The sequence below is a fragment of the Xenopus laevis genome, chromosome 5L (assembly GCF_017654675.1).
Source record: "Xenopus laevis strain J_2021 chromosome 5L, Xenopus_laevis_v10.1, whole genome shotgun sequence".
Classification (NCBI taxonomy): Eukaryota; Metazoa; Chordata; class Amphibia; order Anura; family Pipidae; genus Xenopus; species Xenopus laevis.
In genome coordinates this window covers 9,519,164-9,807,521 of record NC_054379.1, presented here as the reverse complement: position 1 = coordinate 9,807,521, position 288,358 = coordinate 9,519,164, and the positions used below count along the sequence as shown (strand labels likewise).

General features: G+C 39.6%; 1 protein-coding gene across 5 annotated transcripts; it reads left to right on the top strand.

Annotated features, from left to right (window-relative positions):
• The first annotated feature begins 131,614 nt into the window (after nucleotides 1-131,614).
• Nucleotides 131,615-254,545, top strand: eml4.L (echinoderm microtubule associated protein like 4 L homeolog). 5 transcript variants are annotated; one of them, XM_018262555.2, is made up of 24 exons: nucleotides 131,616-131,888; nucleotides 195,530-195,712; nucleotides 205,141-205,264; nucleotides 207,357-207,530; nucleotides 214,478-214,606; nucleotides 215,800-215,825; nucleotides 216,010-216,042; nucleotides 228,162-228,285; nucleotides 229,444-229,593; nucleotides 231,426-231,495; nucleotides 232,781-232,891; nucleotides 235,405-235,500; nucleotides 236,408-236,542; nucleotides 238,016-238,151; nucleotides 240,573-240,730; nucleotides 241,955-242,080; nucleotides 242,173-242,304; nucleotides 243,574-243,641; nucleotides 244,243-244,331; nucleotides 245,691-245,788; nucleotides 246,621-246,708; nucleotides 247,874-247,972; nucleotides 249,993-250,123; nucleotides 251,121-254,545. In XM_018262555.2, the coding sequence occupies exons 1-24, from the start codon at nucleotides 131,771-131,773 to the stop codon at nucleotides 251,604-251,606; spliced, it is 3,084 nt and encodes a 1,027-aa protein (XP_018118044.1). In that variant the 5' UTR covers nucleotides 131,616-131,770; the 3' UTR covers nucleotides 251,607-254,545. The 5 variants fall into 5 exon arrangements, with proteins under 5 accessions (XP_018118046.1, XP_018118047.1, XP_018118044.1 ...); XM_041562508.1 differs by lacking the exon at nucleotides 131,616-131,888 and adding an exon at nucleotides 166,809-166,998; XM_018262557.2 differs by lacking the exon at nucleotides 207,357-207,530 and having other exon boundaries at nucleotides 131,615-131,888.
• The last annotated feature ends 33,813 nt before the right edge of the window (nucleotides 254,546-288,358 follow it).

The window sequence follows — 288,358 nt, the reverse complement described above, 5'->3', positions numbered from 1 at the left end:
AGTTACTGTTTTATTATTACAGAGTAAAAGGAACTATTGTAAAATAAATCTTTTTTTTTTTAAAGTTAATATGGAGCCTATGGTAGATGGCCTTCTTCAAATTCAGAGCAATCTAGATAACAGGTCTCCAGATAATGGATCCAAACAAAAAACAATGAAATTGTAGCATTTAAAATATGATCATAGGGGAAACATTTATTCCGCATAAGGAAATCACTCATGTTTTCTAGTATCGATTATCCCGTTCCAGATGTTTAGTAAGTAAGACGTATTCTGCTAAGTGTTATCAGATAACTCCCACCCCCTTTTTTACAAGCTTATATTAAATTAATTCATTTTTTTTAACCTTGACATACACAAGGAAATATTGAAATTATATACGAAATTACAAGTGAATCAGATGTTAGTGCCGCTATAAACGCCGCTCGTTATTCAAACCACAAATGCAGTGGTAAAAAATATCTGCCACTAAATAGATGATCATTTGCCTCCATATTGGTGCATCACCTGCAAATATTTGTGAATCCAACTTTGAGGGCACCAGCAATGTCACTTGAATTCTGGGGAAAAAAATGGCAAATTGCAACTGAATTTTGAACTTTCCCCATTGCACTATATCTGTAAAGGCTTAGGGGCCGATTCACCAAGGGTCGAATATCGAGGGTTAATATCGAAGTCGAAGGATTTTAGCGCAAATAGTTTGATCGAAGGATTATTACTTCGATCGAACGATTAAAACCTTCGAATCAAACGATTCGAAGGATTTTAATCCAACGATCGAAGGAATATCCTTCGATCAAAAAAAGTTAGCCAAGCCTATGGGGACCTTCCCCATAGGCTAACATTGAGTTCGGTAGCTTTTAGGTGGCGAACTAGGGGGTCGAAGTTTTTTCTTAAAGAGACAGTACTTCGACTATCGAATGGTCGAATAGTCGAACGATCTTTAGTTCGAATCCATCGATTCGAAGTCTTAGTCGTATTCGTAGTCGAAGGTCGAAGTAGCCCAAAAAACACTTCAAAATTCGAAGTTTTTTTACTCGAATCCTTCACTCGAAGTTAGTGAATCTGCCCCTTAAAGTGTGGTAACTGTTTAAAAAGTAAAATATATACAAAAAACTCAATTTCTCCAGCCAATATTACACATATGGGGGCACATTTACTTTACCTTCGACTACGACTGAACGATTCAAACTAAAAATCGTTTGACTATTCGACCATTCAATAGTCAAAGTACTGTCTCTTTAAAAAAACATAGGCTTTCTAACAAATTTCTGATCGAAGGAAAATCATTCGATCGATGGATTAAAATCCTTCGAATTGTTCGATTCGCAGGATTTAATAGTTCGATCAAACGATTATTCCTTCGATCGTTCGATTGAACGAATTGCCCTAAGGATTTAACTTCGACAGTCGAATATCGAGGGTTAATTAACCCTCGATATTCGACCCTAAGTAAATGTGCCCCTTATTGCTGTAGCACAAGAACATATTTTATTCTAATGGCAAAATCCCTCAAGTTTTTCAAATGCTCTTACATCCCACCAACAATCTACACAATTAGCTTGAGATTTATCACAGATCCTATTGACTACATCATCATTCATACTTGGCTTAAGAGTCAGCTTGACCCGTAGCCATAAATAAACAAGTATTTGGAAAGACAACACCCAGCTCTGCTCCTGTGCCTCTGACTTTTTGCCATCGGTTGCACTCTCTGTATTTTGTAGCAGACTAAATACTGAACTTGAACAAAGACCTTGATTCTTCAGAACCAGATACATTCTAACATAATAAGCAGCATGGTTTGTTTTTTCATTGGGATCTGCCACAAAAGGACTTTGATAAGTGACTGGCCTGCTCACAAAGGTGTGCCTATGGGAGGTACCACGGCCTGATGTTCTCCAGGTCTCCATGTGAAGCAGGTTAGGAATTCTTACCCTGAGATATTATACTGTAATTGAGCCTGTTTATTTTTCATCTTTATACATGCCCTTTGTGAAGTTTTTCTCTTTCTGTCAACGACATGTACCAGAAGGCTTTCCAAAATATTTCGGATTCTCTTACAGTTTACACAAGAGAAGAAAAACGAGCGCTGGCTGCAATCTGAATCTCAACATTAAGGAAAAATGGCAACAACATTTTGAGTAATATAAATACACTACACAAAAAAGATGGGGAAGATACACAAATATCCATATTTAATTACACAGCATAGCCATAGACTCCAATTAGTTTGCCCCTTCCTTGCAGCAGTGGTATTTGCATTCAGTAGACCTATTAATACCTCAGGCCCTTAAGGTGGTTTTCTAAGAAGTGGGCAAAACCAAAATATTGTAGTAGTGGTTCCCAAAGTATAAGGCTGTAAGCCCCCCCCCCCAAGAGCTACCCAACGTAGAGGGTAGGAGGGCAATCTGATGGGATATCATCATGAATTTTGGGATTTATGGTTTTTACACTGTGCTTAACGTTTTTAGCCCTTTTGATTTATTAATTTATTTTGAATTTGGACTGTCCCCCGAATCAGATGTCATTGTGCTTCCTATGATGCTACCATGTAATATAAATGAATATTGTGTAATTTATAAAGGTCCAATACACATTTAGGGGGTTATTTATCAAAGTCCGATTTTATCTCAACATTTTCTGCGATCAAATCCGCTTGGTTTTTTTACCCTTATTTATTATTACATTTTGCGGGGAAAAATCAGATTTTCACGATTTTTTCGTGTTTTTACCCAAAAACTTGGATTTCTTATGCTTTTTTGCCCAAAAGCTCCAAAAAGTTTGGGGTATTGCACGAAACCCAGCGCACATCAAAAAATCATTGGGACTTCTCTGACTTATATGCAACCTCGACAGGTCTGAGATACTGAATTTTCGAATTTGGACTTTTCCATCCTCTGGGTTTAATAAAATCCGAAAAATTTGTGCTTTTTTAAAAGTCAGATTTTATAAAAAAAAAAAAAAAAGCGAATTTTTCTGGATTTTTGCATTCGGAGTTTAGCAAATAACCCCCATAGTGTTATAAAACAAGTTGCATATAGTCATGTTCCAAATTGCAACTCCATGAATTCTTTCAGACTTATCTGGATTACTAGTGAAAGCTGCTGAAAGAAATTTTTAGTGATACATTAAACTCATTGAATTTTAGTTTTAAAACATAATTACATGTTATTTTTCTTGCCTTTCAAAAGGTGTGCCCATCAGTGCTTGGGATATTTGTGCATTTAGGGATACGATTTGAAACAATGGTGGGATAATATGGGTCTCTGGGGTCACATAGCATAGCTGTATGGAAAGGAAAAATAAAATGTGGAGAGGGTGTTTTGTGCTGCACTTTACACCTGGCCAACTAAAAAAACAGAGCTCCTTAGGACCTTATTGCCTTTGTAGCTTCTTCCACACTAGTAACAAGAGCAAAAGAAATATAGACACAAATTTGTGATTGTGTTTTTTTCTGTACTTTTATGGTTAAAAACATGATCTAAATTTGTCTTAACTTGAATCTTTATTTTTTAGCAAATGAAAAAAATCTAAAAAGTTCAACTAAAAAAAATTGTGCTCTGAAACCTGGCAAGCAAGTCAACAAGGTATTTTTAACATTCTGATAATTTACTTACATTTAGATTTCTATTTTTTTCCCCAAATTGTATGTACCAATTATGGTACCAATAAAAAAAACCATTAAAATGTGTAAAACATGTTTTAAATGTGTTTCATCTGAGAAAAAGATTGCTGAAGTAAAAAAAAATTGATTAAGTTTGATAAATGTTTTCTCCATTGAATTTGAATAAAAACTCATATATAAAATTTAAAAATCTGTCTCCCAGCACTAGTGTTAGATAAGGTGCAAACTCTTTCTGTATCACGTTTTTAAGGTGCAGTATGAATGATTTTAGCACTACATTGCTAAAAGTGCCATGCCAAATCAAATTCTTGAAATCACTCGTGCAGACTTTGTGCTTCTTGTAGTTTCCATGCAGAACTATGTGAAAGCTTCTTATCCAACCCTGAGCTAAACCTATAAATTTCTATTTTGCATTTTTCATGCCTAACTGTCACTTCCTCAAGATCTTCCCAAGAAAGTGGCATTTAGTAACAATTTATGTTGAGGCAGAATCAGATTTAGAGAATTTCAAATGTATGATAAACCCTCTAAAGAAACAATAATTTCTTTATTGCATTCAATTATGCTGCAACATTTAGAGCTATTTAGAGCTATCAAAGCAGAGAGAGACTGATTTTTATTTTCTTTTTGTATTTGTAGTAGGAATATTAAAATATTTTCATTTTCATTTATTTTCCACATCATTTATGAAGATGTCACTGCCTTGGACTGGAGTTGAGCCCCCCAGAGCCATTTGAAGTTGTTATTAGCCTTCATAATGTTTGAGTTTTTTTGGATTGTTTTAGCCTAAAATTCTAATTATTTGATCAGTTCAAGTTTTTTCCCCTCAATTCAAGTTTTGCAGTTCATTTTACAGTTTCACAACTTGAATTCGGTCATTTAAGTTTTTTACATTTGAGTTTTTTCTTAAATCAGATATTATTCGAGTTGTGAGTTCATTCCAGTTCATTCAAGGTTTTAAAAAAGCTCATATAACTCTAGGGGGCAGATTTATCAAAGGTCGAGGTGATTTTTCGAATGAAAAAAATTCAAATTTTGAGCTATTTTTGTGTAGTCCAAATTCCATTTAAATTTGAAAAAAATTAAAAAATTTGAATATCAAAATTTATCATGTACTGTCTCTTTAAAAATTCAACCATTCTCCATCTAAAACCTGCCGAATTGAGGTTTTAACCTATGGGGACCTCCTAGAACCTATTTGGAGGCAACTGGTGGACTTTAAAAAATCTAAGTTTTTTTTGGGAAAAACTTTAAATCTAATTTGATTGATTGCGCTATTCCATTGATTCGTACAATTCGAATTCAGGCGAATACAGACCTATTCGATCGAAAACAAACCTATTCGACCAGAAAAAAACGTAGGGGCAAATTTACTTATGGTCGAATATCGAATTAACCCTCGATATTCGACTGCCAAATATCGAAGTCGAAGGATTTACCGCAATTCGTTTGATCGAACGATCAAAGGAAAAATCATTTGATCGAACGATTAAATCCTTCGAACCCTTCGATTTGAAGCATTTTAATCCATCGGTCGAATGATTTTTTTTTCGACCAAAAAAAGATTGCTAAGCCTATGGGGACCTTCCCCATAGGCTAACATTGACTTCGGTAGGTTTTAGGTGGCAAACTAGGGGGTGGATTTTTTTTTTAAAGAGACAGTACTTCGACTATCGAATGGTCGAATAGTCGAACGATTTTTAATTTGAATTGTTCGATTCGAAGTCGTAGTCAAAGTAGCCAATTCGATGGTCGAAGTAGCCAAAAAAAACATTTGAAATTCAAAGTTTTTTTTATTCTATTCCTTCACTCGAACTAAGTAAATGGGCCCCTTAAACTTAATTTCGGTTGGTCTTTTTGAATTTGAATTTGAAAAGTTTTTTCAATTCGAAATTCGACCCTTGATAAATATGCCCTTAAAACTTCGAAGTTTGATGAATATGCCCCTTAATGTTTAGTATAATAACAGCTATATTACAATTATAAGTATAATTAACAAGTATATAACAATTATATAGTAAGATCAAGAAGACACTTGGCCTTTTTCCTTGCTAGGTTTTCCCCCCTGCCACACAGCATTAGAGTACGTCATTCCCTGATGCAGTTGTGCTAAGTCCTGTGTTCTGTTGTATAATGCAGGCACTAAAAAAAATAAATAAAAAAAAATATATATATATATATATATATGTATATATATTAATACAGTGCATATATTAATGCAGTGTAAGAATGAGGATTCCAAATAAATAGAAGAATTGCATTTATTCTCTGTATTGGATGTGAGATGAAACACTGGGCATCTTTGTGGTTTAACCAGCGCATTACTGATTCATGGAAAGGATTTTCCAGCTCACGCAGCCCACTCTACACTGTCCCCTTCTCAGAGTCTCATATGTTCTCTCAGCGCCATTTCCAGCCAGTTTCCTATTTGCACATCTGCTTAGCTGGAACGAATGCCTTGATCCAGGAAGGGCCTGAATGATGCAATAAATCTTCTTACAAACTTTGGCACAAAATGATAATCCAAGCAGTTATTTTTCTTGAGACTATTCCTTGGATTCAAGAAAACCTTCTTGAATTTTACACTGGAATTTTTTGAATTTCACTACCAGACCTTGAGATACAGTAAATACAAGTACTTTAAAATCAAGCATACCACTGTTACCTAAGGGACATATTTATAGTTGTAAGCTTGAGAAAAGTAGAGTAAAACAATTTTAGTGCTGCATTTTACAAAACCTTTTACACCAGTTGTATGTGAATAAGTGAAGATGGTTTAAGCTAGTCTTGGGCAAGAATAGAGATTTGTTGGGATGGGGGTCAAGTGTAGAGATTGTTGTTATGGGGAATTTAGTTATGGTTAGGGGTGTAAGAGAATCAGTTGTGAGGAATGGTATAGTAAATAGAGGGGGCAGGGTGCCAGCAGAAGGTAGGGTTACTGCTTGGCTAAAAGAATTTCATGGAGTGTCAAGTGGACATGAACAAAGGCCAGTTGCAGCAAACATCTTTCTAGAAATAGAGACTTCAAGACTGAAACTTGAGGCAACAAAGCCTCAAAGGTAGCAGATAGCCTATTGCTTTCCCAACAAATCCAACTGCCATCTTTGTACTTTAAGGGATTGGTCTGGACTAGAAGTTGACAGACATTACTTCTAATTCTTAATGTATAGGGATAGTAGAACCAGGAAAATGTTGAGAGAAAGAAATTCAGAGTATGGCGATCATATCATATATTGTGGATATCATTCCATGGTGACCATCATTTTGAAGATGTAGGCCAGGTACTGTAAATCTGCCCATCATTTTCAAAATATTTGTGATCCCACCCACTTTATAACTAGGACAAATACATTGGAATTGGATTATTTAAGATTTCACCTTTTTGTAGCTATTCTCCTTGATGCAAAAGCAAATGAAAGGGTTAGTAGAAGTCTGACCCAAATCTGTAAATTATAGGAGAAAATGAATGCAAGAATCCTATTTGTATGGATGGAGGGGAATGTGTCACTGATACTGGATGAATTACTAATGTGCAATGTGATATGTACTAATGTTAGTAAAAGACACCAGCTAAAAGTATTGCTAACTTGGAAATAAGCATAACATTTGAGGGGTTTAACCCTGGGCCTGTTAGCAATCCTTCAAAGGGAGATGTAGATATAAAAACTGACATTCCCTGAAGCATGAATATGAATGTACTTCAGGGTACCATGTGGGAGTAGGAAACATGGAATCCACAGTATAAATGTATCAGTCATAACTTTATGCTTTGCTTTACTTCGATGACAATACACAGGGGTACGTCTCACATGGCTGAATAAATTAAATTTGCATTTGCAATGCCTTGATTTGTAATGCACAACAATTGTTGACAATCATTTTAATGATTGTCCGGGGTCCTGGATTGACATTAGTATGGACTCTAAGGGGGTTATTTACTGAACCTCAATTTTTTTCTGGTTAAGGATTTTTTTGAGATTTATTATACCCCGAAGCTGCAAAAAGCAGAATACAAAAATCTGCTATATCAAACCTGTCAAGGTCAGGTAGAAGTCAATGGCAGATGTCCCTTTTACAATTTTAAGATATCATGATCTGCACTGGGTTTCGGGGTTTCAGGTGATAACCCAAAAAATCTAGCGATTTGGACGTCAAATCTGAAAATTTTTTACGACTCAAGTACATATAATTCATACGATTTTTTTCCCAACCTGACTTTTTCGAGTAATTGACAAATAACGTAAAATCATGGATGGGAGTTTGGTCCAGCTTGGTTTAATACAAATATGAGATAAATTCAAGTTTTAGTAAATAACCCCCTGAACTATGCATTCTCCAAGATATTCCAGAACTTAGAACTCAACAGCTTTGGACCGTATTGGACTTTGAGCAATTGGATACAGGTCTAAAAAGGTGGGTAAAACGTTTCCCAAAGAGCAGACAGGCACAACAATGCAAATGTAGCTTGCACTAGGTTGGGCTATGTGGTTAAATTATTTGTTAAATTGCTTTTATGTGCAATTTTGGAAGGGCAGGCGGAGTGAAATTTTTTTTATTTGCCCTCCATAGCTCACTACAGCTCACATAAAAACACTTGTTAAAGGTTTTTGCTGAACTTCATAAAGAGTGGTGGTGTCCAAAACCGATGCCTACAGAGACCAAAATTGCCTTGTGTGCCTTTTCCTTAAGGGCAGCCTTCAAAATTAAGATTACAGTTTGTAATCATTTCCTATAGTTTGAAGATATTTAATTACTACATAGACGGTAAGGATAGGACCAACATTTTAGCTGGAAAAGATGCACAGCCATTCCCCTGGGTGAAGTGCTCCATGTATAGTGTAACGGTTGGCACCCAACACCAGAACAAATGCCAAGCACCCTGGTCTCGGCTTGTGCTTCGCCTGTAGTGTGACCGCCTTTGGCCTCGGGAGGAGCCCTCAGCTACTTGGATGCCACCAGGACTTAAACGAGAGGTACAAGGCTAGAGGTTCTGGATAGGCAGAGGGGCACGACTGTTTAGCGAGAGTCTACAAGGCGTTAGGCAATAGAGTAGTCAGATCAGGCTGGGTTGAGGCAGGCAGAGAATAAGTGTAGTCAGGCAGGCAAGGGTCAAACCAGGAAGTCAATCAGAGGGTTAAGCAGAATCGGAGTCGGTAAACAGGCAAGGGTTAGGATACAGAGAGTAGAATCGTCAAAGCCAGGCAGGAGTCAAACAGGTATCAGAATCAGAATCAAAATACAAAAGCTTCAAAAGCAGAAAGCACCAGGAACAAGATCCTATCACGGGCAATGTCCTGTGGCTTTAATAAGCCTTATATACTTTTCAAATTTGGCGCGCTGGCATCACCACGCCAGTGCGCCTTTAAATAACGAGGAGGCGCGCGCGTGCCCTTAGGAATCCAAGATGGAGCTGGACACGGAGCGGCGCACCACTGGACCACCAGGGTAAGTCAGACTCACTACAGATAGGCACTAGTGTTCCGTGCACTTCTGTCCAGGGGAATAGTAATTGACCCATATAATGATTAAATGATCACCACCTGAAGTGAGTGTCATGGCAGGTCTAGGGGTGTTTTGACACAACGTTATATGCAGAGTAAAAATACAATGGTGAAAATGTTGCAACCTACCACACATCATCAGCTTTAGATAGTCTTCTCAAAATAGGTCAAGTTTAATTTATGAGTATATGATGAAAGATCATCTCAAGCAAGTTGCCTGTTATTTGCTTTCTCTCAAATATTCACCCTCTTCTCAACCCCCTGTTGAGAGATGCTGGGAGTTTTATGACAGCTGCCAATCCCTAATCCAAGGCAACCATACAGCAGGTCCAACAAGGAATCGTACAAGACCAATGCAGAACACTGGAGGCAGCTACAAGTGGTTGCCATATGCTTTATTTGAATGGCGCCAGCAGCATGTGGCAGGCATTTGCATGACCATTCACATATTTTGCATTATGAAAATCAAAAGAGGTTAACTAAAATAAAATTGTATTTACTGGATAATTCATTTTTACCTCATTGAATTATTTTGTTTTTATATCACCACATGTTTCCACATTTCAGTCAGAAGCTTTGTTTGCTTCCCAAGTAATATAAAATGCACGGACATTGGGGATTTTCTCTCCCAGCATCTTGGTTAAAAATGTAAATCCAGTTTAACTCATGCTTACCTGTACATTGTGCTGCTGGAAGAAAAGATTTATTATATTTCATTGCCAATATATTACTTTTTGTTTCTCATGACAAAGGGGCCACAAGAGAGTTTCTGTGGTCACTGGTCATAGTGTTTGGAATTGGGACTTGGAGAAGGCTTAGCTGGGAAACTAACAGTAAAAAGTCTAATACCCAGGCAACAGATCAGAGGACAGACCACAGTCAATGCCAGAATAACAGGATCAGTATAAATGAGAACTTATTGATATCAGAAGTACCTACCTACAGCAAGGTGAACCTAGGAACTAGGAAAGTCCATTGGCATCAGTGAGGTTATAATGTCTGAATTTCACACTGCTGGTGGAATCCATGGTGTTTAAGGTGGCCTTATTCCATTAAAATGGTTGTTGGTATTGGAGATCTCTCCCTTATTTAAGCTACAGCGGAGGAGGATTAGCTGGTGAGAATTAATGCTCTGGTCAGTAGGATTTTTTCACAAGAATTACAACCAACTAAGGAGGTACCAGCCAATGGAAATATGATCAGAGGTAAATAGTTAGGACCACCATATGGGTTTTAACCTTGATGGGTTATGGTAAAGAGTTCCATGACCTGTATAAAAGCACTCATGCTTTTATATGGTCATGGAACCCCTCTGTGGCTTATAATATCCTTATATTTTACAATAGGGGGTACATTACTCACTATATAATATTCAAGTGGTTTGTATCATGATTCACTATATAATATTCAGTGGTTGGCACCATTTATGGCGTTCATTGGTGTATATCATTTGACGTGCAAATGATATGTGCGCTCCCTATTTTTGGCAAGACTGAACTGCTACAATTGATGCAGGGAGCTGAGGGAACCCTGGCACTACCACCTGGTATGGAGTTAATGGAAGCTTCAGGGTTCCCCTGTGTCAATATTCACAGCAGAGCTCAATTCTCAACAGAAGGCAGAGGGTCTGAGTGGCGCCAAGCCCAACTATATGTGACTATGAAAGTGTTTTACATGCAACTGACTGAGGTTAAGTTGGGGGGACTACATCTCCACTTGGGGACATAAATGAGTCCCGTCATGTCTTAGCTTGCTATGGAAAAATTTTTAACTTAGAAATGAGTATATTGGAGCAACCAGGCAGATTTCAAGGAATGTTTTGCAGATCGTATTAAAAAAAAAAAAAAATAAAAGCATTTTGGTGCCAGCCCTGTAATAAAGCAAAGTATTCCAAGAACTGGCTGCAAAAAGCAGCAGTCATCAGTATGCCGATATCTTGTTCATACCTAGGCGTTACTGAGACTAGAACATGGAAAAGTGACAGTTATTAGCCCAAACTCATATCTGTACCTGCTGCTGCCCCAGGCTCTTTGCAATGATCAGGTTTTATTAAACATGCACAACCTTGTACTGTCATTTAGATACGTTAATTAAATTGTGAAACCTGATATTTGAATTAGTACATCTCAGAATCATTAACCTTTCAACCACTACAAATGAAAGCCTTTGTTTCTCTGAGCTCTGGAAAGAGAAGGCTGATAAGGAAGATCAGGCTTCGTGAAATTACAACTTTCAAACTATGCAAAAAGTTCATGAAGATCAAGGACTCACAGCTGGAAACTAGTGAAGCTGAGTTCTGATTTAAAAAGAGACTTCTGTGAGGCCGTATTTACTGTAATATTTGCTCCGGTGATTTACGTATTTCTTTTTTCATGCCAATTCATCAATGTGCCATGTAAAAATTTAAAGGGAACAGAGAAACTAGAGTATGATTTGGCTTATATTCATTTGAAAGAGGGCAGATATCACTGTAGACACAGAGTTTTTCTTGGATACATATTTCATTTCATACTTAAATGAGAACTAAAGCTTAAAAATGTAAAATTAAAATGCTGTATTTTGTATAATGAACTTATTGTACCAGCTGAGTGCATCAGCAGCCCTATGACAGTAAAATTATCCGGACATTCAAAGTTGTGCACAGCAGCTCCCTATCCTGGATCCTAATAGGTAGGGTGGCCACCTGCCTGTTTTTTTAAGGGGTTGTCTGGTTCAAAACCTCCTGTCTGGGTGTCATGGGCCATCACCAATATCACATCGCTGACCTTTAACATCATTGCCACGCCCCTGATGTCACCACCCGCCACCTTTGTCTGGCTTTGTCGGAAAAAGAAGCAATTTTACCGTTTGGCCATCTTTGGTGGGTCAGTGACACTGCACATGCTCTGTGTGCTCTGGGAAGTTGTTTAAAAGCTAAACTTAGGGGCATAATTTCTATCATATTTATGAAAAAAATGAAACTGGAAAGATTCAATCATATTCAGTCAACTGGATTTTCCAATATTTGAGTTTAGAAGACTCTAAATTCTTAAAAATAAATTTAAGAAAGCATTTTTGTTTCAATATTCCTGAATTTCAGAAAATATACATTTTTGAATTTTCAAAAATTTGACCTGTAATATCTGCACCGGTAACTATAACAGGGAATCTGATAGTCAAGGCCTTGGAATGACTAAAAACCCTAGTTTTGACCAATACAGATTTAATTTTTAATCTTTGAAACAACAGTCCTTTCCAAGGTTTGGCTTGACTTTACATACTTATGATTTCCTTTGACTTTACTTCTGCAATGATACCAGTTTAAGATTTATTTTGCTGATTTAATGTATTAACACACGCTATGCATCATAAACATTTTAAGATGGCATTTTAGGGACTGTTTTGATTGCAATATTCATGGGATTTTAACATGTTTTCTTAAGCCAGAAAGTTATCAACAGGGCTAAGATTACCATGACGTAAGGAAATCTTTCCATAAAAATTTCTGAAATCCTAATCAACACAGTAGATGCCTTGCGAAAACATGTTAGTCAAGTCAACATTAGAATCACCATACACTTTCCTGCTGAAAGAGCGTATTATATGGAAGAATTTTGTGTACACTAAATTACCTACAGCAATGCATAGTACTTGTTTTACACATGGACATAAATAAGGCACCACTATATATATATATACATAGGTTAGACTGATTTGGTTGTGCATTAGTTTAAAAGACAAAAGAAGTATAGATGAATACATGATATTCCCATTCATGTGTTTATCAGTCTGGATACACCTATCCAAAAAAGACTCACGGTTGCCCGTAGATGTGTTTATGCTGTGTTTCTAAACAAAGGTCGTCATATCATTTGAGATCCACTCATTTGAAAAGTGAAGCAAACAAATGGATCCTCCCTGGTTTATCCACCCATGGATGGGCCTATGGTGACCCGTTGGGTGAGGCTCTTATGAATGTGCAAATGTTACATAGTTACATAGTTAAATCTGGTTGCAAAAAAAAACAAAGTCCATCAAGTCCAACCCCTCCAAATGAAAACCCAGCATCCATACACCCACCCCTCCCTACTTTCACATAAATTCTATATACCCATATCTATACTAACTATAGAGTTTAGTATCACAATAGTCTTTGATATTATGTCTGTCCAAGAAATCATCCAAGTCCCTCTTATAGTCATTAACTGAATCAGCATCACAACATCACCCGGCAGTGCATTCCCCAACCTCACTGTCCTGACTGTGATGAACCCCCTACGTTGCTTCAAATGAAAGTTCTTTTCTTCTAGTCTAAAGGGGAGGCCTCTGGTACGGTGATCCACTTTATGGGTAAAAAGGTCCCCTGCTATTTGTCTATAATGTCCTCTAATGTACTTGTAAAGTCTAATCATGTCCCCTCACAAGCGCCTTTTATCCAGAGAAAAAAAACACAACCATGACAGTCTACCCTCATAATTTAACTCTTCCCTCCCTCTAACCAGTTTAGTTGCACTTAGTCTCTGCACTCTCTCCAGCTCATTTATATCCCTCTTAAGGACTGGAGTCCAAAACTGCCCCCATACTCCAGATGAGGCCTCACCAGGGACCTATAAAGAGGCAAAATTATGTTTTCATGCCCTTTTTTATACAAGACAGAACTTTATTTGCTTTAGTGGCCACAGAATGACACTGCCCAGAATTAGACAACTTGTTATCTACAAAAACCCCAAGATCCTTCTCATTTAAGGAAACTCCCAACACACTGCCATTTAGTGTATAACTTGCATTTGTATTATTTTTGCCAAATGTGTTCCCCACCTGATGGGATGGTTTTGGGACAGATATCAGTTCACAGGCTTCCCCAAGGGTCCCATATAATGGACAATAAAATGCCAACTAGGTCTGGAGAAGTCGGTAGCTTTTATGCTTTAACTGGTCCATGTGTGGTCACTTTAACCTGATCTTAGATCTAAGATCCTGATCTTAGGTAGAAAAGTAAGCAGTTTTGCTGCACATCATAAAACAGGGGAACGTGATTCTGATATTAACAGTAGCTAAGAACAGTGGCTCAGTGGTTTCCATTACAGCCTTTCAGCGCTGTGGTCCAATTCTGTCTAAGACTATTTGGAAGGACAATGTAGGTTCTCTTCTTCCATGTGATGACACCTTAGAGTATTCCTGGAGTTCCACTGAATGACATATAATCTTTGTAAAGGTGCTGCAGGGTATGTGGTCGCTATATCAATAAAGATAGTAATCAAATTAAAAGCCAATTTAATTGTTCCCTTTTGTCTTTTGTTATCAATTAAAACTGAACTTTTTGAGACCATCTCATTATTAACAGATGAGCAGAACTCTGTTGCAGAAATATGCAGAAATGAAAAAGCAAATATTAATGTCAATATAATTGTAGACTTTCTGCATTCCACATGATAGCAGTGTCTCCATGGCAAGTATCAAACTGTCAGTGTTTGGCGCAGTAAAAAAACATTATGAATGATGTGCATTCAGCACTAGCCATAACCAGCCATGCATATTTATGAGGTAACGGTCATACAAGGAGAATATAACAGCACTTCAGAGCTTGCCCTGGGTAAAGTCCATTCCCTTGGAGAACCCGAGCTTTTATTTCCCTTGACTTGAATTTTATACTTTGAAGTTCTGAGTTCTCCTGTGAAACAGAGAACATATTTCCTGAATCATACTGAGCAAGAATATTAATTGTCTGTTGCCAGATATATCCTGCAGATGTGTGTGAAATTCTTTGCTTTTGAGCCACAACAATGTTTCGGTTACACAAATATTTAAGAATCATGATTTTAAAATGTGACTTTCAAGGTGCCTGGCAAAACTGTAAGGAATATAAAGTGTTCTTATGGTAGGACTTTACCCCAAAACTATGGAACACGTACAGGGGCTCTGCAACTGCCCTCAAGATGGATAATAGTAAAACAAGGGTTACATTAGATGGACCCTCTCATATGTGGCTGAAGCATCTGGCACATCTGTAACACAGAAGGGATTATTAACTTAGACAGGGGAAGAAGTGCAAAAGCACAACCGTTAGCATTCGTTTAGCTAGCACTTCTTCCCCTGGTTCTAGTTGTGGCCTGAACCTCACACCTGATAAGAATACAAGATGCAGGGTGGAAAAGAACCTTTTCCTTACCACCTACCATTTCAGAATGGGTAGAGGACAGGAGGAGGGGCACTGGGAAAAGTTGATAGAATGACATTTTCATGATTAACAGGCAATGTTTATGACAGGAAAGTGTGAAATGAGCCATATCTATCAACGTTTATAGATGATAGATAATAGATAGATAGATAGATAGATAGATAGATAGTAGATATAGAGAGAGAGAGAGAGAGAGAGAGAGAGAGAGAGAGAGAGAGAGAGAGAGAGAGAGAGATCTAAATCTGTAATCACCCAATGAACTTGTATTGTGTCAAATTAAGTGGTTATTTTCAGAACTTTCAGAACATTTCAGTTGGGCGTTAGAGCTCAACACTCCTACTGAGCACCCCAACAAATGCTTTAACTGCTCAGAGCACATACTGTACATCTGCTTTGATAAATGTGTCACTCTGTTAGTTTAATAACTTTAAACTGATGGAACGTTTCCAGGTCAGTTGTTAGACACTTCCAGAGAAGACATTGTTGAGGCTGCTCAAAACTCGACCACTACTTCTTCCTCAGGGACCTACATTCTGTAGGAAGGTTCCTACCTAGAAGCTCTACTGGTAGGAAAGTGTAAGGGTTTATTTAAAAGCAAAAGGTGCAGTTGCAACCATATACATTTGGCTACAGTTTTAGCAGGAAAAATGCAATTCATCAAAGGTACTTACTTAAAAAAACACTCCTTGCACCCTCATAGTTGTCCTCTGCACCATTTGGTCTGTCATGCCTCCTGTTTCAGACTAAGCACAGTTTATGAAGGTCATTATATATTTTTTCTAGCAGTGATCAGCCTAAATCAACTAAACTGGGTAATTATAAGAGCATTTTAGCAACATTTTCAAGTCAAGTTTTTTAGACCTATGTCTACTAGATACTGGAATATTAAAAAAAAAAAGTTTGAAATTCCTTGCTTAAATATTTTCACTTCAGGAGAATGCCTACAGTAGACATTGGTTTGGGAGTTCACCTAGAGGATGGTCCTTAGTACTTGATTTTATTTAATCATAGAGCAATTTCGATTAAACTGAAAAGACTTCTACTAGAATTGATTTTTATGTTCAATTTATTATCTTTTTTTATTGAATGGATCACTGATAGGCCATACAGGATCAATGACCAAGTTTTTAAGAACAAACTATTACATTCATAATCATAGTTATCTATAGTCCACTAAAGTATATATGGTTTTATACATAATCAGATTAGAAAATATGTTATGGACTCTTTTACATGTTTAACCCATCTTGCCCCCTATCTTGATCCAGATTCTGGTTGTGGAAAGAAATTGACTACTGGATAATCCAATATTTTGCTCTATACAGAACCATTTCTATTATTCACACTGCATGATTGCCGATACTAAAAGGAACTGACAGTACAGACTTGTTCTTGCTTAGATCATTTGCGGTTAGAAACCAGAAAGCATAGCAAGAAAAAATTCTTTTAATGGCTTTGTTTATGCTTCTTTTTGGAGTTGCAAATAGTCTTCAGAAATGTTTGAATAAAAGAAAATAGGCTTTGGCTCTCACATCTCAGAAATATTCCTCTCTGACTGTAGAACGAGAGCCTTAAAGAAGAAACAAATGTGGCAGATTACATGCTAATAAAAAGCAAGTTGCCCTGCAGGTTGCCAAGTGGGGAGATTCAGTCCTGATTTTATAATATACTTGTAATTAAATAAACATTTTGGCCTTGTAGAGCCAACTCTCTTTAATTTCCTGATACCAATAGGTGAACCTGCAATTTTTGTTTTAGTAGTTTACAAAAATGTTGCATTTAAGTCCTGGCATGACAAATTTTAATCCTCCTATTCTGCAGAAGGTTGTTTAAGATGAAACACAGTACACTATGGGTCTATTTATTGAAATTCAAGATTGTGTTTTTGAGAAAATTGTGGTAAAGAATCTTGAGTTTTCTTTGAATTCACATTTTCTGAACTCAAATTTCTGATATTGATAAAAAAAGTTCATGATCGCAGCAGTTAAAACCTGGTAAACTTTAATGTGATCAATATGAGGTATATATTCAACATTCAAGCTATTTTATTTTTCACGTTTTTTACCCTGGGGGGTCTATTTGTAGAAAATTGTTGTAGAAGGTCCCCATAGGCTAACATAGCACTTCGGCAGGTTTAATTTGGTGAAGTTTTGAAGTCGAAGATTTTTAAAGGCACAGTACTTTGATTATTGAATGATCGAATATTCGAGCAATTTTTACTTCGAATCGAAGTCGAAGTAAATTTAAACTCGTAGTATCCTATTCGATGGTTGAAGTATCCAAAAAATTACTTTGAATTTCTAATTTTTTTACTTTGAAAATTCCCTCGAATTCACTTCGACCCTTGATAAATCTGCCCCTAATTGTATCTTATATGGGATCAAGTACAAGCTACTATTTTATTATTACATAAAAAGGATATACATTTTAATAATTTGATTATAATGGAGTCTATAGGAGGTGGTCTTCCCATAATTTGGAAATTTCTGGATAACATCTTTCCAGATAACAGATCCCATACCTGTGTGTGTATATATATATATATATATATATATATATATATATATATATATATATATATATATGCAGTCCCACAGTACCAGCACTCAGACAGATGTTGCCAGTGGTGCACGATCAATAAATCGTATATAGTCTTATGAAGGATCAGCACACACTGTTCTGTAGTGAAGTAATAGTGTTTATTTTCAAACAAAACACATTTTTATCCGACGTTTCGGTCCCACCTGGGTTTGTTTGAAAATAAACACTATTACTTCACTACAGAACAGTGTGTGCTGATCCTTCATAAGACTATATATATATATATATATATATATATATATATATATATATATAGTGTTGAGGCTGTGGTGCACTCCAATCCAGCAGAGTTTTACTGCCTGGGTGCTGTCATATATAGTGCAGATAGTCGTGTTCCAAAGAATGACGCACTCCAGGACTTCAGGACTTCATAATGAGATCAAGCAAAGTGAAGTTTATTTGTCAACGTTTTGGTCCAGTCTAGACCTTTCTCAAGACAAGGCTGAAACGTTGACAAATAAACTTCCCTTTTATTGATCTCATTATGAAGTCCTGGAGTGCTTCATTCCTTGGAACACGACTATATATATATATATATATATATATTTTCCAATGAGTATCCAATGAATATATATATTTCTGATACAGACAATGCTCCCTCTAAGTTGGGCTATGGACTTGTTTTCTTTGCTTCTTTATCTCAGGTGGTCTTTTGTCACCTCCCATAAGCACATGTAGAGCCAACAGGCAGACCTCCACTCACTAATGCTTGACAGTATTTTTTATGTTTTTTATGAAGGCCAATCTAAAAAAGACAAAGTGTAAAGGTGAAAAATGTCTTGGAATACTAGAAAATGATCATGCTTTTTTGCTTTTGTTAGACTTTCACCAAATCAAGCCCTTTCAGTGCCCCTTGTCCTGACCCTCAATTCTTTTCCTGTTAAACAAACAATAATAGAATTTCACAAAAGCTCTAGTGAGACCTCAGCTGCTGCTCTAGACATTGCCTGGTGTGTCTCAAGGAAGTCCACAGTTCTTTATTTCAAATATCCCTCACAGGATGACAGCCAGAACATTCATACACCATTCCAATCTGGAACCAAGCATGATTTTGTTCCCTCATCAATCACCGACAATGAATGGTATGACACTTCAGGGAAATAACCGTGAATTAGTTCATTAAATATAATTCCAGAACAAATTGGAAATGGTCATTTCTGAAGAAGAAGGAAATCCCATTGTGAAGCACATTTTATTTTTCCATGATTTTGGGAGCTATGGTAAAACCATTAAGTATTGGCATTTCATATTGAGGGTAATTTGTAGCCATTTCATAATTTTTACTGCAAATTATTATTTGATATGTTGGCTTTAATGAGAAAGTCCATTGTAGGCTTTGGAGCACAGAAATGAGGCACTTCATGTACGTAGGGAGGTTGTTTATTTAGATATAGCTACTGAAAAAAATTATATAAACTGATGTATAGTAAATTATAGTTATGTAACCGAAAAATCACTTCTATTATATTCATATTATGATGGTGTATAGTGGCACTCTAGTGGTAATAGTGGCAAATAGTAAAAAACAATAAAATATTGATATAGTAATAATAATAATTGAAATAATGATATTGAAGGGAAAAATAGTAAAATGGCAAATAGGTGCACTCATAGTAATATAAAAACAGTGCTTTAGGGTAAATAATAGTTCATTGTAGTATTTATATATGTAGTATGTATTATTTGAAAAGCACAAAAATGTATACAGTGCATTAAACACAAAGAGGTAAAGCTGTTATAAATTTAGAGACAGATGAATCAAAATTAAAATTTTAGATTTTTTTATCAATTTATTAAAAAAACTCAAAAGGGGAAAAAAAAGAAATTAAACACCATGAAATACCCTTCATTTTCAATGAGTCTCTGAAATTCCAAATGAATTTTGAAATATAGCTTGAATTTTGAAATAACAACTTCCATTGAATTCTACATGAACTTGCCATATTTTAGACAGCAAATATTTCATTCTAGTTTTTGCATATAATCCCATCTTGAAAAACAAAAGATTCGAAAACATAGTTTGAATTGGTTGAAAAAAGACACAAGTCCATCAAGTTCAACTTTTTAATTCTGTAGAAAACCTGTTTAACTGCTAGTTGATCCAGAGGAAGGCAAAAAATTGGGGGGGAAAAAATCCTTCCTGACTCAAGATGGAGTCCTCAGATGAACTTGTACTATGAACTGTATTCCCTCCCTTGCTAAAAAGCCATCCGATCCCTTCTTAAAACAATCTAATGTATCAGCCTGTACCACTGATTCAGGGAGAGAATTCCACATCTTCACAGCTCTCACTATAAAATCACATTTTTTGTCATAAAATTTTTGATAAATCTGCTTCTAGGAATTAATACACAAATACTCGAAATTTCAATGCATACTTGGCATAAAGTCCCTGTCCCAAAGAGCTTACAATCTACCATTCCAATTCCAATGATAATTTCAGGTGATGCAGACAGCTAACAGACAGAGTGAAGTGCCTTTGCTGGGTAACCCCCTTGGAAAGGATCTGTCTATATCACTAACAATGAGCTTAATGGCCCAGCACAGAAACAGTGCTCTATAGAGCTAAGTGATACTAAGGGTATAGGACCATTACCAAGAAACCCACTATCCAGAAAGAAAAACAGAAATGTTTTTTCTACTATTGACCCATTCAAAGAAATAAAAAAGGTAAAATAGTATCTTATATATTTAACTTAAAGCTAGCGTATAAAAATTGTGGTCTAATAGAGCCCCAATTAGGTGAAACAATGAGCAAGCTGGGATACTCTTTCATTATGTATGTGCCCCAACTTGTCTATCAAATTCCAGTGGGTGGAAACATTTTCTGTGGTAGGTGCCATTTGATATAAATATATTTTGATGGTTAAGCAATTCTATAGTTTTTAATGGTCTCGCAACCTTAATGCTAGGGATGCACCGAATACTGAACCAAATCCGAATTTGTATATGTAAATTAGTAGTGATGGGTGAATTTCAATTTCAACACCAGCGAATAAATTTGCGAAACGGCCACGAAAATTCACCAGCGTCTGTTTTTTGGACGCCAGCGCATTTTCGACAAAAACAGATGCCGGCATCAAAAAATGGAAGCCGGCATAAAAAAACGGGCAAATTTGCGCCGTTTCGATTCACTGAAGAATTTTGCGAATTTCGCAAGAAATTCATGAAACTGCAAAAAATTTGTGAAACAGCACCGGGTCTCCTTTTTGACGCCAGCCGTGCCGTTTCGCTAATTTTTCGGCGGAACGAAACGCAGCAAATTCGCCCATCACTATAAATTAGGGGTAGGAAGAGGAAAATATTTTTTACTTCCTTGTTTTCTGAGAAAAGTCACGTGATTTCCCTCCCCGCCCTTAATTTGCATATGCAAATTAGGATTCAGATTCAGTTCAGCCGAGCAGAAGGATTTGCCCGAATCCTGGATCCTGGAGTTTTCTCCATTATAGAAAGACCCCTTTGTCCCCAAGTAATAATAATAATAATTAATATATAATTTGTTGTGCTATATAAATGAATATCATACAAATATAAATACTATAACATAATATTTATTTATAATTAGTGATGGGCGAATGTGTCCCGTTCCTGCGAAATTTTTGCGAAACTGGTGACGCCGGCGACTTTTGACACACATTAAACTCAATGGGCTTCCGTTTAATTGTTGCCGGTGTCCAAAGTGAGAATTGTTGCCAGCGTAAAAAAAGTTTGATGCTGGCAAATTTGGGCAAGCAAACTTTCACGGCAATTTTGTGAATTTATTAGACGGCAGCAAATTAGCCGCAAATAAATTCGCCCATCACTATTTATAATATATTTATAAATCAGGGGGGTGTATGTGTTGGGTAAAGTGGGTGGGAAATCGGTGGGGGGAAATAAAAATAAATATGAAAATTCATTTTAAAATCTAGCATTTGACATATTCAGAACAGTTTCTTTTCCAACAGCCAACATACATCTACAGAGTGATATTACGCCAAATATTTTGTTGCATGAAACCACATATTTTAAAATGTTCTACTGTAAAAAAAAAAGACTAGGGGAGATTGTGGATGCACACCTAAGGCCAATTTCAAAAAGTTTAAAGCCCTGTCTAAGTAATTCAAGTAAATATGCCAGTGCATGTAATTTTGAAACAGGGTTTTTTTTGTTACAAAGTTATGATCATAATATTGATTAGCCACCATACCACGTCAAGGTAAAACCCCACATGGTGGTCCCTAACTTATTTATCTTTAGTCATAGTAAAAAAGGAACATTACCTCTATGTGTAGTAACAATTCTTTATGTAAACATCTCCAGTGCTTTGGTTTCAAACTCTGTGCTAAATCCTCCCCCGCCAACTGCTAAGCGGCTTTTAAGAGGGAGAGACTTAACCAACGCCCATTTTAGAGGGACCGTCGTATGGGGTTTACCTTGACGTGGTATGGCGGCTTACCAATTTTATGATCATAACTTTGTAACAAAAAACCCTGTTTTTCTCTTTTTAGACAGGGGATTATTGTATTTAAATATTTTTTATATGGCCTTAGGAGTGCACCCACAACCCCCCTCTTGTAAAAAAAAAAAGAGCAAAATAACTTGAATTATCTGAATAGACAGTGGAAAGTTACTAAATACCATACTGTACATTAGCAAGTATCTTTAAAGGGATACTGTCATGGGGAAAAAAAAAAATTCAAAATGAATCAGTTAATAGTGCTGCTCCAGCAGAATTCTGCACTGAAATCCATTTCTCAAAAGAGCAAACAGATTTTTTTATATTCAATTTGGAAATCTGACATGGGGCTAGACATTTTGTCAATTTCCCAGCTGCCCCAAGTCATGTGACTTGTGCTCTGATAAACTTCAATCACTCTTTACTGCTGTACTGCAAATTGGAGTGATATCACCCTCCTCCCTCCCCCCCCCCCAGCAGCCAAACAAAAGAACAATGGGAAGGTAATCAGATAACAGCTCCCTAACACAAGATAACAGCTGCCTGGTAGATCTAAGAACAACAATCAATAGTAAAATCCAGGTCCCAATGAGACACATTCAGTTACATTGAGAAGGGAAAACAGCAGCCTGCCAGAAAGCATTTCTCTCCTAAAGTGCAGGCACTTTCAAAATTGGATATAAAAAAATCTGTTTGCTCTTTTGAGAAATGGATTTTAGTGCACAATTCTAGCACTATTAACTGATGCGTTTTGAAAAAAAAAATGTTTTCCGATGACAGGATCCCTTTAAATATTTCAATCCAGGGAAATCCTTATTAAAAATGCTCTACCGACAGATGTTTTCATGACTTATTTCAGACTAGAAAATATGGTAAGAAAACAAGACAGTAATATAAGAAAATCTGTGCATCTGACTCTTGCCAAATACTTTTCAGCAAGGAGAATCATTGCCATTTATTTAAAATGGAATTGCAAATAAACAACAGGGAATTTATAGGCTAAAAAATATATCCTACTAGCACTGAAACCTACACTGGATATCTGTCATCCAGCTCTGATTCTTAGTTCTTACATTACTATTATTTCTACTCTGTATTAGGCATCTATACTGAAAACATGTACAATAGTCAATGCTTTTAGCACTATCTCATCTTTTTTTTTTTAGGAGAAACATACTATCTGAACCTGTCAAGATAAAGGAAACTCCAGTACAGGTTTGGGATTGGTTATCCAGAAATTCATCATCCAAAAAACTTCAAATTATGTAAAGGCAATCTCACATAGACTCCATTTTATCCAAATAATACAAATGTTTAAAAATGATTTCCTTTTTCTGTGTAATAATAAAACAGTTGCTTGTACTTGATCCCAACTAAGATAATTAATTAATCTTTATTGGAGGCAAAACCAGCCTATTGGGTTTATTTAATGTTTAAATGATTTTTTGTAGACTATGGGGCAGATTTATCAAAGTTCGAATTGAATTTTAAATTCGGATTTCAAGTTTATTTTAGGGTCAGATTTATCAAGGGTCGCATTGAAAATATGAATTTTTAATTGAGTTTATTTTAATGTAATTTAACTAGGCAATAGTCCAAATTCAATTCGAATTTAAAAAAAATTCGAAATTCCAATTTTGAAATTTATCATGTGCTGTCCCTTTAAGAATTCAAATTCGACTATTCATCATCTAAAACCTTACGAATTATTTATTTTTATTTTTTGGTGAAAAAACTCGAATCAAATTCGATTTGAATTCGATTTGAGTTTGCAGGTTGATCCTATTCACCCAAATTTTAAAAAAATCTATTTTTTTAATACATTTAGATTAGTCGGTTTTTTTCGAATTTTGAGTTTATGAGAGTTTTTATAAACTCCCATAAACTCGAAATTCGACCCTTGCTATATATGCCCCTTAAAGTCAGAAGTATAAAGATCTTGGTGAGATCACACTGACTTGGTGAGATCAGTTTTGGCTGCCAGTCTATAGAGGTTGTATTAGTTTTATCATCCACTGGAAGATATATTTAGCCATTTTGGCATATAACATCATTTAAAGTTTCCTAAACTAAAGAGATTAAAGGCATAACTGATGAGTTTATAAGTAGCTTCAACATTTTAATTCCTATTTTGGAAAATAAATTGATGGCAGTTTGTCCATTTCATCATAAATATGTAACTACAAGTCCCTTGTGTTTTATCAGAATCATTTTACAGAAGGAAAAACAAACCTCTGTGTTGTTGAAGCACTCACAAACTCATCCATCTTGAATGGTCTTGAAGAAGCCAAGCTTTTGGAAGATATGAACTAAGGTTAATTGCTAGGACAAGCATACAGGGTTAGTGATGGGCGAATTTGGCACGTTTCGCCAAAAAATTCACAAATTTCCCTGCAAAATTTGAAAAACGGCGAAAAATTTGCGAAACTGCGTCTCATTTTTGACGCCGGCATCAGTTTTGATTGACCCTGGTGAATTTTCGCGGCGGCTGAATTTTCGTGGTGGTTTCGCAAATTTATTCGCCGTCGGCAAATCGAAGGAATTCCCTGCCGAATAAATTTGCCCATCACTATTTTACCTTGACATGGGGATGGATAGGAATTGACTTGAGTTTTTCTTGAGCTTGTTAACTCACGAAAATGATGAATAAAACAAAAATTCAAGGTATTCAAGTTTTTTCCATTATTTTATTCATTAACATTTTTATATTCAGATTTTTTAATAAATAAGGCAACATTTGGGGGGTTTTCTAACTGTGCGTTAATTCAAAGCAGAAAAATACATTACTCAATATTCAGGTGGACCAGTGTGGGCAAAAATGCTATTGTAATTTTTTTCTCATATTTTCTAAGATCAATTGTTATTTCCCAAGCTGTTTTTTTTTTACAATCATGTTTTTTCCAAAAATAAAAATCCCGGACAGCATTTTTTAAAAAAAATGTGATTGTGAAAGAAAAAACAATGCAAGCTTTTAAAAAAATGAATCAAAAGGGATGCAAGAAAACACTGTTGACTTAAACATATCACCCAAACATTGACTAATAATAAAACCGCCCCTCTGGTACATTTATTAACAAAAGCTACATTTCACAAGTGCAGTTGCCCATAGCATAGGAATTAAATTTGATCAGTTTACTACCGATTAGAAAAAATTAAAGATCTATAAATATGATGCTGCAATCATCAGGATTTGAGCCATACTGTAATGTAAAGGCCTTGCAATTTAATTACCATTGGGTGTATCTTGATTTTTAGCCGTTTTTTCCACTAAAGAAAAATATAAATGCAAAATGGGAAAATGCCTTATTTAAAAAATAAAACAAAAACAGCAAGCATAGTAAAAACTGAAAACTGGTATTGTATGTTTGATTTCTTACCAGTCCCCTAACAACATTCCAAAATGAAGAGTACTGACTTTCCTTCTCATTTATACTGCATTTCTGGAGCACGTTTGCATGCACAATGCCCTTTATTTGTCTGCTTCTAATCAAAGTCTAATTATTCTTACCTCCCATTATTTTTTATGACTAAATTGCTTTTTAAGAATGCTCATTTTCAAAGACTATTTTTTTAAAGCCACCTCTTATGATTTTAATCAAGAATCCTTAAAAAAAAACTCTTCATGTCCTTATTGAAAGGTTGGATTTTATCTCCATTGCATATTTTGCGCAGTCCTAAGGGACCCAGATGTGAATGTTCTCCCTCTTTTCATGGGGATTTTTTTGCGACTATTCATTTCACTTTGTTCGGGTGATACATGAGATGCTTATTTCCCAAAGTGAACTCGATTCTTAAAGCCTTTTACTTTAAATTTTGCTGACTTTTTGAACTCATTATGCAGCACAAATATATTTAAACTTTTATAATGCCCAGCTCAGTGTGTATTTGTGGTTTCCTTTTGCCAAAATGAATCTTTGCTGAAGGACCCTTTCACAAGAATCATTCAAATAACGTTCATTATTAGCATTTTCAACTTAAAACACTGTTTATACATTCACTGAGCTCTGGAAGTCAAATAATATCTCAGATATAATATCCAGATGGTTTAGTTTTGAATGGCAATTTGTGAAATAAAAAGGTTGCATTTTGCATTGTTAAGCATTTCTGATCTTTCCCACACTATGAAATGTTGTGTGTAAATTACTTTTTCTACCAGGCATAAATTGTATTTCTATGTCTTGATCTGTTTCTGTCCATTGATATGTTGCCATGTTTGGAGTAGTAGTTATTATTCTCCTTCTTCGCTCCTTGTGTCAATATATATCAAGGAAGTGTTGCCTATAGTGATGGGCGAATCTGTACAATTTCGATTGGTAGAAAAATTCACAAATTTTCCGCAAAATTTGCGGAACAGTGAAAAATTTAGTCAATGGGCCTCAAATTTTGACGCAAGAGACAATTTTTATATGTGCTACTTTTTGGCGAACTGTTGCCACATTTTTTGCGGTAAAACACGGAAATTCGCTGCGAATTTGTGTCTGGTGAATGTATTCGCCCATCACTAGTTGCCTTTGCCATAGGGATAGGTTGAAACCTTGCAATAGTATTCAGTCCATTTCCTTTTCTTTCGGTTTATGTTTAACCACTTTAATCTTAATTATTTTATACCATTGTCATATCTCCTTGGTTTAGCCTCCCTCCCTATATTTAGGTTTTATTTATCAAAATTTATGCTTGAATTTTTTTTCTCAATTCGCAAACTTGAATGTACACAAGACTTTTTTTGAAACCTCAAGAAGCCAATGTATAAAAGAAATTAAAAGTTAAAAAAAGTTGCATGACAAACATTGGCAAGTAGAAACTGATGAGTTTTTATAAAAGTCAATTTAGTCCCAGAAGGCTGATATAGAAGAAACAGTGTTGATGCTTAGGGGCAGATTTATCATAGGTCGAGGTGAATTTTTGAATGAAACAAATTCAAATTTCATGCTATTTTTTGTGTACTTCGATTAAGGAAAAGTCCAAATTTGATTTGAAATTGAAAAAAATTTGAAAATTCGAAATTTATCATGTACTGTCTCTTTAAAAATTCGACTTCGACCATTCACCATCTAAAACCTGCCAAATTACTGTTTTAGCCTATGGGGACCTCCTAGAACCTATTTGGAGTCAATTGGTGGACTTGACAAATTGAAGTTTTTTTGGGGAAAAACTCTGAATCGAATTAGATCAAATTCGCAATTAATTCGATTCGTATGATTAAAATTCGGCCGAATACAGACCTATTCGATTGAAAACTGACCTATTTGGCCAAAAAAACTTCGACTTAATTTTCGAAATTCGACCCTTGATAAATATGCCCCTTAATGTAAGTGGAATAGGGGCATCAGCCATTCAAAATGGACCAGCAACGTTATGTAATGAGAGTGAGAAAACTTGCCAATGCTTTTCTGTTCTCTACTTGTTTTCTAATACTTGGAAAGACCACATTCTCGTCATAGGGGTTGCTTCATCTCCTCATATGATGTAGTAACGTTTCAGGGAAATATGAAACATTGTCTAGTAAATTCCCAAACCACATATAAGACAATAGTTGCAATATAAATAATCAGTGAACGCCGAGCTGTAAAATGTTGGCTTGATGTTTATGGAATTTTGCAATACCAAAGGGGAGATACGCAGTGATTAAGTGTAAATCTATATATTTCTGGGAATTCTAACCACATCAGTGTTTCTAATTAAGAAAAAAAAATCTTCTCGTTTATACAGTGTCACAACGAGCATGTGTTTTATAGATATTAATTACAGTAAAGTCGGGTTTTTTTCGGATGCGCAGCTTGAGACCTGCACTTACAGTACAATAAAATCTTAGCAGTTACAATAATATGGCCTCTTGTATTTGAAATGCAAAAATACAGATACAGTTGCCTTTATTCACCTTTCATTGTCAATCGAATTATTAAGGGGGTTATTTATCAAAGGTCAAATTTATGTGAATTTTTTTTACTCAAATGGAAGGTTATTTATGAAAAAACTCGAATGTCTAAAATTCAATCCAATAGTCCCGACCCAAAAATTCGAATTGAATTCAAATCGAGTTTTCCTCCAAAAAAAAAAAACTTGAATGTCAGGAAAGCAATTAACATAAGGAATCGGTTCAACTGACCTCTGCCATTGACTTGTAAATGAAATCGGCAGGTTTTAGGTGGCGAATATTCGAATTAGAACTGTTGCCATTGTCGAGGTGTTATAAATCAAACATTCAAATTTACATTCGAGTTGGTGCTTTTAAATCTGTGAGTTTTGACACAAAAAAATTCAAATATTCAAATTTACCATTTGAACCTTAATAAATCTTCCCCAAAAAGCATATATATCTTTTCATGAGGTTTTTATTAGTTGTGTGCTGTTAAATTTAACACATATTCCAGGACTCTTCTTGTTCTTCAGATCCAAATAGAAAAGATTTATTTATGTTCCTCTGTCATATGTTCACTGATTACTGATATACCTAGGGGCCCATTTACTTAGCTTGAGTGAAGGAATAGAGGGAAAAAAACTTCGAATTTCAAATGGTTTTTTGGCTACTTCGACCATTGAATGGGCTACTTCGACCTTCGACTACGACTTTGAATCGAACGATTCGAACTAAAAATCGTTTTGACTATTCGACCATTCGATAGTCGAAGTACTGTCTCTTTAAGAAAAAACTTCGACCCCCTAGTTCACCACCTAAAAGCTACCAAAGTCAATGTTAGCCTATGGGGAAGGTCCTCATAGGCTTAGCAATCTTTTTTGGTTGAACAAAAATCGTTCGATCGATGGATTAAAATTCTTCGAATCGAACGATTCGAAGGTTTAATCATTCGATCGAACGATTTTTTATTCGATCGAACGAATATCGCTAAATCCTTTTATATTCGAAGTAGAAGGATTTAACTTCGACAGTCGAACATCGAGGGTGAATTAACCCTCGATATTCGACCTTAAGTAAATTTGCCCCCTAGCGTAAGTGGCAATATATATATATATCCCTCTGTCCAACGTAAGCAGAATAAATTAGAAGAGTTTCTTTACATAGTGATAATGAGCTTGGTATAAAGTAGAACTCCCTGTTTGACAGTTGCTGCCCATACCTCAGGCTTTGGGCCAGATTCAAAAAACGTACCCATAATACAATTCCAAATCTCCCCTTAGAATTCTATTGATTTTTTGTGAGATAAGATTTTTCCAATGTAATTTAATCTGGCCTTTACTTAGAAAAAACAGTTCATTATTAGGGAGGGGGAGGGCAGCTGTGACTGTTAATTGAATTTAGTACCTTTTCCACCTCCAAAAATTTCTCTGAAGGACAAAGGAACTTTGAAAACCAAAGTACAGACACTTTTCAAGATGGTGACCCCCTGTGAGATGTTTGAAGTCCTGGATCATTGCTGCTATTGACAAGCTGAAATTTTAGGCTGGTGCAATAAATTCAATAAATAAAATGTGACATTTTTAGCCATATTCATTTTTAGGGTTTAGTTCTCCTTAATGTTTGGAAACAAGACATGTGCACCTCCACAACTAGGGTTACAGTATTAATACTATCCTCTATTTATAGATTGATGACATATTCCACAGTGCATAACAGAGATTTTACACCATTCTCATAAGTCCCGGTCCCCAATGGAGCCTAGTCTAGAGACCCTATTCACACATTATGGTCAAATTTATTACCCTTACTTTTATTACCATCATCAAAGGACAAGGAATGTCCAAATAATGAACTTTTCTTATTACATTGCCACCTTAGTCTCTCTCCCATACATTTAACTTGAAACAAACTTTACTGCCAAGATGGCAGCTAGGATGGAAACTGCCAATCTCTTTCTAACCTATGCAGCTTGAAAGGATACCTGCCGGGAATCAACATTAGCAGTCATATGGTCTCGAATGCAGGAAAAAGTGTATACACTTGTCATTACTACTAAAGGCTTTTACGTTTTTTGTTGTCTTGACCTTTATTAGTTGCTTAGTAGTAACACTGTATTGAACTTGCTACACAAAAGAAATGATGGCTATTATTTGACCAAGTAGGCTGTATTTACCAACATTTCAAACGCTGGGATTGTTAATTCAACCAATAGTCCAATTGTTCATGGTGGAGGAAGTCAACATTCTGCTCTATCCAATGCTACCGTTCCCACCAGTCAAGCTCTCTCACCTTTATAGGACACACAACTGCAATTTGAGTTTGCCTTAACTGTGTCTTTGTTTCATACACACTGGATAAAATGCTCCTAAGAACAATCTATACTATAATGGGCATGAAGAGCAATAGCTTCAATGATGTGCCTTCAAGTTCCATCACATGCCGTATCATAGTATTCAGTTCTCCAAGTGCAGGGACTGTTAACTCAACCCGCAGTCTACATATCCATGCAAGAAGAAAAGTCAGTTTCCATCTGTAGATCAAGGCTCTTGTTGTTGTTGTTGCAAGAAGTGTTGTCATCCTTTAGACAACCATTTATTTGCCCTGCACATTGTAGGATACACAACTGCCATTTGGTTTAGTCTTCATGCATTCACACTGGGAGTCATGATCCTTTACATCAGGAACAAGCAACACTGAAATTGAATTCATAACAAATACAAGCCGTCCTGTGTGCAACATTTTGCCTTGCCTAATAAAATTATTGTATGTCAGCAACTTGATACATCAAAGGCATTTTACCATACAGTAAATGAAAATATACAATTGGCAAGGAAACGGAGCACTGAACTGATTCCATCTGGCCAGTGTCAGATTTATTATAATAATTAGAGCCCAGTGATAGATGGGTCAAATCCCAAGGATTCCTTACACATGTTGGCACATTATAAATCTTCTAACTTTGCATTTCTTCACTGAAAAACATGATTGTATCACCCTTGGCATCTAGCTAGGGATACTGACTAAAATAACGTCAGTTTAAACTGTTTTGTACTTCTCTTTTATGCACAAAGAGGTAGGAATGTTAATTTGCTTACAAGGATGAATATAACTAAACTTGAATTTTACAGACACTACCAATGTAGAGAAGCAATCTGTAGCCCAACACCATGTACGTGTAGTTCTTCAGGTTTTACTAATTGGAGTGTGTGGGTATTGTTGTTGTGACATTCAGTTGTGTGCTTTTCCTTTCAAAGCCTAATAACTGGTATTACAGAATGTGTCAAAACAACGATGTCAACAAAACAGCAATGCTGTCAATAAGGATTAAGATTGATTGATTTTTGGTGCTTTGCGGCTTAACTGAGACAGCAATGGACCATTATCTTGGAAAGACGGGATGCTTGAGTTATAAAGCAAAAAAATGTATTTTGTTTCAATGTTAAATGGAGTTTGAAAAGAACAAACACATCTTCCTGCCCATTCCTTGTTCGTAAGACCAACTTGCTTCTAGAGATGTCGCGAACTGTTCGCCGGCGAACTTGTTCGCGCGAACATCGGGTGTTCGCGCTCGCCGGAAGTTCGCGAACGTCGCGCGACGTTCGCCATTTTGGGTTCGCCATTGTTGGCGCTTTTTTTTGCCCTCTCACCCCAGACCAGCAGGTACATGGCAGCCAATCAGGAAGCTCTCCCCTGGACCACTCCCCTTCCCTATAAAAACCGAAGCCCTGCAGCGTTTTTTCACTCTGCCTGTGTGTGCTGAAGAGATAGTGTAGGGAGAGAGCTGCTGCCTGTTAGTGATTTCAGGGACAGTTGAAAGTTTGCTGGCTAGTAATCGTTTTGATACTGCTCTGTTATTGGAGGGACAGAAGTCTGCAGGGGTTTGAGGGACATTTAAGCTTAGGTAGCTTTGCTGGCTAGTAATCTACCTTCTACTGCAGTGCTCTGTATGTAGCTGCAGTGGGCAGCTGTCCTGCTTCTGATCTCATCTGCTGACTGCTGCAATAACAGTAGTCCTTGTAAGGACTGCTTTTATTTATTTTTTTGTTGTTTTACTACTACTACTACTACTACTATAAGAGCCCAGTGCTATTAGTCTAGCAGTGTTGGGGAGTGGGACTGGTGTGCTAATCTGCTGCTCCTAGTAGTTCAGCAGCACCAACTTTAATTTTTTTTTTTTAATATTCATTTTTTTTTTATTTTACTTTTTTTTATTTTACTACCGCTGTAGTAGTGTATAAGTTGACCTTTTAGGCATTATTTGCCCTGTAGGCATTATTTGCACACTGTTTTCTTCAACCCGCCATCTAGCTGTGTGACCTTGTTCACATTCTGTCTAAATATCCATAATATTACCGTCTCCAGAAAAAACACCGGAGTGACTTTTTTCAAGCAGCCATAATATATTTTACGTAATCCGTATCCACCGCTGTAGTAGTGTATACGTTGACCTTGTAGGCATTATTTGCACACTGTTTTCTTCAACCCGCCATCTAGCTGTGTGACCTTGTTCACATTCTGTCTAAATATCCATAATATTACCGTCTCCAGAAAAAACACCGGAGTGACTTTTTTCAAGCAGCCATAATATATTTTAAGTAATCCGTATCCACCGCTGTAGTAGTGTATACGTTGACCTTGTAGGCATTATTTGCACACTGTTTTCTTCAACCCGCCATCTAGCTGTGTGACCTTGTTCACATTCTGTCTAAATATCCATAATATTACCGTCTCCAGAAAAAACACCGGAGTGACTTTTTTCAAGCAGCCATAATATATTTTACGTAATCCGTATCCACCGCTGTAGTAGTGTATACGTTGACCTTGTAGGCATTATTTGCACACTGTTTTCTTCAACCCGCCATCTAGCTGTGTGACCTTGTTCACATTCTGTCTAAATATCCATAATATTACCGTCTCCAGAAAAAACACCGGAGTGACTTTTTTCAAGCAGCCATAATATATTTTACGTAATCCGTATCCACCGCTGTAGTAGTGTATACGTTGACCTTGTAGGCATTGTTTGCCCAGTTTTTTTGGCCGCAGCCACTGAAGCACAGAGGCCAGAAAAAATATGCCATATAAATGCTGAAAATAGTAATTTTTTGCCATACGTTGACTCAACGTATATGGCAAAAAATGACTATTTTCAGCATTTATATGGCATATTTTTTCTGGCAACTGTGCTTCAGTGGCTGCGACCAAAAAAATGCATATTTTCTGCATTTATATGGCATAATTTTTCTGGCCTCTGTGCTTCAGTGGCTGCAACCAAAAAAATTTATATTTTCAGCATTTATATGGCATAATTTTTCTGGCAACTGTGCTTCAGTGGCTGCGACCAAAAAAATGCATATTTTCTGCATTTATATGGCATAATTTTTCTGGCCTCTGTGCTTCAGTGGCTGCAACCAAAAAAATTTATATTTTCAGCATTTATATGGCATAATTTTTCTGGCAACTGTGCTTCAGTGGCTGCGTCCAAAAAAACTGGGCAAACAATGTCTACAAGGTCAACGTATGGCGAAAAATTACTATTTTCAGCATTTATATGGCATATTTTTTCTGGCAACTGTGCTTCAGTGGCTGCTTCCAAAAAAACTGGGCAAACAATGCCTACAAGGTCAACGTATGGCAGTTGTTTAAAGAGAACAGTAGATTACTAGCCAGCAAAGCTACCTAAGCTAAAATGTCCCTCAAATCCCTGCAGACTTCTGTCCCTCCAATACAGAGCAGTATCAAGCAGATTACTAGCCAGCAAGCTTACTATCATCTGTCCCTGAAATCACTAACAGCTCTCCCCCTACACTATCTCTTCCAAGCACACACAGGCAGATTTTTCAGATACATTTTTGCCCTTGATCCCCCTCTGGCATGCCACTGTCCAGGTCGTTGCACCCTTTAAACAACTTTAAAATCATTTTTCTGGCCAGAAATGTCTTTTCTAGATGTTAAAGTTCGCCTTCCCATTGAAGTCTATGGGGTTCGCGAACCGTTCGCGAACCGCTCGCATTTTTGCGCAAGTTCGCGAATATGTTCGCGAACTTTTTTTCCGACGTTCGCTACATCCCTACTTGCTTCCCAAGGAATTCCACAACTACAAATAACAAAGGATAAATGTAATTATCTTTCCAACCACAACAAGGAAAATGCCACAAGTTGTCCCAGCCCCATTTCTGTTATCAGAAAATAGCAACTGCCTATTTTTTTCAGGAATGCATTGACGGTTGGGAGCCTCTTGTAGATCGTCTGATTTTCAGCAAAGTGAAGTGATCCATGATAATGCCCAACATTTTCACATCTCTGATGAACAGAGAATGGTAGTCCAACATCAAATAGTAACTAACCAAGTAATGGAAGAGGCCCAGGTGCACTTCCCTGAGCCTTCAGCAAGGGGAGTGGTCCAAACTAGAAATCTGTAGAGCAGGCACTCAAAAAGTAATATTCCACCAGGCAATAAGATTAAGTAAAAATATTTATGTCAGATCATTATAGCCTGATTTTCACATCTGCTACATGTAATACTTTATACAACATAGAAAATAATCTTAAACAGGGTTGGCCCATATCCGCACCCTGCTTTGCTTTGTGCCTTGACTGTTGGTCACGGCAAAAACAATGTGAACAGTTTGCGCACTCGCACAAGTGGGGGGGGGTTCTGGACTCGGAGCCCTGAGGCAGCAGCCCCTGTGGGCCAGAGGGGGGCCCTGAGGCAGAAGCAGAGCACATTGGGATTTTACACCTCAAACCTCAATATGTATTTGGTGAGACCACAAATGAATGGAATAAAGAAGAAAAGTCCATTATTACTGTTTGTTTAAAAAGCATTGGCATTTTCCAAAGTGCAATCCAGATATTATACATCATCACATTAGTCCCTGGCCCAGCGAGCTTACAATCTAAGGTCCCTATTACATTTACACACACAGGGAGGCCCATTTAGCAACTTTCTCATTTTAGTGGTTTTAGAGGGTTTTTTTTTAACCACAAATAAACTAATTTTCTCTAAAACCCTGAATGCCATGTAATTTATCAAAAGATCTGACTATAAGAAGTAGATATGCAAAAAATGTTGAACGATCTGAATAGAAATATGAAAAGAACAAATCCGAAAACCTCTAAAAGTCTGAATGGCTAATAAAAAGGTCCGATAGGATCAGCACAACTCCCACTGATTTGTATTTATGGAATCTCAACTGCTTTTACTTGTCAACTATTTGTATTTTTTGTGGTTTATACAATAAATGAATCTCAAACATTTTAGAGAAATAAAAAACATACATTTTTATAGTGAAAATGTGATTCTTAGATTCAATAGAATGCAAAAGCTAGTAAATACAGTAGGCCTATAAAATGCTGATTTATAAATTCAAATTTTTACTCTGATTCTAATTTTTTTGTATTAAAACTCGATTTATTCGAATGATGGTTTCCAAAAGTTGAATGTTCAATATTAATTAGGTGCAAAAATCTTGAAAAACTTGAATCTAAAACTTTTGCAACTAAACACTTGTGAGTTTATGTAGAAATCAATGGGAGTTGTCCTAGGCAAATTTTAAGCAATTATTTAAAGTTCTTCATAATTTTATAAATGATTGAGAATTCGTAGATCCATTGGAAATGATGAGTAAAATATGAATTTGATTTAAGGTTGTTTCACTGTTTTTAATGTTGTTCAAATGTTTTAATAAATTAGTAAACAATCAAATCTGCTACAATTTTTAGTTTATTTGAACTAGAAAACCAAACGTAACTTTTTTTTGAATCAGAAACAAATTTACATGCTTACGGTCAAAGGTCAAGTTTTAGAGCTTTGTGAGCTTTTTTAAACCTTGAATGAACTCACAACTCAAATAGCTTCTAATTTAAGGAAAAAGTTTAATCATTGAATTCGAGTTGAGAAACCTGAAAACTCGAATTGATCATGTTTTCGGTGGGAAAAACTTGATTCACTAGAATTGATCGCGTTTTTCGAGCAAAACCTACCGAAAAAAAACTCGAACATCATGTAGGCCACAAACATCTTCAAATGGTTCAAGGGACCTCTGCCACTGAATTGTACATGACCTCGACAGGTTTAAGATGGTGTTTTTTTTGGAATTCAAGCAATTTCCAGGTTTGGGATATATAAATCTCCAAAGTTTGAGTTTTTTATTTTTTGATTTGAAATATTTTATTTGGTTTTCACAATAAACCATAAAAACCAATATAATAGTTTTTTTTTTTTTTAACCTGAAAAATTGATTTTTGACTATAAACTCGAATTTTTTTGTGTAAGAAAACCTAAATGTTTTGGATTGTGGGTGCCTATAGAAAACCCTCTTAATCACTGGTAGAACATATATACTTCTTGCAGGGAAACCTCAGCAGAAAGTTGTCCGAATTGGGATTGCACCAGTTATGGCTCTCAGTGTTAAAATGACATTTGCTGTGATTGTCGTCACAAGTCTGTTGCACCTATTGATGCAGCCTGCAACGAGAAACTTGGTATTAACACAACATTCAGGGTAGTGGTTGCTCCAGGGTCTTCCAATCTTAATATGCGCACTTGGGCCAAATTAATGAATTGTGTATATTTGCTCCTTTTGCTCATAGAAAGGGGAAGAGGCTGTTATTCAGAATTTAGAGATGTCCAGAAGCAATGGGAGATTAATGTTGTGGTTATAGGTAATAAATAAGGTAGTTGATATAAGGGGGACCACAATTGATGGGATAAATTATTTTTAAAAATACACACAATGCTCAGGTTAAAAAGTTTTAGCAAGAAATAGAAAATTGAAGGAGGTGGAGCTGTCCCAAAACCGCTACCTAAATTGTTTTCTATCCCTGGGACACCACAAAGACAAAGGAGGCAGAGTATCCTGGACTGTTGTCTCGTTTTTAAATCTAAATCCTATTCTGAAAAGGACCTATGTAACCCTAAAAAAACACAAATCCACGGGCTCTTGTGAGCTTTAGTAGCAGAGAAAAGAGAGATAACCGAGCACTGGTAGAAGTAGATATCCTCCCCATCCCTTCTATTCCGTTAACCCAATAGACTCAAATTATTCTAAAATTTTAAGGGCGTTTGGATTCCTCTTTTAACTTAAAATTTTAGAATAATTTGAGTCTATTGGGTTAGTTAACGGAATAGAAGGGGTGGTGTCCCAGGGATAGAAAACAATTTAGGTAGCGGTTTTGGGACAGCTCCACCTCCTTCAATTTTCTATTTCTTGCTAAAACTTTTTAACCTGAGCATTGTGTGTATTTTTAAAAATAATTTATCCCATCCATTGTGGTCCTCCTTATATCAACTACCTTATTTATTACCTATTTATTATTAATTACTCAGCACTGTTAAGCACTTTATAATTAATTAATCTTGAAGCAAGTATGAATTTATGGTAATTGCCATCTATTAGTAATCAAATCAGCACTTGAAGCACTTTATTATCTTTATTGTAATTAATTCCTTGGTCGGATTGCTTGTGGGTGCAAACATAAGGTACCAGATAATACACTGTATCATAAGGCTATTAATTTGTGCGAAGTATAAATTAATTCTATTAAGTATTTATTAACTTTAAGTTATATTAAAATCAATAGAATGAATCATATTGCACTTGCACTTTAATGTAACTTTATTTGGTTAAAACTAAGCACTTTATTATTTTTTTAATTAGTTAGTGATTGCCCTTCGGCAACCACAAAACATTTAATAGGTAGTTTAATAATTGAGGAACTGCTGAACGAGTGGGAGGCAATTGGGGTTCTTTTTCTCTTCATAGAATTAATAGAAATTTACTGACTTAGGTCAGACCTCTGCTTCCGCCGTGGGATTAATTTAAGTTTTAAGGGATCACCTTGTTTTTGTAAGATTAATGTTGTGGTTCATCAGTCAGATGTTTACATTCAAGTGAACATTTTCACTTTTTGTTGGAAAGATAGGCAGCAATATTTAGTGATGATAGGCGAATTTCTCTTTGCCAAAAAATTTGGGAATTTCCTACGAAATTTGTGAAATGGCGAAAAATTCATGAAAATCAAATTTTGACGCCAGCGCCTATTTTGACGCCCGCGTCAATTTTGGTTCCATCGATAAAAGTCAAAGGACGTCTCAATAGGGTTGACGTGTGACTTTTCCGATGCGCGTCCAAATTTTTTCACATCTGTCGAATTTATTCCTCCATCACTAGCAATATTTCAATATATATGTAGACAAGTGTTTTATTGCAAAATTTGGAGCTGTAAATAACATGCAATTTAATGATGAGAGATCCTCTAGTTCCTTTAGTTAATTCCCCAGTCATTGAAAATGATTTTTTCCTACAATCTGTCAAATTATAAACTTTGTAAATCTGGATGAATAAACAATGGTAACAATAGGCAGTTTTTTCCCTTACACATCAGAGCAAACCTCATTGTTCATAAATATTCAGGTTTTGTAATGGATATTGCGTTACAATTTTTTTTCTGTCCAGTCAATAGTTGGCCCTTTATTTTGCTTATTGGAAATTTCCAACAAGAACTATTATGAAGGTATATTATTCTTGACTTGACCTATGACATTGACTGCAGCAAATACGATGCCTTTAAAGAAATGGAGGACTTGATGAACGGGATAATGTTCCTGTAAATACTACAGGAGGTTGACAAGTCTGTATAAATGTGAGGCCCACGTGTGTCCTGCAGATAGAAACCACATGGACCCAGACGTTTGCCAATTGTTTTACTCACTGTAAGATTTGAATTCGTCCAGGTTTCACAGCTCGCTATTTATCTGCTCCGGGACACATTTCAGCGCTTTCTTTAATTAGGTCTCAAGGAAAAATAAGCAAAATCCCATCTAAATCTTTCAAATTCCTTTATTTTTTGATACACAACAAAAAATATTCTATATCCAGATATATATTTTAGAATATTTTAAAAACTTTGAATATCCATCATAACAATTAAAGTAAAAAGAATAATTGATGTACAGTTAAGTTTATCTTGTGCTATTGGGGCTTTATACATTACCCACTCAATAACTAAATATCCTGCTATAGTGTAATTGGTGATATAACATTCACTGCTGTATACCTTTACATAGGTTTATAGAAGAATAAATTAGACCAACTGTGTTATTCAACAGAGTGATCAGTTTTATATTCTGCTATCGCGCTAACTTAAGAGGCTGTGGGCAGAATGGAACCCATTCTGTTCTCTATTATCTTATCTTATTATCCCACTGTTACTATAGGCACCATCTCTCCCTACTATACCTGTTATCCCACAGTGACACTCCCTTCCCAGAGACTATTATCCACTGTTACTATAGGCACCATCTCTCCCTACTATACCTGTTATCCCGCAGTCACACTCCCTTCCCAGAGACTATTATCCACTGTTACTATAGACACCATCTCTCCCTACTATACCTGCTATCCCACAGTCACACTCCCTTCCCAGAGACTATTATCCACTGTTACTATAGGCACCATCTCTCCCTACTATACCTGTTATCCCACAGTCACACTCCCTTCCCAGAGACTATTATCCACTGTTACTATAGACACATCTCTCCCTACTATACCTGCTATCCCACAGTCACACTCCCTTCCCAGAGACTATTATCCACTGTTACTATAGGCACCATCTCTCCCTACTATACCTGCTATCCCACAGTCACACTCCCTTCCCAGAGACTATTATCCACTGTTACTATAGGCACCATCTCTCCCTACTATACCTGCTATCCCACAGTCACACTCCCTTCCCAGAGACTATTATCCACTGTTACTATAGGCACCATCTCTCCCTACTATACCTGCTATCCCACAGTCACACTCCCTTCCCAGAGACTATTATCCACTGTTACTATAGGCACCATCTCTCCCTACTATACCTGCTATCCCACAGTCACACTCCCTTCCCAGAGACTATTATCCACTGTTACTATAGACACCATCTCTCCCTACTATACCTGCTATCCCACAGTCACACTCCCTTCCCAGAGACTATTATCCACTGTTACTATAGGCACCATCTCTCCCTACTATACCTGCTATCCCACAGTCACACTCCCTTCCCATAGACTATTATCCACTGTTACTATAGGCACCATCTCTCCCTACTATACCTGCTATCCCACAGTCACACTCCCTTCCCAGAGACTATTATCCACTGTTACTATAGACACCATCTCTCCCTACTATACCTGCTATCCCACAGTCACACTCCCTTCCCAGAGACTATTATCCCACTGTTACTATAGACACCATCTCTCCCTACTATACCTGCTATCCCACAGTCACACTCCCTTCCCAGAGACTATTATCCACTGTTACTATAGGCACCATCTCTCTCTACTATACCTGCTATCGCACAGTCACACTCCCTTCCCAGAGACTATTATCCACTGTTACTATAGACACCATCTCTCCCTACTATACCTGCTATCCCACAGTCACACTCCCTTCCCAGAGACTATTATCCCACTGTTACTATAGGCACCATCTCTCCCTACTATACCTGCTATCCCACAGTCACACTCCCTTCCCAGAGACTATTATCCACTGTTACTATAGGCACCATCTCTCCCTACTATACCTGCTATCCCACAGTCACACTCCCTTCCCAGAGACTATTATCCACTGTTACTATAGGCACCATCTCTCTCTACTATACCTGCTATCGCACAGTCACACTCCCTTCCCAGAGACTATTATCCACTGTTACTATAGATACCATCTCTCCCTACTATACCTGCTATCCCACAGTCACACTCCCTTCCCAGAGACTATTATCCCACTGTTACTATAGGCACCATCTCTCCCTACTATACCTGCTATCCCACAGTCACACTCCCTTCCCAGAGACTATTATCCACTGTTACTATAGGCACCATCTCTCTCTACTATACCTGCTATCGCACAGTCACACTCCCTTCCCAGAGACTATTATCCACTGTTACTATAGACACCATCTCTCCCTACTATACCTGTTATCCCACAGTCACACTCCCTTCCCAGAGACTATTATCCACTGTTACTATAGACACCATCTCTCCCTACTATACCTGCTATCCCACAGTCACACTCCCTTCCCAGAGACTATTATCCACTGTTACTATAGACACCATCTCTCCCTACTATACCTGCTATCCCACAGTCACACTCCCTTCCCAGAGACTATTATCCCACTGTTACTATAGGCACCATCTCTCCCTACTATACCTGCTATCCCACAGTCACACTCCCTTCCCAGAGACTATTATCCACTGTTACTATAGGCACCATCTCTCCCTACTATACCTGCTATCCCACAGTCACACTCCCTTCCCAGAGACTATTATCCACTGTTACTATAGGCACCATCTCTCTCTACTATACCTGCTATCGCACAGTCACACTCCCTTCCCAGAGACTATTATCCACTGTTACTATAGACACCATCTCTCCCTACTATACCTGCTATCCCACAGTCACACTCCCTTCCCAGAGACTATTATCCCACTGTTACTATAGGCACCATCTCTCCCTACTATACCTGCTATCCCACAGTCACACTCCCTTCCCAGAGACTATTATCCACTGTTACTATAGGCACCATCTCTCTCTACTATACCTGCTATCGCACAGTCACACTCCCTTCCCAGAGACTATTATCCACTGTTACTATAGACACCATCTCTCCCTACTATACCTGTTATCCCACAGTCACACTCCCTTCCCAGAGACTATTATCCACTGTTACTATAGACACCATCTCTCCCTACTATACCTGCTATCCCACAGTCACACTCCCTTCCCATAGACTATTATCCACTGTTACTATAGGAACCATCTCTCCCTATTATACCTGCTATCCCACAGTCACACTCCCTTCCCAGAGACTATTATCCACTGTTACTATAGGCACCATCTCTCCCTACTATACCTGCTATCCCACAGTCACACTCCCTTCCCAGAGACTATTATCCACTGTTACTATAGGCACCATCTCTCCCTACTATACCTGCTATCCCACAGTCACACTCCCTTCCCAGAGACTATTATCCACTGTTACTATAGACACCATCTCTCCCTACTATACCTGCTATCCCACAGTCACACTCCCTTCCCAGAGACTATTATCCACTGTTACTATAGGCACCATCTCTCCCTACTATAACTGCTATCCCACAGTCACACTCCCTTCCCAGAGACTATTATCCCACTGTTACTATAGACACCATCTCTCCCTACTATACCTGCTATCCCACAGTCACACTCCCTGCCCAGAGACTATTATCCACTGTTACTATAGGCACCATCTCGCCCTACTGTACTTGGCTGTAGCAAGCAATTCCAGTTAGCAGCTTTAAGGGCAAACAACGCCTTGAGCTGCATTAAAAGGGGCAGGGATTCATAGAAGGAGGGGTCCAGTCGTCCACTGTATAGAGCACTGGTAAGGCCCCATCTAGAATATGCTGTACAGTTTTGGTGTCCAGTGCTCACATGGGAAATGATGGGTTAAATGAAATGAGGGTTATTATCGCATTCCTTGCATTAAGAAGAATTTTACTGCTCCTTTTGGCCATTCTCACCCTTGCTTTGATGGTTCCTCTAATTCATTTGATGCCATTATTGGTCATGAAAATTGTTTAATGAAGTAAATGGGCCAGGTTTGATGTTAAAAGCAAATCAATTTAAAAACAGGTGCCTGATAATGTGCTAACCTCAAATACAACCTGAGTATACTTTGCAATAATTATATTAGTTAGGCATGTTGGCTCTATGAATGTCTCCCCGATATATGGTAATGCTTTTACATGAATATCAATGTTTCATTATTTTTTATTGATGCATAGGGGCAAATATACTTACCTTCAAAGTTGAAGCAAGCCCTATCTACTCTATTGCACTTCACCTGGTCTGAGGTGACGAAGGCAAGTCTGGCGCAAGAGATAACGTTCAGTAAAATGCACAAGTTAGTGAAATAGCGTAGTTATGTCCCTTCGCCATAGTGCAACTTCGCCTGGCGTAAGGGTGCGAAGTAGCGCTAGAGTAGGTCCACTTCGCTAGCGAATTTACGCCAGCAGCCGTTAGTAAATTGGCAGAGTAAAGAAATGATGTCACGCTGGTGAATTTTCGCTAGCGTTAGCCACTTCGCCCCTTAAGTAAATTTGCCCCATAGGGGGTTGTTTATAGTGATGGACGAATTTGGGGCGTTTCGCTTCGCCAAAACATTTGGGAATTTCCGCATCTCGTTTTTGACGCTGGCTTACGTTTTTTGGATGCCGGCGCACATTCGTGGTGGTTTTGCGAATTCATTCTCCGGCGGTGAATCGCAGGAATTCGCTGCAAATTCGGACCTGGAGAATAAATTCGCCCATCGCTAGTTATTTATCAAAATCTAAAAATATCTCATTATTTTCTGAAATCTATTCCAAATCCGCACAGGTCTGAAAGGAAAAGTATGGGTTTCTATTACTATTATAGAAATACAAATTTTGGAGCCTTCCTTTCAGCAAACCATAGTTCTAGTGCAATTCAGGTATGGGATCTATTATCTGGAAACCCGTAATCCACATAGTTCCGAATTACGGAAAGGCCATCTAGAAATAGACTCCATTTTATCCAAATAATCCAAATTTTTAAAAATGATTTCCCTTTTCTGTGTAATAATAAAACAGTCGCTTGTACTTGATCCCAACTAAGATATAATTAATCCTTATTGGAGGTCAACCCATACTATTTGGTTTATTTAATTCTAGTAGAATTAAGGTATAAGGTAGAGAAAGATCCAGATCCTGAGCATTCTGTATAACCGGTCCCATACCTGTACACTGTTCTTTATTTATATTAATTGAAACCATGCATACAATTCCTTCGGCACAACATATTCTCAAGGGATGGTACAAACAAATCAACTGTACTTGTTAAGTTATTAGTCCTCTTACCTGAGAAAACAGTATACGTTCTGGATCAGTGTGAGGTCTTAAAGGGGTGGCTTTTTTTTTGCTGGTGACCTTCTTTGAAGTTTTTGTATTTTGATTATTTTTATATTTTACCCCAGTGTACCATGTACAAAAATACCTCAGGTAAAACCATATTATTTGACTATCCTGGCACCAAAAAGGTTTCTTGTGTTGCTTGAATTTCCCCTTGCAGTATATTTTTTTTTTAACCGACTATGCGGTTTGGGAGAGACAGAAGAAGGGTCGGCTTGCTGCTTGCTTCTTTCAGTTCATTTTAACCTTTGTCCAGCTGTTCTTCAAGAACATTTGTTTCTGCTTTGTAGAAGGTGGCACTAAATACCTTTCAGCAAAAGTCTGACCTTAAAAGCCCCATGAGGTGTTTGGCTGGTCTGTGGCAGATCTCCAAATGCTGACACATTCTTTCTCACTTGCAGTTCAAACCCCCCTCTATCCACCCAAACTAGCAGCCCTTCTGTTCACCAAAAGACTCGTGATGGATAGACACAAATAAACCATCGCTGTATGTGTTTATAACAAAGCAATATTTGAGCGATACAAATTAGGCACATTCAGGGTTGAGCCTTTGAAGAATGAAAACTCATCTGCATTTAGGATTTCACTTATCAAATGAAAATAAAACCATCCCCAAGCAAATGAAAAAGCTCACACAGAATGATACTTTTGTTTCTGGGTGGTTGGCATCAAACGAAGTGTTCCATCCAGTAAGAGTCGGATAGGGTGGATTAGGTGACCAGTAGTTATGAGAGGGTCAGGAAAAACTCATCCCGTACCCAACCATAACCTGCAAAATCATAACCTGAATCCAACCCTGACCCACAAAACCTTAACCCACACCCAACCCTAACCTGCAGCAAAACTTTAATCTGCACCCAACCCCAACCTGCAAAATGTTACTATTGGAGGACCAGCATCTCATATCCGCATCTTCTCACTCTCTACGCTACTTCTTTGTGGGCATCTGGTTCCAAGATGGGGAATCTTCAGGTGAGCGGTGGAGGACTGTACTTCCCCAGTCTGACTCTCACCCAACCCTAACCTGCACTGGTTGGCCAAATTTCAACTCAAACCCACCAAACAAGTGGTAAACCAGTGGCTCACCACAAGTTTCGGGCCAGCCCGAACATCACTAGTGACCAGTTTAATGAGAAATATATAGTGTGCCAGAAAGCAGCTGCATGGGTTACATTCTGACCATCGCTTTGAAGGGGAGCACTTGCAGGATGTGAATGAAAGCTGTCTTATACGAAAATTATCTAGTGTGCTTATTATGTAACAACAAACTTCTTTAGTTTGGTTGCAGCATTAGACCACATTGGATTGCCAGCAGGATAGGGCAGGTGGTTTGCTCCACAAAATTGACAAAGAAATACAGTATCGCTTTGGTTCTTGCACTTTCTGTGTGATATAATTGCTGTAGCCTAACAGAATTTGGAATTTATTTGCGAGTAACACTTATGTGATCTCCCTTTTCTCCTTAGGTTTTGAGAATTTTACTGGCAGCCTTACTTGCACTTTGAGGATACAACTAGTGATGTGCGGGTTGACCACTGGTTGGGCAAGTTTAGGTTGAACTTTGGCCAACCAGTGTGGGCTAGGGTTTGGTGTGTGTCAGACTAGGGAAGCAGACTCCTCCACTGCTCCCAAAGCCTCCCTGTCTCTGAGCCAAAGGCAGACAGAAGTAATGTATAGAGGGAGAAGACACAGGTACAGGTCCTACAATGGCAACATTGTGGGTTGAGTTTTTCCTGACTGACACATCACTAGATACTGTACAACCTATGGCAACTTTTCAGTCACTTCACCAATAAATATCCTATCTGCAGTCATCATACTTTAAATCTTCTGTGTAACTACCCCTATTACTAGTTAGCTCACTTGGGCTCTTTACACAGACTTTTGGCACCTACTCTCCCATTACAAACAATGTTTATAGCCAAAAGAACTCTCCATATTTCTACCTATTCTCATACAGGAAGAATAACCAGACCATTCAATGTACTATAGTTTTCCTATGGTAGGGAACACCCGATCACTGTGGGAAATTATTTCTGCTCCCCTTTCAGCCTTAATTAATCTCAGTCGGTTCATTGGATTAAAGAATTGAGAAAAAAAATAGCTATAATATTTCTTAATTGATAAAACGTTTTGTTATAATAAATTTGATTTATGGTTATTTTATTGAATTGTAATCAAAGCATGTTTGTGCATTTAGAAACAGAAATGAGACATTTACATTGTATGTATATCAGTTAAATGTATGTATAATACAGAAGAATGCATAATGCACATAAATAACTGTTAAAATATAACTACCTAACTGCCAGTTGATCCAGAGGAAGGCAAAAAACCTCATCTGAAGCCTCTCCAATTTGCCTCAGAGGGGAAAAATTCCTTCCTGACTCCAAAATGGCAATGGGACCAGTCCCTGGATCAACTTGGACCATGAGCTATTTCCCATATCCCTGTATTCCCTCACTTGCTAAAAAGCTATCCAACCCCTTCTTAAAGCTATCTAATGTATCAGCCTGTACCACTGATTCAGGGAGAGAATTCCACCTTGATGGAAAGTAAACGTCTTTTCTTTTTGTGAGATGAACCGACAACGTTTAATCATCAACAACAGCTCCGTAAGGAGCACACATCACCAAAAACAGCTGAAGGTATAGGGAAAATAACTTTTCTGCCTTACACACACTGACAAGGAATTCCAACTCCAGGATACTCCTCAGTTTACTTCTCTTAAGATCTTTTGGGATTCTAATATTTTATCCCTAAGCAACTGGCTGCCTCTGCTTCAAACTAAAGGAAGATAGAATTTGTGTAGAGCGGGCAATCAATGAGCAGTCTTCCCAAACAACATGTAAAATACAAAAAGTTGATTCAGGTATATCTGTCATATGGACATTGGGCATGGAGATCAGGGCTAGGCCAGGCTGACCGGGCACCCTAGGCAAGCTGGGTGGCAAGCCCCGCCCCAGCATGCATGTGACAGAGAGGAGGGTGTCGGGAAGGAAGGGGAGTAACTGAGAGGTGCAGACTAGGGGTAGGCAGAAGACAATTATAGAGGTAGCTTCCCAGTGCCCCCCTATTATTGCACCCTAGGCAGCTGCCTCTTCTGCCTACCCCTAGTTCTGCCCTTGAGGGAGATATGTCATATCGGTGAATGTACAGACCAACATCAGATGGGGAGGTGCCGCTATAGAACGGTGGGCATAGCATGCATGGGTCGATCAGTTGGAGAGTATACCCAATTAGCCCATGTATGGACTGCAGTATGCACATTTCTAAAGTAAAAAATGTTATGGAAAAATAGTCCTTTAATTGTATTACTGGGATAAAGTGAGTCTTTAATAGCAACATTTGTATTAATTCAGTAAATAGTATTGATGTTTAACTAGCCAATCCAAAAACAGGCTGTCAAGACATAGTCACCTTCTTTAATTGCCAGTATTGGAGTTTCTGAGCCTGAAAACACAGACTAGAGCCAGTGCTGGCGCTTTCAGGTGTATTCCATTTAACTCACTGGGCCGGAACAATTTTATGCTACATATTGCTGATATTTGGCCATATGTTAAACCAATATGCACCTCCAGAATCCTGCAAAGCAGTTCTTGGGAACCCACCAGCTCACACCTAGCAGCTATTAAGAAAGAACCGCTTGGTATAACACAGACCCAAGACCTATCCTTGGCAATCTACTCAAGCCAAACTTTATTTGTCACTTACCCTTTGCTACACATTGACACAGTGTGATGTGATAACAAGTTGACCATGTTATTTTTTTTGGACTGGACCTTTTCTACCTTTTCTATTTTTGATTCAGTATGAAATAAGTCATTTATTACTTTTTGAAAAGCACAAATATTAGTACTTTTTTGGAAAGCACAAATAGTAACATAAACATAAACCCCATTGGTCTGTAGCAGTTGTTCCGTGTAACGGCGTCCACTGCTCCCTTAGCTCAAGGAGTTCAGGAAATGGAAAACAATTCTTAGATAGAGTACTGAGACTTGGTAAAAGCTTGCCAGTTCCCTGTCCACAAATTAAAAACAGGATCTGGGCCTCAGGTTTGGAAGGTATTCAGGAGCAGGAAACAAAATTCAGCCATACATCAGACTCTGAGCTGTGGGGGGGATTCGGAACTGGCAAAATGGCCAATCAACTGCTGCCATCTGGAGGTCAATGTGTTTGATACACCAACTAAGCTACAGGAGAACATATTTAGGATTCTGATGTTTCTGTTCCTCTCTCATCTAAGATAGCTAATGATAAATATGTCCATATTTCAGAACAAGGGTCAATATAATCCTATGTAGATAAATCCACAGTATAAAAGGCTGACAGCATTCATATAGGTATGGCATTCCAAGTTTCTATGGCATTGCTGAGAAACAAACCACAGTAACTGGATTTTGAATCCCCATATATAATAACAAGCACTAAGTTTGCCCAGGAGCAGCAACCCATAGCAACCAATAAGATGTTTGCTTTTAAACATATGACCTAGGCAAACTTAGTGTGTTTTAAATAACCCCCATTAATCTCTATAGATGGCATCGGCATAATCATGGACAGGACTTTAATTGTACCCGTTCCTTATAATGATTGATGCTTTGATTTATGCAATAAAAGATGCACAGCATGGCTTATAAGTCATTATAAAAGTAATCTTGTATAAAGGTCTATACGAGGCAGAGATCTACATGATAATTACAGCCTCAACCCCCTCCCAAGTAGATTACTTATCATTTAAGAACCATTATCCTGCCTCCTACTGAAATTACCCAAATGCAATGATGATATCCAGTTTGGGACTAAAATAGGCCTATGCTTTTTTTAATTGTGTAAAAACCAAAACAACCCATCTCCTGGCAACCTTGTCTAAGGACTCCCTTTAAATGGAGTCACCTGCCTCTCCTCTCAAGGATTCTCTTCCATCAGTCCATAACAATGTAGTGACATGAGCTATGTATGCCCTTTATACTCCCAGCTTTTGCTTGTCCTTACAACATATGAACCTCCATAAGGACCATGGTGGACATGGTTCTTGCTGCTGCCTCCATGAAATGTTTTTTTGTAAACAAATGTCAAACGCTCTAGCTATGTAATTCCCCATGACCCCAACTAACAAAGTCCATGCCCACTCCTTTCTCACATAGTCAAAACATCTTCCCTTAGTGAACCTGCCTATAGGTGTTCTCTTCTTGATGATGATGTCTGCCTACGAGCACTTTAGCAGTAGAGACTAGATAACCCCCTGCCTAATACAAGATCTGGCCTTGTTCAGATACGGAACTAGAAAATCCTGTTTACCTGCTATAAACTCTGATCAAATCCGCTCAGGTTTTTTATGCTTGTTTATTATTACACTTTGTCAAAAATTTGCTTTGCGAAAAAAAAATACGATAGTCGCGATTTTTCACCCGAAAACTCCGATTTCTTATGCTTTTTTGCCGGAAAACTTTGGGGTATTGCACAAAACCCAGCGCAAATCAAAAAATCATTGGGACTTCTCCCTTTGACTTATATGCAACCTCGACAGGTCTGAGATGCTGGATTTTCTAATTCAGGTTTTTACATCCTCGGGGCTTAATAAATTCAGAATAATTCATGGTTTTTTAAAAGTCCGATTTTATAAAAAGAAAATTACAAATTTTTTGGGATTTTTGCCTTTGGAGTTAAGTAAAACCCCCCTTAGTGTGGTGGGGCTAGGAAAGTCCTTTGTATTATTTATAAGTACAAAACGATACATTTGCCTGGAGGTTTGTTAAATTGATACATTTGCCAGAAATTGTTAAATCTGTTACAGCATCCAATATATATTTTTAAAATGAGTTAACCATTGTTATTGGAGGGTTAAAAAAAATATTATCATGATAAATCTAGCCTTAGGTTTCATTGCATTACAATTGGTGGTTATAGTCAATGGACTTTAGTTTAAGGCTACAGTGCAGTTTATCATCGTAAATTATTACTTTTTTGGTCAAGGCCGGATTTTTAAAGATTTTTTTGAGGTCCCAATCAGAAGAAATGAAAACCTTTTGTCTGCAGCCCTGACACAGGGAAAACAAAAAGCAGGTTGTAAAGAAGACTAAACAGGACTGAATGATCAGCATTCCAATATCCCACACTCTAAATCAAGCTAATGTTCTACCTAATTAGAGTTTGCAACAAATTAAGTTGATGAATGGCTAGGATCTAACCAGTTTAAAAGCTTTATAAAAATGAGTCTGAATGACCCATGGATGAACATGTACTTTTCCATCTTGCCTTTGTTGTTCTAATTAAAGTAAATGAAGTCTTCATTACCCCGCATTCAAGTCAATTAAAGTTAATGTAGGATCAGATTAACAGACGGAAAACAGAGCGTTGCAAACAACCCTTGAGGTTGAGGCCATAACTAGAAGACCATGGTCCATGACCAGATTTTGATCTCTCTTTCCATATACACCAACTTGTTTACAGGACTGTACATTAGTTCTTTCATTCAGTTTTTTTCCAAATTGTATTTTTTCAAATTGTATTGGCCTATGGAACCATCGCTATCCCTGAAGTTATGCTCCATGTGCAATAATCTATATATAATGATAAAATAAACTCCCAGTATTATTCACCATACTTTAGCAACATCAGGGTACATTAATAAATGGAGATTTATACACAAAAGTTGTATGACAACTGTGCTATAGGTATTGCCTCCTCTGAACTACACAATAGCAAATGTTACTCCTCCTGGGTGAACACTCCCAAGCCAAACAAACCTGTCAAGGCCCCCGGGAGCGCAAAGAGACGCGTCTGCTCCCGGCGGTGAAGAATCCAAAATGGTGGCGCCCAGTTGGCCCACGTGGGCCGCATGCGTCAAACACGCCGGTGCAAGGATGCCAGTGAAATCACTATGGTGCCAAATTCAACTATAAAAAGGTGCCCAGGACACCAGAAGGGCACCCAAGAATAGGATTTGCTGCCATAGATCCTGGGTTCCTGTTGTGTTTCCTGATCCCTGATTCCAGCCTTGATCCCTGCTCCAGCCTTGATTCCTGCTCCAGCCTTGATTCCTGCTCCTGCCTTGGTTTTGACCCTCTGCCTTATTTGATCATGATCTGCCTGCCACTGAACTCTTGCCTGGACTCTGACCTTCCGTTTGCCTAACCCTTTGGATACCGCGACTTTGCACCCTCAAGAGGGCTTTCTCCTAGATCCTGACTACCTCCCTGGAGGGAGCTCCCGGCTCCCTGACACAAACCATCACTGCTATACAAGATTTTCCCTCTGCCTCATCCAGACCTCAAGGACAACTTTGCTCCCTCTGTTCATCAAGTAACTGCTATGACTTTTCTACACAAATGTATAAAATACTTGGCAAAAGTGCATTAAGGCTTATTTTACCTGAATGCAATAAAAAAAAAACATAACTAAGAGCAGGATCATCTATATTTTAATCATCATTCTATGGGTTACATGCAAAAGTAGGTGTGGAAGCCCATAGAGACCAATGAGTGGGTAGCATTTGCTAGTACACTACTTTTACTTCGCTGATGTACTTTATCTACTTGAGATACAAACTTTCTTTGCATTAGTGGTCCAACACAGCATACCATTTACCAAACATGGGTTACAATGCCTAGCCACGGTATAAATGAAATGAGAAATTATTTGAGCTGTTATTTAAAATAGCAAAGCAATTGGAATCCAAACGACCAGGATTTCCAAGTACATCGTTTTTGTAGTGAGAGAGAGAATAAAATTCTGTGTGTTTAGATTCCCCGGAAGCTCTCTGCTTTGGATGAAAATGAGGTTCAATGTTGATAAATGCAGGTTATGCACTTTGGCAAAAATAATGTAAATTCAAGTTATACACTAAGGGGGACATTTACTATTGGTTGAATACCGAGAGTTGATTAACCCTCGATATTTAACCGTCGAAGTAAAATCCTTTGAATATCGAAGTCGAAGGATTTACCGCATTTTGATTTTCCTTCGATAAAAAAATACTTAGAAAGCTTATGGGGACCTTCCCCATAGGCCAACATCGGTGCTCAGTAGGTTTTAGGTGGCGAAGTAGGTGGTCGAAGTTTTTTTTAAAGAAACAGTAGTTCGACTATCGAATGGTCGAATAGTCGAACGATTTTTAGTTTGAATAGTTCGATTCGAAGTCGAAGGTCGAAGGAGCCAATTTGATGTTCGAAGTAGCCAAAAAAAACTTCGAAATGCGATGTTTTTTTCCTTCTAATCCTTCACTCGAGCTAAGTAAATGTGCCCCTAAACGGCAGTGTGTTGGGAGTTTCCTTAAATGAGAAGGATCTAGGGGTTTTTGTAGATAACAAGTTGTCTAATTCTGGGCAGTGTCATTCTGTGGCTACTAAAGCAAATAAAGTTCTGTCTTGTATAAAAAAGGGCATTAACTCAAGGGATGAAACATAATTCTGCCTCTTTATAGGTCCCTGGTGAGGCCTCATCTGGAGTATGGGGGCAGTTTTGGACTCCAGTCCTTAAGAGGGATATAAATGAGCTGGAGAGAGTGCAGAGACTAAGTGCAACTAAACTGGTTAGAGGGAGGGAAGACTTAAATTATGAGGGGAGACTGACAAGGTTGGGGTTGTTTTCTCTGGAAAAAAGGTGCTTGTGAGGGGACATGATTACACTTTACAAGTACATTAGAGGACATTATAGACAAATAGCAGGGGACCTTTTTACCCATAAAGAGAATCACGTACCAGAGGCCCCTCCCCTTCAGACTAGAGGAAAAGAAGTTTCATTTAAAGGAACAGAGTAGGGGGTTCTTCACAGTCAGGACAGTGAGGTTGTGGAATGCACTGCCGGGTGATGTTGTGATGCTGATTCAGTTAATGACTATAAGAGGGACTTGGATGATTTCTTGGACAGACATAATATCAAAGGCTATTGTGATACTAAACTCTATAGTTAGTATAGGTATGGGTATATAGAATTTAAGGGGTGTGTGTATTGATACTGGGTTTTCATTTGGAGGGGTTGAACTTGATGGAATTTGTCTTTTTTCAACCCGATTTAACTATGTAGCTATGTTCTCAAGCTTGCCTTGGTCACTAGTACCCTGGCCTTGAGGCACAGCCACCTTCCTGGATGTAAAAGCAGTTCTTTGTTTTTCTGTTGTAATGAGATGTATCTATGCTCTCTCACTGGAAACTCCCTTTTTCCTGGCATGGATCTGCAGGAAGATTTTGCCACAAAAAAAAAAAAACGATTTCAGATGCAAATCGCCATTTTTTTTTTACTTATAATAAAGCGTTTTGTCCAAAATTCCAGCTTGATTCAGCCATAGCTATTTGTTTAGCTGCTCATTTACTTTCTGGTGTTCAGGCACATCACTTCCTTATCTCCAAACAGTGTCGGACTGGCCCACCGGGATACCAGGAAAAGTCCCGGTGGGCCAAGGTGTCAGTGGGCCCTCACTGCTAGACATTTGGAATATTCCATGGCTATTCCCAAATTCTATGAGAACAAAGAGGCTAAATAGCTGAATAACAGATTATAGTGTGTAAAAGAAAGAGACTAGGACAATAGAGGTTGAGTGAGGAGATGAAGAATAATAGTACTAAGAGTGGGCCCCTGGTCTAAGATTAATTGGTGAGCCCCTAGTCAAAAGTTTTTGGGTGGGCCCCTGGTGTCCCAGTCCGACACTGTCTCCAAAGTCCATGCTTATTCTCCATGATTTTCTGCCAGTTCCTTCAAACTTATGATGCATTTCATTGGTTCCCTGTTAATTCCTTAGCTAGAATTGAATGCTGTGACAACATTACTAGAGCAGGAAATATATCCATTGATGGCTCTACATATTGAGCAAAAAATGCAGGAAATCAGGAAAGAGTAGAGTGTGTCCTGTCCATCATGGCCTGGGGTGTGATTTTATGGAGGTCATTAGTAATAAACAAAGCACTATTTTATGTTCCTGTTTTGCTCTTTGTGTGAAAAATTCCTAACGGGCAACATTTTACAGTTAACTAATTTTTCAAGGAAGTGTTCATGGGGGGTGGATTAAACAGGGTCACCAACTGGTCAGGTAACTTGGATTTCCAGTAAAGAGAATATAGAGACACATTATTCAATCAATGTTGAGGAAAAACATATGCACAGCAATTTAAATGTTATTTCAATGTGCATAGTGATTTTAATTATCACCTGACAATTAAGCTTTATTTTTCAAAGTGTTTTATAATTACTAGCCATAATACCTAGGCAGACCATAAACATACTTTAGAATCATCTAATCATCATAGCTTTCATTAAAACATAATAAATTCTTGGCTAATCTGAATTAGCTCGAATGATATATCCTTCTCAACCGGATCCTATCCATGATGCAATGCTGATTTTGGACATAAATGAAGTACAGAATAATGTGTCTCTAGAAAGTTTCCGATAGTAGAGTCCTGGGTGAAGACTTAGGATAGCAAATGATGGCATTAAAATAACGCCATCAAGGCTGGGGGGGCATTTGGCTTTGAAGGGAGAGATATTCAAGAAGATGCATGGACAAAACCCGCCTATAAGTTGTATGAATGTATTAGATAAATGATACACTCATTTGGTGACCTTGGCAAACAGCAACTCTTCTTGTGTATGGCAACGGTTATACTATCTGTAAAAGGATACTGTCACGAGAAAATATGTTTTTTTCAAATGCATCAGTTAATAGTACTGCTTCATCAGTCTTCTGCACTAAAATCTGTTTTTTAATTTGAAATCTGACGTGGGGCTAGACATGATGTCCATTTCCCAGGTGTCCCCAACCATGTTGACTTGTGCACTGATAAACTTCAGTCACTCTTCACTGCTGTACTGCAAGTTGAAGTGGTATCACCTCCTTCCTCCCCCGCCAGCAGCCCATCAGTAGTCTTTCAACAGAACCAAGGGCAGCTAACCAGATAGCAGCTACCAGACACCTCTGCTGAAGGATTCCGCTGCCTGAACTGGGCATGGGCTAAGAGCACTACTGCTACTGTCCTGAATTCTAGCAAGAGGGTGAATAGGCAAACCTGCCTATACTGCACCCAAGTAATTTAGGGTGGTTTCAGGCATTTATCTGCCAGCTAAAATACACTATGGAAAACTGGTTCCATGTACAATTAGCCTCAATTAGTTTGTACAGTAAAGGAGAGGTAGGTAGATAGATAGATAGATAGATAGATAGATAGATAGATAGATAGATAGATAGATAGATAGATAGATAGATAGATAGATAGATACAGATGAAGCCACTTGGATTTGTGAGTTAAATGCGTCATGACTCAGAGTTAATTGAAGAAACTGTGTTATCTAAAGTTATCTTATCTCATTTAATGCATTTAACCTTTTCATTAGCATACCAAAGCACCATTGTTCACAATGGTGAATGCTTTAATTAGATGGGATGTTGTGACACAGTTTTCTGTGTTAAATGAGATAAATGGGATATCTGTGTTTAGTTATTCTGTGTCAAACAGACAAACCAAAGTGGCTGCATCTGTAGATGAATGGCCCAAATACAATAAAATACAATGAGAGGCAATAATTTATGACAACCCAGACCCTCTTACCCTTCCATAGAAAAAAGGTTTCCTGAAGGCTGGAGTAGATTTGAGCATTGTAGAAACCAAAATTAAGTCAGAAATCGTTTGTATTGCTAAAAGCAGGAAAAACACAGTTTTTTCCTCCTCGGATTCTATTCCCATGTTTGCTACTATATGGGATTAAGGAGCATGACTTGGGTACATTGAGAAGTGGAGAAACGATAACTGTCTCAAAGCAGTTCCATCCTAAAGTGTTGGCTCTTTCTCAAAGCTAAGAATCAGGCAAAATGCGCTGAGCTGCACCTCCACACCAATATACTGTAACTAAAAAATACATTTGTTGGTTCAAGAATAAAATTTTATATTGTAGTGTAAATTATTTGCAGTGTAAACAATGTAATTTAGACATAAAAAGTAAACTATAAAAATCATGACAGAATCCCTTTAATTTAAATAGATAAATATGTGGCCAGTATGATGGCTTTTGTGTTGGCATCTATCATGTATAGAGATGTGTTTTAAATATATTTGGCTTTCATATATGACAGATGCTGTCTGCCATGTAACTGCATCAAGTCTTGTTTTGTCATCTGCATCTCTGAAAATACCTCTAATTTCCATGATTAACCCACCAGTAAGGACACAGTTCCTCAACTATCTACTGCCTGCTTGAAACAAGGAAAAAAGCTGGAAGAAGGCTGAATGGTAAAAGGATGGTGGCTTTATAAAGCATATCATAGTTAATTGGGTTAAACTAATGTTTGTACATTGGGGGCCTTATTTATCAAAGTCCGAAAAAATACGACTAAAATCTATGATTGGACCTTATTTATTAATAAAAAAATCACTAAATAAGCGGATTGGGGATAAACACGAAAAGATCTATTGAAAATCGGAATCGCACAATTTTTTCAGATTTATGCCCAAAAGTCAGAAATAGTCAGATTTTTTTGCTAATTCCTGCACAGACCACAGAAACTTCCAAATAGGATAGGGACCTCTCCCATTGACTTATATACAACCTCAGCCGGTCTGAGATGGCAAATTTTCAGATTCAGACTTTTTGCAGCATCGGACTTTTATAAATCATGAAAAATTTGAGTTTTAAATAAAATTTGAGTTTTGCACTAAAAAGCAAGACCAAACTTTAGCAAACAACCCCTTTAAATTACAATGGTCATAAGCTATCGGGGATCTATAAACAGGTATAGTTCTCTCTTCAAGCTCATTTCAGGATTCACAGCTATGATCAGAAGATCCAGTTATAAATGTATTTGATGAAAGAATCAGCCCTGTGCTGTGTTAGGAAAAACAGCTCCTTTTTCACTGAACAAAGATATATTGCTCCAGATGGTTCAAAGAGACATTAATCATAAACATGAATATCTGTAGAGCCTTGTATTCCTTAAGGTTGGAGATGACATCATCTGCATTCTGCTCTGATTATGAGAATTATGGTATCCATCAACTTGAATCTCAGACCCTGTTTCGCTTCTGTTTGCTGACAGCACAATGTTGCCGATACGGTAAGTGCAAAAACAGTGAAACCACAATATTTTTATTAAAAGAGAATTCCTTTGATAATTTAAAATGAACATGTGTCTTCACAACTTTCAGTAAACATATCACACACCAGGGATTCTTCTGGTGCAGAAATTACCAAGGTGTCCATCTAAAGGTTGTGCTGGACTTTACTTGTATCTCCAAGTTTCCTTCAGAAAACCTTGATCATCCTTGAGTTTGCCACCTATCCTTTTTGGCTTAGCAGCTCCTTCCTAAAGATAATCATTTAGTCTGTCAACAACTCTAGAATTTTCAAGGCAAGAAAAATTGATTTTGGAGGTGAACCAATTCAGTATAAATTTAGCTCTGTACTGATTTTACATTGAAGTAGGTGTGAGAAAGTGAGAAATCATGAGATCGCTTGGGAAAGTGAGAAATCATGAGATCTCTTGGGTATATACCATTTGTCAGCAGCAGAACTGGAGTTTCTTAAGCATGTTAGTTGTTTTAAAGTGAGTTGCACGAAAAATGCTTCCTCTTCACTAATACAGCCATGATCAAATCATTCATCAAAGCTTAACTCTTCATATAATGGAACTACTTGATGCTAAAATGTAACCTAAAAGGAGATTTTACTCTGAAGGCCTCACATGCCAATCAAAAAAACATAACAGTAGCATAGGCATATTTATACCTAACAAACACAAATAAATGAGGAATAACACCATAAATATTTAATGAAAGAGATTAGAATTAGAAAATCTGCTGAGATGTTGATATAAATAAAGTGAGAAAAGAGAATAAGGATGATTTATTAAAACTTGAAATCACGTTTCTTAAGTGTCACGATCGCCGCCCGGAGCAGGACCAGGAGCTCCGGGCGGCGCAACTATCTCTTCCGACGCCGCTCCCAAAATGGCGGCGCCCATGGCCGCCACGTGGGTAGCGGCGCCGGCGCAGAGACGCCTGCGCGCAAGTGCGCAGGCGCGAAGACGTCACAACGGCGCGACGGACGCAGGCGCAGCGCGTCGGTCGCAGACGTGCTGACGCCGACGCAAGGGCCCCAAAAAACCCCTTTAAAAGGACGCCTGAGGCGCCAAGATTGCGCCCGAAAATAGGATCTTGTTCCTGAGTAGATTCCTGGGTTCCCTGTTGCTATTCCTGTTATCCCTGAGGATATTCTTGATTGATCTCTTGTTGTTGACTACCTGCCTGGACTTTGGACTCTGTTGGTATTCTGCCTGCCTTTTGACCAGTTGCCCGAACTTGACTACCCCTTCTGCTTAATCCCTGGATACCACGTTCCTGATCCCTCCTGAGGGGCTTCCTCCTAGATCCAGACAACCTCCCCAGAGGGAACTCCCAGTTCCCTGACATTATTTTCGGGCCATGGATCCCACTGAGGAAGCTCAGCCTGATTTCGGCAGAGCCTTTCGGGGCCTGCATTCCCGCATGGAGGCGTATGAAGCCCGGCAGAATTACATGGGACACACGCTGGAGGCGATCCTGGAAACGCTCTCCTTGTTGACACCAGCGACCCCCCTGCCGGCACCTCCTCCGCAAGCGGCTGCTGCCAAGGCTACCCAGTCCTCCTCTTCTGGTGCACATACTCCTGCTCCGCCTCTCTACGATGGCGATCCTCAAGCCTGTCGAGGATTCGTGAATCAGTGCCAGATTCGATTTGCCCTACACCCCACTGAATTTGACTCTGAACGTGCCAAGGTGGGGTTCGTGATTACTCGTCTGGCAGGGAAAGCTCTCGAGTGGGCATCTCCACACTGGGAGAAGCAGTCCCCACTAATGGATGACGCAGAAGCATTTCTCAAAGAATTCCGGGTCGTCTTCGATGCTCCCGGCCGGGTGACATCCGCTGCTTCCCGTCTGTTCCAAATCCGCCAAGGGAGTCGCAGTGTAGCGGAGTATGCTATCGAATTCCGTACACTTGCTGCTGAGACTCGTTGGAACAACGACGCATACCATACTGCATTTTATAATGGTCTCTCCCTCCGCATCAAAGATGATCTGGTCTCCCGTGAATTACCCACGCAAGTTGAAGACCTCATCGCCTTGGCTGTCAAGGTGGACACTCTTCTGAGAGAGCATCAAACCCTGAGAGATCGTGTCAGGAGGTTTCAACCCATGTTGGCACCCCGCTTCAAAAGGCCTTTCCTGCAGGCTCCTGTCACCCCACCTGCTCAAGCATCCATTTCTCTCCAGGAGGAACCCATGCAAGTGGGAAGAACTCGCCTCACTGAACAAGAGAGACTCCGCAGACGGATGTCAGGCCTGTGTCTGTATTGTGGCGGACATTCCCACTTCGCCAATGCCTGTCCTGCAAAGGCTAAGAGTTTTGTACCCCGAGGTATGTCTATGGTAACGCATGTAGGGGGCATTACTCAAAAGTCTCGAGATAGGTCTCAGGGGAAGACCCAAGGAAACTCACACAGGTTTCTCCTTCCCTTCCAGATTCGTCTGACTGAAAAGACCATCTTCGGGAATGCTTTCATCGATTCCGGAGCCGGGGGTAACTTCATGGACGCTCTCTTTGCTAAGTACATGGGAATTCCCTTATTTCCTTTGCCTTCTCCCATGAGGATCGTCGCCATAGATGATAAACCCCTGGAGTCTGTAATCACGATGACCACTGGCGAACTACTTGTGCAGGTTGGGACCCTGCATAAAGAGAGACTTTCGTTTCTTATTATTCCTTGTCCCGCTGTTCCAGTTGTTTTGGGTCTCCCCTGGCTGCGCCTGCACAATCCCACCATAGACTGGTCCACAGGGCAGGTTTCTCGTTGGAGCCCATTCTGCCTACAGCATTGCCTTCCTGCTAAACCCCTCAAGAAGGTAACTATCTCCTCAACCGAGTTAAAGTCTCTTCCCTCCTGTAATAAAGAATTCTCCGATGTGTTCTGTAAGAAGTCTGCGGAATTCCTTCCTCCACATCGCTCCTACGACTGTCCTGTCGAACTCCTGCCAGGAGCCATGCCCCCCAGAGGCCGCACTTACCCTCTCTCTCCTGCTGAGACTACCGCAATGAAGGAATACATCCAAGAAAATCTCCAGCGGGGGTTTATCCGCCCTTCCACCTCTCCTGCAGGGGCTGGGTTCTTCTTCGTGGAGAAGAAGGACGGAGGCCTTCGGCCATGCATAGACTACCGGGGCCTGAATAAAATCACTGTAAAGAACAGGTACCCTCTGCCCTTGATCGTAGAGCTCTTCGACCAGCTGAAGGGGGCGAAGATATTCTCTAAGTTGGATCTCCGGGGGGCGTACAACCTCATTCGCTTCCGTGAGGGTGATGAATGGAAGACGGCTTTCAACACTCGTGACGGGCACTATGAATATCTCGTTATGCCCTTCGGCCTCTGCAATGCCCCTGCCGTCTTCCAGGAGTTTGTTAAAGATGTGTTCCGGGATCTCCTAGGAAGGTTCGTAGTCGTGTACTTGGATGACATCCTGATCTTTTCTAAAGACCTAGAAAGCCATCGCTCCCAGGTGAAGGAGGTACTCTCTCGTCTGAGGAAGAACTCTCTCTTCGCCAAGTTGGAGAAGTGCGTCTTCGAGGTGTCCAAGATCCCCTTCCTAGGATACATTATCTCTCCTGAGGGATTTGAGATGGATCCCGTGAAAGTGTCTGCCATCCAGGAGTGGCCTCTCCCGCTGAGTACCAAGGCAATCCAGAGATTTATCGGATTTGCTAACTACTATCGGCAGTTCATCCGGGGGTTCTCTTCCCGCATTGCACCTATCCTGGCCCTCATCCGGAAAGGGGGTAAACCCAGCTTGTGGCCTCCATCTGCCATTGAAGCTTTTCAGTCCTTGAAAGAGGCCTTCACGTCCGCTTCTGTCCTCCGACACCCCAATCCCGAACTACCCTTCTGCATCGAAGTTGATGCTTCTGAAGTCGGAGCCGGAGCCATCCTGTCTCAGAGACACCCCACTGATGGGAAGTTGCATCCCTGTGCTTATTTCTCCAAGAAGTTCTCGTCCGCGGAGCAGAACTACGATGTCGGGAACCGTGAACTCTTGGCTGTTAAACTTGCCCTTGAAGAGTGGCGTCACCTCCTGGAGGGTTCTCTGATTCCTGTTCAGATTTACACCGATCATAAGAATCTCGAGTTCATCCAGTCCCTCAAGAGGCTAAATCCCAGACAAGCAAGGTGGGCTCTCTTCTTCTCTCGATTTAATTTTATCTTGTCTTATCGCCCAGGCTCCAAGAATCAGAAGGCCGATGCCTTGTCTCGTAGCTTCACTCCGGTGGACCGCTCTCCTGAGAGACAAGAGCCAATCATCCCTCCAATCAAGATTATTGCCTCCCTGTATCCACAGTTTGCTGACCAAATCCTGGCTGGTCAGTCTTCTGCTCCTTCAGATACACCCATTGGAATGGCATTTGTTCCTCCTGAGCTGCGTCTGCCTATCCTGCAACAGACCCATTGCTCCAGGCAAGCCGGACACCCAGGCCCAGCTAAGACTCTTGAACTCTTACGACGCCTGGTTTGGTGGCCTGATATCCGCAAAGATGTGAAGGACTTTGTTGCTGCTTGTAATGTTTGTGCCACATCTAAGTCAAGCCACTCTCGCCCCAGTGGGTTACTACAGCCTTTGCCGGTTCCTTCCCGTCCCTGGACCCACCTGTCCATGGACTTCATTGTCGAACTTCCTCCCTCTTGTGGGAACACTGTGATCTGGGTTGTCATTGATCGATTCTCCAAAATGGCCCATTTCATCCCTTTGAAGAAGTTGCCCTCTGCGGTGGAGTTGTCCCAGCTATTTATCCAGTACATCTTCCGCCTGCATGGTTTCCCGGTGGAGATCGTCTCCGATAGAGGCACCCAGTTTAGTGCCAAATTCTGGCGTTCACTATGCAAAGACTTGGGAATTGTTCTTCAGTTTTCTTCTGCATACCATCCGCAGACGAATGGGGCAGCTGAACGTGTCAACCAAGCCCTGGAACAGTTCCTGAGGAACCACGTATCCCTCTGCCAGGATGACTGGTCTGATCTCCTCCCATGGGCGGAATTCGCTCATAATAATGCTTGTCATTCCTCTACAGGAAGGTCTCCGTTCATGTCGGTGTATGGTCAGCATCCTCAAGCTTTTCCCCAAGACTTTGTGTTATCTGACGTCCCGGCTGCTGACGATTCCGCAGCCCATATGTCTGCTATTTGGGCTGCTACCAAGTTGAACCTAGAGAAGAGCGCTCTTGTTCATAAGACTTTCGCGGATCGTCGTCGAAGATCCTCTCCTCCCTACAAGGTGGGTGATAATGTCTGGCTCTCTTCCAGGAATATCCGGTTGAAGATACCATCTCCCAAGTTGGGTCCAAAATTCGTGGGTCCATTTCCCATCTTGGAGATAATCAACCCTGTGGCTGTCAGACTCCAGCTTCCACCAGAGATGAGAATCCCCAACGTGTTCCACGTGTCTCTGGTGAAACCCGCCATCACCAACCGGTTCTCTGGCGGTCAGTCTCCTCCTCCTGCCATCTCTGTGGAGGGTCAACTCGAGTACGAGGTGGAGAAAATGCTAGACTCCAGGATCTCCAGAGGGTCCCTTCAGTACCTCATTCAGTGGAGGGGCTTTGGCCCTGAAGAATGCTCCTGGGAAGGACACCGTGATGTTCACGCTCCTCGTCTGGTGAGGGATTTTCATGCCAAGTTTCCCCAGAAGCCTTGTCCCGGTGGTCCTGAGGCCCCCCGTGAGGGGGGGGGTACTGTCACGATCGCCGCCCGGAGCAGGACCAGGAGCTCCGGGCGGCGCAACTATCTCTTCCGACGCCGCTCCCAAAATGGCGGCGCCCATGGCCGCCACGTGGGTAGCGGCGCCGGCGCAGAGACGCCTGCGCGCAAGTGCGCAGGCACGAAGACGTCACAACGGCGCGACGGACGCAGGCGCAGCGCGTCGGTCGCAGACGTGCTGACGCCGACGCAAGGGCGCCAAAAAACCCCTTTAAAAGGATGCCTGAGGCGCCAAGATGGCGCCCGAAAATAGGATCTTGTTCCTGAGTAGATTCCTGGGTTCCCTGTTGCTATTCCTGTTATCCCTGAGGATATTCTTGATTGATCTCTTGTTGTTAACTACCTGCCTGGACTTTGGACTCTGTTGGTATTCTGCCTGCCTTTTGACCAGTTGCCCGAACTTGACTACCCCTTCTGCTTAATCCCTGGATACCACGTTCCTGATCCCTCCTGAGGGGCTTCCTCCTAGATCCAGACAACCTCCCCAGAGGGAACTCCCAGTTCCCTGACATTAAGCAACTCAAAACATTTGCAGCAAAAATTAACTATTTGTAAATATATTTGAATCACTTTTTCCAATATCTAATTTTTGAGATTTATCAACTGAAAAAAAAATCGTGAAAACTCAGATGAAAACATTTGGCAACTAACACCTGGCAAGCTTATGTAAGTCAAAGGGTGGTGTAGTTTCAAAATTCAAGCAATTCTTTTGTATGTTTTTACAAAACTTTGAGAATTCACAGAGTCTGAAAAATAACTAAATCATTTTTCTTTTGAGTTTTTTCTTAAAATTGTAGCATCCATGAAAAAGAAAACTTTTTCAAAATTCATAAAACTCAAAAATTAGTAAATCAACCTCATAGGGGCACATTTACTAAGGGGCCCATTTACTTCGCTCGAGTGAAGGAATAGAAGAAAAAAAACTTCGAATTTCGAATGTTTTTTTTTGGCTACTTCGACCATCGAATGGGCTACTTCGACCATCGAATGGGCTACTTCGACCTTCGACTTCGAATTGAATGATTTGAACTAAAAATCGTTCGACTATTCGACCATTCGATAGTCGAAGTACTGTCTCTTTAAAAAAAACTTCGACCCCCTAGTTCGCCACCTAAAACCTACCAAAGTCAATGTTAGCCTATGGGGAAGGTCCCCATAGGCTTTATAAGCTTTTTTGGGTCGAAGAAAAATCGTTCGATCGATGGATTAAAATCCTTCATTCGATCGAACGAATTGCGTTAAATCCTTCGACTTCATTAACCCTCGATATTCAACCATAAGTAAATTTGCCCATAAGAGTCGAATTTCGAAGTTAAAAAAATTCGAAATTCGACCATCGAATTTGATACTTCAATAGTCAAAGTATTTTTTCAATTGAAAACGTCCGTTTTCGTCTAAAGTAAAAATCGTTCAATATATCGATTAAATCGTTCGAATCGACAATTGGAACGGTTTTACAAAAAAATACTTTGACTACTCAAAACTTAGCCAAAGTTTATAGGAGGTCCCCCATAGGCTAAACAGCAATTCGGCAGGTTTAAGGTGGCGAAGTGTTGAAGTCAACGTTTTTTAAAGAGACAGTACTTCAATTTTCGAAGTCAAAGTTTTTTCAATTAGAATCTAATTTTGGCCTAATCGAAATTCGACGTTTTTGAATTCTAAAATTCACTTTGACCCTTAGTAAATGGGCCCCATAGTGTCTGATATTGAGGTCAATAGGAGCATGATGTAATGGGATGTTTAATGGGTTGTTCGCCTTTAAATTACCTCTTAGAATGATGCAGCAAATGATATTCTGAGACAATTTGTAATTGGTTTTATTTTTTATTATTTGTGGTTTTTGAGCTATTTAGAATTTGCAATTTCAGCAATCTGGTTTACCCGAGCAACCATGCATTGATTTGAATAAGAGATTGTAATGCAAATAGGAGAAGCCTGAATAGAAAGATGTGTAATAAAAAGTAGCGCAACTATAAATGTGTAGCCTCATAGAGCATTTCTTTTAAGATGGGGTCAGTGACCCCAGTGAAACCATCTCAAGAAGAAGAAGAAGGCAAATAATTCAAAAACTATAAAAAAGAAAAAATGAAGGCCAGTTAAAAAGTTGCTTAATTCTATAACTTATTGAAAGTTAACTTAAAGGTGAGCAGCCCCTTTAAGTGCCGCCATGCAAAATGACCTATTTCTTGCCATGTATATTATTGTAGGATCTTACTATTTTGAGTTTATAAACTTTTTGAAAATAACCTTTGTTTTCTCTCATTGTTAAAAAAAAAAGTTTGTCATGCAAGTGAGGTCATACGTAAACTATGGTTAATGACTTAATGTAGGGTTACCTTTTACTAATCACAAATGAGGAGCAATCCTTAATGCCTTCACACAAACGATCCTTTCTAAAGTGGGAAAAAAAAGGGACACCATTAATTCCCATGTCCCTAATTGCAGAATGAGTCACTTCCTAGAATGGTTCCTAGAGTACCGTAACCATAAATTTTATATCTATTTATATCAAATTTGTTTGTTCTAAAAATCAAGAATTTGAATAATTCTGCTATTTATTATTTTATTGTTAAAAAAATAAATTAAAAAAAAACACGAAAAACGCTAAGGTAAAAATTCAGTGCTTGAAAAGTTGCATAGAAGTCAAAACGCAAACTATTTCTTCGAGTTTTTTGAGATTTTCAAAAAATTTTGAGCCTTTTCAAAACTTTAAAAATGAAAAATAAAATAAGAAAAAAAATTTTTTTTAACGGTTTTATTCAACCTCGTTTTTTTATTTGGATTTTTTAATAAATAAGGTAAGTTTCGAAAACTCAAATTGAAAAAAAGAGTTTGATATCTGAAATTACTCCCGTTGACTTCTACATGAACTTACCAACTTACCAGCTTTTCGATGCTAGATTGTTTAATATTGAGTTTTAATGGTTTTTGCCCTTAATAAATTCAAAACTCAAAATTCCAATTCGAATGCGATTTTTGCTACAGAATTTCAAATTTCGGTAATAAGTCAAAACTGAAGGTTGACAAATTTGCCCCAGAATGTCTTTTAATATGTTTATATAAGTAAGGATCTTTTTTTCTGTGTGTATTTAAGCACATGCACAACTTTCCCTTGATTGAATTTATATATAAAGTCAGATTGTTAATATTTTAAATAGTTTAAATAAAAAAATGTTTACATTAAAAAGTATCAGGGTTCACTTTGAGCAAATATGGAGGAGTACAGAAAAAATATCTTTTTTTTTGCTTCGCCAAAAATTCACGAAACAGAACATAGACTGAAGTCTATGAACGTTATAATTTTTTTATTGCACGACAACTATTTTTTTCATCCATTGGAGTCTATGGGCATAATTTTCGCTCATCACTATACATTTTCAAATAAGAATTGTTTTCCCAGCAGAAATGCCATTACTGTACAGCTTTTCCACATATAGCACACAAATTCCAAATAAAGCCTCAACTAGAAGATAAAGTACAAACCGTAATGCCATTAAATTTATTGTACGTTGCTATTATGCACTTAAACATACAATAATTAATAGGAAAGATAAATGTGCTTTCAAATTTCGTTAAAAATATTTATCTCCTTGTCCTTGAGATCCCTTATGCCCCAGCAGCTGCCAAAAATCTCAGCTGAAAGAGAATAGCATTTCATCCCCTGTTCCCTGTCTCTAGCTTTTCAGCCAATTAAAACAATCTGCATGGGTCATTTTCAGGATGCAGAGTCCTTTCCACGCATTTGAAATTGAGTGTATCTATATATACATGGTGTATATATTTTCGGAATATGTATTTCATATAAAATGTTTACATTTTCAAAATGGGAATAAAAAAAATAGATCTTGATATCCAAAAACTCCTTGAGCAAAGTCGGAGAAAAGTCACATAAGGACTACAGAGAATTCCACCGTCTGCAAATTTGAATGAGTGCCATTTATCTGACCCAGCAGAATAAACAGATCCTTTAAAAAAGTCACAATTAAAGATAATTTTGGAATTTCACTAAAGATGTCTGCTTGAGGCTCTGTAGAGATGCAGGAGCAGATTTACATAGGGTCGAATATCGAGGGTTAATTAACCCTCGATATTCGACTGCCGAATGTAAATCCTTGATTTCAAATATCGAAGTCGAAGGATTTACTGCAAATCGTTCGATCGAATGATTAAATCCTTCGATCGTTCGTTTCGAAGGATTTTATTCCACAGATCGGTTTTTCTTTGACCGAAAAATTGATCGAAAGCCTATGAGGACCTTCTCCATAGGCTAACATGGCACCTCAGTAGGTTTCAGGTAGCGAACTAGGGGGTAGAAGTTTTTTTTAAAGAGACAGTACTTCAATTATCGAATGGTTCGATTCAAAGTCGAAGTCGTAGTCAAAGGTCGAAGCAGCCAATTCGATGGTCGAAGTAGCCAAAAATATAATTCAAAATTAGAAGTTTTTTTTCCTCTATTCCTTCACTTGAGCTAAGTAAATGGGCCCCGCAGTGTATCCAGTTTGTGGACAAATGAGCAATTCTAGTACAATCAAGTATTCTATACAGTCTATGCATGAACATATTTTTGGGCATTAAGTGAAAAGTTTACATCTCTAGAATGGAGAGAGTCCCCGCATACCAGTAATTGAAGGAAAAGAGTGATATAGGGTTTGAATAGGATTTCCATAAATCATTCATGCAGATACAGGTACAATTTTCCTTAAACCGAAGTGATAATGGCTTTGTGATTATGGTATTGCTGACTGATATTTATAGATAAAAGTGTTAAGTAGTGACAGTTCATATAGATTCAAAAAGATTCAAGTCTGAAGGATGTTAATGCAGTTTTTTTTTCTAATTTTATTCAAGATAAATGGCATAATACAGAAATAAAACAATTCAACACAAGAAGGGCAAAAAACAAACACACAACAATGTATTGTTGACTGATAAAAAGCTATAGGAAGTAGTTTAACACACGAGTTTGTATGTGTCAGTAGTTCTACGGTGCAATCATGCTGGTGGTGCCCAGTTGAGTTCTTTTCAACTGGGCCCCTAATGAAATTTCGGAAAGAACCTGTGACCAGAATCTGATGTAAAGAAGTTCATCAGAGATTCATAGGTTCAAACTACCTTTATGCACACTGGCCGGCAGCTCTTCCATTGCGCACAAACGTGCTACATCAGGCATGATGTTGCATTGTGGCATCACGCAGTGCGTGGTGACATCACAAGCATCTGCATTGTTTGTAAACAAATATGAATTTTGTAAATTATTGGTCCAGTACCCTGTCCATCATACATATCAATTCCTGATTGGCTCCCTAACCCTTAAAAACCCTCCCACTTCCCCAAGCTGGCTTCTTGTTCTCAGATCTTGCTCAAGACGTGCTTTGTTTGCTGAATTGGTTTTTGACTCCCTCCCTGACTCAGATCCTTACTGCCCACCCTGACCTTTGCTTGTTCCTGTTTACATCTCCACCTTCTTGTCTGTACTGCATTTGCTCCTGAAGTGTACAGATGCCCTGTCTGCCCTGCCACAAAAATATCTGGGGGCCCCAAATTGGTGAAGAGTTGGTAAAATACGGATGTACAAAAGAACAAAAAAATAACTCTTCATCGCTGGTCAGACGTGTCTCCTTGACTTCTGCCTATCTACTGACTTTAATAAAATACAAAAATTATCCTATGTTGATAAACAATGCACACAATGCACATTCTGATGACATTGTGTCTGGCAAGACACCACAACAGCAAGGTGCACATATGAGTGAAGATCCCCAGAGCTAAAACGTTGGCCAGCACGTCAAGAAGAAAGTATATGCAGATGACGGGTGAGGGCTCTTACACCACCTTTAGTTTAATGTAGAAAGGTATTAGCAAGGCCCATTCTCTTCTCCATGCCCACCTTCAAAACGTCCCCTCTCCACCCCATGCCAGAGTCTTCCAGCCACCTTCATCCTTCTTCCATGGCCAAAGGTAAGAAAGCAGCTGGGTATGGAGGACCACATAACTTTAGAGTAAGCAGACCCTGAGGTCCAGGTAAGACCCCGATGCAACCGCAGGGTCTGCTTCCTATATAGTTACGCCACTGTTTAAAGCACATTCTTTTGAATAAAAGATTAGTGCAGCAGCACAGCAAACATTGCCAACTCTTCTGTCTTCTGCCCTTCCAAAGATAAGATCAATAGATTGACAGGAGTAGATATATCAACAAATAGACAGACACATGGACAGATATATTTTCACCTCACTCAACTGATTAGGAGCAGACTGAGAAGTTTTTGGCCTATAGAATAAATTGAATTTCAACGGTGCAAGTTGGGCAACATTTTCTGAAGAAAGAACCGGTGCAGAAGTGGGAATTTTCAGAAGGTCTGAAAATCTTTTGTAAATGTAAAATAGTCGACCAGTGGAAGAAATGTAAATTTTTACCAGGAATGTGAAAGAAATGTTATTTTTCTTAATGATCCCAATTAATATTTCATAACAGAAGTGAAATGTGTTTTCTAGAGAATGAACATTATTTGATTGTAATATAAAATAGAATATACAATTATACAGAGCTATATATAATCTGCTTCACAGGAAGCCATCAACAGGCAGCTCATAACAGTAATCATTGGATGAGGAAAAGCAGAGAAATGGGAAACTTTGCTAATTAGTCAATAAAAACAAACAAACCAGGAAAATTTTGATTTTTTTTCTGCAATTTACCTTAATTGCATCATTGGCAATGTAATGATACATCTGGAGCTCTGGTGCACACAAGGTTTAATCTGTAGATTCAGACACAGAGAATAGGAATGATAGATGGTACCTACTTGCAGCTGAATGATTCCATTCCATAATATGATGGATTTAAATAAAAACTTTCTAATTTGCTGCCATGATGGAATATATTATTACTTCTACAGGTGACTGGTTTATTTATTTTTGAATTTGAGATTTTTCTAAATGATCACAATTAAACTGATCAATTTTTTGCCTTGATTGCTGCAAGCTCACAAGTCACAAGTCACAAGACTAATGTTTTCACACTTTTGAGATTTTTTTTCATAAATCTATAGAATTTAGAATACAGAATCATTCAATCTTAAGGTGATTTAAGATCGTGTTTGCTCACAACAATTTTCTCAAAAAATTTGATAATTTTTTCCCACGGACAGCTAGGAAATTGTAAACAACTGTGATAGCATTGATATACTTTTTTTTCTTAAATCAAATTTATGTGGAAACAAACATCTTAACATTATAGCTGAAGCCCATGTTTCATATACTCAACTACAAGAGGTCCTCTGCACTCAACCCATTATCAATATATTTAAGACAGAGACATTTTGTGCTACTGCTACTGAAAAATGCCTTACCCTTTAAACAACACAGGGATTGTTTGTCCATATATTGCAATATATTTAAGCTGAACAACTACGTCACAGTCATCCCATATCTGGCCAGTCCTATGCTCAATTTTCATCTGATTCATTAAGAATTAAATTGCTTAATTATACATTTTACAAAGGGACTAAGTTTTACCTGCAACTTACTAGCTGCTTTCAAAGTAAAACTCCCAAACTTGGCTGCCCTTTTATTAGACACCAGTGGGATCACCTGACTATAGCTGGGAGGGGTGGTTATACAGGAGCAGTGACCAGCTCCATGTTGTAGCTCCCACCCCTCCCAGCTATAGTCAGGTGATCCCACTGGTGTCTAATAAAAGGGCAGCCAAGTTTGGGAGTTTTACTTTGAAAGCAGCTAGTAAGTTGCAGGTAAAACTTAGTCCCTTTGTAAAATGTATAATTAAGCAATTTAATTCTTAATGAATCAGATGAAAATTAAGCGTAGGACTGGCCAGATATGGGATGACTTTGACGTAGTTGTTCAGCTTAAATATATTGCAATATATGGACAAACAATCCCTGTGTTGTTTAAAGGGTAAGGCATTTTTTAGTAGCAGTATGCACAAAATGTCTCTGTCTTAAATATATTGATAATGGGTTGAGTGCAGAGGAATCTTGTATTTGACTATATGTATTTTGTGGTCACACCCTCATTGCACCCCCGCCTAATTGGTTTTAAAAAATAGTGGTGAGCACAACTTTCCCTTGCATGTTTCATATATATTGACTCTTACGCTTCTTGTTCTTCAAAATGATTTGCCTGACTTCACTAAGCCTTTGTATTTTAGGAAACTAAGTGCTTACTAAACCTAATACTGGGGATGCTTATGGAGGTGGGTTGAGTAAGGGCAGAGATCCAAACAATAGCATCATGATAGCATTTATTGTTGGTAATTACTGAACTGGGGCAACTGTAGCCGATGTTACCTATAACCCCTTGTTCCTTTCTGCCTATGGAGCACCAGGTTGATATAAAACACTGAACCTTAGGTAACCCTTCCCGGATTGAGATTGAGATTCCTGGTCTAAAGACTCTCCAGATGAGGACATCCCATATAGACAGGTTTAAATTAGAAGTTCTCAGTTCCTTGTTTAGGCACCATGGAGCTAATTAAAATGTTTCTTTTGTTTAGTCAAAGTATTTTTCCAGCCAAAAAAATGATTTGGGGTAAAAAAAGAACTGTAATGGCTCGTTGTGCTTGTGCTTGTTACTACACAAGCATTGTGATTTATGTAGAAATGAACATCACATTTAATTTGGTCTTTTTTTAGATAAAGTTCTCATCAGGCCATTACAGTGTTGGACTGGGACACCAGGGGCCCACCCAAAAACCTTAAACCAGGGGCCCACCATAAAACCTTAGACCAGGGGCCCACTCTCAGTACTAATATTCTTCATCTCCTCAATCAACCTCTATTCTCCTAGTCTGTTTTCTTTATACTATAATCAATTATTCCATCTACTTAGCCTCATTGTTCTCATAGAAATATGGAATGGCCATGAAATAGGCCAAATGTTTAGCAGCATGAGGGCCCAGGTGTCAGTGGACCCTCATGCTGCTAAACTTTTGACCTATTTCACCGGGAGTTTTCCTGGTATCCTGGTGGGCCAGTCCAACAATGTCAGTAAGAGATTCATGGACTTCTCTGTTATTCTGATTTCTCTTTTCAGGAAAGTCTTTTAGAATGTTGCCATTTCTGCTTCATCTTGGACATTTGTGGAGGATTATGCTTTGACGGTAGACACTCTGGCCAACAAGACTCCACAGGGAAGGCAAAGAAAGTTACAGTACTGAATTTAATAAGCCTTAAATGAATGAAACATTAGTTTGCATATAGAGTATTTTCTTAGTAAAGTCCAGTCAAACTATATTGGACATTTTAAAACTTGGCAAGGAAAAAAAATACTCTATCAATCATGGGATTCTCTTTACAGATTATTTTTTTTGGCTTGCTTTGTTTCACATCTGGATTCCTAAATGTAAAAAAAATGAAATCTAAATAGCTTTAAAATGCCTAATTCATCTTAATAAAATACCAAAAAGCAAAATGTGTAAATATAAATAAGTAACACATTGTTGGTGGCAAATTAGGGTTCAGATTCGGTTCAGCATTCGGCCGAATCTTTCACAAAGGATTCGGGGGTTTGGCCGAATCCAAAATAGAGGATTCGGTGCATGATGGTTATCACTGATCATTTCAGCTTTAACAATATATTTTCCTTTCTGTAATGATCTGCAAAAAAGACCACAAATGTCTAAGACTTGAAAATCCTTCAGTAGCTACCACCATGGTACTTTGTTGAAGGCTTTTTTTCCCCAAATTCAAGATAAGATATTGAATATATTTGAGTCTTGTTTTTAAAAGCAAATATTTAAAATACATTTAGGATTATTAAGAACTGGTCACAAAATCAGTGTAATTTGGGAAGGAGAATATTAGCAATTATATTTGTAAAAATTAGGATCAGTATTTATGAGTGAAATGGGTCAATAGTTTGCACAATGTCTTATGTATTGATGCTTTCACAATTTTATGACATGAGACTTCCATGAATAAACATATGTAAAAGACAGAATAGAGTAAAAATGGCTAGATAAATGGTATACAGGTATTCGATCTGTTATCTGGAAACCAGTTATCCAGAATGCTCTGAATTACAGAAAGGCCATCTCCTATAGACTCCATTTTATCCAAATAATACACATTTTTAAAAATGATTCCCTTTTTCTCTGTAACAATCAAAGAGTACATTTGAGATCCGTTATCTGGAAAACACCAGGGGGCAGGTTTACAAAGGGTCGAAGTGAATTCGAAGTGAGTATTCGATTTCAAAAACTGAATTTCGAAGTAATTTTTGGGTACATCGACCATCGAATAGGCCAAATTCGACTTCGATTCGAAGTGAAAATGCTTAGACTATTCGATAATCGAAGTACTGTCTCTTTAAAAAACTTCGACTTCGACACTTCGCCACCTTAAACCTGCCGAATTGCTTTGTTAGCCTATGGGGACCTTTTAGAACATATAGCCAACATTTGGCTAAGTTTTTAGAAGTTGAAGTGAAATCGTACGATCGTACGATTAAATCGTACGAATCGTTCGATTCAAAGTACGATCGTACTATGATCGTAGTATGATCGTACAATCTTAAAAATCCTACTTCGAATGCCAAACTAGCCTATTCGATGGTCGAATTTCGAAGTTTTTTGCACTTTGAAATTCGACCCTTGATAAATCTGCCCCTAGGTCCCATGCATTCAGGATAACAAGTTCCATACCTGTAGTATCATATTTTTTTCCAGATCAGAATAATGCTTACCCTTGGGTCAAAAGGATCAGTGTTTGCAACTTTTAGTAAATTGAACAAATGATATAGGTTCTTAGAAGATTTTGTAAAATGCTTATTGACAATGTTTTTTCAATTAGTGATTTTTGTCACAAAATAACATCATTTATTCTTGCTCAATTTTTGCTGGGTTGTTAAATTAATAAATTGATTTATTCTTGCCTGATTGTTAACTTATTTGGCTAATATTTTATTTGAGTGGGAAACTGATGTAATTCATTGCAAATCTTTTCATTCATCTTTAGCTGGGATTGTAATCCACCAATATTTTGAAGCCCACAATGTGCGTATTCAAGCAACTAGCACTTGTTCCTTCTTTTTCTCCAATAAAATGAAGGGAAATGTGCTTGAAAAATAATTTATTTTTGAGAAGTTACTGGAAGACCGGTGGAAAACTTGATGTTGTTGGCTCACTGACCATGACATTAAAGAATATAATAGCACCTTTGGGAAAAAGGCAGGTGGATGTGGGATGCGTCAAACCACTTCAAGATGGTCCCATACAAATCGAAAAGAAAAAAAAATATCGAGTCCAGCATGGAGGAAAGAAGAAAGCCAAGACCAAAGCTCTAAACCGCCTTCCCTATGGTGAACTAAAACAGATCACATTTGTAGTTTGCTTTCATTTATTAGCTCAGCAATTTGTTTAGTGTCTAGACTGCTATGTTTCTTTCTCCTTTATAGATTAACAGCTATTAAAATGTCTTCTTTTAAGATGAAAAATATTGGAACCAATAATGCAGGGTCTTGCCAATGTGGCAGGTTTGTGTATGTGATATTGATTCATGTAGAAAAAACCTGCAATAGTTTTACCTACTGAAAAATAAAAAATATGTCCTGACCGACCATTACCTCAAATGTCACCCCGTAGTTATCATCTATAGGTCTGGTGTGGTCAGAATATAATCCACTACCTTTATCTAGTTCATGTGTCTTATTTATTGTTCTTGCTTAATTTCCAAATTGATTTTCTTAAAATTATAGCACAATGTTGAGATATGGTTTAAAGGTAAAATAAAATCAAATATTGCACCTACTAAACATTCAGCTTCTTGTTATTGTGTCATATGTATTTACTAGAGTTAAAGGGTAATAAATGTTTGCCTATCTCCATACTGGTTCCCTCGAAGAATGGGAGGGTGAATTTTCATAAGGTTTATTCCTATATGTGAGGTCCCTTACAGAAAGAGAACATCTTCTTTATTGTTACTAATACTGTAGGCAATGGCAGGTTCTGGAGTATCAAGGTAGGATGAAATAGGCAACACTCTTCCCACTGAAAAGTAAAATCTCACCCCCTGAGTCAAAATGGAGACAACGTCTCCCGTTCTTTCCCTTCCTATGGATAAGTTTCATTTTGTAAACAGGTTGACCTTAATGGGAACTTTCTAACCCAAAGAACAACAAAGTTGTAATGAAGTGGGAAATTAGAGCTCACCATGAAAAAATCCCATAGGAATGAATAAAAAGTGAGTGAGTTTTGTTGTGGTGGTTTTTTTGTTACGTCACTAGGCAGTGACATAAGTTGATGTTACTGGGCCCCATAGCCGATTCAATTTAGGGCGCCAAATAGTTGACCTATTCTACAAACATATTTACAAATTGTTCATTAATTAGGGCCTTACTGGGTCCTCTACACTCCTGGCCACCCTACAACCGCAGGGTCTGCTTCCTCTGTAGTTTTGCCCCTGTGCCTAAGAATCAGTACCCATTGGACATACTGTGCTAAACTACCAAAAGTAGGATGCTTTTTGTCTGATTTCCTAAATGTACATTTATTCTGCTTTCTATTGTGTTTACTCTAGATGGAGCAGAATTAAATGGCACAGTCCAATCAAAATAAAGTAAAATAGGGTGCAATAAAGCACCAGTTGTTCCATCTCTGTTTTCTTCGGGCAGAGACACACGCTGCTATTTCGGGAGATTAGTCGCCCAGCGACAAATTGCTTCTCCTTCCGGCAACTAATCTCCTCGAACTGCCTTCAGGCGACTTCAGAAAGCCAAAGCAATCCGAGTGCCATCCTGCCAGCACTCAGATCGCTTCGGCTTTCCGAAGTCGACCTGAAGTTTCCTCGTGAGGCAACTTCGGAAAACGAAGCCATCCCGCTGACGATTTTGATTCTAGCAGTGGCGTAACTACCGGGGGAGCAGGGGGTGCGATTGGGCCAGGGCCCGCACCCCCTCAGGGCCCCCCCCGGCAGCTCACGCGCCACGATTCCAGCAGTTTCCGGGTGTACGGAGGGGGGCGTGGGGCCCGGCAGTGCGTCCCGCTCCAGGGCCCACCACCCTCTAGTTACGTCACTGGATTCTAGCTGGCAGTTTGGGGAGATTAGTTACCCGAAGAAGAAGCAATTTGTCGCTGGGCGACTAATCTTCCAAAATAGCAGTGTTTGTCTCTGCCCTTTAAGTGCATAAATATATGGTTGTATTTCAGACATAAGGCATGAGGAAACTATTGTTTTAGCACTACTGCAAGGGCAACAAAGGACCAGCCACAGAAGGTTGTGCTCCTATCTCTTCCTCTATTTTAAATGTAAGCTTCTACATCATCTACAACATCTACATCACATTTAGCCTTAGGTAAGAAGCAGGTCTAAATTGGCCAGGAGCTTTCCAGCCTCACCTTCAATATTAGAAAGCAGAAACCACCTGCTGTGAGGACTAAGATTATCTTCTACCCACAATACAGTGCAACATTGTGGCAATCCAAGCCAACGGGAGCCTTACAAGTTGCATACTCCAAAAGCCAGCTTTTTGATCCTGATTGAAGCCAGAGAGACAGATCATGGTCCTACGAATGTGTATATTCCAGAAGAGAATGATCAGCAATATTTAAGAAATACAAATTACCCCAACGTTCATGTTATACATTAAAGAAACTGAAACAGACAAGATACACCATGCCAAGTCTTCTCAAAAATTAAAGAAGAACTCTGACTTCTCAAAATATCTTTTATTCCCCTTGATCGTTTAGTCTTAAAACTGTATTTGTACAACTGGTTTGTGTTATAAAGCGCATAGAGTGTTATTGCTTATAAGTAATTTCCACTAGCCTCCCAGACAAATACTAACTTGGCCCCGGGAGTTGTACATTTGCCCAACACAACTTTTATGTGATGTGTTCTACAAATAGCAGATATCCTGTATTAAATCCTCTATGAGTTTTTATATAGATGAAACAGTAGCAGAAAAGGTTGATTTCTATTCTAAGCAATGACATTAAAATAAAAGGGACAATATTCAATATTCATAGGAAAGTATATAGTTTTTTTTAAAGTATACTGAACCTATTCTTTCCTCATCACCAGAATTTTACAATACCTTCAAGGAGAATATTTTAGTCTCCCTGCTCATCCAGTGTCTTAATTAAGCAAACAGCTTTCACAGTAGGCTAGAGAGAGGTGCAAGAATGTATTTCGATGTACTGGTATGGGATCTGTTATCCAGAAACCTGTTTCTCATAGACTCCATTTTAATCAAATAATTGAAAACTTTGAAAATGATTTCCTTTTTCTCTGTAATAATAAAACAGTCGCTTGTACTTGATCCCAACTAAGATATAATTAATCCTTATTGGAGGCAAAACTAGCCTATTAGGTTTCTAGCAGACTTAAGGTATGAAGATCCAAATTACAGAAACATCCATTATCCAGAAAACCCCAGGTCCCAAGCATTCTGAATAACAGGTCCCATACCTGTAGTAGCAATATAAACAGCTTTTTCTAGAACAGGACTACTTCAGGTCTTGGTGATCCAGATAAGCCTCCTCAATAATGGTGGAAGAGACTCTGAAACCCATAGATTGTGTTCTACCTCCATTCAAAGGGTACTCTTTTGTGTGTCCCACTAGGAATATAAATAGTAACCCACAGATTACAGTAAATGTTACAGAAAAAATGAAATATGCCAAAGGGCAAATGATGCAATAGAAAAATATTTACTCATGGGCATGTGCTAGGTCCTAGCTAGAAGACTAAAGGGGCACATGCTAACTGAATAACACAGTATCTTTAAGTTACAGTCACCACAAATGGTTTCTGATGGGTAAATAACAGCACATTTCAGGCTTGCATAAAGTCCCTTTGCTCTTAAACCCTAGAAAGCACTACCTTTCCCAAGGTGAAGCATCTACTCTTTTCTAGGAGGCACCATTGGAAAACCTGTCCTTGAAGATTCCTCACATTCACTTCTAATGCTGCCAACATCCATTCAATAGTGCCTAAATAGTGCCTTACAGCTTGGGATATAGTGGGTCAGTCTCTGTGTGGCATGGGAGTTTAAGGTTGGTTCTCCTGGACAGTTTATCTAGGCTTGGCTGCTGGGGGCCCTTTATAGCCTCTAGCTGGGGCATTCTTACACTCCTTCTGGGACCTGCATCCTTTCCAAGCATTCTCTAAGGCTCCCAACATCCCTAAAGAAGACTTGAATTCCATTGCTCCTCCACCAGTGACACTACCTGATAACATCAACTTTAGGTGTAGGCTGTGATGGTACAGCTCAATGAGACACTTGGAGAACCACCAAGAAGATGGGTCATTTTGGGGTGAGGGCATTGTGGGCTTTATAGATCATTATGAAACGTTCCTATAAAAATAGGTATCAGTTCAAATGCCATGAATATTAACTTACTCCTAGTCCACCTAAATATAGTCGCATCTATCAAGTCGGTTTTCCATTTGTTTTCATTTAAAGCCGGTATGAACGAATGATCATCCGATCAGTTCCCAGAGATTTATATGATTCCTAACAATTTACTGAAGGCAAAACTTGTCCTCGGGCGTCCGCATTTTTTCTCCTCTGTTCTGTATAAAACAAATAGAACTTAACGGGTCCATGATAATTTAAAGAAAACACTCTATATTTAGACCTTTAGATATGCATGTCATGATGATAAAAAGAAGGGGGGGAAAAGGAAACACATTATGAAAACAGACTGTATAAACAGACAAGAGACAGTGATTTGAATCCTCAGTCTGATCGCACTCCAAAGCTGAATAATAAATGTATGGCTTCGGTACAAAGCATCTCTGAGTCAAACAAAGCAGAATGCCAGCTAACATGGGACGTACAGAGAAGATCACATTACAGGATCATGAGAGGAAAGAAGTATGGAGGCATCCCAACCTCTGGCCCCTCGGTGCAGACATAAGTGTTTTATAAATTAGGTGCACCCCTTTTGGGGTGTAAATTTCCTCTTTTTTCTCCAGGTCGGATACATTGGTGGTCAGAACCACTTGTGTGTGACTCTACTGGTGGTCAATCAAATCAGAGCTCATGTTTTACCAGTACCAATTAGTTTCCATGTTGGTATATCTCGTGTCATTAGTGGTGCCAATCAGGCCATTTCTGGCAGTGGCGTAACTAGAGTGTGCTGGGCTCCCTTGCAAAAATATCTTCAGAAGAGCCCCACGTTCTCCAATCCCTATCCTCCTGCTCACTTCCTGCCCCGCCTCTGCCCATGTCCCAACTCCGCCCGCCCACTCTCCACCCTGAACCACCCACTCCCACCTGACTTGCATCACAGATAAGAGAACGGCTGGGGGGGAGGTTTTTTTATTAGCTATAGAGGAAGCAGATGCTTTCTCTATAGTTGTCACCAAAAACAAAATTCACAGTGGATTCACAAGATGCAAGTCAATTGTGTCTGCATAAGGTTTGGTTTATTTTTTTGTATTTAAATATCATATTTTTACATTTTTATGATTCATGAATCATGGATATTTAACCCCTTTTTTTGGGTTGTATTGCCTAAATCCAGCTGCTCTCACATAGCACACCATTTACAACCCTCAGTTGAGCCTCAATAATCAGTGGAGAAATAAGTAACTCTCAATGCACACAGCTGATTGAACAATGAAGGGCACCAGTGGCTCTGTCTTGAACCAAATAAATATTTCATTAAAAGGTAGTACAAATATGGGATCCCTCAGGAAACAAGTTATCCAGAAAAATCTGAATTTTTACGGAATAGCCATCTCCCATAGACTCCATTTTAGCCAAAGTAGCTTGTACTTGATCCCAACTAAGATATAATTAACTCTTATTGGAGGCAAAACCAGCCTATTGGGTTTATTTCATGTTTATAGTAGACTTAAGGTATGAAGATCCACGTTATGAAAAGAGCCGTTATCCAGAAGACCCCAGGTTCTGAGCATTCTGGATAACAGGTTCTATACCTGTATCAGATACTTTTCAGAACAATGAATAATCCAGGTATCAAAAGGCACAGCACCTATTGTCTCCCAGTGTCTCAGGCTGCCTCAGGGGTTCTTCAAGATATTACACAAAGAATTTCCTGAGTCCCTATCCACTTGAGTCTCTATACTCGGCAGGTGGAGCACGAGACTTGTTTCCAAGACTTGTTTGTTATCCACTGTTTGCATCTAATTTTAGGGGTCCCTATGCCCAACTTCACTAAGAAGTTTTCCTTCCCTTTGGTCACTAAGCTTCTTAGAGGGGAATTATGCTCCAGGCTCCTCAGCATCCACCTCAATGGGTAGAGTCAAAAGAGGGCGAACCATGTGCTTCCTTCCTTTTGTATAACCTATGAGCAGGAACTCATAATGTGGCACAATAATCAGTCTATGGGGATTAGCAATATTTGTTAAATTATAGGGATGCACCAAATCCAGGATTTGGTTCTGTATTCGATCAGTATTCTGCCTTTTCTTTAGCAGGATTCGGGCGAATCCTTGTGCCCAGCCAAACCAAATTCAAATCCTTAGAATCATGTGACTTTTCATCACAAAACAAGGAAGTAAAATTTTTTTTTTTAAGGTGTGTTCCCGTTGCACAGTTCTCTTTTTCAGTTCCCGGCTCTGATTCGCATATAAAAATTAAGATTCAGCTTCGGTTCGGTATTCGGCTGAATCATGAACGATTTGGGGGGTTCGGTTCAATCCAAAATAGTGGATTCGGTGCATCCCTAGTAAATGACTCCTCTATATTGACCCAATGCCACACAATCCTTTATCAGGGATGTTCTGTGCCCTCCTGAAAATGCCCCAGTAGCTCCCCATTGTCTTTTCTGCTTATTCACTGCACATGCTCTTTGTACTGTCACTTACCTGTGTTTAAGGATCCTCTCTCAATATACACGTAGGGGATCCATTATCAGGAGACCCATTATCTAGAAAGCTCCGAATTACGGGAAGGCAGTCTCTCATAGACTCCATTTTAATCAAATAATCCAAATTTTTAAAAATGATTTCCCTTTTCTATGTAATAATAAAACAGTAGCTTGTACTTGATCCCAACTAAGATATAATTAATCCTTATTGGAAGCAAAACCAGCCTATTGGGTTTATTTCAAGTTTTTAAGTAAACTTTAATATGCGAAAATCCAGATTACGGAAAGACCCCTTATCTAAAAAAAAAAAAAAAACCCCAGGTCTCCAGCATTCTGGATAACAGGTCCCATACTTGTACAGTAAATAGATATAAAATATAAAAGGCACAATAAAATACTAATTTGTAACTAATTCTGATTCACAGTACGTCTCCTGATATTAAGAAACAGCATACGGCTCTTTCTCCATCTAGTGGTATAGAATAAAAATGCAATTCACCAATTTTCCAGGTTTATCTTCTAAGCCGTAGAAATGAAAATAAATATAACACAGATTGGCAGGGTTAGAAGCCTATTCCTTTAATCAGGGAAACCTAATAGCATAGCAGGACAAAGACCTTCTTTATAACCCAATTAAACGTCTTACAATTAGACCAAGCCACTTTTTTTTAAGTTCGATTTTTCAGAAAATAAATAAATGGAATTCAGTAATTGACCACTGTCCCCTGAATCTGAACCTGGTCCAGCCGAGGCTACTAAATCACAGCAGAAGGCCATTAGATGTGTCAGCCGGGAGGCTTGTTACTTCTCTAAAACAAGCAGTTTATCTTTCTGGTCGGAGTAATTGGGATAAAACCATTTCCAGGTGCCAACACTAACGACTGATTATGGGGCTCTCGCTGTTCCCGAACTTCCAAACTCACCTGAAAGCAACAGGAAAAAGGGAATCAGTCTTCATATGTCTCTGCACATGTACAGTCGGTGTCTACAGAGTAAGACCTGGGTTTATCTATCTACATATAGTCAGGGATAAAATCAGCTGGAGAATGTATTTCCCAGAGGAAGGAGACAATGGGTGGACTGTAGGCAGCAGAACTGCTTTAAAGGGAGATCTGATATGAGTCCAGTTTTGATACAGGCAGAATAAAGTGACCCTTCTAAGTGTGAATTTGAAAAGGGAATGAGTAAATTGAGCCTCTTGAAGGAATAAGGTTATATACTGTATTTTTCGGGTTCTTCATCCCCAAAGTGTCTAATGTGACATTGTGCTGTTCCTCTAATCAAAATCCCTGTGTACCTTGGACTTTATTATTAAAGTGTAGCTTCATATAAATAGTCCAAACTTAAAGTATGTTATAGAATGTCCAATTCTATCCAACTTTTCAAATGGACTTCATTATTTATTTTTTATTAGTTTTTGAATCATTTGCCTTCTTCTTATGACTCTATCCAGCTCTGAAATGGGGATCACTGACCCCATCTAAAAAAACAAATGCTCTATAAGGCTACAAATGTATTGTTATTGTTCCTTTTTATTACTCATCTTTCTATTCAGGCCTCTCCTATTCGTATTCCAGTCTCTTATTCAAATCAATGCATGGTTGCTAGGGGAATTTGGATCCTAACAACCAGATTACTGCATTGGCGAACTGGAGAGCTGCTGAATAAAAAGCCAAATAACTCAAAAACCACAAATAATAAAAAATAAAAATCAATTACAAATTGTCTTAGAATATCGCTCTCTACATCGTACTAACAGTTAATTTAAAGGTGAACAATCCCTTTAATGGAAACTATTGTAGGGTTTATACTGTATGTCACACAGAGTTCTGTTTATAAAGTGTTGAAATTGTAAGGTTTCTCTAGTGCTCCTTCCAAGCGCTTACCCTGCCAGTAACAAAACACTTTCCCTTATGTGCCCTCCCCTCTTTACACACACTCCTTATCACTAACAGCAGTGCTGTCCAACTAGTGGCCCGCGACCCCCCTTGTGTGGCCCCCACATTAAAGTCTGTCTTGTGTGCCAGTTTACCATATGTAAGCTTTAAAAGGTATCACTACAGAGATCTTACTTTATTTCCGTTGCATCCGACATGATGCCTGCATTTTTGCGCAGCGCATAGGATCATGCCGAAATCACCCGTGGATTTCCTCCCCTATTGTTCACACCCTAAAACCCTGTACTGTTCATACCGGAAACCCAGACTGAAACTGCCCACATTGTTCACACTTTAAATGCTAATGTGTCACTGTATGTAGTACATCTTAGAGTGGTTCTGATGGGTCTCCCCGTCTCCTGCTCTGTTTTGCCTGCCCTATACTCCCAGTGTGTGCCATACTCTGCCTGCCCTATACTCCCAGTGTGTGCCATACTCTGCCTGCCCTATGCTCCCTGTGTGTGCCATACTCTGCCTGCCCTATACTCCCAGTGTGTGCCATACTCTGCCTGCCCTATACTCCCAGTGTGTGCCATACTCTGCCTGCCCTATGCTCCCTGTGTGTGCCATACTCTGCCTGCCCTATACTCCCAGTGTGTGCCATACTCTGCCTGCCCTATACTCCCAGTGTGTGCCATACTCTGCCTGCCCTATGCTCCCAGTGTGTGCCATACTCTGCCTGCCCTATGCTCCCTGTGTGTGCCATACTCTGCCTGCCCTATGCTCCTTGTATGTGCCATACTCTGCCTGCCCTGTGCTCCTTGTGTGTGCCATACTCTGCCTGCCCTCTACCCCCTGTGTGTGCCATACTCTGCCTGCCCTATGCTCCCTCAGTGTGTCATACTCTGTCTGCCCTATGCTCCCTGTGTGTGTCATACTCTGCCTGTCCTATGCTCTCTGTGTATGCTATACTTTGCCTGCTATATACTCCCACTGTGTGCCATATTCTGCCTGCCCTATGCTCCTTGTATGTACCATACTCTGCCTACCCTATGCTCCCTGTGTGTGCCATACTCTGTCTGTTCTATGCTCTCTGTGTGTGCCATACTCTGCCTGCCCTATGCTCCCTGTGTGTGCCATGCTCTGTCCGTTCTATGCTCCCTGTGTGTGACATATTATGCCTGTCCTATTCTCATTGAGTGTGCCATACTCTGCCAATGTGTGCCAGTGGAACATAAGCCTGGTATTTGTTCTGGTATTTGTTCTGGGGATAGGGGAGGAGGAGGTATATTAATTTAAGCATCAACCATTTAGTTTTTTGGTGTGCTATTAATGTGAACATGGTCTTGTGGTAACATAGGTGTGGTTTAAAGTGTGTGTGGTCTACAAACAGGGAGTGGCTAATACTGGCTTCCATTATCGACCATCCATCACGTAGACCAGAATAATTCCTGCCCTCAGTACCACAGAAGTTTTAATGTAAAACTAGGGACAGACAATAAAGCAATAAAACAGGCTAAATACCTAGAAACAATTAGGTACTGTGTGATGGAAAATGCTCTTGGCTTTGTTAATGTAGCTGCAGTTTCTAGAATGTAACCATTAAAGGGGGGATAGAGAATCAAAGTATAAAATGCCCAACACTATCAGACTGGCCTGTGGAATGATCAGAACAATACAACGGCAACTGCCCATAAACTACAGTCTGACTTATTGGAGCCCTAATAATGGAAATTGCAGGTTGCTCTCGCTTTCAGGTGGTCTGGCAGCATGGTAACTATCCAACCACATCTGGTTAAGCATGGCCAGTTTCAACCTAGCAACGGTGAGGTCAAATACTGAAGTGTCCAACTGTGCAGATCAAGAACCTGAAGGTGGTAGCTATTCATAGAGTTGCTCTTCCCATCAGCCCAACAAGAATGTCAAATAATACCTAAAAAGAAGCACATACACACATAAAAATAATACAGTGTCGTATATGTACACCATGATAGGATCACCAAGAACCCCCAAAATCCAAATCCACCAAGGTGATGCCTATATAAGCCAAGACATGCCACCAGTCTGCCTTGACCTCTGCCCATTTCTGGTTAGCAATTCCCCATGTGGAGTCTGTGATTTGGGAGTTGGGACTGTCCCACCTAAACAACAACAATGGGAAGGGGGGATATAAATAAAACATAAAAGTGTCATTGTGCTGTAACGTTACCTTAACTGGGTCTGGGAATCTGGTTTGTTTCCACTAAGCTACTACAAAGGGATAATCAAGTGAATAAACCGAAACAGCGAGAGCTGGAAAAACTGGGAATGGTACCTGCTGTTCATAGTGCTATCACTAGAGGGAGAAGCAAAGTGAAGAAGACAAAGGCAAAAGAAAGGGATGTATAAAATCAGAGTTGGACTGGGGGCCTGCACACACCCCTGCCCCCCCCCTCCAAAGCTGCAACCCCATCTCATCCCCTGGGCCCCCCAGTGAAGCCTCAGTAACCCGTCTGCGTCTGTCCCCCTCATACCTCATTTTTAATTTCTTGCGGCTGCAAACTGTCGAGGGGTGGGGCAGGTACAGATGCAGGTAAAGGTGTAATGCCCAGGTTTTCCAGCGCTGAGTGGGTCTAGGTTTTTATTATTATTAATATTATTATTAACATGTATTTATATAGTGCCAACATATTTCACATAGGTTGACGGGGATCACCAATTTTTTCCACAATGTCCAGCCCAGTCCAACCCTGAACAAAATGGAGAGGAATAAATGAGTACAAAACGGAAAAAAATTGAAGATTGACTGGAAGAGAAAAATTAGAAAAGGCAGAAATTTAAAACAACTGGAAGGGGTGGGAAAGAAGCAATTACAATGTTACCATGTGGCAAGGTGAGAACTTTAGCAAAGGTGGCAATTTACCAGGGGCAGCAAAAAGCCAACTTTGTTGGACTGGGGTACAGGGTCGGACTGGCCCGCCCGGAGACTGGGAAAAAACCCGGTGGGCCCCAGCCCTAATGGGCCCCCGCTGGGCCAGACCCATCTGCCAATCTCCTGGGCCTTACTAAAAAAAATGAATATGCGGCACCGGCCAGGCTCCGGCTGTGCATGAGCACAGCTCTGTTGGGACAACCGCACCACCATTATAGTGGGGCCCCCAGTCCGACCCTGCTGGGGTATCCCACAGGGGCTGCCAATTCAGAGGTCCCCCAGTCATGGATCCCTGCTCAAGTCATGGCCCTCCCTGCCCCATTCACGCCCCTCACCTTAGCTGCAAGGTCCTCCACCCCCTGCTTACCTTGTGTGGCCACAATGAGAGGAGACAGGGAAGCCACCAAAGTTCTTGTGGGGGATCTTGCCTGGGTCGACGGGGTCCTTGAAGGCTGGAGCCCACCAGGTTTTTCCCATCAGACCAACCTGACCATGACTTTGTCCTCTGAAGCACTGCAGAAATAAGATATATAATATTTCAGATCATTTTGGCCCTGGTGTGTGTTAATGTGATAGGGACTTAGATTGTAAGCTCCACTGGGGCAGGAACTGATGTATAATCTCAGTAAAACACTGATCAATAGTGATGGGTGAATAAATTTGCCAGGCATGCATTTGCGGCAATTTTGATGCACAACAATTTTCTTTTTGTCGCGGCGGATTTTTCGTCTGCGAATTTTGGCTGCAGTTTTGCAAAAACATTCGCAGGCAGAAAAACTGTGTCAAAAATTCGCCAGTGAAAAAATGTTGTGCATCAAAATTCTTCGGAAACCCATTGACTTTAATACATTTGGACAAAATAGTTGCGCTACTAAAAATTGTTGCTCATGTAAAAAAAACTGTTGACTTAAATGCGTTTCGCAAATTTTCATAGTTTCGCAAATTTTTTAGCCGGTTTGCGAATTAACGGTTAATTACCGGCCCAGATTTACCAATCACTACTGATCAATATAAATTATTAATATAAAGTAAAATGCTGAAAATTCATTAGTCTAACAGAATTATTTGATCACTCGATCAACAGAATCATTTTCTACCACTGAAGCTGTGGCTAAATCAATTTTGACCAGAAGATGGGGCTATTGAATGAAAATTCCACATGCCCAATGGATGCTCCGCTGAAATGCCTTTACGAATTCAGTGCATTAAACAAATATATCCAATTGCAGAGGAATGTGCCCACACAGTGACAGGGCATGAATAAGAGTTCATTCATTGCCTTCTACACTTGGTTTAAAGGGGACATATACCCCCCGACAAAACAAATTCATGTAAAATTGCAACATCGCAATAAATGGCTTATTTCAGATGATTCCTATTCACCAGTCTGTATCCACTTGGACAAAATGGCCAGCAGGTGGCTCTGTTGTTTCAAATTTAATATTGTAGCATAGTAAAACTGCTAACATTTTGAAAACTAGAAAACTTCAGCAATTTACATTCATTATATTTTTACAGTTGTGTCAAAATGAAGGCAGTTGCATTTGCATTATGAGGCAAACCGGGGCAAGTTGTGTCTAGCGTTGTCTGAAATGGAGTTCAATTACTTCTGGAGCCTATAGTTAAACCAGCACTGGTATCTGATTCACTCGGGTGGCAGTCGCTCAATAGTGGCAGTTGCACCCCATTCATCAGAAGATGAAGGATGGAGGCATTGGCAAACTTACCTAGCTCCCCATTTTGGATCGAGTGCATTCATATACGATCCATTAAGATTCTTATTGTTAAATAAGTAAAATAACACAGATATTTAGTAGTCCCTTAGTGATATTTTGAAAGGTTAGCTCAATATGATTCTTTTACAGTGACAACGTAACCTTTAAAAGCGATTTCAGAAATGAACTTAGCACAGAGGGCCGAGCAGTTAAAAACTCAATCATAATATACTTTGCCATTTACAAGATCTATTTTAAGGACAAATAAGCATTATACTATCCAGGAGCATATGAAAAAGTTTTAAGCTTATTTATTGATGCAATTTTTCACAATATGTAAAAATGATGTGCAATTTGCGTTATTTGACCTGTTCGCCCCTCCACCGAAAAAATATGCAGGGGGAAGTGCCAGTGGGAAGGGTTTAGCAGTGGCTAAGGGGATCAACATCCCCCAAGTTAAATATGAAGGTCATATATAGTTGGATATGGGGAGGGGCATTCATTTCATGTTCTTTTTATTATTATTTATATCATAATTTTTTCATATATCTTTTATCAACTAAGTTGGGCCCTCAACATAGGTTCCACCACCAAGAGGAGGCTGAGCCACCTCCAACCACTGGATAGAAAGGTTTGCAATGATATTGGCATATTGGATATAAGCAAAAACATAAACTTTTATTATGTACAAGGAGGCCAATCGGGAATGCAAAAAAGGGGTATGACTGGTAACAATATGAAGCAAGAGCCATGGGGCTCTTGGTAATCGAGGCAGGTACATTGGTTCACGGGAACAGAGAAAAAGCTGTTCACCAAAACTTCTTTTTTTGTAGAACCAGTATAGGTACAATAAGAGACTGGTTGACAAAGAAGGAAGTTCAAGAAAGACTAGTGTGAAAGTAAACAAAGGTCCGTGACCCAATAGTATTCACCTCAGTACTAAAGCAGCTTAGCACTTTATTTAAAGGGGAACTATTATGAAAATGTAATATTAGCTTCATCATACAGAAATAAGAAACTTTCTAAATACAATCAATTAAATATTCTGTAGCATTTCTGAAATAATCGGGGTTATCTTTACTTTTCCTCTCTCAGCTTCTGTTTCTCTTCATTCTGTCTTCATTCAGGAGTTGGTTGTCAGATATTCATTGACAGTTACATCCGATATATCTTATAGGGGGGATCCTTTTGCCTAGAAGATGTATTAGAGCTCACTCTATTAAAATCACCAGACATCATGTCTCTCTACATGCAGGATTTGTGCAAAAGGCAGTTATTTTATTAGATTTTGTTTCTACTGGAATCAGTTATTTGAGTGAGCTCTAATACATCTGCTAGGAAAGGAAGCCCCCCTATAAGATATATTGGATCTAACTGTCAGTGAATATCTGACACCTAACTGCTGCATAAAGAGAGAACAGGCGCTGAGAGAGGGATAGTGAATATAAACTTGATTATTTCAGAAACAATGCAGAATATTCAATTGATTTATTGAAAAAGTTTCTTATTTTTTATTTTCCCAATAGTTCTCCTTTAACCTTCAATGATTTGCCAAGAGAAACTGCTATTCATGACTTGCCAGTCTAAATGGCAGGTTGGCTTTCAAAGCAAAAAAACACATAAAAATTACCATTTTTTTTCAGGATAATGACTTTTCAAAAAACACAAACTCAGCAAGTTTTTTACCGGCAGCTACTGGAGTCTTGTTCAAATCTTTTATTGCATAAGTTATAATCATAAGTTATCAGAATTAGGACAAAAGTTATGGTGTGGTAAGAGCAATTTACATTTTTTTCATGATAATTTAGCTATTAGAATATATAGATTACATTGTAGTTTATCATTGCAGGGACAATTGTAGGGCAGGTCCCAGACACTTATCAATGAATGCAGATATACAGATAATTAACGCAGAATACACTAAACTCATTTATTTTATTGCAAATCTGCACGGAAAGAAAGTAAAATATAACTTAGATATAATCAGGGTACAATTTCATTTTACATGTGTTTATAATCCTGGGTCTGAAAGGTTTGATCTAGTTCCCGGCTGCCTTCTTCACCCCTTCTTCAAGCCCACGGGGAAAAAGTTGGTAATAAAGTCTTGGAGGTCAATTTATTAATATTCAAATTCAAGTACTTACTGTGATTTGAGAAAAAGCACAGGAAAAAAAAATCACAAATTCCAATATTTTCAATCAAGTCAATCAAAAGAAATCTGAAAAATTGGAATGAACGAATTCTGCAATTAAAAACCAAGTGAAAAGTCAATAGGAGAATTACTATCTTTTGTGTTGTTTCTTTCTGCTTCTGATTCAACTTTTACTTATAAATATGATAATGGTTATGAGGAATAAAATGCATTTTGAAAAAACTCAAATTAAGAAACAGATAAATCATCCACCCCGTGTCCTTCAAGGTTTCTAGCTGTCATTCAAGGTTCTGAACTGCTGTGGGTATTGTTCAAGTCAGGTTCTTCACCTTCATGGCCCATGGTGATGTCTACCATAGCCATCATAGCCTTTTGCTTCTTCTTTAGCTTCCATACCAAACCCGTTGCTCTTCTTAGACTTGGAGGAGTTTCAGAGGTTGATTTTAGTGTGGGAAACAGTTGCTCATTGGGAACATATCATTGTATACAATGTTGTATTATTATTGCATTTGTTCTATTCGCCTATAAAGACTTGGGGGCAAATTCACTAAGCGCCGAAGCGCCTAACGCTAGCGTCAATTCGCTAGCGTTGGTCATTTTCGTTACTTCGCAAATTCACTAACGAACGCTGGCGTAAATTCGCTAGTGTTACTTCGCACCCTTACGTCTGGCAAATTTTCGCAACGGACGTAACTACGCAAATTCACTAACACGTGCATTGTACAGAACGCTACCTTTTACGCTAGACTTCCTTCGCCACCTCAGACCAGGCGAAGCGCAATAGAGTAGATAGGGATTGCTTCAAAAAAAGTTGACATTTTTTCTAAGTCCCAAAAAACGCTGGCATTTTTTCTATATTATGGGTGATAGGCTGAAAAAGATCGAAAAGTTTTTTGGGGCTCCCCTCCTTCCCCCCTACATTTCCTGACTCATGGCAACTTAACTATACAGTGGGCACATGTGTAGGGCAAAAAAAAAATTTTATTTGATGTTTTGAAGGTTTCCCAGGCATTTGTAGTGATTGTACGTATTCCTCCATTGAAATTTGAATTTGGCGCCGTATGCAAATTAGCCTTCGCTGGCGTAACTTCGCTTCGCTTAGCGAATCAACGCTAGTGCAACTTCGCAACCTTACGCTACCCCTGAGCGCAACTTCGGATTTTAGTGAATTTGCGGAGCGCTGGCGAAACTACGCCTGGCGAAGTGTGGCGAAGTTACGCCTGGCGCAACTACGAATCTTAGTGAATTTGCCCCCAGGTCCAGACTGGTCTCTTGATTAAAAACAGGGCCATGCATGCAATGACTGTGCATCTATCTCTGTTTAGTGTCTTCAGCCACCATTTATGTCATGGGATGTTGCAGTTTTGTTTGACAACTTTCTAAATACTATCAATTAAATATTCTGTAGCATTTCTGAAATAATTGGGTTTATCTTTACCTTTTGTTTCTCTTCATTCTGTCTTCATTCAGGAGTTGGTTGGCAGATATTCATTGACCATCACATTCCACAGCTGTTGGGAGGGACTATAGGCAGTAGGGTAATTATGAGCTGATCACCCTCATTTATGTAGGATCTTGCACAGACAGAGCAAATTCCTGTGTATGGTTTTATATTGACAGCCTGGCCCTACCCTGCTCTTGTATTATGTTCAATAGTTTTGTCGTTATCCATTTTCAGCCTTATCTATGATCCAGTTATACCAACTGTTGATTGGAGAGTTCACGCGAAGAGATAAGGGGCAGAACATCACATCTTTAGAAGACATTACATTGTAAAAAATGTATTTGTCCAGTAAATAGAAGCTTTGCTATCAAACATGTAACTGATAATATTGTTTAGTTTCCTGTATGTTCTACAGTTCTTTAACTGATTCCATCCATACAATTCTTTGGTCCATTATCTGCAATTCCAAAAGTAGATCTGTAACTGCAGAGCAGTATTTATTGATGGCTGCTGTTTCCTTTTCATTCTCTGTGATTATCACATACTGTTGAGAATTCTTCTTGCATGAAGTCAACGGTTTGATGTCACTGACATAACCGCATGAAAGGCAACATTCAGACGCTCACGACGAGGAAGCAGCAGAAAGGAAAAAAAGGGGGTTGTGATGAACAAATTAAAACAGTAATAAATAAAGCAGTGCGGATTTGATTGAAAAATACAACTATGGGACCTGTTATCCAGAATGCTTAGGACCTGGGGTTTTCTAGATAAGTGATCTTTCCATAATTTGGATCTTTATACCATAAGCCTACTAGAAAATCACTTGAAAATTAAATAAACACAACCTTATTGCTTCCAATAAGGATTAATTATATCTTAGTTGGGATCAAGTACAAGCTACTGTTTTATTATTACACAGAAAAAGGAAATACTTTTTCTTTTTAATTTGGATTTTCTAGATAAAATGGTGTCTATGGGAGACGGCTTTCCATAATTCTGAGCTTTCTGTATAATTGGTTCCTGAATAACGGATTAGAAAGCTGCAATCAATTTTGATATCCAGGAAAAAAGGCAAATTGGGGCTGATTTACAAAAATTTGAATCTTGAGTTGAGTTTATACAAGGAAAAAACTTGACCTGGAAAATCCTATTATTCCATTCATTTTAAAAACAAACAAACAAATGACTTCCAAAAGCTTCAATTTGAAAATAGCAAGAATGCTGAGAAATTTGCTAGTGTTTGTTGGCAATTTTTTTTTTCAGTCAAAATTTTTCATTGATCTTAAAAATTCAAGATCGATATAAAATTTTTCTCAATGACTGAAGTAAATTGCAGGAAAAAAATTGCAAATTTTAAAAAGTATACATCTGGAAAGTGTTTCACAAATTGACACATTTATTAATGTAGAAACGTGTGGCAGTTCTTCAGCATGTTTTCAACTGCTCTGACTAGTGGAACAGTTAAATGTCGTTCTGTTATGGGGGGTAGAGTTTAGCTGCAGGTGCTGAGGTCTGTCAACTCTCTGAATTCTCATGGACCAAGCAAAGTGGAAAAGATGTGTTTGCAACAATTTGTTTTGGAGATTGAGGAAAAGAACTTCAGGGTTGAAGGGCGTTGGGATCCCTGAGTTGACATCTACATGGTGTTCATAACATTTGGCCAACACTGAGAAGACCATGGTACTGACTTACATAATTCTGTAGGAGAAGTTATTGCCTTGAAAACCCTACAAACAAACAATTGCTCTTCATTTTGCAGTCACAAGAACATAAAATTTTCAAGCCAATTTCTTGCAGTTAACGTTTAGCTTTCTGAGCGATATTGATTGATTAAGTTGACAACATCAAACCAGATAACAACTTAGCAGAGATTTACCAAAAGGGGGTTCTTTTACATCATTAACATTCTGATATTTCAGACATTCCTGAGTTGGAATGGCATTTAAAGTGCAAATGAATGATGTGCACAGAGGTCATCTCCCATTATTTAAGGGAAAATGTTTACTGTGGATACAGATCCTCCTCCATTCTTTGGCTTATTCTTGTGAGATATTCCATTGGGATGTTCTTAATAGGCTAGCATAGGAATTATAATTAAAGGACCAGGAACACCAAAAAAACAAAATTGAATTATATGCATTTCAGTACAATTTACTGTTGACCTCCACTGGCTTATTTGGTTCAATTTAGATGATTGTTAATACTGCGTAGCCAGGGTTCCAGCCAACTAAATTGAAATTGGGATAAAGGTCACACATTCACATACCAAATAATATATAAGCTCTGCAGAATACAATTGGTTTGACCAAAGATAGCAGAGTTTGTTGGTAACAGGTTTTTAGCTGTGGAAAATATGAGCCTTTAGTGGCTCTTGTTCTCATACTCAATAAGATATATTGGGGAGTTGGTTGGACCTACAGCTCAGGACTGGCAACATCATAGTTTGCAACCAGGTGGCTTCAATTGTGCCTCATGTGGGTGGGGTTTTGACATCAGAGATCGTTATTGGCCGCATTAATGTTTAGGTTTTACAAGGCTGAACCCGAACAGGCAGTTGTGACCCAAACAGGTCTATGAAAAACCAAACTTTCAACCCTAATCCCAAATCATGTTTCAGCTTGAGTATCAGCACTATGAAAGCCTTCAAACAGCACGTGTTATAAACTTTACATGCAGAAATCACACAATTCTAAGTTATCTTCAAATTATTTCTGAGTTCAGGCTCTATGGAGTAGTTTCTATATAACAAAGAGACATGATCGATTTGAACCCTAATGCTGTCTGACCTGTAACACTATTTCTGTTAGTTAGAACTGGTTGCGAGGGTGTGGGAGCAATGCAGCGCTATCTGATCTTCCCAATGTACTTTAGCCTCATTCTGTCCGGCTTTTTGTCAGTAGCAAAGATCTGCCTCCAGTGATTCTTATAGAGACTTTATATGACTCTATTGTACAGGAGCCAAACGTACACGATTTCTGTTAAAACTCTACCCTGCTTTTTCTTTTAATTTAAGAAAAGCCTAATTGTTTTATTACAAATGGAAAATGTTTCTTGATTTTATTTATGCACTTACTCCCTCAAACCTGCATAAGCAACGTTTGTTTAGAGCCCTGTATAATAAGCTCCATTCTTTCCCTAATTACAGCCAGTGTCTCGTGCTTGTAGATAAGGAGGGATTCATTTTATAGGTGGAAGGGCAATTGTACATGCTAGGTATCCATTGCTCTGGCTACATCATTCACAGTGCTCTTGAGACAGCCATAAATGTGCAATTGCACATTCTAAAACCCAAGGTTTTGCTGCACACTGCACCTAGGTTTGAATGGTAAATTCGAATTTTCAAATAGTTTTTTTGGTCAAAACTTCCAATTTTGAGTTTAAAACCACCAACTCAAATTCAAATTTCAATCTGAGATTTGTCATCCCATTACCCTGAAAGTAACTCTAACTCTATAGGTCGCCACCAAAAACCTGGCAAGTTCATGTAGAAGTCAATGGCAGAGGTCCGCTTACTTATTTGAAGAAGTTAATAGTCTTCCTGACATTCAAGTTTTTTTCGGATAAAAACCAATTCAAATGTCATTCGAATTCGATTTGAATCCGATTTGAGTTTTTGGTTTCACAATCGAGATTTCGAGGTCCTTCAAGTTCATTCAAGGTAAAAAAAACTCTAACATTTGACCTTTTATAAATCAGACCCCTACTGTCTGTTTGGAAATCCGCACTCTTCATCCTTCCCTGTACATAATGATCCATTATCATTATGGGTGTAAGAAGCAGGTTCTGGGCCCCCCACCAAAAAATCTTTGGAAGGGCCAATGTGCACAACCTGCTACCACCCCCACCCCAGGTGTCTGTTTGGAAGAAGCAGCTGGGGAGGGGGATACTCTATTGTTACACCATTAAAATCAAGCCTGGAAGTAGAGGAGTAGAGACCCTGAATAATAATAATAGTCACCCATGAGTAATGATGAGCAACTGCCCTATTTCTCCTTGCCAAAAAAATTGCGAAACTGTGGAAAAATTAGCAAAATTGTGAAATTTTGCAGAAATTTTTCCCAAATGCTGACAATGGCCATTTTTTCTGACATTATTTCTTGTGCACTTTTCAAATAGACAGCACCAGACTAAAGGAAATTTTCTTAAAAAGCCTTTATTTGAAGGGCTTTATTCAGACACAATACAGCAACGTTTCAGGCTTACATTAGCCTTTTCTCAAGCTGCGGAAAGGCTAATGTAAGCCTGATATGTTGCTGTATTTCAAATAATTTCCATTGGTCTGGTGCTGACTATTTAAAAATGTTCCTGAATTTCTGCTGCAAGTAGCTGCCTGGGACCTGCAGCTAACAAGACTATCTATGAATGGTGAGTGTTGACTTCTTATCCTGTGTACATTATTTCTTGTGCCAAATGCATCAAAGAGTCAAAGGGTATTTTTTTTATACAACAAATACATTGAAGTCAATGGGCATTATTTTTCTGCACTTTTTCTCACAGCAAATTCATTGGAGCCAATATGCTTTTTTTCTTGCAATTTTTCTTCCAAAAAATGCTAAATGCATGGCGAAATTCTAACGTACATAAGCTAAAACGCATGTTTTAGCTTATGTACGTTAGAATTTCGCCATTTTTTTGCCAAAAATTACTATCTAAGAAAAAATTCCCTCATCCCTACTCGTGCGCACTTACAAACTCCAGACAATTAATATTAGAGCAATGGAGGGTCAATTTTTGAGCATTTTCTACCCACTGCGTCTGGATATCACATGGGTGGTAAAAGTCTAGTTATTGCCCCCTTATCCCATTGCTCTGTTTCTATTTCAGCTGATATATTATTGCTTATTGTATATGTTTTGGGTAACTGGTTTGTGCGCTGCCATACTCCTGCATGCTGTGCTGGTTTTCCATCAGATGAATCATCTTGATTGTGTTGTTGGAAAAAGAAGCTGCACTGGAAGCTCCGAATTGATTAGTCTGAGTTTCCGGATGTCTGAGGTTTATCGATCAATGCTTCTATGTCCGACAATCGCAGAGCATTTTCTTTAATATCAGTTTGGAGGCTCTTTCGTTGACGGCTGGATATTAGCGGAGATAAGTGCATTGATTAATGGGAACATAAATATATAAACCTTTATATATCGACTGCGGTGCGGGAGGGAAGGTGACACAAGCAGAAAAGTATTTGAGGTTGGCTTCAAGTAAGAAGATTGTGCAGCTTGGCTAAACGCCTTTCTACACTCTACGCTTATGATGAAATACTGCGGACATTTATAGGTAGAGATTTTATTAAATTGCACTACAATACTCAATCTGTGTCTAATCTTTTGTTTTTTGCAGAAAATATAAGTCACAACTAAATGATTGATAGCAATTACTGAGCTGTCCTGGTTACCTTGGTTGATGGACCTTCTCTATCTGTCAGGCAGGTGTCTTCTCTCCACCCATGGGAACTGATGGGTATTTAATATCTCGCTCACAACTGGAATGTTTCCTTCTCAACTAAAACATGCTCTTGTCACCCCCATTCTGAAAAAACCCTCTCTTGATCCCTCCAATCTTAATAACCACCAACATTTCTCTCTGCTACCTTTCCTCTCTAAACTACTTGAGCACCTAGTTTACAACTGACCACACCATTCTGACAATAACCTGCTGGGCCCCCTACAATCTGAACTGAAACTGCCCTAACCACTTCTCTTGATCTCTTGGCTTAATTTGACACTGTGGCTCACCCTCTCCTACTCCAGTTCCTCCATTCACTTGGCCTTTGTGACACGCCCCTGTCCTGTTTCACTTCTTACCTCACTAATTGTTCCTTCAGTGTCTCCTACAATGGAGTAGCATCTTCTCCCCGACCCCTTTCTGTTGGGGTTCCTCGAGGCTCAGTCGTGGGCCCCTTATTATTTTCTCGCTATATTTCCTCCCTCGGCAAACTAATCAACTCGTATGGTTTCCACTACCACCTCTATGCTGACAATACTCAGATCTATCTCTCCTCTCCTGATCTCAACCCAGAGCTCTTAACTCCTGTCTGTCCACTATCTCTACTTGGATGTCATAATGGTACATTAAAATAAACCTCTCTAAAACAGATACAGTATGGTTTTCTTTCCCCCAACTAACACCCGTAACATCCCGGAAGTATCCATCATAGCTAACAATTCCACTATCACCTCATCTCCCCAGGCCCGGTGCCTTGGGGTTATCCTAGATTCTGCCCTGTCATTCACTCCTCATATCCAGCCACTTATTAAATTATGTGATTTTCACCTTAAGAACATATCCAAAATACAATCATTTATCACCCAAGATGCCGCCAAAATTTTTATTCACTCCCTCATCGTATCATGTCTATATTACTGTAACTCTCTATGAATTGGCCTTCCCTGCCTGAGACTGTCACCTCTCCAGTCCATAATGAACACTACCACCAGGCTTATACACCTCAGCAACCGCTCCTCCTCTGCCACGCCACTCTGCCAATCCCTGCACCGGCTTCCACTAGCCAGATTTAAACTAACAACCCTGACATTCAAAGCACTTCATAACTCTGCCCCTCCCTACATCTCTGAACTCATCTCTAGATACTCACCCAACCGCTTACTATTCTCCTCTACTGACCTGCTCCTCAACTCTTCTCTCATTACCTCCTCACATGCTCGCATTCAAGACTTTGCAAGGGCTGCACCCCTCCTCTGGAATTCTCTCCCACAGTCTGTCCGACTTTCTCCCAACCTTTCTGCTTTCAAAAGATCTCCTAAGATGCACTTATTTAGAGAAACCTCCCCTCACTCTGTTTATCTACCAAATGCAATACCATATGCTACATCTCTTACCTGCTTATATCTGATCTTGCCCACTCCCACACCTTGTGTCTCATTCCTTCCCCTTTAGAACATAAACTTTTTTGCACAGATACTGGTCATGTATGTAACTCTGTATGTTCTATGTATGTAATTCATGTGATTTCTTAGTATAAACACATTTATTTTCCAGTGCTGTGCAATATGTTGGCACTCTAAAAATACACGGTAATAACAATAATAATAGGATTATCGCAGGAACTAAAATCTTGATCACCTCTTTCCCAGTAGCAGATTATATTATAAGTGATCTGAGCAGCTGTACCAAGAACATGGCTTTTAAGGCCCAAAGGTGCCTGGATTACATACATTATAATGTGCTCTGTGCTCAGAGGTAAACTATGGAATTCCCATTTAAAAAGTGCAGTCGCCACACGGTTCTCCTTCCTGCCCATTGGGGAGGGGAAGGATTTCATCTGCTTTGTCTCTCACTGCATACAGTGCACTTGATGTTCCTTAAACTACTTCTTCTTACTGCATATAATACAATTTGTGGTGCCATTACCCTGACCTACTGTCTCTTACTCTATAATGTGCTTGGGTGCCTGTACTCATTGCCTTGTACTATATATTGTTTTTGAGGTGCCAGAATTTCTGACCATATGATGTGCTTTTGTACATACTAGTGATGGGCGAATTTGCGCAGTTTCGCTTCGCCAAAAAATTAGAGAATTTCGTGAAACAGTGAAAAATTCTCAAAACGGCACCGGTGTCCGTTTTTTACGCCGGCGTCTGTTTTTTTGATGCTGGCGTCCATTTTTTTGGACACCGGCGAATTCTCACCAGCGACTTTTCGCGGGTGTTTCTCGAATTTATTCGCTGCTGGCGAATTGCGCAAATTTGCTGCGAATTCGCGCCTGGCGAATAAATTCGCTCATCACTAGTACATACAGTACTACCATTACGTCTATGAGGATCTGGGAGTGATGCCTGCTCTCTTTGTATAATATGATGGAGATGCCCCTTTAATTTATTCTGACTTTATTATGTGTTTGGGATGCTATTCTGTTTGCATTGATATCCCTTTATAAAATACTAATGATGTCATCATTATTTTTGCTCTCACTGTATAATTTAAACTATAGGGTTGTCAATACAGCACATAACATTCCACAGCAACATAAAAAGAAATGACAATTCTATTCCATTAACATTTGCTATTACATTTTCATGTGCTTTGGATACTATTACTATTACTCCTACTGTATAATATGAACTGTAATGTAGTCAATACAACGCATAACATCCCACAGGGACTGAAATAAAAAGCTGTGTATTCCATTAACCATTGCTATAACTTTATCATGTTTTGGATACTTCTGACTATATAATATAAACTCTAAGGTAGTCAATACAACACACAAGGGATGGAAAAAACAGTGTATTGCATTAGCCATTGCTGTTACTTTATCGTGTGTTTTTGATACAATTTCCATTGCTCTCACTGTATACTATGGGGTCCGTTTACTACAGCATAGTAAAAATATGCGCACAAAATATAGACACATTTGTCGCCGAATATGTTTTTGCCAGTTTACTAACTCGCAGTTAATATAAATTTGCGAATTTCTTTGCGCAAGAATATGTTTTTCGCCAGTTATCGCACTTGCTGAAAATAACGCTACGTACACATTAATGCCTTGTTTACTAAGCAGCGAAATGTACGAAAGACAAAATTAACACCAGAATATTCGCAAAATGTAATCTATATAGCGGCGGTGATTTTTTTTTTTTCACCAGAAAATTCTATCCCATAACACCTTGTTTTACCCCTCATACTGTTCCTGATGCCATTCCTGACAGGAGAAGAGAGAAGGGACAGGATAATCAAAGATGTTTTGGATTATTCTTTTGTCTGATGCTAAAGCAGCTTTTTCATCTGAAAGACGATTAATTATGGCTGGGAGGGACCAAAGGCTTCGTCAGCCTGGATTAAACTACATTTAAATGATGCACACAGATTTATTGGTATAACTTGTTTATGAATTTTATTTATCTGATAGGTAAGTCTGTGACTGGATGTATTGAAATGTGGATTTATATGATGCCGACATGTTTGATTGGGTGAAATGTTTACTGTGTTGTTGAGAATATCTATAAAGTTTAGCAGTTTTGAAGATACATATCTGGCCAAGACTCATGCCATAATAACCGCCATAAAACAAGACTATTTTATAGCATAAATATTCGCAAACTTAATTTGTCGCCAGAAAATTCGCTAAAATTACCGCTAACGTAAGCTGGTGCGTCAACGTAGTTACCGCAAGTGATCACAATGACTTCTGAGCGCATCGCTGTTTAGTAAACGTAGTCGCTGCGAATATTCTGGCGGAAAAATATTTGCAGCGATAAAATATCGTCAAGTGTACCGCGCTTTAGTAAACGGACCCCTATGAACTGTAAGGGAGTCAGTAAAGCACATAATATTCCAGAGAGAAACTGACAACCTGATTCCATTAACCATTGATATCACTTTATCATGTGCTATGGATACAATTACCATTGCTCTCACTGTATAATATAAACTGTCAATACTCAAAACAATACTCAAAACACATGACATTTCACAGGGACAGAAAAGGAAACTGGATATTGCATTAACCATTGTGATTACTTTATCATGTCCTTACCTGTTGGTCTCAAAGTATAATTTGCTGGTGATGATATTCCTCATTGATTTTATGAATAAAGGTGTTGGAAATCTCATTACTGTAAAATGATGGGCATTGCATTACTCATAGTTCTCACTGTATAATATGATGGGGATGCCAGTACTCTTACTAATATAAAAGAGCAATTTATTATCCATGAGATACATTTGCAGATTGTTCACATCTCACCACATTGCCACTCGATCTTCTTGGACCCGATGTTTTTTTGTACTGCCCTGTTGGTGTCATGACAATAAACCAACCCACCTCCAGTTAGGGGCATATTTATCAAGGATCGTATTGAAAATTCGAGTTTATTTTAGGGGCATATTTATCAAGGGTCGAAATTCGAATTGAAAAAGCTTTGAAATTCGAATTCAAAAAGACCAACCGAAATTAAGTCTAATTACATTTTTTTTGGGCCGAATAGGTCCGTTTTCGATCGAATAGGTCCGTATTTGTCCGAATTAGAATCGTACGAATCGCAGGAATAGCGCATTCGATCGAATTCGATTCAAAGATTTTCTAAAAAAAAGACTTCGATTTTCAAAGTCCACCAATTGACTCCAAATAGGTTCTAGGAGGTCCCCCATAGGCTTAGATGGCAAATGGTCGAAGTCGAATTTTTAAAGAGACAGTACATGATAAATTTCAATGTTCGAATTTTCTGCAAATTCGGATCTAATTTGAACTATTCCCTAGTCGTAGTGCACAAAAAATAGCTCGAAATTCGAATTTTTTGCATTCAAAAATTCACCTCGACCTTTGATAAATCTGCCCCTTAGTATAATTCGACTAGGGACTAGTCCAAATTAATTTTGAGTTTAAAAAAAATTTGAATTTGAAAATGATCATGTACTGACCCTTTAAAAATTCAAATTCGACTATTCACTACCTAAAACCTGCTGAATTGGTGTTTTAGCCTATGGAGGACCTCCTACAATCAATTTGGAGTTGTTTGGTGGACGTTTGAAAAAAACAAAAAATTGTGTTTGAAAAACTTGAAAAGAATTAGATCAAATTCAATTCGAATTCAATTTGAGTTTGCAGGTCGATCTTATTTCCCCCGAATTTAAAAAATTATATTTTTTTTAATACATTTTGATTGAGTTTTTAGAAACTTCCATAAATTCGACCCATGATAAATCTTCCCCTCAGTCACAAAGTAGATAACCAGAGAAAGTGTTCATTTACACACATATATATATGAATACATCTTTGTGCTGCCCCTTTGAAAGACAAAACAAAGGTAATCTCTAGTAAGCCATAAATATATCAGAAGGTGAATTTGACGACCCAGTAGACTTGTTCTGTATCATTGCTGTGCCATCCCGAAACAGAAGAGTCAGTTGTACCAGACTTGTAAACGTATAAAACAGATTATTTTTCTATCTAGAATATCTTGGACTTGCCGCACACATTTTAAATCAACGTGTCAAAACCACAGGACTAGACAAAATAATCAGTCTCTTTTTCCCCCTTCTCTGTGGAATGTTATGCTCAGTATTTATTGCCTCGCCGATTCAATGAAAGTCATTATTTCTTCTAGAAGTCTTATTCCCAGCTGCCAAAGGGCTCATTTTCTAAATGGGAAAATTAGATTCCACGTTTTTTAGTGAAGCCTATAACCCAAATCATTAGCCTAATTACACTCATATTTGAGCTCAACCCAGGAGCGAATTCATAGAGGTGGTGTTGGCCCATAATTGCAGTAAAATGTTCGATTACACCGGAGACTGTCAAAGTCAGGAAAATTCTAAGGCCACTTTAAGATATTTTACCCCATCTTTCCTCCAAAAGTTTTTTTTTTCACTAGAAAAGGTTTTAATTTAACACAGTTTTTCTGAATCTGATATTATCAATCCAAAATAAATCATGTAGTAACAACCAAAATAATAATGGAAATTCCAGCTTGTCGAAAGTTGTTCTGGAAAGTTGTGTGATTTGCAAAAGATAATCCAATATATTGGATGAGTGGACATTTTTAAGGCAAACTGTAATAAATATGAATGTAGAAAACCAGATTCAGGCTTTGGTGAATGTATTTTCTGGCACTTATCTTTCTTAATCCAATCCTGTTTACTAGCATTCGGATTTCTTTTTTTTTTTTTTTCCCGAATAATATTTCTTTCTCCAAAAATTTATGTTTTTTAATTTCTTTAAAACTCCCAAAATTAGAGATTTATTTAGGGGCGGAATTATCAAGGGTTGAATTGAAAATTCAAATTTTTAAATTCAAATTTCGAGTTTATTTTAGTGTAATTCTATTCGAGTTTGCAGGTCAATCCTATTCACCCGAATTTAAAAAATTGGAATTTTAAATAAATTTCTATTGATTGGTTTTTTTTTCGAATTTCATGTTTATGGGAGTTTTATAAGTGTAAAAACTACCAAAAAAACTCTTATACAAAACGTCACATAGTAAAAGAAGTCAATGGGAGCTGTGTTGATCCTACTGGACCTTTTTATTTCAGCCATTTAGACTTTTCAATGTTTTTGGTAGTAATTGATTCAAAAACTTGAATTTTTAGAGCTTTTAAGATTTTTTAGCACGCTGTTCCACTTTTTTCAGTTCATACGTTTTTAATATTTGGTTCTTTTAATAAAAAACATGGCATTTGTGGTTTTAGAGGTCTCAAAAACTTCTTAAACCACTAAAATGAGAATGTTGATAAATGGTTAAAAAATTAGATTAGAAAAAGAAACCCCACCAACTAGTTATTCCTATATCATTACTAAGTTAATTGAACACATTCAAATATAAAGCCAAAATAGTTAATAGTTAATAGTAAATGTTGATAAATGGGCCTCCCCGAATTGTAACCCTGCTATAGGTAATTCATTCCTCATATCTCCTCTAACAAAATCTCAAGACATGGGAAAAAATTCTGTATTTAATACATATATACTTTTCCTAATCTAAATTGGTTTTATAAAGATATATGGGCAGATTTATTATTTATTATTGTTGTATCTGAACTTGGGGTTTCTAAGGAATTCCTAGCAGTTTGAATTTTATTACTTATCAACACTTTCCTGATTTTTTTTCACCAGTCAGAAAAGTGTTTTAATGAACTGTCACATTTACAAACAATCTAATCTTTTTCAAATGTGCCAATTGAGCAGCATTGATTTAAATTATTCCTAAGAGGTCTTGTCATTCAGCAGCAGCTCTATAACACCCTAACAAGTCATTATGTAACAAGCATTTACAGAGGAAAAATGTAAATGAAAAATGGGAAAAATTTAAATATTGAAAAATGTATGGTCAATTTTTTGTTTGCTTGAGACTAAAATGCTGGGGGATGATTATTAAAAGTTAAGCTCAATTGTTTTTTTGTTGTTTTGTAATCAAGTTTTTTTCCCAAAATGTTGGGGTAATTTTTTGAGATTTATCAAATGGATATCTAAAAGAAAAATGTAAGGGCAGATTTATCAAGGGTCGAATTTCGAAATTTGACCATCGAATAGAATCCTCCGACATTCGAAGTCGGAGGATTTTATTCATCGTAAGATCTTATTCCGATCTTGTACGATCGTAGTTCAAATCGTACGATTCGACTGATTTTCCTTCGAAACCGAAAAAAATTAGAAATATGCTTTGGCAGGTCCCCATAGGCTAACATAGCACTTCGGCAGGTTTAAGTTGGCGAAGTATTGAACTGGAAGTTTTTTAAAGAGACAGTACTTCGATTATCAAATGGTCGAATATTCGAACGATTTTTACTTCAAATCGAAGTCGAAGTAAATTCGACTATTCGATGGTCGAAGTATCCGAAGTATCCAAAAAATTACTTCGAAATTCTAACTTTTTGTACTTCGAAAATTCACTCGAACCTTAGTAAATCTGCCCCTAAAATATTGCCACCTAAAACCTTTCAAGATGCCATAGAAGCATTTTTCGATTGACCCATTCAAAAATACATCATCACGGGCAAAGCTGGGATCAAGTTGTGTTGTAATTTTTTGAGTGGATGAATATGTAAGAGGTTCATTCCTTCAGAGAGTCTATTTGCTCCTCCCAGGAGTTTTTGTGCTGTTGTCGGGATCCAGCAGATCTGGCTCAAGCTGAGCCGACATCTCCTCAGGCCTGTGTTCCCACTCCGGCGCCTGTTGCTGGGTCGAGCGCGTGTCCTGATGCGCGTGTGCGCTTAGATGCGGGCGCGCATTTACGTGCGCGCGCGCGCTCTGACGCGAGCGCGCGTTCTGACGCGGGCGCGCATTTGTGTGCGCGCGCGCGTTCTGACGCAGGCGCGCGTTCTGACGCCAACATGCGTCCTGGGGTTAAAAGGTCACTCCGACCTAGGCCCAGTGCGAGGTGATCGTCTTACTGACACTAAGGGGCCGATTCACTAAGCTCGAGTGAAGGATTCGAATGAAAAAAATTCGAATTTCGAAGTATTTTTTGGGTACTTCGACCATCGAATTGGTTAAATTCGTTCGAATACGAACGAATCGAACGAAAAATCGTTCGACTATTCGACCATTCGATAGTCGAAGTACTTTCCCTTTAAAAAAAACTTCGACCCCCTACTTCGGCAGATAAAACCTACCGAAGTCAATGTTAGCCTATGGGGAAGGTCCCCATAGGTTTGCTAACCTTTTTTTGATCAAAGGATTTTCCTTCGATCGTTGGATTAAAATCCTTCGATTCGAAGGATTTAATCGTTCGATCGAACGAAAAATCCTTCGATCGATCGAACGAACGTTTAGCGCTAAATCCTTCGACTTCGATATTCGAAGTCGAAGAATTTCAATTCGAGGGTCGAATTTCGAAGTATTTTTAACTTTGAAATTCGACCCTTAATGAATCTGCCCCTAAGCGTATACTACTGATGTCTGTTCTGATTTCGACTACGGCTTGTTCCTGACTACTCTTCTGATTATCCCTGGATTCCTGCATTTGCTCGTCTGATCTCGACCTTGGCTTTCCTGACTACTCCTCTGGATTTCCCTCAACTGGTACCTGGTTCTTGATCGTTTTCTGTGTATGACCCGGCCTGTTCCTGACTTCGCTTCGTCACCTGCAGATAAGTGCTGGCCCTTATTACGAACTGTTATTTCTGCGGGCTCACCTAGCACTCCTGCTATTCCTTATCTGGGGGCGTCCTGTATCAACCCTCAGGGCGCAACCCAGTGGGAAGCGTGGGGGAGGCGCATACCTTCGGACTCGCCTCGACTCCTGACAGCTGTTGATGCTTGCAGAGACAGTTTGGAGCTCAGAGGTGAGTGTTAAAATTAAGGAGATTCAATTTTACAAGGGGTTTTAGACATTTGTGGCCTCATACAGATTAGTGGCTAAATTTACATTTTCATGATTAGTGAAATCACAAGTCTGCAATAAAATTTTGCCATGCATTTTGTTTTGCTGGGGAAAATTATGCAGAAAAAAATTAGAAAAACAGCACAAAAAGGCAAATTGATTCCAAAGCATTTGGTGAGAGAAATTTACCCATTGATTCCAATGCATTTGGTGCAAGAAAAAATGCCCATTAATACCAATGCATTTGGCGTAAGAATAAACATCCACTGACTCCAATGTGCTGCACAAATTCTTCTGTGGTTTCGCAATTTTTTTAGATGAAGCAAAACTTGGCTCATCATAAGTCCCAACATGTTTGCCTATATAGTACTTTCAGAATGTCATTGGTAAACCTTAACTGTTAAGAGAGAAACTGCCAAGAAATATTTTCCAATAAAAAAGTAATTTTCCTGTTAAACCAAGACTGGGCAAATTATGCAGAAATAGCTTATTTATTAATGGATTCTCTTTTTGCTTCTCCACTTACTGTGCTGTAGCTGAGAATATTACTTTTCTATGCACATTAAATGACACACCACCAGCTTTAAGGCTTTTGAGATTTCCCCAGGGTGGACAGAATTGCATGTCTTATTCAGCTGAAAGCTGGGAGAGTATTTGTGTATGAAGTGAAATGGTGCAGAAAAATTGCTGTCATAGAAAGTTGATCTGCAAAGATGTCTCTTTTATTTAATTTCTGAAAATGCTGAAACATAATATACATTTAAGTATAAAAGCCCACAATGTTTATTTAACAGTAGTAAATCTAAATCTCAATTGTCACTATAAATACAATAGTTGCATCATTTATGTTAGACGAATTTACCAGATTCATTGAATTGAAAAAATGGTTTGAATTTTGCTTACAACAACTCCCGTTGACTTCTACATGAATTTGCCAGGTTTTAGATGACAAACTTTTACATTTGAGTTTTTTGGGCTTAATAAATCTGAATTTGTGACTTTTATCTCAAAAAGATATGTGACTGTGACGGCCATTCCAGAATATTATACTTCTCCCTCTGCATAAATGCCTTTGTAGATTTCGAAGTGTATTTAGGGTAATTGTCTTATTGGAATATCCAACCCCTGCGTAACTTGTGACTGATGTTTGAACATTATCCTGAAGAATTTGTTGATATTGAGTTGAATTCATCTGAACCTCGACTTTAACAAGGGCCCCAGTAGTCCCTGAACTAGCCACACAGCCCCACAGGACCAAATAACTACATTTTTGTCTCATCGGTCCAAAGCACTTTATTCCAAAATGACTGTGGCTTGTCTAAATGAGCTTTTGCATACAACAAGCGACTCTATTTGTGGCGTGAGTGCAGAAAGAGGTTCTTTCTCATCACCCTGCCATACAGATGTTCTTTGTGCAAATTGCGCTGAATTGTAGAACGATGTACAGATACACCATCTGCAGCAAGATGTTCTTGCAGGTCTTTGGAGGTGACCTTTGGGTTGTCTGTAACCGTTCTCACAATCCTCCGTATATGCTGGTCCTGTATTTTTCTTGGCCTGCCAGACCTGGGTTTTACAGCAACTGTGCCTGTGGCCTTCCATTTCCTGATTACATTCCTTACAGTTGAAACTGACAGTTTAAACCTCTGAGATAGCTTTTTGTAGCCTTCTCCTAAACCATAATACTGAACACTCTTTGTTTTTAGATCTTTTGAGAGTTGCTTTGAGGATCCCATGCTGTCACTCTTCAGAGGAGAGTCAAACAGAAGCACAACTTGCAATTGGCCACCTTAAATACCTTTTCTTATGATTGACACCTGCCTATGAATTTAAAGGCTTAGCAAGATAATCCAACCAATTTGGTGTTGCTAGTAATCAGTATTGAGCAGTTACATGCATTCAAATTAGCAAAATTACAAGGGTACCCACATTTTTGCAAAGCCAGTTTTTCACATCTGATTTAATTTCATACAACTGAATACTGCTTCTCTAAAAATCTTTGTTCAGAAAACACCCCAGTACTTAGATGTTCCTGGGAAATGAAAACATACCACTGTTATCTTTTTTGTGCATTTTTTTTAGTGTATTTTCAGATTCAATCTATTTCCAGGGTCAGGGTATAATAAACCTCTAATATTTTTTTTAAAAAAAACTCGATCTATTGAGTATTTTTTAACCTGAACATGAGTTTTTGACCAAAAAATAAAATATGAATACAAAGTGAAAAACTTTCAAACCTTAATAAACCTTAATAAATCTACCCCTGTTCCAGTTTGCAAAAAACCCTATGAAGTATGAAAGTAAATTGCAGCATAATTCATAACCCTTGACACTTGAGAATTTGCTACATTTTTATAGTAAGGATATTGATAAATTCTTATTTAAGTCTTTATTTAGTCATGCATTCATAGGGTTCCTCTAGGTCTTGTGTTAGAGTGGGGTTATTTAGGCACATCATTTGCATAAATCATGCCACCAAATCTTGGAAACCACTACTGATTTTTAGAGATCAATGACTTTTAAAAAAACATGATACTTCTGTCGATATATTTGCTTCCATAGCATAGACCACAATTTCTGCCTTAGAAATGTCAAGTACAACTTAATAAGAGTGGAATGGCTGCTAGGCAACCACAAGTAGCAGTTGTATATTTTTACAGCTTAGATTAAGAACGATTTTCCACTTGTCGCCGATCTACCATTTTGTGCGGAAAATATCCCGTGGTTTTCTGAGTAATTTTCTTGGAAGTACCTTCCAGATGTTCTCCAGGTCATGATTACACTGTACCAGTATTAGTGAGATATAAAAGACAGATTTACAGACATTTTCGTGATTGGCTTTGCTTGTGAGTGTGTTGCCTGGCTTTCTTTTACAACTCTAAGGGGGTTATTTACTAAACTCCGAGGGGCAGATTCATCAAGGGTTGAAGTGAATTTGAGAGAATTTTCGAAGTAAAAAAATAAGTATCCATTTTTGGATACTTCGACCATCGAATAGGATACTACGACTTCAAATTTACTTTGACTCGAAGTAAAAATCGTTCACTATTCGACCATTCGATAATCACAGTACTGTCTTTTTAAAAAGATTTCAATACTTCGCCAACTTAAACCTGCTGTTTAGCCTATGGGGGACCTCCTGTGTGTTTTGCTAAGTTTTTTAAAAAAAATTAAATATTGATAAAAGCTTCTCGTGGAAATAAGGAACTTTCTAAATATGAGCAATGAAAAATTCTTCAGTTTCAGAAATATTCAGAAATAATTCTTCAGAAACAGTTTTAAGAATGTTTCTAATTTCCATGAGCTTACATTCATTTTGATTTTCAAAACAGTTCCCCACTAATAAAGCAAGGAAGTAACAAGAAGGGGCCCATTTACTTAGTTTGAGTGAAGGAAAAGAATAAAAAAAACATCATGTGACTTATGCTCTGATAAACTTCAATCACTCTTTACTGCGTTACTGCAAGTTGGAGTGATATCACCCCCTCCCTTTTCCCCCCAGCAGCCAAACAAAAGAACAATGGGAAGGTAACCAGATAGCAGCTCCCTAACACAAGATAACAGCTGCCTGGTAGATCTAAGAACAACACTCAATAGTAAAAACCCATGTCCCACTGGGACACATTCAGTTACATTGAGAAGGAAAAACAGCAGCCTGCCAGAAAGCATTTCTCTCCTAAAGTGCAGGCACAAGTCACATGACTGGGGGCAGCTGGGAAACTGACAAAATGTCTAGCCCCATGTCAGATTTCAAAATTGAATATAAAAAAATCTGTTTGCTCTTTTGAGAAATGGATTTCAGTGCAGAATTCTGCTGAAGCAGCACTATTAACTGATTCGTTTTGAAATTTTTTTTTTTTCCCATGACAGTATCCCTTTAAATTTCCAAGTCATGACTCCATTGCATATAAATGGCTGCCTCCATAAGACCATTGGATATTTTCTTTAATCAAATGTGTGCTTCCAGTCTTAACCCCTGGATTTATGAAGAATGTAAATAATAGAATAAGGTTACTACCTGCAAGCCCCAAACTGAATTATATTCCAAGACTTCTCTTCATTACTGTTTTAATGAACGCAGTCATTTTTTAGAGCCAAAACAATCTTCAAATCCCAAAGGTATACTTTAATCAAAAACAATAAAGCAAACGCTATAAAAATAACCTGTCATAAAAAAAAGTCACCGTTTTGTGTGTGTGTCATGAAAGAATGCATGAAATGGTTGATTCTTTTTCTTACTTCTCAAGATCAGGAAATCCTTTTCCTTACAATGGATACGTTGTCATGCCAAGAGGGTGATCCGCATTTACTTTGTGACTCATTTGTGAAACATTTCTTTTCTTCTTTTTAAATTTCCTTAAATGCCTGGGTTTGTCATCAATTATTACAACGCTACTCAGATTCTTTCAGGCAGTGGATGGTTTTACATTTTATATTTTCTTCTAAAGGTCTAGACCCTACAGAAAAGAACAGAGGACAGAGGCCACCCATTTGCCTTCTCTCTGCTGGAAAGGACCCAGAAGTCACTTGTTGGACAGAAATGATTAATTAGAAGAAAAGTACTTTTTGACCTGTTGGGCACATAATTGAGTTTAGTTGCATTGTCTGCAAAGGTCATGATTAGTCAAGTGAATTCCAGTAAAGGGATATTATTAGGCAACCCAAGATACTTTTGTGCCAGCAGATTTCTCCTATTTCTACTCACTGGATGACTTGGAGTTCTTAAAGAAAGGTATTTGAGAATTACGGCTCAGAAATAAGCTTTTCTGGAAGTGTTTTCAGTGCAAATTATTGCTACGTGTAATAATATACAGAAGTCATTTTGAGCATAAGCAGATGTAAAATAATGTAAGCAATGTCATAACGTTCAAGGGTCGCATGTATTATGCACCAAGTTTCATGTGAAGAATGGAAATGCTTGTATCATAAAGCATCATAGGAGTTTTCTGTGATCCAAAATAAAGCTTTATTGGGTAGATATAAAACCGCACTCATGGACAAATTGTGAAAATCGAGTTAAAGGGCTTGAAACCCTCCCCTACCCCTTCCCTTGAAAATAAAAAAATAAAACATAAAAAAGGGGGGGTTTCACCTTTGAGTTAACATATAGGGGGTTATTTATCAAGGTCAGAATTTATCTCAATATCGGCTGCTACAAACTCCGATCTAACCCGCTCGGGTTTTTAACGCTTATTTGTTATAACATTTTCCCGAAATTACCTTTGCAGGAAAAGCTCAGATTTTCGCGTTTTTTTTCGTGAATTTTCCCCAAAAAACAAATTTTCACCCTAAAGCTCCAAAAACATTGTGAAATTGCCCGAAACCCCCGACACAACCAAAATTCAATGGGACTGTTTCCATGGACTTTTGTGCAACCTCGACAGGTTTGAGATGCCGTGTTTTTATATGGAGGCTTTTTAGCCCTCTGGGTTTAATAAATTCCAAAAAATCTGTGATTTTTTTTAAAAGCCTATTATAACAAAAAAATCACAAATTTTTTGGATTTCGGGGAATTTCAGGTATTTGGACCTTAGTAAGTAACCCCCTTAGTATGATGTAGAGAGGGATATTCTGAGACAATTTCCAACTGGGTTTAATTTTTTATTATTTGTGGTTTTTGAGTTATTTAGCTTTTTATTCAGCAGATCTCCAGTTTACTATTATTGCACTCTGATTGCTAGGGTCCAAATAACCCTAGCAACCATGCATTGGTTTGAATAAGAGACTGGAATATGAATAGGAGAGGAATGAATATAAAGATAACTAATAAAAAGTTGCAATAACTTTAAATGTGTAGCCTTCCAGAGCATTTGTTTTTAGAGGGGGTCGGTGACCCCCATTTGAAAGTTAAAGAAGAGGACAAATAATAAAAAAAACTCGAACAAATAAATAATGAAGACCAATTGAAAAGTTGCTTACAATGAGCCATTCTGCAACATTCTAAAAGTTAACTTGAAGGTAAACCACCCATTTTTAAGGTTAAACTAAATGAAACAAAACTTTTAAAATTGAAAATATAAATTAGCAGGCTGTCCCAGTGATCAGCCCCATCTTATAAGACTTATATTGTTGCGGCTACAAAATGCTAAAAAATACTTTCCATAGTCCATACAGATAATCAGCTCTGCTAGAAACCCCAAATATCCCCTTAATCGAGGGGATAAAAAAAGACAACCAGATGGGGAGAAATTCCACTCTGAAAATACTACATTTTAAAATGTTCTTGAAACTTCTTTAGTGGAGACCTCTTGTTTACTGATGGGCGAAACGCATTGAAGTCAATAGGCATCAAAATTATTTTGACACGCGTCAACTTTGACACGAGCAACAATTTTTATAAGCGCGACTATTTGGTGCAAGGAATCCAGGATTTGGTTCAGGATTTGGCCAGTATTCGGCCTTTTTCAGCAGGATTTGGATTCGTCGAAATCCTTCTGCCCGGCCGATCCGAATCGTAATTTGGAGGGAAATCGCGTAACTTTTTGTCACAAAACAAGGAAGTAAAAAAAGTTTTTCCCTTCCTATCCCTAATTTGCATATGCAAATTAGGATTTGGATTCGATATTTGGCTGAATCTTTCACAAAGGATTCGGGGGTTCGGCCGAAACCAAAATAGTGGATTCGGTGCATCCTTAATTAATATAAGCTCATGAAGATAAAAAACTTTCTTAAAATAATGTTCTGTTTCTAAAATAAGTACTTTTTTTGGGGGGGGTGCTATTTTTGCCTATAAGATATAGCATTATAACACTTTATAAATCTCAAATTTTTAGAGTTTCACAGAATTAAAAGAAAGCTGCACATTTTTAGAAAAAATGTTGATTCGTGAAAAAAATAGATATTCCAGTGTTCGTAAATAAGCCCCTAGTGTTTGAAAATAAAGTCTAGGTTTCACCAAAGGTATTCCTATATCAGGGTACAAGGCAAGTAAAGGGTAAGGGTCAAGGAATCTTTTTTTACTCATCATTTATATACTTAGAACGACTTTAAGGGACAAGGAAAGGAAGAATCACCAACCCCTGCCAGTGCTCCCCTTCGTCAAAAAATGCACCGGCTGGGGTACGCTACTTAAGGGTAAGGGTCTAATTTTGTTCTGCATATAGTGCACCTATTCAAGCTGGTCTTACGCGTGTCCTCACCCAGAAGATGTCTGGGACATGGAACAATATGGTGGCACCACTCACAAACAAAATACCTGCACTGGTGTATTTATTGAAGAAGAAATCACTGGTGGGTGCCTTACGATTTGTCACTCCCTCCAGTGATTCTCCCTTTTCTTCTCTTGTACAACCACTTTCATATGACCAGCCACAATTATAAGACAAGTGGTGGACTCATTGTGATAAGGAGGAAAGCGCTGGATTAGCTTAGATTTTCCTTTTAAATGAAAGGGAATTCTGGTCAGTACTAACCATTTCCCAATCGCGCACGTGTATGGGTGTGCGTGTGAAAAAAAAATGTAATTCAGCACTTCGGCTTTATACATCACAAACAACAGGAGCATGAGAAACATTCCTCGCATTCAAGAACCTGTATTTATTTGACTTCACCTAACATTTATGCTTTTTATTTTTATTAGCTCAGCAAGAGGAATTCAACAAACGCACGGAGGCCAAACGTATTTCAAAATGATCTGTATTTACCGTCGCAGCTGTGGTATTTAGAGATGAATACATTCCAATGGGTTCTTCAGAATACAATACAGATAAACGCAACAGTAGATAATTTAATGGGCCTCTCCCTCCCCTCAAATAGTTTCAGCAGAACTTTGCTTAGTATAGGGGAAAACATATATTGGCATGTACTTGTGCTGTTTCTCATTACAGATTATGATTTGACCCTGCTATGAAAAATTACATTCATGGTTTCTTTTGAATAGTTCCGCCCTTCCGTTTTTAATAGCGATTTCCCCATCCCATGCTCAGGTCAAGAGCAGGACAGGTATGCGGGAGTGGAGAATGCCACCTTTTTTAGGTAGAATTGCTCCCAATGGCCCTACTGGACGATGGAACATACCAATGTCATGTTCTGGAACCCATCCAACTAAATTGCATCAGTCTGTAGAGTGAACGAGGTCTAAAAGTGTTTTCCCCTTCCATTTCTGTTATTTTAAGTTATCTGTAGTCACAATCCAGTTCTATCACACACCATTTAGGACTTGACCTAAATTTTCAGACAAAGCAGGCGCCAACATCTAGTTCTAACTGCTCATATTGGCGCATCTAGCTAAAGTTGCAGCGTGTTCTATAGACATTATCCAGGAATTTTGAGGAGAAACACTGTGAAAATGTAGAACTTTGCACATTAAACTTGACTTGTAAATGAGCCCTATCATGTAGTTAGGAAGATACATTACTGGGGGTGCTCCATTCACAATTTAATGCTGATGATGGGCCTCTATCCAGGGGAGGATGGTGAAATTTTAGCTTAGAGGATCCATTGTATACATGATCTTATATATAGAAGTATATTATATCAAACTTGATTTTTTTTTTGGGGGGGGAAGGGGGTAAGATAATAACCTTCCTAAATCGTAATTATTTTTTAACCATGCCCCTGCCCTAGTGGACATTTGGCAAATGTTCCTTTTTCCCATTCATTAATGTGGCCCTGTCTCTTTGTTATAAACTGCCAGAGAACATCAGCATTCTCAGTGTACACCAGAACCTTAAAAATCTAGTTGTTTATTATTCGGCGAGGAAATAGGCGCTAATGCAGGCTTCATCTCTTTTCCACTCTAGGCACATGTTTGAAGCAGAGTAGCAATATGTTGGGGGGGGGTGGGATGTTTATTAAAAATACAAGGGGCCTATTAAGCCTCAAATTTTTCTGGTCGAGTTTTGAAATGGGAAAAACCCCAATTTTTAGAGGGGAAAAAACCCTGAATTTTTTGTGATTTATCATGCTCCAAAGCTGCTAAAACTCAGAATCTGAAAATACTCCAGTTAAAACCTGTCGAAGTCATGTAAATGTCAATGGCAGATGTCCCTTTTACAATTGGAAGCCTTCATGATTTTTAAGAGTTTTGGGCTGTTTGACGCTAGTTTTCGTTAAAAAAATATATAAAATATATGGTTTTCGGACGATAATTCGGAAAAGTCTTATGATTTAAATTTTCGCACAATTTTTTCGCCGATTTTATAGTAAACTTAGCCAAATCATGGTTGGGAGTTAGGTCAAATAATTATAATAATGAGAAAAATTCAAGTTTTAATAAATACCCCAATAGTTCTGTTTAGTAAAGGAGACTATAGGATAAATGTATAGCTAATAATGTATACTTTATGGTGATGGTTTTACTTTTGGCTGTAAATTAATATTGTCTTCAAAATTAGCTCCTTTATTTGCACTCCTCATAGATGTTCTCTGGTCCCTGTTTCAAATGAAGGGTGGGTGTGTAGGGTGGGTGTGTCCTAACGGTTCCTGGCAGAAGCACAGTAGGAGGGGGATATCCAATCACAGCCCTCCAGTCACACAAGCACAGACAGGCTTCAGTTCCCTATCAGGTCCTGCTAGCTGCTGATTGGTTCCTGTCCTACAGTGCAGTGTGCTGAGTGCCGCCGGCTCCCCTGCACAGCCTGGGAAAGGAGGCAGCAGGAAGTGGGTGGATGGAACTAGTTGGGGTTTTGCTAAAATTCTCAATAAAGTAACCAACTTTTTACAAGCACATTCCTTCTATATCTAAAATAGTTTATTGCACTGGCACATTTTCTTGTTTTTTACATATACCTCCTTTAAAATCAGAATTTTGTTTTTTTCACTAATAAAATTTTTTTACAAAAAAAAATTGTTTTTTTTCTCTAAAACTAAAAAGTGTAGAAACGACGAAAAACTCTCATACAAAACTTAAGCCAAGTAAAAGCAGTCAAAGTTCTATAAAAACTAGAGCTGCAATGATCCTACTGGACTTTTTTTTTTTTTTTAGACATTTGGACGTTTATGGAGGAATGTAATATGTTCACAAAGACAATTACAAATGTTAGCGACCATGTTTGCGTCCTTTTTTAACGATTACAGACTTCAACGACTTCCTCGGAAAATTAGCGACCAATGGCTCTCGCGAACATTGTAGTGTTTGTACTAAAATATCGCAATCGCAAAATGTATTTTGCAACAAAATATTAAGGGGAACTCCACAACAACATAACGTAAGCTTTTTGAAAAGTAAAGATAATATTAAGCAACCTTTCAATATACATCATTTAAAAAATATGCAGACTTTTCATGATTTTTAATGGTTTCTGTTCCCTAAGCCCAGCCCCCTGCTCTCCTGCTGATCTCTCTGACTACTTTGCTGAGCTGACTGACCACTGTTACTTTGTATCAACAGCCACCTGTCCTCAGCCTGCATCCTCCAAACCCCACAATTCCCTGCACATGTGATTTCAATAAGGAAAGGAACATCACAGTGCAATGTATTGTGGGTTATGTAGTTCCTGCATGCTGTCTGTAAGCTGTGGAGAAGTTGTTACAATTTGTAACATCAGTATTTAGTCCCTCCTTCCCTGCCAAGATTTCAAATGATGCAGAATGTGAAGAACTGTTAAACAGCTGGATTTCAGCATAGAAAATTGCATTTATTCATACTTTTTGAAAAAACAGGTAACTGTGATGGGTATATTAGGGGTTTATGTGTTATGTGGACCTCTTTATCAAATTTTGATTTGGAAACCGGAGTTCCCCTTAAACGAAACTCCAAAGCAGGTGTTAATTCTACCCTTTGCTTAGTGACGCAATATTTGCAAAAATGGCATTTTAAACATCGCCTCCAATTTTTCATTACATTACACAAATATTTAGTATTATTGTAAAAATTTTAGTTTTTGGACAATTACTAATGAAAAAAAGCCAAAAACCTCTTTTACTACTTTATTTGATCTGAATGGTTGGTGGCAGGGCGGGAGATTGCACCAAACAATCATTCATCCGATATGAAGGTAAATCTGCACGACTTTGGCCAGCTGTAGAGATAAGTATTAGCCCAAGTTACTTTCCAGATGTTGTCCGTATTGCATTGCTCTCCATCCCCAAAAAAGTTGGTGACATAAGGGATCATTTACCTAGGAGTCTGCCTGTGCTGCACCTATTTTTTGCACCTGTCCCCTGTACACATGTTTAGTAAAGCAGAGACATTTTGGAAGCACACAGCATTTTCTACTCCTAAGAACGTGAAATGGGCTTCCAATAGCAGTCAAGGGTGATGTCCAGTGGGCACCATTGGAAACATTTGCTGCAAACTATCACGTCTGCCTTAGGCAGCAAGCAAGGTGGGAAGGGAATTATTACTCATGATATAACAAGACTGTGGTGGTCCTTATAGTCCTATGCATGAGCTAACCTCAGTTATGGGGGTGCAGGGGATCTTAGTTAAAACGCAGCTGGAGGACTACAGGTTTCACATCCTTTTCAGATCAAATCTATGATTCATTTACAAATCACATAATCTCAGGAAAGCTCAAGACCTAGTGATTAGGTGAATAGGATAATAATACAGGGAATTGTGCTTGGCACTAGGAAAAAAAAAGAAATCGGATATGTAAACATCTTATAACACATGGCAAAAATTAAGGGGGCGAAAGGAGACCAGAGGGGTGGGGGCGGTAGAAGAAAAAACATCATCCATGCCAGACCAGAAAAGAAACACTGCTGCGGTTAGAAAAATGAATAACAAAAATTGTGACTCAAGCTATTAGATAGTATTTTAAAGGGGTTTGAAAATGCATATTTTAGTAATGCATTTGTCTTGGCATTCTCTTGCCGTACCAAAAGGCTGAATTATGACTCACAAATATTTAGTAGTATTGTAAAAATTAAGGATTAGGAAACACCTGCATTGCCTGTACTTTCAGGAACATGAAAAGAGGCAGCGCAGGATTTAATATTAAATGGCCTTTGTCTTAGTTAAACATAGCTGTGTTGGAAATTCTCAGGCATTCAAGAAATGTGAGACCTTCCACAGGAAGTCCATAGCCAATAATAGAGTCGGGACAAGCAAAAAATAGAACAAAACGATGTTAATTATTAGATTTTCTTTTGTTTTAGTGGGCACAGTAACTAAACATGCTGTGTGGCAATAACTTGTTCTATAGAAGCCCTGAAGCATCTTGTTGAGGGGGAAAGTATATTGTGACTGAGAATAGTGTAGCTTCCAATGGAGAATTCCAGGACTTGCTGAAGATACTCATCAGGGACTACAATATCTTCTAGAGCTGAATTGGAGGTGTAAAAAAGCTGGGCCACCTGAGCAGCTGCTGTAGGTTGGAAAAGTTTACAAAACTAAGTAAGCCACCTCTTGGATGGTAGTAGAGCAGAGAGAGGTAGCAAGACATGGTGACAACAACCCATAGTTAGAAAATGTAAGAAAAGTAAGAAAATGGTTGAATTGAGAAAATATTTCCAATTCTGAGAACTTGAATGTATCAACAGCATTATTTTCATAAAAGGCTGACCTTTTTTTCTCTCTTTATGACAAACTTGATAAAAAGCCAACCAACCCCTTCTTAAAGCTATCTAATGTATCAGCCTGTACAGCTGATTCAGGGAGAGAATTCCACTGAATCTCATTTATTCTATTTGGAATGGGTGACCTTGTGTCAGCTGGAATAACCTACTTGTAAATAAACCATTAGAGAGGTTATTGTACAATCCCCTTATATATGTATACATAGTTAATATATCCCTCTTAAGCGCCTCTTCTCCAGCATGAACAACCTCATCTTAGCCAGTGTTTCATCATAGCTGAGATTTTCCATACCTTTTACCAGCTTAGTTGCCCTTCTCTGGACCTTCTCTAATTTAATATCTGATTTGAGTGCTGGAGACCAAAACTGCACAGCATATTCTAGATGGCAGTGCTCTTTACAGTTGAATAATAACCCCCTCTTCCCACAAATCTATGCCCCTTTTAATACAGCTCAAGACCTTGTTTTCCCTTGAAGCTGCTGGCTGGCATTGCTTGCTACAGCCAAGTTTATTATCTACAAGGACTCCCAACTCCGTCTCAATTATGGATTTGAAAATTTTTCCATCCCAGGTGCATGATTTTACATTTATTTATCACTGAATCTCATCTGCCACTTAGCTGCCCAGATTGCCATCAAATTTGTCTGACATGACATGCCAGGCTGGTCTAAAACTGAACTAAGCTCTCTTAGAACCCGACGGTGGATTCCATCTGGCCCTGGTGCCTTCTTCACATAAATTTTATAGTAAAGTGAACCATATCCTGAGTCATCCACTAACTAGAGTGTGCTGAGCCAACAGTGCAGCTATGAGGTGGGTCTGGGAACTCGGACTCCTCTATTGTATACACTGAAGAAAATAACTGATTTAGCAAATTTGCCTTTTATCATCTGTTACAACCAATCTCCATCCTTGTTTTCGCTTCCTATGCGTAGTACCTCATCTAACCTATCTTCCATGGAATCCTTAACTACAACCTCCCCAGACTAGTTTAAAATCTCCTCAGACCCTCTAGCCATCTTCTCCCCCAAAGCAGTTCCACCTTCATCGAGGTGCAATCCATCCCTGACAAAGAGCCTGTCTGTAGCTGATTGAGAAATCAGCCCAGTTCTCCAAAAACCCAAAGCCCTCCTCTCTACACCAATGTCTCAGCCACACATTAATCTTCCTTAGCTCCCGCTGTCTTTTTAACGTCATGACCATTGAAGATCATTTCTACACAATGATCCCCTTCTTTGGCAACCTTGCTACACAAGCAGATCTTACAGTACATGGCAACCTTTACTCCGGTAGCATAGCACTTAGAAAATTTGATGGAATCCTTGCAAATAAATGTATACATCCTGTGACATTTATATTTTGCCATTTCTTTTTAAAGAAAATTCTATTAACTAGCATCAATCATCACATGCAAGGTACAAAGGAGTGGGCTTTTATGGCTCACTTCACTCAACACAGTGCAGCACAAAACACTATTGTAGCCAATGATGTTACACTGAAACATGTTGCATAGGGTGAGAAATATTGCACCATTAAATTTTTTTTCCACCAACATTTCTGATATTTGGCCATTAGCGGCAACCCTGGATGTTATTTTCAAACAATGAAAAGAATTTCAGGTTTCCAGTATCATATGCACACAATATGTTGGGAGGCACTGAAACACCCTTTAAAAGTAATGTATAACAAATTCTCTTAAGGGCACCGGAAAGGGCTGAAAACAATTACTCTTAATAGAATACAACAAAGTTACATCTGGCGTTTGGAACGTAGTTGCTCTTTGGCCTTTTTTCAGATTTTGTTGGAATTTTAATGTTATTTTTCAAAACATTAACATAATTTTATGTTGGGAATTTTTTTTCAATAAGAGACAGAGGTTGATGCCATGACAAGACTACATGTGCAGAACCTTTGTGGTTGTAAATGCAGATTCCTGAATGTCTTGGATATTTATGTGCAAAGAGCAAAAGTCGGAAGCACATGCTTTTTAACCACAACCTACTAGGAGAACCATGGACTTACCAGCAGTTCAAGGAACATGTTACTTCCATGGCTCCTTTGTGTCCATGGGAACTGAACACAACTTTAGTAAACCATAGTCTTTATAAACTCCAGTTGAGTCATCTTAGTCTAGGCAGGACCTTAGGTGCCATAACTAGGACCTACTTAGACTACACTAGGAGAACTATGGACTTACTAGCAGCTCAAGGAACATGTTACTTCCATGGTTCCTTTGTGTCCATGACAAATGAACACAACTTTAATAAACCATAGTCTTTATAAACTCCACTTGAGTTATCCTAGTCTATGCATGACCTTAAGTGCCATAACTAGGCCCTACTTAGACTAAACCAGCCAGGGATCACAATGTGTCCTTCCTTATGCTACTGATCTTCAGAACAGGGCTCCCCAACCTTATTTACCTATGACTCACAATGGGAAAATCATGCAAGCATGAAAAAAGTACCCTGGTGATGCCAAATAAGGGCTGAGGTGGTTTAATTGGTAGCACTGTGTGGACTGCTAGCCTGCAAGAAGCTCTGTATGGAGTAAACCTGTGTCTTTAGGCCTCCAAAACTTGCCTTTGAGGCATAAATTTAAAAATGAGCACTTACTTTGAGGCCATTGTGACCAAAATCAAAGGGGTAATGAGCAATATGTTGCTTATGAGCGACTGATTGAGGATCACTGTGTCAGGTCTAATGGCTCAGGAAGGTTGGAGTAAGGAACAAGGAGGAAGCTGCATATAGAAATGTCTGATTCACAGGAAGGATTAAGAGGGTTTACAGTAAATTTCCAGGCAAAAGATCAGGGCAGGCGGATAATAAGTCAGAGTCAAGGCAGGAGGTCAGAAACCCATAAATCAAGCCAAATTTAGAACACCCAGGAATCTTAGCAAGAAGGACCTATATTGGGGCATTTAACCTGGGTACTTGGCATCCTTTTATTGTTAATTTTCGCACCAAACTGACATCACAATGCATAAAAGTCAGTACGAGGCCACGGGTGCCACCATCGATACTATTAAGTGGAGCGCTCTGCAACGGAGCACTCCTGGCACACTGTTAGAGACACTTGCCATATATGACCCCAGCGTTTTCTGGAGTCTGTAGTAGTCCTGTTCCTTGCCAGCTAGTACCCCTGGACCTACTCCAGGTCTCTTTGTCAATAAAAGACCTCCTCTATTCTAAAAAAACAATAACACAATGTTTTTCTTAGGGTAAACTAATATTATAACACAGGGTTGTGCAGAATATAAGCTGCGGTTGCGCTGAAAGACAAATAAAGCACATCTCTGCATAATACAGCCTGTTGCATCTCACTTCACTTGAAAAATAAATACAGGAAAACAGTGAATAAAATTATAATCCAATTAGCCGTTGGTTGTCCATAAAATGAAAACAATTTCCTCCAAACAATTATATAAAGCTGAATATAATTTGTATTAAAACGCTAGGCATGCTTGGGACTTTTGTTTCTCAGTCCCTGCTTGACATCTGCAAAATATTTCTCCAACAGGAGAAACCACCAGTTTCATTACGACTCCATTCAATCTGTAGAACGGCTTGCTTTTGTCTGATCTCTATATTTTCTGGAATATTGACAAGAGAATTACTATGAGCGTGAGCCAAACCAGAAACCATTCTCTTACTGCTAAGCATCATTGCCACTAGAATTTCCATGACTGCTTCAAGCATTCCAGCTGGGATCCAAATCTCTCTGCAGAATATGATGGAATATACTCTTGGTCGCAATTATTTGGATTCAAAACCAAACAGAAAAACAAGAATCTATCCGGCCAAGGGATGTGTCTTCTGGCTGTCTGCAGAACTTTGTAAACACGCTACACGGAACTCAAGTACCAAAGTTAGGGATCTCTCACTCTGGCCTTAAAGTAGATATTACTTGAGAGTAAGGGAAACCGGTTCCAATTTTAATGACGTTTTGAAGTGGTTTAGACTAGCGGAGTTTCTTTTTAGAGTAAAACATAAGAGAAAGATCCAAAACCCCAGCCGCCATTGACTGTAATTATGTAAATACAGACCTTGCATAGACGAAATATCATATCTAGTACTTCCTTACCATCACAACATGCATGCACGAACAATGCTCTTATACAAAGGGAATTATAGCAGCACTCCATGACTAATTAAAGTGTAACTGAAAATGGAAATGAGACTGACCTTGCTTTAAGCCTATAAAATGGAATAGAAAAATACACACAATAAAAGCATTGATATTCAGAATACTTCTTTAACTTATTCTTGACAGAAATTACCACTTTTTGCCTTTCACATATCTTTGCCTTTAACGTTTTTAGAAACTTATGTATACATCAATATGCCGAGGTGCAGCCATGAAACAACATTGTGGGTGTTTTTTCTTGCATTACATTTGCTGCATAGACTAGGTTGCCCATTTCATCTAGGTTTCTCAACTGTACAAATGAGGGAGGGGGCAAAGTTATGAAGGTCCAAGATATGATGGTCCAAAATGAGAACCAGATGTCCTAGATAATTCTAGATTATCTGCCCTAAAATATCTTGAAGCCCAACCTGAAGGTCAAATAGGGTGGAAATTCATACAGCTATGCTAGAATCACCAATACAACAATTTATTGGATCTAAAGCCTTGGGAGATAAAGGAGGAAAGATCACAAAGGGCTTTAACCCCAAAACTCTGAAACCAATAGCTTAGGAACTAGATAGTTTAGTGCTTGGTTCAGGTGTTGTAGGCAGGTAAGGAAGAAGAACCTACCTGAAATCACTGTTGAAATTACAGTGGCTGACTTCACTTATAAGTATGAAAGTACAGATATGGGAACTGTTATCCAGAATGTTCGGGACCTGGGGTTTCCATAATTTGGATTTCAATACCTTAAGTCTACTAAAAACCATTTAAACATTAAATAAACCCAATAAGATTGTCTTGTCTCCAATAATGATTATCTCAGTTGGGATTAAGTACAAGTTACTGTTTTATTATTACAGAGAATAAGGAAATCCTTTTGAAAAATGTGCATTATTTCATTATAATTGGATCTATAGGAGATGGCCTTTCTGTAATTCAGAGCTTTCTGGAGAACAGTTTTTCGGATAACGGATCCTATACCATAATGCGTCACCTTGCTCCATGTCGTGTATGAGGAGGGGCAAATATAGATATAGACATCACTATGGTATTTTATGTTAGCATTTATACTTTAAGTGGTGGCCTATTCTGCATTACTGTACAATATCACATTGGCAGGACATGCAAAATATTACATCAGTGTTAGAGAAAAAGTGCTCGCAGTTTGTGCAACATTTGTTTATGCCGTTGCAAAACACTTTTAGTTAAACTGACTCTTTTTTAGAAATTAAAGGGCTGTTTTGAAGACAAAAAAATGGAACTGGCTGAAATACACTGCGTTGCTGACCCTGCTGATCTGAATGTTTGTAGGACAATGCATTGACCTGGCATTGGCAGAAGAACTAGAAAAAACAATACACAAAATGGAGTCCTGCACGGGTCAGTTTTTTGGAACACGTACCCGACTCCTACCCGCAACTTCCAACCGGACCCGCATTCTTACCTGCTTCGACCCGCTACCGGATCCGCAAGTACACGCAAGTGCTGTTATTGTAAACCGGAAGTGACATGATCGGCAGTAGACGTGATCAGAAAAAAAGGACTAAAACAGGAAGTGCTGTCATTGTAAACTGGAAGTGACATCATCGGAAGTAGACGTGATCTCAGAAAAAAAGGAGTAAATATAGTTTTTGAGAAGACCCGCGGCCAGACCCGCAGAACCACTGACCCGCGTCTATACCCGCATCCGGAACTTCTACCCGCAACCCGCAGGTTTTTGCAGGTAACCTACGCGTACCCGACCCGCTGCAAAATACTGCAAATGATTCTGGTTATTTTGTGCATGCCTAATCAGCGTGGATTTAATTTACTAGTAATAAAAACAGAGAAGCTTTTTGGGGAGCCAAAAAAATCAAGTGTTGTGTTTCCAAGCTGGCACCCCAAAGGAGCACTTTGGAAAGTCCGCATAGAGTATACACAACTTCAGATGCTCCATAGTACCTGGGGCCTAGGAGCCCAAAATATTAAGATTTGAATAAGATGAAATGCCACCCTGATACATCCAGTCCTGGTGATGGCACTGCATATCCTTCAGAACTATCGGGTCATTTACAAAATTCAGGAAAGGTGCAAAGGGCCTTGTTGTTTTAGCTTTTTGCTCCAATGCAATTAAAATGGTGATCTCTAAGGTGGAACTCTTTGCAAACCTAGAATGGAGTGGAAAAGGCTGGGGACCTTCAAGAGGGCCTAATTGTTTTGTCAAGGCCAATAGCCATCAGGATTGATTTAGTAGGGGGGATGCATAAACTTAGGAACAGACAGGGGCTAATGGTGCCGGTAAGTGGTACAATTGAAAGGACTAGGCTGGTACTAGGTAACAGGCAATATGGGGAGTATGGTGAAGTAAGAAAAGGCTTAAAGGAGAACTAAAGCTTAACTAGCAGTAGCTAGAAATACATTATGTTTTGGGCTTCTATAAAAGCCCAAGGCAACCACAGCTCTCCAAAGATGCCCCAGTAGCTCCCCTTCTTCTTTTCTGCTGATTCACTGCACATGCTCTGTGCTGCTGTCACTTACTGAGCTTAGGGACCCACTCACAATATACAGTACACATAGAATAGAAATGTCACAATATAAGGCTGATTAGTAATTAATACAGATAATTATTACATGGCAGCACAGAAACCAGTGCAATTAGCATCAGAATATAATAATCAGCAAACCTGTAGCATCAGCTTATATTACAGGGGAAGCTCATTTTCTGCTGGATAATTAGTGACGAGCCCTAAGCTTAGCTTCTCAACAGCCAATCAGAACCCACTGAGCATGTGAGTGTCACAGACACTTTCCAAGATGGTGACCCCCTGTGACAAGTTTGAAGTCCTAGATCATTGCTGCTATTGACAAGCTCAAACTTTAGGCTGGTGCAATAAGTTCACTATATAAAATAAGCCATTTTTAACCATATTCATTCGTAGAGTTTAGTTCTCCTTTAAGAACTAAAGATCAAATCCAAGTTCTAGTATGGTAACAAGCACAACAGTCAAACACAATTAAACCAGTAGTAAGGATAGTCTCATGAACTTGGTAACATGGACCTTCAATCAGGCAAGGGCATTTGGGGTCAGTAAATTACAATAAATTAATGGTGCACAAAGCAAAAATAATAGTATTTCCAAAAAGAATTAATTTAACAATTTGAAAAAAGACAAATTAATATTAACAAGAGGACATACTCACAGTTCACCCCAGTCCCCACATTGCACATTGGGGCCAGTATCAAACGTTCACGCTCACTCTGAAGTTTGCTCCAGATTTTTAAATTTGTATTTGTTTTACATGGAACCTTCTATAAGTATCCCTTTAAATATAATATACTTTTTTTCATGATGGGGGTATCTAAACAATGGGGTAAATAGGATATTAACGATAGCCTGGTTTCCAAAGTTGGGGCCTGGTATCGTTCAGAAATTTGTCCCAAGGAATTTAACACAATGAAGTTGATTTGAGTCTGGTTTCAGTTAGAGAAAAATGTTTTTTGCATCACCGGATCTAATATGTTTTCATTTGGGATATCAGCAATCATTGCATTTTGTACTTTTTCTCCTCTTTTTCTTTGGCAAGATGTCTGCAAGCATTTAAGCGCATTTCCTGCAGCTGTGATATCTGCGCTCGGGACAGGCCGGACGGCAAAGAAGGTGCAAAAGGCAGGGCTGTGATTATAACATGAATGACTCCTAATAATGTTTCTGCCTGTTTTCTTCCAGCCGACAAGTGACATTTACTGGGGTCCAGCAGGCAAGCTATGAATGAATGATAAAGCCTCAGGAATACAGAGAATGTCCTGCATTTGTCTGCACAGGATGATCTTAGCATCTGCATTTGGGATTTCCAAACTTTCTATGCTTAAAGGGATACTGTCATGGGAAAATATTTCTCCTACTCAATGTAACTGAATGTGTCTCAATGGGACCTGGATTTTACTATTGAGTGTTGTTCTTAGATCTACCAGGGAGCTGTTATCTTGTGTTAGGGAGCTGCTATCTGGTTACCTACCCATTGTTCTTTTGTTTGGCTGCTGGGAGGGGGGTGATATCACTACAACTTGCAGTACAGCAGTAAAGAGTGCCTGAAGTTTATCAGAGCACAAGTCACATGACTACGGGCAGCTGGGAAACTGACAATATGTCTAGCCCCATGTCAGATTTCAAAATGAAATATAAATAAATCTGTTTTCTCTTTTGAAAAATGGATTTCAGTGCAGAATTCTGCTGGAGCAGCACTATTAACTGATGTGTTTTGAAAAAAAACATGTTTTCCCATGACAGTATCCTTTTAAGACCCCCCTCCAGTTGAAATTGTAACCCCCCCACACGCCCGCAAGAAAAAGTTACAAATGTAAAAACACATTACTCTTCCAAGAAGCAGTGATAGTGTGAAGACCAGGAAATAAGCAATAACCACAACACAGGGATCGGAATTCCATGCAGCCACCTCCCGGGTCTTCGTGTCTTCTTCAGGCGCTTCGGCAATTTCCGCGAGTTTCGGCACATGCGCACTTATCGCAAACCGGCAAATTGCTCCAACTGCACATGCGCCAACATGCCACCCCCCACTCTGCTACATTGTATATGTAGTCAGAACAAGCAGTGCAGAAAATACAAAAAAAAAACAAGCTGCTTTCAATAACGTATAACTTTATAACCACTGAAAATATCTGATGAATGTATATCAGAAAGCTGCTTAAAATGACATTTGCTTTCACTGTATGGATTTAAAATCTGGATTTACAACCTCTTCATTGCTGTACATGCAGGAAGATTATTCGGGGGGTCATTTACTATGATCCTGCTTGCAAGTGCCAACAGAGGTCACGGTTAAAGTTTGCCTTTTTTGGATTCGGTGACCCCCCCCCTCCGAGCAATTACTGCGACTACCTCTCACATAAATAAATACAGATATGAGGAGGAATAATGTTTTGCAGAATAAACTATATCAATGTGTTAATGAAGATTATCTTTAAAAATAGCCCCTTTATTGGAGCTGGTCCCTGTCTGTGTTTCAAATGAGGGGTGGGCGTGTCCTAACAGTCCCTGCCAGAAGCACAGTCAGAGGGGGACAGCCAACCACAGCCCTGCAGTCACACAAGCACAGACAGGCTTCAGTTCCCTTTCAGGTCCTACTAGCTGCTGATTGGTTCCTGTCCTACAGTGCAGTGAGCAGAGTGCACAGCCTGGGAATTCAGGGAGCAGGAAATGGAAGGGAGGGATTATTAGGGTTTTTGCAGAAATATTCAATAAATCAGCTTGAAACACTACCATTTAAAGCTCAATTCTTCTATATCTAAATGTGTATAATGCACTGGTACATTCTTATTTTTTACACAAAATGTCTCCTTTAATATTTCCCTTTTTATGCTGTATATGATGCATTTGCTGTTCTGCAGAACACAGACACTGGAATTAGCATTGTCTCTTGAAGGAATTACCATCCTCCCCTATCACCCTCCCTGCAGAGATCAGTTCTGATTATAGCTCTTCCCCGAGACATTTAATACTTATAATTGAATTGCACCCTAACGCCAGTGCCTATAGATTACTGAGTCACTGTAATGTACATAAGCCTGCCTATATAATTGCAGGGCACAAACACAAATACTATCACTCCTTTTGAAGGCTTTCTGGGTATGCTGGGAGTTGTAGTGAAACAACTACAGGTTGGATACTACTGATTGTATGTCATTTAGTAGATGCTCAGGGGCACATTTACTATTGGTCGAATATCGAGGGTTAATTCGAATATCGAAGTCGAAGGATTTACCGCATTTCCATCAAAGGAAAAATCGTTTGATTAAATCCTTTGAATCTAACGTTTCGAACGATTTTAATCCATCGATCGAACAATTTTCCTTCTATCAAAAAAAGCTAGGAAAGCCTATGGGGACGTTCCCCATAGGCTAACATTGGTGCTCGGTAGGTTTTAGGTGGCGAAGTTGGTGGTCGAAGTTTTTTTTAAAGAGACAGTACTTCGACTTCGAAGTCGTAGTCGAAGGTCGAAGTAGCCAATTCGATAGTCGAAGTAGCCAAAAAAATACTTCGAAATTCGAAGTATTTTTTATTCTAATCCTTCACTCGAGCTAAGTAAATGTACCCCTTAGTGTTCTTGCATATCCAGGGGCCCGGGGCCCATTTTCTCATCCACACTCAATGCTCATCGACACACTGATTCCATCTTCTATAAATGAACCTTTCAATCAGCCTAAATTTGTACCCATCAGACTGCTCTCTCTTACTTCAGAGCTCTATCTTGGACTCTCTGGTTTGTAGGTATCAAAAACCTTACTTGGGGATTCACTTGCCATCAATTTTTACCCTCTCTTTGCCAGCTTCTCTCAATGGCACATGGTGATTGTGCGGCTACTGCCGAAGAAGAGCATCTGTTAAATTATTTGCCTTCTTCTTCTGACTCTTTCCAGCTTCCAAGTGAGGGTCACTGACCCCATCTAAAAAACAAATGCTCTGTAAGGCTATACATTTAGGGGGTTATTTATCAAGCTCTGAATATCCGAACCTCCGATTATTCATATTTTTCAGAGTAAAAAAAATAAATAAAAACTATGAATTTATTCGAGATTTATTAATGTCAGATGGTTTAAAAACTTAGAATCCGAAGCATCTAAAAGCTCTCAAGGTCCTGTATAAGTCAATGGGGAAGGTCCCAGTGTCGACCCACACCCCGACCCTAACCTGCCCGCTCCCTACCCGCATCTGACCCAGGCCCACTGCTCCCCTTTATTTATAGATCCGCCCGCCCGCAGTGACATCACAAAAGGGGCGGGACAGGCGGAAGTCTATAAATTCCGGCACCGGAAGCCGGCAGTACTAGGTCATGGGCGGGGAGAGCAGGAGAAGAGCTTGACCTGCACCCCCCCGCGACCCGCCCATTTTGTCAAGTGTTGGCCCGAACCCGCCCGGGTCGGCCCGCACATCACTACCGTACTGATATCAGATGATTTTGGGGGATTAGGAGCAAAAACTCAGAATAGTTCGGAGTTTTCGGGGAAAGCTCTGAAGTTTTCAGAAATGCATTTAAAAGCTACAATATGGTAATGATGTCACTTTAATACTCAAGCAGAAAACTGCCGCCTTCCTATTTACAGTAAATCTGGCTTTGTTCCTCATTTTAGGATTATTGTTAAAGGAACAGGGATCAGCCAAGCGCACAAATTGCCTACAGATTATTTCCATCACTTTGCTTTGCTTCACGTAAGCCCCGGGTCTAATTCCTTCCTCTTGAAAGTCTGAATGAGGGGCTTATTATTAGTTATGGGGCAGTTCACCTTTTCTAAACGTATAATTTTTTAACAGGACAGAAATTGGGTCTTTTTTCCCAATTCGTACAGTTTTTCCAAAGCTGCAACTGGGGTAATATATAAAGGCTGCAAGTATGCACATCTGTAACCCCTAGTAACCCCTAGTAACCAATTATATATTGTTACACATTAGCTGGGATGGTTCCACCATGAAAAGTATTTCTCTACCAGAATGCTACCAGACAGATCATACAGTATGTGTGTGTGATATAATAGGGGCTGTGTTCACTGAGGTTGAAAAAGCTTGTACAGGTGTTGGGAATGACAAGTCATCACTTGTTTGAGAGTGAGCTCTCTGTCCAGGAATTAGAAAGTGGGCTGGAGCAGATGAGAGAGCTGAGGTCAAAAGCTACAATACTTGTCATTTTCCTGAATTAAGTTCCCTAATATTGTCTGTTCTAGTGTCAGAAGAATGAACTTTACTTTTCCTATTGGAAAGTGCCTTTTAGGGGAAACCCTTGCTGAGAATAAAACACAGGCACCTACCTGCTAGAGGTTACCCTGGGTGTTGTTGTCTCTTTCTTTGAATAGGGCATTGCCTCCACTTTGCTTGAGTGCATTCCCATGATTAGTTGCTATGGGTTACTAGACCAGGTATATATTGTGTGACTTGTTGCATTACTCGGTTAGTGTTTATGATTTAGACTAAACAGCAGCCAATCAGCAGGTGGCATTTACTGGTCAGCTGCTTTGAAAGCAAACATCTTTTTGGTCACGCTTGTGCCACATTACATATGAAGCTAAGTAAATAAAAGGGGAAATAGAATAAAAATTTAAAAGTTGCCTACTGGTACTGGTCTAGTAACCCGTAGAAACCAGTTGTCAGGTAACATTTACTAGCCGGGATGTTTCAATACAAACTGCGAATTGTTTGCTATGGGTTACTAGGCCTGGGCAGGTCCTTGGGTACTGGGAAAGGTAGACGAGTCCCAGAACTAAGTCTGGATTTTTGGGAAGGTTGCTATGGCAATATTTTAGGGACAGGTTGGTGGACAGGCACCAACGCCAGCAGGACATTCAAACAGCTGGTAGATCTCGTGGCCACCCAGTCCTGCTTCATTAAACAAGCACAGTGAAAACATTTATATTCAGAATATTTCCTGGACTTGTTCTTGATAGAAATTATAACTTTTTGTCTTTGCCATAACTTTGCCTTCTTATATCTGGCTTGTATGTCATAGAATGGCTAATTATAAGTGACTTTCCAATTTTTTTTTTATAGTTTTTTATTATTTGCCTTTTTCTTCTGCCTCTTTCCAGTTCTCAAATGAGGGTCACTGACCCCATCTAAAATACAAACGCTCTGTAAGGCTACAAATGTATTGTTATTGCTACTTTTTATTACTCATCTTTCTATTCAGGCCTCTCCTATTCATATTCCAGTCTCTTATTCAAATCAATGCATGGTTGCTAGGGGAATTTGGACCCCAGCAACCAGATTGCGGATATTGAAACTGGAGAGCTGCTGAATAAAAAGCTGAATAAGTCAAAAACCACAAATAATAAAAAAATGAAAACCAACTGCAAATTGTCTCAGAATATCCCTCTCTACATCATACTAACAGTTAATTTAAAGTTATTTTGAGCTATCTGGTTGCTAGTGTCCAAATTCCCCTAGCAACCATGCATTGATTTGAATGAGAGACTGGAATATGAATAGGAGAGGCCTGAATAGAAAGATGAGTAATAAAAAGTAGCAATAACAATGTGTAGCCTTACAGAGCATTTGTTTTTTTTAGATGGGGGTCAGTGACCCTCAATTTGAAAACTGGAAAGAGTAAAAAAAATATAAAAAATAAATAATGAAGAACAATTGAAAAGTTGCTTAGAATTAACCCTTCTAGAACATACTAAAAGTTAACACTTAAAGGTGAGCCAGGCCTTTGAGTTAAAAGTGAGGCAATACCTGTAGGCAGCACAGCTGTGTGGACTCCGCCCAATGACAATGTATAATAGAGACAGAAAGAAGTGTCCCGGACAGATCTCCCTCCGTAAACGGGATCGAGCTAAATGGTAGTGTCTGGGGCTGTTGTTTGAACAATAAAGCTTTTGTTGAATTAAAAAAAAAAACACACAGTGGGCGTGTCATGGAGGGGCCGGCAGCAGAGGGAGGTGGGCGTGGCGGAGGATAAGGCAGGGGATTGGTGCACAGTGAGGCAGGTGGGCGCGGCGTTGTACAGGCAGGAGAAGTAACAGAGTGTGTGAGGGAGAGAGGAGGGAGAGATACAGTGTCCGTCCCCTTATACACAGCAGCGGTACCAGTGACACGGCCTCCTCCTCCCGCGGATTCACTGAATGAGAGGAGAGAACCCTCAGCTCAGACACGTCCGGGAAGGCGCCTCTTCCTGTCACTCTCAGCCGGAGCCGCGAGGAGCCCAGCAGCTGCAAATGGACGGATTCGCCGGCAGCCTGGGTGAGTGAGGGGCCGGGTCCTACTATTCGCCACACCTTTTGCTCCTCCCACTGCCGGGCTGTACCACTAGCTCCCGGGTACATAGGGGCCCCTTGGGTGGGGGAGGTGTCAATGAGCTGATACAAGGGACGTATTGTGTTCAACTTCACTGTACAGATCACTCGTGTCTCACTGCTCTTCCCTCTGTTATTAGTAGTGACCTGTTGTGCTGCTGGGAGTTGTAGTACAACAGGTTCTGCTCCTGTAATATAATGTAATACAACTGCACTTCCCTCTCTTATTAATTGTGCTGCTGGGGTGCTGGGAGTTGTAGTACAACAAGTTCTGCTCCTGGATATAATGTAATACAACTGCACTTCCCTCTGTTATTAGTTGTGCTGCTGGGGATGCTGGGAGTTGTAGTACAACAGGTTCTGCTCCTGTATATAATGTAACAGGACTGCACTTTCCTCTGTTATTAGTTGTGCTGCTGGGGATTCTGGGAGTTGTAGTACAACAGGTTCTGCTCCTGTATATAATGTAACAGGACTGCACTTTCCTCTGTTATTAGTTGTGCTGCTGGGAGTTGTAGTACAACAAGTTCTGCTCCTGTATATAATGTAACAGGACTGCACTTTCCTCTGTTATTAGTTGTGCTGCTGGGGGTGCTGGGAGTTGTAGTACAACAAGTTCTGCTCCTGTATATAATGTAACAGGACTGCACTTTCCTCTGTTATTAGTTGTGCTGCTGGGGGTGCTGGGAGTTGTAGTACAACAAGTTCTGCTCCTGTATATAATGTAACAGGACTGCACTTCCCATGAGCCTCTGCACAGCCACAGGTGGGACATTGTCAGCGCAGCATTGGGAAGGTGATTGTGCTGAGGAGCTGGGGGTCTTCTGGATAACAGATCCGCTATGTGGAGTGTTTGAGCCCTTTCAGTGTAAGAGAAGTAGCCACCAGTTGCCAACTGTCCCAAACTGACAGCGAGGGTCTGTGTGTGATTCCATTAATCACCTTGAGTGTGACGTTGTGCTGCATCTCCCACTCACACTCACACTCATGTTGTGTCTGGGCTGCACTCGCTATACATTCATTGGGATCCCTTGGGCTCCATTAGTAGAAACCTATTAATTTGCTCCCTGTTATTCTCTGATTGGGCCAACGATCCTGATATTTCGATTTCTAGTGTGGCTTTTAGTCAATTCTTGTGACAATGTCATCGCAACATGTTGTCCCATTGCTTCCTGCTGTGCCAGTGATTGGGCAGTTGTTGGACATGTGACCCTCCTATATCCCATGTGTTGTTCTCTACATTCCTGTGCCCACTGTGCTGCTCACCTTCAGGGAAAACTGTTTGCAAAACTGAAAACACCCTGCGATTTATAAACATATATAATATATTTATTCTCCTATGTTTCATCCCTTCCCCAGTGTTATTGTGGCTCTGTCTGTATTAGTTTACTAATAATAACAACGTGACCCAGTCATGCTAAGGACCCGGCACACACTTAATAATCTCATTTTTGCTCACATGTCATGTTGAAATCTGTCCAGATCTGATTGTCTAGGGGAATTAACTGTTTCAAGGGGATATATATATATATATATATATATATATATAAACACATAGCAGATCCCCCATTTTAAGTTTTTCAGGAGACCAGAAAAAAAATCCAGGAAAATGTAAAAATCGGAGACATGTATTATGCATAATACATTTATGTATTTGTGGTCCCACCTATTAGTGATGTGCAGGTCGTGCTGACCTCGCACCCCCCTCTTCAGGTCGCGACCCGGAAAGGGGGGTGCAAAGTCGGCCTGAACCCGCCCAACCTGTGGTTAAACCCGACCTTCCAAATGCCGGTTTCCAACTTCCGGGTTGAACTTTTATAGACGCACACCTTTTGCCCCGCCCATTTTGTGACATCATCAGCGGGGTGGGTCTATAAAAGGAACCTGGAAGTCGGAGGCGGGTCGGGAAAGGCCCAACCCGCACATCGCTAATAGGTGGGACCACAAAACAGCAATGTAAAATGAGGAAAAACTTACATTTAGGGGATGTTAAACTGAGGTTCCGCTGTATGTGTGTATATATATATATATATATATATATATATATTTATTTATTTATTTATTTATACTCACACAGATGGGAAATCAATTCTTTGTGCTGCAACTCCATTTGGATCAGGATAGGGTGAAAGCCGATCCATCCCATTCAGAACATTCTGGATTTAGGTCTGACCTGTGAATATAGAAAGGAACGGTGCTTCGACAGCTCCCAGTATTCATTAAAGGGGTTGTTCACCTTTGAGTTAACATTTAGATGTAGATGATGTAGAGAGTGATATTCTGAGATAATTTGCAATTGGTCTTCATTTTTTTATTTTTTGTGGTTTTTGAGTTAATTAGCTTTTTTATTCAGCAGCTCTCCAGTTTGTAATTTCAGCCATCTGGTTGCTAGGGTCCAAATTACCCTAACAACCATTCATTGATTTGAGGAAGAGGCAGGAATATGAAGTAGGAGAGGTCTGAATAGAAAGATGCGTAATTAAAAATAACAATACATTTGTAGCTTTACAGAGCATTTGTTTTTTAGATGGGGTCAGTGACCCCCATTTAAAAGCTGGAAAGGGTCAGAAGAACAGACAAATAACCAAATCCAAAATATCTTGTGACTTTTTGTCACACAAAAAAGGAAGCTGAAAAATTTTTAGCCACGTGCTGTGCCCACAGGTTCTCTTTGCCCCTCCACCACCAGGGGTGATCCTGGCCCCTCATCTTTTTGCTCCGGAGGGTATTGAGGGGGTCCATGAAGTTGTTGGAGTGGTCCGGGGGATTCAGGATACTAGAAAAGAGAGTGCAATTGTGCGATCCAGTTTGAAACCTGGAAATAAGTCTCTTAAAGTTACAGGCGCTGCATTTTTACCACCCTTGTAACAAGTGCTTCCCCTCTAATTTACATACGCAAATTCAGGATTTTAAAATAGTGGGTTTGTTGCATCCCTAATTGTATCACTTTTCTGATTGTGTTTGTGTATACCTCCCAACAGTCCCTCTTTTGACAGCTCAACCCACAGTCCCTTGTTTGTACTGGAACGTCCCGATTTTCTCTGCACTGAACAGCCAGAAAAAGAAAACAAAGTTTCTTTTAAACTCGATGAATGGAACCGAACAAAAACTCAAATTGATGAAAAACTTCTAATCAAGTTTTTAAAAATTCAAATCGAATTCGATTCAAATTAATTTCGAGTTTTCGGTTGGTTCCATTCATGCGAGTTTAAAAAATCATATTTTTTTTTAAATAAATTTTGATTGGTTGAAATTCAAGGTTATGGGAGTTTAGGGGAGTTTTTACAAAACTCGCATGAATTCGTAATACGACCTTTGCAAAAAGAGTTTAATGTTGACTGTAGGGAGTCAATGTCTAAAAATTGTCACAGGTTGGCCACCATAAAAATGTTGAGCGTCTGTTAAGCATATGGCCCCTATCAGGGGCGTAACTATAGAGGAAGCAGACCCTGCGACTGCAGGGGGGCCCAGGAGGTATAGGGGCCCCATGAGGCCCTAATTCATATACATTTTGAATAAATATTGGTAAAACAAGTCAACCTCTAGACATTTTTGGGGCCTGAAAAATCATTTGCTGTGGGGCCCAGTAACATCTAGTTGCACCACTGGCCCCTATCGAACGATTTGGGGTGGTTGTTTATAAACTGCTACAGGAAGACAAGGCTGACTGAAAAGGGCATTCCAATATTGTGCAACGCAACTGATGTGTGGCTAGCATAGGGGTAGCCATATGTTCCCTAATTTGTTTAGACTTTTTGCTGAAGCTACGGATGCTCTTGTGCTGCTCCAGCAGAATTCTGCACTGAAATCTGTTTCTCAAAAAAACAAACAGATTTTTTAATATTTAATTTTGAAATCTGACACGGGGCTAGACATATTGTCAGTTTCCCAGCTGCCCCCAGTCATGTGACTTGTGCTCTGATAAACATTTTTTAGTGCAAGTTGGAGTGATATCACCCCCCTCCCTTCCCCCCAGCAGCCGAACAACAGAACGAAGGGAAGGTAACCAGATAGCAGCTCCCTAACACAAGATAACAGCTGCCTGGTAGATCTAAGAACAGCACTCAATAGTAAAATCCAGGTCCCACTGAGACACATTCAGTAACATTGAGTAGGAGAAACAACAGCCTGCCAGAAAGCAGTTCCATCCTAAAGTGCTGGCTCTTTCTGAAATCACATGACCAGGCAAAATGACCTGAGATGCACCAATATTACAACTAAATACACTTGCTGGTTCAGGAATGAAATTTTATATTGTAGAGTGAATTATTTGCAGTGTAAACAGTGTCATTTAGAAATAAAAATCATGACAGTATCCCTTTAAGCTGGCCATACACGCACAGACCGAGTCGGCACCTTATTGGCCCGTGTGTGTTGCCCTCTGCAAGCTGATTGGTCAGATGTCAGTTGGAAGCAATATGGCGGGTAGCTGGTACCATGATGTGATCCCTATTCCCATTTCAGAAATAATGATTCCTAATGGTTTCAATCTGTAGCTGCAACAAAACTGCCGGATCCTCCACCTCTTGGCCCGTGTGCTATTTAACTGTATAGTTGTACACGTCCTCCTGCTTTTATAAATACTGCTTAATAATAACTGAGTCCTCATTGTACAGATGTCTGCTCCGGGTTATGGAAGAAAAAATGTAGCTTGAGGCCCTCCAGATGTTCTTACAAAAAGGGTGGGAGGGGGGCACAGATTTCTCAAGCATGGGATAGAGCAGCAAACTGATTGATAGACTGTTTCCTTTCTGGATCTTGATATATACAGGTATGGGATCAATTATCCAGAAACCCATTGTCCATAAAGCTCTGAATTACGGAATGGCCATCTCGCATAGACTCCATTATAATGAAATAATCCAAATTTGTAAAAATGATTTCCTTTTTTAGTAGCTTGTGCTTGATCCCAACTAAGATATAATTAATCCTTATTGGAAGCAAAACCAGCCTATTGGGTTTACCGTATATGATTTTCTAGTAGACTTAAGGTATGAAGATCCAAATTACAGAAAGATCAGTTGTCCAGAAACCCGTTAGCCAGAAAGCTCCAAATTACAGAAACGCCGTCTCCCATAGACTCTATTTCAATCAAATAATTCAGATTTTTTAAAATGATTTCCTTTTTCTGTGTAATAATAAAACAGTCGCTTGTACTTGATCCCAACTAAGATATAATTAATCCTTATTGGAGGCGAAACCAGCCTATTGGCTTTATTTAATGTTTACATGATTTTCTAGTAGATTTAAGTTATGAAAACCCAAATTACAGAAAGATCCGTTATCCGGAAAAATAAAGGCCCCGAGCATTCTTGATAATGGGACAAATACCTGTATATGAATATATATACCTTGTATGCTGCTAAATTCAGTAAATGATGCAACTTTACCCACATACCCGACATCTGGTCCCTTTATTTAACAGGTAGAACTGGGTGTCATTGATAAGTGCTTTTATTTTTAATACTGTACTTCTCTCTGATTTAAGAACGAGGTTACAATTCTGTAACTAAAACGGTGGTTGTTGGGAGCTGTAGTTTTGAAAGCCTGAAATATTTCTTATCTAAATACAATGTGCTTTAAAGGAGAACTAAACCCTAAAATGGACGTGACTAAAAATGGCATATTTTATACAGTGAACTTATTGCACGAGGCTAAAGTTTCATCTTGTCAATAGCAGCAATGATCCAGGACTTCAAACTTGTCACAGGGGGTCACCATCTTGGAAAGTGTCTGTGACACTCACATGCTCAGTGGGCTCTGATTGGCTGTTGAGAAGCTAAGCTTAGGGCTCGTCACTAATTATCCAGCAGAAAATGAGCTTCCCTGGCTGTAATATAAGCTGATGCTACAGGTTTGCTGATTATTAAATTCTGATGCTAATTGCACTGGTTTCTGTGCTGCCATGTAGTAATTATCTGTATTAATTACTAATCAGCCTTATATTGTGACATTTCTATTCTATGTGTACTGTATATTGTGAGTGGCTCCCTAAGCTCAGTAAGTGACAGCAGCACAGAGCATGTGCAGTGAATCAGCAGAAAAGAAGACGGGGAGCTACTGGGGCATCTTTGGAGACACAGATCTTTACTGCTAAAGGGCTGTGGTTGCCTTGGGCTGGTACAGAAGCCCAAAACATCATGTACAACATTTCTAGCTACTTCTTTAGTTAAGTTTTAGTTCTCCTTTAAGGACTGTAACTACTCTTCATGCGTTTCCCTTCCCTAGTGCAGTGCATTATGCTGTAGATGGACATGGCACGCTGTGGGGCAGAGTGGTTATTGATGTTATCTGATAGTCTCAGTTTTCCTTATCTCAGCAGGCTGTATGTCGAAGGTCTCCCTTGGAGAGAACTATAAACCTGTTTCTCAGTAAAACACAGATAAATGCTTTAACTGTATTACTCCGTATCAGCAGCCGTTGAATGATGTGATATGAGTGTAATATTCAAGGCAATATCCTGTAAGTGGGGCAAGGAGGAGAGAGAGATTTCCTGCTTGTCGAACTGAATTGCGGATATGAAAATCAAGTTCCTGCTAAACACAATCAAAATACCATCTGTACTGCGGAGGGAGAATATTTTTTTAATAGTTTTAATTTTGAATCAAAGCTTGATTCGTTTTATAGGCATTGCATGCGAGGACACTGCAGATTGTGACGTCATCTACAGATTGTGCCATTTATTCATGTCTGTGTGCTACCAGAATTCAACATTTTTAATTGTGTGCATGTAATGAATTTATAAATATTTTTCTGACAATAGAAAAACCATATGGTTTCCTACATATGTGCCATTTAAATCTACTCGCTCTCGGTTGTTCAGCAGACTGTAAGAGGGAATAGGGATCACTGCTCCTTAGACATTTGGATGCAGATGTACTTATGTGTTTTCATGGGAAAAAAAGTGAAACACCATTTATACTGGACTATTTAGGAGGAAAAACCTTTCAGCATCACAAATGGTATTGGTAGGGGATTCTGGGAGTTGTTGGCTTACAACATACAGATCGTTAAAATCGGTAATCTTGGTCATGTGTCTTTAGCTATAGGGGAAAATGCAGTGTGTAGTAAGTAGTCTTACAATTGCTTTATTTCTAAGAATATCAAATTAAAGGAACAGTAACACCAAAAAATGAAAGTGTTTAAAATGAATAGACGGCACTCCAGTGAAGGAAGGTAGGTTTACTGCAGTAACCTGCGAAATTTCTACACTTTACACGTTTCGGGAATCAATCCCTTAATCTGAAGAACATAGTGATCAGGTTGTATAAATAAGAATACATAATTGCTAGACATCTGTACAGTGCTTAGCAAGGTTTTCAGCAAAATAAATGTGCACATTTGGCTCTAACTTCTTTTTCAGTCGGTTGGAAGTGATACACGTGTGTAAATCTTTAAAATGTGTTTTTCCAGGAATCTTGCATAACATTTGAGTTAAAAAGAGATTTGTTTAGGTTTCTGAGAAATTCCCCCAGCATATTTGCAAAAAAAAAAAAAAAAAAAAAAAAACTCTGATTCTTGGTAAAAATATATTCTCTGGATATTCCTGCGGTATGAATGCTGTTTATATGTATTTATAGCTATTTCCCCTTGCAAACGAATGAACAAAATATGTGCATGTCGTGCTCTTAAACATTTTAGGGGCAGATTTATTAAGGTTCAAACGGTAAATTCGAATTATTTATTTATTTTTTTTGGTGAAAATCACAAATTAGAATTTTAAATCACCAACTCAAATTTTAATTTGAATGTGAGCTTTATTACACCTTGACCCTGGAAACGGTTCTAATTAGAATATTCGCCACCTAAAACCTGCCGAGTTAGAGTAGAACTCCACGGTGCAGCTCGAGCCGTCACGTGGCCATGCGACGAAACGCATGCGACATGTCGGATGTTCTGAAGATACAGGAAGTGAAGGAGAAATCGCAGGTAAGAACTACATTTTTCTCACTGTCTGATAAAAACACAGCGTTTTCATCTGACAGTCGGAGAAATGTAGTTTTCACCTGGGATTTCTCCTTCACTTCCTGTATCTTCAGAACATCCGACATGTCGCATGTGTTTCATCGCATGGTGGCGCGTCTACTCAAGCTGCACCGTCGAGTTCTACCCTTAATTTGCAAGTCAATGGCAGAGTTCTGATGAACCATTTGAAGATGTTAATTGCCTTCAGGATGGCCATCTTGCTGTCCTGACTTCAACTCCCGTAATTCTTAAAAACAATGTGACCATCCCTGCTTTCACATTACAACTTTTATTGGCTCGTAAAGTTGACTGTAGCTGAGACATTCCAAATCGTAAGTGTCAGATTTCAGCAGCCTTTTCTTGACTTGTCCCGTGTCCCGTCTGTAATCGACTTAAACCTTTCTATGTATGGTCAACTCCAGTTCGTTGGGTTATAACTGGTCATTAAAATCTTCTCTATGAAAGACTTTTGCAAACCCATAAACCGGGGAACCCTTCCTGGTGTATGTAGAACGGTCTCTGACTTTTTACCTTGGAGGAGAAGCCTGGAGAAAAAGGATGAGGTCTAGTCCGAGACAGAGCTAAACATATATGATGGCTTTATTGGCATTGGGCAATGTCTGACTGAGGGCAATGTGTGTAGCGATGATGAATTGTCAGTGAGATGGCACCGAAGGGTCATCTGAAAGGTTCCTGGGAGGTGAATTAGCGTGTATGGGTTCTTGTTATTTGTGCCATGCTAGGTGCTAAAAATTGCTCCTACAATCTACCTTATACAATAGTAATCCACAGCACATGTACAATGGTCTGTTTGGTTTCAGATCTCAATTATTCTGCATACTTTATGTATAGTGATGAGGGCACCCACAGCATTAAAGGGCATGTAAAGGCAAAAAAATAAAATCCCATTTTTACTTTCTTTAATGGAAAAATCCCATTTTTACTTTCTTTAATGGAAAAGAAACCTATCTCCAATACACTTTAAAGGGATACTGTCATGAAAAAAATTTTTTTTCCAAAATGAATCAGTTAATAGTGCTGCTCCAGCAGAATTCTGCACTGAAATCCTTTTTCCAAAAAACAAACAGATTTTTTTATATTCAATTTTGAAATCTGACATGGGGCTAGACATATTGTCAATTTCCCAGCTGCCCAAGTCATGTGACTTGTGCTCTGATAAACTTCAGTCACTCTTTACTGCTGTACTGCAAGTACACCCACCTCCCTTTCCCTCCCCAGCAGCCAAACAAAAGAACAATGGGAAGGTAACCAGATAACAGCTCCCTAACACAAGATAACAGCTGCCTGGTAGATCTAAGAACAGCACCCACATAGTAAAAACCCATGTCCTGCTGAGACACATTCAGATACATTGAGAAGGAAAAACAGCAGCCTGCCAGAAAGCATTTCTCTCTTAAAGTGCAGGCACAAGTCACATGACCTGGGGCAGCTGGGAAATTGACAATATGTCTAGCCCCATGTCAGATTTCAAAGTTGAATATAAAAAAATCTGTTTGCTCTTTTGAGAAATGGATTTCAGTGCAGAATTCTGCTGGAATAGGACTATTAACTGATGCGTTTTGAAAAAAACATGTTTTCCAATGACAGGATCCCTTTAATTAAAAAATGTGTGCTGTTTTTATAAGAACCTGACTGTGTGCAGTGAAATTCTCCCTTCATTTACTGCTGTGGATAGGCATTCCAAAGCAGACGCCCCCTAACAGCTCTGCAGGGAAACAATCATACTTATGAACAGCAGGGGGAACCCCAGCCTTACTTCCCAGCCACGCAGAACTCAAGCAGCTTTGTTTGTTTCCCTGTAGGGCAGTCAGCGACTTTGTAGAGATTTGTATTGGATTTTACTTTGGCTTTACATCCCCTTTACTGTTTCCAAACCCAGCTGCAGGGACAAAGATCACGGAGCCAGATTTAAAGAGAGAAACTATACTATTTGGAGGATTATTTTGCTGCAGCCACTGGTTCTGCAGAGTTGGAGGAAGTTTGTATAAAACAATACAAAAACAATAAAAATACAGTGATTGAGAACTGAGTGCCCAAAAAATGCCTTATACTAATCCTCTACAAATGATTTGGCAGAATTCTGAACTGTAATTTGGATACTTGATTTTTCACGTTTGATAAATTCTACACGATATCTCTCTGAGGATTTGTCGCGTTCAGTTCAGTATTTTAAACTCCAGTATTTAAGCTGGCAGTAATATGCAATGTTATTTTTTTTTGGCTAGTGTTGATCACTCAAATATGAATCTTACATTCTTGAAGTGGCAGGTTCTACGAACTACACTAAAGAAGACAGAGTTTCTCATATGCCTAAATTTGGTATGCGTAAGCTCCCATGCACCTGTTTATAAATATGTGAGTGCCACAAACATTATTGTTTTTAGGGTAAGGGCAACACAGAGGTTTTATGTAACTTTTGCACTGGTATCTGTGTCTTTTTAGTTAGGTTTGACCTACCTTAGTGGGTGAACCCCACATTTTGTGAACTTAAGGTGTTGATGCACCTGCTGAGAAACTCTGGTATCCAAGCAATCGTTCCATGGGATGAGAAGACAAATCCCATATGTGTTGCCATTTGCCTTTCATTGTGCTGTTTGGCCTGACTACCTGCTATTCTTTTGGTTTGTACCAAATGTTTGGAAGTAAATGTGGAGAAACTATGTGTAAAGGCTCGCCCTGGTGGTCTAGTGAGCCAGCGGGGATGCCCCCGCACTCTCGGCAGGAGTCTTCTTCTTCTTAGAGCAGGTTCTCCTATGTCGTGCGCGGAGCACACTTCCTGGTTTTATGCGTGACGTCATTACACCGGGAAATTCAAATATTTAAAGGGACTTTGAGCCCAAACTCATTGCCTGTTGTTTGGTCTTATCTGACTAGTTCCTGGGTGTGATTTGTCTGTGATCCCTGCCTGACTATTCTTGAACACTGCCTGTACCGACCCCGGCCTGTCTGACCACGCTATGTCATCTACTCCTTGGGAAATTGGTGTTGCCTTCTGTCATGTCCTCCATCACAATGCTTTCTTTGCTCCTCTCAAGTTAAGACCTTGCGGCATCTGAGTAGCTCCCAAGACCAAAGGCTACTGCTACAGGCGGAAGATTGAGCCGTGACCAGGAGCTTAGCACTTGTTCTGAATTTAGGGAGCCGTATGTGATACCATGGCTCTTCTTCACTAGAACATCTACTGATGCACCATGCATCTGCAGATACATTTTTCACGTGTCCGATTGTCAGTAGTCCATCAGTGGTCATATCAAGATAGTCTTCCAGCCTGCCATAAGTTTCTAGATAGTTGGGCAGTATGTAGTAGTCCGGATCAGTCACACTGACCAACTGATTTTGAGCATCTATCGCTTTTCTGTTTTGAAAAACTGATTTCAGTGCTAAAGTCTGCTGGAGCAGCACTATTACCTGATGCAGTTGAGAGGAGTGATAAATATGGTATTAACCATATTTATAGTCAAAGCTATTATTTATATATTTTAAAAAGTATTTCCATTTCTCTATAGTAATAAAACAGTATTTTATACTTGGGTTTAACTAAGCTGCAGGATTCCATATTGGTGACAAAGCAATCCTACAGGTATGGGACCTGTTCTTCAGAATACTCGGGACCTGGGTTTTTTTTCCGGATCTTTCCATAATTTGGATCTCCGTACTGTAACTCTACTAGAAAATCATGTAAGCATTAAATAAACCCAACAGGCTGGTTTTGTCTCCAATAATTAATTATATCTTAGTTAGGATCAGTTACAAGCTACATTTTTATTATTACAGAGAAAAGGGACATCATTTTGGATTAATTGGATAAAATGGAGTCTATGGGAGACCTTGGAGCCTTTCAATAATTTGGAACCTCTTGAATAACAGGTTTCCGGGAGTGATGTGCTGGCCGACCTGATTCCCGCGAGTTTAACTGGGCGGGTTCTGGCCGACCTTGCACGCTTCCTTGCGTCAAATGCCGGCTTCCGACTTCCGTGTTCGTCTTTTATGGACGCTGTGCCTGCTTGACCCGCCCCTTTTGCGACGTCATCAGTGGGGCGGGTCTATAAAAGCAACCCGGAAGTGCAGGTCAAGGGAGGGTGGGTTAGGATCGGGTGCTGCTTGGGGAAATCCCGACCCGCACATCACTAGTTTCCGGATAACTGATCCCGTACCTGTTATCTGGAAATCCCCAGGTCCTGAGCATTCTGGATAATCGATTCTATATTTTACTCTTTCTGCTAGCTATGTAGTATAAAAAATGCAGTCATTAGAACAAGACAAGTTATTTGACTTTGTGGACTTAAATGCAAAGTGCGGGTTCATCCCTCTATATTGTCAAGAATTAATTATCTGGAATGCTTGGGACCTGGGATTTTTCAATAAGGGATCTTTCCTTAATTTGGATCATCATACCTGCCCCATGTATGGATTTATCCAACTTAGTTGAGATCAAGTACAAGGCACCGCTTTATTATTACAGAGGAAAAAGGAAATTATTTCTAAAAAATGTAATTATTTGACTAAAATGGACCTTATGGGAGATGGTCTTCCTGTAATTCAGAGCTTTCTGGATAATGGGTTTCTGCATAAAGGACCCCGTACCTATGTGTGCATTTCTCATACATTTATGTTCTTTTTAAATACACACATACTGCCCAAGCATTCAATAAAAAAGGAGGAAAAGTAGAATATTAAGTAACAGAATTCCTCTACTGCAAAAAAAAAATGAATACAGATGCTTGTGAATAGTTCCAGATGGAGGAATGTTGCTCATTTTTTTAATGTATTGAATTGCTTTAGACTGTTGAAAAAAAAAAATGACAGCATCTCAAGTAATTGTTCATTAATGCCTAATTATTTTCCAGAGTGCGCCATTACAAACGGTGGGTGGGTGTGAGTTTCATGACTCCCACAGTGGCATTTTGAGGATGCACCCAAGCTCTACAGCCTGTGATAGATTGTATAGTGCTCTCACATGAGCAGATTTTATTAGAATATCACCCCAGTTAAGTGGCCTGATCCCTGCTTTAATTTATAATGGCCACATTTTTGCATTTACAGAGTGGCTGACTGATTTAGCAATGAAGAAATAAAAGCTCAGCTGTGGTAGAACAGACCTAATGCTAGAGGAAATAATGTGACAGTTATATCCCTTATAATTTAGTTGGGGTGGGGAATAAAAATTTCTGGTATTTTTGTGTCCATCTGTTTCCTTTCAGTCATAAGCCTGCAGGTCTTTTCAACAGAATGAGTGAGAGTCAGGCAACCTCGGTGCTTGTTCATCAAAAAGACAGGCTAGTGTTGGTTGTTTGGACCATCCATGGTCTTTATTGATTATGGCTGTCTACAAGCTCGTCTTCTGACACTTATATTTACACCCTGTTGTAGAGTCCTGCTGTGGGTCGGTTACCCGCAAAAACCTGCGGTGCCCAGTGGGTTGCAGGTAGAAGTTTCGGGAGTGGTAGAGATGCGGGTCGGCCGTTCTCCGGGTTTGCGGGTAGTGGGTCGGGTCTTCTCAATAGCGAGTTTTACTACTTTTTTTCTGATCACGCCTTCTTCTAATGTCACTTCCAGTTTACAATGACAGCACTTCCTGTTTTGCTCCTATTTTTCCTGATCACGCCTGTGTCTAATGATGTCACTTCTGGATTACAATGACCGCACTTCCTGCTTCTTGATGGTCAGCGGATTAGGTTGTGGAAAAAGGTGCTTGCGGGTCGGGTAGCAGGTCCAAGCGGGTAAGTGTGCGGGTTGCGTGTCCGGGTGCTGGTTGTGGGTCCAGTTCGGGTTTAACAAATTGTTTCCGCGCAGGACTCTACCCTGTTGTATATGTTTGTGTGCATGTGAGTCAAACCACAATTGGGCTACAATTCACTTCCTTAAATATGGACTCACATTGGGCTACTCATTCTAATTTTGATATCTTTGCCTGATTTGCTGTCTATTTTTTTTTTATTTTGCATATGCAAATTAGGATTCAGATTCAGTTCGCCGGGCATAAAAAGGCTGAATCCTGGCCGAATCCCAAACCGAATCCTGGATTCGGTGCATCCCTAATATTATTTCTACCAAAGTGCATAACTTTGCGTTTATCAACATTTTTACCCTGCAAAGTGGCAACATCAGCAAAAATAGAAATGCCTTATACTCTTTCCTTATATCTCCATTGTTCTTTACCCCTCTGAAATGATGGGATCTACATAAGTGGCTCGTTCTACTGTTACTAAATACTACTTGTTAATTTATCATTATGACCTAGCTTTTAAAATCCTTTACATGTCATTATTCAAGCATTAAACGGATAATTTAACATGAGATCTTATTTTGGCTTGGTTTCTCTAACAAGTTAGTGTTGTGCTAAAGCAGCTGTTGCTTGTAAAATGCCCGAGGTGTTGTAAATTGCAGAAATTCAGATACAGACATATTTAAACGCTAGCACATAAACCATTCCCGTTAAAGACGGCGCCTGTTTGTGAAACTAAGTGCTTATTCAGGGTAGTGAAAGTGTGAATCAGCACAACTATACTGCCTTAATGGACACCGCCATATTGCTATACGCTAATGGAACGGCAAATTCAATCAATTGGCAGGTCTAACAAAATTAGATAACACGCTGACTAAATTCTATTGCTGAACCATTCCTCACCATTAGAAAGGTTTGTCCTGCTCAGGGCGCTTGCTTAGTTTTTAAAATTCAGAATCCATTTGTAGACGTCCAAATCAGATAATGTACAATATCCAGCATTTCTACAATTAAAAACAGGTCGACAATGAACTTCTCTAATACAAGGAATTGTTGTGCTCTGGGATCTTGGCGAGTTTATTTATTGAATTTGTTATCAAAGATGTCAACTACACTTTGAGGCCAATTTATCAAAATTCTGATTTTAGGTGCTTTTAGAAACCATGAAAAAACTAATTTTCTCTAAAACCAGTAATGCCAAGTCATTTATTAAAACAGCCTAATATAAAAAGCACAAAGGAGTAAATACTACTATAAAAATGTCGAAATCGTCTAATGTTTCAGTCAAATACAATCAAACAAAATCCCAAAACGTCTCAAAGCTTGAATTAAATTATTTTACAATTGGAAAGGGACTAGGGATGCACCGAATCCAGGATTCGGCCTTTTTCAGCAGGAAACCAAATCCGAGTGCTAATTTGCATATGCAAATTAGTGGAGGGGAGGGAAATTGCGTGACTTTTTGTCACAAAACAAGGAAGTAAAAAAAAATGTTTTCCCCTTCCCACCCCTAATTTGCTTATGTTCGGTATTCGCCCGAATCTGTTGCGAAGGATTCGGGGTTCGGCCGAATCCAAAATAGTGGATATGGTGCATCCCTATTAAATACTTATATGAAAACATCGAAATCGCCGATGTTTCAGGCAAATACAATCAAACATAACCCCAAAGCTTGATTTTACAATTGGACTAACGTTTTGTATTCGCGTTTTACGTGTTTTTTTCATTTAGAGAATTACACATTTTATGTGGTTTCGAGCAAATTGTATAATCCACAGTTTTGGTGCTTAAAAATACGATTCATGAAAATGAATGAAATACAAAAGTTAATCGGCCATTTTCTTTGATATAAACAGTAGACAAAACATTTGTTCACCACGAGCCCTATTCATTGAACTTGTGTTTTAAAGGGTCTATACTATGCATTTAAAGGAGAACTAAACCCTAAAAATGAATAGGACTTAAAACGCCATATTTTATATAGAGAACTTATTGCATGAGGCTTGTCAATAGCAGCAATGATCCAGGACTTCAAACTTGTCCCAGGGGGTCACCATCTTGGAAAGTGTCTTGTGACACTCGCATGCTTTAGGGCTGTGGTTGCCTTGGGCTGGTACAGAAGCACAAAACATCATGTACAACATTTCTAGCTGCTACTTTAGTTTATTTTTCCTTGTCTTTTAAGCCTATCATGCAGAGTACTGGTTGCACCATAACAATTGTGTGGCTTGAAGGTCTCTTTTTTGGCTTTCTCAAAAATAACCTTCTCCAGATGATGGAAAAATTTCTCAGTCTTTTTCCCACTGCTTGTGAGCGGGTTATGTGTTCAGTACAGCAAGTTCTGTGTCCTTGGGCACTGGCTTTAATTCCGTGAGACCTAGGACAGGCAGCCCTACAATAAATATCCGCTGTATTTTGGCCTTTCCAAGATGATTTTGTAAGGCAACACTGCCAATAAATATCAACAATATGAAGTCAAGAGTTCTTGGCACCGAATCAGGGAGGTACAGCTTCTTCCTTGCCCTTCGGATATCTTGGGGTGGCTCTTTGTTGTTCAACCAGCGTTGCATCAAAGTAGATTTTACCTGTTTGGCTTGTTTTGTGCTGATTTTTTGCGCTGATAACGACGTCAATTTAAAAGATTTACGCTACTGATCACAATCGCAGTTTTGCCTGCCTGTTCTTGTCTACATTTGATTTATTTTCATGTCCAATTTCAGTTATAGGAAATGTAACACATACATATATAGTTTACCTTTTACAGGTTTAAGGCTTAAATATTTTGGAAATGTCTCCCAATTGTATTCTGTGCGGTTTTGTGGAATATCGTAAATATCGCACATTTTCTGTTCAGTTTTTTCAAATTCGTCGCACTTGCAGTCCCTTGTGCTGTTATAGTAGGGTAGGAAAGAGTATGAACACGTGTGGCGTAATGAATCACTGAATCTCATTTGCATTGTAATGGCTGATGAAGTGGTGTACAACCAGTAGCAATCTGTATGGGAAGGGGGGGGAGGCAAATTAATTCTTTGCCATTTTCGCGTGCGAAAAAATGAAATTTGCATCTGTTTATGGAATAGTCAAATCATTTTGAAACAATTGATGCCGTTTATGATGAGCATTTACTTTGCAAATTTATTTGGAATCCAAATTTGGATCCTTGAAACGTTCTGCTTCCCAGGCATAATAAGAGAGAATTTGCATTTTTCCATCAAGCTAGCCAACTAATTGGATAGAATGGTCTATGAAGAAAAGACCATTGATCTGTAACAGTGAGGAAGGTGCAAGAGTCCTAAAAATATTTGAAGCCAGCTTGGTTTATGTCAAAATATGAAAGAGATTGGTGCGCAGTGCCAATAAGTGTACCGTTATTAATCAAAAAGAAATGTATCCAAAAACAATTAATGAGAGGAGAAAAAATACTCACAGTTTACCCCAGTCCATGGGCGCAAAAGTCCAAAACAGAAAAAAGTTGGGAGTTTTCTCCAAAAAGTAAAGACCAAGGTTATGAGAAAAAATTCAAGTCATTTATTAGGACATACAGATGACCACCTAACGAGTTTCGTGCCTAGTGGGGCACTTACTCATATGTTATGAGTAAAAATTCAAGTAATTCATTAAGACATACAGATGACCGCCTAATGCGTTTCGTGCCTACTGAGGAAACACGTTAGGGCGGTCATCTGTATGTCCTTATAAATTACTTTTTCGCTCATAATCTTGGTCTTTACTTTTTGGAGAAAACTCCCAACTTTTTGCTGCCAGCTTGGTTTAGGTTTGCAGATAATTGCAACTGCCTGTACCTGCCACGATAAAGCAAACACTTCAGTAAAAGGACATGCATTGAACGCAGGTGTGGTTCCTGAGTTATTTGAAAGGATAAAATAACTGTAAAAATAAAATGTAAGCTTCAGAAAAAGCCATCTGCTTTGTAACTGCTAGGGTCAGTAACACTGTCAGGACTTTTTTCCAGAATGTTCGGGACCTGGGCTGGGGTTTTCAGGATAAGGGATCTTTCTTAAATTTTCATCTTCATGCTGTATTACTAAGATCTGATTTTTTAAACAAAGTAAGCTCAACCAAGCTCCCATCCACGATCCAACCTTATTTATCATTAAAATAACCCGAAAAAATTTCGATTGCGGAAAGACTCAATAAAATTGTACACATTTTTCTGACTTTACTCCCGATATGGTCCCCATGATGTCTTCAAATTCGCCAGGCGTAAATTCGAAGTGCGAAGTTGCGTCCAGGACGCTGAACGCTGGCAAGTTTTTGCTAGCTTTACTTCGGCAATCAAAGCGTTGTCTAATTTTCATACTGCGGGAAAGTCCAGGGAACCTTAATAAAGACAATAGAGTTGTTATAATGCCCTACACATGAGCCCACTGTATAGTTTATGTTCCATATGTTACGAAATGTAGGGGGAACCCGGTTACCTAAAAAAAAATTTATTGACCTTATTATGGCTATCACAAGAAAAACATGCCAGCGTTTTTTTTGGGACTTTTGCACTAAAAATTGAGGAAGTCCTATGCACTCCATTGCACTTCGCAGCCTGGTCTGAGCTGGCAAAGGCAAGTTTGGCGAATGAGGTAATGTTCATCCCCATCTCAGTGAATTTGCGGAGTAACAGCCATTCGCCAGAGCAAAAATTCGCCTGGCATTAGAGTGCAAAACAACGCCAGCGTTTATCGCCTTCTCTAGCTAAGTGACACCTGCAACCATTAGGAAATTGGCGAAGTTCCGAAATGATGTCGCTAGCGTTAGTCACTTTTCCCTTTAGGGAATCTGTCCCCAGGTTTTCGGATTCAGACTTTTTGCAACATCGGGGTATAATAAATTTCAAAAATTTTATTTTTTTTCTCCCATGAAAAATTTGAGTCTTTGCCCAAAAAAACTCAGACAGGAAAAAAAATTGAGTTTAGTAAATAACCCACTACTAAAAAATCATTAAAACATTAAATAAATCCAATAGGCTTGGATTGCCTCCAATAAGGAATAATTATAATTTAGTTGGGATTAAGTACAAGCTACCGTTTTATTATTACATTATTATACATTACATTATTTTATGATTAGGTTTTATTACTACAGAGAAAAAGTAAACAATTTAATATTCTGAATTATTAGATTAATGTGCAGTCTATGGGAGATAATAGACGGATTATGGGTTTCCGGATAACGGATCACATACCTGTATTTATAGTTGTACACAAAATAGGTTCTTTCTCATCCCCCCTGACCTTTTCTTTCCCATTTAGCGGCTTTCAGTTCATATTCGGTTCATATAAATTGACATTTCTTTGTCTCTTTTCTTGCTTCTTTTGTCTCTTCTCGTCTTCCTCTTCTGGTTTCAGTATGAGCAGGAGGTTTACTATGTAAATGTACATTTTTAGGGCACATACCATTAAGGGCCAAAGCAGAATCTAGGTCCCAAACTTTGATTCTTTGGTGTAGTAATTATTTTTAGAATTACTGTCATAATATGAATTGATCTCATTCTTCCTCCAGCTTCTCACTGTCGTTCTAGTTCTAGCCCATTACCTCCCAATAATGCTCTTTTTCCCTGAACACTTATTATTTCAATATTTTTATATATTTTATTATTTTAACTTCTCCATTTTAAGTTGCAAACAAATTTATATTGTGTTACCTTTATGCTACAATACATTAGTAGCCCTTTTGTTCTAAATTGTTCTTTAGATAAGGTCTCCATAAATGAAGGCAGTGAGGGTCAACTAAACATGACTTTTTCTTCTCCTGTTGTCTTTTCCTATTAACCTACTAGTTTGTTTGCCTTTCCCACTACTGTGCTACATTGCTGACTGACTTTCAAACCATTGAAAAATATATATGCATCCTTATTCTATTTGCATTGGAATTAATTGACCATGCATTCTTGATTTTCAGTTGTTCGCATCCCATATTCATTTATTTACACTTTGTTTCAGCTAATGTGATATGAGCTCCAGGGGCTCCAGTGTATAAACATGTATGGGACCTGTTATCCAGAATACTTGCGAATGGGTGTTTTCAGGATAATGGATCTTTCTGTAATATGGGTCTGCATACCTTAAGTCAGTGATCCCCAACCAGTAGCTCGCAAGCAACCTGTTGCTCACCAACCCCATGGATGTTGCTCCCAGTGGCCACAAAGCAGGAGCTTATTTTTGAATTCCAGGCTTGGAGGCAAGTTTTGTTGTATAAAAACCATGTGTACTGCCAAACAGATCCTCCTGTAGGCTGCCAGTCCACATAGGGGCAGAAGCTGGCCTGCCCAAACTGCAGATAAATCCGAGGATCCCACGGCCTTCTGTCCGCCTGCACATTACTACCGGCTGGACCATTGCGCTGGAATGAATTCAGCATAAAAATTTTGTCCAGAGTGGTGCCGAGTGTATGGCCTTTCCCGGGGCCCTGGAGCTACTAGTTTTGTTATTGGATTGTTTCTAGCGTTATCCAAGGGGCTGTCTTGTGATTTTGCTAAGTGAGTTTTACAGCTGCAAGGCAATGACTCCATAGACCTTTATTCATGATATTACGATTTTAATATACAACCACTGTACATGTGGTATGTGGGATATTTGTGCCACTACCTGAAAGGAGTTGGACAGCATGCGCTGAAAGTGGTCTCATGGCTCGTGGAGAGCAACACTACTGCTTTTCTTTCATTCTGTATAGTTATGAATTTTCTGGTGACCTGAATTCCTAAATAGCCTCACAATTCGGATAATCCCTTGGCATGCATCCGATGAGTTCAGGGAGGTTAGAACCTAAGCTAGATAATTTGCTCCCCCGATGATCCGTAAAATCAGTCTTTCCAGGGCAATATTTGTAAAATGCATTTTGTATTCCTGGAAGACAAGTAAGGAGGGTCCTTCCAACTATATATATTGACAGTACTCCCCTAAAATTGCCAGTGCTCAGTACAAAATTGAGATGAAGATTAGGAAGGCAAATTTAAAACCGCAGAGAATCAATTTTTTTCTGGCGGAAGGCCAAACTGCCTTCTGGCTTGCACTTTTACCTGCCACAAACTCCATTACTTGAATTATTTTTGCATTAGCATCATCATCATTTACCAATCACACTGTGCTTTACAGAAAATTTCCTCATATGAGTGCACTTTTTATCTAAAAAGAGGACTCCAGTACTGCAGAGCAGGTGCCACTTTACTATAAGATTTATAGCAAATCATAATACTATGAGTGTATGCCAGCATGGTTTTATGCGTAATAGATCTTGCCAGGCTAACTTAATTTATTTTTATGAGAAGGTAAGTAGAGACCTCGATTCTGGGATGGCAGTGGATGTGATTTACTTAGACTTTGCTAAAACATTTGATACAGTGTCACACAAAAGGTTACTGGTTAAATTAAGGAATGTTGGCCTGGAACATAGTATTTATACCTGGATAGAGAACTGGCTAAAAGATAGACTACAAAGAGTGGTGGTAAATGGAACATTTTCTAATTGGACCAGTGTTGTTAGTGGAGTACCGCAGGGCTCTGTACTAGGTCCCTTGCTTTTCAACTTGTTTATTAATGACCTGGAGGTGGCCATTGAAAGTACTGTTTCTATTTTTGCAGATGAGACTAAATTGTGCAGAACTATAGGTTCCATGCAGGAGGCTGTCACTTTGTACAGTGATTTGTCTAAACTGGAAAACTGGGCAGCAAACTGGAAAATGAGGTTCAATGTTGATAAATGCAGGTTATGCACTTTGGCAAAAATAATATAAATGCAAGTTATACACTAAATGGCAGTGTGTTGGGAGTTTCCTTAAATGAGAAGGATCTAGGGGTCTTTGTAGATAACACGTTGTCTAATTCTGGGCAGTGTCATTCTGTGGCTACTAAAGCAAATAAAGTTCTGTCTTGTATAAAAAAGGGCATTAACTCAAGGGATGAAAACATAATTATGTCTCTTTATAGGTCCTTGGTGAGGCCTCATCTGGAGTATGGGGGCAGTTTTGGACTCCAGTCCTTAAGAGGGATATAAATGAGTGCAGAGACGTGCAACTAAATTGGTTAGAGGGAGGGGACCTTTTTACCCATAAAGAGGATCACCGTACCAGAGGCCTCCCCTTCAGACTAGAAGAAAAGAACTTTCATTTGAAGCAACGTAGGGGGTTCTTTACAGTGAGGGTAGTGAGGTTGTGGAATGCTCTGCCGGGTGATGTTGTGATGGCTGATTCAGTTAATGCCTTTAAGAATGGCTTTGATGATTTTTTGGACAGACAGAATATCAAAGGCTTTTGTGATACTAAACTCTTTAGTTAGTATAGATATGGGTATATAGAATTTATGTGAAAGTATAGAGGGGTGTGTGTATTGATCCTGGGTTTTCATTCGAAAAGGGTTGAACTTGATGGACTTTGTCTTTTTTGACACTGGGCATGGTAAGGCTTTATGTCACCCCAAAAAAAGTCACCAAAAACTTTATTGTGAGTGAATACTGTTTCAAGTGCTAACCAAAAATCTATCTTGAAGGTATCACGATTAGCTTTGCAGCAGAATATTTTTGGCATTTCTTGCTAAATAATACGGTATTGTTATCTCTCTTGTGTTCCTAAGTCTGCTATGAGATGACTTTTTGTGTCAGAACAGTACAAGCATTATTCAAGTCTTCGATGAAGCTGCATGGTGATCTGATTTGGAATCCCAAATGGAAGTTAATTATGGACATATCACTTCAGGGTTTGTGCCTCAAACACATGGCCTGTGTTCCTTCCTTTCATTGCTCTGAAGGAAAGCAGATGCCTCAGTGCTATAATTTGTTTACAGAGCTATTATATGAAATTGTGAAGCAATATGAACGTATATCTACATGTATCTTAGAACCTAGGGTTATCAGGGTAAGGGGTATACATAGAAGAAATTATTTTTCTTTTTGGGAAAGACTCCAAGCCAAATTTTACAGAGGCTTAAAGGTTGATTTATTGCCTCTATGTATCTGCTCAATAACACATTTAAATGCTCTTGTCTGTAATGTAGCCTTTATGGTAGGGATGCACTGAATACACTATTTGAGATTCGGCCGAATCCCCGAATCCTTGGTGAAAGATTCGGCCATATACCGAACCAAATCTGAACCCTAATTTCCCTGATCTTTTTCATAGGCAGGTAGAAGGTTACGTAGGATCTCTTAACTTTTGCAAGGCTTTTGTGTCCTCTAAAACCCAACTAGTGGCAACTGCAGGAAGGGTTTGCTTGGTAAACCTCCCGTTTTTGCTGGTGCTTGTCTTCATTAGTAGTGTATTTATCCTAAATGATGGAAAAAGTTGGGGTGCATGGGGGTTGGAATTCTTAGACGAGGTGAAATGTTCTTTCAACATACCTTACTCTTAATGAGCAGCTTTTAAAATTCCATTGAAATAAATTGCATTCCAGAAACACTGCCTATCCATCAGCCTGTTGTATATGATGGACTTTCGTGGAAATTTCCTACGCATTTGGTGGAGTGATGTAAAGGTTCCGTTGATACGGAGCAAAGCAGAGATTAGTTTATGACCGGTATTATGTAAGCAAGTAATATGCATTGAATGATTAATCATTCCAGGATTGTGTCTTTTTTTTTAAGAAGCAAAGCTCTGCTGATATTACATGTTACATGAATATATTTAATCTCAACGTTATGGAAATAAACAGACCACTCAAGGTCCAGTGTTATCACTTAACACAATTTCCTGCAAATAAAACATTACTTTGCCTTGAAATAAATGCTAGCCAGCAATATTCAGGGTATTGTTTTTGTTTGTTTTTTTCATTTTGTTTATTTTCAAAAAATTTGTAAAATGCTAAATAATGCAGGTTTACAACATTTGCCACTTTACCGCACACGGTTCTGCATTGTTGGCTTTGTCTGCTCACAGATTGCATAAAAACAGATAGGCAGCACTCCGGATAAAATGAAAAAGAGAATTTATTCCAACATTGGATGGATCCACATGACCTTATGCGTTTTGGGAACAAGATCCCTTAATCATAGGCTTAAGGTACCACAGAAGCAGTGATGGTACCTTTGGGATGTTGAGGAGGATGCAGTTTAGATGTCTTTTCTTTTTTAATGTCTTGTTTTTGCATTTTTATCTTTTGTGCCAATCTACCTCTGGAAAATGTTGAAGGTACGGACTCATGGAGGAAATTGCATGTGGTGGACCTATTGTCCAGCCTACATCCAGGTTATTTTAAAATAGTAGGTTATTTAAGGTCTAGGTTGGGGGGTCTCCAAACTTTTATACTTGTGAGACACATCCAAATGGAAAAAGATTTGGGTAGCCCTTTCAGGTTGTCCTAAATGTAGTGCCCTCAATGCTGATTACTTCCATCTATTATGGCTATGCCCTCAGGTCTACCATTGTTGGGACCGGGTCCTAGACTATATACAGGACACAACATCCCTACCTAAAATACCCAAGATATGCTTATTCGGCATTGTGGATGATGTTGTCCTTGATTCTGCAACACTTCTTCTATTCTGAACCTTACTGTTTCTGTCAAAGGATGACACATTCTCCCCCAACACTCACCAGATGGCTCAACCTATTTACTGCCCTTCTCCCTCTGATACAACTCACCTACGTTGCAAGGGGATTCCCCCAGAAATATGGCAAGGTATGGGGGCAATGCCTGATACTAAAAGGGTACCCCACTGTGATTATGACCTTCCCTCCACTGAGAACGAAATAGCTTCCCCCTTCTTTGGCAGGTAACTGAACATCATCCTGAGTAGATCATCACTGGCTGATCAAGGTGTATTGAATATACTTTAGACGTAGGAAAAAACACGTCTGTAGAAACAACGTTGTATTGTTTATTGTTGTCTTGGTATAAATGGTATAAATGATTAAATAAAAACCTTAAAAAAACAGAGCTGGGCAGCAACAGAAGCATAAGTGCTGTGATTGGCTATTGGAGGTCTGTTTGTGGACTGGCAGCCTATTGGAGACTGTTTAGCAGTACACCTGGTTTTTATACAACCAAAACTTGCCTCCAAGCCTGGAATTCAAAAATAAGCTCCTGCTTGGAGACCATTGGGAGCAACATCTAAGGGGTTGGTGAGTAACTGGTTGGGGATCACTGGTCTAAGGGCAGAGCTAGGCTTCTAATGATCCCATCTCTGTTTAAGAATATAGTTTCCACCACCTTTCTCATCTGGCTATGGCACACGTGGAGAGGGAATGGGTTTGTGACCGTATCGGTATGTAAAAAATGACTTGATATTTTTCATTTGTCTTTTATTATTGCAAATGTACCGTATCATTTCACTTCAGTCATATCTCTGCTTAATGTTAATTCTTGGAGAACCATATCTTGCACGTCCAACCCATAGACACCTGTGAACTAATCGGCTGTATTTGCAGAGTAAACATGGCTGTACAAACAAAGTCCAGGATACTTTGCTTTGGGGGATGAAAGCAGAACAGAGGCTGGAAATTCTGTGCAAAGGTGGCCATAGACGCACAGATAATATCTTACAAAACAAATAAGATATTCGGTGCGTGTATGGTGGGAAAAGAGCTGACCGATATCAGCAGAAGACTTGGATATCGGTCGGCTCGTCGATCGGGCTGGATGGAAAATTATGATCAGGCTCCTTTGAAGGCACCTAAACATCGGTCATTGTTAGTGCTGAATCAACAGATAAAGGTCAAATTCTATTGTTTCTATTGTATATCTGACCATTCAGCTCTACACGTGTGTATTGAAACAAACGATCTTTCTTGGAAACTTCTTTTCTAGGAAAGATCGTAATTGTTATGTGTATGGCCACCTTAACCCTTCAGTTCTAAAAGAAGTTGTGAGCTATCTTCTTGGTAATTGTTTAATTCTCAATGGCTTTATACAGGTATTGGATCCGTTATACGGAAACCCGATATCCAGAAAGCTCCGAATTATGGAAAGGGCGTCTCCCATAGACTCCATTTTATCCAAATAATCCAAATGATTTCCTTTTTCTCTGTAATAATAAAACAGTCGCTTGTACTTGATCCCAACTAAGATATAATTAATCCTTATTGGAGGCAAAACCAGCCTATTGGGTTTATTTCAAGTTTATATGACTTTCTAGTAGACTAAAGGTATGAAGATCAAAATTACAGAAAGATCCGTTATCCGGAAAACCCCAGGTTCAGAGCATTCTGGATAACCTGTATTCAATGGAAGGAACAACGGGTTTATTAGGAGCGACTGCTGTGTATTTTAGTGTAAAATCTTGATTATTGTTCTATAAATAAATTACATAAAATGAGCCTAGAGTAAAGTTGTATTTCTACAGAATATTATTTCTTTGTAGTGAAAGTGCTGTGTTTTAGATATTCATAACAGTCTTTCAAGTCTGACGGGCTACAGAAAGTAAATAAGAGCTCTTTTCAGAATATATCCGTGAGACACCTGCGAGTGAAAGCAGCTTTTCAATAGAAAAAAGGAAAAAAGTCCACGGCAAGGGGTTGAATAAAGCCAGAAAAGCTAGTGGTTTTCAGGTTTAAAGGGGAACTGTCAACCGAAAAAATTATTCCAAATCCTATTTTATCACGTTAGTCAAGCAAAATAAATTTTAATTGCACTATATAAATGATTTGAATCTTGTTTCCTTCGGTCTGGGAATCTCCTAATTATAGCAAGCAGGCTGGCGCCATTTTGTGGACACTGTTATTAAGACAAGCCTTGTATCTTGTTTGTGCACCAGCATGGGGGACCTGATGTCCATCCCCATGTCCTGGCTACACAATTAAATGGTAAAGAGAGAGAGAATGTGGGGAGAGCAGTGACATGTAGGAAGTGCTGAATGGAAAGTGAAAGTAATTGCCTAAGGCATAGAGGAGGGGCAGACAATATTTGATTGACAGCTGAGATTTGAAATGAGTTTACAACAGATATGAATGCTTTAATAAAAACATGAAATCATTTGGATTTCATGTTTAATTTGAAAAGGACTTTTATTATACAGCTTTTTATGTCTTGGTGACAGGTCCACTTTAAGTTCAGCCCCCCTTTATTCATGTTTCATTAGGCCTTATTGCCTCATAACAAGGCTGAAGATTTAGGAGAATATCTAGCTTGCACTGCAAATCTCATTTTAATCTTCACTTGATATTTGTCCTTCTGCATTATCTTGGTCAACAACTAAGCAATCATAGTAAATGTATCCTTTATTTGCCCTCAGGATGGGCCCACTGTTTTATCTGCAAACCTTGGCCATGTGCCAGTCTAGTGGTGATTCCTCATCCTGGAAACCTACAGTAGAAATCCAGGCAACAGCAATCTAATATATGAATGTAAATGCCTTTGTAAAAATCTTTGGGAATAGGCTGGGCCCCTACAACTTGCTGGTTTAGACCCTGCTGAGCAACCAGCCCCACAGTTTGGGAATCTCTTACTTACAGATTATATATGCTAAATTCCCACTAGTAGTTTCTTTTTTCTCATTAGTAATATACAAGTGTAAATGTGTAAGGCCAAGGCTGTTTAGCCTGCATTTGTCAAGCCATAGGCTTGCGGTAGGGAAGGAAGAGGATTTGAAGAATATCGAAGACCCGAAAAATGGCACCCATGAGCTCTGCCGCGCTACTCTGCATAAATAAGTGAGCATTCTGTCATGGGGCACTTTCTGGAATAATTCATTATTATGGTAGGAAGCAGGGAGGGGGCTATCTAGAGCAGTAGATGGGGCTTTTCTTATTAGGGGGGTTAGTTTAATGTTCTACAGCAGTATGTTGACTTAAATCTTCATTACAGGCTCTTTCTGACGAGCTGTTGTAGCTGCGCTCCCCTGCGTTCTTTTTTTCTGCGTTCAGCCGCAGGGGAGCGCAGGAATAGACACATTACTTTTTTTCCAATGGGGCTGTACTCACACAGGCGCGTGTAGGTGCCAAACGCAGGTTGAGACGCAACATGCTGCATTTTTCCTGCGTTAGGCGCCTACACGCGCCTGTGTGAGTACAGCCCCATTGGAAAAAACGTAATGCGTCTATTCCTGCGCTCCCCTGCGGCTGAACGCAGAAAAACGGAACGCAGGGGAGTGCAGCTACAACCGCTCGTCAGTAAGAGCCCTTAATGAAGATTTAAGTCAATATATACCCCTCCTACCTACCAATTGCAGGTCAGCTTGTGTAGACCTTGGGGTATATTTATCAAAGAGTGAAGTTAATAGTGAAGTTCCGCCACTAGAGTGAAATTCCGCCACTCTCCATTCATTTCTATGGGATTTTTATAGGCGTATTTATCAAAGGGTGAACTTTCACTTTCACCCATTGATAAATACGCCTTTCAAAATCCCATAGAAATGAATTGAGAGCTGTGGAATTTCACTCTTTGATAAATTTACCCCCTCGATATAAAACTGTCTGAAAGCCCTCCTAGCAAGTTAGAGGCGCATTTCTCCTTTGATAAAAGAATTGGAGCCTCCGTCCGCAGGCACCCGGTGTCTATAATCGTAAAGTTGCACAAACATTTTTTTTCGCATAAAATGAACAGCTATGACTTACACGTCTATAGTCGGGTCCATAAATATTTGGGACAGACAACTTTTTTTTCTAATATCTGTTCTGTACATGACCACAACTCAGATGCAGTTGAACTGCAGACTTTCAGCTTTAATTCGGTGGGTTGAACAAAAAGATTGCATAAAAAAATGTGAGGAACTACAGCCTTTTTTTTAACACAATCACTTCATTTCAGGGGCTCATAATGCTTTATATTTACACAAATCTGGCTTTACATAATTCTGTCCTCTCTCATCAGCACAGATGCCGACCGAACAGTATAAGAAATAAAATGGTTAATCCAGTGGAAAAATTAGAGATTGATATTTATTGTGTTTGATACCGAATTGTTTCTCAATAAGCGACACATTTGTAATATTAATAATATGTAGCCTGCTTAGATGGATTGAGTAATATAAGGCTACATTGTGTCTTGATTTTAACTAGGGGTTTGGTAACTTGTTTTTAACGTGCTGTTTATTTTTGAACATATGCTATACCTTGCTGATTTAGGGTAGGACACTACGAGCGATTTTTTTTTTTATATATTCTTTATTTAAGAAACAAGCATTATCATATACAGAAAAAGGAAAGAACAAAAATATTCACATAGCAAGTACATTGAATCCAATAATTTCTCATACAAAGTGTGTCAAAGAAATAGCGCACAATGAAATGAAGCAAAAGCATCAGATCAATTATAGAAACACATTATCTCAGTTACTAATCTAGGCGTCAACTAGATAGAATCAGTCTTGGTCTGTGAAACTGGAAGTATGACTTGCCTATGTAGTACTAATATTCACCTGGTAATTAATACAATAGTACCGAGATAGAAATAGCAATAACTAACCTCAATAGGATTCAGTTATACTCCAAGCCAGTGAAAAAATAATAATAAAAAAAAAACAAAAAAAAGGGAAAGGGGAAGAAGTCAAAGACAAGAGAAAAGAAGAGAAAAGTGAGGAAACAGTAGAAGAGGTGCTCAGCCAATTCCTAACCAAAACACATGTCTGTCATAATACCGAAAATGTATCTATGCAAGTACCAGCGAGGTTATAGTGGTAGTAGCCCCAGTCCGGGCGGGATTACATCGGAGGCATAGTCGCCATAAATGTTACCCAAGTGGACCATGTCCGCACATAACTATCCTGTCGACCTTGTGCAAAGCATAGGAGTTCCTCCATGCGCATGATTGAGCCCATTTCTGTATACCATTCTGCAATCGAAGGTGTGATTACCGATCGCCAATGACGAGGTATCACCGTTCTGGCCGCACTCAAACAATATCCTGTAAGAGATTTCTTATGTGGAGTCACAGGACCAGGCAGCATTGACAGAAGTCCAATAGCAGGGTCAAATGGGAGATCAACACCCTCCACCTTTTCAATAACCTGAAACACCATTTTCCAGAAAGGAACAAGTAAGTGGCATTGCCACCAGATGTGCAAAGGGGTGCCAACCGTCTCAGCACATCTCCAACAAAGCTCTGACACTGACGGGAAAATTTTATGTAAAACATTTGGGCATTTATACCATCTAGAGAGGATTTTGTAATTAGTTTCTTGCGTTCTGCAAGCAACTGAGAATTTATGTGTTAAAAGGAAACTTGTGTTCCATTGATCTCGAGTAAACTCTACCTGTAATTCACGTTCCCATTTTTTAGTAAATTTAGGTAGGTCTAGTCTGCCAACAGACTCTATAAGCTTGTAAAGCGTGGAGATAAGGTGTTTCAGTGGAACTTTTGCTAAACACAGTTCCTCAAATGGTGTAGGAGGTGTAGATCTCACTTTCTTATTTTGGGGGGAACACAGCCAGTGTTGAAGTTGGTTATATTTAAACTTAGCCAAAAAGGATTCCGAGTTCCCTGAGCAAAGCTTAGAAAGCGGCAGTAAAGTATTTTTCTCCATTACATGGATACATGCCAAATGCTCAGTGCGCCCCCTCTCCAGAAAGCCTGCAGAGGCCATTCCTGGGGGAAAACCGGGGTTCCCCACAATTGGGGTAAGGGGACTACGAGCGATTTTGTTGCGATCCGACGCGCTGCAACAAAACGCATGCGTCTTGTCGCATGCGACAAAAGTAAGGTAAGAGAATTGTCGCATGGTGTCGCAGCGTTGATCCGATGAGATCCGATGCGACACGACCATGCGACAATTCTATCTCTTACCTTATTTTTGTTTTGTCGTAGAGCGTCGGATCGCGACAAAATCGCTCGTGGAGTCCTACCCATATGGTAAATGAATGTGTTAATTGTTTAATTGATTTTGTCTGTGACAATGATTTGGTTATAGCTGATGTTTCCCGCCAGTGAGTGAATATAAGGCATAACTGTGAATCATTTGGCACATTGAGAAAGGCCTTGGGGAGGCCGAAACTTCAGTCCTGTGTAACTAATAAATTCTTCATTTTTCTCTATAAGACCTGTGAGTGCGGATCTTTCTACAGTTGTTGGAGATATTTTGTTGTTTCTGCACCCAGGCAAATTAATTCCTTTTTCGAGAGTGCTGGCAACCTTTGGGGAGATAAATATATATATCTTTGACAAAGGTCCCCAAGTGGGACCGAAACGTCGTATAGAATGCAAAAATAAAAGCATTCATTCACTATTGAAAAAATGAGTGTGCTGATCCCTTATTCCTATATTATTTACCAAATAATCGAGCACCTCCAAATAATGGATGTCAGAAGTGCGGGCGCTCCAAGCAATTTTGTGTGTGTATATGTATAGATATATATTATACACAAAAGCCATGAATATCTTGTAAATTATATCCTTATAAACGGTGAGTTCTGATGTCATCAGTTATAAACGGTGAGTTCTGATGTCATTTCTGTCACATGACTCACTGAAATTTGTGTATTATAATAAATAAAGTACCCCCTGTTGCAAAATATGAGGATATTATAAGTTACCTCGGAGTTCCATGACCTGTATAAAAACACAGCCTTCGGCCTCGTGTTTTTATATGGTCATGAAACTCCTCGGTAACTTATAATATCCTTATATTTTACAAGAGGGGGTACTTTATTCACTCTATCTATCTATCTATCTATCTATCTATCTAGCTATCTAGCTATCTAGCTATCTAGCTATCTATCTAGCTATCATCATCTATCTACAGTATCTAAATACCATCCATCTATCCATCTATCCATCTATCCATCTATCCATCTATCCATCTATCCATCTATCCATCTATCCATCTATCCATCTATCCATCTATCCATCTATCCATCTATCCATCTATCCATCTATCCATCTATCCATCTATCCATCTATTGCAGCCAGCACAGCCCCTATAGCAGTATACGTTTACCCGAAAGGTAAATGTAGAGTAGAAGGAGGCTCGCACTCACTGGTCTTAGAAAAAAAATAAAGGCTAGCCGAAACGTTAGTTGTTTTTTTATTTAAATAAACACCTTTATTTTTTTATTAGACCTGTGAGTGCAAATATATATATATATATATATATATATATATATACACTACTGCACAAGAAAGCAAAACGAGCAAGAGAATAAAAAAAAAATTATATATATACATATATATTATTCTGTTGCATGTTTTGCTTTCTTCTATCATTATATTCCTTTCCTATATAGCGTGCCGCTATCGATTGATACGTATCACATCATAAAAATTCTTTCCCATAATTTGGCAACGCGCACCGGTGCTTTCTTGGCTTTCCACTGGTAATGCTTTAGACTAGAGCTCCTTCAGGATTCCTGCTCCAGAGTTGCCCGTAACCCTCTCAATTATTTGGCAAGGAGCTCGTCGGAGCTGCGTCAGAAGAGAGCGTAATTGTCATGGCTCCCGCTCAAGTCTAATTCTGTCCCGTGTCCTTCACTGCTGACGTGCGACGCCTTTTTGGTAATAAATACATGAAAAAAAAATGGAAGTGCGAGCGCTCGTCTCCAAATATTGGCTTTGGATTTACTCGTGTGTCTGTGCCAAATATAACACCATCGCACACTACTGGATAGAATTTCTGGCTGCGGGAAATCCTGACAGTAAAGATTTAATACTAGATACAGCGCAGAGATGCTCAGATAGTAACAGGTCTAAGTTGTACTTTTTTTGGCCACACACCTGTCTATATCACTTGCAGCTTAAAAGGGTGGTTCACCCTTAGGTCTCTTAGACACGTGCGTTTTTTTCTGCGCTCCCCTGCGTTGCGCTTTCTTCTGTTCAGCCGTAGGGGAGCGCAGGAGTAGACACACTCAATTATTGTGAAGTTGCTGTACTCACACCGACGCATGTAAGCGCAAAACGCAAGTTGGACGCAGCATGTTGCACAGTTGTACAGCCCCCTTCACAATAATTGACTGCGTCTGCTCCTGCGCTCCCCTGCGGCTGAACAGAAGAAAGCTTAACGCAGGGGAGCGCAGGTAAAACCGCTCGTGTGTAAGAGCCCTTAAATTCATTTATTAGTATGATGTAGAGAGTGATATTCTGATTTGCAATTAGTTGTATTTTTTTATTATTTCTATTTTTTGACTTATTTAGCTTTTTATTCAGCAGCTCTCCAGTTTGCCATTTCAGTAATCTGGTTGCTAGGATCCACATTCCCCTAGCAACCATGCAGTGATTTGAATAAGAGACTGGAATATGAATGGGAGAGACCTGAATAGAAAGATGAGTAATAAAAAGTAGCTGTAACAATAAATTTGTAGCCTTACAGAGCATGTGTTTTGTAGATGGGTCAGTGACCCCGATTTGAAAGCTGGAAAGAGTCAGAAGAAGAAGGCAAATAAATCATAAAGTATAAAAAAATAAAATAATGAAGACCAGTTGAAAAGTTGCTTAGAAATGGCCATTCTATAACGTACTAAAAGCTAACTTAAAGGTGAACCACCCCTTATACCTGGGCATTCTTAACTTCCCAGCGACAAATCTCCTCTTCTTTGGGACTGACTAATAATCTCCCGAACTGCCTCCCCTACCTTAGAATAAAAAATCGCCAGCGGGATGGCACCCATGGGGCTTCGTTTTCCGAAGGTGCCCAAAGTTGCCTCACAAGGAAACTTCGGGCGACTTCGGAAAACGAAGCACCGCGAGTACCATCCCGCTGGCGATTTTTCAATCTGCCTTTGTGTCCTTACCCTAAGGCTGCAAATGTATTGTTATTGCTACTTTGTATTACTCCTCTCCTATTCATTTTTCAGTCTCTTATTCAAATCAGTGCATGGTTGCTAGGGGAATTTTGACCCTAGCTACCCGATTGCTGAAATTGCAAACTGGAGAGCTGTTGAATAAAAATCAAAATAAGTCAAAAACCACAAATAATAAAAAATGAAAACCAATTGCAAATTGTCTCAGAATATCCCTCTTTACATCATACTAACAGTTAATTTAAAGGTGAACAACTCCATTTAAGAGTTACATTTATTTGACGCTGTCGGCCATGCTGCAAGGGCTTTTATATGTGGGTTATTTTAGTCAGTGGCTTCTGTTTTGACAGGTGTTACCTGATTTCTGTGTCTGTCGGAATGAATGATTGTTGATTAATGAGGCCCACAAGTCAAGTCCTAAAAGTAAACACAAGGATTTCCAGGCCGGCTGTGCTGGTGTTAAATAAGGAAGGGAGGTTGCTGCGATGTTTATGCCACGGTAAAACATTCCAGTTCTGTGAAAGCAAATCATTTGGCTGGTAAAATTGATTTATGACTACTCTGTTGTAATGTCCTTTGGTTGCTGGCGCCTATCGGTGCTTGTGGGGGGCGTGGAGGATTTCGGGTGTGTGCTACAAAAGCATGGTGGCTAAAAGATGTACCATAGGTCTAAAAAGATTTAACCAGTGTTTTGAATAATCAGGATACACAGTAGATAACAGATAAGTACTACTATAGTTTATATAAACAAGCTGCTGTGTAGCCATGGGGGCAGCCATTCAAGCACAGGATACACAGTAGATAACAGATAAGTACTACTATAGTAGCCATGGGGGAAATTGAAAAAAGTCTATATGGCACAGGTTAAAGAGGGTAACAGATAACACCATTACGTTCTACAGAGCTTATCTGCTATCTGCTGTGTAACCCGAGCCTTTTCTCATATGAATAGCTGCCCCCGTGGCTACACAGCAGTTTGTTTATATAAACTATAGTAGTATTTATCTGTTATCTACTGTGTATCCTGTGCTTGAATGGCTGCCCCCATGGCTACACAGCAGCTTGTTTATATAAAATATAGTAGTACTTATCTGTTATCTACTGTGTATCCTGTGCTTGAATGGCTGCCCCCATGGCTACACAGCAGCTTGTTTAGATAAACTATAGTAGTACTTATCTGTTATCTACGGCGAGAGCCGTAGGGTTAGCAAATTAAAAGTGTAGTGCTTAAATGTGATCACTATTGGAATAATTAAGGGATTGAACAATAAATGGAGCCAACGCAGTTGTTGGCACAGAGACAATATTCATCCTCCTTAGTCAGCACCCAGGAGCTCATATATATATATATATTGGTTGCAGTCATACAGAGTTCCCCCTGCTGATACAGTCACATGTTGTGAACTATAACTCTCCCAGCCTTGGAAAAAAACTGCCATAGAAATTGGGCATGTACCTTTAAGAGCAGTCTGCTTTCAGGAAGCGGCTAATCAGGCCCGCCTCTACTAAGCAGTTCCAACTATTCATATGTAACCTTTGCTCATAGCAGGCGATGCTCTTCTGGGGAAACGTCTGCCTAATTGTTTCAGGAAAGCCCCGTCGCAGGAAAGCCCGCATGTGCTTTTATTTGCACGCGCAGGAGAAGCCGTAGATGAACTCGGCATAAGAATTTAAGAAGGAAACCCCTTTCTTGTCCTTCATTTTTCTTTGCACAATCAATGGATTCTCTAGGAAACGTGTGCAGTGAGTATAACCTTTTGTGATACTGAGTTTGCTGCTATTTAATATCCTATCAGAATGCAACGTCCCCGAACCATTGCTGGACAATGTGAAGTACAGGTATGGGATCTGTTATCCAGAATGCTCAGGACCTGGGGTTTTCCAGTAAATGGATCTTTCCGTAATTTGGATCTTCATAACTTAAGTCTACTAGAAATTCATATAAACATTAAATAAAGCCAATAGGCTGGTTTTGCTTCCAATAAGGATTAATTATATCTTAGTTGGGATCAAGTACAAGCGACTGTTTTATTATTACACAGAAAAAGGAAATCATTTTTAAAAACTTGGATTATTTGGATAAAATGGAGTCTATGGGAATGGCCTTTTTGTAATTCGGATCTTTCTGTATAACGGATCCTATACCTGTATTAACTCTGTCGGAAGTATGACGAAAATGAAAATTTAATACAAGCTTCCTCGTGCTGAAATAAGAAACTTTCTAAATACAATCAATTAAATATTATGTACCATTTCTGAAATAATCAAGTCTATGTTCACTATTCCTCTCTCAGCATCTGTTTCTCTTCATTCTCTCTTCATGCAGCAGTTGGGTGTCAGATATTCATTGACCGTTAGATCCAATATATCTTATAGGGGGGCTTCCTTTCCTAGAAGATGTATTAGAGCTCACTCTATTAAACTCACCAGACATCATGTCTCTCTACATGCAGAATTTGTGCCAAAGTTATTATGTTAGATTTTGCACAAATTCTGCATGTAGAGAGACATGATGTCTGGTGATTTTAATAGAGTGAGCTCTAATACATCTTCTAGGCAAAAGGAGCCCCCCCTATAAAATATATTGGATCATTCATCTGACACAGATGCTGAGAGAGGAATAGTGAAGATAAACTTGATTATTTCAGAAACAATGCAGAATTTTTAATTGATTGTATTTAGAAAGTGTCTTATTTTAGTATAATGAAGCTTATATTAAATTTTACTTTTAACAGTAGTTCCCCTTTAAATGTGCATGCACACGTTTTGCAACTTCTCCCTCGTGAATCTGATTGAACCTGTGCGCTCCATGCGCTTTCTAGCAGCACGGGGTTAATTGCAGGGGAGCGCGCGAGCACATGGCTCTTCCTTCGGCTGCAGGTTTCTTCTTATTTTTATTAAAGTGAAAGTTGGAAAGAAATGAATCCTTTAATGTTGGTGCAGAATGTCATCCAGTGGGATGATAAAGACCTAATGTGGGTTTATTACTCAATGGCTATTGGATAAACCCCTTATGAGATTAGACACATCAGGTGGAGCAATATAATGACTGTATGTTTCATAGTCAATACTGCTGCTCCATAATAAAGCACATTAAAGGGGAGTTTCACCTTTAAGATAACGTCTAGTATGTTGCAGAACGGCCAATTCCAAGCAATTTTTAATTGGTCCTCATTATTTATTTTGTATAGTTTTTTCTAATTATTTGCAGCTTTCTTCTGACTCTTTCCAGCTTTCAAACAGGGGTCACTAACCCCAACTAAAACACTGACCCCAACTGCTCTTTAAGGCTACAAATGCATTGTTATTGCTACTTTTTATTACTCATCTCTCCTATTCATATTCCAGTCTTTTATTCAAATCAATTCATGGTTGCTAGGGTGATTTGGACCATGACAACCAGATTGTCGAAATATCAAACTGGAAAGCTGCTGAATAAAAAGCTAAACCACTCTAAAACCACAGATAATAAAAAATGAAAACCAATTGCAAATTGTCTCAGAATATCAGTCTCTACATCATACTAACAGCAACCATGAATTAATTTTTAATAAGAGACTGGAATATGAATAGGAGAGGTGTGAATAGAAATATTGTTCCTCCCAACTGTCCCGTCTTTTGACAGCTCAACCCGTAGTCCCTTGTTTGTACTTGAAAGTCCCGTTTTTCTCTGCAGTGAACAGCCAGGAAAAGAAGTAATGTTTCTAACTTAATTGGCTTTTTGAGAGCCCAGAACAGCCACAGCTGCAGATAAGATACTTTTGTAACAATTTTGAGATAAGCAAATAAGTAATTGTAACAATATAAGATGACGGGTCTCCTGGGAGAAGTTAGACTCACAGCTTAAAGGGCAATTCACCTTCATTAGCAAAACTGTAATAACTGGGGAAAAAACAGAAATATTTTCAAAGTTTCATAACCTGCCAAATTTTGTAAAATGAACATGGTAATTAGGGGGTGTGGCCTCACAAATATGCATGGTCCAAAAATTGCTGCACCGCCTGCAGCAACTTTTTTGTCCCTCTTTTTATTTTCCAAGGTTTTGAAAAATGAGTAATAAAAAGTAGCAATAACAATAAATTTGTAGCCTTACGGGGGCATTTATTTTTTCAGTGGGGTCAGTGACCCCCTTTTGAAAGCTGGAAAGAGTCAGAAGAAGGTACATAATTCAAAAACTATTAAAAAGACAAAATATAGGTGAATTGAAAAGTTGTTTAGAATGAGCCATTCGATTATATACCAAACGTTAAATAAGGGGTGAATCACCGCTTTAACCTCTATTTTCTTGTGGAGCTTCTCTGCGCAAGATTTGCGGGTACTGAATTGTCATGCGTCTCAATTATCATTTGTGTATTCCACAAGCTTCTCTCTCATATCATTTGTCAGCTCTTATGTGTATAATTAAGGGTATAATGGATCAAATACAGCAATTACATTGAATAAAAAGAGATTAAGGATAATAATAGAGCCGTCTCATTAAAAACAGAGGATTAGGTCTGTTACTGTGGATAAATGAATCACTGGAGCAAAAGGCAACTTGACGTCTCCCAACTGTTCTTGAACCACAAGAGCTGGCGTTCTCGCACGGGCAATGGCTGTCGGGCAATAGATGGCACAGTTTGCCTATTTCTGCATGAGAAGGTCAACTGAGCAATATCTGTCATAAGAGGAGGCACAAAAAGGGGAAAGCTAGTGGGAGATGTACAAGGCATGTGATAGGACATCAGGGGCAACAATCCAGACCATCCGAGGTGGAAATTGTACAAATAAATACGTCTGGAACCCTAAGAAAATAAGCAACTATTGCAGATAAAACTACAGGTATGGGACCTGTTATACAGAATGCTCGGGACCTCGGGTTTTCCGGATAACGGGTCTTTCTGTAATTTGGGTCGTCATGCCTTAAGTCTACTAGAAATTCATTATTAAATAAACCCAATAGGCTGGTTCTGCTTCCAATAAGGATTAATTATATCTTCGTTGGGATCAAGTACAAGCGACTGTTTTATTATTACAGAGAAAAAGGAAATTTGGATTATTTGGATAAAATGGAGTCTATGGGAGACAGCCATTCCGTAATTCGGAGCTTTCTGGATATCGGGTTTCCGGATAACGGATCCTATACCTGTACTTTGGGGTTCTCGGTTAAAAGGTCATAGTTTTTGAAGTAAAGACCTAATTGCTACAAGCACTGATAGAAATTTTCAGTCCTTACATGGGTGTATCTAGCCCGTACCTTTCCAGCCGAGGACATTTAGTTTATTGTCACCATATAGGGCTTTATAGTTGCCTGAAAATGAATCAAGACAGAGAATGGGTTTATGTTGTTCAAAGCTTGCATGGCAGGGATTTCTAATGGTGTTTTTAGTGGTAGGAAATGGGATCCGTTATCCGTAAACCCGCTATCCAGAAAGCTCGTAATTACAGAATGGCCGTCTCCCATAGACTCCATTTATTTATCCAAATTTTTTAAAAATGATTTCCTTTTTTTGTGTAATAATAAAACAGTCGCTTGTACTTGATCCCAACTAAGATATAATTAATCCTTATTGGAAGCAAAACCAGCCTATTGGGTTTATTTAATGTTTATATGTTTTTCTAGTAGAATTAAGGTATGAAGATTCAAATTATGGAAAGATCCATTATCCCGAAAACCCCAGGTCCCAAGCATTCTGGATAACAGGTCCCATGACTTTATATATCACAACTAAGATATAATTAATCCTTATTGGAAGTCTATTGGGTTTATTAAACATTTAACATGATTTTCTAGTAGACTCCAATTTACAGAAACATCTGTTATCTGGAAAACCCCAGGTCCCGAGCATTCTGGATAACAGGTCCCATACCTGTATTAAAAGAAACCTTGACCAAACTCCCATGCCCGATTTCAACTTATTTATTAATAAAAAAAAAATCAAATTACTCAGGATAAAACCCAAAAACGTTTCTGAATTATTTCCCCAAATAGCTTGATTTTTATTTTTGGTTTTTGCCCAAAAAATGTAATGAATGAATTGAATGAATTTTTTGTATTAATGGGCTAAACCCAGCCCAGCCACAATATCTTCAAATTGGGATAGGGACATCTGCCATTAACTTCTACATGATCTCGACAAGTCTGAAGATTCTGGCTTTTTGCAGCATCAGGTATAATAAATCTCAAAATATTCAGGTTTCTCTTTTCCCCCGTGAAAAATTCTGAGTTTTTTGGTTTACATTTCTATCTTACTGTGTAAACTATAAAATGGTTGAAAATGCAAAGTTCTACTTTACTGGGCAATTTGGTGGTCGGCCGAATGATTTTAGTGGTTGTGTATGGGCAGTTTATGTCTACCACTATCCCATGGCAGAAAAATATGCATTGTGTATAGCAAACATTGTGTAAGTTCAATCAAGCTCAGATTTATCGGACCCCCATAGAGTGAAACACTTTAGGGGTTATTTAATAAAAGGAACTAAGTTTGCCTAGGAGCAGTAACCCAACCAATCAGCTGGTAACTTTTAAAAGTTGGATGAAAGTTGGTGCTCGGGGCTGAATGTAGAGTCCTGCAGCGGGTCAACCTGTAGTACCCTGCGGGTTGCTGGTAGAGGACGCGGGTTTGCGAGTCGGCCTGCGGTTCTCCTCAATAGCGATTTTTACTCCAGTTTTCTATCCTACTTCCGATGATGTCACTTCCGGTTTACAATGACAGCACTTCCTGAATCTTGATGGTCAGCGGGTTGTGGATAAGGTACTTGCGGGTCGGGTAGTGGGTCCAAGTGGGTAAGAATGCGGATTGCAGGGTACGGGTCAGGTACAGGTTCCAAAAAATGGACCCGCGCAGGACTCTAGATGAATTGTGGCAAGCCCGTATATGGAGTGCAAGCCCACAGGTCGGCAACGCACACACACTTTCTCCCATGAAAGACTGACAGTTGCGTTGCCTTCCCTGCTGCTCGAGTCACGATCCTGCCTTTAAACACAGCCAGTCATGCCTTACGGACGAGACTCGTGAAACCCTATGCAACTGCCGAGCTTTTCACTCACAAACCCAGTATACTTGTGTTTATTTAATGTTTAAATGATTTTATAGTAGACTTAAGGCCTCTATACACGGGACGATAAAAGCTGCCGACAGACCGAGTCAGCAGCTTATTGGCTCGTGTGTGGGGCCCTCCAATAGGCTTCCCTGATCGATATCTGGCTGAAAGGAAAGGCGTCCGATCGCAGCTGCTTCTGATTGATCCAACCGCCCGTATCGCCTGCATTGTGATCCCACGATCGGATCAGTCCGATATTGCCCACCTCAATGTGGCATATCGGGGAGAGATCCGATCGTTTGGCAACGTCGCCAAACGAGTGGATCTGCCTTTAAGGCAGTGATCCCCAACCAGAAGCTCATGAGCAACATGTTGCTCTCCAACCCCTTGGATGTTGCTTCCAGTGGCCCCAAAGCAGGAGCTTATTTTTAAATTCCAGGCTTGGAAGCAAGTTTTAATTGCATAAAAACTAAGTATACTGCCAAGTACAGCCTCTTGTAGGCTGCCAGTCCTCATAGGGGCTTCCATATAGCCAATCACAGCCCTTATTTGGAACCCCAAGGGACGTTTTCATGCTTGTGTTGCTCCCCAACTCTTTTTACATTTGAATGTGGCTCATGGGTAAAAAAAAAGTTAGGGATCCCTGCTTTAAGGTATGTAGATCCAAATTACAGAAAGATCTGTTATCCGGAAAAGCCCCAGGTCCCGAGCATTCTGGATAACAGGTCCCATACCTGTGTTTCTGTACAGAAGACAGAACTCTGGCAGTAAAACATTTGTATTCTGAGATATTGATCAGAGAATATTTCTGGTGTTGTGCCCTTATACCAACACAGCAGCAGTGTCAAAAAATGTACCACAAAAGGGCATGTAAGGACATACGAGATACAACATTGTGCCGTTTATTTGTGTCTTTCCTTCCTTCCTCCCCACACTCTCGGCTACGTTTGTTCACTTGCACCGACCCTCTGCCTTTCTACTTTACATATATGGGATCTTTTTCTGTGTAATAATAAAACAGTCGCTTGTACTTGATCCCAACTAAGATATAATTAATCCTTATTGGAGGCAAAACCAGCCTATGGCTTTATTTCATGTTTATATGATTTTCTAGTAGACTTAAGGTATGAAGATCTAAATTACAGAAAGATCAGTTATCCGAAAAGCCGCAGGTCCCGAGCATTCTGGATAACAGGTCCCATACCTGTACTGGAAAGCATTAAATGATAGGATCTGTGCACACATGAGCTTACCCCGTTTAATGTGAACTTCATTATCCTGAAGGGAAGGGAAGATCGAAGTCGAGCGAGGGTCGTATCAATGATCTGATATGCTCCCCAATCTGATGTCAGATTCAAAGATGCCCAATCCATATCTTGGCAATCTTAGGCCAGGTATCAGTGGGTTGTGCCCATCAGAGGGCACCATACATGGGTAGCTGCCGAATTGGCCTGCAGGGTTCGAATCAGCAACTTAAATCGGCGTATAACTATCTTAAAGGAGAAGAAAAGATATTGAAGCAGTTTATTGCCAATAGATTAGCCACAGTAGTGCAAGCTATAAGACTATATTTATTCAGTAGAATGCTTTATACCATATCTGAGTAAACAACTCTAGAAACTCTCTCTGTTTAGGATAGCAGCTGCCATATTAGCTTGGTGTGACATCACTTCCTGCCTGAGTCTCTCCCTGCTCACTCATAGCTCTGGGCTCAGATTACAGCAGAGAGGGAGAGAGGAGCAAACTGAGCATGCTCAAGCCCTAGCCCTGGAGGTTTAAGCTGAAAACAGGAAGTCTGATACAGAAGCCCATGAGTACACAATAGAAGGAAAGAAATATGGTGTTTCTTTTGACAGAGGACTCAGAGCAGCATTACTTTGAGGGGTTACTGGTGTATTTATATAGACCTTTCTGATAAAACTTACTTAGTTATAGTCTTTCCTTCTCCTTTAAAACGCTATGGGAATCGATGGATTCACCTCTCTGGGCTGTATTGTGTTTGTTGCAAAGAATATGGTTTTTTTTTTTCAAGGAGTATAATGATTTTGACCTCTTTTTTGATTTAAAAAAAAAACAAAAAAAAACTTGTAAGGTTCGTGTTGCTACAAGCCTAATGGCAGTATGTCTGGGTGTTCCCCAGCATCAAGCCCACAGCCACATCAGTAAATAAGCACTTTGGTACTTAATTAAACTAAGACTCTCTATTAACTGTTACCTAATAATATTAGTGCTGAATCTTAATGGAAGGAGTACTGCTGGGAAAGTGACACACAGACTGTTTACGTGTCTATAATTAGAGCAAAGGACAAACTGCAACAGCGTTAACCTCTTATGAATACCGTATCTACATCCTTGCTGGTCCCACAAGCACTTCTATAAAGTCATTATATCCCGGGATTGCTTCGGGCCTGTCTCTTGAGATTTTATATACCGTCGGACCTGCATTGAGAACCTTCTCCTGAGGCCTTCAACATGTTCCCGGATCAGCAGATGCCCTGCTCTACAGACCTGAGGTTCTTCTTGCCCATTCTATCTTTGGTTATGGGCACACATTTGGAATTTTATCTGTATTAATTACTAATCAGTCTTATATTGTGACATTTCTATTCTATGTGTACTGTATATTGTGAGTGGCTCCCTAAGCTCAGTAAGTGACAGCAGCACAGAGCATGTGCAGTGAATCAGCAGAAAAGAAGATGGGGAGCTACTGGGGCATCTTTGGAGACACAGACCTTTACTGCTAAAGGGCTGTGGTTGCCTTGGGCTGGTACAGAAGCAAAAAACATCATGTACAACATTTCTACCTACTTCTTTAGTTAGGCTTTAGTTCTCCTTTAACTTATCAAGCTTAGTGGCTGCTCTACACCTGACAGTTGCAAACATATCTGCTTTTTTAATGTTTGGGCTGGTCTAAAGCTCTGTTTAGTGAAATTTGAGATGGACACACATCCGGGTTTTGACCTGGACAGCTTGGTTTTCAGAAGGGCTGCCCGGGTCAAGACAGTCTGCCGGGTTTCCCATGTAAGGAAAACTGGGCAGGATCCTTCTTGATTGACATGGTGATCAACCAAACGCTAATCGCCATGTCATAGTCCCGCCCTGTGAAGTTTCTCACCCCGCTCGACGCAGCCCACCACATTGTGTCACTGACCCGCCCCAGTGATGTCATCGTCCCCCCTTCCCGAAATTTTGGCCCATAGAAAGGTGACAACCCTAAATAAGTTTTCACTCCATATTGAACTTTAAAGCTGTGTTTTCTGGTGTATATAGGAGCGAAAACAGACTTGATATCCTTGATCAATAATTGTTCTCGTTCACTCCTAATGCGTCTGTGCTAATTGTATTGACTGGTGTGTAATGTAATTACATACAGGTATCTACCTGAATCCTGTGCTCCGTATTGCATCACATCTCAAACCTTGGGGCACTTTATGTGTGTCCTTTAATATTTAATAACTTATTACAATGCAATTCCTGAATCAGGAAGCATTAAAATCCCCTGCGGCGGTATTTAATTGTGCTTCTTCCCACCTGCTCCTTTGCATAGGAAAACACTTTCCATATAGACTTTGCAAGAACACCCTGTTTTGCATTTTGTCTTCTGTGCAAACGACAGTTGAGATCGGCTATTGTGCAAGGCCTACTCTCACGGCGTATTTGTTGGTGCCACACCACCGTCGCATAATGCCCGCCACATGGAAGTAAGAAAATATATGGCAGTTGCTGACATGGAAGGTACATGCACTCGTTGCTGGCGGTCTATTCTCAAAGCACAATGCAGGAAAATGACACAACGGAACCTGAGAACTTATTCAAACGAACCGGAAACATCAAATAAATGAGTAAGAGAAAGTAAAAGCTATATTTTTAAAAATGTGAGATCGACGTTACTATTTCCTTTGCCTTTGAATCGCAGGCAGCAGTTACTACTGTTTGCAGCATTGGCAGGTGTTTTACAAAAGACTTTAGCAACCTCACTTACATATTTAATGCACTAATATGGCCAGTCGTAATGATTAGTCATGGTTTTCAAAATTTCCATCCTACAACAAATGTAAAATTGAAACTATGTAGGTTCTAACTTGACATATCATGTGCCTAAAGCTTATCGTAAACGGCATGATAAAAACCGCCAACTTCACTCCTCCGGACCAAGTCTGCAGCTCATTGGCCTGAGCATGGGGCCCTTGACTGATATCTGGCCAGATATAGTTACATAGTTAATTTGGACTCATAAAAGGGGTACTTTTTTTTTTAAAGGGTTGAATTCTCCTTTAAAGCCATTAACAAAATCAGCATCACAACATTCTTGGACAAGCATAATATCCAAGGCTACAACAAGGTATCACAATATCACCCGGCTGTGCATTCCCCAACCTCACTGTCCTCACTGTGAAGAACCGCCTAAGCTGGTTCTTCACAAAAGATGGGAAAAAAGATCCTCCTCTAATGTCCCATAATATACTTGTAAAGTGTATTAATGTCCCCTCACAAGCATCTTCTTTTCCATAGAAAACAACCCCAACCTACAACAGTCTACCCTATAACGATCAGGTAGGTTTGAAAATCCTTCCACAGACTTCATCTCCCCACTGGTCTCCTGTAGGCCACCATTACGATCCATTCATTGACCTGATGGTCATCCCAAAAAGTTCCACCATCTTGTTGTCCACATCAAGTTATGATTACCTTGTTTGGCAGCCTTGCCAAATGAACAAAACTTAAAGGCTACGGCCAGACAATGTCGGATCTCGTCCTGCGTTTGTCTGCAGGCCAAAAATCAGCTGTCTGGCTGATCTTCCAGTCCTGCTCTACCTGGAAGCATGGTTTCCACTGGGGTGCAGGTGTGGCGGATTTCGGCACAGAAATTAGACATTTAGCATTTTCTGCCATATCCACCGGCAGTTCAAACAGCAAGGGGAGCAGCATGGCAATGCATTGATATACATCATCCGACCCTAGCCAGAGTATATACTCGGCTTTAGGTAAGGCATGGTTTAAGATAATACTCCGTTTTTCTATGGACCATTCAGAGGTCAAACCTTCTGTGTAAATAAATGCAGTTTGTTGACAACAGGCCAAAGTGACTAATTGAGTATAAAGGATATTTAAAGGAGCTCCCTGCCTCCCCCATGCATCTGAAGTATTCGGTCCATTGAGACCCTGAAAACTTTTTTTTTTATTTGAAGGTGGCCATCAAATTTTTTGAGGTTTCTTGACGTGCTTTTAAAGTGTATCTAATAAAACGTATGAAGATTTTCATTCATCCAGGTCATGGTATATCTAGTAAAGGTAAATCTAAAAACAACTGGACTTGCTGAGTAATCCATGAAGACGTTTCACTACTCATCCGAGCAGCTTCTTCAGTTCGAACTGAAGAAGCTGCTCGGATGAGTAGTGAAACGCCTTCATGGATTACTCAGCAAGTCCAGTTGTTTTTAGATTTACCTTTACTAATAAAACGTACTAAGCTTTCTGTATCTTTGAAGAGTTACAATGGGCCATTGTGATTGGATTAGTGGAAGAGTTTATATGCCGAGACCTTCCCACACCAGATGAAGAAGCTGCTCAGATGAAACGTCTTCAATAATAACTCAGCAAGTCCAGTTTTTACTGTATATAATCGTGTTTGTGTGTGTCGGATAGATTAGCAGTGATCTTCCCCGCTGGCTGTTTTTCTTTCTTCTCTTCTTCCCAGGAGGATTCATCAGATAATGGGCAGGGCGACATTTTAATCATTATAGGTGCAAAAAAAAAAAAAAAAGTGTTGCTGTTCTTACGCTTCATTTAGAATCTGTTGACAAGGTACGAGAGAGAGTCTGCCAAGAGAATAGATTGCTTTGCCAGCTCAGCCTCTTAAATACTACAATATCATAACAGCAGCCTGGGATAATAATAGCGCCAAGAACATGGAAAAGTCCCAAATCTCTGTGTCTTCCCTTCCTCTGCTCTCCGTGCTGCACAGCAAACTGTATAACCGGTGTATGGTTTTTTTATGGGGTCTTTCCCTTTAAGGGTAAGGTCACACTGTGAGATTCGGGGGGATTTAGTCGCCGGGGCGACTAATCACCTCTTCTTTTGCCTCACGAGGAAAAAAAAACGACGTGAGTGCCATGCAGCAGTTGTTTTTCCAATCTTGCAGGCGGAAGACACGAGGAAGCAGTTTGGGGACATTAGTCGCCCCAAAGAAGAGCCGATTAGTCACCGGGCAACTAAATCTCCCCGAATCTCACAGTGTGACCTTACCCTAATGACCTTTTACTGTAGTTCAGCCTTGTTTTTGCAACTTTTCAGTTGGTCTTTTAAGTTTTATTTGAATGGTTCCTTTTCTTGGTGGAAATTAAAGTCCTCTGTTTGAGAGGGTCGCTGACCCTCTCAAAAAAAGTGTGTGTGGGGGGAATGACATTAAATACATGCTTTTTCATTTGTATTGCTTCTAATTTTGCCAAGGCTCTGTCCTCTTCATCATCCAAACCACTGCATGGTTGCTATGGGAACAGAACAAAAATTTAAATACAGAACAAAAATTGTAATAATTATTAAAAAAAAAATCTATAAAAAACGTATACCAATTAGATATTGTCTTGGAATTCTGTGGTCTACTCTACATTGTTCATTGTAAGATGAACTACTCCTTTAATTTATATAGACCAAATCCTGCTGCCGACCCTTATCTATTTTAGGGAATGATGGGGATCCATTTTTTTGAGTCCTGTCCCGTAGGTTAAGAATCATCGGTCTATAATATATGGTTCATTATTTCTGTTGGAGGCATGTTGGAACTTGTTTTTAAGATGGGGTCACTGACCTCCATTTGAAAGCTGGAAAGAGTCCGAAGTAGGGATGTACCATTGTTGTGTGTTCAGCCGAATCCTTCTCAGAGATTCGGTCGAATAGCAAACCAAATCCTAATTTGCATATGCAAATTAGGGATGGGAAAGCGAAAACATTTTTTTACTCCCTTGTTTTGTGACAAAAAGTTGCGCAATTTGATTCCCCGCCCCTAATTTGCATATGTAAATTCGGATTCGGTCTGGCCGGGCAGAAGGATTTGGCCGAATCCCGAACCGAATCCTGGATTTGGTGCATCTCTAGTCAGAAGAAGGCAAATCATTCAAAAACTATAGAAAAGAAAAAATAATGGGCAATTGAAAATTTTCTTAAAGGAAAACTTTACTCCAAATTTAAGCAACAGTTTATATCATATCAAATGGCATATTAAAGAAACTTAGCAAACTAGTATATATATTTAAGTAAATATTGCCCTTTTGCATCTCTTGCCTTGAATCCCCATTTTGTGATGGTCTCTGTGCTGCCTCAGAGATCACCTGACCAGAAATACTGCAGCTCTAACTGTAAAAGGAAGAGATCACCTGACCAGAAATACTGCAGCTCTAACTGTAACAGGAAGAAGTGTGGAAGCAAAAGACACACCTCTGTCTGTTAATTGGCTCATGTGACCTAACATGTATGGTTTGTTTGTGTGCACCGTGAATTGTACAATCCCAGGGAACAGCCCTTATTTTATAAAATGGCAATTTTCTATTTATGATTACCCAATGGCACATACTACTAGAAAAGTATATTATTATGAAAATGGTTTATTTACATGAAGCAGGGTTTTACATATGAGCTGTTTTATGCAATATCTTTGTATAGAGACCTACATTGTTTGGGGGTATAGTTTTCCTTTAAAAGTGAACCACCTCTTTAACTTTTTAAAGTTGATTTAGAGCGCTGGCTGCATTGGCCATTCTTGGATAAGACTTGGGGTCATATTGACAATATGGATTTTCAGACATTTTTAGAACAGTAACATGAACCCACACCCAAAGTATTTTCTCTTTTCTCGCTCTGAATCAAATAAGACCTGCACGAGTGAGTAGCCTGGCACCCAGAAATCTTCTTATTTACTTTATTTACTCATTTATAGTAATTTATTCAATCCTGCGAATGTTTATAGTGAGGCCAGTGTCCGTCACGTTTGCCCCCGCTAGGGTTGCTACCCCTCCACCCGGTGGAGACCAGGCAGGGGGCAGGGCCTAGACGACGACGGGGCGGTGCTGTGATGTAGAGGGGCGGACCGTAACATAGAGGGGCGGGTCTATGTTGCCGATCGCCGTGTCAATCATGGGGAATCCTGCCCGGATTTCCTTATTTGGAAACCGGGCAAGAAGTTTTGACTAGGGCTGTCCGGGTCAAAACTGGACTAGTGGCAACCCTGGTGGAGTACATTTTCTGCATAATCACAGCTCCCCTCTAATTTGGGTAAGGATTGTATGTGCTGACCCGATGAAACACGCTGGGGTTAATAACTCGCTCGTTTTCACTCGCAATGGAGCTTCTGCTGCGGAATTATAGCTTTCAAGTGGAGGCTACACATGTAATTGCTACTTTTTATTCCTCATCTTTCTATTCAGGCCTCTGCTATTCATATTCCAGTCTCTTATTCAAATCAGTGCATGGTTGCTAGGGGAATTTGGAATTTTGGCTGAAATTGCAAACTGGAGAGCTGCTGAATAAAAAGCTAAAAAAGCTGTTACATTCGTTTTTCGTGGTTTTTACGCTTAATAAATACTGGCAACTGTGTTTGAAAACCATTCTTCAAGATTTTTTAGCGCTAAAACGTTTGAAGCATGAAACAAACCCGAACGTTTATAAATCGGCCGCTTAGTTTGGAAAAACTATTTCTCCAGTTTTCTTAACACGCAAATATACACACACAGAAAATTTGTGTTTTATTACCTGAATTACATTCCCCAGGGGGAGATGTGACTTTCTTAGGGCAGAGACACACGGTCAGATTCGAGGAGATTAGTCGCCTGACAGCAAATCTCTTCTTCTTCCACGGGGCGACTAATCTCCCCAAACTCTCTTCCCGCCAGCTAGACTGTAAATCGCCGTCGAGACGGCACTCCGAGTGCTTCGTTTTCCGAAGTCGCCTCCCGAGGAAAGTGGGCGACTTTGGAAAACGGAGCGCTCCGAGTGCCATCCCTTCGGTGATTTACATTCTAGCCGGCTGGAAGGCAGTTCGGGGAAATTAGTCGCCTGAAGAAGAGGAGATTTGTCACCAGATGATTAATCTCCCCCTAAATCTGACCATGTGTCTCTGCCCTTAACGTAGGACTGTAGCACAAAATAGGGGTTTAAAATTCTTTTTTTTTTTTTTTTAACAAAATAGGGTTTTATCTAAATATAGAGAGTGATATTTTAAGACAATTTGCAATTTGTTTTCATTTTTTATTATTTGTGGTTTTTGAGTTACCGTATATACTCGAGTATAAGCAGAGTTTTTCAGCCCCCAAAATATGCTGAAAAACTCTACCTGGGCTTATACTCGGGTCAAGCGCAAAAACGGTCGCCGACGTCTAAGAATAGTCACCGGCGCCCAAGAATAGTCGCCGGCGTCCAAGATAGTCGTCAAGAATGGTCGCCGGCATCCAAAAACTTACCAGAAGCTGCTGCATTTCTCACCCTAGGCTTATACTCGAGTCAATAAGCTTTCCCAGTTTTTGCAGGTAAAAGTAGGTACCTCGGCTTATACTCGGGACGGCTTATACTCGAGTATATACGGTATTTAGCTTTTTATTCAGCAGCTCTCCAGTTTGTAATTTCAGCCATCTGGTTTCTAGGGTGCAAATTACCCTAGCAACCATGCACTGATTGGAATAAGAGACTGGAATATGAATAGGAGAGGCCTGAATAGAAAGATGAGTAATAAAAAGTAACAATAACAATACAATTTGTAGCCTTACAGAAAATTGTTTTTTTAGAAGGGGTCGGTGACCCCCATTTGAAAACTGGAAAGAGTCAGAAGAAGAAGGCAAATAATTCAAAACTATAAAATAGAAAAAATGAAGACCAATTGAAAAGTTGCTTAGAATTAGCCATTCTATGATATATTAAAAGTTAACTGAAAGATGAAACCCCCCTGTAAACCTCAGAGCCAAAAATTCCAGTGTATTTGTGTGAGTTTATTCTGTATGTATGAGACCCCCACCCCCCTTGAGCAGTAAGAGGGGTCACACTAAGCCTCAGTCAAATGCTCTGCTTTGCTTTGGGGTTTGCAGGAAGAGTTGACCACATTTATTTTTGCACTTGTAAAATAGGTGCTAGAATGTTAGCCAGCCGGATCTCACTTGTATGTGATATTTCTGGGCTTTGGAATAAAAAAATAAGTCTTTTTCCTGAGCACATTTAGGGCAGAGTCTGTTGATTTTTTTTGAAGGTTCATCTCATAGTAGAGCTTATTTTGAGCGGCAGTTCACTAGTACTTGATCCCAACTAATTCACCCTTTTGGAGGCAAAACCAGCCTATTGTGTTTATTTAATGTTTACGTACATGATTTTCTAGTAGACCTAAGGCATGATGATCCAAATTACAGAAAGATCTGTTATCCCCCAGGTCCTTAGCATTCTGGATAACAGGTCCCATACCTGTACTTGATCCCAACTAAGATATAATTAATCCTTATAGGAAGCAAAACTAGCCTATCGGGTTTCATGTTTAAATTATATTTTAAAAGACTTCAGGTATAGAGATTCAAATTATGGAAAAAAACTTAATCTGGAAAACCCTGGCTCCCAAGGATTCTAGATGGCAGGTCTCGTATTCGTTTTTGATACTATATGTGCCCCTTTAATGACTGTAACTTCAATTAAAGAAGCGGTGACTTATTAGTGATGTAGAAATTAATTCTCTGCAGCTGATTTGCAAGAAATCTAAATTCTACTTTATTTTCCCTGGTTTCATTTTCATTCAATGTGTAAATTATTACTCATCCATTTTTGGTTTTATATCCATCTTGCATATCGCTGTAACCAGACGGCGTGTTCCTTTCACTAGAGGATGGCAGCACAATAATTCAATTATACCGGTTGTCCAGAATGCTCGGGACCTGGGGGTTTTCCAGATAACAGATCTTTCTTTAATTTGGATGTAAACATGAAATAAACCCAATAGGCTGGTTTTCTTTCCAATAAGGATTAATTATATCTTAGTTGGGATCAAGTACAAGCTACTGTTTTATTATTACAGTTGATATCACTCCAACTTGTAGTGCAGCAGTAAAGAGTGACTGAAGTTTATGAGAGCACAGGTCACATGACTGAGGACATCTGGGAAACTGACAATATGTCTAGCACCATTAACCACAATTAAATATAAAAAAATCAGTTTGCTTTCTTTTGAAAATCAGATTTCAATGCAGAAGTCTGCTGAAGCTGCACTATTAACTAATACATTTTTTTTTTTTTTTTTTTTTTTTAAAAAAACGTTTTTCCATGACCGTATCCCTTTAAAGAGAACTATATCAGTAAAATGATATTAAAACGCTCACAGCCTTTTGTGCATGGGCTTTGCTCTTGCATGCCTGTTAATTGTACCCAGAGTTACTCCGCTTTCTCACTTAGATTTTATAATTCTTAGAATTTAGGATACGCTGTTCCATTGGTTCTGCACAAAAGGAAGGATGTGGGTGACAGTTTGTAGAATAGCACTGCAAAAAAAAAAAAAAAAGATGTCATGAATCGCAGGAACATTTTCAAAGCCAGAAATCACCTTGAGGTTTACTGATAATGCATTTGAAAGGGGCTTTGTGTACTTTTTAATGTAATGGTAAACACTTGCCTTTGTATAAATTGTAGAGACTGCACTGCATAACATGCATACCTCACTTTCTAGTTATTTTAACCTTGGGCCTCAGGATATTCCAAAGCCACTCGCTGAACCTTCTCATCTGCTCAATGTGATTGGATTCTGCTGAATCTCAAACCAATAGTGATGTTTTGGTCAAGGAAAAGTCAACCTGCACCCAATCCTAACACGCAAAATGTTGCCATTGTAGGACCTGTACCTGTGTCTTCTCGCTGTGTTTGCTACTTTTGTATGAACTTCAGGTTCCAAGACAGGGAATTTTCAGGATAAGAAGAGGAGTGCACTTCCTCAGTCTGACCCGCCACTAACCCATACATAGTTACATACATAATAAATTAGGTTGAAAAAAGACATCAAGTTCAACATTAAGTCTATATATAACCTGCCTAACTGCCAGTTGATCCAGAGGAAGGCAAAAAAAAACATTTGAAGCCTCTCCAATTTGAGGGGGAAAAAATTCCTTCCTGACTCCCAAGGTCGGACTAGTCTCTATATCAACTTGTACTATGAGCCATCTTCAATAACCCTGTATTCCTCACTTGCTAACAAGCCATCCAGGCCCGGATTTGTGGTGAGACCACAAGGGCCCGGGCCTAGGGCAGCAAAATTTGAGGGGCAGCATGCCACCCAGCCGCATCTAGAGATGTATTGTCAGCCGGTTGCACGCTCGTAGGGGGAGAATGTTTGCAAGTTCACCGGTAGGCACTAGGACCTGGTTGCAGGCCTTGGGGTGGCAAAAACGGAAATCCGGCCGTGAAGCCATCCAACCCCTTCTTAAAGCTATCTTATGTATCAGCCAGTACGACGATTTAGGGAAATTGTTGCAATTGTGTGGACCTGCACCCAACCTGTACCTGGATCTTCTCGCTCTGTTTGCTACTTTTATATACACCTCAAGTTCCAAGACAGGGAATTTTCAGGAAAAGAGGAGGAGTGTACTTCCCCAGTCTGACCCGCCCCCCCCCCCCCCAACTCAAACTTGCAATGGTCACTCACCCAAATTTCATCCCGAACCTACCCAACCGGCGGTGAACCCACAGGTCACTGCATGTTTTAGGTCAACCCTCACATTCCTACAAACCAACTTATAGATTCACAGTGTTCAGCTGATTTGGAATGCTTATGATCTGGACATCTAAACGTGACCATTTTGCATCCACAATTGGTCCAATTTTCATTATTTTGTTACCCATAGCAACCATAGACTTTTCAATGCTCTAACTGGCACCAGACCAGTAAGAGCTGCGGTTGTTGGAGACCCCCACAACCATTCTGAAACTGGTGAGGGCTCGAGGTTGCTAAACACTGATCTCTTTTATTTACGTATATGAAAGAAACAATTCTAATTCTTATTTAAGTCACTGCTTTGAAGAGTTCTCTGCCTTCTGGGAAGTGGGGAAATGATATATCTGAAATGAGTAAGTGCTTGAGAGTTGTGGTTTGACAGGTGTCAAGAGTAGGGTGTCCCAGCAAACCCACTGAAAGCACTCTGCAACCACTTAGCAGCTTCTTAAAGGAAAACTATACCCCCCAAACAATGTAGGTCTCTATTAAAAGATACTGAGTAAAACAGCTCATGTGTAAAACCCTGCTTCATGTAAATGAACCATTTTCATAATAATATACTTTTTTAGTAGTATGTGCCATTGGGTAATCATAAATAGAAAATTACCATTTTAAAAAATAAGGTCCGCCTCCTGAGATCGTAAGATTCACTGTGTACACATACAAACCACATGTAAGGTCACATGAGCCAATTAACAGACAGAGTTCTGCCTTTTGCTTCCTCACTTCTTCCTGTTACAGTTAGTGTTGTAGTATTTCTGGTCAGGTGATCTCTGAGGCAGCACAGATAGAGTCACGAAATGGTGGTTCAAGGCAAGAGATGTAAAAGGGCAATATTTATGTAAATATATATTCCAGTTTGGTGAGATTCTTTAATATGTCATTCAATTTGATATAAACTATCTGTTGCTTAAGTATTCATTTTGGGGGTATAGTTTTCCTTTAAACCATAATGTGTCCATTCTTCACTATGTAGACTCGTTGTCCTTTCACCCACCCTCCTGCTCCTCTCCTTATTGACTTAATTAATAAGAATCAAGCATTGCTAGGCCACGTGGGATGCCATTTCTGGTTGCACTGCCCAACAGAAAAAGTGTAAAAGAAAGTCTGGACAACTTCCTATTTCTATTAGAAGTCAAATAGTTGAGTCTCCCACTCACCAGATTCTGAACCAAACCACTGCTATCCCTCACATTTGCAACACCTAAACACTGCCCCAAGTATACTCCTGATACAGACAGTGTAGGCACAGCATGGAGCACGGCCAGGGGCATTATGAGGCATAGTCAAAATACACCCAATAAAAGGTCCCATCAGACCCCTAAACTGGACCCATAAACTGGACCCATAAACTGGACCCATAGAATCAACATCATCATTTTTGTGATCTCTATAGTTGATACATTTTTCCTTCTGTGGCCATTGCCTCTACTCCATGGTACTGCCAAACATATACAGTAGAACCCCCATTTTTCAGGGGACCATAAAAAAATGCTGTAAAATCAGGGAAATGATCTAGCTAAATACTGTCTGCATCCAATAAGCTTTTATGTCTTATGTAATAAACAGAACTGCAATCTTATTATGTATAGGGTACATTTGATTCAACTACTGTTTTCCATAAGATGTTTGCTAACAGCTTTTTATCGTTTTTGCCGCTCTTGCTTACTGGATATACCACAGTATCTTGGCACTTCATGCTCTTCATAGTGTCCTGTTCAGATCTTAAAGGCGAACTAAACACTAAAAATGATTATGGCTAAAAATGGCATATTTTATATAGTGAACTTATTGCACAAGTCTAAAGTTTCAGCTTGTCAATAGCAGCAATGATCCAGGACTTCAAACGTGTCACAGGGGGTCACCATCTTGGAAAGTGTCTGTGACACTCACATGCTCAGTGGGCTCTGATTGGCTGTTGAGAAGCTAAGCTTAGGGCTCGTCACTAATTATCCAGCAGAAAATGAGCTTCCCTGGCTGTAATATAAGCTGATGCTACAGGTTTGCTGATTATTCAATTCTGATGCTAATTGCACTGGTTTATGTGCCGCCATGTAGTAATTATGTGTATTAATTACTAATCAGCCTTATATTGTGACATTTCTATTCTATGTGTACTGTATATTGTGAGTGGGTCCCTAAGCTCAGCAAGTGACCGCAGCACAGAAAAGAAGATGGGGAGCTACTGGGGCATCTTTGGAGACTACTTCTTTAGTTAAGCTTTAGTTCTCCTTTAAGGAGCATATGGCAGGATAATCTCGACAGGAGAAACAGTGTAGCTGTGTTAAGAGACAGCAAGGCGCCTGCATATTAAAAAAAAAAAAAAAGCCCATTCCCTCAAGCAAGAAAAATGCAGCTTTTTTTTTTTTTTTTTTAAATATATAAGGTATTTGTTAATGCACGTTTGTAATTTTTATCTTGATAAAACATTCAGCACTTAAAGAAATGAAAGTGCTTACATGCTTATTTGTATTTAACACCCTACTTGAAATTCAATCAAATAATAACCATGATTGGAGCAGTCGAATACATGAGGTCTTACTGATTGCTGGAGCTGTGGCATGCCAACTATAAAAACCATTGCCCATTTCACGAGTTTTCTTTTAACAAAATCTGTTAGATTGGGGATTCTATCAGACCATATAGTTATCTTTTTCTTCAGCTAGCCTATAGTGTTCATTTAGGGGCCTATTTATCAACCGTTTCGTTTTCCTGGTTTCAGAGTTTAGTCGTGGTTTCAAAAACTATGACTGACGTGAGTTTTATTACAAAATACGAATAATAAAAAAATACGAACGGAAAATAACTCTGAACTCATAGCATAGCACTGGTTGGGTAGCAGGTCCAAGCGGGTTAGTATGCAGGTCCGGGTGCGGGTTGTGGGTCAGGTTTAACAAATTGGTTCCGCGCAGGACTCTTCATGTTCGGGTTGAACTTTCCTCGACCCGCACCTTACCAACCCTTACCCAGCCCACTCCATCCTCTATATTTATAGACCCGCTCCAGCCCTGTGTTGACGTCACAAATGGGGCGGGTCAGGCGCAAGTCTATAAATTGAAGGGCCGGAAGCTGACAGTGTGAGGTCGCAGGCTCAACCCAAACCCGCCCATGGCCTGAAGATTTTTTGTGGTAGCCGACCCCAACCCACGGATCCCGCAGGTTTTGGGCTGGCCCACACATCACTGTTGGAATCCTATGGTCTTGACAGTCACTGCTAATGTTTTGCGCAGCTAATACAAGAAACAAGTTTTGCTAGGCATTTACTTATCTTTGTCCCATATAGACCACATGTTGGTTAAATCTTAAGTGCCAACCATTGAACACACACATTATGTAGATTCCCAGATCAACTGTTTGTAAAGTTCTCTCTTAAGGTAGATAGTGTGGAACTAGTGTGGACTCTTGTTTCTTTTCTATAGTTTTGAGTTTCTGGAACACGTGTTGCATTAATTGTGCTCATCAAAATAATTTATAATCATAGAGCAAAAAGTAGCACGTACGAAACCCTGTGGCACCCCACTCACATCCGTGGAACGTTGAAAACTTCTCTGAATACAATCCCTCGACCATATCATCTAAGAATAGCACCTCCAAGGTTGAAAGAAACATGTTTAGAAAACAGATATTTATGAGGAAAGCCGTGGCAAAATCCTTGGGATGTTGGGTACAGTTGATCTAAATATGTCGCCGTCCCTTTAATAGAAGGGCAACAAAAAGAAGCGCAAATTAGCCTCAATATGAAACATATTTCCTACATAGTCGCTAGTAAGGGAGACTATAGAGAACTTCTGGTATTAATACCTATTGATCCAGGGACTGGTTCCGTAAGGTTGCCATTTTGGAGAGCCGTCATTGCAGCACATTTGCAACGTTTTTCCTTTATTTGAAAGTTAGGAAGGAGGATTTGAAGCGTTTACGGATTTGTTTTAGCTAAAATGTGTTTGCGTTATATTAATGTGCCTACTGGTATGTGCGAAATGCTTTACAGTTTAGAACTCTCGTGCCTTTTCAAATTGCCCAAATACTTCCGATGCCTTAGAATAACAGTTGTTCCTTTTTGATCTGCATGAGAAGTTTTCCAAGAATTTCTCTCTTGGCTTCAGTGTCGTAATGTTAAACAGACGTTCTGATTCAGCACACAATTTGACAGATTGGTTTTTTTTCTTTTTTTAGAGATTACATTGTAATTTATAAACCTATTTGGTTTTTTTGAACATTTGGGAATTGGAAACATTTAAAATACATCTTTGGAATGTCTTTGGAAGTTTAATTTGCAGCCAGACAATTATGCGGTTAATTATTATCTATACTCTGAGACGACTTGCAACTGGTTTTCATTTTTTATTATTTACAGAATTTGAGTTATTTAGGTTTTTATTCTGCAGCTCTCCGGGTTGCATTTTCTGCAATTTGAATGCTACGGCCCAAATTCCCCTAGCAACCATGCATTGATTTGAATAAGAGACTGGGATATGAATAGGAGAGGCCTGATTAGAAAAATTAGTAATAGAAAGTAGCAATAATAATACATGTGTAGTCTTACATAGCATTTGTTTTTTAGATGGGGTCAGTGACCCCTATTGGAAAGCTGGAAAGAGTCCGTAAAAGAAGGCAAATCTTTTAAAAAGTATACAAAATAAATAATGAAGACTGACTGAAAATTGCTTAGAATGATCCATTCTATAACATACTAAAAGTTAACTTACCGTATATACTCGAGTATAAGCCGCGATACCTAATTTTACCTCCAAAAACTGGGAAAGCTTATTGACTCGAGTATAAGCCGAGGGTGAGAAATGCAGCAGCTTCTGGTAAGTTTCAATCAAAAAATTGAGGGTTTCTGCTCCCATTGGAGGTGCCGGCATCTCGTTTTTGGATGCCAGCGACCATTGTTGGACGCCGGCGAATATTCTTGGAGACTATTCTTGGACGCCAGCGACTATTCTTGGACGCCGGCGACCGTTTTTGCGCTTGACCCGAGTATAAGCCGAAGTAGAGTTTTTCAGTATATTTTGGGGGCTGAAAAACTCGGCTTATACTCGAGTATATACGGTATGTTGAACCACCTCTTTAACGCTGCTAGGCCCCGTTATTTAATATACATTCAAATAATGTCAGTCTGAATATATAAATAGGAAGCTCACAGTACGGATTACAGGTATTTACATATTACCACTTATTTAACACTAGTGTGTCACGGCAGATTAGGGTTGCCACCGGGCCGGTATTTTACCGGCCTGGCCGGTAAAAAATGATGGTTGATCCCAATGTTAATAACAAGGGAAAAAGGTAAATATATAGGAAGGCCGGTATGTTTTTTCCAGAAAAGGTGGCAACCCTACGACGTATCCAGGATTCGGCCTTTTTCAGTAGGATTCGGATTTGGCTGAACCAAATCCAAATCCTAATTTGCATATGCAAATTAGAGGCGGGGAGAGAAATTGCGTGACTTTTTGTCACAAAACAAGGAAGAAAATGTTTTCCCCTTCCCACACCTAATTTGCATATGCATAATTAGAGTTCAGATTCGGTTCGGTATTCGGCCCAATATTTTGCGAAGGATTTTGTGATTCGGCCGAATCCAAAATAGTGGATTCGGTGCATTCCTACTTTTAACTAATGCCGAGTTTTAAAACCTTTCCACCTCCCATAATTGGAACTCTCCCTCCTTGGTTTATGTTTACTTTTTGCAAGAGTTTCCATTCCTGAAGTGTCTACGGTTCTCCTAGGTGCCGCTGAGAATGCAAATGTTTACTGGGAGGAGCAGATCCAAATGCAACCAAAAACTTGCCTCCAAACCAGGAATTCAAAAATAAGCACCTGCTTTGACTCCACTGGGAGCATCATGCTGCTCACGGACACCAGTTGAGGATCACACTGCTCTAGAACGACCTCAGCAGAGGCATTCGGTTTGGAGGCTTTTACCTTTAATGGCTGCGCTGTTGCTTTAAAACATTTTTGCATTTTGTCATAAATAAAGTGCTAATAAATGTTTCAGATGCAACCAGTTTTTCATTATGTTATGTTGCTGGTCTAACTTCACGTAGGTTGGCAAGAGTGGTGGAATGAGAAGCAGATTTTCGTGGATTTTGATTCCAAGCAGGACAATGCAGTGTGGCAGATTTATCAAGGGTTGAATTGAAAATTCAAAGTTTTTTAATGATCAAAACTGGTAAATTCGACTAGGGAGTTATTCAAATTCAATTAGAATTTTTCAAAGAATTAGATTTTCGAGATTTATCATACTCTGGGCCTTTAAGAACTCGAATTCGACTATTCGCCACCTAAAACCTGCCGGATTGCTGTTTAAGTTGATGGGAGATGTCCAGGGATCAATTCCAAATTGTTTCCAACCTTCCTGACATTAGAGGTTTTTTTTCAGAGAAAAAACTCAAATCGAGTTTTTAAAACTCGAATAGTTCTAGGGTCGAATCCTGTTCACCCGAGTTTAAAACATTTGATTTTAATGATAAATTTCGTTCAAATTTCATGGGAGCATCAAAAAAAAAACTCACATGAATTCGAAATTCGACCTTTGATAAATGTGCCTCTATGTGTCACCACTATATAAACAGTAACTGATAATAAACCAGAGTATTTTTTAAGCTCTTCAGTCCATGAAAGTAAAACATTTATTTTTCTAATGAAATTGGTTAGGCACTTCCAGAATATTTTCTCAACTCCGTCCAAAATTTTTATGCCCGGGGTCTTTAAGCAGCAGCTTGTTGGCAGTTCCTCTAATTGGCCTCGTATTTTGTGTATCGAATTCAAGGCTGGCCTTGAATATTGGGCATATAAATGTGCCGTATAGGATTTATTCACCTCCAACCTGGCACCTTTTTCTCTTCTATTTATACGTGTGTATATTTATAGGGCGTTATTAAAAGCTCGCACATTATCGAAGACTTCGACTCTACAGCTGCGCTCGGCTAATTGGAGACTGTTAAGATCATTTTGCTATTACTTTGTCTTCACCAATAAGGGCTTTCTTTATTTTGGCAAACTATTTTTTTTTGTTTTAATCGGCCTCCCCTCCGGAGGTCATGAAAAGTAAAGCAGAACCCCAGCTGCTGGAGCAAGAGAATTTCCTCAACTTCATGCACCGTAAATTACGGATTTTCCTGGAATTAGCCAGTACCATTATCTTGACTACACATTTCTCTTCTCTAGTGGCCAGATTCCAGTACGCAGCAATTATTTAAGCACACGGTGAAACTTGAGGCTTCACGCTCCTTCTATTTCTGCTCGGGAAGCAATGCATGCAGTTTTCAATTTGGTAGTGCAACAATACCTATGTAATACAGATATCGGTATGAAAACCGGGAACCCGTTTTCCAGAAAGTTCTACAGGGCTGCATTTCCCTTATAGTCATATTTACACAATTCTACTTCACCTTTTTAACCGGTATAGGCAAATAGAGAAACATTGTCGACTGCAAATGGTGCGTATCGGGAGCAGGGATGCACCGAATCCAGGATTTGATTTGGAATTCGGCCTTTTTAAGCAGGATTCGACCGAATCCTTGTGCATGGCCAAACCAAATCTGAATCCTAATTTGCATATGCAGATAGAAATCACGTGACTTTTTGAAGTAAAAAACATTTTTCTCACCCTTTCCTATCCCTAATTTGCATATGCAGATTCTGTTCTGTATTTGGCTGAATATTTCACAAAGGATTCGACCGGATCCCAAAAAGTGAATTCGGTGCATCCCTAGTTGGGAGGAGAAGGGCAAGCTAACCTTTATAGATAGTCGTCCTTGTCCAAATGATGTACAGGTATGGGATCCTTTATCTGGAAACCCATTATCCAGAAAGATCCGAATTACAGAAAGGGTCTCTTCCATAAACTCCATTTTAATCAAATAATTCACAGTTTTAAAAATAATTTCCTTTTTCTCTGTCATAATAAAACAGTCGCTTGTACTTGATCCCAACTAAGATATAATTAATCCTTATTGGAGGCAAAACCAGCCTATTGGGTTTATTTCATGTTTAAATAATTTTCTAATATTCCTAAGGTCTGAAGATTTAAATTATGGAAAGATCTTTTATCCAGAATGCCCCAGGTCCCAAGCATTCTGGATAACTGGTCCCATACCTGTACACAGTATCTGGAAAGCCCCAGATCGCAAGCATTCCAGATAATATGTCACACACTTGGACTTGGACCTTCCCATGAGCCCCTTCTTCTTTATATGGTAGAGAAACTTCTCAGTAACTTCAAATGTGCTGATACTTTATAGTGTCAGAACATTATCCCCTTGGCAGTTTGTTCATTTGGCAACTGCCGACAGTTAAGCTTTGTGAAATGATGCACTCGGGTTTAATTAATGATGGCGACCGTAGACTTTCCATTGGTGGCAACCTTCTACTCCTCTGAGCGTTCGGGACAAGAAGGTTTAGGCTTGATGATCATATTGGCAGCATATGTGTTGGCTGTTTAAAGGAACCCTTTTTCAACATTGCTTCAGAGAATAGGGCTTGTGCTGAACATACTTTTTGCCTATTTTTTAATTCGGAAATATCCGAGTTTTGCTATTCCTTGCTCTAAACAGGTCACAGTTTTAAAATGGAACCAAAGAACCATTCTACTTCCTGATCAACTATTTTCTTTCACTGTGTAGTTTCATCATTGCTTTATCAAGAGAGTTTGGCACATCCAAATACTGTACATGCTGAAGAATGTTGAATAAATACAATATAGGTGCAGCTGTTATTTCCCCTTCTGTCCATTGGAACCTTTTGGAGATGCAAATGAGTTTTACATTTTTAACATTTAATGTGGCTTCAGCCTTGTCCTGTGAGAATCTGCCAGAGGAGCTCTGGCCCCAACTCAAGTATCTGTGATATGGCAGCAATGAATGTTCTAGGGCTCTGACAACAATATGGTGCCGAATGCTCTGCAAGGAGTCCCAGCTCACAGCCAAGACATTCAGAGAGAATGGAGGCAGAAGCCGTCGTCATTCAGCTCTTAACTCTGAAGAATACATTTGGCCGCACGTACATTCCGCCACTAATCTACGGCTAAGAGGCCAAGCAGATTTTTGGATCACTTCCACTTTTTTTTCCCAGCCCATCTCTTATTCCAGCCAAATGCTGTAGTTTGTAATTATCTTGTGATGATAGCTGGGGGGTTGAGTTCTTGTAGCATGGAGTGAGACTTACCTTCAAGTCTTCTACTATCTTTTTTTTCCATTTTAAACATGGTGACAAGTGTACAGTGCATTATTCGGATATCTTCATTAGATGAATTAAGCTAAACATTCCACCTGCATTTTTGTAACCCCCGGCCCTGCTCCTACCTTGCCCTCGATACTCTACCCATTTCTCCTCACCGAGGCGCCATGTTGCTTTGAGATCATGATCCATGACCGCAGCTTACAGTGGCTTCAGAAAGCACTGATCTCCTGGGATAACCCATAAGTATATTTTTTTTCCCCCTCAACCACCCAGCTGGAAAGGTTTCTGGGGAGAACACTGCACTTTCTGCATTTTAGGGGTGGGGCTTCCTTTTAAAGGGGTTGTTTACCTTTCGGCTACCTTTTAGTATGTTATAGAATGGCCTATCCATAGAAACGTTTCAATTGGTCTTCTTTTTTTATAGTTTTTAAGCTATTTGACTGCCTCTTCTGCCTCTGGGGTAATAGACACCACCAGCAAAATAACTATTGCTCTCTGTGGCTATAATTACATTGTTATTGCTACTTTTTATTCTGTATCCAATCCACACTCCATATTCTAGTTTTACGTTCAAGCCCTGGCCCGTTTAGGGTAAGTTGGACCTTAGCAACTAGAAAGCTGCTGAAATTCCAGTCTGGAGAGTTGCTGAACAAAAAGAAAAATTAAATGATTCAAAAACCACAAAAAATAAACTGCAAGCTGTGCAAAACTATCACTTACATAATGCTTAAAGATAAGTTAAAACTAGAGGAAGTCCCATCTACCAACATGCAGAAAGCTCATGTGCCTTTTGCACTAGATGTGAGTCTCTATAGATCTTGGTTGTAGTTGGATGTTCATCAGTGTGAATATAAAGTAAAATTATTATCTCTTATACAGTTCCAATATATTTTCATAACCCTGTTACAGAGGTTTTTCATTGTTTCTGTGTGTTTCTTTCTCTAGAACAGTGACCCCCAACTAGTGGCTCTGGAGCAACATATTTCTCTCTGACCCCTTGGATGTTGCTCCCTAAGCAGGTGCATATTTTTGAAACCAGGCTAGGAGGCAAGTTTTAGTTGCATAAAAACCAGGAGTACTGCCAAACAGAGCCTTGTGTAGGCTGCCAATCCACATAGGGCTTACCAGTAGCCAATCACAGCTCCAGGAAAAATTTTGTGTTGCTCTCCAACTTTCTTTTACATTTGAATGTTGCTTAGAGGTAAAAAAAAGATTGCGGACCCCTTTTCTAGTATATCTCTATCACACACACACGATGACCAGTTTCCTTAGGAGTCATTAACGTTCATGAGATGTTGGAGTTTGGACTCATTTGTAACGTTTCTCTTGTTTACTTTTCTTCTGCAGATGACAGTGTTTCTGCTGCGAGTACCTCTGATGTACAAGACCGCCTGTCTGCCTTGGAGTTAAGAGTTCAGCAGCAAGAAGATGAAATCATTGTGCTTAAAGCGGCCCTGGCCGATGTCCTCCGGCGCCTGGCCATTTCCGAAGATCAAGTGGCCACTGTCAGAAAAGCTGTGCCCAGCAAAGGTGAATTTTTGCTCTACTTTCATTTTTCCCATTTTGTTTGCAAAGAATATGGAGTTTCTTGGCTTGTGTACTATTCTAAGAAGTAAGCAGCCCTGTGCCACTTAAATTGGATTCAGTTTGCATGAATATGATTGTGCATAACTGACTGCCTCAAAGCCACTGATTTATTTGCTTAAAATGGACTTTATGGGAGATGGACTTCCCATATCTTGGGACTTTTTAGAGACTTGGTTTCCAAATAAGAGATTCCTTACCTATTAAAATACAGAATAATAAAGACCAGTTAGGCTATGATTCAAGATTAGAACCTATGATTAAAGGAGAAGGAAAGCTACCAAGGCTGTTTATTGCCAATAGATTAGCCACAACAGTGCAAGCTGGAAAGCCATTTTTTTTAGAATGCTTTACCATACCTAAGTAAACAGCTCTAGACACGGGTTCATTTATCAACACTGGGCAAATTTGCCCATGGGCTGTTACCTATAGCAACCAATCAGATTGCTGCATTAATTGTTCTTCTTGCAGCTGGCTTTAAAAAGCTAACCACTGATTGGTTTCTTTAGGTAACAGCCCATGGGCAAATTTGCCCAGTGTTGATAAAAGAGCCCCAACGTCTCTGTTTGTTTAGGATAGCGACTGCCATATTAGCTTGGTGTGACATCACTTCCTGCCTGAGTCTCTCCCTGCTCACTCATAGCTCTGGGCTTAGATTGCAACAGGGAGAGCAATATTGTTGCACTTAAATGAAAGAGGAAAGAGCCCTGTATATAAACTTGCTCATAATGACGACCTCCTGAGTGGCCACAGTAGATTGTTGATGCATTTTGGTAAAACACTCCTATCAGCAGAAAACTGCACCGGCCCGGGGCTATACCAGTGAGTATTACAGATCGATCGACTTCCTGCTTCTTCTTTTTTTAAATTTTCCAGGGCAAATGCATGCGCAGGTGAACAAAATAGCGACTTTTTAGTTAAAGTTCGGCTTATCGATGTACTACACATGTGCAGCCGCGCGAAAACAGTGGTAGACAAAATGAGATCGCTCCATGATGCTCGCTGAAATAACCCCCGTCCGGTGCAGTTTTCTGCTGATAGGAGTACCAGCCCGGGGTTTCAGGTACGGTAAGTAACTACAATCACTTGGGGGTGCCTAACATTTGGCACCCCCAAGTGCTGCAAGTTTTTGCTTCTCCTTTAACACAGGTTTGTCCCTGTAGTAAGTTACATAGTTACATAGTTAGATCGGGTTGAAGAAAGACAAAGTCCATCAAGTTCAACCCTTCCAAATGAAAACCCAGCATCCATACACACACCCCTCCCTACTTTCACATAAATTCTATATACCCATATCTATACCTACTATATTGTTTAGTATCACAATAGCCTTTGATAAGTTGGCAAAATGTCTTACTCATGAGCACCCCGTGTTGCACCTAACCCCACACCCTCAAACAGGAGAGAACTAATCCTTCCTCCAGTAAATCCTATAGGCAATCGAGTTCTTTGCCTTCTCAGTACTGAGCCCCATCTGACACTGGACTGTTCCGAGCCTATCACATTGTTATCAACTGATGTTGTTCCACCGGTTAATTTTGGCTCTTGGAAGTGTAGCACAAGTGCATAAAATGTAGGAATGCACTGAATCCAAGATTTGGTTCGGGATTCGGCCTTTTTCAGCAGGATTTGGATGCGGCTGAATCCTTGTGTCTGGCCAAAACCAGATCTGAATCCTAATTTGCATATGTAAATTAGAGGCGGGTAAGGAAATCACGTGACTTTTCGTCACAGAATCTGAATTTTTTCCACGTTTTCCTTTCCTGCCCCTAATTTGCATATGCAAATTTAGATTCATTTCGGTATTCAACCGAATCTTTCACCAAGGATTCAGGGATTCAGCCGAATCCCAAATAGTGGATAAGGTGCATCCCTAAAATCCAAATATTTTATTATTGACTTCTTGTGGTTTTACCAATGAATGTACAAGGATAAGCCTGTGTAATAAAACGGAATAGTTATTTGGCAAGTATACTCTCTGTCCGTTGAATGGCTCTAGTGCTCATGGTTGTGCAGCTGGACGGGGCAGGTGCAGACTAGTTGCAGGCTCCTTCCACTAATTGTTATTCTATTCGGACTGGGCCAAGCACCAATGTGTGTGGCCTTATTTGTGTCTTTGAGTAACTCTCTGCCACTTCCAAATGCCACACCATCGGGAAGTATTAATAACACTCAAATAAAGATACGCCCGGTTTATAGCCAACATCTGCCTTTAATGTACCGTCCCTTATGTCTCCGTGATTTAGGTTATTGTGTGTTTGAATTTGGGTTTATTCTCCTTAAAGAACAATAGCAACAGCCCTGTACATAAGTTGATTTCCTTTCCGGATCCTCTAGTGAGTAGAAGGTTCATTCTATCAGAAGGCAAGGCGAAATATTTGGATTCCAAAGCTGAAGTTCTCCTTTGAAGTTCTATCCGTGTTCCCTTTGCTTTCAATATACACAACCGTCTCATTGCCCCTGGGCCTAACCCTCCTACTTCATAATCCATAATGCATGTTTCCCCTCTGAACGGAGGAGAACTGAATTTCTGAATAGCATGAATAATGCGAGCTTCCCTCAGTCTTGTTTACTGTAAAGCAAAGGGAATAAAGAAATGTGACACTTTTATTAGATTTATTCCTGTCGTGTGTCAGGTTTTAAAGGAGAAGGAAAGGTTAAAACTAAGTAAGCCTTATCAGAAAGGTCCATCTAAATATACCAGTAAACCCCAAAAGTAATGCTGCTCTGAGTCCTCTGTCAAAAGAAACACTGCATTTCTTTCCTTCTATTGTGTACTCATGGGCTTCTGTATCAGACTTCCTGTTTTCAGCTTAAACCTCATTGCCCTGGGCAAGAGCATGCTCAGTTTGCTCCTCTTCCCCTGCCCCCTCCCTTCTCTGCTGTAATCTGAGCCCAGAGCAGGGAGAGACTCAGGCAGGAAGTGATGTCACACCATGTTAATACTGCAGCTCCTATCTTAACCAAACAGAGAGTTTCTAGAGCTTTTTACTCAGGTATGGTAAAACATTCTACAGATTAAATATAGCATTCTAGCTTGCACTATTGCAGCTAATCTATTGGCAATAAAATTCCTCCGTAGCTTTCCTTCTCCTTTAAACTCGCATGGTCCTGTCATTTATCAGCTAAACTAGGAGGGTGAGTGCTCTGGAGTAAAAATAACATTCTTCGGTGTACAACCTGTATTTTACTGTGACATACCTGGTTTGGATTTTCAGAAAAAATATATAGGTAAACTATTTAATATTATAAGCGTAAGTAAATACTCTTTTGTGTCTCCTCCACAGGCTAACTGTCGCCAACAAAATTGTCTGTTGTTGTTTTTTTCCCCTTAAAATACAGGTAATTTAAATATAAATTCTTAGCACGTGATTAGATTCATATTAGAGGGACAATATAGCCCCTTGTTCAACATCAGTGCAATGAGTCTGTTTTTTTTTTTTTTTTGTTATTTCTTGAAGCTACTCCATATTTGGTCCTTACGAGGTAGATGATGCAATTACCAGTGTACTGCACAACACCCTCACTTTCACCTTTTGTTGTGACTATTTTGTTAGCAGGAGTCCATTATTAGTTAACTCTGTAAGTGAAATCGGTAAATCCCCTCTTGTAAGTCTCCTCCACGGGCTAACTGTCGCCTACAAAATGGTCAGTTGTTTTTTTTCTCCCTTAAAATACATGTCATGCAATACAGTCTTAGATTGTGATTAGATGCATATTAAAAGGGTAGTATAACCCCTTGTTCAACATGAGTGCAATGAATGTTTTTTTTTTTTTGTTATTTCTAGTATTAAACAGGGAAATTGAAGCTACTCCATATTTGGTCCTTACGAGGTAGATGATGCAATTACCAGTGTACTGCACAACAACTTTTACCTTTGTTGTGACTATTTTGTTAGCAGGAGCACATTATTAGTTAACTCTGTAAGTGTTAGCCCACAGGCAAACCGTCGCCTTCAAAATTGTCAGTTTTGGGTTTTTTCCCCCTTAAAATACATGTAATGAAATAAAAACTCTTAGCACATTATTAGATTCATAGTAAAGGGGCAGTATACCCCCTTGTTCAACATGAGTGCAATGAATCTGCTTTTTTTATTTCCCGTATTAAACAGGGAAATTGAAGCTACTCCATATTTGGTCCTTACGAGGTAGATGATGTGATTACCGGTGTACTGTACAACACCCTCACTTTCACCTTTTGTTTTGACTATATTGTTAGCAGGAGTCCATTATGCAGGGGGGATTATTTGTGCACTGATAATCTTATTGTCTGCCTCGCAAGGACCAAATATGGAGTAGCTTCTGTTTCCATGTTTAATACAAGAAATAAAAAAAAAACTGATTATCCTGCAGATAGAATTTTAGTTAGGGGTAGGTTTGGCCATGCTATGGGCAGGCAGTGGGTAGTGAATTGGGCACATGTGTTAGGGGATCATAACCCAACCGGAGGGCTATGGGAAGTAATACAGATGTCTGTAGCAAACTTGATACCAGTTCCATAGAATCTACAATTGAAATGAGGCAGACCAAAGTTGTTTTTTTTTCTATTTCCAAGCTCTTTGCTAATTCGGTTGTTTCCCTTCCAAGCGTAAAATCTATTATTTGGTGGCAGTTTTGCATATGACGGCATCTGAGAAAGGTTCTCTGTATGTGCTTTGTTAAAAATATGGCAGGAATGTGAAATATACTTAGTTTTGTTATTAATACTTCAAATATTTTGTATTCCGCCATAATGCAGATTGGATGATTCAGCTAAGCAAATATTTTTATGCGGGCTTGTATTTATACAGCTCTGTGCAGGGACTTGTTATATTACGTAGTATGAACCCCCAGCTCACTCAGCCCAATACTGGGTGGCCCATTTATCATAGTCCTAATTTATCTCATTATTTTCTCAAACTACTCCGACCAAATCTCCATGGATTTTTCTCCTTATTTATCAATACATTTAGACGAAAAATACATATGCGCGGAAAAAACACTAAAAATTTGTGAAAAATTTGGATCTTATGAATTTTCTGGATTTTTGCCTGAAAACCACAAATTTTGCAGATTATTGCACGAAACTCAGAGCATTATGCAGGGGGGGATAATTAGTGCACTGATAATCTAATTGTCTGCCTCGCAAGGACCAAATATGGAGTAGCTTCCATTTCCCTGTTTAATACAAGAACTAAAAAAAACTGATTATGTCTTTGGGACCTCTCCCATTGATTTATATGAAACCTCGTCAGGTCTGAGATTCCTGATATTTGGATTCTTACTTTTTCCATTCTCCGGGTATAATAAATCCTGAAAAATTCACGGTTTTTTTCCACAAATAATTTGGGTTTTATAGTTAAAAAACTATTTTTTTTTTGGCATTCGGACTAATAAATAACCCACTACATGTTCTTCGGGCAGGACACACAACCATATTGTTCTTTGACTCTCTCCACCCCACAGTCAGGTTCTTCTCACTAGGATCATTTGTCAAATTGACACTCAAAAAGTTGATTTTTGAAAGGTTATTTAGAGTATTCAGCAAGTTTCAGAGGATAAAGAGGATAAAGACAGACATAATAATAACTGCCTTGGGCAAGGAAACGTTTGCTGGTAGTATCACATTGATAAAGGCAAGGAAAGCTCTGCAACAGGAATGGCAAAATGCATTTTTCCTGCACAACGGATACATTTAGGTGCCTTGCGTTGCCATTAATCCTCAAAATTATTTTTTACTGGTGCCTGAAAATATCTTGTGTATGAAATAGATTTGTTTTATGACGCTGTCAAGAGGAACTAGTATGGCTGCTGAAGACAGTAGGGGGTCAGTGCAATTTCAGATGCAATTTGCAGTGTTTTTACCCCCTTAATTCCAACATAATTGCCCCCTGACACAATTGCATCCAGTGCCTTAAAGGGTTGTTCACCTTTAAATTAACTGTTAGTATGATGTAGAGCAGCGGTCCCCAAGCTTTTTTGAACCAGGTACTGTTGTAAAGCTCGAATCTCATGTGTCCCGCGTCAAATTTGGACTTGGCTCGGCGGCCCAGTTCAAATATGTCTGCGGCCCCCGGTAGTGAGTCGTTGTATTTTGCAGTTGTATTTAATTTATCATTTGTTGATTTTGAGTTATTTAGCTTTTTATTCAGCAGCTCTCCAGTTTGCAGTTTCAGCCATCTTGTTGCTAGGGTCCAAATTCCCCTAGCAACCATGCATTGATTTGATTAAGAGACTGGAATATGAATAGGAGAGGGTCTGAATAGAAAGATGAATACAGGTATGAGGTCTGTTATCCAGAATGCTTGGGCCCTGGGGTTTTCCAGAAATCATTCTGTATTTTGGATCACCATACCTTAAAGGACCAGTAACATCAACATTTTTTAAAAAAAAAATTGTTGGTATACCACGAAAAACCCCACCAAGACTAATTAAGACTAATCGCACAGCCTTTATTAAGAAATAACTTACCGAAACTCCGCTTGTGCTCCTCGTTTTGATGTTACTGGTCCTTTAAGTCTACTAGAAAATCATATAAACATTAAATAAACCCAATAGGCTGGTTTTGCTTCCAATAAGGATTAATTATATCTTAGTTGGGATCAAGTACAAGCGACTTATTATTACAGGGAAAAAGGAAATCATTTTAAAAAAAGTTCGATTATTTGGATAACATGGAGTCTATGGGAGACGGACTTTCCGTAATTCAGAGCTTTTTGGATAACGGAACCCATAGCTGTATTAGTAAATGAACCCAGTTCTAGCTATTCCCTAATCGGGTCACAATCCTATTGTCCTTGTGGCCCCCCTAGACCCACTCCATAGGGTTAAACTTGGCGTGTAACATTTTGCCATGAACTCCCACAGTCAAAATTCTAAGCTTCTAAATGTAACCAGAGATGGATCTATCCCTTTAATTATTACTTTTCTGGTCTCTGCAGCGTTGAAGCCTTTGAGCCTCGCACGTGCATCTTCACTAGAGTAATTAAACTAATCCCGCTCCATTATGCATGAGGCATGCGCTTGTACCTCTTTGATCGTTGGCAGATTTGGCCCTAATCCTGGGTTCAGAAATGTCCATCTCGTTTTCTATCCGATTCACATCTGGTTATCGGGCAAAGCCAAAAGATCGAGCAATCGAGTGCATTGGAATCTCGTTTTATTTCCTTCTCCGTTCTCTTTGCGCTGGCATTTGGCACATGATATAAAACTGGCAGCCGCTCCATGTAAATCTGAATATTTGCTGAATATTAATGGCGGTGTCAGCTTGATAACATTTCTTCCTAACACACAAAGGGGTGTCTATAATAAAGGTGACGGGTACAGTTCAGTCCTTTTTAGAATTCTACATGAAAGGCGGCAGTAATGAAACTGCCAACTGATAAACCATTAGTATGCTTCTTCATCTTCCCCATCTGGGAATAAGTTGATTCTTGTTTGAGGCATCAGCGATGATCTATGGTAGCGAGCGAGTATTTCAGAGCGAGGTATTTGGCTCAAAGCAAACAACGGCGTAGCGTGCTGAATTCTGCCCGCCGTATTGTGAGAACCTTGGATTTCCCGGCATGAAACTGCTGAGCGAGGGCTAATTAGACTAAAGTGGCGTAGCACGGGACATGAGAACAACGCAAGGCCTATTGATTCCTGACATTTATATCACACAGCAAATTAAAGAGGCGTTGAGTGAAAAATATCAGACTCTGCAAAACAAACCTCGTTAGGAAGCCCTCGCGATCCCATGGCACCCACACTTTTTGCTTTAATACAGGTTTTATACAATTCTTTTCAGGCTTTGGCACAAACATGATACACCAATGTGGTCAAATTACTCTTTTCTTTAGGAATGCTATGAATCCAGGATTCAATTTGGGATTCGGCCTTTTTTAGCTGGATTTGGATATAGCCGAATCCAAGTGCCTGGCCGCATCCAAGTGCCTGGCCGAACTGAATATGAATACAAAAAATCAAGTGACTTTTAGTTGCACGAACAAGGAAGTTCGGTTTTCGGACAAAGTGTTCGCAAAGGATTTAGCCTGGCGGAATCCAAATGCCTGGCCAAACTGAATACGAATACAAAAAATCAAGTGACTTTTAGTTGTACAAACTAGGAAGTTTGGTGTTCGGACAAATCTTTCAGATATGAAGCAAATCGGCAAGCACCCCGGAAACCTCTTTGTTGATAAAATTCAGTTTTTATTTCAACATTTTAAAACCATTACATCCTGGCGCGTTTCGTATCTAAACGATACGTAATCATAGGCCTATGATTACGTATCATTTAGATACGAAACCCTTTGCTACGGGTTCGGCGATGCACCCGGACCACTTGAGACGTCGGGTGAGTGTTTTTCCCATTTTCAGCGGCGTTTCTATATTGTGTCTTACGTTGAAGTGTTGGACCTGGGGTTTTTACACCCAGGTCACTCTCGTTACAGGGTGAGAAAAGTTTTTGGTTAACCACCCGCTGAACATATATTGGTCTAATTTAATTCAATTAATACAGGACTGTGCAGTTTCAAATTCTTTTGTCAATTTGTTCGGACAAATCTTTCACAAAGGATTTAGGATTCTGCCAAATTCTAAAATCGTAAATTCGGTGCATCTCTACTTTTTTAAAAGGGGTTGTTCACCTTTGAGTTACCTGTTAGTATGATGTGGAGAGGGATATTCTGAGACAATTTGCAATTGGTTCTCATTTTTTGTTATTTGTGGTTTTTGAGTTATTTGGCTTTATATTCACCAGCTCTCCTGTTTGCCATTTCAGCGGTCTGGTTGCTATGGTCCAAAGTCCCCTAGCAACCATGCACGGATTTGAATAAGAGACTGGAATATGAATAGGAGAGTGACCCCCATTTGAAAGCTGAAAACACTCTGAGGAAAGAGACGAATAATTAAAAAAAAACTATAAAATATAAATAATATTTAGAATTGTCATTTATAACATACTAAAAGTATGTGATAAAAGTAAAGGTGAACCACCCCTTTAAAGGGATACTGACCATATATAAAAAGCCTTGGCCGTGTAATCCAGTGACATCAAGGAATGCATAAAGGTACTCTGAGCCTAGGACAGTGATCCCCAACCAGTGGCTCATGAGTAACATGTTGCTCCCAGTGGCCTCAAAGCAGGTGCTTATTTTTGAATTTCTTGCAAGTTTAGACGCATCAAGACTAATTATACCGTAAAACAAAGCTTCCTGTAGGCTGCCAGTCAACATGTGGCTACCAAATAACCAATAACAGCCCTATTGAGCAGCCCTAGGAACTTTTTACATGCTTGTGTTGCTCCTCAACTTTCTTATATCACAGGTGAAAAAAAAAAGTTGCCATAGGGACCAGGTTACATATAAATATATATTCAAGGGCTGACCAGATATCTGCATTTTATATTGTAGGTCCAGCCACACTGCGGGAGGCCCTGTCCATGTCTTGCATTACAAATGGAGGTGCTGGCACCAGAAAACCAAGTCATGCTACATCTGTGGCTAAGAAGGATACACTGTCATCAGCTGCCAAAAGGTATGAAAGACGAGCGAGTAAAACATTGGATCCTACAGATCTCAACAGATTCAGCAGACGAGCATGAAAAATAGCAGATACCCCTCTCGTCTGGAGCTGCTCAGACTCAGCATTCTGATTTAGGCATTATTCTACCTACAGTTGGTTTAATTATTGCACAAGGTTTTGCTAAAATCTAGCACCAGAATTGTCACCAGCTCCATCACTGCCCAAAGGCAAAGTTAAGGGGACGTTACAACAAAGTATTGCGGGCGGCGTGTGGCCGCGTTAATGTGAAGGGTCTCCATTTTTTACTTATATCAGAAATTCTGCATGGTCAATTCGTTGATGCAAATGAATTGCCCATAAAATAAATGTGGTCGCTTTTAAGGTAATAATTGATCATAAAAAAATCCAATAATTGCTAGTTTAGTATATTACAGGAAGTAAAGGGTTAAAGGGGACCTGTCCCCTGAAGCCTTAATGCCAGATTATTTTCCGTTGTGTTGGTCAAGCAAAAAGAAACTTTACTTACACTATATAATTAATTTAAATCTTGTATCCCTCAGTCTTGGAATTTCACAATCACAGCAAGCCGGCGGGCGCCATTTTGTGGACATTGTTATTAAGGGACATTTTGCATCCCGCCAAAATCTTGTTTATGCACCAGGGGACCTGACACCCCGACACTGGCAACACAATTAGATGGTCAGACGGGAGGGGGTATCTGCGGGGACTTCTAGCAAGTGCAGAATGGAAAGTGAAAGCAATTGTCTGCCCCGCCTCTTTGCCTGAGGTGTAGAGGCAGGGCAGTCAATATATGATTGACAGCTGAGATTTTTAAATACCTTTATCATGGGAATGTATGTGTTAATACAAAAAAAGAATTTGGGTTTCTTGTTTAATTTGATAAATACTTTTATTATACAGCTTTTTATGTCTGGGTGACTGGTCCCCTTTAATCAGTTGAAGGTGGCAATTTGTTGCCGGGTGATTATTATCACTAGCCTCAGACCCTTGGTTTGTGCTTATCAGAAGCGTAACTAGAGGGGGGCGGGCCCTGGCGCCGGACGTGCAGCCGGGCCCCCGCCCCCTCCATACATCCGGAAACTGTCCGGGAATATGCGCCGCAAAGCGGCGCGTGGACTACCGGGGGGCCCTGAGGCACCCCCTGTTCCCCCGGTAGTTCCGCTACTGGTGCTTATTTTTGATAAAAAAAACAAAAAAAAAAGTCCCAGAGCAGATCCCTTCTTCTACTAGAGTCCTGCGCGGAACCAATTTATAAGAGCCGAACCTGCAGTCCGCAATCCCACACTCCGTGACCCAAACCGCAACCCGCATATTTACCCACTTTGATCCGCTACCTGCCCCCCGACCCGTACCTGCCTTATCCGCAACCTGCCGACCATCATTAAACAGGAAGTGATGTTGCTGCGAACCGGAAGTGACATCATCAAAAGTGGGCGGGGACACAAAAAACGTTGTAAAATATAGACCGTATAAGATAAGATATTTAGATGAAACCTGCAACCCGCATCTATACCAGCACCCACAAAACCTACCCTCATCCCACAGGGTACCCGCTTTTTTTGCGGGTACCCGACCCGCTGCAGGACTCGATCTAATACATCTCTACTAAATCTATCTGATACAGGCTCTGATAAAGGCTCCAACTGGACTACCAGGGCGCCAAGACCCTAGTGGGCCCCAGTTAAGGACACCGGCCAGAAATTATCCCCCACTTTCAGCCTCTGCAACACCTATAATAGAACATTCTAGATTAGTGTGAGTGAGAGCCGAATAGCAGGTTTTCTGTTGAGGCCGACACTACGGCAGAGAGAAAACTTCACGACAGACTATTGTTCTGAAGGCAGTGGAACTGTATTTTATTTTTACTTCCATTGCTTTCTCCCCTTCCTCAATGTCATGTTCTCTCGATGTTCTTTCCTGGGCCTTTTCTAATGTAACGTTTCTTATTGCTGATCCTTTGCAGTTTTATCCCTGGTTATGTGACCCAGACTGAACCCCCCACTTTCCTGTCCTCCAGGTTCCGTGTATTCCGTGATTTGCCTTATTTCTCATTTGTTTTATCTTTAATTTTATTTCTTTGCAGCGGCTCAGAGAAAAAGAAAAGCCAAGGAGTGAGAGAGAGAGAGGAATCTCATGCACATGATCATAATCTGCACAATCCATTAAATCAAGCGTCCCCTTCTCCCCAGCCTTCCCCCCAGCCAGCCCAGACTCACAGACAAAATCAGGAAAGCAAGAACCCCGCGTCAGCAAAAAGGTTTCTTATTCTCATCTGTGTCGCCAACAAGAGCTGTAATGATACAAGCCCCAATGGCACCGTTCTCTCATCACAACACTTTTGTTTTTATTTTAGTTTTATATTTTATAAATCCCTTACATGCCCTAGAGATGCCGCATGTGAGGCCCATTTAATCACTGCTTCAAGTAGTAATGATCAAAACCTCACGGGCGCGGGTCAGGGGTCACTTTTTGGCATATTGAAAGAAAATGCAGCTTTCACGTATTCTTTTTAAAGGAATGGTTCACCTTTAAAGGACCAGTGATTTAAAAAAATGTGTTTTTATTACACGAAAAAAAACCCACCAAGACTAATTAAACTTTCAAATCTCACAGCCTTTATTAAGAAATAACTTACCGAAACTTCGCTTGCGCTCTTGGTGATCCATTGTGCGGCGCTCGATTTCTCCTCCCTGCCTTCCTTATGGGAGATAGCCAGGGAGGAGAAATCGAGCGCCGCACGATGGATGTCGCCTTTTCTGAAGAGGAGCGCAAGCGGAGTTTCGGTAACTTATGTCTTAATACAGGCTGTGTGATTCTGGATAACAGGTCCCATACCTGTATTTTGCAACTGTTTTTCATTCTTTATTAATGATGGTTTTTGAGTCATTGAGCTTTTTATTCAGCCACGCTCCAGTTTTGACATTTCAGTTGCTAGAGTCCCTATTCCCCTAGCAACCATTCATTAATTTGAATAAGAGCCTGAATAAAAAGATGAGTAATAAAAAGTAGCAATAACAATACATTTGTAGCCTTACAGAGCATTTGTTTTTTTTAGATGGGGTCAGTGACCCTCAATTTGAAAGCAGGAAAGAGTCAGAAGAAGAAGGCAAATAATTCAAAGACTATAAATAATGAAGGCCAATTGAAGAGTTGTTTAAAATCAGCCATTCTATAACGTACTAAACGTTAACTTAAAGGACCAGTAACATCAAAAATTATTTTTAAAAAATTCTTTAAACACCAAGACAAATGAAACTTTAAAATTGCACGGTCTTTATTAAGAAACAGCTTACCGAAACTTGGCTTCCACTCCTCTTCAGTAAAGGCAACACAGCGACGATCCATCGTGCGACACTCGTTTTCTCCTCCCTGGCTATCTCCTATAAGGAAAGCAGGGAGGAGAAATCGAGCGCCGTGCGATGGATTGCCTGATCGCTTTCAGAAGAGGAACGCAAGCAGAGTTTCGGTAAATTATGTCTTAAACAAGACTTTTCGATGTATATTAACTAATTTTTTTTAAAAAAATTTTTAAAGGTGAACTACCCCTTTAATTTTGCTGTAGGTTTTGACAAATAGGAAGTTAAAGCTTGTAAGCGGTGGGAGTCATTGTATCTAGTGCAATTCATAATTAGGGCATAAGTAGCCGCCATTTTTATTGTTTTATAGGATAATTGTCTGTTTAGTTATAAACTACAGCATAAAGTGCCAGTTTAATTATAAACTACAGCATAAAGTGCCAGTTTAATTATAAACTACAGCATAAAGTGCCAGTTTAAGTATAAACTACAGCATAAAGTGCCAGTTTAAGTATAAACTACAGCATAAAGTGGCAGTGATTGTGCAGTAGGCTAAAGGGAATCCATCACTGGGTCCAGCAGAGCCAGCCGAGTGCCAATTAGCCCAGCAGTAGCCATGCCGTTGGCAGCTTGGGGACAGCAGATGGCCAGTAGCTGAGAAAACTCTGCACATCCATCTTCAAAAGGGCAAAAATATTCATAGATCACATTTCCTTTCCATTTATGATTCAGCAAAAATGTATCCGCCTCTATTCCAACCGGCTCAGCGGGACTTTTATTGCTTTAAATCTAATCTGACTTCAAAGATTTTGGCAAGGGGAAGGGAGCACACGAGTGCTAGCCCAATATGCGGCTGTATAACGAGGCACAGTGTGTGGCAGCAGTGCAGGCGGCAGTCAGAAGTCATAAAATGGGCAGTTGTAAGACACAGAATCCCACATTCTTGACTATTCTATTACATATATTTTGTATACGGAATAATGAGTACAGACTGACCATATATATACATATATATATATATATATATATATATATATATATATATATATATATATATATATATATATATATATATATATATATATATATATATATATATATACTTGTGTTTATTCACATATGAAACAGTTCTGCAGAAATAAAATATTGTATCACATGGGATTCTGTTTTATTCCTAGTTACTAAAGGGGAAGTTCACCTTTAGAATTCCCTTTCGTATACTGCTTCTTTCCAGTTTGCAATTTATATCATTCCGGTTGCCTGGGTCACTGACCCTATCAAAAAAATCACTCATTCTGTGAAATTACCATGTGGAGTTATATACTGAATCCACTATTTTGAATTGTGGATTGTGAAAGATTTGGCCTCATTTGCATATGCAAATCAGCGAGGGGGAGGGGAAAAGAGAGCAGACTTTTTTAGGAGAACTAAACCCAAAAAATGAATGTGGCTAAAAATGGCATATTTTATATAGTAAACTTATTGCACGAGGCTAAAGTTTCAGCAGCACAGAGCATGTGCAGTGAATCAGCAGAAAAGAAGATGGGGAGCTACTGGGGCATCTTTGGAGACACAGATCTTTACTGCTAAAGGGATGTGGTTGCCCTCAACTGGTACAGAAGCACAAAGCATCATGTACAACATTTCTAGCTACTTCTTTAGTTTAACTTTCCTTGTCCTTTAATGATACGGATTTGGTTTGGCCAGACACAAGGATTCTGCCGAATCCTACCGAGCTGAATCCTGGATTCGGTGCATCCCTACTATCATGGTCATTTACTTACCACAGCGCAGTTGCGTGCTTACGTATTTCTCATTTATTAAAGATACAGGTATGGGATCCGTTGTCTGGAAACCTGTTATCCAGAAAGCTCTGAATTATGGAAAGGACATCTCCCACAGACTCCATTTTATCCAAATAATCCAAATGTTTAAAAACAATTTCCTTTTTCTGTGTAATAATAAAACAGTCGCTTGTACTTGATCCCAACTAAGATATAATTAATCCAGCCTATTGGCTTTATTTAATGTTTAAATACATTTTAAGCAGAATTACCGTAAGGTGTGAAGAGCCTAATTATGAAAAGATTGGGTTATCTGTAAAAATCCAGGTCCTGAGCATTCTGGATAGTGGGTCTCATACCTGTACTCTATTGAGTTCTCTCCTATCCATGTCCAGTCTCTTAATCATATCAATGCATGGTTCCTAGCGTAATTTGGACCCTAGCAACCAGATGGCTGAAATTCCAAACTGGAGAGCTGCTGAATAAAAAGCGAAATAACTCAAAAAACCACAAATAATAATAAACGAAAACCAATTACAGATCGTTGCAGAATATCACTCCCTACGTCATACTTACAGTTAATTTAAAGGTGAACAACCCCTTTAACTGGATGAAGGGAGAAAAATGCTGCATTGTGGGGGGAAACCACGCCAGTTGTGCTAAAAACTGTACTTAGCAGACTGCAGTTCGAATTGAATTGTCCCCTTCTGTCTTGGAACGCAAATTAAAATGTAATTTTAAGGTTTACCCCCACTTTAACCCTCGATGTGCCACCCTTCTGTGCTGGCATTCAACCACCATAATGCCAATGCAGTAGAAACTCTGGTCCAGCGTTGGGTGGGGGGAATATTAATTAGGTTGCACGTTTCCCTCTTAAGGTGTTTGTTTCATTCACATTTCCCGTTTATGATTTACTCATGGCTCCGTACCATTACAGCTCTTGTCCGGCCTCACTCGTCCGTTTGAATTTAATGCAACATTCCAATATGGCCGCTTCAGAACTTTGCTTGGGTGTCCAAAGTGTACCCGACTTTTACTCTGTCTGAATCTTTATACTAATCTGCAGAATCTAGCAGGAGTCTTTAACCTGTTTTTCATCTTTTAACCCCCCACATGCCGCTCAAGTCTGCAAAGATTTGCTCCTTCTCTGATACATGGATGTTGGTTGATGCAAATGCCTGAGAAACATCTTTCTACAAGCTCTGCTCTCTCTCTCTCTCTCTCTCTCTCTCTCTCTCTCTCTCTCTCTCTCTCTCTCTATCTGCTGCATGTTGTTCTCAATAAGGGCACTGTCTTCATGTCTCGCTTCAGCTGCTGCAGGGAATCGGCAAGTGCTGGACCTGCTCCTATCTACTAACTGCCCATTAGGCAGCTCAGGTTTTGCTTACTTAAAGGAGAACTAAACCCTAAAAATGAAGTGGCTAAAAATGGCATATTTTATATAGTGAACTTATTGCACGAGGCTAAAGTTTGAGCTTGTCAATAGCAGCAATGATCCAGGACTTCAAACTTGTCACAGGGGGTCACCATCTTGGAAAGTGTCTGTGACACTCACATGCTCAGTGGGCTCTGATTGGCTGTTGAGAAGCTAAGCTTAGGGCTCGTCACTAATTATCCAGCAGAAAATGAGCTTCCCTGGCTGTAATATAAGATGATGCTACAGGTTTGCTGATTATTAAATTCTGATGCTAATTGCACAGGTTTCTGTGCTGCCATGTAGTAATTATCTGTATTAATTACTAATCAGCCTTATATTGTGACATTTCTATTCTATGTGTACTGTATATTGTGAGTGGGTCCCTAAGCTCAGTAAGTGACAGCAGCACAGAGCATGTGCAGTGAATCAGCAGAAAAGAAGATGGGCAGCTACTGGGGCATCTTTGGAGACACAGATCTTTACTGCTAAAGGGCTGTGGTTGCCTTGGGCTGGTACAGAAGCACAAAACATCATGTACAACATTTCTACCTACTTTAGGTTAACTTTCCTTGTCCTTTAAAGGAAAAGGAAGGTGACCAAAGTAGTTTACTGCCAATAGATTAGCGACAATAGTACAAACTAGAACACTATATTTTTTCTGCAGAATGCTTTACCATACTTGAGTGAAGAGCTCTAGTAGCTCTCTCTGTTTAGCAGCTGCCATATTAGCTTGTTGTGACATCTCTTCCTGCCTGAGTCTCTCCCTGCTCACTTATAGCTCTGGGCTCAGATTACAGCAGGGAGGGGAGGAGAGAAAAGGGAGGGGTAGTTGGAGAGAGGAGCAAACTGAGCATGCTCAAGCCCTAGCCCTGGAGGTTTAAGATGAAAACAGGAAGTCTGATACAGAAGCCCATGAGTACACAATAGAAGGAAAGAAATGTAGTGTTTCTTTTGACAGAGGACTCAGAGCAGCATTACTTTGAGGCTTTACTGGTGTATTTATATAAATAAATAAAATACATCCTATTTAGTTATATTCTCTAACAGACTTTATGCGCTATCCACCTCTAGGTGAGATCTATAGATGAGATTGTTCTTCTGTAATTCTTTCGGGCTGATTCATTCCCTTGGAATCTGTGTGTTTTAAAGGAGAACTAAAGCCTAACTAAAGAAGTAGCTAGAAATTTAGTACATGATGTTTTGTGCTTCTGCACCAGCCCACGGCAACCACAGCCCTTTAGCGGTAAAGATCTGTGTCTCCAAAGATGCCCCAGTAGCTCCCCATCTTCTTTTCTGCTGATTCACTGCACATGCTCTGTGCTGCTGTCACTTACTGAGCTTAGGGACCAACTCACAATATACAGTACATAGAATAGAAATGTCACAATATAAGGCTGATTAGTAATTAATACAGATAATTACTACATGGCAGCACCAGTTCAATTAGCATCAGAATTTAATAATCCGCAAACCTGTAGCATCATCTTATATTACAGCCAGGGAAGCTCATTTTCTGCTGGATAATTAGTGACGAGCCCTAAGCTTAGCTTCTCAACAGCCAATCAGAGCCCACTGAGCATGTGAGTGTCACAGACACTTTCCAAGATGGTGACCCCCTGTGACAAGTGTGAAGTCCTGGATCATTGCTGCTATTGACAAGCTCAAACTTTAGCCTCGTGCAATAAGTTCACTATATAAAATATGCCATTTTTAGCCACATTCATTTTTAGGGTTTTGTTCTCCTTTAAAGGGACACTGCCCCATTTCCTTGAAGTCTTGAATGTGTGGGTTTTGTCTTGCCCTAATGTCCCGGATTTTAGATAATCCGAACTAGAGAGACAAGATCTGTGACCATTTACAGTGTCTCTTTAAAGGAATACTGTCATTTTTTTCGAAACACATCCTTTAATAGTGCTGCTCCAGCAGAATTCTACACTCAAATCTATTTTTCAAAAGACCAAACAGATTTTTTTATATTCAATTTTGAAATCTGACATTGGGCTAGACATATTGTCAGTTTCCCTGCTGTCCCCAGTCATGTGATAAACTTCAGTCACTTTTTACTGCTGTACTGCAAGGTGGAGTGATATCACCCCCTCCCTTCCCCCGCAGCAGCCTAACAACAGAACAATGGGAAGGTAACCAGATAGCAGCTCCCTAACACAAGATAACCGCTGCCTGGTAGATATAAGAACAGCACTCAATAGTAAAATCCAGGTCCAACTGGGACACATTCAGTTACATTGAGAAGGAAAAACAGCAGCCTGCCAGAAAGCATTTCTCTCCTAAAGTGCAGGCACAAGTCACATGACTGGAGGCAGCTGGGAAATTGACAAAATGTCTAGCCCCTTTCAGATTTCAAAATTGAATATAAAAAAAATCTGTTTGCTCTTTTGAGAATTGGATTTCAGTGCAGAATTCTGCTGGAGCAGCACTATTAACTGATGTGTTTTGAAAAAAAAAAAAAAAAGTTTTCCCATGGCAGTATCAGTTTAACAGAATATGTGTCTACTGCATGCTACTTTTAAAAGGATTCCCCGACAGTTGGACGCTGACATGTGCAGTTGCAACTAATGGAGGGCGGCAGTTAGTTAAATCCTTACACTCTGGAACTCTAACACTGCTTTGTTTCCTGGCTTGGGTTTCCACTCTGAGACTAGCGGCTGTTACTCTGGAGCCTATTAACATTAATTCCTTTTTTTTTCAGTGTAAAAAGAAGCTCCACCATAGAGAAATCACACAATTCCTGGGATGCCTCCGAGGAGAACCGCAATAAACTCATGAGAGCTACTTCTGCGTCTAAATTGGCATCGAAAGTTGCCAAAGCCACAGACAAGTATGTCCTCGAATCTGAAATGCAAGATATATGTTACGTCCCAGGACCCTCCACTGCTCTTTTAGTTGAGCTTTATATTGTTTTTTTTTTTTGAGTTTGAATGAAACTGCACTTGGTGTCTGCAACCCTCCTATGAGCCGTGTTGCATATTTAAAGGGGAGATCTACCCTCTTGCTGTATTTATTTTCCAATGTATGAGAGCATGTCATGGAAAAAACATTTTTTTTTCAAAATGAATCAGTTAATAGTGCTGTTCCTGCAGAATTCTACACTGAAATCCATTTCTCAAAAGAGCAAACAGATTTTTTTATATTCAATTTTGAAATCTGACATGGGGCTAGACATTTTGTCAATTTCCCAGCTGCCCCCAGTCATGTGACGTGTGCCTGCACTTTAGGAGAGAAATGCTTTCTGGCAGGCTGCTGTTTTTCCTTCTCAATGTAACTGAATGTGTCTCAGTGGGACCTGGATTTTACTATTGAGTGCTGTTCTTAGATCTACCATGCAGCTGTTATCTTGTGTTAGGGAGCTGTTATCTGGTTACCTTCCCATTGTTCTTTTGTTTGGCTGCTGGGGGGGAAAAGGGAGGGGGGTGATATCACTCCAACTTGCAGTACAGCAGTAAAGAGTGATTGAAGTTTATCAGAGCACAAGTCACATGACCAGGGGCAGCTGGGAAATTGACAAAATGTCTAGCCCCAGGTCAGATTTCAAAATTGAATATAAAAAAATCTGTTTGCTCTTTTGAGAAATGGATTTCAGTGCAGAATTCTGCTGGTGTAACACTATTAACTGATTCATTTTGAAAAAAAAATGTTTTTCCCATGACAGTATCCCTTTCAAGGTTTTACCCAGAGAGTATCCATTGCTGCATAATGTGCACCGGTATATCAGCACTTCATTTATCCGTCAGTACAGGTATGGGATCTGTTATCCAGAATGCTCTGGACCTGGGGTTTTCTGGATAATGGATAACCAGCCTATTGGGTTTATTTAATATTTACATGATTTTCTAGTAGACTTAAGGTATGAAGATCCAAATTACACAAAGGCACCAGGTTCCCAGCATTCAGGATAACCGATCCCATACCTGTACCACATCACCAATGGTTTGTTCCTCACCGTGTTACACCGTCATTGATGTTCACTAATATTTCTTGACTAAAACTGTTCTTTTCTCTGTTTTCTTTCAGGCATAAAGATATTATCATCAGCCCAGGTAAAAACCAACCGCAGGCTCTCTTGCCTTATCTTTGCTGTGCATTGGTTTTTCTTTAAGGAACCGGTGATTTAATCAAATCAAATGAAAAAATGTAAATAATTTAAATAAATCAGACATGCTAAGCAGATGGTACATTGTTTATCCAGTAGCTTAAGTTCTTTTACTTCTGTCTCAAACCCAGCAAAAATGTCCACAAGAGAAAAAAACAGCCAAGGTAAGATTCCATTTAATCCTGTGCCTCCTTTCTACCCTCTCCATATGATTCCTGTACTTGATCTCCCTCCACTAACTGACCTGTAAATCTAATATTCTCTAGAAAGGAAACGATTGTTTACACTGTCCCATATAAAGAGGCCCAAAATTTCTCACAGAAGACATTTGCCCAGTTACCCAGTGATGATGTGAAATGGAGTAATAATAAGAAATAATTGCCGCTGTGCTTTGTTTAAGTGCATGGAGCTGATGTATAAAAGAGTCGTTTGTTACTATCTAAAGATTCTCAGGCTTTTGCAGAAGGGATATGGAATCCTAATTTGCATATGCAAATTAGGGTGGGATGGGGAAAACATTTTACTTCCTTGTTTTGTGACAAAAAGTCACGCAATTTCCCTCCCGCCCCTGATTTGTATATGCAAATTAGGATTTGGATTGGGTTTAGCGGGGCAGAAGGATTCGGCCGAATATATATATATATATATATATATATATATATATATATATATATATATATATATATATATATATATATATATATATATATATATAGTTGTCCCTCCAATTGTCCCATACACCAACAGATACATACCATTCTCTGTCTTGATATGATGATTCTCTGTCTTAGTATAATGTAGAGAGTGATATTCTGAGACAATTTGCAATTGTTTTTTATTATTTGTGGTTTTTGAGTTATTTAGCTTTTTGTTCAGCAGCTCTTCAGTTTGCTAATTCAGCAGTCTGGTTGCTAGGGTCCAAATGACCCTAGTAACCATGCACTGGTTTGAATAAGAGACTAGAATATTGATCAGAGAGACCTGAATACAAAGACGATTAATAGGGATGCACCGAATCCAGGATTCTGTTTGGGATTCGGCCAGGATTTGGCCTTTTTCAGCAGGTTTTGGATGACATATTTTTACTTCCTTGTTTTTCCTCCCCGTCCCTAATTTGCAGGGCCTGAACTAGGGGTAGGCAGAGTAGGCACATGCCTAGGGCGCAAAGCTGGACAGGCACCTTCTCTGCCTCTCCTACCCCCAGTTCAGTCCCTGATTGCCCCTCTGCCCGGCTTGTCCCGTCCTTATTTTTGCACCGCATTGGGGTTTTGCGCATGCACGCGGTCCGTAGTGCACGCGTTCTTCCTCACGATCACGTGCACGTTTTTATGCACATGCGCGCCATTGTTGAGCGATCGTACCGGCCAGGCTGCCTGGGGCGACTGACTGGGCTGGCCCGGCACTGCTAATTTGCATATTCAGATATGGGCAGAAGGATTCGGCCAAATGGTGCGCATGCACATAAAAACATGTATGTGGTCGTAGCAGTGCCAGGCCAGCACAGTCAGGCGTCCCAGGCAGCCTGGCCAGTACGAGCGCCCAACAATGGCAACGATCACGTGTACGTTTTTACGCGCATGGGCGCTCGTACCGGCCAGGCTGCCTGGGACGCCTGACTGTGCTGGCCCGGCACTGCTAATTTGCATATTCAGGTTCGGTTCGGCTGGGCAGAAGGAATCGGGCAAATCGGAATCCTGCTGAAAAAGGCCAAAATCTAACTATGTAACTATCTATCTATCTATCTATCTATCTATCTATCTATCTATCTATCTATATATATATATATATATATATATATATATATATATGTAATAATACAGTATACAATACTCTTTTATTCTATCCGCTGCTTGTGCATTTGCACAGAAGATCCATTTCATACACTGGTGTTGCAATTTGCACTGGTGCCGCTTCATCGCGGCACAATTACCTTCCCTAATTCTCAGCAGCTGAACAAGAGACAGCTGTGTGCAAGTTTTATCATCCCCCCCATTCCTCAGTTCCTCCATCAGCCCCAGCTACTAGAAGGCTTGGCCTCATAGAAAATGTAAACGCTTCTCATTGGCTCTGACTGCTTTCCTTGGGCCTTGGCTGCTTTGATTATATTCTGGCTTGGGCTGAAAGAGAAAAGAAAGCTCCTTACAGGCTCTCCCAATGTTTTTTTCTTTTCCTCCTATTAATGGCAAACTCTGCTTTAGCATGAATCCTTCTCTAACCTGAGCATGCTCTTTGTGCGCCTTATCAATCCTGCCTCCAAATGCTTCACCAACCTCTGCCAACCAATGAGAGACTGCCCGTCTGCTTTAGTTACCTCTGTATTAGAAGGCAATGCACTCTCTTATCATGCCCACTGCAATGCTCCTATTGATATATAAGGGGAGTGCGTTTGGGTGTATACAACTGCGCTGTATAGCAGGAACCTTTCCTCTAGGCCAGTGATACCCAACCAGTTTCTCGTGAGGAACATGTTGCTCCCCAATCCTTGGATGTTGCTCCCAGTGGTTTCAAAGCAGGTGGTCTTTACATTTGGATGTGGCTCACACGTATAAAAGCTTGGGGACCCCTGATCTATTGACAAGTGCAATATGCAGCTAATGTTCCAACTTTCCACTTACTGCCCTTTTATATCTGCATTTCTACCCAACGTGAAGAGGTGCTGCTCGTGCACATTTAACCGGTTTATTGCAATAATACAACTAAAGTTTATTTTGTTCAGTGTCCCCCAAGATGCAGGTAACCAGCAAGGTGGGTTAATAGGGACAGAAGTTCATCTGTTGGGACTTTAAAGGACAAGGAAAGTTAAACTAAAGAAGTAGCTAGAAATATTGTACATGATGTTTTGTGCTTCTGTACCAGCCCAAGGCAACCACAGCCCTTTAGCAGTAAAGATCTGTGTCTCCAAAGATGCCCCATTAGCTCCCCATCTTCTTTTCTGCTGATTCACTGCACGTGCTCTGTGCTGCTGTCACTTACTGAGCTTAGGGAGCCACTTACAATATACAGTACACATAGAATAGAAATGTCACAATATAAGGCTGATTAGTAATTAATACAGATAATTACTACATGGCAGCATAGAAACCAGTGCAATTAGCATCAGAATTGAATAATCAGCAAACCTGTAGCATCAGCTTATATTACAACCAGGGAAGCTCATTTTCTGCTGGATAATTAGTGACGAGCCCTAAGCTTAGCTTCTCAACAGCCAATCAGAGCCCACTGAGCATGTGAGTGTCACAGACACTTTCCAAGATGGTGACCCCCTGTGACAAGTTTGAAGTCCTGGATCATTGCTGCTATTGACAAGATGAAACTTTAGCCTCGTGCAATAAGTTCACTATATAAAATATGACATTTTTAGGGTTTAGTTCTCCTTTAAAGTGACATTGACCTGCTCATGGTGTGAGTGTGAGATCCTGGTTGTTTGCTCACACTAAGGGGTTCAAAAACTCAGTAGTCTGATGATGCTGTATACATGATGCCTTTCAGGTCTTTGTACGAGTGATGGTTGGGTCAGGAAAAACGTAACCGTGTCGATTCTATCCCGCAAAACCTTAACCCACCCACCTCGCAAAATGCTGCCATTGTAGGAGCCACATCCCCACCCATACCCACATCATCTCACTCTGTACACTACTTCTGTGTGCACCTCTGCTTCCAAGTCAGGGGAATCTTTGGGAGCAGCGGAGGAGTGAACATCCCCAGTGTGACCCAACCCTCACCTGCACTGGTTGCTCAACTTTCAACCCAAACCCACGAATCAACCCTCACATCACTACCTTGTACTACCCCCAAGCATATCATTAACCCAACCCCTAACTGCAGACCCTGAGGTAGCCCAAAGAGGAAAGAGAAACAACTTGTTGGAGATAAAGTCCTGGTCGGAAAGGTTACAACACTTTTTGTTAATGTCACTTTTTTGTTTTCAGCTCAAGGAAAATCCTGTGTTGTGACCATGAGAATATGATTCTATAGTGCTGCTGCTGTTGCTGCTATTCTTGGCTTTCTGTTTTATATGTAAATACATCAATTCAGATTTTATTAGGCAACGTCAAGTCCCTGCAGTTCTTGTGCTGCGTCAGGAGGTGTAGTAGACACACATGACAGTTTAGCATTTGCTAATCTGATAGATGGGCTGTGAAGTCACGTTTCCCTTTTCATTGTGTATAGTTTATATGTTCCCCACTTAGCAGGAGAAATACCTGCACAAACTACAGTCCTGTCCTTGACAGATTTCTCTGCCAACATAAATCAAAACCCTTCCCAGCATGAGGCCGTGGCCTGCTTTAGTGTGTTGTTAAGATTTAACTGGCAGGAAGTTCTTCTCTTTCACTTAAAAGCTACTGTAAATAAGAAATTTGAATAAAAAAGAATTTTATGTTCGCACAGTGTTTTGGTGAGCACAACAGGTCACCTTTCTTGCCACTGCAAGTTAGGGCAGAGACACGCTGCGATTCGGGGAGATTAGCCGATCTCCCCGAACTGCCTTCCCTAGGGTTGCCACCGGGCCGGTATGTTACAGTCCTAGCCTGTAAAACACCTGCCAAGGCTGGGGCTGGTATTACAAATTTACCAGCAATGTAGCTGCTGGTAAATTTTTAATACTCCTAACAAAAGCCCTCTGCCTGTCTCCAACCCACTCAAAATGTACTTTTTTTTTTACTGCCTTCTGGCCAATCGCGTGTTCATCAAGTACATCACGGCCCGCCCCTTTCTATGTCACGACATGCCCCCTTTTACGTCACGGCCCGCCCCTTTTCTCCCACCACCAGCCGGTGGAAATGTTATTAAAAGGTGGCAACCCTAGCCTTACCGCCGGCTAGAATGAAAATCGCCGGCAGTCGGATCGCTTCATTTTCCGAAGTCGCCCGAAGTTTCCTTGTGAGACGACCTCAGAAAATGAAGCGCTCCAAGTGCCCTCCCGCTGGCGATTTTCTTTCTAGCCGGTGGAAAGTCAGTTCCGGGAGATTAGTCGCCCCGAAGATGAGGAGATTTGACACTGGGTGACTAATCTCCCCGAATCGCAGAGTGTGTCTCTGCCCTTAGAGCTGTAAAGGAACAGGGGGAACGACTCTGACCAATTGAATTGCTGCAAATCAACTGCTGGCCAATATCAGAACACTGGCACCCACTTAGACCACTAATGTTATCTCCATGATTAATGCCCTCAGCCGTGGCATCAAAATTCTTCAGAAGAGTCTGAACTCATGGGATCTCATTTCTGGGTTAGGCAAACAGCATGGCCTTTTCCTTCACTGTCTGTTTAAGGATCGTATATGTTTATAAAGAAGGAGCGCAGAGAATCTTGATGCTGCTCAGAAATGTGTCAAGTTTTTAACCTAGCTTGCTGACCTTCTATAAAATTAGTGATGCACAGGTCAGGGAAAACTGCAAAATACATACATAGCAACTAGGGATGCACCGGTTCGGGATTCGGCCTTTTTCAGCAGGATTTCGCAAATTAGGCAGAGAAGGGAAAACATGTAACTTTTTGTCACAAAACAAGAAGTAAAAAACGTTTTATACACTTTTTCCCTTCCTGTCTCTATTTTGCATATGAATTTACATAAAATCTGGATATGCAAATTAGAATTTGGCTCGAATCTTTCATAAAGTATTCAGGGATTCTGCCAAATCCCAAATAGGGGATTTGGTACATTCCTAATACATAGTAAGTTAGATTAAATAAAGACACAAGTCCATCAAGTTCAACCTTAAGTCTGTATATAACCTGCTTAACTGCCAGCTGATCAAGAGAAAGGCGTAAAATCCAATTTGAAGCCTCTCCAATTTGCCTTCCTGACTCCCAAGATCCAAAACACCATCCAACCCCTTCTTATACCTATCTAATGTATCAGCCTGTACCACTGATTCAGGGAGACAATTCCACATCTTCACAGCTCTCACTGTAACAAACCCCTTCCCAATATTTAGCTGGAACCTCTTTTCTTCTAATCGGAATGGGTGACCTTGTGTCAGCTGGAAAGACCTACTGGTAAATAAAGCATTAGAGAGATTATTATATGATCCCCTTATATATTTATACATAGTTATCATATCTCCCCTTAAAGGAGTCCTTTTATACTTGGGTGATTGTATTTACTTACCTGACACCCCAGGCCGGTGCTCCTATCAGCAGAAAACTGTACCGTCCCGGGGTTATACCAGTGAGCACCACGGAGGGGTCGTCTTCCTGCTTCTTCTTTCTTTAAGGGGCAAATTTATCAAGGGTCGAATATCGAGGGTTAATTAAACCTCGATATTCGACTGGGAATGAAAATACTTCGAATATCGAAGTCGAAGGATTTTGCGCAAAAACTGCGATCGAAGGAATAATCCTTCGATCGAACGATTAAATCCTTCGAATCGAACGATTCGAAGGATTTAAATCCAACGATGGTAGGATTATCCTTTGACCAAAAAAACTTAGCCAAGCCTATGGGGACCTTCCTAACATTGGGTTCGAGCTTTTAGGTGGCGAACTAGGGGGTCGAAGTTTTTTCTTAAAGAGACAGTACTTCGACTATCGAATGGTCGAATAGTCGAACGATTTTAAGTTCGAATCCTTTGATTCGAAGTCGTAGTCGAAGGTCAAAGTAGCCCATTCGATGGTCGAAGTAGCCCAAAAAACACTTCGAAGTTTTTTTACTTCGAATCCTTCACTCGAAGTTAATGAACTGGCCCCTACATGTCCCAGGGCAGACGCATGTGCCTTTTTCGTTAAAGTTCGGCTTTTCGCTTTAATGCGCAGCTGCAAGAAGAAGGAAGAGGATCGATCCGTGTTGCTCGCTGGAAGAACCCCAGGACCCGTAAAGTTTTCTGTTGTTTGGGAGCAGAGAAGTGGACTTCCACCAGTCTGACTTGCACCCAACCCACCCAAATTTCAACCCGGGGGTTTCAGATCACCCCACACATCACCATATAAGAGAGAGAAAAATAGACTCATTTATTTTTAAAACCTACATTTAAGAAAAGCCATTGGGATAAAAAGCAATTACTCGTGGCACACACTCTTAGAAATAAGAGTCGTGAATGTAAACTGTTCCTTTAAGTATCTTTTTTTTTTTTTCCCCGAGCTTTTCCTTTAACAGCAGATTTCCCTTTCCACATTGAGACAGAAATATTTCATTTGTTGTGTCTCCAATTTGATGGTTTGGTGTAGCGCTCGGCTCCAAGAAAAAGAACAAAGGACGATTTGCCTATTTAATTTCACCACAAACATAACTTTCATGTTCCGCAGTAAAAAAAAAAAAAATACAATTTCCCTTTTGTTTTAAAGAGAACATATAAAACCTCTTTAATACGGCACTTCCAGATGGTGCAATTTTTATATTATAAACACACCTGCGAGTAGTTAGTAATGTGGCCGCGCCACTGCTCTGCCTTTCTTCATTATAGAGGAGATAGATTTGTGAACACACATAGTTACTGCATTCAACTGTTCTTTTCTCCTGTTCTTCTCAATGTTGTTCGGAGACAGAGTTCCCTTTCACCCCCTTTTTCTTTATTCCTTCTGGATTCCCACGTGGCATTCCGACTAGATGTTTCTTAAAGGGGTGGTTTACCTTTAAGTTAACTTGTAGTATGCTCTTAAATGCCCCATTCCTAGCATCTTTGCAATTGGTATTCATTTATTTACTATTTTTAATTTATTTGCCTTCCTCTTCTACATCTTACATACCAACTTTCCTGCTTTGAGTGGGACAGTCCCGCTTTTACAGCTCAACCCACAGTCCCGGATTTTGAACTGATATTTCCAGAGTTTCTCTTTGATCTGCTGCACTGAAGAGCCGGAAAAAGATACACCGTTTCTAACTTAATTGGCTCTTGGCAGAGAGTCCAGAACACATACTTAAGATACTTTTTTAGCCGTTTTAGATACAATAAGAATGAAGGCTCACAGCTTAAAGGGCAATTCACCTTCATTAGCAAAACTGTAATAACCATAGAAATGTGTTCAAACTTTAATAACCTGCCAAATTTTGTAAAATGGACATGGAAATTAGGGGGTGTGGCCACAGAAAATGGGCGCGGTCAAAAAATATTGCGGCAAGGCAAATCTTTTTGTCCCTCTTTCTGTTTCCAAAATGTTGGGAGGTATGATCTTAACAGCTTTCAAATAGGGGTCACTGACCCCAGCAGCCAAAAAAACTATTGCTCTGTGAGCTTACAATTTAATATACATGACTTTTTATTTCTTCTCTTTCTATCCAGGTCCTCTCCTATTTATTCATTCACACCAGTGCCTGGTTGCTAAGATAAACAAGATCCTAGCAACCAGATAGCTGCATAATAAAAAAAGGAATTAACTGAAAAGCCACAAAAAAAATGAATACCAACTAGGGATGCCTCGAATCCAGTATTTGGGATTCGGCCGAATCCTTCATGAAAGATTTGTCTGAATACTGAACCAAATCCTAATTTGCATATGCAAATTAGGGTCGGAAAGAGAAAAAGTTGAAAAAATGTTTTACTTCCTTGTTTTGTTACAAAAAGTTACGTGATTTCCCTTTAAATTAACTTTAGGGGAGTTATTTACTAAACTCCGAATGCAACAATCATGAAAAATTCATGATTTTTTTTATATATATTTGGACTTTTAAAACTCACACATTTTTCAGAATTTATTAAACCCCTGAGGATGGAAAAGTCAGAATCAGAAAATCCGGCATCTCAGACCTGTTGAGGTTGTATATGTCAATAGGCGAAGTCCCAATGATTTTTTGATGTGCGCTGGGTTTTTTGTGCAATTCCCCGAAGTTTTCGGAGTTTCAGGAAAAAAACATAAGAATTCTGAGTTTTCGGGTGAAAAATCAGAAAAAATTGTGAAAACCTGTTTGTTTGTTTTTCCCGCAAAGCAAATTTTTGGGAAAATTTAATAATAAATAAGCGTAAAAAACCCGGGTGGATTTGATCGAAGAAAATATTGAGATCATAAATCGGACTTTGAATAAATAACTCCTAAGTATGATGTAGAGAGGGATATTCTGAGACAATTTGCAATTGATTTTCATTTTTTATTATTGGTGGTTTTTGAGTTATTTAGCTTTTTATTTAGCAGCTGCAAGTTCAGCAGTCTGGTTGCTACGGTCCTAATTCCCCTAGCAACCATACATTGATTTGAATAAGAGACTGGAATGTGAATAGGAGAGGCCTGAATAGAAAGATGAGGAATAAAAAGTAGCAATAACAATATATTTGTAGCCTTACAGAGCATTTGTTATTTTATATCAGTGACCCTCATTTAAAAATGGGAAAGAGTCAGAAGAAGGCAAATCATTTAAAAAATATTAAAAAAATGAAGACTAACTGAAAAGTTGCTTAGCATTGACCATTCTATAACATACTAAAAGTTAATGTTTAAATTAAATTAAAGCCACCCCTTTTATTGAATTCCAGATTTCCTCATAAACCTCTGTTATGGGTGTTTAGATTGTAAACTCCACTGGGGCAGTGACTGATACATCTCTGGATAAATCTCTGGCTAACAAACTGCCATTTATGCAAAGTCATTTATTGTTCTTGGAAAATGCACGTGTGTTTAATGTAGTAAATACAAGTCTCGGAGCCCCGGGGTTACTTGGGTTTCACTTCTGGCATTGGCTCCTGGCGAACTCACACACATATATATATTTATATATTTCCACTTCTGCTTTAAATATAAAACGACAAATAGAAATACAGCCTCTTCCCGTAACTTTACAATGCCGTATTTTCATTTTGGAAGTTTCGTTTTTTTCCCTGAGTGCTCAAGACTCTCGGCACTAAAACTATTTAAAAAAAAAAACAAAAAAAAACCCCTATTTTTAATTCCTTAATGGGTGGCTCCTGTGACTGGCAGTTTATATGCGCGGGCAATAATGAGCCAAAGTGTAACGCCAGTGAGACGCTGGTATTCGCGGCAGTAAAATCTGCATAAATGTATCGTATGTCTTTATATGTGAACTAGTAAAGTTTACATGTGTTCAAAAGGCTTTTGCTGAAAGGTTTATTTTGTGTTCATTATAGTGATTTCTGGCAGGGGATTTATGTAGTCTCTGTACTGTACAGCAATGTCTCTTCTCTGCTTTTTTATCATTTAAAGTTATTCTGTTATCTACTGTGTATCCTGTGCTTGAATGGCTGCCCCCATGGCTACACAGCAGCTTGTTTATATAAACTATAGTAGTACTTATCTGTTATCTACTGTGTATCCTGTGCTTGAATGGCTGCCCTCATGGCTACACAGCAGCTTGTTTATATAAACTATAGTAGTACTTATCTGTTATCTACTGTGTATCCTGTGCTTGAATGGCTGCCCCCATGGCTACACAGCAGCTTGTTTATATAAACTATAGTAGTACTTATCTGTTATCTACTGTGTATCCTGTGCTTGAATGGCTGCCCCCATGGCTACACAGCAGCTTGTTTATATAAACTATAGTAGTACTTATCTGTTATCTACTGTGTATCCTGTGCTTGAATGGCTGCCCTCATGGCTACACAGCAGCTTGTTTATATAAACTATAGTAGTACTTATCTGTTATCTACTGTGTATCCTGTGCTTGAATGGCTGCCCCCATGGCTACACTACTTGTTTATATAAACTATAGTAGTACTTATCTGTTATCTACTGTGTATCCTGTGCTTGAATGGCTGCCCCCATGGCTACACAGCAGCTTGTTTATATAAACTATAGTAGTACTTATCTGTTATCTACTGTGTATCCTGTGCTTGAATGGCTGCCCCCATGGCTACACAGCAGCTTGTTTATATAAACTATAGTAGTACTTACGTATCTGTTATCTACAGTGTATTCTGTGCTTGAATGGCTGCCCCCATGGCTACACAGCAGCTTGTCTATATAAACTATAGTAGTACTTATCTGTTATCTACTGTGTATCCTGTGCTTGAATGGCTGCCCCCATGGCTAATGTGTATAAGAAACGGATCCGCACACACACTGATTAATGCAGTCGGGGAATATCCCCTTTTATTCAGCCATCAAACATCAACGTTTCAGGGGGGAACACCCACCCTTCATCAGGATACAATTATTTGTGCAGTAAACCATTTAAACCTAACTTCCCACGCCTTCTTTTCCCATCATGCAACTTGCCACAAAAATTAACCCTTATGTGGAATACAGGAAATTCAACCTATATATAACATACAATGAAACAATCAATTTTGATAAGACAGGTTACAAAATAATATTTTTCTATCTTAAAGTGTCCAAGTGCAATAATTATTATATATAAAAATGTAGTATCAAAAAAATTTTTTATTATACACCGAGGAATGAAAATGTCCGGCATCTCAGACCTACCGAGGTTTTATATAAGTCAATGGGAGATTTTTTTATATTCAATTTTGAAATCTGACATATGGCTAGACATATTGTCAATTTCCCAGCTGCCCCCAGTCATGTGACTTGTGCTCTGATAAACTTCAGTCACTCTTTACTGCTGTACTGCAAGTTGGAGTGATATCACTCCCCCCCCCAGCAGCCTAACAACAGAACAATGGAAAGGTAACCAGATAGCAGCTGCCTGGAAGATCTAAGAACTACACTCAATAGTAAAATCCAGGTCCCACTGAGACACATTCAGTTACATTAAGTAGAAGAAATAACAACCAGCTAGAAAGTAGTTCTATCCTAAAGTGCAGGCACAAGTCACATGACTGGGGCAGCTGGGAAACTGACAATATTTCTAGCCCCATGTCAGATTTCAAAATTGAATATAAAAAATCTCCCATTGACTTATATACAACCTCGGTAGGTCTGAGATGCCGGACATTTTCATTCCTCGGTGTATAATAAATCTCGGGGGGAAAATTTTTTTCGCATTCAGAATTTAATAAATAACTTCCGAAAAGTCGCCTTGGAGTTCCTTGACCTGTATAACAGCACTCTTCTTTAGATTGTGATCAAGGAACCTCTCGGTGACTTAATATCCTTATATGTTACAACGGGGGGTACATGATTTACTATTTAAACCCATATGCGTTTGAGTGGGAGCTGCCGTGTGCTACACAGCTTACAGAACAGCACCTAGGGAAGTTATCATTAGGTTGTCTTTTCCCACTGTCTACTGGGAATGATTCACCCAACACAATACGCCCAATATTTCTCATAATTTAAGGTAAGAGTAAACATGTTTCTCAATCGAGTTTTCTCATGTACCAATCCCTCTCCTGCTGTGCCAATGAATTCCTTGTTTATTGCCGACTACAGACAACGGTATGATATTCTCTCTTTCCTTTCAGGCTAATAACCAATAAACGCGTTGTGTTTCCACAGAAGGCGAATATATAAAGATGTTCATGCGAGGCCGACCAATCACAATGTTCATTCCTTCGGATGTGGAAAACTACGATGACATCAGAACAGAACTGCCCCCCGAAAAATTAAAATTGGAGTGGGTGTATCCTAATTCATGAACAGATTTAATGCGTCTCAATGTTTTACTCCTGTGAGCAGACACAACATTTTGTTGTATGGGGTGTTAGAGCTCAGCAGCAGCCCTGAGTTCTAACACCCTTCTGAATCAGAAGTCCCAGAAAATAAATGAGCACTATATTCACATTTAATGTATTTAATAATAATAATAATTATTGATCCTTTCTAAATCAGCTCAGAGATAAAGCACATGCATGTTAAATATCCGTAAAGCAATCTTTAATGCGTACATCCTTAAAGGACCAGTAAGACCATAAAGTTAATATTAACCATACACAGCCCCTCCCCGGCATTTTGTAATTAATAATTATAAGTTTTTTATATGTGAAGGGAAAATATTACTGCTATGTTAAATAATTGAGAATAATCCAGTTTGTTATTTTTCACGACTGTGATTTTTTAGGGACAGATTTATCAAGGGTGGAATTGAAAATTCGAAGTAAATAATAAGAATTTCAAGCTATTTTTGTGTATTTCAACTAGGGATGCACCGAATCCACTATTTGGGAATCGGCCGTAATTTAGGGGAAAGGAAAAAGTGGAAATAATTATTCTTTTGTGACAAAAGTCATGTCATTTTCCTTCCCACCCCTAATTTACATATGCAAATTTGGATTTGGTTCGGCCAGGCACAAGGATTCTGTCGAATCCGAATCCTGCTGAAAAAGGCCGAATCCTGGATTCGGTGCATCCCTAAATTTCAACTAGGAATAGACCAAATTCAAATCGAATGGTCTCCTTACAACTTCGACCATTCGCCATCTAAAACCTGTCGAATTGCTGTTTTAGCCTATGGGGGACCTCCTAGAACCTATTTGGAGTCAATTGGTGGACTAAGAAAAATTGAAGTTTTTTTTTTTGAACATACTTCGAATAAAATTCGATCTAATACGCTCTTACTTCGATTCGAATGATGTGAATACAGCCTATTCACCCGCAGAAAAAAACTTTTAGATTTTTTTTTTTTTAATAAATTTCGGTTGGTCTTTTTTTATTCAAATTTCGAATTTATGGGAGTTCAAAAAAAACTCCCATTACTTCGAAATTCGACCCTTGATAAATCTGCCCCTAACTGTCCAGCAGAGGAACATACACTACTTTCCTTAACTCTTGTTTTCCAAAGTTTTGGTTATCGGGGAAGAGACTGCCGAGCCAATGTTTACCTCTTGCCTACAGGAGAGATTGTATATTTCATTGCATCCGTAGTTGTGCTGTTCAATTACGAAGAAAGGACTCAGCGGCACTATCTCGGTCACACCGACTGCGTTAAATGGTAAGAAAATGAAGATTTCCACGAAGTTCTACGCACTATCCAAGCTCAGGTGTGTTCTATTTATCCAGGTCCATATGAGCCACCATTGGTGTGCCCAAGACTCTGCAGGGACAAATAATATTGCTTTTGTGTTAAACCCAATCACATTCAAATAATAAATCTGGAGTTTAGGGTCTCGAAGTAGAGAGTAATTATTCGCCACATAAGGGAAGAGGCCCAGGTGCACCGCCTTGAGCCCTCAGCACGGGGAGCTGACAAACCGAAAAAAAACTTTGGAGCAGGCACTCAATGAAGGCAAACTTCCACCAGGCAGATAAATTCAAAGTGAAGAGTTTATTGTGTCCACAGCCTTGTACGTTTCATGTCATAAACACTTAAACTGGCCATAGACGCAAAGATCCGATCGTACGAATCATGGAACGATCGGACTTCCCCATCTCCCGACCTGCCACTAACCATTCAGATCAAATAAAGTAGTAAAAGAACAGACCAGCCGATGTTCTGCCCCTGACAGTAATCGTACGATAGTTATGTCCGACAAAACTAGTGACACAGTCTCCAACTGAAAATCGTACGATCGGCAATACACGCAGAGATATTATCGGCAGCCGACAGAAATATTTTAACCTGTCCGATTGACCAAACGACCGATCTCCGCTGGACGAAAAATGTCGGGACTCTCCACACATGGTCCGAAAATCGTACGAATCCTCGATTCGTACGATCGGATCTCTGCGTCTATGGCCAGCTTTAAGGTGGCCATAGCTGTAGAGATCCACTCGTTTGGTCGCCAAACGACCAAACAAGCTTGTTTTGATCGCCAAATGAGTAGATCTCTCCCCGATATGCCCACATTGAAGTGGGCAATATCAGGCTGATCCAAATGTGGGCCCTAGGGCCCAACGATAGGAACTTAATGCATCCGAAACGGGCGGTTGGATTGAAAGTCCCACATAAACGCTCAGATGCGACCTCGATCCAATGGGATTTTTTAACCTGCCCGATCGAGATCTGCCCGACTTTCGGGCAGATATCGATCGGGTAAGCCAGTCAGATGGCCCCACACACGGGCCAATAAGCTGCCGACTTGGTCTGACTGTATGGGGGCCTTTAATCATAGACTCAAACCCAATCGCATTAAACTTCAAAATTTTCAAATTATAAAATGTTGTACTATATTCGGTTCTTGTACGGTGGTAGATGAGCCGTCCGATAGCAGCAGACTTGAACATCGTTTCTGCTTGTCGATCGAGCCAGCCGCCAAACCTTGATCGGGCACCTTTGAAGGCAGCCGAACATCGGCCATTATTAGTGCTGAATGGTCAGATACAGGTAGAATTCGATTGTTTGTACCTGTGTATCTGACCATTCAGCTCTACACGTGTGTATTGAAATGAACGATCTTTCCTGGAAAGATCTTTTCCAGGAAAGATCAGAATTGTAATGTCTGTGGCCACCTATATTTGCAGTAAAGAGTAACTGAAGTTTATCAGTGCACAAGTCACGTGACTGAGGGCACCTGGGAAACTAACAAAATGTTTAGCCCCATGTCATATATCAAAATTAAATATAAAAAAATCTGTTCGCTCTTTTGAAAAACTGATTTCAATGCAGGATTCCGCTGGTCCAGCGCTACTGAGGCATTTTGTTAAGTTTTCCTGCAACAGAATCCTTTTAAAGGACAACTTCACCTGCCCCCTCCTAAACCACATTAATGTGGCTTTCTAATTCTGACTGCTTCCCACATACGTCTATGGCAACATTTTAAAATCTTAATTTTAATCAGATTAAGATTTTTATTTTTAAATATATATATATGTATTCATTTGTAGCATTGCAGTGCATCCAGATAAAATCAGAATCGCAACAGGACAAATCGCTGGGGTGGACAAGGATGGAAGAGTACGTATCTTAGTCTTTTTATACTTCAATAATAGTAAAAAAAATTGTCTAGTAGATTATATATTTCACAGTGTCTGTGTGTAATACTTGAAACGTGAATATGCCCTATTCCACCAATTGACTCCAAATGGGTTCTAGGAGGTCCCCCATAGGCTTAAACAGCAATTCGCCGGGTTTTAGATGGCGAATGCTCGAAGACGTATTTTTAAAGAGACATTTTCGATTTTTTTTCAAATTCGAATCGAATTTGGCCTATTCCCTAGTCTAAGTACACAAAAATTAGCTTGAAATTCACATTTTTTAAATTCGAATTTTCACTTTAACCTTTGATAAATCTGCCCCTAAGTGATGTCATAAGTGACAAGTCACATGACTTACTGAAATTTGTGTATTAAAAATAATAGAAATAATACCCCCAGGTATTTCACGTTTTATATACCTGCAAATTTTGTCTCGGAAGATTTATGACTTTTATGTACATTCCTCTGTCGGAAGCTTGAAACTTAATGGAAGTGCATATCCTGCCTTGTTAAATATTTTCACATCATTGCTCCTTTTGTGGTTTCTGAAATATTTTGTTTTTACAAATTGGAATGGGTTTGTTTCTCCGCGCAGGACGTGTCCATTCATGTGGCTGAACATTTATGCAATTCCGTATATTAAAGGAAAACTATACCCCCAAAATGAACACTTAAGACACAGATAAAGTGTGGAGAAGTGTGGAAGCAAAAGACAGAGCCATTCAAAGCTGAAAAAGGAGAAAAGGCACAGGATACACAGCAGATAACAGATGTTCTATGTGGTATACAATGAGATTCTTTAGAACTTATCTGTTATCTACTGTGAATCCTGTGCTTGAATGGCTGCCCCCATGGCTACACAGCAGCTTGTTTATATAAACTATAGTAGTACTTATCTGTTATTGACTGTGTATCCTGTGCTTGAATGGCTGCCCCCATGGCTACACAGCAGCTTGTTTATATAAACTATAGTAGTACTTATCTGTTATCTACTGTGTATCCTGTGCTTGAATGGCTGCCCCCATGGCTACACAGCAGCTTGTTTATATAAACTATAGTAGTACTTATCTGTTATTGACTGTGTATCCTGTGCATGAATGGCTGCCCCCATGGCTACACAGCAGCTTGTTTATATAAACTATAGTAGTACTTATCTGTTATCTACTGTGTATCCTGTGCTTGAATGGCTGCCCCCGTGGATAACTCAAGAACCTAAAATGCACATCTTTCATTGTATTCACTGACCACCTGCTTTTGTCCCGCAGCCTCTACAGCCTCATGTTAGAGTCTGGGACTCAGTGAGCCTCTCTACACTCCAGGTGATCGGCCTCGGCACTTTCGAACGGGGCGTTGGATGTCTGGCCTTTTCAAAAGCCGTACGTATTCCCTGATCTCTTTCTGGTAACAAGTATTGTTATAGACTTTCGCAAATAATATGATAACAAATCCTCTCTCTGCCTTTAAAACCTATTCCTTTATTTTCTCACTACACTTTTAGAATAACTTAAGGTAATAGAAAGCCCAGCATATATGGGACCTATTATTTTTAGGCTTATGTTATAGGTCCTTGTGCAGCTGTTGTGCAACATGAACTAACTTCCTGGTTCCCCACATTAACTGCCCGTTACCCCTAGTGTCATATACACTGCTCTCATGCTGGGGACACTGTGCTCTACATCTGGCTCTTAGCAAACGATGCTCTCGGATTATCAGATAAAGTTTCATGTGATACTTTCATTTAAAGTCATTTAAACCTTTAAAAGTGCGTCGTAGAATAGCCAATTCTATCAACTTGGTCTTTATTTCTTTTATAGTTTTTTAATGATTTGCCTTCTTCTGACTTTTTCCAGCTTTCAAATGGGGGTCACTGAACCCATTTAAAGGAGAAGGAAAGTCTTCTTGCACTTGGGGGTGCAAATGTTAGGCACCCCCAAGAGCAAGAAGACTTTCCTTCTCCTTCTAAAAAACAAATGCTCTGTAACGCTACAAATGTATAGTTATTGCTACTTTTTATTCCTCATCTTTCTATTTAGGTCTCTCCTATTCATATTCCAGTCTCTTATTCAAATCAATGCATGGTTGCTAGGGGAATTTTGAACCTAGCAACCAGATTGCTGAAATTACAAAATGGAGAGCTGCTAAATACCGTATATACTTGAGTATAAGCCGAGTTCTTCAGCCCCCAAAATATGCTGAAAAACTACCTCGGCTTATACTCGGGTCAAGCACAAAAACGGCGCAAAGAATAGTCGCCGGCGTCCAAGAATAGTCGCTGGCATCTAAGAATAGTCTCCAAGAATATTCGCCAGCGTCCAAGAATGGTCGCCGGCATCTAAAAACGAGACGCCGGCACCTCCAATGGGAGCAGAAACCCTCAATTTTTTGATTGAAACTTACCAGAAGCTGCTGCATTTCTCACCCTCGGCTTATACTCGAGTCAATAAGCTTTCCCAGTTTTTGGAGGTAAAATTAGGTACCTCGGCTAATACTTGGGGCGGCTTATACTCGAGTATATACGGTAAGTTAAAAACCACAAATAATAAAAAATGAAAACCAATTGCAAATTGTCTCAGAATATCTCTCTCTACATCATACTAACAGTTAACTCAAAGGTGAACATCTCAAGGCTGTATTTTCATGGGCATGATCATTTTCTCTCTCCAAAAAAAATTCAGATTATTTCCTGCTACAGCCGCCAAAACGAATAGCAGTGATTCCCTTTAGTAAGAGTGGAAGTTGTCACACAGCTGCTTTCTGATATACAAGTGGCCAGAAGCCCATCTTCTACAGCTGGATGTTCAGGTGGCCGAAACGCCAGATTAATCTAATTAGAGGCCAAAACTCGCATTTAGGGCTTCATGTTGCTTTGCTGCTAATAGAAGATATGTGAACAGGAGTGAGCGACCTTATTTTTAATGATATTTACGGATTTTCTGCCCGAAGCAACAGGTCATCGCTGTTTTACAGAACAATCAGCTTGTGACATCTCTCCCTTAGCTGTGACTTTGCTACTTTCTATGTTTATTAGAGATTATATGTTATGTTTACATTATATATATATATATATATATATAAAACAAACCAGGAAAGTTGTGCTCACCGCTAATTTTTAAAACCATTAGGCGGGGGTGCAATGAGGCTGTGACCACAAAATACATATAGACAAATACAAGAGTCCTCAGCACTCAACCCATTATCAATATATTTAAGACAGAGACATTTTGTGCTACTGCTACTGAAAAATGCCTTACCCTTTAAACAAAACAGGGATTGTTTGTCCATATATTGCAATATATTTAAGCTGGCCAACTACGTCAAAGTCATCCCATATCTGGCCAGTCCTACGCTCAATTTTATCTGATTCATTAAAAATTCTATTGCTTCATTATACATTTTACAAAGGGATATGTATATAGCCTTCAAAGTGAACCAGCACTCCAAACGTTTTCTTAATCAAGCGATTTTATTGAAACATCACTCGTGTATCCAACGTTTCGGCCCACATTAGTGCCCTAATGTGGGCCGAAACGTTGGATACACGAGTGATGTTTCAATAAAATCGCTTGATTAAGAAAATGTTTGGAGTGCTGGTCCACGTTGAAGGCTGCATATTATTTTTGACCAGAGCACCCACCATTGATTGATGGAGTAGGAGTGCCTGTAATTTCAGAACTATTTTATATATATATATATATATATATATATATATATATATATATATATATATATATATATATATATATATATATATATATATAAAGATATATATATATATATATATATAAAGATCTGTTCATCTGCATTCATCTAGCCCAGAACATGTACAGTCTTTCAGTGGATTCCCTTTTGTCTTCAGTCCATCCTAATCAAACTTGTCTTCTCTCATTAGGATTCTGGGGTGCATTTGTCCGTGATAGACGACTCCAATGAGCACATGCTGACAGTCTGGGACTGGCAAAAAAAATCTAAAATAGCTGAAATCAAGGTACAGCAATAGTGGTAATATGTTTATTTTTGATGTCTGTTTCTCTGGATCAGGGATCCCCAACCAGTGGCTCATAAGTAACATTTTGCTCCCCAACCCCTTGGATGTTGCTCCCAGTGGCCCCAAAGCAGGAGATTATTTTTGAATTCCAGGCTTGGAGACAAGTTTTGGTTGTATAAAAACCTGGTGTTCTGCCAAACAGAGTCTCCTGTAGGCTACCAGTCCTCATAGGGGCCACCAAATAGCCAATCACAGTCCATAATTGGCACACTAGGAACATTTTTCATGCTTGTGTTGCTCCCCCACTCTTTTTACATTTGAATGTGGCTCATGGGTAAAAGAAAGGACCCCTGCTCTCGATAGCATATCATGACTGTGTTTATGAATAGAGAAGTTTTACACCTACATAAAGGAGTTTATTTATCAGAGGTCGAATTTTAGAGTTTTTTTATATCTCGAATGAACTCACAACTCGAATGGTTTCTAATTTAAAAAAAAACTCAAATGGAAAAAAATTGAATCGTTTGAATTGATCAAGTTTTTGGTCAGAACCCTCCAAAAAAAAGTCAAACATGGTTAAGGCTATTAACATCTTCAAATGGTTCAAGGGACCGCTGCCAATGACTCCTACATGACCTCAACAGGTTTTAGCTGGAGTATTTTTGGATTCAGGCTATTTCCAGGGTCGGGTTATAATAAATCTCGAATATTCAAGTAGTTTGTTTTTTTTTAACCTGAAAATATGAATTTTGACCCAAAAAATCAACTTGAAAACACAAAATTTTTGGAAAACACTACTCGAACCTTCATAAAACTGCCCCATAATATGTGATAGGGCTGGATTTGCTGGCGCTCATGGGAAATTTATTTTTTATTCATTTATTTTTTTGCCCTTCTCTTTGGACAGACAACGAATGAAGTGGTGCTAGCTGTGGAATTCCATCCGACCGACGCCGGCACAATAGTGACATGTGGCAAGTCCCACATCTTCTTCTGGACGTGGAGCGGCAATTCTCTAGCCAGAAAGCAGGGGATATTTGGGGTATGACATTTCATACATTTGGCAGAGAACCTCGACTGTTTAGTGAAAAAAAGCATGTTGCGCTGCCCTGTTGGAAATTAATCGGCAGCCCCCATGGATTCATAGTAACGTATTTATATGATCTATATTATCTATATTGATATTATCTTTATTGCAGGATAATGATACATGTTGCTGCAGAACAAATAACTCACTCCAACTGATACAGATATCATAGTTGGTTATTTAGAGATGACAACATTTCCCACTAACCTGATAACAGTGCTGAGACGTCTCTACAAGTGTCAACACTGACTTAAAGGGATACTGTCATGTTTTTCAAAATGAATCAGTTAATAGTGCTGCTCCAGTGGGATTCTGCACTGAAATCCATTTCTCAAAAGAGCAAACAGATTTTTTTATATTTAATTTTGAAATCTGACATATGGCTAGACATATTGTCAGTTTCCCAGCTGTCCCAAGTCATGTGACTTGTGTTCTGATAAACTTCAGTCACTCTTTACTGCTGTACTGCAAGTTGGAGTGATATCACCCCCCCCCCCCAGCAGCCTAACAATAGAACAATGGGAAGGTAACCAGATAGCAGCTCCCTGCTGATCTGAAAGGTGGCCATAGACGTTAAAGGGATACTGTCATGGGAAAAAGATTTTTTTTCAAAATGAATCAGTTAATAGTGCTGCTCCAGCAGAATTCTGCACTGAATCTATTTCTCAAAAGAGCAAACTGATTTTTTTATATTCAATTTTGAAATCTGACATGGGGCTAGACATTTTGTCAATTTCCCAGCTGCCCCTGGTCATGTGACTTGTGCCTGCACTTTAGGAGAGAAATGCTTTCTGGCAGGCTGCTGTTTTTCCTTCTCAATGTAACTGAATGTGTCTCAGTGGGACATGGGTTTTCACTATTGAGTGTTGTTGTTAGATCTACCAGGCAGCTGTTATCTTGTGTTAGGGAGCTGCTATCTGGTTACCTTCCCATTGTTCTTTTGTTTGGCTGCTGGGGGGAAAAAGGGAGGGGGGTGATATCACTCCAACTTGCAGTACAGCAGTAAAGAGTAATTGAAGTTTATCAGAACACAAGTCACATGACATGAAAATTATTTGCAGTGTAATTTAGAAATAAAAACCACATCATAAAAATCATGACAGAATCCCTTTAAAATTAGGAAAAAATGGAATTTAATAAAATAGATCATGCACTTCCATAGCTTATACTCTTATTTGCCTTTCTGGCTTGTTTGGAATCCCACGTCATACCCCTTGCCTTGTGTGCTGTGGATTCACTTACATCAAGTGACTTAGATTGTCTGCAAACAGATTAAACTATGATTGGTGACAAGTGTGGGATAGAATGCCAGACAAGTAGATTTTATCATTTCCAACTCAGTTCTAATCGATCCGCAGAGGGTTCACAAGTTGGGGTGTTGTACACAGAAGGCCCTGGGTAAGCAAATTTTTCCCTTTTAATTTCCAGAAATATGAGAAGCCAAAGTTTGTGCAGTGTTTAGCCTTCCTTGCAAATGGAGATGTCCTTGCCGGAGACTCAGGAGGGATAATGCTCATATGGAGCAAAACCAATGTAGAATCCACGGCTTCCAAAGGTGCAAAAGGTAAGAATGTTGCCCTTTACTTTGCTCTCAAATAATGGCTTCTGTGCTGAGCTCAAGTAGACCTCTTCCTAAAATCTGCACTTCTTTTCCCAATTTGTTTTTTCTCCTTCAAAGGGGTTGTTCACCATTGAGTTAACTTTTAGTTTGATGTAGAGACTGATATTCTGAGACAATTTGCAATTGGTTTTCATTTTTTATTATTTGTGTTTTTTTAGTTATTTATCTTTTTATTCAGCAGCTCTCCAGTTTGCAATATCAGAACTCTGGTTGCTAGGGTCCAAATTAGCCGAGCAACCATGCGCCGATTTTAATAAGAGACTGGAATTTGAATAGGAGAGGCCCGAATAGAAATATAAATAATAAAAAGTAGCAATAACAATACATTTGTAGCCTTACAGAGCATTTGTTTTTGGAAACCTATAAAAAAAAAAAAAAATGGAGGCCAATTGAAAAGTTGCTTAGAATTAGCCATAATTCTATAATATACTAACAGGGAACTTAAAGGTGAACGACCTCTTTAAGAACCATTCACTTCTGTACTGAGATTCATTATAAGCATTTTCTATAATCACTGGCTTCCATTCCAACAGCCTATACTCCGCTCTAACCCCTGATACATATATTCGCTCTAAGTGCACACGACAAGGGACAGGAAAAAAACATTAGTCACTTGCAAAGGCATTTTTAGATGTTGGTGCTTCCTGTTTTTCTGTAAAACGGATGAAAGCCAAACATTCTTTAAAAAAATCTCTGAAATCTCTGTGGGTTTCCTTTTAATACAAAATGCAATCGAGAAACAACAACACTCTTAATTCCCAGGCTAGAAAGCCACTTTTATTGCCTGTAATCTGGCGAAATTTAAGACGCAGTTTTTTGTGCGTTATTTAAGGAACGATTCATCAAAGTATTTTCGCATGCGCTAACAGACGTCGCAAGCGTTAATTCTACATTTCTGCACATTTTATTCTAATAGTATTGCGATACTTATAGAATTAATCCTAACGCATTATTCACTAACATCTTTTAAGCGATAAAAGTATAAAATCGTGTGATAATTACTGTGAAATTTACTCCTAGGAGTAGGCGTTACTAGAAAACATCAGATGGATTAATAGAGGAAGATGTAGTGAGGAGCGGTAGGGCAGCAATTAAAGACCTTTATGAGGAACTGGAGACTTACCTGTTCTGTGTCATGGAATTATATTAAGTTTCCCAGGGAAAGGAATGACTAGAATACTGTAAAAAGAGACTTCTACTCCCGAATGTGTGACAATATCAAATGCCTTAATATATCGCACAAAATAACGCATGCTATAAAATAAAGCACACAATTCAGTTAAAATGGATGTAAAAATACAGCAGATTAAAGTAAAAAACAGTAGAAAAATCCAGATACTGCAGAAGAAGTAGACCCTGTGGCTGCAGGGGGCCCAGGAGGTATAGGGGCCCATACCGCCCTAATTTATATAGCAGTTAAATAAATATTGGTAAAACAGGTCAACCTCTAGACATTTTGGGGACCTAAAAAATAGTTTTTTGTGGGCCCAGTAATACCTAGTTACACCACTGTTCCCTGCTGAAGGATCTCATCCTTAGTATTAAAACGCCTCTAGAGTGTAAAACCTATGACTAGGGACTGATAAAACAATAAATTCACTGGGCCGCATGTAAATATTATTGGGTTTTTTTCCCGGCTATCTCTATCTTATTTATTTGTAACTCAGGAGCGGACAGTCGCAGCCTTTCAATATGGTTCCATACTGGTCACTTTCCATTGACTGCAGCAGGAATGCTGCCGGTAGAATATGGCCCTGGGTTATTGACCAGAACTCAGAACTGGTTCTTTTTTGCGATCTAATCCTGGATATTGGCAACTCGGAGAGCCTTTACGTCATGTCTTATTGGCTACTCACAGCGTCACCATATAAATTAGCAGAGATCCAATACTAGTGATGCACTAGCCAATATAATTATAATAAGTAAAAAAATCTTTATTAGGACATGTGTAGCCTGAAGCGTTTTGTGCAAATTGGACACTTACTCATAGGCTAATGGTTCCACCCCTGTACAAGCTTTTTAAAGGGATGTTGACCAATCAACATAGGATACATCACACAAAACCTTATCCAATTAGAAAGACATGCATCAGACAACCCTGAACCAGTAGCAAATCCATTGAGTAAACAAACAAACAATGAGGTACATCCAAGGGAAAAAAATAGAACATTCATTAGTATAAACTATGAAACTGTTTGTCCTATACCCAATGTGGCAATGTTTGACTTATATATTGTTACTCGCCATTGCCTAGGTAGACACTTGCCTTAAGTCTACCAGAAGAAGTATTTACCGGTGGTATTAAATACATATTTCATAAGAGCACCGTTTTCTCAATGGTTGTATGTCTGTCCTCTTGTACAGTTCTAGGTGTCTACCAAATAAGCAAGCAAATCAAAGCTCATGATGGCAGTGTGTTCACGTTTTGTCAAATGAGAAATGGGATGCTGCTGACTGGAGGCGGCAAGGACCGGAAAGTCATTATGTGGGATCATGACCTTAATCCGGAAAGAGAAATAGAGGTATGACCAGGAACACTGTGTGTGCGCGCATTGTAGACCTTTGTTCATGCAAGTTCTATGTTCCCCTGGTGTGGACCTCTATAAAGTAACTTTCCCCTACAAGTGTTGGCTTGGAGCATCTCAGCAAGGAGAGTCTGTGGGACATCTGTAAGTGTTGGCTAGGGCCATCTCACTAGGCTCTACTATTAGCTATTGAGCTATTCGTACTTTCCAGCACGTTCGTCATTAATTTTTCATCTTGCATCGGGTAAAGCTGGCCATAGACATGCAGATATATCCTTATGTCCGATGAACGCTCCGACCTGACTCTGTACAAGCAAGCTGTCATTAGAGAGGATCAAAGTATGGTTTCCCAAATTATTGTTTCCAGAATATATAAGTCCGAAAACCCTGGCAAAGTCAGTGTACATACCAAAAGACATGCCATCTGTCATGCTCAGAACTTAGAAAGAAGTGCAGTTTTATGTATATCATGGAGATGCCAGTTTAATACTAGTCCTTAAACCAGTGATCCCCAACCAGTGGCTTATGAGCAACATGTTGCTTCCAGTGGCCTCAAAGCAGGTGCTAGTTTTTGAATTCCAGGCAAGTTTTGGTTGCATAGAAACCAGATGTACTGCCAAACAGAAACTCCTGTACGCTGCCAGTTCACATAGGGGCTACCAAAACCCTTATTTAGCACCTCCAGGTTGGGGACCCCTCCGTTAAACCATGAAAACACTTGTAAACCGTTCAGAACAGAGTTCAATGAATTTGTGGACCAGGACATGCCTGAAAAGCCCAATACAATATATCACCAGCCAAGGCCCAACCCCATTTTCCTGGCAACACAACAAAGCAGTCTACTTTTACCAATAGTCTTCCTGGCCCACAATCATTTCTTGAACTTGATTTTTAAAATGCTGGTGCATTTATCCCAGTTAAATTTGTGTTATTACAGTGATACTTCCCCTAGTACATCATTGCATCTGCTTCCAGTGAAACATTCCATCACTCTCTTCCTCTGAATCCAAACCTATATCACATGAATTATCCAGAGGAGCCAAGTCCTCACCATTTGCAATGCCATCAAAAATGCTGAGACCCAACCTAATCAAAGGAGCTGAATGCGTTAAATATTTATCGTACAGGATATACTTGCCTATTCTTGCCCTCCGATGGCTATATTGTTACAGAGAATGGTAGACGCCTCTTCAGGTCAATATATATTTGCTCCTCTAACAGGTTCCTGACCAATATGGTACCATCCGAGCCGTGGCTGAAGGTAAAGGCGACCAGTTTTTAGTTGGAACATCCCGGAACTTCGTTCTGCGAGGGACGTTTAACGATGGCTTCCAAGTAGAAGTTCAGGTAATCTTGATGACATGTTTTTTTGCTTCTGTACATTACCGAGGCTGATTTTACTATGTAGACTTAGTATAAACACTCTGGTCATTTCGTAGGGTCACACCGATGAACTTTGGGGACTGGCAACTCATCCATTTAAAGACCTGCTCTTAACATGCGCTCAAGATAAGCAAGTCTGTTTGTGGAACTCCGTGGACCACTCGCTGGAATGGACCAGAGTCTTAGACGTATGTGCTATTACTGCTCATTTTTCATCTTGCATAGGGTAAAGCTGGCCATAGATGTGCAGATATATATCCTTTATGTCCAACAAACGCTCATTCACTGCAATCTCCCGACCTACCACTAACCATTCTGATTAAATAACCTAGTAAAAAGGAAAAAATCAGACATTAATTGACAGACCGCAATCGTACAACAGTTATATCTGACAAATAGTATTGACAGTCACCCATTGATATCGTCAGATAGGCAACACATGCAGAGAAATTATCGGTAGCCGACATAAATCTTCGAAGCTGTCCGATCAACTAAATGACAGACAATCGACATGACACGAAAAATGACAGAACAATCTCCACGCGGTCCGAAAATCTTCGTTTTGCATAACTTTATCTTTGTGTATGACTTTATCTTTGTGTCTGTGGCCAGCTTAATACATTGCCGAAGCTATTCAACTGATTAATATCTTTACTGTCGACACTATGTCCATAGAGTGACTGGCTCTCTCATATCTAGGGAACGAGAGGTCATTAAAGGAACAGCGACACAGAGCAAACCTAGTCTGTGATTTCATTATGAGAATTCATTTTGCAATGATTGACGTATTTATAGGAAGCATTAGAATCTTCATTAGGCTTGCTTAAAAAGGCAATTCAGAATAAGCAGGGCAAATCTTTTTTAATGGAACCCATTGTTGTGCCATAAAGATCATTCTGGCCAGGAGCGGACTTGCCGGTTCGTGCTTCTGTGCCTAATCCCAGTTATATGTTTCCCATTCTTTAATTACTCAAATTGCTTTCCACTTACTGGATTTCTCTCTCTCCTGATCAGCCACCCTCATAGCAACCCCTTTTCTCTCTCTCCTTATGGTTTTATTTATTTATTCGGTTATTTGTCAGCATGGTATATTTATTGATGAACGGTGGAACGATTTTACTGAGATCTCTCTCTATTTTCTCGTGCATAAAGCTTCTTATATGCTTTGGTAGTTTTTTGGTAATAAGATACAGCTGGCTCCAGCCAATGAAATATTTCACAAGGAAATAAGCATGTCATTGGTGTTACTGCCTGTCTTTTCCTTGCACAACTGTGTTTCATTGAAACGTCTCCATTATGTTTTTGCCTGGGGTTACTTGCTTTACATATATCCCCAGGAGACTCATTTTCATGTTGATGGTTTTCTTTTAATTTATTGCTGTTTGCTAAAATCCATCCATTTCTGAACATCTGTTTGTGGGAAGTAATTGCAGATCCTTTGTCTTTCCTTCATGCAGGAGCCGGGACACTGTGCCGATTTCCACCCCACCGGAACTGTCGTAGCCATTGGGACACACTCTGGAAGGTAATTCACTGAAGACTGTAGACTTTGCAGCCATCGCTTAATGTTGGTGGTCCTTTCAATAAAAACTCAAGTAGCTGCAATTTTTCCAGTAGACCTAGATTTTTTTTCTTTCTTTCTTTCTTTCTTTCTTTCTTTCTTTCTTTCTTTCTTTCTTTCTTTCTTTCTTTCTTTCTTTCTTTCTTTCTTTCTTTCTTTCTTTCTTTCTTTCTTTCTTTCTTTCTTTCTTTCTTGATATGGGTAGCACTAAAAAGCAAAAGCTGGTGGTTTTTAAATTTTTCTTGACGTATGAAGATCAGGGTATCTTCATTGACCATGAGATACTGGCAACTTTCCCATTACAGTCACTAGTCATCAACTCGGATGCTTTTGTATAGGAGTGTGGAGGTGACCAGAGCACCGCATATGCCATAGGAGCAGGAGCCTAAATTCTTGCAAGGAACAATGTTCAGAAATCACCAGTACTATCTGGTTCTTCCTTAAAGCTCCTTATTTGTGTGTTTACTGAACATATGGCCGGTTTCTAATGGTTGTAAGGTTGTGGATAAAATGCAGGAAACCCCAGGGTATATGAAGCATGTAATGGTCTTCCTTTACTGTCTAGATGGTTTGTCCTGGATGCAGAGACAAGAGATCTGGTATCAATACATACAGACGGTAACGAGCAGCTCTCGGTAATGAGATACTCCGTTGGTAAGTGCTTACAAGCTGTAGCCAATTCTTCATTTTGGGGTTGGTCATGCAGATCATACTGTTATATCTTTTTTTCAATGTTAAAGGAGAAGGAAAGTTGGTATTTACTTGGGGGTGCCAAAAAGTTAGGCACTCGCTTAGGAGCAATCGCTTTCCTGCTTCTTCTTTATTCTCACGGGGGCACATGTACCGTAGAGCGAAAAGCTGAACTGACTATTTAGTTCTACTGCGCATGAGTCTGCCCCAGGAAATTAGACGAAAGAAGAGGCAGGAAGGCAATCGCTCCGTGCTGCTCACTGGTATAACCCCGGGCCGGTGCAGTTTTCTGCTGATAGGAGCACTGGCCTGGGGTGTCAGGTAAGTCAATACAATCACTTGGGGTGCCTAACTTTGGGCACCCCCAAGTTAATAGGCCTTTCCTTCTCCTTTACCCATCCTTCCTCCATCCTTCTCCCCATCCTTCTATATCTCTCTCTTTCTTTGTCTCTATCTCTTTTGCTCTATCTCTCTTGCTCTATCTCTCTCGCTCTCTATCTCTCTCGCTCTCTATATCTCTCGCGCTCTCTCTCTGCCTTGTCTCTTATAAACTCTCCTGAGGTCAGCTGCCTGCACTTCAAATACGTTCTGGATGACAATTCATTGTATAAACACCCTGAGTCTGCAGGACTTGAACACATCTAAATCAAGTGATGGCTGACATTCTAGGAAGAAAACAAAACTCTATTTAACCCTTTCAGGTTTAAAAAAATGTAATTAGACAGTTTCCATAACATGTTAAAGTGACTTAAGAATTGATTTTGTTCTGGGACCCTTGGTATATACTCTATCGCTTTAGACCCAACTCAAGTACAAAGACGGAACGGTCGGCGCCAATAACTTCACTACTTTGACTTATTCCTTTTGGTTTGTTTTGCCTAAAATCTCTCTGACAGCCGGGCCTTCCCACTGCCGCTAGCCCATAAAATAGCTTTGTTGCCTCCATTAAAGGGACCTCTCCGGAATCGTCTTCTTGTTGTACTTCTGCCCCACAAATTGGTTAGATACGGGCCACACTCTCTCCTCCTTTCTCCCTATTCTTTTTTTCCCCTATGGACGTCAGATATTTAGCAAGCTATCTTTTACTGTCTACCCTATATATATATATGTTTAAAAGGCAAATAAAAACTATAGCAAAGAATTCATGTTGCTAATTCCTTACAAGTTTTGTTTTCCATTTCTCCAACCACAACCTGCTTAAAGCAAAATCCTACATAGAAATAACGTTTGCAAAGGCTGCAGCCTATGAAGCGTTGTGTTCTTTAGAAGCCATGTTAGGAGTCCGGTGTAGGTGAATGACGCGTTTCATTCCTCTCTTATCAGATGGGGCGCTGCTTGCCGTCGGCTCACACGACAACTTCATTTACCTCTACAACGTGTCGGAGAACGGGAGGAAGTACAGCAGATATGGAAAATGCAGTGTACGTAACAGAGGAGTTTTAGAATGGTTAATTCTAAGCAACTTTTCAATTGGTTTTCACTTTTTCTTTTTGATAGTTTTTGAATTACTTGCCTTCTTCTTCTTTTGACTCTGTCCAGCTTTTCAAATGGGGGTGATCTAAAAAAAAAAAACAAATACTCTGTAAGTGCAGAGACACACGCTCAGATTCTGGAAGTTTAGTCGCTACTAAATCGATACTTCTTCGGGGTGACTAATCTCCCGAACTGCCTTCCCGCCGGCTAGAATCTAAATCGCACGTGGGGTGGCACTCTTAATTTCCAAAGTCGCACTAAGTTTCCTCGTGAGGCAACTTCAGGTGACTTCGGAAAACGAAGTGCACCGATTGCCTTCCCGCTGGCGATTTACATTCTAGCCGGCGGGAGGCAGTTTTTGGGAGATTAGTCGCCTGCGTCTCTGCCCTTACAAATGTATTGTTATTGCTACTTTTTATTACTCGTCTTTCTATTCAGGCCTCTCCTATTTATATTCCAGTCTCTTATTCTAATCAATGTATGGTTGCTAGGGAAATCTGTACCCTAGCAACCAGAATGCCAAACTTGCAAACTGGAGAGCTGCTGAATAAAAAGCTAAATTAATTTTAAAACCACAAATAATAAAAATGAAAACCAATTGCAAATTGTCTCGGAATATCACTTTCTACATCATACTAACAGTTAACTCAAAGGTGAACAACCCCTTTAATGACTAGCCTTAATTAATAGAAGAAAACATGTTTACAATATAGTTTGGTTTTTTTTTTTTTTTTGCATTTTTTAAAAGCACTCTGTGACTTCAATCCTCCTGTTTTCCAGGGTCATTCCAGTTACATCACTCATCTTGACTGGTCCCCGGATAATCAGTACATCATGTCTAACTCGGGCGACTATGAAATATTATACTGTAAGCGGGACACACTGGATGTACATTGTGTAGCGCTATAGAGTGCTGTTGATTCATGGTCTCATGTTTTATTCCGGATACAATGTAAAGAATGTTTGCTTGTTTTTTAATGGCTTCTATTTGGCACCTAAATCTCTTAATGACTTACGACAAGTGTAAACTGTGCCTTTGGGCAGTCAAAATGCTTAGCAGATGATATGATTATCTTGTATGTACTGTACCTTTAAGGGCAGAGACACAAAGTCAGATTCGGGGAGATTGGTCGCCCGGAGACAAATCTCCTCTTCTTCGGGGCGACTAATCTCCCTGAATTGCCTTCCTGCCGGCTAGAATGAAAATTGTCAGCGGGATGGAAATCGGAGTGATTCGTTTTCCGAAGTCGCCTGAAGTTGCGTCATTAAGGGATTTAGGTGCCATATAGAAGTTGCAAAACATCGGGAGATTCGGAAAACGAATCGCTCTGAGTGCCATCCCGCCGGGGGACTAAACTTCCCAAATCTTACTTTAAACCTAAACTACCAGTTCCCTCTTCTTCCTGAAGGAAGTTCTTTAAGAAAGGAATCTTGGCCAATGGAGTGTGTTGTTCTTATAGCTGCACCTTGGCCTAGAACAGTGCTTTGAGCATAATGATACAGGATCCGTGTTTATCCGGAAACCCCTTATACAGAAAGCTCCAAATTATGGGAAGGTTGGCTCCATATTATCCAAATAATCCTGATTTTTACAAATGATTTCCTTTTTCTGTGTAATAATAAAACAGTACATTGTACTTGATCCCAACTAAGATATAATTAATCCTTATTGGAAGCAAAACCAGCCTATTGGGTTTATTTCATGTTTACATGATTTTCCAGTAGACTTAAGGTATGAAGATCCAAATAATGGAAAGACCCAGAAACCCTAGATTTCTCCTAAGCATTCTGGATAACAGGTCTCATACCTGTACAAGTGCCTGTAGTGATCATAAAGCATCTGTTGGTATCATCGCCTCTTATTTATCTGTTCAGTACAAGTAGTTTTAATTATTATTATTTTAATCTATTTATCCCCAAAGCAACTACTACCCAGTTGGGTCCCAGTTCAACCAATCTTCATTTGCCAACTTTAAAAGGAGACCTGTCCCTTTAATATTCACCTAATTAGAAACTTTCTCTGTTTGACTCAGGGGACATTCCAAGTGGCTGTAAACTGATCCGTAATCGTTCGGACTGCAAAGACATCAACTGGACAACGTACACGTGTGTGCTAGGATTTCAAGTATTCGGTAAGTTCATTATTCACATTCACCGTAGTCCTCAAAATCATGAATGGCAGAACCTCCTCATGGAGTTCACAATCTCATCGAGTACAGGTATGGGATCTGTTATCCGTAAAGCTCAGAATTACGGAAAGGCGTCTCCCATAGACTCCATGTTTTCCAAATGATCAAAAATGTTTTAAAACATTTTCCTTTTTCTCTGTAATAATAAAACAGTCGCTTGTACTTGATCCCAACTAAGATATAATTAATCCTTATTGGAAGCAAAACCAGCCTATTGACTTTATTTAATGTTTATATGATTTTCTAGTAGACTTAAGGTATGAAGATCCAAATTACTGAAAGATCCGTTATCTGGAATACCCCAGGTCCTGAGCATTCTGGATAACCGGTCCCATACCTGTATATCATATGCAATACATGTTCTCCTAGGGACCAAAAATACTAAATATATCAAACTACCATTGCACAGCTTAAAATCTACAAAGTCTTTATTTTTCTGAACATATTAAAACATCTATTGACCCCATATCTATAGCCTAAGCCTATGATTAAGTGCTGGGTAAGTATGAACCACATCAGGCTATAGATATGAGGTCAATATATGGTTATTTAAAAAAAAAAAAGACTTTGTAGATTTTAAGATGTGCAATAGTTGTATTTTCAGAGATTTAGCACCTATTCTTGGTCATTGGGAGAACGTATTGCGCAAATCTGACTTATGAAAGAATAAAGGTGGCCAAAGGTGGACAGACCGAGTCGGCAGCTTATTGGCCCGTGTATGGGGCCCTCTGACTGGCTTCCCCGATCGATATCTGGCTGAGAGTCGGCCAGATGTCAATTGGCAGGACTAAAAATCCTGTCGGATCACGGGCACATCTGTTCGTTGATGTGGTCCCGTGATCCGACCGCCCTTTACCCTTTGTTATGATCGGATCGTTGGGCCCTAGGGCCCACAATCGGATCAGCCCGATATCGCCCACCTCAAGGTGGACATATCGGGGAGAGATCCGCTCGTTTTGCCAAACAAGCGGATCTCTCAGTGTATGGCCACCTTAAGACTCTGTGTGGTCATTATGTGAATATTAGTCTCGTATAAGAGAGACAGACCATCACCGTAAACATTTCTACATTATAAAGCAGGGGTTTAATTTCTATCTGAGCTGTTAGTCTATGCAAGCATTGTCCTCCTTTTTGCAGCGCAAGAGAGTTGGATTCATCACTGCAATTGGAGTTTCTGGAGTGGAGCAGCTTAGTAAATACTAAAACAATGGCATAGGCCATATATATATATATATATATATATATATATATATATATATATATATATATATATACATTCCAAGCTTTTCCCTTCAAGGGAATGGTTCACTAAACTATATTTTCTTTAAAGGAGAAGGAAAGTCGTTATATACTTGGGGATGCCAAATGTTAGGCACCCCAAGTGATTGTATTTACTTACCTGAAACCCCGGGTTCGTGCTCCTATCAGCAGAAAACTGCACCGGCCCGGGGTTCAGGCCCGGACTGGCAATCTGTGGGTTCTGGCAAATGCCAGAGGGGCTGCTGTAAGGTCCCATAGACAGTTACTATTCAGTGGGCTGGTGGAGGACTATTTGGGCCTCTGTGTACTTGGAATGCCAGGGCCTATTTTAACTCCCAGACCGGACCTGCCGGGGTCATACCAGTGAGCACTACGGAGCGAACCTCTTCCGGCTTCTTCTTTCTTCATATTTAATACCGGCTTTTTCATTAAAATTCGGCTTTTCACTTTACTGAGCATGCACAGCTGCAAGAAGAAAGAAGAAGCCGGAAGACGATCGCTCTGTGCTGCTTGCTGGAATGTATTTACTTACTTGCTCCTATCAGCAGAAAAGCGCACCGGTGTCAAGTAAGTAAATACATTCACTTGGGACAGTCTAACTTTTGGCACCCCCAAGTGGAAAATGTCTATCCTTCTCCTTTAACGTGTGTTCAGTAGTGCCATAAAATTGTTCTAAAAAGGTTACTCTTCATTTTCCTTTCAGGAGTGTGGCCGGAAGGATCCGATGGAACAGATATTAATGCGCTGGTGCGGTCCCATAATAGGAAAGTCATTGCTGTTGCTGATGACTTTTGCAAAGTCCACTTATTTCAGTATCCCTGCTCCAAACCAAAGGTAAAGCGTAGTTCAAAAGTCTGTTTTCTTTTCATGTATTTGTAGCCAACGTCCCTAAGGCCTGGCCAAATGGCGATTGTTAAAAGGGGGTTTCTTGCAGTTGAGTGACATGGGTTCAGCCGAGAATAATGGAATCTTCAGGGACTGTATCTGGAGAGCAGCTAAAGACTGTGTGGGCCTCTCTCTTTTTATGATATTCGTAAGGAGTATTCCAATGTTGACATTAGATCTTGCTTTTAAATCACATTTTGATGTATTTAAAGGAGAAGGAAAGGCTTAAACTAAGTAAGCTTTATTAGAAAGGTCTATATGAATACACCTGTAAACCCTCAAAGTAATGCTGCTCTGAGTCCTCTGTCAAAAGAAACATCACATTTCTTTCCTTCTATTGTGTACTCATGGGCTTCTGTATCAGACTTCCTGTTTTCAACTTAAACCTCCAGGGCTAGGGCTTGAGCATGCTCAGTTTGTTCCTCTCTCCCCGTCCCATTTCCCTCCTCCCCTCCCTACTGCAATATCTGAACCCAGAGCTATGAGTGAGCAGGGAGAGTCTCAGGCAGGAAGTGATGTCACACCAAGCTAATATGGCAGCTGCTATCCTAAACAGAGAGAGCTTCTAGAGCTGTTTACTCAGGTATGGTAAAGCATTCTCAAATAAAGGCAATCTTCCATCAAATAATTGAAATCAAGTAAAAAGATATATTTTGTCCTCACAATAAATCTTTTTGCTTCTTGTCAATTATTTGATGGAAGATTGCCTTTACAGTTGTCCGCTCCCAGTGCTGAGGGCTCAGGGCGGTGCACCTGGGCCACTTCCCCTATGTGGTGAGTAAATATTCTACTTTATGGAGACCCTCCTTCCAAATCTTATTATGGTAAAGCCTTCTGCACAATACATATAGTGTTATAGCTTGCACTATTGTGGCTAATCTATTGGCAATAAACTGCTTCCTTCTCCTTTAAATGCAAATTTGGCTCTGTTTTCCTTTATTGACAGGCTTCAAGTCACAAGTACAGCGCTCACAGTAGCCACGTAACCAACGTCAGCTTCACGCATAGCGACAGCCACTTGATTTCCACAGGAGGAAAGGACATGAGTATCATGCAGTGGCGACTCATAGAAAAGCTTTCCCACTCTCAGAATGACAATGTTGTGGAAAGCAGCAGTGCAGTAAGTTCACCAGTTGTAAGCGACAAAGTGCTGCAGCCCGACGCTCCCACCACGGTGCCACAAGCTGTAAACGAGGCAACTGAGGAGGAGCAAGCGCCCGCAGAATCTACGACTCACCCGGAGGATGCCCTTGAGCAGGAGGAACAGCAGCCTCAGGATCTCAATGATGAGCAGAGTGAAAAGTCCAGTCCACCGACTGAAGAGGCCAATGGTCACGAACCCTCAGAAGAAGCGAGAGAGGAACAAGCCGACCCGCCTACCGCCAACGATACCCAAGAAGATGCCCAGGATGATCATTCACCGTTGTCTTAACAATGTTGACCACAATGGTACTTTTCTTTTTATGTGTAACCTGGTGATTGTGCTTTCTTAATGGGAAGAGGGTTTTACTAGCGCGAGCGTAAATGGCTGCCAGTGTTACACCTGCGCGAGTCTCTATCGCCTGTTTCAGATATGAAACTGTGCCTTGGAATAAAACGACCCTGTGTCCAAACCAGCCAAAGGTGAAGCCATAGAGAGTTCTGCATCTGATTTGGGGAAAAAAAAAAGGTTTGTTGTAAATATTTTGTTGGGTCGTGGTTGGGTCAATAAGGACAAAAATAATCATAGAAACACGAAATACAGAATGTTGCAAAATAAAATACAATTTGTGCATAATGTCTAGATGCATATACATACAGGCCGAAGGCTAAACCGAAAAAGGAATGAGAATATTGTATTTTTGGCGCTACGTTGGTCAACTCATATGCAAATTTCTTATGGATCTACAGTTGCCCTATTTGCTGCTGGCTCTTTAAGGACTGTTAATAATCTAATAACATCTGAACAACATCGCTAACAGCACAGGCATTGCCGATCTAGTGTTATCCTGACCAAGACTTCTTGAAGGGGATTCCCGTTCACCCACATCCCATCTAATCCTGTACAATAAACTGGAGAGAACTTCCATTAAATTTACAACCCATGGCAGATACACATGAATAAATCTCTTGCTGGAATTTCTAAATCTTTTTTTTTTTAAACTATAATCCTTTTAGGTAAAGCAGGAAATCTAATCATTGAATTTTATCAAAGGATGTATGAAACCCCCCTGACGCATTTCGCACACCGCAGGTCTCTTTATGAGTAAGCATTTCCTTTTGTTTGTGAAAACTCCGCCTGCACAAACTATTCATGTAACTTTCTGCATTGTTGGAACCTTTTTAGCATAGTTTAGACCATGTTTTTCTGTTTTCGAGGGTTGAAATGATAAGTCTTAAGTGTGCAAGCGTTTACGTTATGGCGCCATTCCAAAGTGCATCAAAACCGTCATTCCCTTTTGACTTCTCAGGAGAATTGCTATGGATCAGGTATTTAGTCATCTAACATATCTACAGGAGAGTTTTTCAGGCTGTGTGCATGTGTATATAGATATATGTTTATCTTCATATTGGTGTGAATAAATTCACACGCAAGTTTCTCAAAATCTACACTATCGTATTCTCTTGTTTACAAAGTTCCTAGAGGAATAAAATGTAGATTCCTGTCAAGAAGTGCGTTTAATCCAGCGTCATCCAACCTCAGGATTTTGGAGGACTAACGGTAGGACGGTGCTGCGTTTAAACCCCTTTTAAGAACCAGAGAGTTTGTAGCGAAACGCGTTAGCAACTTCTCTGAGCCAAAAGCTTATGGTGGCCCATGTGCTTTCAGTTGTGTCCCTGAATTTTTTACAAGAAGTGCGTTTAATCCAGCGTCATCCAACCTCGGGATTTTGGAGGACTAAGGGTAGAACAGCGCTGGGTTTGAACCCCTTTTTACCACCAGAGAGTTTGTAGCGAAACGCGTTAGCAACTCCTCTGAGCTATAAGATGACTGTGCCCCATCTGCTTTCAGTTATGTCCCTGAATTTTCGTCAAGAAGTGTGTTTAATCCAGCGTCGTCCAACCTCAGGATTTTGGAGGACTAACGGTAGGACAGTACTGCGTTTAACCCCTTTTTACCACCAGAGAGTTTGTAGCGAAACGCGTTAGCAACTCCTCTGAGCCAAAAGGTTACGGTGCCCCATGTGCTTTCAGTTATGTCCCTGAATTTTCGCGAAGAAGTGAATTTAATGTAGAGTCATCCAACCTCAGGATATTGGAGGACTAACGGTAGGACAGCACTGCGTTTAAACACCTTTTAAGCACCAGAGAGCTTGTAGCGAAACGCGTTAGCAACTCCTCTGAGACAAAAGCTACGGTGGCCCATGTGCTTTCAGTTATGTCCCTGAATTTTTTACAAGAAGTGCGTTTAATCCAGCGTCATCCAACCTCGGGATTTTGGAGGACTAACGGTAGAACAGCGCTGGGTTTGAACCCCTTTTTACCACCAGAGAGTTTGTAGCGAAACGCGTTAGCAACTCCTCTGAGCCAAAAGGTGACGGTGCCCCATGTGCTTTCAGTTATGTCCCTAAATTTTCGTGAAGAAGTGAATTTAATGTAGAGTCGTCCAACCTCAGGATATTGGAGGACTAACGGTAGGACAGCACTGCGTTTAAACACCTTTTAAGCACCAGAGAGCTTGTAGCGAAATGCGTTAGCAACTCCTCTGAGACAAAAGCTACGGTGGCCCATGTGCTTTCAGTTATGTCCCTGAATTTTTGTCAAGAAGTGCGTTTAATCCAGCACTGTCCAATTTTGGGATTTTGGAGGACTAAGGGTAGGACAGCACTTCCGTTAAACCCCTTTTAAGCCCCAGAGGGTTTGTAGCGAAACGCGTTAGCAGCTCCTCTGAGCCAAAAGGTTACAGCGCCCCGTGTGCTTTCAGTTATGTCCCTGAATTTTCATTTAAGACTAAACTGGAAAAACAATTGAAGACAAAAGATAAGGGTTAAAAAAAACAAAGATATATATTAGTACAATATAGACTCTAAATACACATTTCTTTAAAGGAAAAAAAAAATCAAAGTAATAGTTGGCGTTTAAAGGAAGAAGCGTTTTGTACGGTTTATGGAAAGTTCTAATATGCAAAAAAGCTTTACAGCCTTTATAACGTCGGCAACGGTTTTTAATGTAATTAAATATGTGATGATTGGGGAGGGGCAGGGGATCGAAATATGTAACTGTAGATGTTTTTTTTGGGGTAGAATATTGTGAATGAAATCTGAATACGCGTGTTTCTTGTGAAGATGTTTGAGCCATTTCTATCTCATGCATTCCTGTCCGACGACAGTAACATTTGTTTTTTTTTTATTTCTTTTGGAAATTAAAAGCAAAATAAAATATCTTTCGGTACGGGTTCTTTATTTTTGTATATTTCTTTTATTTGTCCAAAATCCTCCTGTTTCAGATGTTTCCTTTTATTAGATGAAGTGTGGAAAGAGGTCTAACAGGGACCTGTTATCCAGAATGCTCGGGATCTGGGGGATCTTTCCATACCTCCCAACTGTCCCTTTTTCGGAGGGACACTCCCTCTTTTGACAGCTCAACCCGCAGTCCCTTATTTGTACTGGAAAGTCCCTCTTTTCTCTGCACTGAACAGCCAGAAAAAGAAACAAAGTTTCTCACTTAATTGGCTTTTAGCAGAGAGCCCAGAACAGCTAACAGGTGCAAATAAGATACTTTGTAACAATTTTGAGACACAAAAACACAGTTTAGATAAGGAGAAATATTTTCAAACTTTCATAACCTGCCAAATTTTGTAAAACAAACATGGTAATTAGGGGGTGTGGCCACAGAAAGGGGTGTGGTCAAAAAATTGTGTCCCTCTTTTTACTTCCAAAATGTTCGGAGGTATGTGTTTCCATCATTTGGTTCTCCATACTTTAGGTTTACTAAAAAAATAATTCAAACATTAATTAAATCCAATATGTTTTGTATCTAATAAGGATTAATTATATCTAGAGGTGCAACAAATCCACAATTTTGTGATTTAGACGAAATCCCGAATCCTTTAAAAAAAAAAGGTTTCGACCATATACCGATCCAAATCCGAACCCTAATTTGACCACGAAGGGCCAAAGAAAACTGCATGTTAAAGGGGCACCAGACCCAAAAAATGAATGTGGTTAAAAATGGCATATTTTATATAGTGAACTTATTGCACGAGGCTAAAGTTTGAGCTTGTCAATAGCAGCAATGATCCAGGACTTCAAACTTGTCACAGGGGGTCACCATCTTGGAAAGTGTCTGTGACACTCACATGCTCAGTGGGCTCTGATTGGCTGTTGAGAAGCTAAGCTTAGGGCTCGTCACTAATTATCCAGCAGAAAATGAGCTTCCCTGGCTGTAATATAAGCTGATGCTACAGGTTTGCTGATTATTCAATTCTGATGCTAATTGCACTGGTTTCTGTGCTGCCATGTAGTAATTATGTGTATTAATTACTAATCAGCCTTATATTGTGACATTTCTATTCTATGTGTACTGTATATTGTGAGTGGCTCCCTAAGCTCAGTAAGTGACAGCAGCACAGAGCATGTGCAGTGAATCAGCAGAAAAGAAGATGGGGAGCTACTGGGGCATCTTTGGAGACACAGATCTTTACTGCTAAAGGGATGTGGTTGCCTTGGGCTGGTACAGAAGCACAAAACACAACATTTCTAGTTCTTTAGTTAGGCTTAAGTTCTCTTTAAAGGCAAATGAAATGTAAGCGGGTCGGCCACAGGAGAGCAGCTTTATTTTTACTGTTTCATTAAGAATCTTCACTTGCTCTGCCAACATGTCTGTCACATTATGATGAGGTCCTGCTGTTTAATGTCGCCGTGTTTCTGTCGGCAAGTGTCTGGGACTTAAGGCTTCGAACCCTTTAGCGCCGAGTGAGAAGCCCGGTAACCAGTCGAATGACTTAACAGCTCATCGGCGAGTGTTTTGGCCGGGAATGGAACATGTAGCAGCACATCTGTCATCCGAGAGCTTAAAGTCAACTCGATTATCTGCAATTAACCTCATGTTACAGCTCCACATATAATTCTTTAATCCTAGTCCATTCATTCCTAACAGATATATTTGTTCCCGATCTTTCCCATTCTGCTGATCCTTTCGTTGCCCAGAAACTGCAAAAAAAAAAAGTGCAAAGGTTTTATTTGACAGATGAGCGGAAAATCCTCTGCTCTTACAAAGGCAACGACGATGCTTCTAATTGCGCTCGGCCTTCCTGTTCTTAGGGTTGTCGCTGCAGTTTCACGTTTTATTGTAGTTATATTATATATTTTAAATGTTAAAAGCAAACAAAACTATACAAAGCTTTGCTAAAATTTCAATATCAAGTCGTAGTCGCTGGTAGAGATTTATTATTCGCTTCCTCTAGTTAATAGTATAGTGGATGCCCCATGAAGTAAGAATCACTCACAATTGCAATCTTATTTTAGGGCAGAGACACACCGCTCAGATTAGGGGAAATTTAGTTGCCTCTTCGGGGCGACTAATCTTCCCGAACTGCCTCCCGCCAGCTAGAATGTAAATTGCCGGTGGGATGGCACTCGGAGTGCTTCATTTTCCAAAGTCGCCTGAAGTTTCCTCATAAGGAAAACGAAGCGCATCGATTGCCATCCCACAGGCAATTTACATTCTAGCTTGGCGGGTGGCAGTTCGGGGAGATGAGTCGCCCCGAAGAAGAGGAGATTTGTCGCTGGGCAACAAATCTCCCTGAATCTGGACGTGTGTCTCTGCCCTTAATGTTCAGCTGTAGGTTCCTGGGCCAGATGTAGCCCTCCAATAGTTTATATGTTGCCTCCTACGTTCAGAAGGGCCTATAAGATCCCTTAACAAATCCCCACCACCACTTTAATTGGACTATATAAGCTCTTCCATGAAAATGTACGTTTAGTTCATCTAGCGAATTGAAAACCTGAAACTGAGAAGGATCATCCTCAAGAACCCTGCTTACCAACAAGTCTCTTACCATGTCTTGAGAAAGGTCCAAAACATCGACTTACACCATTACTTTTTTGCACATAAATTAAATCCCATGAGTGCTCAGTGTCCTTCATGTTCAGTGTCGGACTGGGACACCAGGGGCCCACCCAAAAACCTTTGACTAGGGGCCCACCAATTAATCATAGACAAGGGGCCCACTCTCAGTACTATTATTCTTCCTCTCCTCACTCAACCTCTATTCTCCTAGTCTCTTTTCTTTACCTACTATAATCTATTATTCCATCTATTTAGTCTCTTTGTTCTCATACAAATAGGGAATGACCAAGAAATAGACCAAATGTTTTGGCACCTGGGCCCACCGGGAGTTTTCCTGGTATCCTAGTGGGCCAGTCCGACACTGTTCATACTTATAGTACTGCCGGTATGTTGCTATTATTCTAGTCTGTGATACTGGTTCTTCTGGTGCACCTATGACAATGGTGGATGGTCCTAGCTTGTGGAGATGAGGTCTATCTTCCCAACAACAACTGGGATATGGGAAAGGTTGGGGCTGGTTTCAACTGTGACAATGTTTGGAACTTTGAATGCTCTAATAAGCTATTCCTCGATCAATAGAGATGATCATCCTTTAACATTCACACTAAGAACCAGTTCCTCGTAGAGCTGTAAAAAAACTGCCAATATAATGAATTTGAAGCAACAACCCCACCTGCTGTTCATTTCAGCTGATTGGCTACAAGATGCTGCTTTTCTCACAAAATTGTTAGCCGACTGTAGCCAGTCAGCTGAAATGAACAGCAGGTGGCACCATTGTTTCAGATTAATTGAAAAATGGCTTATATCTTGAAAACTAGGAAAAATGTATGCACAATATCAAACTTTTTGTAGCCACATGACACGTGGGGTCTGGGTGCTCATGCCCCAAACCTACAGCTGTAGGAGGGAGAATGATGCCTTGAAGAAACAGCGGCATTAGCAGATCCCACAGACAGACATAGTAATGGATCTGCAGACTTTATTTTAGGCAAATAAGGGACATAACTTTTGACCACGAAATGCGTCAAGGATTGTATGCGCTCTCTTTGATTTTAATGAATATATAATAAAGAGACATTTTTAAACACTCCCTGGGAAAAATGATTTTCGTCTAATCGACTATGCTTCAGGGTCGTTTTCACATGCGGATGTGTGATGGGTCAGTGAGTGCTCCCTTTCTAATGCTATAAAGGGACATCACATAGCCCTACGCGTTTCATGTACTAAGCTCTTTATTATAGGCTAAACCGGCATGGTGTGGTATATAGAAGTGGCTTTGCAGAGAGAGCGGGATTTCTTTTTCATGGATATACAGAATATAGACCCCAGGCCCACCATTTGGTTCTATTGAACAGCAGACGGGGCTGTTGCTTCAAATTGATTTTATTGACAGTTTTTAAGCCGCTCTACTAGAAAGATCTTCTTGGTGTAAATGTTAAAGAATAATCATCTGTGTTCAGCCAGCAAGAGCTCATTAAAGCATTCCAAAGTTCAAACACTATCTCCTTTGAAACGAGCCCTAACGTTTCCCGCAGCCCAGTTGTTGGTGGTGGTACGATGGACCTTTTCAAAATGTATGAAACTTGCAAAAGTCTGAAGAAGAATGCTCTGAGCGATTGCACATTGTTTGGAGAGGTTACATTTCCTATAATATATTGTAGAACTTTTTTATGGGAAAGGTTTTGTGCTTGTGGAGAAGTGTGTACTGATGTGTCTCAAGAGCAGTGATCCCCAACCAGTGGCTTGATACATGTTGATCGCCAACCCCATGGGTGTTGCTCCTTGTGTTCTTAAATTAGGTGCTTATTTTTTCCTGGATTGGAGGCAAGTTATGGTTGCATTAAAACCAGTTTGATGGCCAAGTAGGGCATCTTCTAGGCTGTCAATCCACATAGAGCTACCAAATAACCAATCATATCCCTTATTTGACACCCTAGGAACTTTGTTTCATGCTTGCCTTGCTCCCCTGCTCTTTTTAAATTTAAATGTGGCTCCTGGGTAAAAAAAAAAAAAAGGCTGGCGACCCCTGCTCTAAACTCTCTCTCTGGTGAACGAACATTCTGTCTTGCTTTGTGGCTGGGCTTTCACATTCACTCGGGCCAGACATGGGATGATTTACTAAGGTCATTAAATGAGAGCAAGTCAATGATCAGAACACAATAGGGGCTAATACAAACCCATCAAGATAGGATATTTAAGGTGGTGATACATCTACAGACTTTCTGTTCTTCCATATGAGCGTGCATGGACTTTTTGGCCCCTCTTCTGTAATAGAGGGGACAAGTCAGACCATGTATGGTGCCCTATATAGTGTGGCTGCAAGGAGTGGATGTTATCAAGCAGTTCCCACATGCCATGAGAAAGAAGGCAAGTCAAGCATTGAGATTAAATAAGATGTGATGACTTTATTGCAGCCCTACCTGTAAAAACCTGAGAACTTCCTAGAGATGAATCCAAGTCACATTTCTATAATGTTTCTGCAGTGACGCTGCTTTGAATTTTCTTCATCTTCTGTGGCTCATAGTGGAAAATAATTGGAGCAAATTAGAATCAGAAAATACTCCGCGTTGCTCCTCCACCAGAGCAGCTCGGCTTCCCGTGAGCACCTTCATCTTGTGTTCCATCTAGCAGAGTTGGCCGGCTGCCCAGTGATCATTATTCCCCAATCAAAAGGCTTTCATGTTAAAAAATGATATTTGGAATGCACAAACCTTTTCACGCTAATGAAGAGCTTTTCCAGTTGAGTAGTCGTGCCATGACTGGTAGGCAGGTGATTAAGCTCAATTGTCCTCAACGCAGTTGAGTGTTTCCAGCTCCAATGAGCGGCTCTACGTTGTTGGCTTGGAATGAAGAGATGCGTTACACATCAAACGGTCAACGTTGTAATGATGATGTGTGGCGGTGCCATGGGCCCATGTTATCTTTGTTCTATAGAAGTCTTGCCATGAGATTTCCACATCTTAGCAAATATGGCAGCTCCCATTCATGATAATAAAGAAAGTAATACAGACGAGTAAGGCTTGCTGTGTAGAATATCCCTTGGCAACTATTGATGGGCAAATTTGACCCGTTTCACTAAAAATTTGCCGAAATTTGTTGAAGTCTTTGGGCGACACATTTTGTTTTGACGTGTGACAAATTTTTGAGGCACAATTTTTTTTCGCCCATTAAAGTCTATGGGCATCATTTGGCAGCGAAACTTGGCGAAAAATTCCGCTCATCGCTATTGGCAACATGTTTTATAGATTATTTACGTACAAAAAAATTGCTTTACATCAGTAATCTTCCCTGTTGCAGGTTCTAACCCTGTGAAATCTTTTATGAAGAAGAAGCCCCATTTTTATTTAAGGGTTATGGCACATGGGGTCCTGGGTTTGATTACAGCCAAGGCACAAACTGAAAGAAGTTTATGGTCTCCCTGCGTCTTTGTGCCTTTCCTCTGGGAATTCCAGTTTCTTACCATGTTTAAATAACATACAGGGAGGGGCTATTTATCCAACATCGAGTTGTTTTTTTACCTGAAAAATTTGAGTTTTCGGGGGTATTTTTCAGTCAAAACTTGAATTTTCGGATTAAAAAAAGATTTAATTTTCTGGGTTTTTTTTTCTTTAAAAAAAAAAGGGATTTTTCAGGATTTATTTTACCCAACCCTGAAAATAGCTTGAATCATTTGAAGATGTCCATAGCCTTCATAATGTTCCAGTTTTTTTCTGTGGCTTTCCCTCAAAGACTTGATTAATTCCAGAGATTTGAGGGGTTTTATTTTAGCAAAAACTCAGCTCTTATATGATCAGCCGTGTTTCATCTTAAAGTGGAACATTGCGAAAATGATAATTGAATATAAGCTTCATCGTACTGAAGAAACTTTCTAAATATAATTAATTAAATATTCTGTACCATTTCTGAAATAATCAAGTTTATCTTCACTATTCCTCTCTCAGCATCTGTTTCTCTTTATTCTCTCTTCATGCGGCAGTTGGGTGTCAGATATTCATTGACAGTTAGGAGCAGATTTATCAAGGGTCAAATTTTGAAGCAATGGGAGTTTTTTTGAACTCCCATAACATTCAAAAATCGGAAAAAAACAAGACCAACCGAAATGTATTAAAAATATCAAAGTTTTTTTCTGCGGGTGAATAGGCTGTATTCGATCATTCGATCTGAAGTAAGAGCGTATCCGATGGAATTTGATTTGAAGTGTTTTCAAAAATAAATTAGATTTTTCCAAGTCCAACAATTGACTCCTAATAGATTCTAGGAGGTCCCCCATAGACTAAAACAGCAATTCGGCAGGTTTTAGATGGGGAATGGTCAAAGTTTTGAAGAGAGTACATGATACATTTCGATATTCAAATTTTATAATCTTTTTCAAATTCAAATCGAATTTGGACTATTCCCTAGTCAAAGTACACAAAAATAGCTAGAAATTCGAATTTTTTTACTTTAAATTTTCAATTCGACCCTTGATAAATCTGCCCCTTAGATCCAATATATCTTATTGGGGGGCTCCTTTTCTAGCAGATGTATTAGAGCTCATTCAAATAACTGATTCCAGTACAAACAAAATCTAACAAAATAACTGCCTTTTGCACAAATCCTGCATGTAGAGAGACATGATGTCTGGTGAGTTTAATAGAGTGAGCTCTAATACATCTTCTAGGCAAAAGGAGCCCCCCTATAAGATATATTGGATCTAACTGTCAATGAATATCTGACACCCAACTGCTGCATGAAGAGAGAATGAAGAGAAACAGATGCTGAGAATAGTGAAGATAAACAGAATTGTTAATGGATTATATTTAGAAAGTTTCTTATTTGAGTATGAGGAAGCTTATATTACATTTTCATTTTCACAATAGTTTCCCTTTAACCAAACTGCCCCCCTTATATACTGAGTTCAGGAGAGCGGTACATAATCCATAGTCGTGATACGGCACTGAGAGCTCTATAAACCCAAACTCTGGCTACAGGTATGGGACCTGTTATCCAGAATGCTCGGGACCTGTTATCCAGAATGCTCGGGACCTGTTATCCAGAATGCTCGGGACCTGGGGTTTCTTTCCATAATTTGGATCTTTATACCTTAAGTCTACTAGAAAATCATGTAAATATTAAATAAACCCAATAGACTGTTTTTGCTTCCAATAAGGATTAATTATTTCTTAGTTGGGATCAAGTACAAGCGACTGTTTTATTATTACAGAAAAGGAAATAATTTTTTAAAATTTGGATTATTTGGATAAAATAGAGTCTATGGGAGACGGCCTTTCTGTAATTCTGATCTTTCTGGATAACAGGTTTCCAAATAACGGATCCCATACCTGTAAATGACAATATACTGACGCAAGTAATCACTGTATGAAATCTATAAATTCGTTATCAGTATTTAGGGGCAGGGAGACGCCGGGTGCTGTAGGTCGGGGGCATTTGCATAAAACAAGGGGGGGAGGGGCTGGTAATGAGATTGAGCCTCATTGAGATTGAGATTTATTGTTGTCGTATGTACAGGGGGGGTGTGTCACCTTCATTGCACCCTGTCCCCAATGTTTATTCAGTCTCAGCAGCACCCGGTGTCTTTGTGTTTTAATCCCTCCGCCCTCCTCTCACAATTAATTAGCACCCGCTGTTTATCTGAACGTTTATTCGATAATGTTCCCTAATTCTAACACCCCCGTCCCATTGGAAAAAGTGATTCATGGAATGACAATTAGACTTTAGTATTGAGGTTTGTAGTTGTGAGCGGCAGAGGAAGGTCGGAATATGTAGGGAAACGGTTCATTTAGCCGCGCGTGACAGTTGCACCTGCAGTGACATTTAGAGAGCAGTGCTAGTGATGAGCCAAATTATTCACCAAGTATCGCCACATAAATATCTCCCGTAGACTCTAATGGGTGATGAAATTTGTCGCGCGTCAAAATAATAATATTGTCGCCCATAGACTTCAATGCGATTCTGGGAATTTTCATCGTTTCTCGAATTTTTAGCAAAGGGAAACGGGTTAGATTTGCCCATCACTAGAGAGCACCCCATTTGCACCCAAAAGGTGCTGTGTTCCATTGTGACTTGATTGGTGTATAGGCAGGTGTGGGGAGAGCACCTTGTAACCCCTAATTTTGCTCAGCAGCACCCCAACATCACGTTTGATCACCCCTTAAACTGCTGTGTGTGAGAGAGGCAGAGTGTGGGCTGTGGGGATCCCACTGGGGAAGATTTAGGGACAGATTTATTGAATTTCGAGGTGATGGGAGTCGGGAATTTTAACTCCCATCACCTTGAAATTCATATAAAAAAAGACCAACCAAAACCTATTTTAAAAAATCAAATTTTTTAACTTCAGGTGAATAGGCTGTAATTAGTTATGGGCGAATTTTTATGGGCGGCGAATTTCAGCGATTCACCGCCAGCGAATAAATTCATGAAACCGCAGTGAAAATTCGCCAGCGTCAAAAAAATGGACACCGGCGTCCGTTTTTTTGGACGCCGGTGCATTTTCGCCGGCGTCCAAAAAAAGGGATGCCAGAGTCAAAAATGGACGCTGGCATCAAAAACGAGATGCCGGTGCAGTTTTGTGAATTTTTCGCCATTTCGCGGGAAATTGCTAATTTTTCTGCGAAGCGAAAAGGCCCAAATTCGCCCATCACTAGCTGTAATCGATCGAATCTGAATCAAAATATTTTCCAAAAAAAACTTCGATTTTTCAAAGTTGACTACAAAAAGGATTCCAGGAGGTCCCTCATAGGCTAAAACAGCAATTCGCCAGGTTTTAGATGGCGAATGGTTGAAGTCGAATTTTTAAAGAGACAGTACATGATAAATTACGATATTCCAAATTTGAGTATTTTTCGAATTTGATTCGAATGTGGACTATTCCCTAGTCGAAGTACACAAAAAATACCTCGAAATTCAAATTTTTTCAAGGGTCAAGGGTCGAATTTTAAAGTAATGGGAGTTTCTTAGGGGCAGATTTATCAAGGGTCGAATTTCGAAGTGGAAAATACTTTGAAATTTGACCATCGAATAGAATCCTCCGACATTTGAATTCTAAGTCAGAGGATTTTATTCAACGTACGATGGTATTCCGATCGTAGTACGATCGTACTTCGAATCGTACGATTCAAACGTTTTTATCGTACGATTTTCCTTCGAACATAAAAAACTTTGAAAATTGCTCTGGAAGGTCCCCATAGGCTAACATAGCACTTCGGCAGGTTTATGTTGGCGAAGTATTGAAGTCGAAGTTTTTTAAAGAGACAGTACTTCGATTATCGAATGGTCAAATAGTCAAACGAAGTAAATTCGAAGTCGTAGTATCCTATTCAATGGTTGAAGTATCCAAAAATTCACCCCGTTACCTCGATGGTTCAACTTTCAGACACTGTCAAGAGACCCCCCTGCTTGAGTGTCGATCTGGGGGATAAATACACATTGTCGATTACAGCTGAGACCAATAAATCTCTATTATAACGACTGTACCTCCAAAATCCTGAAATTGTAATAATGAACCAAATGTGTAAAATCCTGAAAGTGATTTGCCCTTATTTGTACAAATGCAGAAGTTTGTGAGTGACACTAGGGGGCGCTCAAGTATTAGCAGCAGGAATAAATGTCATTCTCCTGAGGATCTCGTTATTTAACCCCATAAAACCCGACTAAATGTAAAGTAATGATTACATTTGCCGTGTTTTTCCCAGAATTGTATTTTTTATTAAGCTCAGGGACGTAGCATTGCACTTGGGGCTGCACAGATTTAAGCAAATAGTATTATTATTATTATTATTTGTTGAAGGGGAAAGATGGAAAGTGGTGAAACTGAGCTGCAGCACAAGACTTGCTCCTGAGTGTAAATAACATGGCAGTTGCACATAGAGCAATAACAGGCATCACATGGGCAGGGCTGGGGATCACTTACAGGCACTTACAGTCAGGCACATTACTATGGGCAGCACAGGAGCGAATACATAAAGTGGTGGGTGACAGTTGCTCTGTATAGTGGAGTCATGGGCAGGATGGAGTCTTGGAGTGTAGGACGCAGATCCCTGGAGAGAAAAATGACAGTTTTGCTCCACTGTAACATTCCCTTCCCTGTACTGCAAACTGTCACTGATGAGCAATATGGTCGCACCATCCTCATACCCTGACATTTGTCTGACCCGACGCAGAATATTTCCAACTGAGTGACAATTATTATTTATACAATCATCTGTCTGACAGTTGTAACCAAAGCAAACTTAATTGGGACTTCATTAGACTTAATATCTGTCTGTCTGTCTATATCTAATTACAGTATATCTATCCACCCATCTGTCTGTCTGTCTATCTCTGTATCTATCTCTCTATATGTCTCTACTTGTCTCTATCTATGTCTCTCTCTTTCTGTCTCTATCTATCTTTATCTCTATCTCTCTCTAACGCTCTGTCTCTATCTCTCTCTATTGTTCTGTCTGTATCTCTCTCTCTCTCTCTCTCTCTCTCTCTCTCTCTCTCTCTCTCTCTCTCTATCATCTGTCTGTCTGTCTATCTGTCCATCTATCTGTCTCTCTCTCTTTGTCTGTCTGTCTATCTGTCTCTCTCTGTATCTGTCTCTCTCTCATTATCTATCTATCTATCTATCTATCTATCTATCTATCTATCTATCTATCTCTCTCTCTCATCTATAGTCTGTCTGTCTATCTCTCCTCTCTCTCTCTCTCTCTCTCTCTCTCTCTCTCTCTCTCTCTCTATCTATCATCTATCTGTCTGTCTGTCTCTCTCTCTCTCTCTCTCGTTGTCTGTCTATCTGTCTCTCTCTGTATCTCTCTCTTTATCTGTCTCTCTGTCTCTCTCTCTCTTTGTCTGTCTGTCTCTCTCTCTGTCTCTCTCTCTCACGCACTCTTTCTATCTATCTATTTATCTATCTCTGTCTCTGTGTCTCTATCCAGCACATAAAATGAAGTACTAAACCACTGTATCCTACAGATCAGATATTTATTATATAAACATATTCCCTATTTGAGCTGGAATGGCTGCACATTATTTATATAAATGATATTGAAGTGCAGGGGAACAACACACTAATAGTGAAATACACAGAACAAACTGACATTTTTTGTAGCTGGTCCTTGCACTTTATAAATGACTGAGTCCCGTCTGAGCCCAAATATTTATTGAATAATCTCGTTCCTTTCATGTCGTTGTCTGGTGGGACATAAGAGTCTGGGTGGGGTTTTGTCTGGGCAACAAGTACAGGGAGTTTGGGACAAGAGAAGTGACGAGGGGTCATTAACATTCAATTGGAACCTCATAACTGATCTGATCCATGGGGGGAGGCAGCTTTAATCCCCTCATTTACACATTGTCTCCCCCAATCATTACACAATGGTCCTTGTCTAGGAGACGGTTTCACCTCCCAACTTCATATGAATAATATTATAGAGATGAAGCAGCAGTGGCACAAACAATAAAACTGATGGATTTTATCACCGTGGAATCAACAGCAAAAAACCTGTGTTATTAAATATCCCAAAAATGCAGCATTTATGGGGCCCCACAGAGTCACCCTAAACTTATATTGTCCTCACCCGACGAGTCCTCATATGAGTCTATAGAATCTTAGAGATAAATAATGGTAGATATGGAATTTAAGGTGCTCTATAAGTCCTTCATGTAATACACAGATTAGAGGAATTTACATGATTATTCTACAATAACATTGTTCTACATAACCCTGAGCACTGGGGTCATATTGGCGCCCGTAGAGTTTCCCACATTTGCAGCAATTTATAAAGCGCTGATCTTATTTTGCTGAGGTCAAAAATATATTTTTTTTTCCAAAGCAAAAATGACCCAAAAAGGTGTAAAAATGAATCGCAAGAGAAAGCTCAACGAGTTGCTGCACCTCCAAACTGGAGAAGATTTTTGGGCATAAAATTCAGAAGAAAAACCCAAGGATGGGTTAGTAAATAGAACAAAAATGTATCCAAACAAAGTGATTTTTCCTAAATAGACAACTATTTGTTATGTAGGAAAATGGGAGTTTTTTTAAAGTATAGGCCCTTAGGCTGATGGCACATGGACGGATTTATGGTGCTCCTGAATTAATGGAAGATGTCAATTTCTAGGCACCCCCAGTCTCCTTAGTTCAGACCCAGGGTTGACGCAACTCTATGTTGAAAAACCCACCGACCCCTGGGGAACGACTCTAACAAATTGTTTTTCCAGATCGGAGGTCTTTCCATATTGGGGTTTCCCAATGACAGATGCTCGATCTGTATTAACGAACATAAATAATGGTATATCAGCTGAATGACCATCCATTGTGTTGAATTTTTAAAGGAGAACTAAACCCTAAAAATGAACATGGCTAAAAATGTCATATTTTATATAGTGAACTTATTGCACGAGGCTAAAGTCTCAGCTTGTCAATAGCAGCAATGATCCAGGACTTCAAACTTGTCACAGGGGGTCACCATCTTGGAAAGTGTCTGTGACACTCACATGCTCAGTGGGCTCTGATTGGCTGTTGAGAAGCTAAGCTTAGGGCTCGTCACTAATTATCCAGCAGAAAATGACCTTCCCTGGCTGTAATATAAGCTGATGCTACAGGTTTGCTGATTATTCAATTCTGATGCTAATTGCACTGGTTTCTGTGCTGCCATGTAGTAATTATGTGTATTAATTACTAATCAGCCTTATATTGTGACATTTCTATTCTATGTGTACTGTATATTGTGAGTGGGTCCCTAAGCTCAGTAAGTGACAGCAGCACAGAGCATGTGCAGTGAATCAGCAGAAAAGAAGATGGGGAGCTACTGGGGCATCTTTGGAGACACAGATCTTTACTGCTAAAGGGCTGTGGTTGCCTTGGGCTGGTACAGAAGCACAAAACATCATGTACAACATTTCTACCTACTTCTTTATTTTACTTCTCCTTTAAGTGTTCTTTAAGGATCCTCTCAGTGGCCACACCCCCCACTGTGATGATTAGACAAGAACGTTTACTCATTTACTTCCTGCCAGACACCCTGCTGATTGGGCAGCATTGTAATGAACTGGGCAAAGACAATTGGTTTTGGGTCAATCCTTTGTCTCCTATTCGCTGGCTGTTGAATTCTTCACCCCCTTCAGCTCTTTATAAACGTCGGCATCATCCTTTGGATTTCAGAAGGAAGGGGAAGAGGTGGAGAGTTCTCGGCACCATGTCGAAACCCAGGAAAGTAAACAAGGAGCTCAGCATCAGTATAAAGGAAATGTCTGACAGAGGCATGGGGGTCTCCGCAATCCATAAGGAGCTCAAGGCTTGGGGAATATCATTATGCAGAGCAACCGTGCACTACCATGCCTTCAACATGGCCAAAATAAGAACTGGCACTGCATGGAAAGCAACTGGGTAAGTTTATAGTAAAGTACAACTGTGTAAGTCTATAGCAAAGTACAACTGGGTAAGTTTATAGCAAAGTACAACTGGGTAAGTCTATAGTAAAGTACAACTGGGTAAGTCTATATTAAAGTACAACTGGGTAAGTCTATAGCAAAGTACAACTGGGTAAGTTTATAGCAAAGTACAACTGGGTAAGTCTATAGTAAAGTACAACTGGGTAAGTCTATGTTAAAGTACAACTGGGTAAGTCTATAGTAAAGTACAACTGGGTAAGTTTATAGTAAAGTACAACTGGGTTAGGTCTATAGTAAAGTACAACTGTGTAAGTCTATAGCAAAGTACAACTGGGTAATTTTATAGTAGAGTACAACTGGGTAAGTTTATAGTAAAGTACAACTGGGTAAGTCTATAGTAAAGTACAACTGAGTAAGTCTATAGTAAAGTACAACTGGGTAAGTCTATAGTAAAGTACAACTGGGTAAGTTTATAGTAAATTACAACTGGGTAAGTCTATAGTAAAGTACAACTGTGTAAGTCTATAGCAAAGTACAACTGGGTAAGTTTATAGTAAAGTACAACTGGGTAAGTTTATAGTAAAGTACAACTGGGTAAGTCTATAGTAAAGTACAACTGGGTAAGTCTTTAGTAAAGTACAACTGAGTAAGTCTATAGTAAAGTACAACTGTGTAAGTCAATAGTAAAGTACAACTGGGTAAGTTTATAGTAAAGTACAACTGGGTAAGTCTATAGTAAAGTACAACTGGGTAAGTCTATAGTAAAGTACAACTGGGTAAGTTTATAGTAAAGTACAACTGGGTAAGTCTATAGTAAAGTACAACTGGGTAATTTTATAGTAAATTACAACTGGGTAAGTTTATAGTAAAGTACAACTGTGTAAGTCTATAGCAAAGTACAACTGGGTAAGTTTATAGTAAAGTACAACTGGGTAAGTTTATAGTAAAGTACAACTGAGTAAGTCTATAGTAAAGTACAACTGAGTAAGTCTATAGTAAAGTACAACTGGGTAAGTCTATAGTAAAGTACAACTGAGTAAGTCTATAGTAAAGTACAACTGGGTAAGTCTCTAGTAAAGTACAACTGGGTAAGTCTATAGTAAAGTAATCTGCATCCAACTATTTGTTCTACTTTACTAATTAATCTGTTTCCTAAAAGGAAGGCCATGAAAGTCGTTGAGAAGGTGACCAAAGGGAACGATGAGATCACAGCGAAGCAGATCCAGAACATTTTTGCCACAAAATACAAAGAGAAAATGTCCTTGTCCACCATTCGATGGATGCGCAGGAAGCTGGGAAGGAAGCAGCAGAAAGTCAGGTACTTTACATAGTGCAGAGCCTTGTAGTTCTACTACTATCCACTTCTCTGTCAACCTAAACTCTACCCAGATCCAGAGTTTCTTGCTATCAATGAAGGTAACAGTAACTTGTTGCTGATGAATGAAGTTAGTCATGGGGGGGGGTCAGTAACTACTGCATTGAGTTGGTTGTAGCTTGAATTGTTTCCGTATTTCCTCTTGATTGGAATTTTAGTGGTACTTAACATTTGTGCTAACCTTTAGTATGTTATACAATGTGCTATTTATATCAGTTTTTCACTGGGTCTTTATTATTTACGGTTTTAAAATGATTTGCCTTCCTCTTGTGCCCCCTGTTTTGAAATGATCCCGGCAGCCAAAACACTGTTGCTCTGAGAGGCTACAATTTCATTTATGACTTATCTTACTCGTCATCCATTCGTCTTCCAAAAATATCACTGTCTACTGGGCACCAAGTGTAAGATGAACTGCCCCATTAAGGGCAAATGCTAATACTCAAGGTTTACCCCACATGGGGAGTATTACGGTTGTTTACAATGAACTATGATCTCTTCTTCCACAGACATTATCCAATTATAAGCGATAGCAACAAGGACAAAAGGGTTCTTCAGGCTCGGAGGTGGCTGAAATCCAAGGAAAACTTCAATGATGTTATCTTCACAGATCAGACCACCATCATCCCGGAGAGATTCCCTGGGCAAACACTGAAACAGAAGAACCCCCTGAAAGTCCATGCCTGGGCTGCAATATCACGTATGGGAGCTGGCCCATTGGTTATCTTTGAAGGCACCATGGATAAAGACTTCTTCACTGAGAATATCGTAGATAATTCACTGGCACCGTACATCAGGGAACACTGGCCATCTGGCCACCGGCTGTTCCAGGACAATACCGCTCAGCATGTAGGGACAGGAGATTATCTGGAACAGTGCGGCATTAATTGGCAACGAACACCCCCACAGTCCCCTGAGTTTAACGCCATGAAGTCAATATGGGGGAAATTGAAGGACTTTGTAAGCACAACAGCAAAGCCCAAATCAAAGGTGCAGCTTGTAAAAGCAATAGAAGACTTCTGGAATGAGGTTTTGACAGTGGAGATGTGCAACGAAAGCATAGACAACCTGAATAAAGTCTTGCCTCTTATTGTGAAAAGGAAAGGCCAACCAACAAGCAAGTAAACTAATGAACTTGGAAACTGTCTACATTTACAATATATTGGATTCACTGTACATACAGTGCCGGGAATCACAGTATTGGAGTGGGCCTTATCCAGCTTCACCATTATTATTATTCTATATGGAATTCCATATGTGCTGCTTGGGCTGGCCATATAGCATTGGGCACATTGATCAATAATAGGGTGCAAAGCAGGGGGAACATACTCTGTATGCTGCTATTTTAATGCATAGCTACTAATAGTAGTACTTACTTGTTACTTACTACTGACTTCTGAGCTCTTATTATAAAGGACCAGTACAACCTTCTGTTAAAGGACCAGTACAACCTTCAGTTTTTTTACATTTAAAGTTTGTATGTGTTCATCCAGCACCTGTAAATAAAATCTGGTTATATCATTCTTGTAAAATACCCCAACAAAACTCCAGATTTATTTTTTATATTTCCATTACAATGTTGTGGTCTTGTGGGTCTGTCTAAATGTTCTTGCTAGAGAGGGGCTTGAGCCAAACAGTCTTTTTCAAACGAGCAAACTTATTGAAATCTGACACATTGTTAGTTTCCCATGTGCCATCAGTCACGTGACTCGTGCTCTGCTAAACTGTTACTGCTATGCTGCAAGTTTGAGGGATATCACCCCTCCCCCCCTCCCAGCATCCCATCAGCAGAAAAATGGGGAGGCACAAGATAACAGCTCTCTGACACAAGATATGTAACATCACCCTGGTAGAAATGAGAATAGCACTCAATAGTAAAAATCCAGGTTACACTGTGACTCCTTCAGTTACATTGAGTCGGAGAAACCATAGCTTAACTGAAAGCATTTCCATCATGAAGCGCTGGCTCTTTCTGAAATCACATGACCAGGCAAAATGACCTGAGATGCACCTACACACCAATATTACAACTAAATACACTTGTTGGTTCAGGAATAACATTTTATATTGTAGAGTGAATTATTTGCAGTGTAACAATGTGAACAACGAAATTTAGAAATGAAAACTACACCCTAAAAATAATGACACAATGCCTTTAAGCACCCCATTCCATATTTCTGGTAGGGACTGGGGACATGGGAATCCAGACACCCCCCACTTTTAATTGTGGTTGGGATGTTCCTCTACTTGACAAAGGCTTAGAGACATAGGTTGCACCAGTAACTATAGTTAACTAAGTACAATGTTGGGGACAATGCAGCAATGAGCACTGGGAGCCCAGCATTACTCTATTAAAAGTGGGTCCAACCCAACTAAATACATTCCCTGCCAGGTCACTGATAAAATACTAAAGCCTTTTCTATCTCCATCTAATACAGGTGATAAATTCAGACAAAATGCCCTTCCTCTGCTTTGGCTACACAGTGGCACCCCAGTGAATTAAATATAGTACTGGGATCCCTATTTATTCAAACTGAATGAAAAAGACCTTCTTCAAAGGCGTCAACGGTAATTGACAGAATCCGCGCAAACTGCTTTCTATATTTTTTTTTTTTTCAAAAAGGTCGCAGGAATACTGAAAATATCTTCAGGCATCTGTCCCATTCATGTATAAAATATGGATACGCCTTTCATTCCTCTCCCAGTACGAATTCATTGACTGTAAGGTTATGTCGGATTTGCACTTCAGGTGAGTACGAGATGGAATTCGTCTTCAGATCTCAAACTGGGACCCTTTCAGGGGTTTCTTTCCGAGACATGAAGAAATGTTTTCATGCAGAAATGTTTGGATGTATTTAGGAGATATTGAGAAGTAAAACCAAGTATTCAGGTAGCACCGTATAAATATACAGTAACCTATACACACAGGTATCTCCAACACTGACTGAGATGATGATGAGAAGAACAGAGAACATAAATATTGCTGGAATTATGTTTCAACATAAAGATGACGTTCAGATGAAGAAGTTTTCATATCAATAAAAGCTGGAGCCACAGAGTGTGAGACGGATCACAGCAGGGTTCTATAACAATGAAAACATTGGGATTGGCTTCTCATAATGGAACATTGTAGAGCAGGTTTCAAAGCAGCAGAACTTAATCATATTAGAGCTGTATAATCCGAGAATAAATGAAGACACTACAGAGACCTCTGACACTTCATTCATAGGTAGCTCTGCTTCACATCTAATTTCTCATCTCCACTGGCCCACGTCTGACCAATAGAACTATCCTTTCTCTTCTCACCTTGATACCAGCCACTGTTGGGTGCAGCTAATCCTATTAGGAACTCTGTTGTGGGAAGAGGAAAAAACATAGATCAATAATACTGAACAAGCAGCCAAGAGGCTACAGTCAGTCTTTCAATAGACATCTGTGGCCCTTAAATCCAGTGGGACCCACCAAGAAGCCTTAGCTGCCTGTGCTCATATGATGAGTTGCACAAAGAATATTAAATCCACATACATCACATTTCGATAGTACAATGATTGGTGATAGGTTTTAAATTAGTCTGATGCTTCAGCACTTGCTTGGAGCAACCCACCAGCGCATGGGAGAAGGATAAATTCTACTTTTTAACCTAAACTACTGGAATGAAGTGTCAAATGTAGAAGACAACAGAAAACAGAAGCTCTTATAATGGACTGGCCCCGCTTAACCTGATACATAACCTTGTGTATGTGGCATAGTAATAAATATGGCAACTCCCTCCCTAATAGACAATATCAAGGAAAGGAATGTTTTGCACTCACATTAAGAGGCCCATTTATCAAAGTCCGAATTTATCTCAATATTTTCTGAAAAAAATTCCGACCAAATCTGCACATGTTTTTTCGCCTTATTTAGTAATACACTTTCCCGAAGATGCTGTTTGCAGGAAAAAAAAACGAAAAAACTGTGAAAAGTACAAATCATACAATTTTTTTTGATTTTGCACCCCCAAAAAAACCAGCGTAGATCAAAAAATCTTGGGACTTTTCCCATTGACTTATATGCAACCTTGGCAGGTCTTAGAAGCCGGATTTTCATATTCATATTCCATCCTCAGGGTATAAGTAACTCCGAAAAATGTTTTTTTATACTAAAAATTCAGATTTTATACTAAAAAAACACACATTTTTCAGATTTTTCAGATGACATATCACAGTATTTACACCCTACAAAGCTCAATATATAAGGTGACCATACACAGGTCAAAAAAAGTTGCCAACTTGCTCATTCCAAACCAAACTGGCAGTTTATAGGCACGTGTATGGTCCCCACCAACCGGCCTGCTAATCAACACTCAACCCAAATATGACCAGATATAAATGGGGATGGTTTGATTTTTCCATCCCATGAGTATTAAATCAGCATGTGGATGCGGTTAGCATATGATTAGCGATGGACGAATACCGTATATACTCGAGTATAAGCCGAGTTTTTCAGCATCTAAAATGTGCTGAAAAAGTCTACCTCGGCTTATACTCGAGTAGATACGGTAAATTTGGTAGGCGTGAATTTGCGCCGAATTTCTGCGTTTCACCACGTGGTGCGAAAATTCGCCGGTGTCAAAAAACTTTGGACGCACGTCGGAAAAGTGAATCACGTCATAACCAGTGCACATCAACATTATCCGAACACCCATTGACTTTAACGCTGGTGTCAAAATTGACTCGGGCGTCCAAATTCACATTTCGTGAATTCTTCGCCATCTTGTGAATTCTGCAGGAAGCGAAATGGGACAAATTCACTCATCACTACATTTGATAGGCCTGAATGTTTCAAATGTTGGCCACACTGACAATGATTTGGCCCAGCATGTGGATGGTCCAAATTAGCCCCAGATCCTCTTATTTGGTGACCTCGACACATGAGCAGATCTGGTTGTGTATGTCCGGCTTTAAAACAATTGTGGTCACTTACAATGTGGAAAGCAGGTTGCAGAGTGTATACAGAGAAGGAAATAGAAAGCAGTGTTGGATTTAGGCCACGGTGGTGCCCTGGTCTTACCGTATTCTCTATGGCACAATGAATAGGAGCTGTTTGTGTAGAGACAGACACACAGCAAGAAACAGTGAGATGGACACACAGCGACACTTCTCATCAGAGCCAACAATATACAATCATTATTTGCCTCCAGCTTCTCTCTACAACATGTGTCATTTAAGGACAATAACAATGTGAGCTGCAAGTTCCAACATCTCCTGCCGGCTAATTATCCACGGAAAAACAGTGGCCAATAATCAGGAAAACATGGTCTCAGCACAATGAACATCTGGTCCTATCAGATTCACTCAAAAAATACGCTGATTCTTCTTCATTAGATGCATCAGTAGACATTTCATATGAACAGCAGCAGCACAAAGGCTTTGCTCATAAGTCAATTATTGTTCCCTATTTCATATTTCCTTTTAATAAGTGGCAGACTTTGGGAACATGCCTCCTGTTTTGTTTACACTACATGGGCTGCAACAAAATACAATCAAAATGGCTGAGAAATGGGGGAATGGATGTTTTAGAGCGGTGCTTGTCAAACAACAAGGTCAGGCTCACTTGTCAGACTCTTCAGACTCACTTGAGGAGAGGCCCAAGAAGGCTGCCTGATGCACATCCACGGGTGTAGCCACTTCTTCTTCTTCTTCAGTATTGAAATGTGAGTCCATCATAATCCAGTTGTCTAAGCAGGTAATGAAAAAGATTTTGGAAACAAGGTCATGCACTTTGGCAAAAATAATATAAATGCAAGTTATACACTAAATGGCAGTGTGTTGGGAGTTTCCTTAAATGAGAAGGATCTTGGGGTCTTTGTAGATAACAATTGTCTAATTCTGGGCAGTGTCATTCTGTGGCTACTAAAGCAAATAAAGTTCTGTCTTGCATAGTGATGGGCTAATTTGCGCTGTTTCGCTTAGTTGAAAAATTAGCGAATTTTCTGTGAAATTCGCAAAACTGCAAAAAATTAGCGAAATGGCGTCGGTGTCTCGTTTTTGACGCCGGTGCCTGTTTTTGATGCCGGTGCCCGGTTTTTTGACACAATTGCGCAGATTCGCCGCAAATTCTCGCCTGACGAATAAATTCGCCCATCACTAGTTCTTACATAAAAAAGGGCATTAACTCAAGGGATGAAAACATAATTGTGTCTCTTTATAGGTCCCTGGTGAGGCCTCATCTGGAGTATGGGGGCAGTTTTGGACTCCAGTCCTTAAGAGGGATATAAATGAGCTGGAGAGAGTGCAGAGACTAAGTGCAACTAAACTGGTTAGAGGGAGGGAAGAGTTAAATTATGAGGGGAGACTGACAAGGTTGGGGTTGTTTTCTCTGGAAAAAAGGTGCTTGTGAGGGGACATGATTAGACTTTACAAGTACATTAGAGGACATTATAGACAAATAGCAGGGGACCTTTTTACCCATAAAGAGAATCACGTACCAGAGGCCTCCCCTTCAGACTAGAGGAAAAGAAGTTTCATTTAAAGGAACAGAGTAGGGGGTTCATCACAGTGAGGACAGTGAGGTTGTGGAATGCACTGCCGGGTGATGTTGTGATGCTGATTCAGTTAATGACTATAAGAGGGACTTGGATGATTTCTTGGACAGACATAATACAAAGGCTATTGTGATACTAAACTCTATAGTTAGTATAGATATGGGTATATAGAATTTATGACTATGAATTTTTAGATTGACCTATACTAGATATATAGAATTTAATTAAAAGTAGAGAGGGGTGTATGTATGGATGCTGGGTTTTCATTTGGAGGGGTTGAACTTGATGGACTTTGTCTTTTTTCAACCCAATTTAACTATGTAATTTAACTTTGTAATATTGAGGGCAGTAACCCATTAGTAGTGATATTTGGGGGGTGGGGGTAAATAAGGTGAGAGATGGTACAGCCAAATGCGATGCTCAACTATAACTCACCGCTTGTTGTAGCGTTGGGTGCAAGCTGCTGGTCCCTCTGCCAGGGACCCACATATAACTCCAAGAAACACACGTTGCAGCACTCTGAATCCTGGGAAAATGGTTTATTGTGCCAACAAACTAGGCAACGTTTCGGGCCAACTTTCTCAAGCCTCTTGAGGATTTTCACCCCTTTATAATTTACTCCTGCTCGTGCTCTCAGGGAAAGGTCACTGCTAACTTTATTTCACCTTGAACACATCTAAATACTGCAATTTTCTGGTACATAAAAGAAGGTTTTCCATGGGCAACAACTGTATTCTCAGCAATAATACAAATCTAAGGTTGTATCGCTAAACACCTGCCTAAAAAGAACCAAAAATATCTAGCAGGGCTCAATTTATAACTTTGTGTTGGAGGCAATCAGCCGGCCATCCCCTAATGGAAGATGTGCCCTTGAGCTGTACTGGATCTCACACAATCATATTTCAGAGAACATTCAGGACTAACCTTCACATGAAGGATGTGTTTGCTGCTGGAATCATGCAGCTCAGTAAATATACCAATCTGTGTGGCTCTCACAAAAATACAGTGGTCTCTATTCTAAGAGTCGCCCGTCAGTGACCCTCGGAAACTTGACAGATTGAGAACGATTCATAATTTCCTCCCTGAAATGAAAAATACCCGTATTATGTATCAAGGCAGCATTGAGAGCACAGCTGGAGAAATAAAGAGACACAAAGTGGTTGTGGAGCACAGGAAAACTTTATGTTAGAAAAATGGAATTGTTACACATAAAAGATTTATTAAAGCACATTCACAGGCCCCATGTTTTATCAAGTTTGAATTCTCTGCCAGTGTATTTGCATTACTGTTGGTACAGGTATGGGATCTTTTATCTGGAATACTTGCGACTTGATGACCATAATTTGGATCATCATTTAAGGCCATTGGCATCTCATGGTGGTATGAAAAGAGACTAAGACCTTGCTACACTTTGGTACAGTGCCTCCACTTAGTTCTGTGATCCCCAACCCCAACCAGGCCCCCAACATGTTGTCACCAACCCCTTGGATGTTGCTCCCAGTGGCCTCAAAGCAGGAGCTTATTTTTGAATTTCAGGTTTGGAGGCAAGTTTTGGTTGTATAAAAAACAGGTTTACAGAGCCTACTGTAGGCTGACAGTCCACATAGGGGCTACCAAATAGCCAATCACAGTCCATAATTGGCACCCTGCGAACATTTTTCATGCTTGTGTTGCTCCCCCAACTCTTTTTATATTTGAATGTGGCTCATGGGAAAAAAGATTGGGGACCCCTGACCTAGTTGGTTCCCAAGATCCCAGCCCTTGGGCACATTAGACATAAACTAACGCATTAGACAGCAAACGTAACTAGATGTTACTGGGCCCCATAGCAAATTAATTTTGGGGCCCCCAACATATCCAGAGATGGTGCTGTTTTACCAATATATGTTGAAATTGCTCTTTGTTTGGGCCTCATGGGGCCCCTTACACCTTCTGGGCCCCCCTGTAGCCGCAGGGTCTGCTTCCTCTGTAGTTACGCCCTTGAAGGACACACTGCCTCTTTCTTAATTTTCCCAAGATCAATTTCCTATGGCGAATGGCGCCCATTTGTGCAAGATCACAACTGCAATGGTTGTCTATTGGACTGTTGTGCTGCTAGTTGGCTTGCACCACCTAAACACATGCAATTTCCATTATCATAAAGGTGGCCTCTATTACTATTGGTGCCATGCCTGAAATTGTTCTCACTGAAACTCCATACACTCTGTTGCACCATTATAATGAATAGAAAGGTGTAATAATGCCAACAGAGAACCATCAAAACCCCCAACCTGATCATGTGCTTTGCAGATTTCTATAACCTTCTCACCATTGCGCTGCTTTCTAATGTAGCCCTCCTTCACTAATTTGCTCGCTTACCACTGTCATTTTATTCAGCTGAAGAAACCCGAGGCAAGGGGAGGGCGTGTTGTTTAAATTATAAAAAGAGGGCAGATCAACAGAGACAGGAAACCCATAATTTTATTAAGCATAAAGGACGTTCCGTGGCATTTCATAAAAGCCAATTAAACATTAATTAAAATGCAACAGAACACATTCCCTATAATTGTTTATTGGATTGTATAACAATAATTGCAATATGAAACATCTGTTTTGGAATATGCTGTTTTTTTAAGTGAAGTAAATTGAAAAACCTCAGTTTTAACTAACTGTTTCCTTAAATTATGGGTTCTGGTAACTGAGGCATTGCAGGTAATGGGCGTGTGGTGGAGATTCCTGTTTGAGTTGTTTAAAGAAAGACAGTTGCATGTTTTAGTGCAAATCAGGTTCATTGGGTTGTTGTTACATCACATTTAAAACAAGGTCTGTCTTATTCACTGGAGCACCTATTGATCTAACACATGGTGGGAACCTTGGAGCCACCATCAGGTCCAGGACGGTGGAAGCTTCAGGATTCCCTAATATCAATAGACACAGTTGCACGTCATTCATCAGAAGAAGCAGGATGGACACCTCGGCAACAACGTGGAAGAGCAAGAGTGGGTTTGGACGAAAGTATTTTAAGGAATTGTGTTCATCATTGCGCTCATTTTAGAGCACCCACATCTGCAGGTGCATTCATAAATAGTCCCTATAGCATTTAGACTAGCTCTATTTCTATCACTCTGAAATTGTTTACACTACTGCTTCCCAAACTGTGGGTCTGCTTGCGTGGTTTTCAGCCTTAGGAAGACTCAGTCTGAAGACTAGCTAGGGAGAGATTGGTGGGTGATGCCTGTTTACTCTCCTAGATATCCCTACAAACCCATCCTGAAGGGTAGCAAGATCAAGAAGACTTCTTTGACATCCCAGATGTTCATGAAATTACGGCTAATTCAGGGATGTTTGTGGCCTTATTATGAGCTAAGGGGGGTTCAAGCCAAATGTTTGGCCTCATTAGAGAACTGGAAGTCCATTAACCCCTGGTTATACAGTTAACTAGGGTTTGTAGTTTAGAAATACCATTATGACCCCCATAAACAAGTCCAAGTACAACAAGTGATGTAAAACAATAGAAGGTCCACCGCCAGGTTCATAGACAATATTTTGTTATCCCCATACCTTTGTGGATGCACAGAAGACAGTGATAAATGTTTTTGTTTCTTCTTCACCAGTAAGTGAAAGGCCCACCATACCCTAGATGTGTGCTTAGACTGCAAGTTTCTCCTTGCAAAGATGATAAGAAGACACAGTGGTGCTCATTTATCAACACTGGGCAAATTTGCCCATGGGCAGTTACCTATAGCAACCAATCAGACTAGCTTTTTGAAACCAGCTGCAAGTAGAACAATGAATGCAGCAATCTGATTGGTTGCCATGGGTTACTGTACAAGGGCAAATTTGCCCAGTGTTGATAAATGAGCCCCAGTGAGTGGTCCTTGCTATGGAAACTGCCATATAAGACTATATAAATGTCTGGTCATGTCTACGATGATGCAAGTTCAACACCCCTGGCCTGGCATGATAAGGAATTTGTGGCTTGCCTTCCACCGCACCAAAAAACCTTCACATAGACTTGTGGGGAATAAAGCAAGTTGAAAATGTATGTATATTCATCTTTCAATATTTCCATTAGGTAAATTATAAAATGAGTTATGGTTGAACTACTAAATGTGGCTTGTCTTTGGTCACCACCAAGGAGCACGGTGACAATGACTTGGTTGAGAACGAAAGCTAAAATTCCATGACTGAAACAAAGTAGATCAGCAACCTCAACCTCAACGTCTGCATTCTGAGAGAGAGAGAGAGAGAGAGAGAGAGAGATATCTCATTTAGTTGCTGTTGTGCCATGCTGATATGTATAAACCAGACACTTTAGATCTCTATAGGAGGCAAATTGTTTGCTGTGTGGATGCCATATAATATTTACAATTTAATTATTCCTTAGTGCAGTCCTCAGCAATGTATCTCCCCAAGAATAGAAATAATGTCTCCGAGCTCATGTACTGCGAAAGCGAGATCACAGCGAATGGTGACTAATGCGTTTCTTGAACCTTGTGACAATCTCATAAAACTGGAACTTGCTAGAGGAAAGGACTGTGTCTGCAAAAACATATCAGCATTTCCAACTGACTCACCACTAACAATAACCGAATAGGAAAATGTAATTAAATGATTACTGTAGTGCGTTCTGGCCATTCAGTTCAATGACGGTATCAGCAGATTAGGCATTAGGCCATTTGGTCCCTCATAAATCTTCAAAGTTTTCATTAAAAATATAACAAAAACATAAAAAAACAAAAATAAAGCCAAGAAACCAGCAAAGAATTTAGCAAGGAGAAAGAAATCTTGACAAAGACATAAGGGTGACACATCAAAAAGATGGACAGATATATAGAGATTGACAGATATATTGATGACAGATAAATAAGATATATCTTAGTGAAATAATGCTTTGCTTTGTAAAAAAAATCTCCTTTAAGTCTGTATATTCTATTAAACAAAAAATGGACCTGGAAAACTTCTCAAGAACATTTCTGAAGTAACTAAAGACCACTCGATCTTAGCTCACTCAACTATCTCCCATGTTCCTTCCACCATATGTAATAAAAGGCACTAAGTTTGCCCAGGAGCAGTAACCCATAGCAACCAATAAGATGTTTACTTTTAAACAGTTGACCAATAAAATCTACTTGTTGATTGGTTGATATAGGTTACCTCTCCTGTGCAAACTTAGGGGGGTATTTACTATAACTCGACTTTTTCTCACTCTAATAATAAAAAACAAACAAACTCCCAAACCCGAATCCCCTTAATTTACTGATAATTCTTCTTAAAAGAGTCAGTGCGAGAAAACATTGTGCAAAAATTGCGTTTCAATTCGAATCTTGCAACTTTTTTTCATTGATGCTCTGAAAACTCGACTTTATCGAATTGTTGTCGCAACAACTCAAATTTATTGGATCATCGAATGAAAACCAGAGCTGATCACGTCAAGAAACATCTTTAGGGACATCTGCCATTGACTTCTATATGACCTCGACAGGTTTTAGCTGGAGTTTTTTCATATTTATAGCAGCTTTGGGGTATAATAAATCTCTAAAAATTTGAGTTTTCCCCTTTAAAACCTCGGGCAAAAAAAAATGAGCTTTAATACTCTGAGAAGTGAATGGCAAATTTGGTCTATTTAATGTTTAAACTATTTAGTTTGCAAAATGTTTCACTGGTGTATATTTGAGAATACAAAAATAATCTCAGGAATCTGAATATATGTAAAGTCACACATAATGATGAGCGAAATTTTTTTGGCAGGCTTAGATTCACAGAAAGAAAAACATCAGAAAAAAGAATCTCTGTGGAAAATGAGAACAATCATGTTATCAGGAATATCCCTGCTGACCCATAACGACTATAGTCTATAACATGGATCCCCAACCTTTTTTTTATCAGTGAGCCACATTCAAATGTAAATAAAATTGGAGAGCAACACAAGCATGCAAAAAGTTCCTGGGGTGCCATTTATGGCCTGTGATTGACTATTGGTAGCCCCTATGTGGATTTGTAGCCTACTTCTACCTAGCTCTGTTTGGCAGTACCTGTTTTTTAACTTGCCTCCAAGCCTGGAATTCAAAAATAATCACCTGCTTTGAGGCCACTGGAAGCAACATCCGAGGGGTTGGTGAGCAACATGTTACTCACAAGCCACTGGTTGGGGATCACTGGTCTATAATATGAATTGCCAAGGATATTCCAGCATTGCTCAACATGATTGGCTGTAAACTCATTAATGTAGCTGAAGTCCTCTACTTTTCTATAGTGTGTAGCATGGTAAATGGACAAGAACCATTACGGAAAAGACAGGAAGCCCTGGGTTATAATGAGGTCCTAGAAGAAGAATGATGGAAGCCAACCTCATTAGTAAATAAGATGCAGGCTGGTGGGCAGAGGATCCTAGGAGAGACATTGAGAAGCTTAGCTCTGTAGAAGAACCCTGAGTCCAGGAAAAAGCAGCAAAATAATAGCATAACAGGCTGAAGGAACCACTGAAGCATCACCCCCTCTGGAGAAACGATAAATGGGCTAGTAGTTGAAGGACATTTTCAATAGTAGACTCACTCAAAGATGTTATTCCCAAAAGGGATAAATGGAATATAGGGACTTCATGTTTAGGCAATGCTGACGGACAAGAGAATGAGATGTACAAATTGACCTTGTTTTGTATTAAAAGTTCATTATAAATGATTTTGTTGTGTATTAATGGTCTTTATCTTGCTTGCAAGCCAACTTCCCCCAGTGGTGGCATCTGGTATCTAAACTCTCATTACAACACCAACAGTATACACATATCTGTCCTGTGCCAAAACATTAGGGCCTCACTACAGATACCCAGGGGGAGTGTTGAGACACCTTAAAGGGATACTGTCATGGAAAAACATTTTTTTTTTTTACAAAACACATCAGTTAATAGTGCTGCTCCAGCAGAATTCTGCACTGAAATCCATTTCTCAAAAGAGCAAACAGATTTTTTTATATTCAGTTTTATTCAGACATGGGGCTAGACATTTTGTCAGTTTCCCAGCTGCCCCTGGTCATGTGACTTGTGCCTGCACTTTAGGATAGAATTACTTTCTGGCAGGCTGTTATTTCTCCTACTTAATGTAACTGAATGTGTCTCAGTGGGACTTGGCTTTTACTATTAAGTGTTTTTCTTAGATCTTCCAGGGAGCTGTTATCTTGTGTTATGGAGCTGCTATCTGGTTACCTTCCCATTCTTCTGTTAGGCTGTTGGGGGAAGGGAGGGGGTGATATCACTCCAACTTGCAATACAGCAGTAAAGAGTGATTGAAGTTTATCAGAGCACAAGTCACATTACTGGAGGCAGCTGGGAAACTGACAATATGTCTAGCCCAATGTCAGATTTCAAAATTGAATATAACAAAATATGTTTGCTCTTTTGAGAAATGGATTTCAGTGCAGAATTCTGCTGGAGTAGCACTATTAACTGATGTGTTTTGAAAAAAACATGTTTTCCCATGACAGTATCCCTTTAAATTTGAGGGATTTACTGGCAGCATTTTTAGACTTAGCATTAGAGGTGGAATATTGGCTTTTATTTAATAGATTCCAAACTGTTGGCATTCAAGAGAACATAGTATTTTTTATTCCCCTTTCATTATAATTCTTTCATCTTTACATCTCAAGGTAAAGAAGAGAAATATGTTAACTTTTTAGCTAATAAACAACATAAAGTTCATTCTTTCCAGTCAAGGATTATTTTGATATATGTGGGTTTAATTGCTCATTATATACCGCATGGTAGATATCGAGAAGTGTTAAATGTCTTTTTGATACACTCAGTACTCAGTTAAAGGTTACTGCTTGGCTATAGTTATGACTTCAGAGGTCAAATTTATCAGGTTTGTATAAGTGGTTGTCACTCAATATGCGGTTCCATGTTACATTGACTGTTATTGCTTTCAGATGAGCTTCAGTCCTAGCACCAAAAATTGACTTCTTAGGGGTTGTGTGGCTTAAAGGTGTATAATGCCCGGCAATGGAAGAACTTAAGAAAGTCCTAGCAGCAATAGTGGACTTCTTAAACACACATGGCCACTAGTGTTTCCTCAAGGGCTTTCCTCGTTGCTTCCATCCCACTGCATTATAATGCCTTGTGGTGGAATAACTAAGGAAGCCCTTAATTGATTTTAAGGCGATCAGTAGTGGGGAATATTTTTTGTTGCTGGATTTGTGGTCTTGTTTGTTAATAGACAAGGGAAAAAAAAATGCAAAAGCTATGGGGTATTTCCAGGTAACTCATCACGTGACCCCAGTTTTTCAGTGTTTTTTTTGACAGCCTATGCTCATTAAATTCCAAAATCACCCCCTTCTTGCAGTGATCTCTTACCCAACTGTACGTACTCCCTATCCAGGATTACATATATACCCATTACAGATTCTAAGGGGACAACACATACAGAACAGGGACTCACATGGGTATGGGGATTACAATTATAAAAGTGGCATGGATATTGGCTAATAAAGTATGTTTTTTTTAAATTTTTAGCCCCCCAACAATCACAGAAGAGATAGAAAGGTCAGGCAATTAGTGTCTCCTGCTACGTCGCATCCAAGATGGCGGCACCCATGACCCACGTGGGCCAACGCCGCCATGATGATGTCACCCAGCGCGAAATTTGAAAATAAAAGGACTTCCAATGCCCGAATATAGGAATTGCTACCTTGGTTCCTGGGTGTTCCTAAATTGTTCCTGACTGTATTCCTGGACTTTGACTCTTGCCTGAACCTGTTTCCACAATCCTTTGCTGCCTGCCAATTGAACTACTGCCTAGAATTGACTACGATTACTCTTGAACCCTTTTTGATTACCTCCAACCTGAACTTTGTCCTGAAGCTTCCTCCTTGGTCCGGACTTCTCCGCTAGGAGCCGATAGGCCCTGACAATTAGACATTCACAACACTCTGTGCATGGACTGGGTGTCTGATTAAGTCAGATATAAATAAATATATATATATATATATATATATATATATATATATATATATATATATAGTAACCTGATGTGTAAAAACTTCACATTGATGTAAATATTGGACAATTTGGGAGGCACTGACTGTATTTCACAGTGGATTCCCCATGTTTCACCTCACAACAGGCAAACATCTACTTGGAGCTTTTCTAAAAGGGATCCTGTCATCGGAAAACATGTTTTTTTTTAAACACATCAGTTAATAGTGCTGCTCCAGCAGAATTCTGCACTGAAATCCATTTCTCAAAAGAGCAAACAGATTTTTTTATATTCAATTTTGAAATCTGACATGGGGCTAGACATTTTGTCAATTTCCCAGCTGCCCCTGGTCATGTGACTTGTGCCTGCACTTTAGGAGAGAAATGCTTTCTGGCAGGCTGCTGTTTTTCCTTCTCAATGTAACTGAATGTGTCTCAGTGGGACATGGGTTTTTACTATTGAGTGTTGTTCTTAGATCTACCAGGCAGCTGTTATCTTGTGTCCCATTGTTCTTTTGTTTGGCTGTTGGGGGGAGGGGAAGGGGTGATATCACTCCAACTTGCAGTACAGCAGTAAAGAGTGATTGAAGTTTATCAGATCACAAGTCACATGACTTGGGGCAGCTGGGAAATTGACAATATGTTGAGCCCCATGTCAAATTTCAAAATTGAATATAAAAAAATCTGTTTGCTCTTTTGAGAAATGGATTTCAGTGCAGAAGTCTGTTGGAGCAGCACTATTAACTGATTCATTTTGAAAAAATGTTTTTTCCCATGACAGTATCCCTTTAAAGCCTTGACCACTACAAGAACAACTTTAATAGCAGAGGTAGAACATTGTAATAGATCAGCTAGCTAAGGGCAGATTATTGGAATTACCATTTGACAATGTCCTCATGTTGGACTGAGGAATGGCACCACTGCTATGTGAAAGCTCAGATGCTGAATTACTAATGACTGTTATGGAGCAACCGATCCCACATGATCCATACCAATCATTAGTATTTATTATTACAAGATCGATTCATGATGCATCAGTTCTTTTTAGTTAGATCAAATGTTATTGATCTTGGATTGATCTAGCCGGAAAGCATGGCCAACATTCCAGGACAATAGATTTAATGTAAACCGGTCTATGCCTCAGACTATTCAGTCTTTTGGGGATCTAAGTTACTGAATCCATAGATAAGCCTTGGACATGGATTTTAATGGAATTGATTGAGTTGAATCTATAGACACGAGGATCAGGTGGGTAGGATTCCCCATTCAATATTTCATAGAACTACCTCTGAGACATCCAACCTCAGGTTTAGGCTCAACAGGAGACAATAACAAGGCAATCCTAGGGTAACAATATACTAATTGGGTTCTTTGTCTATGTTTCAGTTTGACATGCCAACCCTGAAAAGGCTTTATAAATACAGTAAATACAATGATTTAATGGATCTAATAACACATTTCTATACTGTGTGTAATATGCTAATATGAAAAGATAATAAAAGCTTTAGTTCTGTTTCTTTTATCAACCTTTGCTTCCCCAATGCTGTTTGACATGCAAAGTGCCTTTAAATACCCCACAAAATCTTATTACAGCAGGTCCCGTTGGAGATTTGACCATGGGCTTCAAACAAGAAAGGGGAATTATGATTCCCTGGTCCCACTGGACACTTTACCATGAGATATAATCCCCACCGCACCATTTTCAACTTGGACCAGGTCCTTTTCTAGTCTTCAAAGATTTATTGTGTCGTCCAATATAATGCTGCCCTTCTGCCCATGCATTGTGGGTTCAAGACTCCCATTTCCATCATCCTATTGACTTTGGCTTAATAAAACAAATAACCCCAGAACAAATAACCCCTTTTGGTGGGAAGGAAATCATTGACTTTTCAGTAGGGATGTAGCGAACCGCCGATAATGTGTTCGCGAACGCCGAACATCCGAAAATCGTTCGATTCGAACGATCGAAGGATTTTAATCGTTCGATCGAACGATTTTCGTTCGAATCGAACGAAAATCGTTCGATTTTAGCGATCGAATGGTCGAATGGTCGAACGATTTTGACGCGAACGCCTATTGGCGAACGTCGCGCGACGTTCGCGAACTTGCGGCGGACGCGAACAGCCGATGTTCGCGCGAACAAGTTCACCGGCGAACAGTCCGCGACATCCCTACTTTTCAGTAATTATAGGAGGTAGGTGGTTAAGGCATCTCCTTTCCGTGTAAGCATGGACCCAACCCCAAGCCAGTTTTCTGAATGTATTAGCAAGGCAATGTTTAAACAAAACTGCTATTTAATTCCTTTTAAAGTTTGCATAATGAAAATGAAGTGATGGAGCTCAGAGCAAGGAAGTCCTGCTTTTTTTGGTGGCTGCAAGCTTTCAGCTGGATGTTATTTTTAGCTGAGTGTATTAAGGCGTGATGCAGTTGGACAGGACAAGGAATCAGCGATGAAGAATCAATCAAACTAACTTAATGTGACTTGATCGTCCAGGGAAATGGAAGAGCGTGTACCTGTATTGTTAACCTCTCCAGTGCCAAATGGCCTTGTGCTTCACTACACTGCCGAGCTTCCCTTCATTTGGCCAATGAAATGGTTAAGGCAAAGGTCCACTCTGTGGTTGCTACTCAAAAAAGGAACCCAACATCTCTAAACAGGCAACGTATTTGCTTTTACTTTTTGTGGTTCCTGGACACATTCCCCTCTTTCAATTATTAACAAACACACTGTTTATCTTGGTTAATCCTTTCAGAGCCAGAAAAACAAAATGTTCTTTCCCTTGGGGTGATTTTCTTTTTTAGCTTTATGGTACTTGGAACGGCTGTGTTCTCCTGAGAAAAGCCACGATCAAATTACGCCGGATAAAGAGGATTAGAAAATTCCAGGTGCATGTTTTCAATGAAGGATTAAATATTTGTTACCCCCTGCGATAATATAATTGGGCTGTTTTTACTGTAAAGGTGGCCATACACGGATAGATC

Excerpts from the sequence above, each read along its gene's own strand:
- eml4.L (XM_018262555.2), top strand. The coding sequence starts at position 131,771 with ATGAGAGGAGAGAACCCTCAGCTCAGACACGTCCGGGAAGGCGCCTCT. Across the intron at positions 131,889-195,529 it reads CGGATTCGCCGGCAGCCTGG|ATGACAGTGTTTCTGCTGCG; the intron begins GTGAGTGAGGGG and ends TTTCTTCTGCAG. Across the intron at positions 205,265-207,356 it reads CTGTCATCAGCTGCCAAAAG|CGGCTCAGAGAAAAAGAAAA; the intron begins GTATGAAAGACG and ends ATTTCTTTGCAG.